At 38.4% G+C, this 288,358-nt stretch overlaps 1 long non-coding RNA gene across 1 annotated transcript; it reads right to left on the bottom strand.

The window, feature by feature from the left end:
• Positions 1-165,619: 165,619 nt before the first annotated feature.
• Positions 165,620-278,448, bottom strand: LOC139670831 (uncharacterized). Its single transcript, XR_011697581.1, has 3 exons — positions 278,375-278,448; positions 245,675-245,711; positions 165,620-165,695 (listed from the first exon to the last, which is right to left on the bottom strand). It is a non-coding gene; the product is annotated as an uncharacterized lncRNA (long non-coding RNA).
• Between the last annotated feature and the right edge of the window lie 9,910 nt (positions 278,449-288,358).

Below are 288,358 nucleotides of genomic sequence, written 5' to 3'. Positions count from 1 at the left end.
ACTGGAAGTTTTTGTTGCCTATAACTATTCAGAGAGGCAAATGTTTTGACTGAGATTGCAGATAATGGATTTTCACTACACTTCTAATGTGGTGGCCATGACAGAGATAACACTAGAGCATCAACAGCTTCTGAAAACAAAATTGACCCTATCTGTCATGACAGTGCAGCCTTCCTGTTATTTGAGAAAATCACATTCTCCTAACCTATCAGATATTCAGTGATATTGATGATCTCTTGAATAACAAAGCATCGCCAGTACAGATTTTTTATCACTATAAAAAAGAAACCAGAACTTCTCTTATATTATAATATATGCATTCTTTCCTGTGTCCTGTTTGTGTAAAAGTGGAACAACTTGTGTGGTTGATCCATATATCAGAAAAGGATCATTTGTCACATTGATTTATTGTTGGAAACTCATCTCTTATAACAAAAATGGAAGGAACCACAAAACTTGATGATAGCTTTTCACTGGCTACCTTAAAGTTTAAATATGTATATAGAAGCAGTTTTGTACAGGGTTTGTGAAATCAGTTATATTATTTCTTAACTTCCATGCTTCAGTGATAAAATTCAGCTCTACTAGAAGAAAGTCCTATAATCATCTGCACATTTGCTATGCATTACTCTCTTCTTCTCTCCCCCTCTTTCCTTTTCTTAAATAAATAGTACTTTGCAACAAATTGATTTTGCTAGATAGTGCATTGATCATGCACCTTGCCTGGGGACAGAATATAGCTTCAAAAACAATAATAACTAAGACAATCATCTAATTTTACTGAAATAAAACTGAAAATGTACACCCAATGAAATAATCTCTGAGACTACTTTAGGTGCATTTGTGCTTGTACTTTATCCTCAGTGACACAGTAATCTACTAAAGTTCTTCTCTCGATTTTTCTCTTTGCAATCTGGAGGAACAGATTCACCAGTGATTGTGCTCATTTATAAAAGCATCCAAAACAAAATTGAACCCCAAGGCTGATAAACTATAAAGATGCTGATCAGATCTGAGCAGAATGGACGGGATGCTTTGGGGCTTGCTCAGCTAAAGACGGCTCTACAAGACTGATGGCTTTATATACGCAATTACAAACACCATGGCTTTGTCGAATGAATGGGAAATCATAAAATATGTTGCTTGCCCTTTATTAAGTAAAGAATGGTATTTTGTAAAATACTTGCAAAGATTTACTAAATTTCTGTAATTTAATTCCTGCTGCTGTATTTTTCTTTTCTTTGTAGAAAACTTAAACAATCATTTGAAAAGAACAATCCGATAGGCTAAACCTTTTAGTCCCAAAGAGCAAGGGGCTAATTGATTTTGCTTACCCATATATATCAAGTGGGTGCACAGTTTCTGCCTCATATAAAATTCATTCATTTATATTAAGCTGTGTCATAATCAATAATGGTTTAAAATTCATTCATTCTCACAAAAATTCTTCTTTAAAGCAGAAAAGAATTGTAAGAGTCCTCTACAAATTAGGTATTTATTGGAAATCATAAGAAGACAAATGCAATAGGACAAAGATTAAAAACTCCTATGGTTCTTCCAAGTGTTATTTCCCAATAGCATAAACAAGCTTTGGCTTTGTGATGACATGAAACAAAGCTGTGATGTAGTTACTCATCTCGGCTCTGCAGTGACTTTTGTAATAAAATCAAGTAAGGCAGAACAACTTTAACATTAGCAATAGTTAACAATAATTTTTAAAGCCTGTAGATTTCCTAAGAATGGTTCCATTTTCCTGCATTTTGCAAGTGTACCAGTCCCTTGACAGTCACTGACATTTAGGGAAGAACCACATGCTACTATGAAGTCATGTTGTTTTAATCTAGAAATATACATTGCAGGAAGGAAGGTGCAGGGCAAAGGGGGAAAAAAAGAAAATAGGAAGAAGTTATTAGAAGTTATCTATGTATATTTTAAAAAGGAAGAGCATCTCTCAGATGCCTAGACATAGCAAAGTAAGAACTGTTTGTTGGTGCAAGGCCTCCCTGTTAGGTCAAGTCAAAATTTGTTTTCAAGTTAGGATGAATATTGTGTTTCCATTGACATTCAGTGTTTTTAATTATTTGTGATTTTAAAATTAAGATGTATATCGTATCATAAGAAAAGTTTCAAAAACTCTCTTAGCTTGCAAAAGGTAATTTGAATAAAATAGGACCAAATAATTTTTTTTTCTTTTTTAATTGACATTCGTGGGATCATACTGATTCCTTATAATCCCTAGTCTCTCCACGCCCATCTTACGCTCAAGGTATCACAGAATCACAGAATGGGTCAGGTTGGAAGGGGCCATCTGGTCCAGCCTCCCTGCTCAAGCAGAGTCATCCTGTGGCCCATTGCACAGGATTGTGTCCAGACAGTACATGAATATATCCAGTAAGAGATAATCCACAACCTCTCTGGCCAATCTGTCCCATGGTCACCTGAACAGTAAAGAAGTTTTTCCTCATCTTCAGGTGGAACTTCCTGTATATCAGATTCAGTCAATTACCTTTTGTTCTATTGGTTGGCACCACTGAGAAGAGCCTGGCTCCATCCTCTTGACACAGAGCATTTAGATATTTATATACATTAATGAGGTCCCCTCTCATTCACCTCTTCTCAAGGGTGAACAGGCCCAGCTTCCTCAGCATTTTGTTGTAGGAGAGATTATCCAGACCCTTGCCCAACTTAGCAGCTCCCTGCTGGACCTGCTCCAGGAGCTCCATGTCTCTCTTGTACTGAGGGGCCCAGAGCTGGATACAGCACTCCAAATGTGGCCTCACCAGAGTGGAATAGAGGGGCAGGACCATATCTCTGCTGTCAATGCTCTTCCTAGTGCATCCCAGGATACCATCGGCCTTCTTGGCCACAAGAGCACACTGCTGGCTCATGGACAGCTTGTTGTCCACCAGGATCCCCAGGTCCTTTTCTGCAGAGCCGCTTTGCAGCAGGTCATCCCCCAACCTGCACTGGTGCGTGGGGTTATTCTGACCCAGATGCAGACCCTGCCTTTACCCTTGTTGAATTTCAGAAAGTTCTCTGCTGATTTCTCCAACCTATCAAGGTCCTTCTGAAGGGCTGCATAGCCCTCTGGGGTACTGGCCACACCTTTCAGTTTTGTATCATCAGCAAACTTGCTGAGGAGGCATTTGCCTCTTCATCCAACTTGATGAAAAAGTTAAACAACTCTAGTCCCAGTATAGAACCCTTGGGGCCACCACTAGTGACAGACCTCCAAGTAGACTCTGTACCACTGATCACAACCCTCTGGGATCTGCTACTCTGGCAGTTTTCAAGCCATCCCATGTCCACTCATCCAACCCACACTTCCTGAGTTTGTTATGAGGATGTTGTGAGAGACAGTGTCAAATGCCTGGCTGAAGTCAAAGTAGAAAGTACCCACTGCTCTCACCTCATCCATCCTGGTAGTTGTTTCATTGTAGATAGAAATCAGGTTGGTTAAATGTGATTTACCTGTAGTGAACCCATGTTGATTACTCCTGATCAACTTGTCTTTCAAGTGGGTAGGGATGGCCTTCAGAAGGAGGTGCTCCATTAGCTTTCCAGGGATTGAAGTGACACTGACTGGCTGGCTGTTACCTGTTTCCTTCTTCTTGCACTTTTTGAAGACTGGGGTGATATTTGATGTCTTCCAGTCCTCAGGCACCTCTCAGTCTCCATGACTTTCCAAAACAGATTGTGAGAGGCCAAGCTCTGATGTCTGCCAGCTCTCTCAGCACTCCTGGGTGCATCCTGGCAGGGCCCATGGACTTGTGGATGTCAAAGTTTTCCTAGGTGTTCTCTGACCCAAACATCCTTAACCAGGGTCTTCTGTGTCCGAGATCCCTGGCGTCTGGACTATGACAATACTATAATCATAAGTGTGATTATGACACTCAGGCAAAAAGGCTGAGATGTAGGGTAAGTTGCATGTGGCAGCCACAGCTGCTTGGACATAGTTGCTCCATAATTTTATGATTCAGGAAGGATCAGATTTAATCCAGCTCTGTGGTTCTCCAAAGGCAGAGCTGGTACAAGGCTCAGACAAGGATTCCTATATGCTTTGTGAGCATATAGTGTTGTGGTTAGTGACAATAAGGACCTCATGTTAGGGGAGAATCTTTATGCTTTAGTTTGCTCATATGCCTGTGTCAGGTTTGGGCAACACAGAAAGAAATCCCTTCAGGTGAATCAGAGCAACGAGGCTGGTCTGAATTATCTTCTGGGGGTTTATCCCTTTCCATCAAGTATGCAGGGAGAGTAGTTTAATAATTGGCGTACTGGAACTAGACTGTATTAATGTTTCCCTCTTTCCCTTCCATGTCCTGAATAAAGTTTTAAATTGTGCTTTGCATTCCTTGGCTGTGACAGTGAAGGGCCTGTTGCTGCTAGTGAAATCAAAGTAAAAAATCTTTCACAGGAGTGATTTTCTGTGTGTGTGTGTGTGTGTGTAGAGCTACAGCCTGGTGAGAGAAAAAAAAAAAGGATCTTTTTTGATGGGTTTAGCTTGTTACTTCTTTGTGAAATGCTATCCTTTTTATTTTTTTTCCATGAAACACTATTTTAATTACACTGTTAATGACAACTTGTGGGGTGAGAGATTTGAAATTTTTGAGGCATAAGCTAAAACAAATATCTAGATGATGTACATGAGGTAAAAATGGAGTTTATAAGCTGTTTTTTTCAATGCCAGACACAATTTTATCCTTCACATTGGCTTATATCTTTGTTACATAATGACAGTACACTGAGGAAAAGAAATAACAGACTAACCAGCAGTATATTTAATGCAGTGAAGCAGATTATCTGGCTCTGATTTTTTTTCCTGATTTTTTAAGTCTGTAGTGCCTTGTTTAAGCGTGTGCAAAGCTAAATCTCTTACTATAGTAATAAATAGTATTTTTCTTTTTTTACTTTCTGCTGTGAAATTCTGTTGATCTAAATTTGAGATATCTTTATTGTTAAAATCTTTAGCTAGAGGAAGCAGGTGGTCACTGCTGATTTTACTCAAATATTTTTTCTGAGCTTGACAGGAGCAATCCCTCCCCCCCCCCTCCATTTTTAAATGAAAAGAACTAGTTTTAAATTGTATGAGCTAAACAGTATCTTCATGATGTGTTTGTAATTTTTTTTTTACTGTTCTAGCTTTAATTCATAATTACAAGCTTATTCCAATCTCTACATTATGGAACCACATTTTAGACCAACAGCTGTTATCTACTTTCACTTGTAGCCTTGGGGTATGCATATTTTAATATTCATTTACTATGTGCCGATAAACTAAATACTTCCTACTGGAAGTCTATGAAATTAATCACAGTATCTTAGTTGCTGTTCTGTCTTCCATGTAGCTCATATTTTTTAAACTTACTATGTTATATAAATTCCTCTCCTTCTCCTCCCCTGAATAAAAGGGGAAGAGAAAGGTTATTGTGGAATACACAAACAGAACAAGTTGATTAAATCAGTGATAATTAGAAAATAGAGGGGAATACAGTGTAGTCATTCAAATGACACAACCTTCTCTCCTGTTCCTGTATCTTGCATAAAACTAGTATAAAACCTTGCTACATTGCCTCCAGCAATCTTTTAATAGCTGGCTTTGTATTTGAAGGTTGTGGTTTTAACTGTTATTTAAATAGTATTAGGTCCTCATATGCATATAATATAGCCTAAAGATAGATATTTTCCAATCTTCCAGGCACAATCACAACTCCAAGTGTCTTTGTGTTAAAAACATTAAATATGTGGCAACTTTGGAGATGAAATTTCCTTTGGAGGAAATAAAAGTCATGCAGCCCATTAAAGTTTAAGGCTGTTTTTGTGCAACAATGGATAAAGGATTGGTGAAAAGCTGTAGAAGGGCATGAAGATAGATTATTTCAAGGATGAATTTGGTGATAGAAATGAATAACGTCAAGGCTGGAGATGCTTAGCAGATTTCTCATATGTTTATGTTTCTGGAGTGATGTCCTCTTCCTACACATCACAGCTCAATGGCAGCACTCAGAGACAGAAGCAAACAATAGGTACCTGCTTCTGCTCAAGTTACAAGCAAAGGAGAATTTTGCTACAGAATTTGGTGGGAGCAGTTATCAAAATCCCTCTGAGACACAGCATTTACACCTTCGTTGTGAATAACTGAGGTCTGGGGTGTGCTATTGCCCACCCTGGTTCCTGAATGTTCCCCAAGAGAGACCATCAGCACAGCTCAGGTTAGATCCAGTAATTATATTTAGGAGCATGAATAGGACTCAGACATCTGAAATCAGAGGATGTGGTCCAGAAAGTCCCTGTTCAGCTGTTGGTCAGGACTGTAGATGTCTAATTTCATATAAGGTATCTCTGCAAAATTTTTCTGGTGTCCCAAATGCACTCATAGTTGTCTTCCACACTTGTTGAGAACTAGGGACTTTTCGATGAGATCAGTGCATATCCCTTAAATTAAGTCAACTTGGGATGCAGAAACTAATTCTTCCTTCAATTAAATCCATGAAAGAGAAATTCTAACAGCCAAATTATGAGCTGGCTGGATGCACTGGTACTTTGCATTAAAAGGTGCTTAAGAGAATTCCTAGAATTCTGTCACTTAGGACCTTGAGCTACTTACTGTCTCTGATCCAATGAATCTGGCTTTCTACCACCCCAGTTCCATAGCCTCAAAAGGAAAGAGAGAGAAAATTCCTTGTTCTAGAACAGGATGCATTTCAAAGTGCTTTCTGCAGTTGTGGGTTTGAGTTCCCTAAAGCTGAGGAATTTAGTTTCCTGTGCTCAGGCAAATCAAACTGAATCAAAAAATGTGCTACATTATGTTGACATTAAATATCTTGAAGAGGAGCAGGTAACTCTATTTGTAATTATGTTAGGATATAAACTTTAATCTAAAATTTTTATCTCTTTTTAATTGACCTTATAAAATATGTAACAGCCTACAAACTGCAGTACACCCTCCCAGGCTCACTGATGCCCTTCACATCTCCTATGAAATGCCTAGTACACTTCTGAAGACTAAAAAATAGTAAAGACAATGCAATATCAATTGCATCTTTGTTTTGCTGGTGAAAAAAATTGTCCTGAGTCATTAAAACATTAAAAAAGGATAGAATTATGTCCTAAACATAAATAGAATACAACGGAAAAAAGTGAACTAAGTCACACTCTGGATCAAACTTTACAAGCTTCAGGAAATTGAACTGATGGCAGGTCATGGAATGTATTTTATGCTCTGGACTATGGCAGGTGTAGATTGATAACCAACAAAACCAGAACAGAAAGCTGTGGTTCAGTTCAACAAAACAAAATACACAAATTGCAGTAACACTATCTTGAAATACGGTGCTGTGTTTTTCTTTCAGTATTGAAATTACCTGTGATGAAATTAAGATGCCTCTAGAGCAAAGTGCAACCCCTTAAGAAAACTCTCTCTGCTAACAAATGTCTGATACGAGCAAGGAGCTTTGCTTTGTGTTATTGCACATCTTACTTGATGAAATTCTGTGAAAGTTAGGGACTGCTGAAGCGAATATTTGCATGATTGTTACATGATTTACATATAAGAAGTCAGGTGAATAATGAAGTGAAATGTGCATCAGGCTCTGATGTCATTGTCATCTGTGTAACATTACATATTCCTCAAAGAGGAGACTTTCATCTGCTTTAAAGAATGTTGATATTGCTGCACAGTTGGTTTTGAAGTTCCTTGATTTTCAGATTTCTAAACATTTCCAAGTTAATATCCAAACTCTTTGAAATGAACTTATTACTGATGCTAAGCCCTTTTCATGGTTACCTTAGAACTTGCCTTATGGACCACATGTAAAAACTATTGAACTGAACTGTTCCTTTACCAGAAAAGAAACAATTGGTGGACTTTTTAGGAGAAACTGTAGTGGAATATAAAAACTACATTCACTAGTTTTGTGCTTTTACATATGTTCCTTCAAAAAGAATTGCCCCTTGGACTATTTGGCCAAGGAAAGCAAGCCTAAAATTAAAAGTTTCAGATCTCTATAGAAGCTTAGAAAACAAAGATGAAAGAGTGCTATGAATGAACTAAAACAGATACCTAAAAATGCCCACTGTTGTCAGAAAAATTCCCATCAGCTGTATTAGATGTACATAATTGTGAAATTTTGTTGGATTTTGTGTTCATTTCCAGACAATATGTTTTAGTGTGCTACAGTAAGTGGACTCTTTTAAGACCAGTGTATGTTTTTAAGATAAAAGTGAAAGATGTGGCACACAGTACAGCTGTTGCATTACAGCTTTGAAGGACAGGTGAAGCTTTTGTGGTTTTTATTTCACTCAGTGGTTCATGAAAGCTGTTTCAACCGTAACAATTTTCCAACGTTTTCCAAGGTTTTTACACTATTTCACTTTTTTCCCCCATTCTACAATGCTCTTTTAATCAAAAATATTAAACATCATTTCCAGTTAAACCAAAAAGGCACATTTTTTTCCCTCCTCAGCTGGCATTCCTGCTTTTCTGGCTCTCTTTCGGTGTCTTGCACTTCAAGTCCATGCCAGAGAGGCCAGATAATTCTGCAAGTCAATGTTAGCTTATTTTAAGACTGATGGTTAAGTGGACTCTTTAATTTATTTAGGCAATTGTTTGTGTCATCAAAACCTTATCCATATCGATTGCCTGACAAATGAAATTTGTCATTTGCTGTTTGTGATTTTTCTCAGGAGTTGGGTCATCAAAGTTATAGTCTGTGTTTTTATTTCTTGGATAGATGGTAGAGAGTTATACAAAAGAAGACTTTTTTAATCTTTGAAAGCTTTTCAAAATACTGTTGTTCATCTCCCCTAGTGTAGTAGTAGTAGTAGTAATAGTAATAATAATAACAGAAACTATTATTAGTATTATTTGGGGAAGCCTTTGCTATTCTTAAACTTTCTGGAAACATTTATGTGATTGAAATATCAGTCAGCTGAATTAGTCTAACTGAGAAAATGACAATAATAAAAGCAACGAAAGACCAGAGAGCTTTATTTATGAGATTGTTTGCTATTTTGAGGTTTGTAATGGGATAATTTTCATCTTCATAATCTGCATCTTTCTGGTTTTCTCCTTGCTTTTCTCCCTGACTTTTTTTGCTCCCTCCTTTTCTTGTTTTGTCAGGAAAACCAAGGAAGGCAAAGATAACAAAGGAGGAGAAATAAATTTTCCTCAATGAAATCTATTACTAATTATATTTTGAGGTCATATTTCAAGATAATGTGGAGGGACAGGAGGAATGATGTTGCCCAGTTTCACAAAGATGGAGCATCCTTATTATATGTTAAGCATATCCAGTTCTCATTCTGATAAAGGACAAAAGAATTAAGCAGCCAAACCTTCTGCATCAAAGGATCCATGGGGAAAACTAGGAAAATTCACACCTCTATGTTCCTTCTGTACAGTGATGGTTTAGGGAGACAATGTCTGGAAGTTCTGAATTCTGCACTTCTTGAGCTTATCAGGTTGAGATCCTCTAGAAGTCTTTATTCTCTGGTGCATGTTCTTTTTTATGAAACTTTGTTTGTTTCAACTGAAAAATATTCCTGCAGGAAAACAGAATGAGTGGCATGTTGTTGGAAAAAAAAAGATTATTTTTTCTATGTGAAGTGATATGGTTCTAAACTTTCTGTCTAGATGTCATTAACAGTAAAGATCCAGAAAAGTATGTGCAGAGAAATAATAGGTACTTATATTTTCAAGGAATTATCATAGGCAGAAATGGAAAATTAGAAGAAATGTATGCAGAATAACATAAGTGAAATTGTCACATCAAGGGAGATTTAAGAGATCACACAGGTGATTTCATGTTATTATAGAAGATTAAAAAGAAAAAAGAGTAGATCAATAACCACTCAAAATTACTTTTGTTGTAGTTGCAGATATGGCTCAACAGATTCCAGCAGCATTCATAGGAAGCACAAGCAAAAACAGAAGAGAGAAAAAATAAAATAATTAAAAAGCCCAGCTCTCCTTCCAGAAGGTCAGAACAGGACTCTGGTTTTCATGCTGTGAGAATTGTCTCCAGGCAAAATCTCTCGAAAGTGCCTTCTGCAGGAATCTCCTGTCTTTCAGGTATAGAGGAAACTTGAGAAGATAAAACTTCTAACAGGGGTGCTGAGGCTGTCTCCCCACTCTCATTGTTGCAATTAAGATGTAGATCAAATGAACCTGACTCCTGACTCCAGGATATTGGTTTCTATTCATAATTTTATATGTTACATCATTAGATATAGACCTATTTTCTGACTAAATACAATTAGAGTTATTAAGCTTAGAACCAGAAAAATTCTTTGTATCCAACATGTTCTTAATTTACACAAGGATATTTCAACAGCTTAAAATGGCAAATCTTTCTGATTCCAAATCTGACATTAGTGAAGCTTGCACAGCAACCTCCTTTATTTGTTGTCAATTTTCAGTTTTAGATATTTGTGCTTTCCTAGGTTAGAGTATTAGTTTTTTTCCACAAAGGCATACATTTCTATTTGTGACATGGCAATAATTTCCATGGCAACAAATCACAATATTAAGAAGGTGAGCAAAATCCAGCTACAGAAGGCTGCCAGTGGTGTGGATGAAAGCTTGGGGAAAAAATCATAGGCAAAGTAAAGAGTGTTTTGTTTAAATGCTCTCTATTTTCCTGTTTGCTCAAGGACAAAAGTGCTTTTAAGAGAGGTGTTTCAGAGTTGTCTGAACTGACTGCAAAGACTTGGACTAGTTCCTGAGAGAGCTCTTGTAAAACTACCTCCTGCATATCTCTGGGATGTTCTGAATACTTTATTCAGACAATATTTTTATAGAATTCTGTAGGAGTTTTTCATGAATACAGATTCCTATATCCTAAGCTGAATGTAGTTACATAAGTTTAACCTATAGCTTTAAGTGTATAACTTGCATAAATATACCAAATGCTTGCTCAAGATTTCCACAATGTTTCATCAAGCATGTCTTATAACCAGGATTGGTGTTCACCACCTTGCTTGTGATGCTTTAAAAAGCTTTTGCAATAACTGGTTTAACTACAATAATGAAGTGTTTCATCTGTGCAATGGGGCCTTATACACATTAGCTTCAAAAGAAACAAATATTATCATGGTATTTTAAAGATTGTTATATCTGCATTAAGTACTGCAGCACTGTTTATTCTCTTCCATATTGATTTTTAATTATGCAGACTCTGTACGTTATTTAAGAGAGGGAAGAGGAAGTTAAATCCTAATCTTATTAGCACTGGTATAAAATGCATCAAGTTCAATGGCATTTCAGCTTGTCCTGGGTCTGATGTGACTAAGAACAGATGTGAGCCCTCTTGGATTAGTTTTTTCCTTCTTATGACATAGTCATTTCGTTCTGGATTAGATTTTTCATTCATATGACATGGATTTGGCACATGTTGAATTGATCAAAGAGCAGACAAGGCCAAGCCTATCTGATTATATAATTGCTTCATCTGTGGTACCATAATTGCACGGGGCCAAACCCTGAAATTTCTAGTCATTTTCTGTCAGTCTTTTTTAAAACAGGCCTCAGCTGTCTTCTAGGTTTGTTAATGCAATGGCATCAAAAACTGCAGATTTGCCTATTAAATAAGGATGGTTTAAATAGAGAGGTGTAAATTAGTTAGTTCCTTTCACCTGGTTGATTTGTACCCAGATATTTAAAACCAGAGGCTGACCATGACTAGAAGAGGTGGTTTTCATGTATTTGGCTTGATATTCAGCTTTTCCAAGGATTTTTGTGTAACTTTAGCTAAGGTGAGTTTTGCTTTGTGCTAATTGTCCACATGAATATCCTTTTCACTTTCCAACTTTACTATGACTTTTTTTGCAAACAAAATCCCTCTCAAACCAAATTGTCTTTCCCTGCTATTAGGAAGTGCTTGATAGAGCAGGCACACAATCTTAGGGGGTTTGACCTAAGTTTAACTGTAATGGGCTAATAATAGTGTATGACAAGTGCTTTCAATGTGTGTATGTCTGTACTGGTGCATTAGGGGGAAAAGTCATACTGTGGCTTCTGTACCTCTTTTCCATAGTATGTTGCCTTGGTATGTGAGGTGTATATGACCTTTAGATGGCATCAAGCAGTTTGTTAATGTCAAAGGTCTCCTTGTGTTAAAAGCTAAGTGTTTGGCTTAGTTGCTAATTTTCTAGGAATTTCTGAAATTGTTCTTGTGGACCAGCTCCTTTCTTGTTGTTGCATAAAATAACTACAGAGTCACCACAGATGCCATTGTGCATATTGCTTGAGAAAATGTCTTTCGTTCTTCATTTGTTCTGAAAAAAAGCAACAGCACTAGAGAGCCCTCGTCCCTGTCTGTAATAATCACATTGTTTCACTGGCTCGTAGCTGGTGACTTTTCTAAATATTTTTGATCAATAGAAAGAAATGTAAAAAATCAGTCGATTGCAGCTTGTAGCTGGAATTGATAGATAGTTTAGGTGGCAGGCTTTGAACTCCCTTGGCAATCAGTAGTTGAAAGAAATTACCTTACTTCCATAGCTGGGATCTTCTGCCAAATTTACCCTGTTCACGTCTAAATCTCTTACATATTTTAAAGGATTAAAGTTAAAGATGAGATTAAAAACTTTCCTCTTGGCTTCAAAAAGAGAACAGAATTCTATATACAAGCATAATTGACAACTTACCATGAGAAAAAAAACGTAAAACACTGAAGATGTTTCCCCATCTCCTTAACCATTTATTTTCCTTTCTTGTTTTTTTTTACCTAGATGTCTCACTGAGATGCCTCTTTACAATATGGTGTTGTTAGACCTTATATAAAGGTTATATTTTATGATTTGACATACACTATTTTTCTTCCTTTGAACTCTTCTTTGAATCCTTAATTCTTAGCAATGTAGTTAATTTTGCATGTTGTGGCAGAATTAATTGTGTTGCCATAACATCACTTTCCCCTAATAAATTTTCCACTGTGGGGATTTCAGCACTTCAAAGATGACACAACATACCTTTTCCTAACCAGATGATAAGGTTTCATATATGCAGTGGAGCCAATGACTATTTTTTTGAGCCAACCTATAATTATGAAGACACAGTGAGAGAACTTTCACCGTGCTCACAAGTGGCAGAACTAAACGCAAGTAGAAATGTCATGTTGGGGTGGAGGTTCAAAGTTAACATCCAGTCTTCGACTCTGCAGCTGCTATAATTACACAACTCTGTAAATTGGAATCATTTATCCTCTGCCAACTGCAGTAATTAATTTTCTCTTCAGTCAGTGGAGGGGGGATTGATCTTTCCTTTATGAAAATCTCTCTCATGCAAAAAACCACATTGCTCTTCTATGTTTCCAGTTCTGGAAATTTGTCTTTCTATACAGCAGCTATTAAAGAGTGGGCTTGCAGCTTCCTTGCTGTGTGTTCTTGTTTATGTAGCAGTGATGAGAATGGAGATCTGAAGTATGGGGTTTCATCATGGTACTTAATAACTACCTGATTGTGGAATTAGGCTGGCTTGTCTGGTAGCAAAAGTGCAGCCCTTTGGCTGATTATAATAGTCAGTGAAAGAGAGATGTTTCTTCTGTCTAAAGGCCTTTTAAAAATATATGAAAATTTTTGTTGATTTTGTATCTTATTCAGTGTGTGTTTCCATTCTCCCACTGCCCTTATTCTCTAAAAAAGTGGCAATTTACAAAGAAATCTTGGTTAAAAAAGTGATGGGGATTTATCCATAGAGGTCAATTTTCATTTGGGCTGTAGCTCTTTATATAAAAAAAGAGCTATTGCCACAAAATTAATGCCTCACAGATATTGTGTAGGAGAGAAGTCTACCCTACTACAGACTTTGTGCACTATTGCTCTGCTAACTGCTTTGGAGTTAAACATAGAGGGGTATGTTGTTTGGAATGACAATGTGCTATGGGATGTTCAGTGTTCCTGATGGCCTGAATGCACCTCCAGTCATTCACAGTGAATATATGATGGAGGTTTCTGTTGCTTGGAATTAAACTGATTCCTCATAGATCACAGAATTAAACTGGCAAGAAGGGAGCCACATTTACTTTCCATAGGGCTGTTGGTTCCAAATGTGTGATGGGGCAGGGGTCAGAACTGCTGTTCAGGAGGGACAGGACCTGCCTTTTCCAGAGCCTGCACTGTTGTCCTTCTAATTCAGGAAGAGGCATTTCAGTGAAGTGGTGTGGGAGACCTTTTTGTTATCATTACCCACACTATGTTTGTCCACAGAGAATACGGATGACTTCAGTCTAATGGCTGTGTGCAGAACCCTTCTCCTAAATAATGTTCTCGAGTTTAGATTAGTCTTAAATATTGTATTCATTTGGCCTTTCACTCACTATCTCGTGCTTTCTGGCCCAGATCTTCCATTGCAATAAAGCTGTTGACATTTTTCAGGTGGCTTGTTGTGTTCAGGTGAGTGCTAAGGTGTAAACTACTATTAACTACTAAGCAGTTACTTAATCTCTGGTAACAGGTGCTAGTGGACTATACCAGCCTCCAGCTGCCACAGTTTTCTCACTTGAGATGGTAGGTAAAAAAGCCAAAGCAAAGTGGTTTGGTTTTTGTTGTTTTGTTGTTTTTTTTAATCCCTTCCTGGTAGGTAAAGTTTTGTTTTATTTAGGCTAGTGATCCCCCAGTCCTTCAGGACCTGATTTGCTGTTGTTTAGTGTGATTCTGAGTGAAGATTCAGTGCACGAAGAATCAAAGGTGAAGCAGAATTCTCCAATGGGATATCAGTATGAGGTTGGATGATTAAAAGATTTGTCTTTTCCTTTTTGATAGTGCCTCATTGAGCCTTTTCTATGATCCTCCCCAAATGATCCAGTGTTTCTGAAATATTATTTTGTGGCACGTAAGAGTAAACAAAACTATAGAAAGTAGAACTCTCATAATGTAAGAGGTAAAAGGAACATTCTTTTGCTTTTTCTCTTTCAGCCTCTATATCAGGTATTTATATGTTAGTAAAACTACTGTAAATACAGTAAAAATGGATGTGATTTGAGTAGAAATAAAATTTTCTTTACTTTTTGATCATAAAGTGGGAGATTTCTCTCTAAAAAGAAACTCAATGTATTCCAGTTTGAGATATTTGATAATCCTTTCTATCAGAGTTTAACACAGTTAAAACACATCAAACATGATCAAGCTACATTTATCAGCAGAAAACAGCTCAAGGAAAATTATTAAAAATCCTTTGAATTTCAAAGGTAGGAATACAGCATGCTCCTTTGGTGTTTAACTTCATATGGTTATTCAGAATAATCTGCTTCCAGGCCTTGATCTTTGCATATTTATACTTGTTTTATTGGTGTTGGAGGTTTTGTTTGTATTTAATAATTATGCAGTTCAGAGTGGGTGTTGAATGCGTTTCTGGAAGTTTCATGAAAAATCAGTATTGGTTTGGACAGGCAAAGCCTGCATATTGTGACAGTAGTCATGCATTTGAAATCAATAAATTACTTGTATTTGGGAAGCCTGGAGCGAAATCCTCAGGTGGGGTAAATCACCATAACTCCTTTGACTTCCATGAGATAAAGTTGATTTTCACCAGCTGGGAATCTAGACTTTGTTTTGGTTTCCCATTTGATTAAACTGAGACAAAAGCAAAGGAAATGTTGTATAGATACATAGTTTTCCTGAAAAAGAAATGAAAAGGAAAAAAAAAATCTGAGTGGGGATCGTAGTAAATGAGCATCTCTGAGTGGAACAAAGGAATAGAAGAGAGGGGCTAATTGTTTAATTAGTAAATGTCTGCTTGGTTAATGACATATTAATGAGTTTTTAAGACAGTCATATCATTTACCATAAAAGACCCATGTGTGTATCCCTGGATGTACTGTATAATTAAGTAATGTGACCCATAGGAGTTCATCACTTAAAAACCTGTCAGCTGTCTCCTGTTTGGTAGCAGATGAGTAAGCTCAGGAGGGGCTCACCAGGAGGACTCAGTTAGGTGTTTAGACCCATAATACCTCACTGTAAAAAAAGAATCTGTTGATCTGTCAGCAGTGTAGTGTCTGTGCTTAAAGACAGCGTGGATTAGGATTTGTCCAGCAGTTTATCATGTCTCTGATAGAGTTGTTCCTGTGAGGTGGTGGGTCCCGTGGTCTGTAGGAACTGAGCAAGTGAGATGCTTCATCAAGGTGTTGGTCCTGGGCTGAAATGGGAATTCTGCCCAGCACTGATGCAGTTCATGTTATTCTCTGGCTACTTTATCTCTGCTACCAAGGGCTTACCCCTGGTTGTAGATGTTGTAGTGAAATGTACTGTCCTCCTAAAGAATTTTTGAGGCTGTGCCAATGATGCACATCCATTTTAAAATGTTTCTTCCTTCTCCTGTACCCCACTAGAGTGGGCAACAATCCCAAAATGTATTCTTCACCCTTATTTGAATACTGCGTTGTCAAATATTGCAAGCTCCTTGCTGCTTTTGTTCCTTTAGCTTTTAAGATGAATGTGTGGATTAGGAAAGGTGTACCTATTGCAAACTACTTGCCTTCACCTTCAAAGAGGGTGTGAATATCAATATCATCCTTTGTCTCAGCATGTACATATATATAATTTCTTACATAAATATTTCATAGCTGGAGTATAGAACTGAAGGTTCTCAAAATTTGATGTGAGCTTCAGGTGCAAGGTGTGGAGGTCTAAAGTTTATGCTTCCTCTCAAAACTGTCTTAAGCTATAAAGAGTGTAGGCAAAGTGCTGCATGATATGCAGAGAACTCCAGTTGCACACCCAACTGATCTGAGTGTGCAGAGCCAATGCTGATCGACTGTGCAGCATGTCCAGGAAATCTGATCCACCTGGGGTTACACTTGTGGGCACTGGTGAGGAAGTCCCTCTTAAATCTTGGCTTTCACAGTTTGGCCTTTGTGGGTGCCTGATACAGTGACAGAGCACTCTCATTATTTCTGTTTCCTTTCCTTTCCTCAGAAGTTTTTTGGGATTACAGAAGCACAGTTTCTAGAATTCCAAGCTTTAATGCAGAGAATCTAAATAGAGGAAGGAGAGAGATGGATATGCCTGGCCCTAAAAAAATTATGGGCATGTCAAGAAAGGTCTTTGGGTTCCATAATAGGAAGTTTAAAAAAAAATCTATGTGGAGAACAACATTAGCAAAGATTGAAACTGTTTTAAATTTCTTCTTGTTAAATTTGTGTGATATTTGTTTTTCCAGGTTATTTTTTGTGTGACAATATATTATTGGAATAGTCCAAGAAAATACTATAATTTTTTTGTCAAAATTGCTAAAAGCTTTTGTCTGTTTGCCATAAAAATAAATACATGTATGTAACAGAAAAGTAATTTGAGGAGTTGTAAAATGAAAACTGTGCCTTTATTGTGATTCTTGGTACCTGAGAACTGGATGTGCTTTGAGATTCTCCTTTCTAGAGCACCCCTTCTAGTCTCTTCAGGTTTGGTAATGAAATAGAAGTAGATTTAAGAGCTAAGCTGTGTGCTTCTTCATACAATATGAAAACAAAACCAAAAATAATGCTGCCTTTGCTGTAGGGATGACTGACAACACAACAGAAAAAGCTGAATGGATCATTTATCTGTTTCACTACTGACTCAGAGTCATGGGTATATTCTAGTGTTGCCTGCTGGGTTGTACTTTTAGAAAGGCATTTTTTTGTCTTAAATCCCCCCACCCCCCACCTCCCCCATATCTTTTGCAAGCAGATAACAGGCTGTTTGAGGGAGAATATCCAGAACACGGGCCCTTCCCCAAAGAGGGACATTAAGTACCACATATAACTCTTGGATTATATCTATGCACAAGCAGAAATGAGAGCACTCAATATAACACCTGTCCCAAATACACAGTGTAGAGGTCACAGGGAGAAATCGTACAGACCTTATACATTTTTAATTATTTTTTTCCAATTTGTTTTTTGGCAATAGTAAGTGAAGTACCATTGCTTCTGATAGATGAAGTTTGAGAACAAATATTACACACCGACTAAGGGCTTAATTCTGATCTCCCCTCTGCGGGTGTGTATCATTAATGATTCATTGCATATTTTGAATAATAAGCTGTCTGCATAGCAGAGGGCAGAGCATAGTCCTGGGAGACTATTGCATGTGTGATGCATTAAGAATGATATTGAGAATGTGTAGCTTATTAAAGTAGCTGTCTTGGGCTAAGTCACTTTTGGGTGTGTGTATGTATATTTTTCTGAAAATTAAGGGGAAATTAAAAAGTGATATTACAGAAAAAGAGACTGTAGAAATACAATTTTAAAGGAAAGCTATTTTTTTAAAGGACATGAAGCATGACTTTCACCTCCTGAGTTAATAACATTCGAGCAAAACTGACAAAATGTATTTCCCTGTTCTACTGAGTTTAGATTCTTTCATCTGTTTAAAGTGTAATCTCCATCTTGTAAAAAGAATGTGAAAATTAGGGTGACTGTGGCAACACTCTGCTTTCCTGAAATAACAACTACAAAGGAAAATAAAAAAATATTTTATTTGCCTATAAAAATCATTTCTTTGTAAGAGAACAAGCAGGACTTCAGAAAGTTGCTGGGTGTATGATCTGTACATGAGCATGTATGCAATCAGTATTCCATATAAACATGTATGTGATTTGCACACACATCAGACTGTCAAAATGTGTTTGTCTTCTCATTGTCAAGTAGGTATAGTTAGGGTGAAGTAAAATTAAAACAAAACCCCCCAAAATCTTGTTTTCCTTTTGCCCTCTCTTTCAGCATAGCTAAGTATAACTGGTTTCTTGTCTTTGGGTTGAGTTAGACTCTGACCCAGAGGAGGATCTGCCTCATCATAAGTACAGTGTAACCTGTTAAAAGAACCTCCTAATGCAATGTTATTCTACATTCCATTGTGCCTTTAATGTATTTCATCATACTGTGATTATGCATATTATGAGGATATCCAATATAATCATGCAATAGAAAACTTCATAATGTAATCCTAGCATGGCTGAGGCCAGTTCATGCTCTCAGTTCAGGAGATTGAAAAAACCTACAGCTCTTAAAGCAGTATGTGTTTCCTATAACCATGCCTTCAAGAAAATATAATTTGTAAGAAATAGCTTCCATTTTTCAACTCTTTCCATAATAACACCTTGCCAGCCTACTTTAGGAATGCAGCAGGTTTGTTGTGTAAAGATTGGAAGGTGAAGGTTTTTCTGCTTTCTCTGTGCTGTTGACTGAAACTAGGAATGAAGGAAAACAAAAGGGAGAATGAAAGAGAAGTGCAAAATACTATGGCTGTTTCCTTTTTATCCAAAAGTCCATGACTCACATTCTCTCACCGTTTTTTCAAGCACTGGCAGCAATATGTTATTTATAAACAGAATTTAAGCATGTGGAAAATTGGGTTTGGTCCAACAATGCACATGTACCTTGAAGACCATGCCTAGCCAGGGGTAGTGGTATTGTAGTTACATTGTGCAATTCTAGTAATTGCTTGAAGAATACATGTGAGGAAATGTTTTGCTTGAAGAAAGTCATGGACCCAGGCTTTGGCATTCTTCCTGACAGGATGAAACCATGAAAGAAGTAGTTTGTCTGTAGAGCAGGAGGGATATTTGGTCTATTGATGCTTTCATTTTCTAGTTTAGTTTCTGTATTGGGAATATTTGGGGGTAAATAGTAGCTACTATTTACAGTATGTGTGGGTTTATTATATTTACTTCTAGTACATCATATCATCTGTTTTGTGCACAATATTCGTGGATAATAATTGAAGAGTAGAAAGAAATAGTGTATATGCTGGAGTAGATAGTGTTGTCTGTGCTGGAAGGAAGGAGGGTTATTTGATCTGTGTTTTAAGAGAGAGTGATACTGTGAAGTTTGCTAACTTTGTAAGCTTTTCCTTTGAGGGAGATATGTGTGCAATCTGCATGCCTGGCTAGCTCTTTGATGATAATTTTGGACTCAGTTTTTAGTCAACTACAAGAATGTGCCAAAAGCATTGGCATCTGTTTTAGAAAATTGGCAGAGTTTCCTTGGCTGCAAATTTCTTTATCCTGTCTCATTACTTTGCTCCTATCAGCATTTACCTGCATGAAGAAAGACCAAAAGAAAAAGGCAAGAAAACCCTTTAAAACTTAAGTAGCTATTACAACAACAGAGCCTAAACCACTCAGGGTGAAGATTCTATAATTTCCACTCTTTACACATACTAGGTGCAATCAAACAACTTGAAGCAATAACACAGGGGGAAATATGTTTTACATAACTTGACTTCTGAATAGTGATTATCCCTTCAAGGCTATTTGTTTTCCCAAGAATCCTGCTGATTATAGGCTCTATGTTAAACCTGTTTCAGATGATAACCCAGCTAAACCCTGACATCCATTACACTAACTGAGTTGGGGACACTATGAATGAGCAGGAATTGTGGGTTTCTTTTGCATGCAGAAATGTTTTCTTTAACAGACCAATGTGGTGATACCAGGCACTCATTCCAGGAGATTCCAAAAGATGAGATGAAACCCCAGTAGCTTAAGATCAGTAGCAAAAACTCTGCTAACTTCAGTGCAGTCAAGGTGTTGCTTCTAGTGTTTGCAAATGATTATTCTAGTCTGCTGTATGTGACTTAACATCCTAAGCATTGAACTGTTTTTATGGGGTACAGGTTCATGGTTGGTTCGGGTTTTGTTTGTTTTTCTTTGGCTTTTTGTGTGTTTGGTTTTTTGTTTGGGGGGTTTTTGTTGTTTTGGTTTTTTTCTTCCCAAGATTTCCTTTGATCGGTTTGAGAATGAGGCAATATTCTGATTTGAATTAGGTGACAAAACAAATGGGAGATTCTGTTCTTAAGCTATGCTTCATCTAAGGAGATCTGAAACCATCTAAGATCTGAAGTCATGAGATCCTAGAAGGCTATTAAGAATCTGGCCTCTGTCTTTTGTAATATGTAGTCCTAAGGGAAATCACATTGACATTTTATTCTCCTTGCCTCTGTCTTGGGCTGGCAGAGACCAGATATTTCTAGAAGACAAAACATCTTAGTTTTTGTTAGCTTTTCTTGTAGGGCTGCAAAGCAACTTAGGTGCATAGTGCAAATCCCAACAACCCTTACTGAGCTTAAATGAAAGGTGGTCCTTGCCTGGCTCTCATTTAGTTGATAGTCCAAATCTTTCATTAACTGGATTTCTGAAGCTTGTCTTGCATTGAATTTATGATGTTTGAAGTAAGATCTCTCCAGCAGCAATGTCTCAGGTATGAGTTTCTTTTCCTAGTTGCTCTTTGTTCCACCCACTCCCTCTTCCTACATGGAAACTGATTCTGTCCTGTCTCCAGCACACCTTGCACTTGTAAAATAGATGAATCCACAGATGGATAATGCTAAATTTGTGGTAGAGAGCAAGTTACATGTGAATCAACACAAAATAAATATCATAACCTTTTACTGTACATATTTCAAGGAACGTAATTTGAAAACTGTTTCTGCATTTGTTTGAATATTTACAAGGGTAACAACTATATGCAAAGAAAATCGTTCCTATTTCATAAGTATATTTTTAATACAAACAAGGGCTTTGTTGATATTAATGTCCTGGGTAAGTAGTTAGATGTCTCTGTAGCTTTCACTTTCAATATTGCTAATCTGTCATTTTATTAAATTAATTGTGCTTCATAATAAGAAAGCTGAAAAAAAATTTCCAAAGAGTCATGTTATGAATTTTCTTCCTCATACTTTAAAACAGTGAATATTTCTTGGAGTCATTTAAGAATCACTACGGGATTCACTCCTCACTGGTAATGCTGTAGAACATTCACCTTATGGTAGTGCCCAAGATCTGTCATTAGAGCAGCTACACAGTAAGGAAGAAAACTTAAGGAGTCAATCATAATTCACACCTTCTGCTGTACAAATGGCCTGCCAGATGATTTAAGAACTTAAAGCTGTATAGCTGAACCTGGTCGGGGTACTAAAGTAAAACCTGGACTTCTACTCATTGGATGTGCTTAATATTATGTGGCAAGTTGTGTATACACCTTTATTGCACCAAAATATCATTGGCTTTCCCAGCAGTTTGGCTTGATAAAGGATGGAATAAATTGGTCTCTTATGGCTCTTTGCCTGATAGTAAAGCTAAAGTGTATTTGTGTCCTTCATGGGTTTATTTATGAATTTGTAAGTTAAGCACTTAAACATTTTCAAACACACATGTGGGAAATACTGATGTCTAAATGTAACTGCTAACCACTTAAGTGACTTTATATCTCATTCTGCTTCTATAAGAAATAGAAGTGAGGGACTAGAATAAGAAAGACATATACATATATCTCAGTTAAAAGGTTCATTGTCCTTATTGAATTTTATTTCTTGCTTGGAATTTCTCTGTTTAGATGATATAATTTGTAAAACTTGATACTGGGTAGTTATTGGGATTGTACTCATCAAAGGGATAAAAGTCTTTGAGGCTGTTTCATGTTGTGCATACAGACACCCACGTGTGAGTGGAGCATTGAGAAGGATGTCCCTTAGATGGGCGTAAGAATCCCTGACAATCCCTGTGTGTTTTTACAAATATCTGGAAGAGAGAGGAGGAAAATTTCTGGTGCCAGAGTTTGTGGGACGTTGCCAGTATGTTAGTCTATTAGTTCTGTTGTGGTTTTGTTTGTTACTTGGTTTTCTGCAAATATAATGTCGTTCCGTAACCATTTTAAGCATTACTGAAGGTTTCTGAATGGGCAGAATGATCTGCAGAAGTGTTCAGAGAGATTTTATATAGTCTTCTTAAAGCCACAAATACATGCACAACTCTGGATTGGTGGGGGTTTTTTGTTGTTGTTGTTGGGGTTTTTTGAGGGGAGTGTCATTTTGGGGTTTTGTTTGGGGTTTTTTTTGTGTTGTGGGTTTGTTTTTTTTTTTTTGAGGGGAGTGCTGGGGAGAAGGAGCATGGGAGGTTTTGTTTCTTTGTTTCTGGGGTTTTGTTTGTTTATTTTTTAGGTAGAGTACACATAAGTAGATTGAGTACCACCTTTCCAGGCAGTGTTAGGACTCAGCAAGCAAGTAGCAAGTGCTTAAGTGGTGAATCTTCATTTTTCATTCCAGCTGCAGTGCATCTTGAGGAAAGAAGTGGAAAGTTTGCACTCTTAGCCCAGATTCCATAAAGTGACATTTGATGCTTAGTGTACATTTCCCTCCCCCTTCTTGTTTTTTTGACTGTGCTGTTTTATCTGTGTGTTTCTTAAGACAGAATTCCTAAGAAGTGTTTTGTGTCAGGAAGGTCAAGGTGTTGAATTTTAAAGGGTATCTATTGCCATTGGATGGTAGCACAGTGGGAGGATCTTTTAATGGGGTGGAATAAGAAACTTACTTCTTAGTGTGTTTAAAGGTAATACTTTAAAATGTGTGCTCCAAGGAATCAGCCTTTGATTTAGCATATTTTCTCTTGCTTTTCTGAACATTCAGGCCTTAGATCTTCCAATGATTAAACTATTTTTAGTGAATTCCTCTGAATGTGATTGCAGTTTCTTTTGCATTTAACCTCAGCTGAAGAGGGATGCAGTGGGGATTTTTCTTCTCTTAGTTTTCTGGTCTGTTTGCTGAATCTTTATCACTTTCTCCTTTGTTTCGAGCTATCAGTAAGTATGAAATCATCTCTGGAAGTCATACTCATGGAAATGGTTTTTGTTCACTTGATTAGCCAAGCTGGGCAGCTCTTGGAGCAGGAACTCCTCAGTCACAGCTGAACTGGCCAGTAGAACCACTAGGAAAGGGAAACTTTGTCACTTGTAAGGAAATAACCCCAAATTTTCTTACAAAAATTTTCTCTGTTGCTTTCTTCTCTGCTAGAGAGTCATTTCCATGTTTTAGCATCATTTTAATTGTTCTGTGATCATATGGACACTAACATTTTCTTATAGAAGTTTGTTTGCTGTTGCCCCTAAAACTCCACAAAGCTCCCAAATAAAAAGTTTAGATGAAGTTGAAGATAGTAAATTTAAAGGAGTATAGTCAATATAAAATGTAACATCTTTAGATGAGGACTGATTTGTATTATGTGAATAACTAAGTTGGTTAATTGAAGCTGATACCTCACCACCCTAAGGAAAGATGAGCAGCTCAGCAGTGGATGTATCTTCTGCTGCTCAACTCTAGACTTTACTGCACAATCACCCTTTTATGCCTAAAGCTCTAGGGGGAGATCTCATTGCTGTCTTTATATGTCAGGAAATAAAAGCCAGTAAGAAAACATGAGTGATGCTGGTATAAGAATAAATGGATATAAACCAGCCATAGATTCATTAGAATGGAAATTAGAAGGAAGTTTTGTTCCATTTGAGAAATGAGGTTCTGGAACATCTCTCTGATGGGAGAAGTGGGAGTGAAGAAAAAAACACCAACACCACATGAGCAAAACCAAAACCCTCTAACTCCTTTAATGATTGAACATGAAAAAATTATGATAGTAGTCATGTAGTGCCCATGCCTGAGCTGCAGTTCTGACTTAGCAGCTGGGATTGGCCTTAGTGGCCTAGAAAATGTCATCCAATGCAGTGCTCTTACAACTCCTTCCAGGGAAATCACTGACTATGTTGGCATTAAGGGATCTCAAGGTTTTCAATGAGAGACAAGCAATGCACAACATCTAGAAGCTGCTTTGCTGAAAATAATTGTGCAGATGGAATGATAAAAATAAATGAAAAAAAATTGTCCTATTTCAAGCCTTACAAATCACAAGGTACTGTTTTCACTTTTCTCCTCAGAACTTAAAACAGCACAGGGGGACGGACAGGGGGAATGCAAATCCTGAAGTTGTGACCTGCATGTATGTGTGACTGTTAATACAATACTAAGATATCAGTCATGATATGGTGATTGTCTTCTTAACATCTATTCATTTAAAAGAATACAAAATGCTGTAATTTGAGTGGCAGCTCTTATCCAAAAAGCATTATTCTCACTCTTAAGCTTTCATTAGACACATCATGTGTCATTAGATTCCACTACATTACATTTAATTTCCCTTCTACAAAGTAATAATGCCATACATTAAAGTTAAACCTTAAAAGAGAAGATACTTTAACCTGCATTAAGTGTGTTTAGCTATCCATAAAGCTTTTCTCTCCCCTTAAGATAAATACCCAGACACTTAAATAGGCACAATAGTTATGTTAAAACAAATAGATTACTGTAATGGACTACTTTTTTTTCCCTTTCTGATTGAATTCCAGGCTTGATAAAATTATACTGTAAAAAACTCTGTTGCTATAGGAAAACACACTCCTGTCATCTGACAATTCCCAGGAACCCCTCTGCTTCTCTTAAGTCTTTTTGGACAGCTGCCAAAATTCACTTTAATTCAAAATAGTTTAAAGACTTATGGGTTTGATGCAAAGTCCATTGAAGTCACTGGAGATCTTGAGTGTCTGCAGTGAGTTGAACAGGTTGTTGGAACAAGCTGAAGGCTGACATGTCATTTACTTTGGAGATACTGTTATTTATGTAGGTTAAGAGTAATTATAGGTAACATAGTGGGACAAACCCTGCAATCCTTAGATAATTCCTATTTAGGCTCCTCTGCTGCTTAAGTCATGGATAAAGATGAAAATACTTTGTTCTTTAATTAGCAACAATAACCAAAGGCATAGCTTTTTAATTTCTCATTAACTGTTGGTATATTAGGCCAGGTAAGAAGCAGATATGGAAGAAATGTGTTTTGGTTTTAAATCTTTGTTCCTAAGAAGCAGTGTTAGAGGATTATGGCATTCATTTTCTTGCCTAATAAGGTTTTATGCCACACCCTTAAGCACGTTTCTGTAGTATCTTTTGGGAACAGTTTATAACAACAGCAACAATAGCCTAATTTTCCTTTTTCCTCCTTGAGGCAGTTGGAGCTCTTGGTTGTCTTTTTTTATATTTGTTTTCTTGCTTACCCACTTTTCTCTTATGCCAGTGAGTTGGCACACTGAAGCTGCTGCCAAGTGTGTTGTTGCCCTCTCTGCACTTTTGACAGCAGGGAAGGGAAGAGGAGGACGTCCAAGGCTCCTGGGCCATGATGGACAGAAAGGTCTGTCCTTTATTTTCACTTCTGAAATGGTGCACTTTTCTTCACTTCCCAAATCATTCTGCTGCTTCATCCTTTTCAGTCCATCACCATGAAAGGAAAAGTCACAAGATAATTATTAAAAATAAGTCCTCTATAAAGAAGTTATTAAAATTTTCCCTTCCCTTTGAAGAAGCTTGTGTTTTTATAATTTGTCTTTTTGAAAAGAAGTTGTTTTGTTTTTTTTTTTAAATTGTACTGAGAAGCTTCTGATCAGATTCTAAGTGAAATCTTAGTGTCTTCTAAATTGTTTTTACCTACTCTACTAATGGCAGTATTCACCTTAATAGTTTTGGATTGAACTATACTGTCAACCTGGTGTAGCTTGTCAGCAAATGCTATCAGGTTTATGTGATTTTTTTTTTAATATTTTAAAGAGTACATATCTGAACCTCTTATCAGCAGCTCTGTACCTTTCCAAAACCCATCAGAGACTTCGCTATTATTGACTATTTCTATTCTTCCATTTAGAGACAGCACCCTTTAATTGTGCAGAAGTACCTGAAATGAGAGGAGATGGTCAATTTAGTGCTGCTTTTATGCCTATGTTATACAAGAGTCTTCAACAGTCTCTCATAGTTTAAAATATAACCATTAAAGTCTTGCATTTTTAGTCCCTGCTCAAGATGGTAATGTCAATACACTACCATTCTTGTCACTAAAATCTATGTCAAACACATAAACTGTCAGGTATAACTACAGGCAGCTTTCCATGGGGATTCCTAATTGTATTTTCTTCTGAAACAGATGTAACAATGTTGGTACCTGTCCACATATAATTAAAAAAAAGAGCTGACTTTTTTGAACTATTGTTCATATTTTTTGGCTGTGGTTAAAATTACATTTTTGGATATTTACAAGCCAATGTTATTTACAGATTAGTCAGATTGAAAAGGGCAATAATTGCTGTTGTGTCCACCAGGTATGTTTCAAATAAGGCCCTTTTCCAAAGGGTACATACTCTTGATGGGTAAAAGTATTTAATGTTTTCTGTGAATTGCTTTTGCTTTGTCTACTTGTGACTTTGTGACAATTTTTTAGGCAAATGTTAACTCTTATGATTGCCACTGTTGCAGTAATGTTAATAGGAGAGAAATACCTTAACAAAGTCTGTGTCAGTAGCAGCTGGAGAAGTGTTGCTTTGCTCATGACATTGTGCAGTGTAGGGCTGGGGATGATTTGCAATTTGATGCCCTCAGTCATCATTTGATGCCATCACTGTAACCATGGAAAGATAATCTGACCAAAAATGGGATCTACTTCAAATGGAGGTAGTCCCCAAGAATTAGCCACAAATTAATATTGGTTTTGTGGGCCTTCCATAGTGTGGTCCACAGAGATTCATTGGCTAAAAGTTTGAGTTTACAAAGGCTTTTTAAAAATTACTTTGGAAGTTAATATGGATTGATCAAACACAACACTGATGTAATGAAGCAACACACTTGTATTATTTGTTAGTTTACTGTAAGATATATCAGCATTAAGCATGAGTTCAGCAATATGTGTTGTTGACTGTATGGAAATATTTTACCAGTTATAGAAATGTTGGTCTCTGAATGTGCCCAGTGCCTTTTGTGCAGGTTACGGGATTTTGACCAACCTTAGACCTCTTCCTGAGAAGATTAAACCAAACCATAAAAGGTGATATTTGTTGTTCTTAGGGTAACTGTGTTAGATGAATCTGGTGTGAAACCGAGATATTTACTTGGTTTTAAATTCATGCTTTGGCTTTTTATGTAGAAGAGCTATCAGGAGCAATTGGAGGCAAAATTTACCAGAGTAAGCTTGCCAATAGCAGCCAGTTGATAGAACATTGAATTGGAGTGGGCAAGGAAGTCATCTTGTTTTCCCTGACTTCTAGCACACTAAAGGAATTCTGTTTGGTGATGTTTGTTCAACATATGTTCCTTAAGATGATACATGGCTTCAGAGACCTCATTACGTTATTTTTTATTAAAAAACAAACAAAAAACCCAAACCACGCACACAATAATTAAAATTGCTTGTTTATTTCTACGGTGTCCAGCAAAGTATTTCTGTTACAGTTTTAAGAAATTTTCCATTGTTGAACAATTACTGGGATGATTCCTCTAATTTTTTGGAAGCAGAACACTGAAGAGGAAGCTACAATTATCTGGCTTAACCTCACCTAGAGAAGTTTCTATGATGGTCGGGAAGACCTGAGACTACGTGCTGCTGGCAGATACTGGGATGAGAGGAGCATTTATCCAAAACAGTCAACTCCATGGAAGGCTTTTTAGAGTAGCAAGACTAGATACTAATCTCCACCAACTAGACTTGTGGAGACAAAAATGGTAAAAAAACAAACAAAAACCCCCAACCCAGCACAAACCACTCTACTCTTGAAATAAACTCTTTCCCTTGGCTAGTACCCTTTTATCTTGAGGAATGACAAAGAATTGTAAACCTCACTGCAAAGTATACAGAGATTACTTTACACATCATTGAAGTATATCCTGTCTCTGGGGCAAAAGTGGCTTAAGAGCAAACAGTGATGCTGTACAGGAATTTCTTTTTGATACAGTTCCAACTCCTAGATGTAATTTCCCACTATCAAGTTCAGTGATGGTGATGAAGCTAATGTTGCTGTTCGTATTTTAAATGTGCCAGAAGGCTCTTTGATAATCCAAAATATTCTGGGCATCTTGACTGTATCTTAAAATTGAAGGAATCTCTCTTCAGTGAGAGTAATTTCTGTAGAGTTCATGGGGGTTAGGTGGATATAGATAAACCGTATTGGCCTATGGCATCTGTGCCAGTACTGTAGGAGATGACTTTGCCAAGATAATTGAAATAAGCAAGTGCTTAATTAGTGACGTTTTCTTTGCAGTAAGACAGTTTTCCTGTGATGGCCAAGTACTGAATCATTTCAGATGTGGGAGGAATAAATCAGTACAAAGTATAATAGCTGAGATTTTGGTGGGTTTATAGGTGTTGAACTGGGGAAGTTTCTGGTGTCCCATGCATTATAGTATAAAGGAGGGGTTAGAGTTCTCCAAGATCCAGTCTACACTTGACGTACAGTGATATGGGTAGTAAAAGACAAAAAGCTGTAAGAGAGAAAATAAAAAAAAACAACCTGTCATGACCTGTAATAAAAGAAAAATTCCACCAGAGTTTTGGAGTATTCCCTTAATACATTCCATGTGTTTTAACTATGGCAAAACTTTTTGAGTCACGAGCTAGCATTCCCAAGTAATTCCCCAAATTGGACTAACTGGCAGGGATATTCTTTTTAAATCAACATAACTGTACTTATAATATTTGACAAACTAACTGTATTTTACTTCAGGCTGCTGTATCTGGTTTCTTGTGGTGTTTCACCAGTTCACTTGATAACTCTGTTGCACAGAATTAGCCAAATCTAATTTACATACTGAAGGCTCTGTGGTCAACTAGAATTAGGTCTTTGCTTTCTAATTCTGTGAACCTGGATTGAAATGTGATGGGAGTTCAATAGAATAATGTATTTGGTGATCTCAATTCCCAGTGTGTTACTAGAAGATATTTGTCTCTATTAGACAAACTACTCAGATTTGATGAAGTCTAGGACAATTTGCATCCTCTGATCCAGGGAAGTCAAGTAGAAGAAGAAAATGTTAGAAGTTCAAAAGGGCTTAGCTCTGATCTGGGTATCTAATGTTCCTGCTGGTACTTGTACAGCAGACACTGCCAGCTTTGTAGACCTTGGTAACACTGTGATTCTAATATTGTCATAAGAAGGACAGTTGCTGAAATTGTTATTATGCACATCCTGGTTTCTTTTTCTGTCGTCTAGATTAATCAGTGTCCATCTCTGTAGCTGCTGTGATTATTTTCTAAGGTGCAGAGCAAGATCCTTTCCAAGACCAATGTAGATTTCTAGTTCTTCATCAAGACAGAGTTATTACACACCAGAGAGCAGAAATCATTTCCTGTCTGGAAGGTCTGTAATTTGGGTTTGTTTGCTGACCTTCTTCAATTTTGTCAAGGACATTAGAGCTTTAGTGCCTTGTACCAGTAACATACCCAGTACCTTTTTACCAATGTCTGTAGAGCTTGTAACAGTATACCCCTACTATCACCCTTCCTCTGAAAGTGTGTGAGATGTGGAACAGAAGAATCATAGAAAAATTTGGAGTGGAGGGAATTTCTGGAGGTCATCTAGTCTTGCCTGCTCAAGGTTGCTCAGCTTGCCCTGTTCAGTTTTGGATAAGGATGCTCAGGCACTTACACAAGGATCTGGAAATCCTCAAGATGTAAAGGTACTCTGCCTTTGTGAGCAACTGTTTCAGTGCTTAGCCATGCTTATTGTGAGGAAATTTTTTCTTATATGCACTTTGAAATTCCCTTGTTGATATTTGTAACTGGTTTTTGTCCTTTCACTGTGCTTTCATTGAAGGAGTTTGCTTTTGTCAGCACACTTCTGGAAGGTCACAACTAATTAGTCTCTGCTCCTTTATCTCCTCAGTCCTCCCATTCCTTTGGGATGCTTAGAAAATCTGAGGTTTGGCTTCAGACTTTTCTACAGTCAAATTTTCTTCTGAAGGGAAAAAAATAGGAAAATCAATTTTTTTTTCTTTTTGTAAATAAGGGATGCCCAATTCCTTATCTTTTGCCTGTCCCTTAGTCAAAATTATTCAAGAGATGAAGTGCACCAGGCAAGTGTTTTTAGGAAATCCTCAAAGACAAATGAAGCTGTGGGTCAAATCACTGCTGCTGGACAGCTCAAGGTAGCAGAGGAAGCTGCACATTGTTGGAGTGAGAATGTAGAGCCAAACTGGCTTTGGTACTAGTGCAAACATCAAACTAAAGTTTGTGAAAGTCTTCCATTTAAGAAAAATTTTCAAAGTCACACAGACTGATTGGATGTTCTTTTATATATTCAGGGTAAATCTTGATTTGTAATGCAATTAAGATGCTTTTGTAGGAAAGTGTAATCATAAAAAAACACTGTAGAAAGTTATGTTTTTATATACTCACTGTATGTTGAAAGAGTCTTTTTATCCATGTCATTGTTAATATACACAGACACAGAATCATATTATGAGATCAGCAGCAGATTATCATGTGCAGAAATTCCATTAAATGCCCTGGAAGAAGTGCTCTCCTGTGCCAAAGTGTCATGGTTTAAGACCAAATGACAGTGTAGAAACTAAGAGGATTTTGATCAAAGATGAATGCGATTTTACAAGTTACAGAAATTCTGTTTTCCTGATTTTTGGGTTTTTTTGGGGGGTGGAGGCTGAAATGGGAAAGAATCTGAGTGTGTCAGTGTAGAGACCTGAGGCAGAGAGAATGTGGCCCAGGGATGAAGGATGGGCAGTTGAGTGTAGAGGTTTCAGCTGTGCTGTGTGTGGCCCTCCTGCAGGGCTGTGGGGACTCCTGTGTTCTCCTCCCTTCCCAGAGGCTTAGCAGGATGGTCCTGGGGCAGGGCTGTAGGGTTTCCTCCCCAGAGATATTCTGATGCCTGGGATACACTAGGTGGTCTTAATTAAGGACTGGGTAGAGAATACCCCACTGAGTAGTCTGCATAAACTGTGTTTTCATTTTCTGAGTTACTGTTCCATTGGTGGTGTTCACAGCCTGCTTGGTCCAGATAACACTGGACACTTCTGTACTTCTTGATGATCAACAGCCTGTTTGCATAGTTTGACTGTCTGTTTCCTTGAGCACCCCAAAATGGCTTGGTTGTTTGGGACAGATGATTGGTCACATTTTGTTTATTTGTTATAGCAAAAAGTAGGATAAAATTCAGACTTATGCCAAGAGCCATGACAGCTGCACCTGACTTGTTTTAGCTGCTACGTTAAGTTTGCCATGTGCATTAACTGGCCCAGTCTGTGTGGGGTCCCAGAACTCTGATATAGTTTTCCTTTTCTATAGATAAGGATATTTGTCCAAGTAATAGTTCTCATATTCGTATTTCTATATGCAAGAGCTGGCAAATGTTTCTGATTTACGTTGGACAAAACTGATTCCTGTTTTGGATGCAATTGAGTGGGCATCACCTGTTCATGAAATGCATGTTTTCTGGACCAGGTTTCATTTTAAGAATACAGCAAGTGGGCAAAGAATAAAAATTCAAACTGAAGTTGTATGAAAGGAAAAATAAGTAGTTAAAAGGAAGCAAAGTGAAAAACAAAAAAGCAAACAACCCACAGAAAATACAACAAAAAATCACAACCAGCAAATGCTCCAAAAACCAACCCCACTCAAGGGCCAAACTGGAAACACTGAAAATCACAGAAGAGTCCCCAAACAGAGTTTGAAGTTCTGCAGTAGTGGCCTCACTTTGGTAAGCTAAATCATCTGTACAAGCTGGCTCCAATAAAACACTCAATGTGATAAAGGGGTGCTATTATATTACAGAGCCCAGAAGCCTTGGCACTTCCACTGTCATGAACAGAATAGGTTAAAAGTATTTTAATGCAACTGGCATAGCTTTCTTTGGTGAAAAGAGAGCTGCAGGCGGAAAAATATCCCTTTATTAGTGTATACAATGGGTCACTAGGACAAATTAGAAGAAAGTAATCTGGTTTGTTCTGATCGTTCAGTACTGTGAAAACAATTTAAGAAAATATGTAGAAACAGCTGAGAAGCACATGATTTTTATAAGAAGTCTTGTAATAAAAAGTTTCTCTTGAAAAACAAATAGCATGTTAAAGGGGGCTTCTCAAGATGCAGTCATGTTTTCTGCTGGAGGGAAAGTTAGCCCAGGATCAGTCTCTGGAAAGAAGACTTGCCACCTTGCAGTTGCTTTATTCTCTTCTTCTTGGTTTCAGTACCAGTGGTATGACAGGAGAGAGACAGTTGCCTGAGAACAGTAAATCCTATTCTGAAACATCCACTGCACTTGGAGTTCTGCATTGCCTCTGTGGCCATCTGATGTTCAGTAAAATAGGATAAAGACAAAACAAAGTCTGTGAGCCAAATGCCAGAATCCTTACTCAGTCTACATCCTCTGCTTGTTGATGAAAAACGCATGAGAATGGCCTGCAAAGGAGAGGGAATCACTGTGAATTTCAACTCCTCACAGTTCCCTCTTGAATTCTCTAGTCAGAATGGGGTTTAAATCCAAGAAACCTCAGACCTTAAATGTGAAATGCATATTTTAGGGGATCTGAAGGCATCAAACAATCAAATATGCATGATATAGCATTGGATGATAGCTCTGTGGCAGCACAGTTCTACTGAATTTGCCTGGTAGTGTTTGTGTAGGGTGTATACACAGAAGGGCTGCTGTTGAAGTCCCAGGATCCTGCTGAATTAATGCTTTCTATGCAAAGGGGAGTCCTGAATTTCTGAAGCTCTGCTGTCAGAGCAGCTTCTTTGTGAAGGTCTAGAGTGTCAGCAGATGTACAAGGACACAACTCCAAAAGCCCACCCAGCTTTGCCTGGCCACCTTGGTTGAGGATTAAGCCTTTAACATCATGAGGTTTCATGGCTTTGGGTCAGATCTTCAGGAGGTGAAGTCATCGTAGCCCAACATATTTCTAGGGAGTTGCTCCAACAGGCATAGGCTGCACATTTAGTTCTTGCATTTTACTCTGATTCACAGAATCAGAGCCACAAACAGAGTCCTAAAGGTGCATCATTTTATCACTTATAGATGCTCACATTCAAACATCACTGGCCTCCACCACAAATCTCCCAACACAATCATGGCAATTAGTATGCGTTACTTTCTCATGTTAATGATGAAAAGAGAGCCACCTCTCCCACCCCTCCTTCCCACAAACCCTTGATCCTGCAATATTTGAGCAAGAAAAAACTAATTCAAATATGAAGCAAAACTTGTCACAACAAATACGGAATAAAAAAAATGATTTGAAACACTCTGTATCATTTACGATGTAATCTCTTGGCAATATAAAACTGGCAATGTGCTGGAGTCGTGCTTTCAATTACATTGCTAAGTAATCACACATTAAAGTCTAATGGCAAATGATTCTTTATTCCCAGGGTGCCCTGTCCAATTGTTTTCTAAATTGGTTTCAGGAATAAGGATGCAAGCATGACTGCAAAAATATTATTTATGGTTTGGAAGTCATCTTTTGTATCCTTTTTTTTCCCTATATGCTTTCTGGCAGATATTTCAGAATGCAGTTTATTTTTGCTAGGTTCATGTTTTAGTTGGACAGTTAAGAAATGTTTAAACATCATGATAAACTTCATTGGATTGATAGATAGAGTTGTCATATTTTCGCTGCCACTAAATGTTTTCTGTCCTGTAGGAAACTGATATTCTCCCAGGAAAGACCTGTGCTGGAATTTGGTATTTTTGCCTTTCTCATGCACTTGCATTGACACTAAGTGCCTGCAGCCACTGCCTTACAGGGAAAAGCATGTGCAGGCTTTGTGTCTTGACAACAGTAGTCATCAAATATGACCAAGTGTAGGACTTATGGTGCTTCATTTTATAATACCAAAAAAAAAAAAGAACTCTCTGAAGAACAGAGAACAACATCTAAGTGCAAGATAACTCCTATAGATTTAAGAAGGTAAGAACTCAACTTGGGGTGGAAATAAATGCTAAATTTTGAAGTTTGCCTTTATATTGCATTATACATGTTAGAAAAGTTTATTTATACAGCTGACACTTTCCTTTTTTGAATATCATTGTGTTTAAACATCTTGTAAGTCTCTAATCTCATGGTAGTTCTTAATGAACAAGTTTTAAACATTCAACTACATTTTTGCATATAGCAGAAAAATAAAACACTTCATAAAACTCATTAATCAAGCCATCACACATTAATGCCATTGGAAGGATGCAATGTCTCTGGTGGTTGCCCGAGTACTACTTGGTAACTTGCCACTCGGGTACAAAGAAAGAAGAAATGCAAAGCAGGCTTGTGTGAAAATTATATGTTGTGAGATCATGGGGAAAAATGAGGATATAGTTGCACAGGTCTACCCCTGACCCAGCTGAAGCAGCCAAGACCATAAGCAGTAACTGTCTCTCCGTCAGAGTGTTCTATGGTTGGAACTTAGGTCTTAAAAAAAAAATCTAGATATTTTTGGATAGCCCAAATCAAAGTCTGTTTCCCTACTGACATTGCTCTTAATTATGGGAAACCTGGTGGTCTGTTGTACCTTCAGAGAAAAAAGGCTTATGCTGCTTTAATATTACTGTGTGTATATATAGAGGAAAAGAAAAATGCATTCAGAACTTGTATTTAATAAAGACACAACTATTGCTGGGTTACAATTTATGGAGCAAACATGCAAGGATAATATGTTTCTGTTGGTTCCTGCTGCTCCCAGGATTTCTGCCTCCTGTTCTCCTGATACTCCTGCGCTGTGTTACATGATGTGCAAATATTGTGAAACTGATTTTTTTAGTTTCATTCTTCCTTTGCTTTAACACCAAGTGTGTCATCTGGTGGAATCAGGCTGCTACAGGATACACAGACCCAGCAGGAGCCCAGTGTGAGCACTGCCAAGCTGCCCCAGAGCCCAGTATGAGCCCTGCAAGGTTTGATGAATTCTAAAAGTTAATTAAGTCAGATGGCTAGTTTTAGTTAAGACCATAAGTGGGTCTGATCCCTGTGAGATTTTGCTATAGTGAAAACGCAAGTACCAGAAATTACATTCCTGTAATGACTTTTACAGGGTCTATACACTGAGACTGGTAACTGAGCTAGTGAAAGACTTGCTTGCTGTGTAGGAGATGTATTATGAAGACAGTACTGGAGCATAGTAAAGATGATGTTTAATGTAGAAATGGGATTAAAATTAGTGGGGTTGTGGTAAATGGATCTGCTTGTTTGATTTGACCACCTCAGTCTCTGCTCTGGACTGCAGCACTCCATGTAATTGTGGATGTCAGGGCAGAGGACCTCCCAGTTTTGTGAAGGAAACCACCACAAGCACTTCTTGGAGAAGGGTTTCTCTTGGTGGTGTTTTTCTTGATATCACCTGAAAATTAGATGAGCTCATTTTTCAGAAGGCACCTGGCACTGCCCCTTACCTCTCAAATCTGCAAATAGTATGGGTCACTTGAGAAAAGTGACATGTTTGTGACCCACAGCTGGCCAACACTGGCCTTATCTCCTTTCATGGAGCTACAGGGGGTGTCTTGACAGTATGTTGTGAACTACACAATGTGGACTTTGAATTAGACTCTTACTGAAGACACTTGACAGACCTGGGTAGAATTGTGACTCTGTGCAAGTAGATTGAAACAGTCCTGCATTATTTATTAGATTGGAGGGGTTTTTTAATGTCACATTTTGCAGGTACAGTGCTTGTTTTTTAGGCAGTGAAGTGCTCATTTTAAGGATAATACTGTAAATACTAATGTAAACAAGTATGTACATAATTTATTAAAATGTTTCTCTCTTCCTGTCTCATAAGTGCTCTAAAGAGACTTTACTAACATGCCTTGCATTGAGCTATACTTAAGAAGGAAGTCCAAAGTATCTTTGTGTTTATTGGGTCACTTTTTGACCTGAAACGAGATCAGCTGAGGACAAACCCTAAGCATGAAGGAATAAGGTTTATAAAAATGGCAATTACTGCAAGTGTTCTTCAAAGAAATACTTTTGTGCAATTTTAACACTATCTGCCTCTTCTAGTGAAAGAAGAGGGACCAGAGAAGAAAATGAGGTTGGAGGTGTTCCAAATATCCTAGAATAATTTACTGATGTTTGGTTTGTGCTACAAATGCTCAGAAATTAATTAGAAAACTGTCCAAATTCCCTGAGAGCTCACTGACATGTTGTCTTTCACCAAAGGTTGTTGTTAACAGTAAGAAATGGTTGTGGTAAGAGTGTGTGCTGAGTTATATCACTTTATTTAAAGGTCCCTAGGCCTTATAATAATCTGGAGGTTTTGTGCTAGGTGATATACAAAGAAAGTGGGGGGCAAGGAATCAGTAAGGGCCTCTAAAATGTGGAAAATCCAAAGAGAAAAAGGTATGTGCAAGATGCCTTTATTCCCATTTTATGCTGTAGTATTGGAGATAGAGTAAGATTTGCACTGACTGAGGAAGGTGCTTTAAGCACCTGCCTGACATAAACATCTAATTAATGTCTTGTGAATATATGTGTTAGTATCTAAATGAACTAAGATTATGGTGGTTCATCTGAAAGCACACTGTGTGTGGCCCAGGCAGCAATGACGCCCAGATTTCCTGAATCCCAATCCTGTGGTTCAGTAGCAGCAGCATCACCCTAAATAAATCTGAATCCACTGCCATGTGCTGAAGCACCTGTACCTCTGTTCCACTCTCTGTCTCAAGTTCTAGAGAGTTCAACAAGTTTTAACTTTACAGTTAATAACAGGGGCAGGGTTTTAAAATGTTTTTATTTTCAGTTATTGCGTGATGGTGTGAGCAAGGTATGATGTAGTTCCAGTCCAAAACCAGTGTGGTTAGGGTCAGCCTGCACAGGTGGCTGTGTTTTTCAGCTCAGTTGAGGTCAATAATTTAACCTCATTGCTGCAAAAATGCTTTGAGTCACAGAACTTTGAGTCAGTTTGAAGTACAGTGATGTTTCAATGGGTGTTTGGGAGGCGTGAGTTCATGAGTTTGGCATTAAAACACCTACCAAATTTTTAGTCAATGTTTGCTCTTCCAGGCTAAGCAGGTCCTAATTCCTCCTTTTTGTATTATTAAAGCATCAAGATTTCACTTTGGATTGCATTTAGAGATGTTAAGATGTTGATTTGGCTTCATTACATATAGGGCTTTTAATTGCTTTTGCACTGCTATGACTTTTAAAATCATTTAAAGAAATATCAATACAACACATTAAGGTGAAATATGTGTTAGATCTAATATTCCTGTTGCAATAGATTTTTTTCCCCCTTTCAAGATGGAATTTTGAGAAGAAAGTCATAGCAACTGAATGAACTTGTGATCTTAACAAAATGTAACTTAAGATGAACTTTTTAGCCTTGATGGAAGCCTTCATGTGAATCTTGTGATTTTTGATTATAAGATTTTTCTTGTGATTACTGTGCTCTCTACTTGAAGTGAGAGTGCTACTGTGTTCAGTAATTTTGGATTTCAGCTCCATAAACATTAACATCTATGACATTGAGAAATGATAAAAGCCTCCAGGGATATTTCAGATATAAGAAAGTGCAGTGAGCCTGTCCATATAACTGATCACACCTTGACTCTAGAAGCTTATTCTGAAATCAATGCCACACAACATCGGGGAAGTCTTCAGATGAAAATATGAAGTATAATCAGTGTTCAAAATCATAAATGCATGATCCTTTCTTCAGCTGAAAAGCCAGTTATGGAATAGTAAAATCTTTCTTTTAATTTAAGAAACATGACCAAAGATAACTAGAAATTGATTCAATTGAATTGTTTCCAAGGAATCAAATAACTTATTTTTGTGGACTTGCAATTTAAGCCTATGGATAGGGGAACTTAGCTGATGAACATGCACTTTCACATGAAACATAAGCTGATATCAAATGAGGGTTTATGTACTCAAAATTGTCATGAATAACTTCTGTTCCTTTCTAAATTCAGTTTAATATATATTTAATTTTTTGTATTCTTATTCTCCAATTTGTAAGTTGAAGCATTAATATATACATAAAAAAAAGCAGAGGAAAATTAAGTAGACAGACTATCTAGTCCTGTTTTAGAGGAAATTCTGAAGCCTGGAGGTTGATTATAGGTATCTTTCCAGTTTTGAGGTTTAGACACTGAGGCTGTGCATTCAGACTTGAGCTGAACTACATTTTCTTGAACTTTACCTTTTACAGCATTAGACAACCATAAATAAAGTAAAATAACATATAATGTTCACGTATATATATACAAACATGCTGATGAAGCCATAACCAAGACTTGGGTTATGGAAATGCAAAGAATTGCAAGGAAGACATGAAATAGTTTATCAGAGGATCTGAAAATGCTTTCCTAGCAGTAGTTAAATGAATTAGTCCTGAAAATGCCCTTATGATAAAACTTTAACTTATAAAACTTTCTCTTTTTTTATGAAAAAGTGTTTGTGACCATTTTAACTTACTCCTCAATTCAGCAGAATCTGTGTCTTATTCCCAAATGCATTGAAGCTAATGGTTAGTTGCAAACATGTGCTAAAGTTATGGTTGCATGGGCATGAATACATAATTCCTTCTTAAGGGTTCTTGCTGAATAAGTTTGATTCTCTGATTCAGTTCTGACTGTGAAAAGCCACGATTAATTTTTTCCCACAATGAGTACCAGTCTCTTAAGTTGATCAGAAACCATTGCCTCTTTAAAAATTTTTATTAATGTGTACTGGTGCCTTCATTTAGGTTCTCATTCTACTGTCTATGTATTGCTGTAAATCTGAAGTAACTTGAGTGAGTTACAACCTGAGATCATTCATAAAACTCTAAAAAACCTTATGCTGACTTCATCCTGTATATTGTCTCTTACTTAATGTCTGTGAGCTGCATTAATTGATTAATTACTGTGTGTTTATACCTAGGGATTATAGTAGTTATGCTTTAGTAACCAGTTTCTCCTCTTGTAATTCTTTTACTCTAGACAATAAAAGAAATTCAAAGTAAAAGCTGATGACTGTATATCTTGTGTGTTAAGGTTGCCATTTGGTGTTCAAATTAAAAATTCTGCTAAGAAGTAACATAATTTCAAACATTATTTGATGGAGACCACTAAAAGCATTGTCCTAAAACCTGAAGGCAGACATGTTCAGAAACAATTCCTTTTGTCTGCAAGCAAGTCTGTTGTTCATTCTTTGAAAATCTGACAAAGATACTTCTGTTTGGTATTCACATTTCTGTTGAGCTTTATGAAAATATTCAACATAATTGCATGCCACACAGGCAGACCTGGAGTCCTAGTCTAAGTCCAGCCTGTCCTAGTCCAGCCTGTCCTGGATCATATGGAGGCAGGAAAGGGGTGCAGGCACCTGATGGAGCAGTGAACACAGCTCTGCATGATGGTGTGACAAGAGGGATACCCTCCCATTGGATGTACCCAGGTGATACGACAGAGGAGGAGCTGTGCTGGTGCTGGTTGGGAATTTTGGGATGCAGGACTCTTTTTGAGGGCAAGCCTCTGCTTTAAGTCATGGATGACCTACTTCCAATGTGGCACCTCCATCTCTCTGGCACACAGGAGTCTGGGCAATTGGTGAAGGGTGACTGGCAGATGATGTCTTGTATACATGGTACCTAGAGAGAGGCAGAATGCTGTTCTACCAACATGTGAAATTCTATCATCATGTTGAGACCAAATGAGTAACAGGAGTACTTGAGGTGTGATGCTCTGTGTGTTTTTTAAACCTGGGAGCACCCTTCAGTCAACTAAATTTTTCTTCAAAAGCATGAGATTCCATTCCTTTGCCAAAAAACATAAATTCCTTAGGACCTCTTGTCAGGGCCCTTAGTGCACTATGGTCTGAATAGCCCTGACCAGCCTCTTCTGGGATTTCATGCCATACCTTCTACCTGGAGCTCTGCTTAAAGTCAGCCCTGGATCTTCAGTGTCTGCTTGAGCTGTGAGTGTGACTGTCCTCAGATCAGCTACACCTATGTCTGTGCGAGGCCAAGGGTCCTGTTGATCTGAATCTGTGGACTGATTTCTTGGTGTGACATTGCATTTAACTGAGTTAATTAGTGTACAATGGTTGTTTAATATGTTAATCAAGATTTAATCATGATAAAATAGACTAATCTTGCCATTATTCTGCCATTATAAAAGTGTAATTGAAATAGATTGGAAAAAAACCCACAGTACATTCATGACAGTGTCTTAAAACTTCTGAGCTCAGAAGCACTGCAGTGCTCTGACACACTTCAGAATTAGTTGTATTTAATCAAAGTGGATTTAATTCAGTTGGTGTTTTACATTAAGAGCCACCCACTTGACAGCAACAAGCTCAGGACATAGTTCTGCAAACATGTTGTCTCTTCCAGGTTGTCCTCAAAGAGGCTAAGGTGGTCATAGTGTCTGTCTCTGACCATGTTTCTGGCCATCCTCAAGTCCAAAATCTTGCAATATTTTAGGCAAAGGAATGAATTGTCTCCAGGCTTCAGAAATGTATGGCAGAGAAGGGAGCTGATCCTTGCAACTCTGCTCACCAAGTGACTGAAAGCTGCACTCACATTGTACTCTTGGGAAACCTGCACAAGAGAAAGGCATAGTGAGTGCATTATGGAGTTCTTTTGGATTTCATTAGAGAATCCAATCACATGTTCATAGGAATCCAGGCCCTGTTAGTTTTATTCAGGTACTTAGAGGAAAAGTTGTCTAAACTTTGCAGCAAAAGCAGCTGCTGGTGAGTCTTGAATCTTGATTGCTACCTTGATTATGCAGGTGAGCATATTAACCACAGCTTGCAATGATCTGTCTTCAGATACTGCTTGGATTACCTTCTAAGGGAAATCTAAGCAATTTGAGGTCCAGTCAGATTATGCTAAGGATATGGACCAAGGGGAAAAAGGTAGAGCACCTTCAGTTTGCAGTTCCACAGGCCATCAAATTTCATTAGGAAGGGAGAGGATGCCTTTGCACTTAGGTGTATAGGAGCCCAATTGTACCAGCTGCCACAGTCTATGAGTAACAGTACCAATTATAAATTTGTGATTAAAATCAATTATTTTCATTTCCCTCCAGCTTTTGGGGCAATCTTCAGAGTTCGTGGTTATGGTCTATCCTCTGTAACCGAGGGGTTATCAATATTTTAACTATCTTTTAAAATAATTAAGTCTGATGCATTCATGACTTCAGGGTTGAATCTCTATGAAATCTATAAAAAAAGTACCTGGACCCGTGATGCTCCAGATAAAATAAAATTTGGAAGCACAGATAACTATTGATTTCAGATCTTTCACTAGTGTAAATAAGTAAATCAGATTGGTTACAACAATTTGTATTTTGTGTGCAATCTAAAATCTTGTTGATCTTCAAGAGATGCCACACCTTCATATATCTGTGGATGTTAATATCTGAGTTCTGTTAATCTGATGCCTAATTATGTCACAGAAATATTGTTCCAGGGTCATGAAACTTTTTTTTTACTATTAACTGTTTCTACAAGCTATGACCCTAATTTTTTTCTCCCCCCCCCCCCCCCCCCCCCCCCCCAAAAGAATAGTATGGATAAAATCATACCCTGCTGAAGTTTGGTTCTGGAGAACAATTTCATGCAGACCTTTCTGATAGAAAAGTATTGTCTCAGAAGGAATATCTGACACAGCTCTGTAAAGTCCTATATAATTGTCAGATTTAGTGAGCAGAATATGCTGCTTATTTCCTAGTGATCACTTTTGATATGAGGTGCTTTGGAATGGGTTTTTTTTCCATTCAGTTTTGTTAGAAATCTGTTAAAGAATCATTCATGGGGATGAAATTAAAATAATTGCTGTGATTTTGCTACAATGCCCTTTTAACAGGAACATCGAAAAAGCACAATCAAAGATTTCTGATGTGGGGTCCAGTTTGCCCTAATAGTGACTAAAACAAGTACCCAAGCTAAAGTAAGTTCTGACACACGTTTTGGCACAAATGACGTGAGCACCTTTGGTTGATAAACTCATTGTTCCCCTTTTTTTTTTGGAGAAAGTTATTTTTGTTATCCAGGTTTCAAAAATGACAATGACCCATATTTTTTTTTCATTAAAATTTTCACTAATCATTTTCACTTTAAATTTAATTGAGAATGGATCTAGAGCAGTTGCTAAATAATCCATTTTCTAAGATATTAGAGCCACACAATAGGGACAAGAGAGCTCTGGTAAATTTGTAATATTTCTAGCCTTTTCTTAAAATATAGAGCATGGATGTGAAAATTTGATTTTTAAATACTCAAGACTGTTTTATAGAAAATGAAAAAATAAAAGAAGGGATTAGAAACAGTTTATGAAAGTCTCACATGGGGGAAAAATATCCTTCTAGTTTGTCATTGCTCTTAAGCCAGCTCAAGAAAGGCCTAACTTTTAATATGGTGCAACGAAAATTTTAATATTAAGAGCATGCACGTGACTGAGAGCAAAGAATTTGCCTACCATTTATTAGAAATTTTTTATATGGTGCTCTTCAGGAACTCTGTTTATTATATTCTGTTTGCACACCAACTCACCTTAAGGTGGTGAGGCTCCAAGAATATTGCTATTATAAATAGGTGTAATTACTTACCTTCTCTAGTCTAGTTGTTTCTTTTACTGGTGGTGGTTAAAAATCACAGGTGTTTGCCTCTGAAATTGAAGAATAGCATGTTAAAAGTGAATAAGAAATATTGGTTACCCCCCCATTTAACCAGTGAAATTTATGGTGATGGTTTTTTGAAGGGAGAATTTAGGTTTGAACATTTATGGTGTTGATGATGACTGAGTTGTGTTTTACCTTTTTCTAATTATTATTTTATTTATAGTGATTTTGAAAGTTCATATGATCACAGTAAGGAGATACTTCATTTGGTTACTTTTTATTCATTTGGTCTGCTCCACCTGGCTTTAGAGTATGTGCCAAGATTTACTGTGAGAGCAATAAATCTTACCCTATTAACTGTGACCCCCTCTAGTCTTCATGTGACCACTCATAGGAGCTGCTGTGGCCAGGGCTGCTACTATGATGTGACTGCACAGGAGTTCCAAAACTTGTGAGGATGCAGAGACCATCCTTGGTTAACTGCATCACCACTCAGCAAGTAGGACAAGTGAAAAATTAGAGACTTTTTTTATATCTTATCGAGGTTTTGGGCTAAGTGGACCACTGTAGTGAGTCTAATAGAATAACAGGAATTTTCAGACTGCAGTGGAGGTGAAATTCCAGGTTAATATCCTGTAAGGCCAGAGGTGCTGAATGCAAGGTACAGTGTAAAGAAACTGGAGTTGATACAGACAGGGCAATCTGTCCTGCACAGGGATAGTTTTGATATCCCTGTGACTGGGCTGATTTCAGTGAGAATTTTAGTGATGGAGGTGTTTCAGTTTAACACAGATTCATTGAAGAACCACCAGCATTGCTTTGTGCCATTGGAACAGCCAGAAAGGTCATAGTTTAAAGCTGGTTGAAGAATACTTTCCTGCAAATTTTGTGCAGTTTTTTTGTTGGGTTTTTGGATTAGTTTTTTTTTTTGTGGTGATACTTGTTTGGTGGGGGTTTTTTGTGCTGCTTTAAGTCTAGATATGGCATATTTTGGCCTGTGAATCATTATCCTATTTGTTCTTATAGTGATTCTATGAAATGCTAAGGTGGTTGGTCACCTGAATTACAGGTTATTGGTGCTGGTTTTATATCTGAAAGCTTAAATGTAATGAGTTGTGTATTCTGTGAGCCTTGAAGATCTACTGGGCCTGTCAGAATAATTTGATGTGTAGTTTTTGGGGGTAGTTTTTGTTTAGGTTTTTTTAGCCTGAAATATAGTATTATTCTATGGTATTCATCCCAAAAAGAATGTAGAATGTTAAAGCTTCCTTTTCCCTACAAAAAAAAAATTAATTCACTATAGAATACAAATCTGTTTTATGATCAGCCAACTAGAGTACTGGGCCTCAACCTTGGTTTTTGTAAACACTTGCATGAAGGAAAATTTCCTGACACAAATGCTCCCAAAAAGCAAGATCAGTTAACCTGTTTAAAACCAAATTCTATCCACAAGCCATGGCTATATTATTCAGTGTTCATTCAAGTGCTTTGTTTGAATTATGGTTGTTCAACTCTGTGTGCAAGTCTTGAATGTGACTGTGGCAATGAGATGGTGAAAGGCTTTCTAATCTATTTTTGGCTTTTTTGCCTCATGGTTTGATTCATGTGTATCATTGTTCTAAGGTCAGGAGCTAAGGTACATTTACCTCTGAACTTCTGGTGTCTGAGAATGCACCACTGACTTTAGAAGAGTGGTAGGATCCAGCAGGTTTTGCAGGAGTATCAGTGGGTCATGGCCTGGGGAGGGCAGTATGGCAGCACAAGGGTTAAAGGAACTGGCAGTTGCCCAAGTGTTCTAATTCCATTAAACAGGGAACTTTGTGACACTGTTCTTAGTGGCACAGAGGATAAATGAAACGGATGGCCACTGTGCAACAGCAGATCAATAATTGTCTTTAAAAAGTAAATATGGTCTCCAACCACGTATGACAATAACTGGAAAACGATTCTTTGGCTGCCATCTATTTGCTAAACCCAGTGTGAACTGTCAGAGCTCATTAGGGCTGGATACAAGGCAGGGTGCTGGGCTATCTCAATTAGATACAGTCAGCAAGTTGGGTTTGTTTGTTCTGTTGTCGTGGTATTTGTTTGGGCTTTTTCGTTTGTGGGTGTTTTTTGGTGTTGTTTTTGTTTTTTTTTTTGCTATAATTCGGATGGTTAACACCATTCAGTGAAGCACTCCCAGCTGGGGGCTGTTGTCTCTTTTCAGGATGCTGCTATGAGACTTGCCACCTTTCAAAACAACAACGATAATTGTTTCTCTTCTTTATTTTTTTTCCATTTTTCTCCATGTGAGGTCCCAAAGCACGATTTTAGTCCTTGCTGACTATCATATGAATGACGAAGTGTGTTCAGCTTGGCGTTCTCCTCCCGATGTCGCATCCAGCGCATCCCGGTGTGGAGCGGAGCGGGATGCCCGCGGTAGGTGGCAGTGTGGGCGTGCGGATGGCGCCAGCCCGACCCCCTGCGCAGGAAACGAGCCAAAAAAAATGGCTTTTTGACTCAGAAGCATTTATTAAGTGAGCCCTTCGCCATGGGATTGTCAGGCCGCCAGGTCTCTTGAAAGATCCAGCAAACCGCAGGTGCTGCTCTGCAAGTGCACGCTCCGAAACCGGGCGGAAACCCTCTCAGAGAGCAGGAAAGGAGGGGGGTAAAAAGAACATATGTGTGCTATTCATTTATTCAGAGCCACGCAATCTGCCAATCAACCTTTACATCACTCGGTGCCTCGGGAAAAGCTGCTCAGAAACGATCTTTGTTACTCGAGAGAACCAGGCTTGTGCTTTTGCGTCACTCAGAGAAAGCATAAAACATTTTGTCCCTTATGAAACTCAGCACGCACAAATCAGTTTGGAGAAGATCTGAAACCTCTGACCCTTGCAGATTCAGACCAATCCAAGGTATACTCTTCCCTTAGTGATTCTGTCTTCCACTCAAAATAAAATTAAAAACACGAGGAGGGAAAGGAAAGAAGATGGAAATGACAACCCAGGCTCTGGAGAAAGGGTGGTTTGTCTCAGCTGTTTATGCTGTCTGGCTGTAAAGATGCTGTGTGTGTGTAATACACCTTGAAAAAAAGTCAGAGCAGGACAAACAGTTTTTAAAATATTTACTTCAACAAAAGAAAGCATGGCTTTAACAGAAATTACCCTGTCAGCAGTAACAACAGGGATGCAAGGTCTTCCTTTCCAACCTCACAGAAGAGACTAAGAACTCTGTCTGGTGGGATGTCAGCATGCACTTAGATTTGTAGCAAGATCCTCACCTTGAGAGAACAGTGTACCAAGTGCCATTTTGGCATAGTAAATCATGGACACCAGACAATTCAGACTTCTCTTTAGTAGGAGGGATAGGCAAAGGTTGTTAAACTATGATATAGAGACCCATATGAAGGAAACAATTTAGAATTCCACTAGAAGAAGGAGGTGTATTGATCCCATAAAATCCAAGAGCTATGCTGCATATTTTTTGATTATCATATATTGACATAGTTAGTTTACTTTAAAAATGTCATTGCTCATAATTAGGGTGGGGTATATTTTCATACAATTACTCAAGTAATTACATTCGCAGCTACTCTTATGCTACTACTTTCATGCTTCAGTGATCTTTATTCTCCAGCTCAATACATATTGAGCTGGGACAACTGCCTTTCAACTTGCTTTGCCTAAAAGCCACACTAGCCCTTATCTCCAGGTTATTTAATATTGGGATAAGAGTGAGGTTGTATTTAATTAGTTGTGAAGCAACATTTTCTCCTTTTGTTTCTGAGATACACGAGACCTTGCACTTTTGCTAACAGGCATCCTTGTGACAATTTGCACTCTTATTTCCTATCAATTGCTGTCTTCATTTTCCATGGGGTGTTTGTGGAGGTATAAAAGCAAAAATGGACCTTCCTTCTAGACCAGCCTGGGATCATATACCAAAACCACTCACAGCACAGGATTGTTTCTGGGGCCTCTTTGATGCTTTTATTAGCCCCCTGCCCAGAGGAAGGAATTTGCCCCTTGATGGAGATTCTCACTCCATGACTGTGTTGTGAATTTTTTTTCTGTCAAGGTGGCCTCTTGGTGAGCCCATGAAGGCAGGGTGAGCCAGAATGTATCCTGCAATACTTTGCCAACAGGCCTATAATAAACTGTCTTGCTCCTTTTTTTTTAAGTTTTATCTCTTATAGGTCCTCCCAGCTTATAGTTTTTGAAATGTCAATTTTTCATTAAGTAGCTATTGCGGGAATCAGAATTTTAAAATGTCTTTGGCTGCATTTAGGGTAACCTCTATAACCTGGGACATTTTGAGAGTCATCCAGAAAGTCTAGGGCATGGTGGAAAAATAATCCTGGGTTTGAATCTTTGTATCACTCCCCATTTAAGTCTAGTGGGGATGGGGAGGAGTGCTAGAGTAAACCCAATTACTTCTAAATGCTGGGTATCCCTAAAATCAATAGTTTTCACTGTCCATGTGTGCTTAGAGAATTGGAGTCAGTTAATAGGTTTTGCATGTATGCTTCTGAAGGTCACTTTTTCTGTCTGGACTATCCTACTTCTGCCCATGACGGGAATAGACTGCATAGAAGGTTCTTAACCAGCAGCCAAAATAGGGGCTCATATGTTTTTGTAAGGTTAGTTATACATCTGGTTTGGGTAAAATTGTTGCAGGAATGGAATTTGACCTATAGTATTGGGATCTCTTTGTGATTTGTTTGGGCTGTGCTTATAATTTGGTTTGTGTTCATCTGTGTAAATTCTAGAAGAAAACATTGCCTGAACCATTGTGCTTTTCTATCTACTGGATGAAGTCTGAAAATAAGAGAGTTAAAAAAAAAAGGTATTTGATCCTGTCCATGAAGGAGACAAAAGCTCTCTGATTCCGGGTATGGAAAATTTTTCTTATTTCTTTTAATGATGGGCTGGTCTCCAAAAACCTGTGAAGTGTTCAGTTTGCATAAACAATCAAAGATCTGGATGTTTATCTGAGGTTTTTCTATGGCCCTTTGGGGTGGAAATGGGTTTGGGAGACTTAAGAGAATAAGCTCTTTGTGCTCTTAGCATTTGGTGTGGTCAGCAGTACCACAAGCATGGTCTTTCTTCCCTTCATTTGGCATTTCAGCATCCTGTTCTGATTCCACATCAAGGGAAATGATACTGGAAGAAAAGAAAGGGTCTTAAAGTGACACTGTGAAGAGAGAAATTGGAAACAGATATTAAATTTCCATCTCTGCTTACCTTAAATCACAAGGTCCCTCTTCGAGATCATGTTTATGAAAGGACTACTTATGCTCAAGTGGATTTTCCCTATCTTGGAATAAGTGGGCAGTCACTCTGACTAGCCAGGGGACAGGCTGGCCAGGTCAGGACTTGAGGGGTAAATGTGTCCATGATGTTAACCTTTAGTGCATTGTGGCTACATTCCAAATTTTACTTAGTTCTCTTTAAAGATGAGGGGGGTCTGGGGGTGTTGAGTCTTTAAAAAAAAAAGCAAACAAAAAACCCCACCACCACCAGCAAAAAGGGTGTCAGTTCCAAGGTGGATGGGATATTTGGCAAAATTATTGTTTTACCTCAGATGATTTTTTGACTTGCTTCTGTTTCCTCATTTTAAAGTAAAGTAAAAAGTCTGTCCAAAAAATCCCTTATAAATCCCCCTGTTTCCTCATGTGTTGGATCATCTAAGCCATGGAACATTGTAGGAGTATCTTTACACTGCCTCACTCTTGGTTTGAGTACTCACAAGTTGTGCTGCTGCTCTAAATGTCTCAGCTCTAGCTCTGAACCAACTCAGGGAGCTTGTCTGGCTGTGAAAAGCTGGGTGTGATGTAAGTTATCTTTCACTCACAGATGGAAAGCACCTTCCAGGTGCACAGGAAGGACTGTTGGTTAAGGCACTACTGAAGGGTTACTTAAACAGGGTGAGCAAGTCAGAAGTCCTTAGATGAAGGAAGTTTTGGAATTCTGTAAACCACCTCTGTGCATACAAGCCTTTCTGAATTTCTTCTCATTAAAGGAGTCTTATCTATGCCTACTTTATATCTATATATATCTATTTTTCCCTTGAAGAACAACTTTAAGGTATCAATAAATGGCCATAATTTAAATATACAGCAGTAAACACCAACCAGTCAAGAGTGCAACCAGCCTATTTGAAATCAGTTTGCATTATCAATGACATCTATTTGACAATTGTTCATTACGCTCTTTAAGCCAAAAGAGGTTATTTACTGTTTCATTTAATGTGATCTGTTTGGTTTAAGGGGAATGACTCAATGGGAGTTTTTCTGTGATTCAAAACAAACCATCTGCTTACACACTGTGTCCTGGGAAACCTGCACACATCAGGTGTTGCAAGAGTGGAAATGATTTTCGGAATCAAGCAGAAGAAAGATGGGGAAATGTCTTCTAGAAAGCCATGGCTGTTGATAATTTTTCATGTCTAACCTGTTGTAAAGGTCTAACTGAGAATTAGACCACTTATGTGGTGTATTGAGGTAGTACATTGTTAGTTAGCCCTGGGATCCTCTCTAATTCATAGGAAAAGACGCATTACTCTAAAAGACACAGTTCAGAGCATTTTGGGCAGGAGCCTGTGCTGTGGTCCTATGAAGGGAATGTTTTATCTCTGCTGCTAACTGTGCTATCTAAAGTTAGGCTGTGTATACTCCTTCCCACATCTTCTTGTTATATATAGTAAACAACAGTCCAAGATTGACTCTCTTCTACATCACAATTTTCAGTTATGGTTAGACTGTACTTATAAAATACAACACAAGGGTCTTTCAGCTCTTAATGTCATGTAAAAAATTCAAATAAATGAATAATTGGCAAGAAGATAAATGACTTAGGGGTGAGGAGGGTAGGAACAGCTTTTACAGTAATGATGCCAACCAGCATCATCACACTGGCTCAATCATAGTCTTCTCAGGCTCAGAAGTATCAAGAGATAAAATCAACATTATCTGTATTGTTTTTGACAGATATGTGTCTAACACTGCAATGAAAACCTCCAACTAGAGATTCCACAATCACTGTAGGCAATCTATTTTAAGGCCTAACTGTCCCCCCTCTTAGAGTTGTCTAAATCTCACTTACTGAAATGTAAGTATGATACTACTTACTCTGCCAAAGTGCAGGAGTAGAATAGATCTCCTTTTTTGCAAAAGCTTTTCTGCCTTAAGAGGATAAAATAATTTTTTGAAAATAAATTCTAGGCACTTGATATGCATGTTCCTGTTGAATTTTTGCCACAAAAACTTCAGTGTGTTTGGTTTAGTCATGTTATTCTAAACGTTATGTTGCCCAAATGTTTTCCTACATCGTCGCCTTTTTCACTCTATGCACAGAACAATCCGCAGTCAGTTTTTGCAGTGACTTTGCTCACAGTTCCATTCTAAACTGCTATAATACTGTATTCCCAAGGCATCAATAAATCTGATGTATTTTGACTATTTATCTTGCAGGCAATAAATATCTGTTTACAAAGTACGTTTCGTGAATTCACTGAAATTACATTTGGGCTGCTGCAATCTCTGGAAAAAAAAAAGAGGCGCTAAAGGTTTGATGTGGGAGAACATTGCATTTAACTTCAGGGGAGAGCTAAACTTGTGATTCTGTCATCAAAGGTGAAACAGCAAAGCCCTATTTCTTGCTAACGTTAAACCATTTATTCTTATTTGCCTGTCATTTTTATTACAGGCATTCAGTCTGATGCTCATGACAAAAAAGTTCAGACATGCTTCAAAATGAATTCGTTGCATACCTTGTGTAGAAAACTATACTTTATGGATGGTAGCTGGAGGTAACTTGTGGTTTACCACTGATTATAAATTATTTAAGGCAAAATGTATGTAATTGATATTCAGAGCTGATAGCACCAATATTTATTGGCACGTACTCTCATCTCTATTTTATTTGTGGTTATAGGCATGTAGATTAATCCAGGCATGTGGCACTTTGTGTCTTGATGGGCCCAACAGCTCTTTGTTTACACTTGATATGTTAAACTTCTATTTATGCAAATGATTTTAAAAACAATAAGTTATAATTAGGAGTATAGTTTACTTTTGGAGATGGCATGATGAAGAATTAGTTGTCTAATAACATAGTATTTCCTCTAAGAAAAAGGATAGTTCCTTAATCCATTAATGTAAATAAGACTCAAGTGAACAATGGGTGTATATAAAAAGCCAAATTTCTGAACCTGTATGAGCTGTATTCCTCCCTCTGTAATTCATCTGCAGTACCAGAGAGCATTGCAATTGACAGGTATTCCTAAACCTAACCTGCTTTGATAGTTTTAAATCAAACCCCTAAGATTCTTCTGGCAGATACCACACTTCTTTTTCACTGTCTGCCAATCCTCAGGCTGAGCAAGTGCAGCAACTTGCCATGACATACCTTGCCAAAGCTGTGAAAAGTCAGTGTTTGCAATGTGGACTTGAGCTCTGGCCCTTTTTCATGCTCTGGGAGGCCACTGCAGAATGTCCCATATTCCTGTTTCCCCTTGTTTTTTCTGTGGTTGTGAGAAGAGATTTGGTTTGTTTTGTGTTTGTTTGTTTGTTTTGGTTTTTTTTTATTGTGGGTTTTTTTTATTTCCCCCTGCCCCTCCACCTGCACAAGTTAGATGTCTAATTTCTCTTAGACTCATGGTAATAAGTGAATAAAACAAAAGCAATTTTACTGCATAGCAATAAAGTGACTGTCCAGTGGTCTTTTGAACACTGTGCTCCCATGGAGCTCTGCCAACCATCAGAACTATGATGTTCAGCCACTAAGATCAAAGTGGGAAGATGTGCTTTAGCCACAGTTCACAATGCCTGTTGTCTCAGAAATAAGAGAAGAGTTGCTATTTTCAGCTTGAAAAGTTTCTACATTTAGAAGTTAAGGGAATGTGATCAAAGATTTTATAGTGTTGAAGTTATAGAAATTTGGGTTTAATATAGAAACAAACTCTTCTGTTTAAACCTGAAATCCCCACTTCAAGCAGAAAGTAAAGCAGAACTCTGAGAAGGTGATGAATAGTTCATGTAGTGTAGGACGTGGTCCAGCTCATGGACTTCTCTTCTGAGGCTTTCTCTGCTTGATGTTTCTGGTCCATGCTGCTGCCTATATGTCTGCAAGGTAAGACTAAATGGGTCTGGAGGGTTTGGCCTGGTACATTTAGGGTTAAACAGGCTGGATTTAGAAGAGAGGTTTCTACTCTGTTGATTAAGACTTGTGGCTCTGTCATAGAACAAATGCTTGTGGTGTTTTGTTCTTTGCCTTGCACACTCCTCTCTTTTAGATTAGGTATTTTCTGGAAATAATGGCTGAAAATTTGGACTGCAGAGTAGTGGAAGATGAATGCCCCAGTGCAGAGGAGGAGAGAGGAGGTGAATGGGGAGGAAACTTTTGCTTCTGTTTCTGTCTCACATACTGGGTTTCTCTCTGAGCAGGTTTCCTGTCAGATACTCAAAAAGAACAGCTGAGGATGAACCCCATCCAAAACACTCTGGAGTAACTGAGAGGTTTATCAATGATTTCAGTGGAAGTTCAATCATGCCTTACAGTTTATTATTCATTTGCAGTACCAGAGTGGTTGGTGTCAACTGAGCATGTCTCTTCTCTCTGGATTCACATGGAAAATGATGGATCCTCCCCAACCAGCTTGTTGCCTGAGTAGGAGAGGCTGACACAGATCAAAGGAGGTGGAATAACACACGAAGCAGAATGGTAGGGTTGAGAAAAGCAAAATGCTCAACATATACTCAAGATACTACTTAATAGATGATATTCTTATATCTCTTCACTGTTCCTCTGTTTCTCCCAGAAAACATGGCATTTTATCTGCAACCTGGTTGATTGTGTCTGGCTAAAGTATTAACAAACAGTGAAAAGTGAAGCGTTCTGTGTAGTGATCCTCTTGCTTACAGTGCAGATTTTAAGTACTTTAGGTTTTGGCACTTCAGTGAGACACGCTTGTAAATCATCTGGCTTTTATAATGTGATTATCAGGGTCACTGGAGGTGAATTTAACAAGCAACTGAGTGTCACTAGTCACTATGGAATGTTTTGAGAACACATGTGCAAAACAGGGATCTGGACAAATAATTTGGAAACAAATTACTTATAACCTCTAAATCCACTTAAGTGTTCAAATGGAATAAACAACTGCTAGGTTTGTTTCTGCAGTTCTGGCATTGACTGTGGAAAATTTAAAATGCAAGTACATCTAAGCCATGGTAAATTAATCTATTCTGTGTTTTCCAAGTTTTGCCATGAAAATGGGGTCCTATTACTTCAGAAGTTCTAATGCAATAGCAATAAAAAGTAATCAATAGCATAAGGATAGCTGCTAATTAAATAATATATAGAACATCTATGAATACCCAGATAATTTTTTGGCCACATCTATTTTCTAAAACTGATTTATAACTGTTAGGAAAAATATCTACCAAGAAAAATAAAAGGAAAGGAGTATGCAGAAGATGGACAGGTGATGAGACCTGTTCTAAGCCCTGTAATAAGTTTGGTTCAAAACATGACTGATGAGATGATGGTATTGCCCAGTCAGGTACTCAGCACTCACAGGCCACACTACATCCTCTTGGACATATTTTTAACCAAGTAAATGGCCCCTTTTAAACAATTGCTTCAAGTATTGAGCACTGAGATTTTGGCACTTCCCCCCATCATCAGACCTTCCTACTTTGTAAGGTTTGGGTGCCTACCCATGACTTGCAGATGTAACCAGGTATCACTTATATCATAGTGTCTTATACCTTGCCCAGATTAACTGATATGTCACTAAGAATGCTGTGATATATCCTGGATAGGCATGTGCTGTGTATCGTGATACTTGTGACAACAAAGCAATCATCCAATATGGTGTCGATATTGCCTTGCCTCATAGTAGGATTTTATTTTATTTTTTGGACCAAGAGAAAGAAGAGTGAAAGTAATACAAAATTTGAGCAGTCTCGTGTTATTTTGGTGAAGGAGAAATAAGATAGTGTCTGAGGGTCTCTAAGCTGCCTGTGTTTGGGGGCCTTTCACCGAGGGCATATTCAGGAAAAACTACCTCATAAAACTCTTAGGCAAATCATAGCTATAAATCATAGGCAGCAAAACAATTTCCCCCAAGCCAATGGCAAATCGTTGCTATATCTTGAGTGTAAATTACTAACAATCAGCAACACACCTAGGAAATGGAGCAAGTCTAGAGTATATTTACGATTTATCAGAGCTGAATATACTTTTGACAGAATTTAAGATCTCCAGAAAAACATAAAGGAATAGGTTTGTTCCTCAGGTTGTACTTACCTGCCTTTCCTGGGGACCTTACTGCTGGTGCAGAAACTGCTCAGTGCTACTTTTTTTATTGTTCATTCCCAAGTCTGAGGTAGTTTGGGGCTTTGGTTTTTTTTTGTTTCATCAAGGGACATAATCTGTTAGACAAGATAATTAAATGTGTATGGGCTAAATTCTGTTCTTATTTACAGAGTCTGCAGTAAATCTGAATTCACTCCAGTGACTGCAAGGAAGTCATTCTAGATTTATGTTGTCATAAATGGGATCAGAATTTGACTTGTATAAATGAATATTAAAGAGGGAAAAGGACTGTTCATGTTCACACTTTTAGCCCCTGGCAAAGGCTCACTTAACTTCCTTAGCCTTCTTCATTGAACATGGAGAGGTTTAGTCACCACCACTCTTTAGGCGGGATTGAACCTGACATTAGAGCTTTGAGAACCAATAATAATTATTAATAGTACTATTAGTATAAATGCTGGGTGCATTACTGCCAAAATAAGTATAAACTCATTCTGACTTTATTTCTGTTTCTGCCTGGTAAAACTACGGGTTGTTTCTGTGCTTCAAAAACCTTTTCTCCTTAAATTATAGTTTCATTTCCTCTTCATATTCTCGTGAGAGACACACTGACAAACAGGTGATGCGGGTATTATTATGTAAGAAGTTTGTATTTTTTTACAAGTTAGCCAAATATGCTGCTCAAGATTTCATAGCACTCATTTGGCATAGTGTCTCCAAAAAAGTTCTGGCTTAACTGTTAAACATGAACTTTCCAGTGGGATTGGCCAATGGTTGGATATGTAACATGGCAGTGTGCTGAATTATTTCATACTTAAGGTTATGTCTTCCTCATCTTTCCTCTAGTATGTTGGAGAGCCAGAAGAATGAGTTTAACGTGCATTTTTGGTAAAGATTTTTCTGAAAAGTAATTTTTTTTCTTTTTTTTTACACTGTGGTAAGTCAGTCTCCATAACCAATCAACTATAACCAGCAAATGATTAATTCTGAGAACTGTGGATTGTGGTTGAAGATTTATTTCCCTGTGCTGTGATTGCAGGGACATAAATCAAAAACTTTTTGTTTCTCCTAGTAAACAAAGCCTAGCTGTTATAAAGAAGGGAAGCCAGATTTATCTCAGGTAGCACTTAGTTCTGGAAAAGATGGGTGTTTTTACAGAAACTCAAATCTAAGTGACTTCATTATTTTTAAACATTTTTTTTCTCCCCTGACAAAGAAGAGATCTTGCAGTAGATAGTCAGCGTCTTATGGAAGTGTCAGTTGTTACATGCAGTGACTCCAAAGATGAATATTCCACCCCTTTCCAATATGTAAATACAAAATAAGAGAGTGAGTATGCAGCACTGGATAACTTTTTCTGTTTCCCTTTTTTATTTTCTTGGAAGAATGGAGTATGTCCTTTTTGTGATAGTGAGTGAAGATATAAATTAGCTGCCTTCCAAATAACATCATATCCTAAACAGTGAATTGGGAGCTGATTTGTTCAGAGGAAGACCTGAGGTGGTACACTGAGATGAATGAGATTCATGTGTCTAATTCTGGCACTTTTTCAGGTAGTGAAGAGTGAGAATTTACTCTTGTAAGTGGTACTTCCTCCCTTGGATTTTCATCCTGTGATGTCTCCACTGTGTAATCATGGTCCTCTTCTAGCACCTGCCCACCTGAGAATTTTCTTCAACTATAGACTTTTACCATTTTACTGTTGTAGACTTGTCCCTGTGTAGCTGTGAGTAGCCTAAAAATGAAACACTTTGTCTGAACTGGTACAAACTCCATTTGATTGGGAATAAAATGGACTTTTTTTCAGTACTTTTTTTTTAAAAATAAGGAACAAGAATGATTTCTATACTGTTTTTTCTCTCTTGAAATAGTTTCATTAGTGTATTAATAACATGGAATTTTCTGAGCATGACACAAGCCAAACCATGAATAAAACCTCTGTGTTGACAGAGTAACTTGTTTCTGTAGGGGGAAAAAAATCCCAGTTAATTGCATGTGGTCACTAAATTTCCCCCTTCTTCCTGGTGTGATCTCCTCAGTTCCCTCACATACCAGAAGTGCAGTTACCTCTTGTACATGTTCAAGATTGCTTAAAAGGTGCCTCTTCTGTTGCCTCTAGGACTTTTATTTGGGATTCCAAAGCTATCTGAGACTTTATAAACTGTTAAGGAAAGTTGCAAAATTAAGTGTATTAACATGTGGCAAAAAATATCCCTACCAAGGTGTCTTTGCTTACAGTCAAGCAGATATTCTTTCCTATTGCACTAAGAGTAAGAAAGTAATCAATTTTTAAATTAAACCAGTAACAGGAAGACTGACACTTTGTTGAAAGCTGTTAAGTGATTTAGAAAAGAAATCCACCTATCCAAAAAACCTTATTAGGGTTCGAATTCCAATGTTTATTCTACTTGTTGATGTATTTCCTTATAAAGGCAGAACAATCAACTCCTGATGTCATGTAAGGCAGTAATGTGGCCAGTAGCCATCTGTAGCTTTAAAGTACTGTGTGAACTTTGGAGCAGGTTTCATCTATTTTTTTTAATAACTTAATCATTTCCTAGGCAAGAAATAGACAAAAATGTGATATATTTAATATGAGTAAATAAGTAGTTGACAGAGGGGAAAAAATCAGCTGTCAAGCACAAAGTATTTCTAAAATTACTTGTCATTCTTATCTTTACTTGAATCTTCCCTCTCTTTGGTGGTACTGTGTGTTTTGGGTAACTGACACTGAAGAGTCATTTTCAGTTTATCGGTGCTCACCAAAAGATGATAATAGGTATGTTTAATTCTGGATTTGGTGTTGAGTTAATCTGGTGCTATACTCAGGTACCTCTGTGATTGCTCTTTCTTCATCTTGCTTTCAATTTGATAGACAGCTTTTTGGTGTTTCACAGGTATTGTCAGAGTAGCAGGTATTTCTTTTAAAGCTCCTTTCATGTAAAGTGCAACTAACACAGTTTTCTTCAGATAAAAACTTGGAGTCCTTAAAGTGTGCTTCTTTGTGATCTTAGAGACCATGAAATCAATGCATCTTTTTGTGTCAGTGATTTTAAGTCTTTGATATTTCTTATACTTGGTGTTGATTGAAAGTCTATTCACATAAATGTGGAACATCAGCAAATCTAAGTAGTGATGTACCAAACATTTAAATGAAAAATTATATTTGGAGATTCTAGAACATGTGTCAAGAAATAAATACTAAAATCTTCAAGCACTCCTCAGAAGTCCAGTTAGTTGCAAAACCCATTATACAGCTGGCTTGGTGCCTTGCTAAGAAAAATATATAAAATTATTTCTTGGACCTTCTTCATAGCTAGCTTTGGTGTGTTAGCATTTAATTCCTTCCCTTGTGGCAGATTCTAGAGAAGACAAAAAAGTTGCCCGTTGTAGCTGCAGCTCAAGAGATACTCTGAGCAAAATAGCATCTTTGGAAGTTGCTTCCACAATAAAAAACTGTTCATTTGTGCAAAGTCAGATACAGGTTAAAAAATTAAATTCCTACACAGTGTCCAGAAATTCCTCAGTATCTAAATCCTGAATATTTGTTCCTGAGATGAAAGGTTGTACTTCGTTCAGGTGCAGGAGTAGAGGCAACAAGTGTTACCCTCAAAGGCCCAGGTTATTTGGGGAAGTTGGGAAGGACACCCACTGATCTCCAACAAATGTTTTACCATCAGAAGTTCTTATGTGTTCCCTTGGATGATCAGAGCAGACAGAAGGAATATTATGCCGAATCAAATGATTCACTGAATGCATCGACTCTAATATATTTACTTCAGGGCTATGTAGTTAGCAGGGCCATGCACATGGACCTTATAAGCATTTTTCTGCTTTCTTTTCTATCAGGTGCTGGTAATCAGGGATGAAAGGTGATGACTCCAGATGACAGATTGAATTATCAACTTTTGGAAATGAATTGAATGCAAGGGCATCTCCCCTACTTGCTCTTGCCCACTCCCTACCCCCTGCATCTCCATTTTGATTAGCTCAGTTGTTTTTCCTTGACTTTTTTTGGGTGGATTGAGGTTTTTTTGTTGGTGGCTTGTAGGTTATTTTCTTGGTGTTTTGTTTGTTGGTTTGGGGTTTTTTTTGTGAGTGTTATTTGGAGTTGCCAGTGGGGTTAATTCCTTGGCTGTTCTGTCAAATACTAGCTTCTAGTACAGATATTTGTGTATATATGAACAACTGTTTTTTAATAACCTGCCAAGAAGCTATAATCTTCCATTGCAATCCCCAGGGATTTAATTAGAATGGTTTTCCACAGCCTGACATGTTTATGGGGCATAGGTAAAGAGAGAGTTCATAAAGCTGTCAATTTTCTGAGAAATTAAAGAAAAATTGGGCTGCTTAGTGCCTTGGCAATTCCATGCTGCTGATAGTAGCATTGCAAACAATGAAATCAAAGGCAATGTAACAAGATACTGATGCATTAGAGATGGGGAGGGTTTAAAATTATATACAAAGGCATTTGTCAATTTGAATTTGAATGCATAAGAGGAGAAATATGGAAAACAAAATAAGAACTCCAGAAGCTGCACATTAAACTGCTCAGGTTTAAACAGCATAAAGCTGAACAATAGTCTCTTCATTGAGAGAGTAGGTGTAAGTTAGAGTAGCTGTAACTTTCTCTCCTAGGGCAAGTGGGAAGGAATGAAAAGTGAGAGGAAGTCATTCTGGACCATGAAAACACTTGCTACAGATTTCTGTCTTTGCTGACTGGAGTTTCAGGATGCTTGGTCATATAATGAAAGGATATTTTCCTAGAGATACAGTTCACAGGATTTCTCATAGCAGGTGGAGTCCAGGTCTCTTTTTGAGACTGTTGCACAGTGGCAATTGAAATCCACCCAGCTGCCAAATCCTGTCCTTTTTCAGCTTAATAACTATTCAGTCGAGCTCTTTGGGTGTATCTGAGTTAGGCTACTCTCTTTAATGTAAAATTGAAGCTCTTTCCCCTTCTTCATGGCTCTCATGTGTGATTGCTTGTTTAAAAGGAATTAGAGTGGCTGTCTCTGCCCCTCCTGCAAATCACCTGACTTCACAATACAGTTAAATTGGTAAGAGCAGTGAGCAATGAGAGCTTGGAACAGGGTTGCAGTAGCAGGGGGAAGTGTTGATAAGGAAGCTTTGTAGTTGAGTTGGCATTTAAATAAATTTAATTGTGTTGATTCATGCCTGTGTTTAGTATCAAGAATACACTTCCATAACACACTTGACTATTATTGAATAGAATATCAGATAGTTATATCATCTTTGTCATTCAATTGGAATAGCTTTGGCCCAGTTCTAGTAATTGCATTTTTAGCAATAAATATGGACAGACTATGGAGTGTTCACGATAAGGCAAATAGGTAACACACACACACACAAAAAAGAAAGTTTGTGATTTACCACCTCACCAAGGAAAACCTCTTTAAAAATGGGGTTTCTCTTGTTTTCCAGAAAAAAAAACTTTGCAGAGGCACAAATCAGTCTTCTGGTATATCAGGGACTCATCTTCAGGTCCAGTAAAGTCATTAAAGGAAACAGTTTTTGTATTTATCAACAAAAATGACTGACACTAAGAGGGATTTCTAGTTGTAACTAAGGTAATCCCTGGAATACAAAGTTATGGAGTTTTTGCCGGTGGATACTTTGAAGAAGGTCGGACAAATTCTTTCTTGTATGTTCTACTTGCAGTAGTGCAAAACAGAGGACTGTTATAGCCCTGACGTTTTGTGTCGCACTTTCTGAGAATTGGAGAAATAAGAGGACATAGTCCCAAACCAATACATTCTCACAGCTTCAGTTAATCAAGGGAAAACCACATTAGGGTGTCTATTGCACAGCAGTGACTGTGCTCAGCTACCACAGATGAGGCACCTGAACACCCAGTTGTTACAGAAGGGGTGTTCAGGAACTGGTAAGGGAAGTGTGTACTACATTTGCTTTATCCAGATCTCGGGCTATGCATTAAGCTGCTCAGGTATAGAGTGCAAAGCTCAACAGTAGTCTTTTGAGGGCATGTGGACTAGACTCCATATTTCTCCTCAAAGTAAACATGAGAGTGTGACACTTCAGACTGATGGAATGCTGACCTACAAACAAGTTCCTTTTTACCTTGTGTTCTCTCTTTTTCCCTGTTGGTCCATATATTCATCCTTTACACACTGGCAATGTCTTTCAGGTCTGATGTTTGTTTATACAGTGCAATGCAAGGCATAATGTAATGAGCCCTCTGCCCTGGAGTCCCAAAACACCATTTCAGTAACAACCACAATTAATATGGTCAACATTTACTGTGGATTCATTTGTTAATTTTCACTATGCCATCTCTTAATCCATGTTATTTCCTTTTGATTGTATCTTACTCTGTCTCCATATTGTTTCCTTGTTTTGCTCTCATTTATTTATCTTCATTAATATTTCTTTTTCCTTTTTCACCCTGTCCAATTCTCCTCTCTGTCCAACTTTTTAATTTATAGTCATTACACTCAAAAAAATATATTGTAGGAGCGATCAGATACAGAGTTTGTGTGATGTGCTTCTTATAACCATAAAACACCTTAGGGAGAATACTTTCTCAGCCCAAAACATCATATTTTTCCTTCTTGCAAGATTATTTAACTTCCTGTCTTTTTCTCATTTCTTTTTACTTTCCTACCACCCTTACTTGGTTGGTGGGTTTTTATTTGTTTGTTTGTGGTTTGGTTTTTTTTTCCAAGCAACTATAAAATAAAAGTTACCAAGACATTGGATATAGTTTTTTGGGCTTTTATATGTATATATTTCTACATGTACATGATAAAAAAGGGAAAATAAAAGTTTATGAGCAGAGAGACTGAGAAAGAAAGGAGTAGAAGTCAAGGAGAGTCTGTGCTATAGGTCAGCAAAGAACACAGAGATTGAGTGCAGATCAAAGAAAGTTAAAAATTATTTGACAGCATTTGATTTAGAACAGCCATGCTGAGAAGTCTCTTGTAATAATTTATCCTACCTTTCACTTGTAGATTGCTGAGCTGTCTTGAAAGAATTCAGAGACTGTGGAATGCAGCCACACTTTTCATTTATGATTTGAGAAGATGGGATGAGATGTAATGTGTCAATGTGTGATCAAGATGTCATCCTCCATCAGGGCAGCTCTCAGTGATATTTTACAAAAGCCTGTGAACTGAATATTCATGGAAAAAAAACCCAAAACAGCAGCTTTTCCTAAGCTTTGTGAGGCTGATTGAAGAAACCTTAAAGTAAAACACCACCATATAGAATTGTGCCTCCTCCTGGGATTGGTTCATTTTGTAGATGCTCTCTTACGTTATGAGTGATTTTGCTGTGGTGGGGAGGCACAATAAAAGTGGAATGAAATAGTCTGTGCATAAGGGTGGTGTGATTCAGGATCTGGGATATTGTGTCTTAGAGACTTGCTTCTCATCTGAAATGCATGATAGGACAGTGACCTTCCATTGAATGCAATCATGTTCTTCCTGAGCTGAGCACTGTGATTGACTGCAGAGGTAAATATAAATCCCAAATTATGTATGGAGGAAGACAGGCTAAAATGATACTCATCAACATTAAACTGTATTGTCTCAACTACAAGATTGTTTTATGAGAATTCTACAAGGATCCTGAAATCTTCTGCTGGGCACTTCTGCCATAGTTATTCAGAGTTGCCTTGACACCTGTAGCATCTACTGCAGTGTGATGTCCCTGCTGGTACCACACATTCTGAATTCACATGTCAGCCCATATCCTTCAAAAACATGACATTGGCTTGAAAATGAGAAGCTCATACAATGTTCTGAAATTTGGGGCTTTTAAATTGACACTAAATGGTAAATACCCATGTGGCAAAACAATACAAAGGTGTGTCATCAAAACTAATAGAATAGAATGCCCAAACATGGCCAAGCTGTTCATACTCTCACCATCCTTGGTGGTGGCCATCTGCTAAATGGCCATAAATATACAGAGTGCACTGGGGGAGTGTATTTTGCTTGTAGTAAATTCCTAATGATAATAAATGCTCTGAAATATTCTGTGACAACTATATTTTGATGCAGACAACAGTAGAATTAGCACTGCTGTTTTCACTGATGGACACAGTCTGATTGGCAGTGGAGCATGATTCAAACATAGAAGTTTTCTGCTGTTTATCCAAGGAAATAATCTCAAATAAGGCCTTTAATGTTTTTCATCACCTTATTTCTATAATGTTGCTTTGTAAGGAAAATGACTTGTAGGAATTAAATTAATGAGCTCATATTTGATGCCAAGAATCTGTTCTAAGGGGTGTAACTTATTTTTTAGCTAGAACTCACAGAAGCTTCATCTGGAAAAAAAAGAATGTGTTTAAAACAAACAAGCAAACAAACAAAATGATTGTGAATATCATGCTTCACCAACTGATTTCTTCTGGGAGAGTTAGAAAGTTTCAGAAAAGCATGACTGACACCAACTTTTATCTTACATTTTATTCAGTGTAGATGGTGTTTAGCACATCTTAAGGGAGAAAAGTAAAAGTATAAAAGCAATTTTTGAGAACAGTTATTTTGTGGCAACTGTTTGCTGGGCACTTTTTGATCCTCCTATATTGTGTAAGGAGAAGAACTATTATAAGATGTGTTTTACTGGAAATTTGCTGCTATTTCATGGGTAGAAGGCCACTGTCTATAAGAGGATTCTTGGATAGTGAACTCATATGTACAAGTGTACATCATCCATCTCTACTTTTATTCAGAGGTATCTGATCCTTAATCTCTGGTTTGCCTTTAAGAATGCATCTGACTTCATTGGCAAATCTCTAACATGTATTCCATTCCATTTACAGACCATAAGCCATTTATTAATACCACACATCACTGCTGAATCTGCCTTGCTTTATGAGAGTGTTTTGTCTATTTGCTGCTCTACCACATCCTGTGTCTTACTTTTGGGGCTTCCTCTGTTGTAAGTGTCCATCTGTGTACAGTGATTTCAATGACCTTCCACTTGAAAGCTTTACTAAATTTTGTGAAGTTTGAGAGATAAATATGTCTGAGCTGCTTTTTTAAGATTTTATAAGATTTAGGTAATTTTTTATAAGATTTAGGTATCTGCTTCACAGGTGACTTTAATTTCTTACTGCAAGGAAATATGAAATTATTGGCTAGCCTAACCAGCTGTGGTGGTTCTCTCTAAGGTCAGCTGGCAAAGAACTTTATCAGGGTAACCAGCAATAACTGCCTAAACTATGTGGCCTTAATCATTTTCTTGGAGGGAGTGGCAATCTTTAATGATGTCAGACCATGAAAATGCCTGTCATAAAAATAAACTAATATTTAATTTTTTAATCTAAGAGCTACAAATTTCAATAAGACTTGTCAAACTCTATTAGTTTAAGCAGAGATGCAACCTTTTCTATAGGCTTGTGTAAACCTGTCTGACCAATCCTTACTTTTGTTGCTTTAAATTGACTGCTTTTGATTAAAATGTTCATATTAAATTCAGCACCCCACTGAATCTTTTCCCTAGCCTTGTGGAAAAGTCTTTTCTGGCTTTTAATATGAGGTGCTCCTACTATTTCTATTTGAAATTAGAATATATGTAAAGCATGTATTTTGAAGATTATTAGAATAAATGCTACAGCACTAGATCAAAGGATCCACCAGTTACAATGTAGATTATGCCATCCTTGCTTTAAATGTGACTTCAGATGTAATATCCAACAGTAATGTTTGTGGCTTTCTGATTTCCAAACTGCAATCTCGAAAGATCTACTTAATATCTACTTGGTAATTATTTGCATAAAGATTTGTAGGACAGAAACAGGGCTTTGCTTTAGCTTGTTAATGCAGAGTTCATTTCAGTTCACTGACTTTCTGTAGACCTGGTATGAGAAGAGGTTCCTTTGACCACCTTTTGTTGTACAGAGGAGAATGTAGGTGTAACTTCATATTATACAGAGAACATTTGAGCAGCACTTCAGGGAAGTGGTTTGAGTTGTTTATTGACATGTATAAGTCAGATTGGTGGCTAAATATTTTGGTATGTGTTCAGGGCATGCAGTAAAGACGAGAGTCCCATGTTTTCCTGTATTTAGTGCAATTTTCCAAATACAACATTTTGATGTGGGATCCCTGGTTTATGTATTTTTTAACACGTTTCATGTTTTTTTCACAATGAAGTGGGAATTCCAGTTTCCCAGATAACCAGAAATCTTTAAATCATGGAATGGTTGTGGTTGGCAGAAACCTTAAAGATCATCTGTTTACAATCTCCCTGCTATGACCTTCCACTGGACCAGTCTGCTCAGAGCCATGTACAGCCTAGCCCTGAAGGGCCCTGGAATCTTTTTAGGATATGTCTCTCTTTATACCTGGATTTAGATACCTGAGTCTAAAGTCACAACTAAGTTATCCTCTTGATTGATGCATACAATTAACTCCTTCTGATCTATATTAGAATCATAGAATCACTTGGGTTGGAAAAGACCTCTGAGATCATCATTACTCAACCCTCTGGAGCTGCTGCAACTACAAGTGGATCTCCATGTATTTGTCATCTGGATTACCTGATCTGAGATCTGCTGTGCTTTTTAGAGAGTGGAAGGATTTGTATTTACTGGTGGTATTATTCATTATTGTTGATTGTCATTGTCAAGCCTTGTGGAATCTCAGGTTCTAGCCCTGTGTGTACTCCTAAAGTTGTCTTTTGGTAGTTTTAGATCAAAGTATTTGCAGCCTTGAATGCAAAATACTGGCATTTTCCTTATAATTTTTTCCCCCCACGGTTGCCTGTACAATAAACTGCTCGCACATTCAGTGCTTAAGGAAAAGTTGGTGGCTGAGCAAGCTCAGGAATGAGAGAATTACTGTTCTAAAAACCCTGTCATGTTTCCTGGCTTCTGTGTAGCAGGATGTGCAGGCAGTGCTCAGTGTAAGCCCTGCCTTCCATTAAGGTTTAGAAATGGAGAGAATTATATGATTTTTAAATGTCCTGTTCTCTTCCATGCAGCAGGGAATTATGTCCTTCCATCTGCTGTACATACATGTAGCTCTCAGTGGCTCAAAAGAACAAGGAACACTTTCATGCTCAACACTTGAGTGTGGCTAGAATGGTGGTGGCACGTCAACAACTACAACAGCTCCTGTGACTCTCAGATGAGGAAAGGATTTTAAGATCTAAAGCTGAAGGTTAGGTGTATTTGTGAAGGGGAATGCAATAAAAGAATACATTTTTTTTCAGTGCATCAGAGGAAGGGGCTCTAAACACCCTCTCCTGAGGAATTCAGCTGCATATCAGTGAAGGTAAAGTGGATATAAGAAAAATGCCATGTGTATGGAGAGCATTAGGAAAGGTCATATATTTCAAGAAAGAATATTGTTTACAAGGAGTGTTAATAGGTTTCAAGGGAAATGTTAATTTTTTTTCCTGGCTGAAATAGCTACTGTAAGTTTTTAATGGTTAATCATTCATTCTTGAATTTTTATATTAAGCATTTCATATTACTTTATTGACTTAACTTTTATGCTCTTCTTCATTTTGACAGTAAAGAATGACCAGGCAATACTCTTTGAAAATTGGAGACCATTTGCAGCTGCTCTCTGCTGAGGAAAGTGAATAATAGGGTGCCCTCAAGGAATTTCAAAGGTATCACTCAACAGAAACTTTTGTGTCTGAAGAAAACTAGATCATTTTATCATGGTAGGCATACTGATATGTTTGCTTTAATAAAATGCCATATTTCTGCCTTTAATCTCTTGTCAACCAGCTATTAAAACCCCAAAGTGTATGCGTGCAGCACATGTAAACACTTGTGGTTTCAAGTTTTTCAAGCAACATACAAACAAAGTATGTAACTTTTGTTTGGTGAACAATCTGAAATAAACTTAGTGAGTAATGGCAATAAGGTTCTTTTTCTCAGCCCTCCTTCAAGCCAACAAATCAATTTGATTTAATTCAATAATCCGTGCAATTTTTTAAAAGCATTATCTAAATCCGGCAGAGTTTTCTGAAGTGGTCAGATGATGAAATAATGACAACAGTTTTCCATGTAACTAGTGATGAGCACCTGAAATAATAGCTGTGTTAGAAGATGATTACTTATGAGAATTGACATTATGTGCCTCAAGCCCCCCGGAATTTTGCACCTGCACTGAACAGTTCCCCTTGTCTTTCAGCATGGCAATTCTGTGCTGTTAACTCACTCATCATTTCTTGCCTGTTAAAGCAAGGCTTGAATCAGTGCCCACAGTAATTGAAACTTCTTTTGAAAGTAAAAAACGGTATTTCTGACCCAGCTTTTGTAGTTCTTGCATTGTGTTCATTCAGAAATTCCTTAATTTTGAGTGGATAAGGATACCTTAATAAGTTTGAGAATTGTTTCAAATAATAATAGATGGCTAAAAGATAATATTTTCTGAACAATAATCAATAAATATTTCCTTAGTAACAGTCATACTGTTTATTAAATAAATAATAATTGTATTAACAGATATCAGCATTCTTTCTGTCAGTCCCCATGTGCTCAGCTATGTTAAAAGATAGTATAGATGAAAGAAGACTTTTTGCTCATAAAACACTGACCTGAAACTGCAATGATAAAGGTGCAAAACTATGCATTTAAAATTACCAGCAGTCATAGCTGACATCAGTGAACCCCAAATACATGGAAGTATTGATGGTCAGGAGGAAAGAATAAAGCTGTGGCTGCACACACTTGTGTCTGCAGGACAACCCCAAACACCTGTATGGGAACCAGCTGGGAGTGAAGATTGCATTTCCCTGGAGCCCCATGAAAAGGGAGTCACAGTCACTCTAAGCCAAGAGCTGCACTGTCAATTGCCTGTTTGTACCCATTCTTTTCCCCACTGCATTCAATCTTTTAGTGTTTCTTTCAGTTGAATAGTGTTAAATTTTTTTCTGCTTTTGGAGAATTTTTTCAGTACCGCTTATAATTTCTGTGCCCTTTCTCCATCTGCTGTGTTTTATTTGAGATGGAGCTTGTCATAATGAAGAAGTAAAGAAACATAACACATTTGAAAAGTTACTATTTCCATAAATGGAAACTGTTTTTAGTTTTCATATGGGCAGGTGTTCAACAGCAACATACAGCTGTCCAAATTGTTTTCCTTGGATTGTTGACGTGTTCTAGGTTTTCTTTTATATTTTACCAGAGAATCTACTTATACATATGTGGAACCAAGTAATTTTTTTTTCCTTTCAGAGAAAGTTAATGGTCCTTTTTTCTGTTGAATTTCTAATACATTGTGCCCTAGGTTTTTTGAGTCCTTTTAAACCTCCTATTAATCTTCTTTAGCTTTGGCTAGCTCACATAATTTAGGTTTTTCCCCCCTCATTGTTACTTTACTTTCCCCTATCATGTATTTTCTTTGTTTAGCTTCTTGGACCCATATTCTACTTCTTCCTAAACTGAAAACTGGTGACTAGTTTCTAAATCGCAAGAGGATGTTCCTGTAATCTATTATTTTGTTTACATCTTGAGTTTTGCCAGATTTTTTTCTTTAGGTGTGATGCTCCTCCAAATGTCTTTGTTTTCATAAAAAAAAAAAAAAAATGACCCTGATGAGCAAAACTAATGCATTGAAAACTCATAGGTTTACATCACAGAATTTATGTTCAACTGCCTATTTTATAGATCTTCCTTGGATTTTTGTGTCAACCTGTTAAGAGAGTTATTCTCATATCCAGGATTGCCACTAGCACTTTTTCATTCACATTTCATATAAAAAAGTATTGATAAAATGATTAGTATAAGTTAACCATTGGTCAATAAGGACTAATAAATTATTGAACAGGTCGATATTGTTCTATATACCACGTATAATTATAGCTTGTTACAATGTAAGTACATTCAAATGATTTCCTACTTATTTTCTATTGTTACTATGCCATCTAAAATTATTTTTTAATCTTTTGTAAGTTATTAGTATCCTTTGACCATGATTTTTACTGATAACTTGGACTAGTCACTTAAGAGCCTTTGCTTTGATTTAGAGCTGGTTGTGTGGACACCTTGGGTCCTTCTAACCCTTCAGTCTCTCAGCATTTGGTTCAATGTTGGCTGCTTCTGACTTCAGATTTAAATTATTTTTTTACCACTGTGTTTTTTTTTTTTTGTTTTTCTGTTGTGACATAATGGACAACTTTTCCATGTTGATAAATTGGGGATCACCCACTCTCCTGTGGCATGTCTGCAAGGGATATGACTCTGGTAGTCTAATAGATATTTTTAGTAACTGATTCGTGTGGTCTCCAACATCAAATGGTTCAGGGGAACTTTCCCCAGACAGTGGCTGTAAGGTCTGCAGTGTTCTTCAGCTGCCATGGGAAATTATAGGATATTTTTTCTTCCCACTAACATGTTGCTGGAAAAAAAGCTTTTTATAGTTGTAGGAGGCTCTTGCATTCTCAAAACAGATAAATACTTCTAATCAAATATTGGAACAGAGTAGGTTGCTGCCCTCCTGTGTTATTTTATGCTTAGTATTTAAGGCTAAATCTCAACCAGTAGACCTGGTAGTGTTTCTGGGTCCTGAGACAAGATTTGTCTTTCAGACAAGGTTCTAACCTCTTCTCTTTCCAAAGTCTGGCACACAACTTTGCTGCATCCCTGGTCAGCCTGCTGAGTTCCATGACAAAGAACTAAGGGATGCACGCTAAAAGGACTTCCTGTTGAGTGGTTCTGCTGGATCTTCTGGCATGTTTGGGAGGACTGCAATATTCCCACTGCAAGGGATACTTTTGTTCATGCTCACTCACCTTAAACATGATTTTAGTATGCAGTTCTTAAGTTTCTTTCACTGATATGCAATGTGTGTGCATAGGAAGGGTTACTGCTTGACATCAAGAAATGAAAAAGAAAAGCTGTGGTATACAATTATGAATTAATCAGGAAATTATTATTCTATTATAACACAACTGTAGTGTGCTACAACCACTAAGTTTCTCTATTGAGTTTACTGCTGACAATTTACTTTATGTAGTGTAGATTTAATACTTACAGAATATGATTGTAGGAAGAAACTACATTTGTTTTCTGCATTTTGTAATGAGGCTTTTTCATCAGTTCCATGTGAGTATGACAGGAGGTCTGACAGACAACTGATGAACCATAGCAATCCTTCTGAAAGAGTGGAGGATGCTGCCCTTAAAAACTCACTTTGATACATGTGAATGTCACTTTTCAACATTCTCAAAGCATGCAACAAATCTGTCTTGAGTTACATATTCTTTGCTGCATAGAGTCAGATAACAAGCAGGCAGGTAATAATTAGAATGGAACTACAAGAAGAACTTGTTTCATGGTTATTCTTAGGGTTAGGCATTCTTTCTCAAAAGTAAACTGTTTAAAGCCTTCTTGTGTGCATGTTTAGAGTAGGGCAGCTCAGCCCAAATCAGACAAAATAGAAAACTGAAGTGTAGCTTTGGAAGGAACTCAGGCCATGGTACATTTTGCAAAGTATTTGGAGCAGCTCCACTCACCTCAGGCCTTTCACCTGTGATGTTTTACACTGGGTGCAGCTCTGTGCAGAGGTGCTGACATGGTCAGTGGTGCTTGTCCTTTCTCTGCCTGCTGGCTGCCATTCCTGAAGTAGCACTGTTAGCAGTTTGGATCTTGATCTTCACCACAGTCCTTCACAGTATGCAGGGATACTCAATATGGTCTTCCTTACACATGATTGTCTTTGCACTAAGACAGATATTGTGCACCTTTTCTTCCTGGGACATGCAAAAAGCAAGTCTCCTATTTATGCACCATAGAACTCTTGTAAAAAAGGAGTACCCACTGTACCAGAGCTGTGTAGGAGTCTTTGTTTGTGTTCTTTTATATGGTAATCTTTGGTAGTGGGAATGTTGGTATTTTCTCAAGAGGTGCTCTCCCACTGAAAAGAGAGCATTTTGGAGCCTTTACTTGCTTTGTTGTTACTTTAACAGGGCACACAAAATATTTATGCAAGAGAAATGCACTAAGTGTTTTGTGCTAATCTGAATGACACACTGGCAGAGCAGGATCAACTCCTCACTCTGTCATCATCTTATTGTGAGTGTCTGCTTCCTCTGAACTCTGTAAACACATCAAAACAGAAGTTATGTCTAAAAATGTCTATCTGCAGAACAAATGGCAGTGATTTTAGCTTCGTCCTCTGGAAACTATTTTCAAAGTGGCTCTGTGGGATCTCCCTAGACCTACATTTCAATGCCAAGAGTCAAAGATAAAAATGAATGTTGTGGTCTCATTTTAGTCCTGTTCCTATTGAGGCTTTGCTAAGACATGCTTGTTGTTGGAAAGCAAGGGCTTCTGTGGTCAGAATAGAACTGGAGTGTTTCTGGGAGGCATATAGGGAATTAAAAATAGGAACTTACTATTTTCCTCTGGCTCAAACTGAAAACTTAAAAGATGCAAACTGCTTGTGAGGCATCATGATCATGCTTTTTCCTGGAGAATAGAAGATGTCCTCTTTTAATTTGGTTAGATAGACTACATTCCTCATTCTTAATGAAATAGCAGTGGAATGCAGAAGTCTGGGAAGGGACTAAAATCTTCAGTTGATAGATGGTACACAGATTTGGAATTGAGGTTTGTGTATGTCAGATGTCTATGACTCTGGTCCTCATGGGGTAACAGCAAAGCTGGGCTGTTTAGTAGCACAAACACAGATCATGGCAAATCAACTGTATAAACATTGATTCACCTCAATAGAAAGGTTTCCATTTTTCCCTAGATATAGGATGAAATAGTTCAGAGGCCTCCTTCTGCCAGTATCTTTGTGGTATTCTTGTAGGACAGAGATTTAACACACAGGGTGAACTAGAGCTGAGAAACAGAGCTGTGTGTCATCAGTACAATGAAACTCCTCTCTATGGGCACATACGATCATCCAAAGGAGCTCTTCTCGTTGTCTTCCTGTTCTGCTGTGAAGTGTTTTTACAGAACCTGGTGGAAGCTACCACTGAAGTAGAGTCATTTTCTTTGATATTGGTGCTTGCATGTCAAGTAAACAAGTGTAAAATCTTGTGTAGGTGGAAGTATTTTACACAGAATATGGCTTTGGAAATGTCTAAAGGAAAAATCAAAGCATGAGAGGCTTCCATCTGATGTGAAGTATTGCTGAAGGTTCTGATATGGTCAGTGCTTTCATAGATTGAAGAAATCAATTGCAACACCAAAAGCTCATGCTCAGAGTGAAAAATTGTGTGATATATGCAGATGGCTCTGAATAGGATCTACCTTCAACTCTTGTTTCACTTGGCCTTTTTGTTTGCAAAGACTGGCAGGATGAGACGACAGCTTTTTCTAATGGTCTTGTTAATACTTTTCACTAACAAGGAAAGGGGAAGGGAATAATTCTCTGCAATAATATTGACTATTTATATGATCTTGGGTAAGTCACTGGACTATTGTGTGCTCAGTTTCCTTAAGAGAACAATACTATTTCTGTGGCTTGCACAGGTGTTGTGACTGTTGATGTGAATAAAGGATATTTTGTTTTTCATGGGTTGAACCAGTACAGAATGATTTTAATTCTATAAAAAAAAAAGTCAGAAAGAATGTTTCCAACAAGTCAAGGTCCTTTGACCAGCATCCTGTCATGCTTTATGAATTTGAGGGATTTTTTGTTTGTGTATTTAAAAAATATTTTATTTTTAAATTTTAAGTGAGTTTTTAAGTTAAAGCTGCCCTTCTGGGGATGAACAATTTTCATTAGAAAATATTGAAGAAAAATGTTTTTTACATTTCAGACAGTGAAACCCATAGTATTTCTGAAATAACTGTCAGGGAAAAAAAAAAAGGCAACCAGCTACTCTTTGACATGTTCAATTACCTCCTGCTCCACCCCTATATTTTTTTTCAGCCTAACCTCTGTGTATGTGTTTATTATAACAGTAAAATTCTTTGAAAGATGTAGTGTCTAACTTACAGACCCAGAAAGCTGAGGTGACTTTAAAGTACCACTGCAGCCTTTGGACTCCAGTGTGAGTTATAGATATTTATGTTTTGTGTGTCTCCTCTCCTGGGGCTTCTCAGGGAGTCAGAAGAATGACCAAATTTCTTCCATGTTAAATTCCAGTACTAAAACGTTTTTCTAGAGTCCTGGTCATGTTGTTATCCTAATGTGTATTTGGGGCACCTCAGAAGGCAAGTGCTGAGCCCTTTTTTTCTGTACTGTTTGACTGTGGCCTGGCAGAGACTGCCAGTTCTGCCCCTTAGTGCAGGTCACTGCCTGCACAGACCCTTCCTTAACAGCGCCCGTGCCATCAGCTTTTCTAAAAACCTGTGTGTGCCTTGATTTGGAGTTATAGTTAGACTGCAGTCAGCTACTTGTACAAAGATTCCCATATTCTTGATCAAAGCATAAATTTTGATAAAAACTGGTAGTTTGCCTGATGAGAATTACTTAGTGCTTGCTTGATCTTCTGAATACCTCAAAGACAGCTTCTCCAAATTTTAAATGCAAATTTTTACAGAGAAAGCCAAACCCAAAGCCTCATTCAGAAATTCGTTGTTTCTCTACCTTCTTTCTTCCTGTAAAGGGATTTGAAGAAATATGTTAATTAGCTACCTGCTGAAACTTGTTAAAACAGGACAGAAAGCAAACTTCCCTTTTGGTGAGGAATCCTGTGATTGCCTGTTTAATACCAAAGTAGAGTTTATAAATATAAAAAGAAAAAACCCTCAAAAACAAAATCCAGACTGCTTAAAACATAATTATTAATGTAACAAAGCAAGGCAAGAACAGCATCCAAAGAATTCATGTTTGAAGTAACACATAATCCTGTAATTGCTACTTCTTGCTAAAATTCTGAGTATGTCAGAGAGAGCCTTTATTTTAAAATGGCACATACACATCAAAGATGCTTTTCTTGTCTTTCATACAGCTTTCTTTCAAGTAAAGAAACACCCACACAGAAAAGGAAAAAAAAACCAAACTGCTCTGTTGTACTCTAAAGTCAGCTAATTTCTGCTTAAAGTAAATGCTGGTTTTTGGCAGCCCACAGATGGAAATGTGTTTAACACTGCAAAGGTGAATTGCTGCTACAGTAAGGACTGGAAGTGGATGTCAGCACTAGGGAATTATTGTCTGCTTTTTTGTGGCTGGCTCTTTGCTGAAGGATTTTGGACCAGCCATTGCCAAAGCTTAGAGCAAGGTTTGTTTCCTTCAGCCACTGATCTTCATAAAAGCATCATGCAGAGAAAATTGGCCTTAGTGTGGATGAGAGCAGGTTTCAGTACTAAAGCTGCAATCCTGACTCCCACATGCACAGAGGCTGCAGCAGAGCTGTCTGATCAGCTTTCATGACTGTTGGAACTCCACTTTTTTGAGCTAATCAGAGGGGTAGGAGATGTCAAGAAAAACGTGCTGTGAGGATTTTTCTCCCATTCTGATTAGTCAAGACTTGAACATCACCTGTACCACAACTAATGTCTTAGAAATTAAGCACCCATGTCTTAATAGAAATCTGGGTAGCCTATATACATGATTTTATATTCTATATAATTCCAATGCAGAGGATATGCAACAGTATTTTCATCTCTACAAAATTTTAGAAAACATTTCTAAGTGTTCTGTTTATCTGAATTTCCCTGAACTTTTACTGAAGTGATTGGCAGGAGCTGGTGGAAATTTGATGTACCCTGATTCATAACTGTGCTTGCTTTTAACATATCTATGATGGGCCAACCCAGGTGCCCACCAAAGCTGCTCTATTATTCCCCTCAGCCTTGCAGGGGAGATAAAATATAAACAAAGGCTTCTAGATCAAGATGAGCACAGGGACAGATCACTCTTCCGTTATGGTCATGGGCAAAACAGACTGGACCTGGGCAAAATTAGTTTTGTTTACTGCAAATCAAGGGGAAAATTAGTTTAATTTATTGCCAATCAAATCAGAGTAGGATAATGAGAATTAGAAACTAAATCTTACAAACACCTTTCCTCACCTCTCCCTACTTCCCAGGCTCAACTTCACTCCCAGACTCTTTGCTTTCTCTAAGCCAGAAGTGCAGGGGAACTGGAAATGGACACTGGGGGCAGCTCATCAAATGTTTTTCCTACCACTCCTTCCTCAGGGGCAGGACTCTTCACACCCTTCCCCTGCTCCAGTGTGGGGTCATCCCATGGGAGAGAGTCCTCTGTGAATTTCTTCAAGGTGAGTTCTCCCCACAGACTGTAGTTCTTCATGAATTGCCCCAGCGTGGGTCCCTTCCACAGGGTGCAGTCCTTCAGGAACAGGGTGCTCCAGTGTAGTTCCCTTTGAGGTCATAAGTCCTGACAGCAAACCTGCTCCACTGGGCCACAGGTCCTGCCAGGAGCCTGCTCCAGTGCAGGCTTCTCACAGTCTCCTTTATGCACATCCAGCTGGTCCTCCATGGGCTGTATGTGGACTCTATGGGATGCAGGGGCATCTCTGCCCTGGTGCCTGAAGCACCTTATTATTCCCTCTACTTCTTCACTGACCTTTGACCTCAGAGCTGTTTCTCTCATGTTTTCTCACTCCATTTGTCTGCAATTGCTCTTATGTGGCAACTTTTTTTCCTTGTTAAACACATTATCCCAGAGGGGCTACCATGGCCTCTGATGTGCTCAGCCTTAGGCCAGCAGCAGGTTTGTCTTGGAGCTGGTTGGCATTGGCTCCATTGGTCATGGGGGAAGCTTCTGGCAGCTTCCCTGCTACCAAACTGGCCACACAAACTCAATAGTGCCATTGTTGTCTCTTCTAAAGAGCCTTTTCTGAATTCCTAAGAAAGGTCTGTCACAACTGTGGCAGTGACCTTCTTTCTTGCAGTTGATCTTGAACATAAATCTCTTGTATACTGATATTTGTTTTTTCTACTGCCCACCTTTTGTCTTGCAGCTTCAAGGTTGTCATGGCACAGATTGCCTTTTTTGTAACATGTGTCACCACATGACCAGGTTGATGTCCCTTCCTGCTACTACAGTTTAGGTGGCAGTAAGTGACATGTTTTAATCCCAAAGATCAAAAGACATTTGGTTTTGGTTGTTGGTTTGGTTTTGGTTTGGGGGTTTTTGTTGTTTTTTTTTTCTGTTGTGCTGGGCAATAGATACCAGCATTTCATGGCCTCGAAGGGTTTATTCTGTTGTTTTCCAAGAGGTGCTAAAAAATATGAAGCTGATGTAGAGCACTGGGATACGTGTGTGGAAGTGTTTGGTCAGTTGTCTCCCTGACTGCCTAAAACATTTTTCCAGACTATATTTTTCATTACTCATTTCCAGAAAAGAGGGAGCAATGAGTTTGCCATGGGCAAATTTAGAGGGGTCCATTCTGGTTCTCCTGCAGCACCACCAAGTGATTGGAAGCAGGAGCTGCTCAGAGGTGATGGAGACTTTGGAGCTGAACCTCTGCTGGTAAATCACAGGCCACACTAAGCTGCAAAACCCTCAATGACAGTAAGGAACTAAATAAACTCAGTTGATTGTGTATAACTGATCTGGATATAAGGACACTGTGTTAGGGCACTTAAAAGCAAGTGGTGTAACTGGCATGACTCATCCTGTTAAAATCAAGAGCAGTTTTATCATGGGTTTATAATGGCAGTGGAGCTTAGCCAGAGCTGGGGGCTATACAACAGGATCCTACTATGCAGAGTATCAGAACATCACTATTTCCTAGTGATGGTTTTCTTGTGGTGATAAACCTTGTTGCCAACAAGTGAGGCTCCTTCTGGCCTGGACTTTCTTTGCCCCACATTTTTGCAACTCCTTTTTCCCAAGCTGTTCATGCTTTCTGTCAGGATGCACTGCTGGGGTGGCAGCAAAAACGTTTTTCAAGAAAGTTGTAGGCTTGCAAAAAAATTTAGTGTGACCTCGTGCTTTAAACACGCAGTCCTGTTGTCATAGATATCAGCATGAGGAAAACACAGGGATTTAGAAATGGAACAGAGAGGAATATTTATTTTGCTGTAAAAAGTGACCTTGGAAATGTGCATATCAATTAACCAGCATCTGCCAAGAAGTTATTCTACAAACAGCAAACTAAAGAGCTTGCAGAAAAGTACTTTTGTCCTCTGAAAGAAATGGCTGGTTGCCCACATGAATACTCTATCACCACCAAAAATGTGAATTTTTTAAAATCTCTTATCAGATATACCAAGATGAAATTAGTCTGCAGGAAAAAAATGCAGTTGAGAGACTAGGGAAATTGGAAACAAGAAACTCCACAGTTGCAAATGCTAATTTAATTCATTTCATGTGAGTCTGCTGAGAAAGAACAGAACTCTTGAGCCTCTTAAATGTTTTCATAACCCTTCAAATATCCAGCTCTGAGCGAGAGAGGGCTGTGGACATACACTGCATGTCAAGTGCAAGAGAAACAGGGTCTGAAGGATCAAAGCTCTTTCTGGAGAAACTAACCCAGAGCTTTGGGCAATAATAGCACTGCCCCTTGACAGAATAAGCCTATATGTGCTGAATAATTAGAAGTACTTATCATCAGTGCTTTGGTTATGCATGCCTTAATGTTACAGCTTGGTTCAACTTTCTGGTAGCAATAAATTTCAGGTGTTTGTTACACAAAAGGAAAATAAATAGGGGAACAGGGCAGATAGTCTAGAGAGTGATGGATGCCCATGGGAAATGGAAAAGTGGGAGACAGACATTAAAGTGAATCATGATATTTCAGTTGTGTGGGTTATGTGATTTTTGGGATATCCATTTTATGTAAAACAAATGATTCCTGAAAGCTAAACTGCTATCTACAAAAATCAAAAGGAATCTGCTTTACATACATAGCTTACTTTTAGCTTCTTTTTTTCCCCTTCAGACATTATAGATTGTCCTTAATCTGTTTCTTGGGAAAAGGAGGAGGAAATCTTCAGCATTTATTAAATTACTTGATGGGATAACATTGTCTCAGTTCTGAGGGATAACAACTTTGCTTGCTGAACACAGGTGGCCACAGTACATAATTTGATGGATTCAGCCCTGTCAATCACCGCAGTAATTAGGCAAAACACAATTTTAATTTTATTTTCACAAAAAGAATTTTGCCTTAAAATTTGCCTTAAAATTTCTTTTTATATGAGGGACCCACAAAAGCTGAAAGATATGTTGGATTCTGTTGATTTTTCTTGTATTTCTCTTTTAGCCTCTGTATCCTGAAAAATACAGCTCATGTTGCCAGCTTCAGCCCATTCAGATTTTTAACCCTGAAGTCTCCTTTACCAAGCACAATTACTCATAAACTGACTTTTGCTTGAAGTTGATAACTTATTCTGTAACCTACTCCTAATATTTGCCTAATCAGGTTAAAGATTTGGCAAAAAAAAGGAAAAGTGCCACATTGCTATGGCTTTTTTTTAACACTTCCAGGGATAGTGATTCCACCACTTCCCTGGGCAATCTGTCTAAAGTCTGACAACCCTTTCAGTGATGAAATTTTTCCTAATACCTAACATAAATCCCCCAGATTTACCTTGGGTTCACTTCCTCTTATTCTGTTCCTTGTAACTTGGGAAAAGAGACTGCCCCCCACCTGGCTACAACCTCCTTTGAGGGAGTTTTACAGAGTGATAAGGCCTCCCTCCATGAGCCTCTTTTTCTCCAGGCTAAACACCCCCCAGCTCCCTCAGCTGCTCCTCCCCAGCTTTGTTCCCTTCTCTAGCCATGCTCCAGCACCTCCAAGTGTTTCTTGTAGAGAAGGGCCCAAAACTCAAGAGGGGGTTTGAGGTGCAAAGCACAGGGGAACAGTCACTTCCCAGGTCCTGCTGGGCACACTCTTTCTGATAGTGGAGGCCAGTTTGATTGTCTCTTCATTAGTAGAGGCATAGGTAGTTCCCTGACCTACAGAATCCAGACTGCATTTGCAATGTCTGGTTTCTCTTTTCCTGCAGCCTGAGGGAGTATTTTTGGTGTAAAAAACTTTGTTGGAGCTGGCAGCAATGTGGTGGTGTTATAACCAGTGATCAGCAACAAAAACCTTTATTTGACTCATTCCCCAAAAGGTAAAACCACAGTGAAAGGCTGAAAACTGTTAATACTTTATGATGCCAACATCTGTATCATTTTCCAAAGAACTGGCTGCAAATGGAACAAAAGTTACTTTGCTGTAAAAGGAGTGGAACAAAATGAAGATTTCTTTGAAGATTTCTGAGCCATGGATGTTGGAGCCATTCTATGGGAATGGCTTACACACATTGCAGGTGCTGTTCTGCTGCAGAGATTGATGCTACCTGGCTTCATCTGCCAGGTCCAGCAGCTTCCTGGCCTGCAAGTTGCACTGGTTGAATTGTGCAGTTTGTTTTCTCCTTGCTTAATTTTTTCAAGTGGAGCTTTGGGTTTGCAAGGAAACAAAAAAAAACCCCTAACATTTCCTTTTCTGCTCTTTTTCTTGATGATGCACAGCTTTCTGTCAGGTGTCCTAGCTGGGTGATAAGAAAGGCAGTAGGAATGCTATCCATTTAACTGTATAATAGCCAGGCATGAGAAAGCACATAGGAAGACCTTTAATTGCCTTTTATTTATATGTTTCATAGTTAAATATGGATATCACCACCTCAGAAACAAAGAAAGACGAAGCAAAATATTTCTGGCCTTGAATCTTAGTCATTAGCATAAAACAAGAGAGTTTGGCTGTGAAAAATAAGGTGAACTTCATGGAGACTTTTGATGGATGAGAATGGCCTTGGATGAGAATGGCCTTTGTAAGGAGTGGGAGGGCTCTTTGTGAGCTTGTCACTCTTTCTTAACTCACAGGTCTTGTTATGATTAGGGAGTTAATTCAAATTAGTAATGACTTTCTAAGATATGGAGTAAATTTGACTTGAGTTCCTAAATTTGTTGGACAGCTGGTAGCACAAGCTACTTTTCTAACCTTGGCATTTTTAAGCACATTTTGTTCATGCAACTAATTTATTAAAGATGCATAATAGAACTGGAAAAATGGTTGATTCTGTAAATAGAATTGAGTTTGTGCCTGCACAACTGCTGCTTTTTTTTCCCCCCAAAATCCATGTTCTTACAGACTTCTCTTCCTCACTGCTCATTTTAGAGTTGGATGGAATTGCTTGAATGTGTAATACTGGAGAGTGTGTTTGCCAGAAAGGTTGAGATCTAAACTCCTGGCTATTTTGTCTAGTTATCTTCCAAGACAGGGTGAATACTGCTATGTCTTGTGATTTAGAAAATAACTCATATGAGGCATGAGTATCTCCGGTTTAGCTCAACCAACTGGTGCAGGTACTATTAAAAATTCGATTATGCCAACATAGACTACCTGGTCTGAGCAATGTGCATTCACCAATTTCCTGGGATATTTTTCCACTGTTACTGCCACACCATGATCCTTCCACATTTAGGTAAATTTCTATTGTGGTGATGCAGTCAAAACAGTAACTAAGATCTGTGCTTGAATGTATCTTTATCTCTGGTCTTTCCATTTCTATGTGTTTTAGCAAGTGAGGTTAAAATAAAAGTCTTTCTGGAATAGATGGCAAATAATTGGCTTTCAGCTTCTTTCCTCTTTCCCCACTCAACCCACCTGGGCCTATGTTTATTGAACTCCATACATTGTCAAGACAGTATTTGTAAATGGAATTTAACTGTAGGTGAGCAGTACAAATGTAATAATATTACACAACTCTTGTTTAATTTTGAAAGCTCCATCCTCTGCAACAGCACTTTATAATGGACGGTTCAAGCTGAATTATCCATTATTGCTCCCAAAGTTTACAATTAAACTATCGATCAAAGCTGGCAGAAAATTCTCAAGCAGCCTGGGTGTGTACCAGGCTTGTTTTAGATGCAGGCTGAGGGAGAGAAAGCCAGAAGCAGCCTTCAGCTAATCCTCTTAGTGCTAACTGCCCTGGATGCAGCAGTGATTATGTATCATGCTTATACAGTTTTAATAGTGCAGGTCCTATGCAATTTGCGACCTCTATTTCTGCCTAGAAAGATTGGAGCTTAACAGGTTTGGATCCACAGGGAACCAGCTTCGGCTTTTAGGCTTCTTCAGACACTGCAGAATGCATCTTTTCTGGGGAATTCCACAATAAAATGACTGTTATTTATCATTACAAACCTCTTTATCATTTAGTCAATAAAAGGCCTCTCTCTCTCTCACTTTTTTTTTTTTTCCATGGTGTGCTCAGAGTCAGAAATCTGTATTAGTCTCCCCTGGCCTGAAGGCAAGAGATGTCAAATGCTAAATCATGATCTGCCCTGGCTTTCTGGCTAAATTGTGTATGAAGGCCTGAGGCAAAAAGGTGCACATGCTCATTATTTGAAACAGAATGATTTTTTTCCCCCCTTTCTTTCCTTTTTTTTTTTTTAAATACATATTGAGACATATATGGTAACACACATACAGTAAGCTTCTGAAAAGTATCAAACCTGAAACAAATCTGCCAGAGCTAACTATGTCAAATACATATGCTGTTGCAGATTGGGAAATAGGAGAGGGATCATCAAGAAAAATCAGATGATCTTCCCCTTTTGAACTTTTTGTTAGGAATGGGGAAAAAAAGTGTTAGGAGTTGACAGCAAGGTGACAAATGTGGTAAATAATGCATCTGGTGAATTCACCCCTGTTTGGTTGGGTTTGGGTTTGTTTGGCTTTTTTTTTTTTTTTTTTTAGGGGAGAGGACACATTTAAAATTAGTTTTAGTTTGAAATTGGTCAGAAAACCCTCATGGAAACATTTTAAAGCCTGTGATTGTTTTGCAAATTGTTTCGTGTGTGTTTTCATCTACTTGTATGTTTGCGGTTGATGATAGATCACCTTCCTTACAGGGCATTGTTACCATTCCAGGTTGGCAAAGAGACTTTTGTGAAGAGGTTTTAAGGCAGTCATACCTTGGGCAAATTTTTGTGAGAGCATATTTGCATATATATGTCAAAGTCTTTCAGTTCTGTAAGTATTCTTGTGAGGGAGGCATCATGTATACCAAAATATAGGTGGAAAACTTATTTAAACGGTTGTCCTTGCCTTTGAAGAAAATTTAATTTTTTTGTTCCTTTATTTTGACACCAGGGAAATGTTCAAGTATGTAGTTTTACAGGATTTGTTCAGCAGAAGGTGACAAGGAGCTTCTATAAAACTCTATTAAACTTCATTGTTTCCGTACTGTAGACTAGAGTTCCAAAAGCTACAATGAAACCTGGGAGTTCCTCTGGAGAATCTAAACAATGTATGTATTATTTTTAGTGCTCAATATTTTCTGTGTTTAACAACAAAATATTCTACATATTTATGCTGAGCCCCCGCTCTTGGTTTGAGCATGAAAGGAACCACAACATGAAGAAGAAAAAGGGTTTGTGTAACAGGGGTATTGTGTTCAGCCAGCCAGATTTTTGGCATTGTGATTTTGATGTATATTCCACAAAACTGGGTTTATACACTTGCTTCATTTCTGGTTGAAAATGATGGGAATGAGCTGAGGCTGCTTGAATTCAGATATTCTCTTCCTGAAGGTTTCAGGGAAATCATATGATTGGATCAAAGTTTTTAGAGGAGCCCACTCCAATGGGATGACAAGTTATTGGCTGATACCTTCACATAAAAAACAAACTCTGTGAGCACAACATGGTCTGAGCAGTTCCATTTTCAGTTTTCAGTGGAGGGCTTTAGTATTAGTTGTATCTTAAATACAAATTGGTTTGGCTTAAAATGTCACTGATTTATTAGAGCTGTTCTAATATGCAGCTGTTTAGTTATGACTCAAATGGTCTGCATTGTCAGTGTGATTTTTTTTTTCCAAACTTAAAATAATGTATTTTGAGAACCCTCATATCCAGGTCTTGGGAGTCAGATAAAAAATGAGGATACTCTGTACACATCACTGGGTCTGTATTTCTTCCACAGAAAATTTTGTCCTGTTGAAATTACTTGAGCTCTTCCCCTGCTCTCATATATATGAGAGTGGAATTAAGAAAAGGGCTATAGTTTTCAAAAACTAACATGGTCTCTGCTAGTTTGTAAACTGAATTAAAACCATCTTTATAAACTTAACATGTAAAAATGATGCTTACATTGATCAGAGCATAAGTGAGTGAAACAAAGTGATGTTTTGGCGTTTGTCAGATTAAAAAAAACCAAAACAAAACAGAAACAAAAACCAACAAACAAACCAACAAAACCCCCAGAAACAACAGACCAATATAAAACAGAAATGCCACATGTGAACTTCTCAGCATTGTCTCTTTTCCCTTCACAATATGATAGAACTTACTAGAAAATAAAAGCCCTTATTAAGCTCAAAACTTAAGTGTTAAGGGGACTCATGAGTTTTAACAGAATCTGCTTACTTCTGTTTAACAGAAGATGGTTCTACCTTCTTTCTTTCATTCTGCACATAATTGTCTATGTTTTGTAAAGTTTGACTTCTTAGAAGCACAAAGGCAGCAGAGATATCACATGCCCTTTTTCTATATACACCTGGAGTTGTTCAGTAGAGTTCTCCTTGAACATTATGGAAATGCAGAATTTTAGAGTAATATTTGTTTCCCCAGCTTTTTTGTAGAATTCTCATTACTGCTCACTTTGCTTGATTTTTTTTTCCCCTTTTTTCTTTATTTTTTCTTTTGTGTTGTTTTCCTTTAAAACTGAATCCACTGGGACTGTATATTGTGTATTAAATTGATTTAGTGCAATAGGTCCTGATTCTCCTTTCACTGTGTCTATAACTCTAACTCCACCAAAATCATTGCAGTTTCACTGACATAAAGTGGAGAATCAGAGCCATAAATTCTTTATTCATTACACAGGAGCAGAAAACACTTGGGATTGACAGACTTTTAATTGTTGTCTTCCTTCCACTTAATCAAGGCCTAACTTTCTTTAAAAGCATTATAACATTTACAAACAGAGAAAAAAGAATCAGTAGTGTTCTTAAGAGACCTTATACTGACACTTTGCCATACTGTGAAATTCTATGCCTAGTTGAAATCCTAAAATTAAGATTTGTATGTAAAAGCTAAACAACACATAAGTGTAAGTTTAAAGAAGTGTAATGCTCATATAGGCTGAGTTCCCTACATGATTTTGAAATCATATATTTCATTAGGAAATGCAATTATAGCTGTTTTCTCTTTTGTTATTTGTTTCTTCAACTTGGCAATGTACAGGAAGTTAATCTCATTGTCTGTGTCTTCCAGACTGAAGCTGCCTTCAAGAAAAGGAGCGCTTCAATGAATTAGACTGTTTACATACTTTTAATGATGTGTTTGTTTTAATTTCGTTGTAAGTTTATGCTTCTGTAGGATCCATCTGAGTCTTACCCCCCAGCTATATGTGTAATTCAGGCTTCCTGTTGTAAGGTCATTCCTAATACAGAAAATTGTCAAGGAGGGGGTTTTAAACTTTCTGTGAGCTTAGTATATATCTTCTTACTTCAGAAGTCAGCTTCTGTGTGCTTCCCATGTGGGATCTTTGGATAAAATTTTTCATATCATTATACAACTCAGAGCAATAGTCTGAGTCAAGCAAAATATGCTTTTTCTTTTTTTTCATGGGAGAGCAGCCAGGCAGAAAGGGACCTTGGAGTACTAATTGACAGGAAGGTCAACATGAGCCAACAGTGTGCCCAGGTGGCCAAGAAGGCCAATGGGATCCTGTCCTGTATCAAAAATAGCGTGGCCAGCAGGACCAGGGCAGTGACCCTTCCCCTGGACTCTGCGTTGGTGAGGCCACACCTTGAGTGTTGTGTTCAGTTCTGGGCCTCTCAGTTCAGAAAGGATATTGAGGTGCTGGAGCAGGTCCAGAGAAGACCAACAAGGCTGGTGAAGGGACTGGAGCACAAGCCCTATGAGGAGAGGCTGAGGGAGCTGGGGTTGTTAAGCCTGGAGAAGAGGTGGCTCAGAGGTGACCTCATCACTGTCTAAAACTACCTGAAGGGAAGTTCTGGCCAGGTGAGGGTTGGTCTCTTCTCCCAGACACTCAGCAATAGGACAAGGGGGCACGGGCTTAAGCTCTGCCAGGGGAAATTTAAGTTGGATATCAGAAAAAAATTCTTTACAAAGAGAGTAATCGGGCATTGGAATGGGCTGCCCAGAGAGGTGGTGGATTCACCATCCCCCAGAGATTTTTAAACACAGATTGGCCGTGGCACTGAGTGCCATGATCTGGTAAAGGGACTGGAGTTGGACCAAGGGTTGGACTCGATGATCTTGGAGGTCTTTTCCAACCCAATCGATTCTATGATTCTTCATTCATCTGAATAGTATATTTACTCTAACTTCGTAATTTATAGTTCCTATAGCATGTGCACATTAAAGAACAATATATTAAACTAATAAAGAAACTGCACCCTATCTTTTTGCTCAGCATAACTCCATTAGATGCAAATAGAAACAGTATTTGTTTGGGAACATTTTGAGATTTTATTTTTTCATTGTAGTCTCTTCAGGATTTGAAACCACTGTCAGTCCCACAATTGGGCTACTCAGGACTGGAGTCAGTCAGGTAGTAAATTTCCATCACTGTTGTCCTGTAAGATGTTGGCTGCACTCACAGGGCTAATCACACCCTGGACCATCTGTGTTCCTGTCATGTGGAAACCTGCTGGAGTCTAGATGTAAACTCAATTTTAGAGCAGTGAGGAGGGGAAATGGGACAGGCCATGAAGACTGTGATGCTGAGAGTTATTTCTCCACCTGGTCTTCACTTGGCATCATAGACTTGCCCTGGGTATTTGCGCACTGTATGACAAGCACAGCTGACAGCTTGAGGACTGTGTGCATCACCTGGTATATCAGTGGTCAGTCTGTGGTTACCTGCTCAGTCATAACCATAATTATGGTCATTTGGTCCCTGGAATTTTGTTTACCTTCACTTATGCTATCTACTGTAAAACTGGTGACAAAAGTTTAGCTTGTTGTAAGGGCAGCAGCTGGCTTGGAGGATGGGCACCTGCCTCAGTTTCCTTGTGAAGGACTGTGGTAACTTCTTGGTCTCAGCCTGAGAAGAACAGAGAGTAGACAGGTGGGAAGAAGGGAGGTGGGAAAGCTGATTTGGGTAGGAACAGGAGGAAGTAGGGAGGCATTTTTAAAAAGCTGATCCACTAGTGCTGTTGAAACCATCTATAGTTTTTGGTTTTTTTTGTTGTTTTTTTGTTGTTGTTGTTGTTGGGTTTTTTGTTGTTTTTTTGTTGGGGGGTTGTGTTTTGTTGGGGGGGGGGGGGAGGGGTTTGGCGGTGTTTGGTTTTTTCCTCCAGTGAAGGAGCAGTTTGTCCTCTTAACTCCTCACCTTCTGTCTTTTCCTTCTATAATCCTAATTCAGGTGTTATTTGAGGCTGGGGTTTTCTCTTTCCTTACTTGCAGACCACACAACAGATGTGGCTGTTCTCCCTGTTGTAGCCTTCCAAGTACTGCAGGATTACAAAAAGTAAGCAGCAGAAAGAATGGGCAGTTACTGACACTGAGTTTTATAGGGTCACTGACAGACTTCCTTCCTGCCATTTGGTACTGGAATCAGATTTTAAAATCAAATATTATTTTCTGTAAGGAAGCATTTATTTTCAGAATCCTTGGCACATAGTGGCCTGATTACTGCAGTCACAATTCTGGCAAAACTCCCAACAGGCAGCAAAGTTACTTTTCACTTGATTTAGGTCTGCAGGATTGTGCATTTTAGTAGAAACAGGTCACACGTGTGTGGACTGATTCCCAGAAGTTCCAAACAGACCCATAGTGTGGTGCCAACAAAGGGAGTGAAAAGAACAAGACAGCTTGAAATGTAGTCATTAATGAAATTAGTCATGTTGCTTTCATAATTACATTTGTAACTGCATCATCATGGTGTGATGTGTTGATTAGTATCCTGAGCAGTTCATATAATTAAACAGAGCAGAGGGAATTAGCAGACTTAGAGCTACACTGGGTAGTGATTCTGGCACGTTTCTGTTCACAGCTATTTGATGGATTGGGAGGTGACCACAGTGTGAGAACTGATGAAGAAGCAGTGCCTTCATTCCTTTGTGTGCTGGTGTGATCCTGTGCCTGCAAAGGGAATTTACCATGGCAGGGTAAGTGTAGTGGGTGTCTGGGCCTGGCAGGTACTGCTGAGCATCACTGGATGCCTCATCAGGGTGCCTGATCTTCTTGGGGAGAGAGCACCCAAACATCTGCTCCTTTTTGCTGTAGATGTCTGCAAAGTTTGCAATTCCTGCCACGTATTTGTATTCAGCAGACTGCAGCTGGAATGCACTGTAACACTGGGTCTGTGTAAGAATTAAATGTGAGCTCCACATCACTCAAAAGGGAAAACTTGGGCATTGTCTCTGGTCCAAGACTTTAGCTGTCTGATCATAAGAAAATGCATTACCTTCTCTTTTGCCACATGCCAAATTACAGTTGTGTTGGGAAATGTTGGCAGGACTACTTAGCATATGTAAAGGACTTTGAATGTACAGCTTAAATACTTGTAGTCATTATGGAGGGTTGACAAATGTTGTCTTTGGGCAATGTACATTTTTGGCGAAAGCCAATGACAAAGACAGCAGTGGCATAAGTCTCTACTAGTCCAGCCAAAATCCAATCTCTGCTAGGGAAAAGGAGTGACATCTCTTGAGGGTGAAGATTCGAAGAGGAGATCTTGTTTTGGAGATTGTCTTGTTCATATATGTGGGATTATCTCATGGTAGGACCGAGCTTAACACCATTGAATCAGTTACCTACCCATTAACTGCTGGTACCAGATGATTCAGAGACATAAGAATTCTGATTCAATGGCTTGTAGTTCAGTGAACACAACAACAAAGGCATTTGTATACTTTTATATTACTTTCCATCTTGCCATATTTACAACCTCCTTTCAGAAGTTTCATAGGTGCATACCCACATATAAAAATGTTCTTAGTGAAGGTGGAGGGATTTCAAGGAATTGCAGCAAACTAATCAGGTGTCTAATCTGCATTTTATGTGAACGCTTAAAAATGGTTCATAAATGTAATAACCATCTTATAATAATTCTTATAGGTATTCATAAAAAGATGTTTTAAGGCACTTTGTATATTCATGTTACTTGTTTCTTGGCTGTAGTCTGAACCACATTAAACTAGCAAGTGTTGACACCTCCTTGATTTAGGTGCTACTTTTTACACTCACGGGTATTTGAACTCGTACAGCTGTTTCAGTTTTCTGATGTTCATGGTAAATTTGCATTCCTTTTCTAGAATATTCCGTCACATTCTCACTCTTGAAATGTCTGCTATGTAATATTTATAACACAAGCACAGACAATTGTGCTGCTCTGCCAGCTTTATCGCACTGACTTGACCCTCTCATTGTTAGATGTCAATGTAAAAGTACACTTATTATTACACTTTATTGCAAGAACAAAGGTAATAAATTAATATTTTTGACTGAGCTGTCTCTACATTTATAGGAAGATGTAATCTAGTCTGTATACTTCCCTTCAAAAGTGCATCTGTATTAATCTGTGGTAATGGCATAGTATAAAATTTATTCTATGATTTTGAGAAATTATGATTTAATTAAATTGATATACTGAGTGCTTGAAGGTAGCTTGTATGAAATTTATATGTAGTACATTGTAAGATTCAGTTGTTATCATTAAAAGAATATTATTGCATAAGATAAATGTGATCCACTTATTTCTTTGATTTCTTCTAGTATCATTATTCTTTCCAAAAATGAAATCTGTTATTTTGAGGGAATCTTTCCTACTGTTTAGCAGATTAATGATCATTCATGACATTATCAGTTCTGCATGCAGTAGATAACTTTTGTATAGATTCCTGTACTAATATTGTACATCACTGGTGAGTGACAGTATAACTCATCTACTTAATTTTTTGCAGCCTGATTCACAGATATCTTACCTGACAGCATTCTAATTTCTAAGTGCTCATTTTTCATCTAAAGTATTTTTCCCCATACTGATCTTTGCAAAAGAATATCAACAACAAAATCTCTCCCACTTACAGGACATCATCTTCTGATCTTTTAGCCTTTTTTCCACCTTGACTACTTTTGATATAGGTAGTTTTTCACATTTATCTGAGTTATTTTCACAAGGGATAGTAAACACCATATCAAAACCACTATGCTAATTTGGGCTTAGTCACAAACCCAAGTGAAGATTCTTTTTGTTTGGATGTTCTTTTGGATGGGTTAGGGGCTTTGGTATTTTTAGTTGATTTTTTTAGTTGTTTATTTTGTGGATTTTTTTCTTTTTTTTTTTTAGAGGGAGTGGGAATTTGAATCAGAAGTTTCCTAAAAGGCCTTAAAATAAAGTTATGATGTAAAGAATTGCTAGGTGAGTTCCCTAAATGGAGTCAAGTGTACATAAAGCACATAGTGTTCTGTATGTGCCACAAACTGTTAGCAAATTTAAGTATTGATGAACTTTTATGGGAGACTTCCAGAGTAACCACAAGTCTTGCAGAGAATGCTCCCGCTTGCTGAAGACCCATCACTGTTCCGGCAATGGGTAAAATTCTAGGCTTGTAGTGGCCTTTCTCATTGAAGTAAATGGCAAGTTTGTCACAGAAATCCTCCCTGGCCAATTCTCAGTCTTTCATCAGTCCTGCTTTTGCTGACTTTGAAGACAGCAAGCCCCATGTAGGACCATCCTCCAACAGGATGGTCTGTGCCTTTCTCCTCAGTCATACTGGCAACAAAACTGTTGTAAAGTGTTCAGATGGAAATTCCAAGTAATTAGCTATTAGAAATGATTAGGAAAATTTTGGAGGCTGAATCAATTAAACTGGTGTTTGGTACCTATTTTGTTAGCTTGGAATCAAAAAAGAAAAAAAACCCTGCAATTTTTTGGTGGTAATGTGTCAATAACCATGAATATATTTCTTCCCTCTGGTGCTGTCTCAAGTGATCCAGATTTCCTCTGACCATAGTTTTTTGGCTTCTAACATCCACCCATCGTGAATTCGTTTATATGTTGAATCTCTGCCTGTTTTTAAAGTCCTTTCACTTCCTGTGTTAACTTGTCTATTTGTTCCTATGCCTTCTGGAGTAATTTCCTTCCTCTTGTCCTAAACTAATTGCTTTTTTACTATGCAGTTGCCTTACATCTTAATTCTGCTTTGTTAGTCTTTCATCTTCACTTAACTTTCTTCTTTTTTTTGCTTCACTAAGCCATTGTTTTGCATCTGTAACAGTTTGCATGTTTTTCAAAGTTCAGTCTAGTAAATTCTTAGATATCTTTCTCTTCTTTGATTTAAGTCATAAGATCAGTCAGCTTCTAGTGTTTAGGCCTTGTTTTCCTGCATGGATGTTGCTCAGAACTGTTCTGAATTTTTTCTTATGTCTTTCTTGCAAATCAGATCTCCTTTTCCTGATTCTAGGTTACTTGAGATAAACGCTGTGCTTTATAGTAGCAAATAAGAATAGAAAAGGGAAAAAAATAGTATTAATATTCTTTTCCTATTATCAGAGTTAAATGGACCCTAATCTTAAAGTTTGTGCTGTTCAGCCTGCAATTTCATGCATTCTCTTAGCATGTACACACACTCCATACTTTTCATGCCTTAAGATCTTCCTAGGTCTTAAACATGGGATTTCTGTAATTTTCCCAGTGTCCCATGTAGCTCAGAGCCATATTGCAAAGATTTCCACATGGCAACTGCAGCAGAATTTAAATTTGCATCCTATAACTGTAGTGGTATTTTGTGGCTTTACCTTGTTTTAGGTGTGAATCCTAAATGCTGTGTGGCTCCCTCACTGTGTGATGCAAAAAAACTGTGATTTGCCATTATAGTTCCAGTCTTAAATCCATTCGGCTTCTGAGTCTTTGTGAACAGCTTCATGGAAGCAAAGACTGGGATTATGAGTCATAAAAATGCCATTTTATTTTCTGTATATATTGTGGTCAAGGAAGAACCAAAGTAATGTTTATAAAAGAACACCCTGGGAAAAGTTGTATTGATTTTATCTGGCCTACCCATGCTTTTTCATTTTTAATCTTAGTACTTTCTCTGCTAGACATGAATTTTTCCTCTTTTAGTGTTTTCAGTAGCTTAAATTTACTCCCCTTTGGTCACATCAGAGACGTTTGCCACAACTGCTCTCTCAGGTTCCTGGAGCTCCATGAAGATACTCACTGTCATACTTATGAAGAGGAAGAATAGAAAAATCAATTTTACTTTGATGGGAATTGAAAAAAAATACATTTTTTCTCCTGCATTCTACTTTCAGGATGTTTTATTCAGTCTGATTTTCTAGAGGTGGTGTTGAGTACTGAGTTTTATGATTCTCTTTGGAATTTACTTCGTGCTTGTGGTATTATTAATTTATTTCCATTGAGAGTTGTTTTGTTGTTTTTTTAAAAATTTTCTAAGAACTAAAAGGAATGATGGGTGTGTGCCATGGCAGTAATTGTTTTCTGAGGCATGCATTTATTTATTTAAGTTGTTTAATTAGAAATTTAATTTTAAACTTCTACATGATTATGCTGCACATTCAATCAAGATGTTTCTGGATTTTCATGGCTTCAGGTTTTGAGATTGTTTAAGACTAAAGTGTGAAATGGAGTTAATCCATTCCCAACATGCAAGAGCAACCTCTTCTTTTCCTTTACTGGTGTGTTGACACAACATATATATTCAGGAAAAGGAAAATAAAAGACATTGCATATGTGGATAAAGCACATGACATTAGTCCATCAGTTTCTTCAGTGAGGAGCTGTGTCTCTGTTAGAAGTGGGGCTTCAAGAAGACTTCTGTAGTTGAGTTAAGAGATTCTTCTTTTCCTTTCCCCCCCTATAACCTACTCCTTTACCTCTGTGCAATGTGTGAGTGAAAGGAAGAGGAAAGGAGAATAAAGATGTTTCCTACATGGCACCTGCTGGGAAAGGAAATGGAACAGAAGTCATTTGTATGTCTCAGGGAAAGGAATTTTACTGTATATGTATTGTGTGTGTATATATTTATTTAACTATATAAATAAAGCTAGGTGTTAATAATAATCAATGAGCACATACAAGACTGTATTTTTCAAATTGGAACGGTCATGATTGAAATGATCCATTTGCTTTTTCTATGAACATAAAAAGCCTGGAAAGCAGAAAAGATTTTGTATTTTTAGTGAACTTTCTGTATTTAACATTATTTTGTTTTCTGTGCCAAATTTTTCTAAATTCTTTTTTTTCCCTATTTTTTAGGGGTGCATGTGAGACTAAGGAAAGCATAAGCATCTCCTAAGTGATTGATTTGATTCTGAAACACATCATTTTGCACTAACATGTGGATGGGTGTTTTTCAATTTCCTTTCTCATGTAAGGGGAGTGCTCCTCTAAGGCACTGGGATGCTCCTTGTCCCTTTCAAGTTCCAGCTTGTGGATCCTGCAAAAACACATGTATGTAGCAATGTGTGTGAGAGAAAGGGCCAGGGTGTTATGGCTTTAGCTGAACATCCTGTATAAAATCACTGTTACCTCAACATTCAGATGTGTTCTGATCCACCAGCAGCTTGGGAACATTTTGGTGTGAGGTTGAAGCTCAGGTCTCTAGTTAGTAGGCTCCTTTGCTTGATATATCTTTGTAACTTAAATATAGGCTCTTAGGCTTGTTTTGGATATTACAAGATACCTGCCCATTAGTGTTGTGTGGCATTACCATGGAACATAAAACAAATGCTGGAGTTAACTAGCACAGCTCCTCAGTCTGTTGTTGCTGTTGTTTTGATGTTTGCACAGAACACCAGGTCTCTGGATAATGAGGATGATGGAGAGATGATAGTTTGATTATCCCAGTGCTGTGCTTTTGCTGGGAACTGATGAATCCTTCACACTTTTTACTATCTCAGGCCAGTGTTGCTGGGGAGGATAAGAAAAAAATCGTAAAGATGACATGTTTGCTGTCCTGTTCCCTGATGGGGCTCCAATGTATTACCTGGATCTAATTATCTCATCTCCAGTTGACAGAGAGGCTTCCATGGCACGCTTTCCATCACAGGGAGCCTCCGCCAAGCTTCCAGTGGGCTGTCTAATAGCTTGATATATTTTTGGACCTCCTGCTCATTGGATGAACAAGCTGAAGTAAATCATGTGTTGACCTCAAAGCATTTATAAACTGTAGAACATTATATTCTCATCAGAGCCATAGGGGCAGTAAACTATAGTTTCTCTGCTGTGAAACATGGTTTTGGTTATGCACTGTGTTACTAGGGTTGTACTTAAACAACAATATATCATTTGTGGCACATGTCGCCTTCTTTATTGAAAGGCAAAACAAAGAGTTGAGGACAAAAATCATTACTACTTTAGCAATTTTTCACAAAATGCTTTTGTTTTGTACTTGACACACAGATGGGACACTGTACTGCAGTGCAAGTGATGTATAGCAGCATGACAAATTTCATTTCCTTTATAAAACAAGAATCAGAATAGTGAATGAATTTGGGGAAATGGTGTTAACTTTTTTTGTTGTTGTTGTTAGCATTAAAAATGAAATAAATAGGGGAATAAAGAAAAAAAAATAATAAAAAAGGAGATCGATTCCAAGGGAAAAACTCCCCTCAGAAACTATTTGAGCCCTTTAATTGTCTTGGCAGATATTGATTAAAACACTTAAATGAAAATATTGAAAACAATAAACTCACTTGTGCTAGAACTTTTGAATCACTGTGATAGTGATAATCCATGGCTGAGGAAGAAATTAGCACAAGGTGTTACCTGTTACACCAAAGCTAGACTGAGCAAACAATAGAATTTCAATTCTGAGGAAAGCAAACTGTGTTCTTAGAACTACTTTCAATCATAGACTGTTTGATGCTTCAATCATGTTAAAGAAATATAAATGCTACTTTTCAGTCCTCCTGGTTCAATTTAAGTCTATATGGCTGTGGTGTATTACTGTGTGACGCATCACACAGTGAATGATGTCTGGTTCTGGGGGAACTGTTTTGTATTTGGTTTCGTTCATGTGGCATAACTTTGCTTTTTCCTTTTATAAAGGATTTCAAGGAAACGTGACCAAAATCTTTGCTAAGTTTCCAACCCCCAAATTTTGCTTAATGTTTCCTTGTTAATAATCCTTAGTAAGAAAACAAGAATGAATGGTTGTATCATGAGAGCATCCCAACTGTGCACAAATACAAGGATCTAATATTATGAAGTGCTATATGCTTGTGAAACAGAGCATAAACAAATGAGAAAATTTCCATTGTTTTCCCAAAACTTCATGTGAAAGTGTTTCATCTCAGTCTTGTTTCCGGTGCAGCTGAAAATCAGTCCCATGGTCCCACAATACAACACAATTATTTTTGTTTAAGCAGGTGCTGAGCTTTGCCATTTTCACAATAGAAAAAGCTAAGGAACTTTTTAGCTATTTGGTTTTGCATCTGCAGAAATCCTCAATCTGGACTGCTCTATCTACATTGTAAACAATTAAAAATTTGAGGGTTTTCACACTGTGGGGATGGTGTGTTAGAAAGATAAGGTCTGTCTGCAAAGGATGAGTCTGAACATTAGCTGGGCTTTGAAGTTCTCTTTCTTCTGCTCTCAAAATGTTGAAATATTCCAAATTTCTGTGAAGCAGGTGAGGAAAAGATAACAACAGAAGATAATAGGAGAATAATTTTGTAAGTGATGGACTTGTGAAATCTGTGGTTAGGTCCTGTGTGGACTCTCTGGTAGCTATCAGTGCAGTTGCTAATAATGCCATCTTTACCTTAGTCAAGACACTTATAGGTCTCTGCCCCTATCCATTCATTGGAATTTATTACATGAGGTTCTCAAATACGTCCAAGCCTCTATTCTTTCTGGTGGATTTTGTTGGAATTAGATTGAGGTATACAAAGTCTTAGAGACTCAGACACAAAGGAGGAATTATATATGTGTGATTTCCCCAGTCTGAAAGAATCTACTGTGTTTGTACAACTAGAACTAGAGGATGCAAAGACGTGTTTTTAATAACTAAGAAGCAATTTGTGAAGAAATATTAAGTGCATAAACCTTAGTTTTCATCAGTCTTGATTTATCTTTTATCCAGTGTTGCTGTGTTATAAACTGTGGGCACAAAGCTGGAAAAAAATGGTGGTTCCTGCCTGCTTCCCCTGCAAATTCCCATAGCAAATCCAGTATGATGCCATTTACTTTGGCTACAAGCTTAGCTATGAACTGTAATGATTTGCATTATTTTGATTGTTTTGTGGTTTAAGGGTATTTCCTTCTTTTACTTCCTCCTGTCTGTCTCTACTTATGTCTTATAGAGCTTCATTTTACCCTCATCTGGTCGAAGTTGACACAGCTTTGCCTGCATTAACAGTGCTGCAGATATTTACATAAACTAAGGATATGCATATAGGAAGAGTCTAGGAATTGACAGTCTACTTGCATCTCTATGTATCCAGGCTGGAGGACTTGTCTTGAAGTCAATAATTAGCCCTAATAATACCTTTTTTTTTTTTCCCTCCAAATAGTCTCCTTGTGAGTATTTTGAATAAAGCTGCTGAATTTATTTTTATCAAGGTCTGTTGAGGTATTTTCCCCTGGTCTCCTTGTTAGTTAGCATGTGGTCTGCTAGTTCTCCCAGGGCAGCAAGGTAAATGCCACCCCTGCAGCCTGACCTTGTACTATGTTTGATCCCTCAAAGTATAGAGCGACATGAGATATATGAAAAAGGAATGCAGGGGTCATCACACATCTGGAACTTAGGTGTAGTCTGGGCAGACTGTATTCACAATCCAGGCCTTGCCTGTATCTCATATTTTAATGTATATCCTTGTCTAGGATATACATTTAGAAATCATTCCTTATATTCTAGGCAATAATATGTTGAATATAGGAGATTTTGTTTAGCTGCACACTGCTTAATCTTTCCTTTGTCAAAACCAGCTTTCTGGATGTGTCTGTGTCTCTCTGTAGCACTTTCCTCTCTAGCAAGATGGAGAATATTTAACAAAAAGAAATCACAATCAGATGAAACCTTGTCCCTCTGCTGTTGCAGGCAGAAAACTATGAAAATGTTATGCCACTCAGACACCCTAAAAATCTAGAGAGACTCCTGAAATAATGCTGCTTCTGTTTTCTGCTCACTTTCTGTGGGTAAAGCCTTTTGTTCCCCTTATGCAAACATCCAAACTAAAGGAGATCTGTCTTTTCATGTCCTGGGCTGCAGGATTTATTACGTCTTGTTAATGTGCTATGTGGTTTTGGGTTTTTTGGTGGTGCTCATCTGTTCCTGCCAGGGAACTTCAGGAATCAGAAAACCCAGACAAAGAAAAATTAGATTTCCTTTAATTTTAGAGCTGGCAGCAGTTGGACTGGCTGTAATCACATGCATTAGCTGCTAAAATGCCTATCAGGGATTTCACTTAGAAAGAGAATTCTGGCAATAGTGTGGAGAAGGTAAGATCCCAAGGAGCCCAAAGGATAGGGAAGAAGCTGGTACTAATTATATTTTGGACCTGGAGAAAGAGAAGGTGTCAGGCAAACAAAAGTTTCATAGAAGCTATATCTGCTTCCTGTGGGAAGATGGAACAAGTTGAGACCAAGCACTTTGATAACCATGAACTGCCAGCTGTGGCCAAAACCAAGGGAATTACAACTTGCTATGGCTTGTTGTATGTTGATGCATGGATAATAACTTAAAGTGAACCAGTCTTTATTTGTTCTCCTTTTGATACACAGCTGCAAGTCTAAGGCAGGTTTGACTGCATTGGACAGGCTAATACCCAACAATGCTCTAGGAATGGCCACAGAGCAGTGAACCACAAGCTGTGCCAACTTCAAAATGAGCATTATGCCAAGAGAGAGGTATATCTTTCTTTTCATTGACAAGAAAGTGTGTCAGGAAATTTCATTCTCTGGGCATGTGTGCTGTGCCTTATCCCTCTTCCCCACTAATCAGTCACAACACATGTTTATTTGTGTGATAGAAGAGCAATCCAAATGCAGGTAACTCAGAGATGTGCTTAACAATTCTCCTGAAAGTCTCTCAGTGTTGCTTTACCCACCTGTGCTGATTCTTGCATAGTACTTGAAGTCACACCACAGAAAGATTTTAGACAGATGGTAAGATTTTACATGTGCTGCCCACCTTCCACTTGGCCAGATGTTGAGTGAGTTGTCTGTTGCAGTGAATCCTTAGCATGGCACTGTCACTGTTTTCACAGAAGCTGAGGCATCAGTAACACAGACATTTCTGACTTTACATGCTGTCCCTTTCCAATGTCTGTCTGTCTTCCCTGCTGTAATAGGGCTGTAGTCCTACTGGGGAATAACCTTGAAGAAGATCAGAGGCATCTGGAGTTGTGCTGGTAAGGTTTGAAGGCCAGAATGCTGTGGGAATAGGATTAGGAAAGAGGATCTTGAGGGACAGTAAAAAGATATCTGATTTGAGTCTTCAAAGTCGTCTCCTTTCAGAACAAGGGATGCCCACATCAGGGACTAGGATGGCCTTCCTAAAGACTACATACACTGTTGTATGTGTGCTGAATAGTTGGGTTTACCTTAAATAGAAAGATTCACAATGGGAAATGACAAATGTTCTCACACAAGAATTCAAGGGACACCTATTTGATTTATTCTAAGCACCTTTCATCCCTCCACTCTGTAACATGTCTGGTAGTTAAATCTTTGTGTCTATCTGCCATCTGGTCTATTTAGTTTTCCAGCCCTTTTAGGCATTTTGTATAATTATTGGCTACTTCAGTCTTCTTCTGCATTGCTTTCTCTACCCCAATACCTGTTTCACATGATTTTCCTGTTGCTCCTTGTGGTTTTCCTCTGAAAATCATTTTGTGGTTGAGGAAGTGAGAGTGGTGAAAGAAAATTGAAAATGTAGGTTTTGTGTTTGCTGGTTCTTTGTTGTTTTTTTTTTGTTTTGTTTTTTTGTTTTGTTTTGGTTTTTCTTTCTTTAGTGAAATAACAGTTACTTTCCATTAATAAGGTCTACCAGGCCATGAGTTCTTAAACCAACTGCTTAGTATGATGGACTGGTACTAATTTGTAGCCAATAGTTATTTATTGTGTGCTCATTGGGAAATTATTTTGCATACCATTTCACCAAAAAGCTTCCATCACCCCAGGCCAGCTCTCTGCTGCATCTTAATCTGGTGTGCAATGATGAAAATCCGGTGTGAGTTGCTATCACTGTGTAGTGTAAAGATAGAAATTACTTGAAAGTCAGGTGAATTGTGATTTGGATTTTACAGTTTTCTGGACTTTAAAGGATTCTGAATGTCGCTTTATTCTAGGTGCAGTATTGCAAATGCTCGTGACTGGAGGTGCAAATAATATGTAAAGTTGAGGTTGCATTTCCTGGTTTTCCAACGAAAGCAATAGGTACACTTACAAATTCAGTAATTTAATCTCTGGATTACTTCAACTCTGCTCATTGCTTTTGAATGCAGATGTTGTTAAAGATTTGGTGCTAAGAACAGAACCCTTTGTCCCTACCTGCTGTACACAGTATCAATGATATGACATAGAGGGAAAAGCATATCAGGTTTCACTACAGAAAGGTTGGGATGGTGCCACTCCTTTTCATGTGGAAAAGTCAGATCATGGTCATCTTAAATTCAGTAACAGTTTTACTGAGTTAACCCGTTCCATCACTGGGCCTGAAGTGACCAGTTCCTCTAATTCCTTTGAAATTTATAACAATGAACAGTCTGCCCAACACTGAGCAGCTTATTTCAAAAACTAAAGCATAATGAAATTTTCTACCTGCACCTCAGGTAAAATTAATTTGTATTTTAAGCCAAAGTAAACAGACATGTTTCCTAATGTCATAAAAATAGGAATGCATTAACTTTTTTCTAACTACTATGAAGTTTTATCTTATTTGTAAAGGTTTTGTTTTGTTTTGTTTTTTTTTCCCTGCTCCTTGGCTTTCATTTGCAATGTCACTTTAGGCTACCAGCATTTGGGGTAATTTGTTTTCTGTAGATACAAAAGGTATAATTTTATCTACATGCACACTATATGTACAATTGTATCTACAAATGCCTGCTGAGGTGTGATGGCTCTGCTTGGAAATGGGATTTATTTACATTAATCTAAAAATAGCCAGCCTCTGCCCTATGGAGCTGGACTTGAATCCAGATGGTAAGGAAGGTGGTAAGATTGAGATAAAAAGGGAGCAGTAGCAGGGAGAGTGTCAGCACGTGCCAGGGAGTGAAGCAGTTGCTGTAGTGCAGCCAAAGGATGCATGGGAGTGAATGGCCATGTGTGCCTGCACCTTATATTTCAGCCCTCAGGGTAGACAGCAGGAGTGCTCTGGCCAACCTTAACTGCCTAGTCACAGTCCATCAAGCTAGCTGTAAAAACTTCTGTTTCAATTAAATATAAGCTCATTGTATTTTCACACAACAGTTAATAAAATAAAACTCATTAGGAATACAGCATTTAGACTAGAGAGAGTGATATTTTTTTTAAATGTCACACTGAAAAGCGCATTTCCTTTAATCAGCATCTGCTCTGTGTTAGACTGCCCATAAAATCGGGTGCACTGTTGACAATAGGGGAAGATGAAAACAAACAAACAGGAAAACTACAAAACTCACAGTATTAACATCAAAGTGCATTAATCCTTCCCTTTTCCTGGCATTTGAAAAGTGATTTTTTTTTACCCCAAACAATTGAACTTTCCACCAGTTTTGAACATGGACAACAAGAGTGGAGGGGTAATAGAAAGAAAGTAAGGGATGTCATTTGAAAACTGAAACAAGGGCAAAAAAAGGAGACCATAATAGACCAGTCTGAATACATTTTATTGTTTTTTTAAAAGCAAATCAGCTCTCCATCATTTTGGAACACCATACAGAAAAGCTTACCAGAATGGAAGCAGTGACATATCCATGTAGTTTCTGCTTGTATAAATATTAGTGTTTTGTAGGAACTTAAAGGTAAGCGTTTAATGTGAAGAAATGTATGAGAAAATTGTGAGAGTACACCATGAAAAACAGGAAATAATAGGCACTGTGTGGGGTTTTTTCTTATCTAAATATGTAACCATAGTTTATTATTTGGTCGATATTAAATGTTGAGATGAAACTTGTGTAGATGACTGAGTGCAACAATGGGCTAAATGCAAATGACCATGAATCTATTGTATTTAGGCAGTAAACTGCTAAATACCTGAGGTGAATGAAGGGAGGTGACTTCCTTAATCGTTAAACTAGTCCTTGAATATGAAGGGTAATCATATCATCTCTAATCCCATTCATAAACATATCATGGTCCAAAGTTAAAATCATTGTGATTTTGTTCCTCTCTGTTCCTGTTAGGAAATATTTCCCTGCTCTGATGGTTAGAAATCCTCTTGTAATTTCCAGCGCAATTGTGGCTGGTTTATACCTATTTGTTTTGTGTCAGGGCTGTCCTTCAATGTGAATGGTTTTCTTCCTCCCTGCTGCTTACCCTCTGATACATTTATAGACAGCAATCACGGCACCTTTTAGCCTTTGTTCTGCTCTGTTAAACATGCAGTGCACTGTTGGTCTCCTCTAATAAAAGAGGTGTTCCTTTCCTTCAATTGTTTCTGTTCAGTACCTACTCTTTAATCGATCTTAAACATGTTTGACCACAATGGGGCTTTGTGGTCCGTGTGTCCCCCTGCACAAACACTTAAACGGCGGCTGTTGATTGTTTTTCTACTTCAGGAAATCCTGAACCTGATGCAGCCTGGGATAATACTTCCAGGGCTGATAAGTGGTCACCCAGTTGCTGCAACTGTTTCTTTCTGCTCTTCCATCTCCTCCACCTGATGATTTCATAGATTATGGGAAGAATCATCATCCTTATTTCCTAAAGGAGAGCAAACCCGTATTTCTTGATATAAGTTCAGCAACTAAGCAGCAGGCCAAGGCTTGTGTCCAGGTTCCTATCTTTGGATGGGATACTTGTCCTCTGCAGATGCCCATTGCATTGCTTCATTGGCTGAGGTACCAAACCTTCAGATTTCTGTCAAGGTGGGACAAATGCTGTGAAGGTGGCCATTTGAGTATCACATTCATACTGGCCATCGGTAGTCTTTTGTTGTGACCACCTCTTCAGTGACAACCATTACCTCTGGATGGTGTTAGTAGCAGATTCATTAACATTTTCCTAATTACTGTTTACCACGGTTATTCCAGCTGCTGAGTGTTCTGCATGAAACACAGCTTCTAAAGAAGGAGTACAATATCAACACTAAGCTAAAGTCTATGGAGATGAAAAAAGAAACAACCTTCTATTGGTAAAAGAAGCCTGTTTTGATTTTGCAGGCAGCAGTGCAAAATAGTAAACTTTACCAAAAAAGAGCTTTCTTTTGTTAGTTTTTTATTTTGATGATGTGTCTGTTAGAGTTTTAACAAAAAATTCCCACAAAGGTCTCATATATACCACAGGTGAAAAGCCTTTTTGAGAATGAGGATTAAGAACTAAAACATTTTTTTTCCATTTTAAACCCAGATGGACTACAGCAGAAGCCACAGGACTTGGCAAACAAATCTATATATATTTAGTACATATGTTTAAAATGTTTATGCCAGTTTTCTCTAAAGTAAATGTCTATAGATGTTATGATGTTGAAATTGTATAATATGAAGTCAGAGGCAAGAACAAAGCCTTTCAAGCAGATTGTAGGAGAAAAAAACCCTTTAATTTTCCATAATTTTATTTTGTTTTTTTAAAACTGTTAAAATGCTGTTATTAAGTGAAAAGTCATTGCTAGCAAGTACATATTTACAGGGGATACAAATCAGATGGCAGAGGATGTTTCTGAGTTTCACATGACCAGTTGTGGCAGTGTGCACCAGAGATTGTGTCTGTATTAGCTCCCACTACATCTGCTGTCCAGGTGGCAACACTCCTTGGACTCAACATTTTATTATTTACTCTAAGGAATGTAGAAAAGTTCTTGAGAGCTCTTAAGAGCAGTCTCAGAAGTGTTTGCAAGTGCCATCTGAATACTCACCTGCAGAGTTCACACATCCTTGTGTGCATGAGGAGTGAGTTCTCACAGGTCTGCACGTACCACCTGTCTTGGTGTGCCTGGTGGTATGTGAGGACTTGTTCCCCCATCACACCTCAGGCCCTACCTGCATGTTCTCTGTACAAACAGCAAATCTGGCCTGAAAAGGGGTGTTGCTTTGAGTGGTGTTTGGGCCAGATGCCCTCCAGAAGTCATTTACAGACTGAATTATACAATTCTATATATTAGTTTATTGCTGGATTTTTTGACCTTCCTCTGAAGCACCTTGATGTTGTTTACTAAGGCAGAATATTGGACTAAATAGGTTTGAAATATCATCTCTCCTGGCAAGTCTTGTATTTCCATGTGCAAACAGGATTTATTAGAAACTCAATACGTATCGAATGTAAGTCTTCAGGGATCTCTTGTTTACTTTGGGCAGGTAAATATTGAATTGTCGTGAAAGGTATTTGACTCCATTTTGGAACATAAAGCAGAGAAGGTTAATAGAACAAAGAGGAGAAATCAACACCAGTGGTAAATGGCAACACACGTTACTGTATATCCCCTTCTGACTTTGCAAGCAGTGCATGTTTTGCGTAGTTATACAAAGCAAACTTCACAGTATCACAAACCTCAAGGAGGTGAATAGAGTTGGGAGGGTGCTTTTGTAATCTTGTCAGACTGGTTTGAGACTTCCTTTCCCCTGCCAGTTATTTCTGTTATTTTTCATTATTTTTGGGGAAAAGTCTGCTGTTTTGCCCTCCCTTTTTTTTTCCTTCAGTTACACACAAGATGAAATCCTGATGGTTGCAGCTTTTCATGGCCAATGTAAAATGTTGGGAAGTTGATGCACTCTTCAGGGTTTCCAACAAACTGCTCCAATATAAGGAGCAAGGAAGAATGGGACTGTAAAAGATGTCAAGGAAGCAGCTGCCCCACAACACAGTCAAAGCCACTGGAACCAAAGTTTCACCCTGGTGCTGCAGTGAGTTGTCTTTTTCACCCTCTGGAAACACATTAATGACATGCTCATGGGAACATCAGTGATTTTATATGTGACTGATTGGCTGAAGCAGCATCTGTAAGATATTTATTTTCAAAATGGGATGGTTTCTTGATTATTGTTTTTCTTAAAACTTTATCCATGAGTTTTGGGACTTTTTTGAGGAGGGGAAAAAAGGTTGAAATTTTGCTCCTCCTCACACAAGTTTTAATAAGTATTCCAGTGTCCTATGTGATATAAATACTATCACTGCTGGTGATGTCATTAATGGTCTAGAACAGCCTCTCCCAACCTTTTTTCAATTAGTACTTTTATTTTGTTTCAATGTATGGGATGCTGCAATGCTGAAGATTCCAAGGGTTTTTTTGTATCTAAAGTAGGTAGAGAAAATGGAAAGTTTTCAATACAGTGTGAAATGTTATTTCTACAAGTCTGTAAATCAGTGGAAATTGGTATAGGAAGCATTCCAACTCACACTTTTCTTTCAGACTTTGAGATTTGCAAGCACGTTCATACAATTTTTACCATCCTGTGAAATGAGTAAGATTATTTAAGGCTGAAACTAATGGTACTATTGCTGACAAGATAAATAATGCTCTGTATGAAACTGTACATATGAATTGACCTGTGATCTTTGTTTTTTATCAATGCCTTTTTTTTTTAATTGAACACTACTCTCTTAAAAATGTTCACAGGGAGGAAATACTTGTTTTTACTGATTAAAATGTGTGTGCTGTCTTTTTAGCCTCCCCACCAGTGCCATTCTTTGCGCTCTCGTAACAACACAAAGAAACACTGTTATTTACCCTGGGAAAACAGGTGACTGAACTTATAAAAATCACTACAGGACAAGATGTATTGAGGCCTGGCACAGAATGACAAATTCTGGCGGGGTTTGCCAAGAAGAGACATATTGATTTTTAAATGATTAATAAGGAGAATATAATTGTATTTCATTAAGATGGATGGGATTTCATTTAGTCTGTCTTCTCCTTTTCCACTTCAGATGCGAAAGGAAATCAAGTCATCATCAATGGCACCTTGTGTTAGCCTGCCATGGAAACGAGGTCATTGATTGAGTAAAAGAAGTTTCTGAGAGGCTAGCCTAGTCTTTAATAGAGTTACTGGGATAGATAACGTGGTGAAGACAACAGCACTCAGTTTCTCATTATTTTGACAACAATCAAGACTAGGAAGATGTTGATAACATCTTTGTTCTGGATTTTGAAGCTTCTCGCGTTGCATATTATGTCAAATAAATGGACTTGGGCATGCAAATACACAGATTTTCATATTTGTTCTTATAAATTTGAAGTCATTCCATTGGCTAAGTCTGGGCGATCGATAGGCTGAAAAAGGGAGGAGATAAAAAATCTTATAATCTGTATGTCTTTTTTGTAATTCTTATCAAGAAAATCAGTGTATTCTTAATCAAAAGTAAGTAACTTTTCTGTGGATTTCTATGTATTTTAGGAGTGTGGTTAAATCAAATCTGTACTTCCACTGCCATCTGAAACTGAGGGGTCTGTGAAACAATAAGCAGTAGCTTAACAACTTAGAAGATGGACTTTCCTCTCTTGTTTTCCAGCAAATGTGCCCAGGTTGCTAACTCAAATTACTTTTGACTGGCTATTGCTTTTACTTTTCCAGTTTTTATTCTAGTTGTAGGGATTATTCAACTTCTCACATGGCAGTGGCTAATCTGCTTCTGAGCATGGCATGCTAAGTAAAGGGATTTTCATTGCAGTGCCAGGTTCTGTGTCCCACTGTATCAGTAGTTCTTGTGTCATCAATCACATTGTTGCTGCAGTTGGGCAGTTTTCAGTCAGAGCCTCCAGATAAAACAGCGAAAAGGTTTTAGCAATGGGTGAACCTAAATGAGAGATATTGGTTATTAATTAATGAAAAGTGAAAGAATATAGCAGTCAAGGAATTAATAGCAAATGTAAAGAAGAGCATTTCAAGAGAAAAATCACATTCATACAAGGAATGCATGTTCATAGTAAGTTACAAATATATTGCAGTGCAACATGAAATCCTCATATTATCCTGAATTCAGTTAAAGACAAGGAAGACATCGATCTACCTCTACTCCATCACTCTAGTCCAGCAAGAGGAAGCTGAGATTTTCAGTTCAATCAACATAGGGATGGATGGAGATGGAGAGGTACAGATATGGATGATCAAGTAAAAACTGATAAAATAGAAAAAAACTAGTCAGGTTGAACAGGTGGAGAAGAGATTTTCAGGTTATCATAGGCGAGTTAATGATATTACCTCAGAGTGACTATTCATGCATTCAGGTACTATAAATTATAGTTTAAAACCACAGTTGAAAGCATGCAGCATGTTATCAAGCCCATTTTTCAGAGAAGAAAACTGAGACAATGAGGTGGAGTAGATTATGTTCTGAGGCAGGCTATGAAGGATTCCTGAGTTTGTTCCTTGAGCTAGATGTTCTATTACTGTAAGACTTTGAGCAAACCACTTAAGAATCATGCTAGAATGAAGATGTTGGTGTCTAGTTACACGCTTCCTGTGAGAATTAAATGAAGCTTTCTTTACAGTTTCCTGTTGGAGTCAGTTGCCCCTGCAATATGGAGGCACAAAAATATACATATAATATACATAGCTGATAATAGAGTACAATTGGAACTTCTGTTTTGCATATGCTGGACTTCTTGCCTCCATGGAGACTGAGGAGAACAATCCACAGGATATGCAAATGAGGGGGAAAGCTGGGAGTCAGAGATGTAAAATGCAGACCACAAGAGTTTTCTATATCTATGCTATGATTCTGATGGGGGTATTTGCTAACTGATGTTCTGCTGGAAAAGAGGAAATATATTAATTTTTAAAGTTACTACTAAATATCCTAATTCACTATGACATGACTTAATCCTGATGGACTTCTAGTGAAACATTAGAAAAGTTATAAATTATGGGAACTAGAGAAAGGAATGATAGTGTAGTTTTGATCCTGGAGCTGGGCTGTGGTGACTACAGCAGAAAAGAAACTTTCTAACAAAAATGTCCTCCAAAAGAAAAATGTAGGTTAAGAAAACCTTCATATCTGGGGGATTGTTTGCATGTGTCACATTTTAAGCAGAAATTCTACTAATAAAGAAACATGTTCACTTTAAGATAATGCAAAAACTGTCTACTAAGTGCAGTCTAGGATGTGATGAGCTTTGTGTCTGTTTACTAAATCAAGCAGGAAAAGTCTGGAATCTGTGACTCCTGTCTTCCAAGTTAGTAGATATGATTCAGGGAAGATAATTTCTCACTTGTATGAATTTTTAGTAGATTTGAAAAGCTTAAAAATGTTTCATTCAAAGAAAGTATAGAATAATTTTGAAGACTCAAAACCTTCAGTGGTATAGGAAAAACATGTAAGACATGGCTTTGCTAATGGTATAATCTCTGGTTTTGCCTTAGATTTTTGTGATGTTCAGCATATCATCTGTGACTGTATTAATTCTTTTTCTTAGAAAGATCTGGTGTTATTTTCCTACCACATCTTATCTGTATGGATCCTATTCTTATAAAAATTGCTGATTATATGTTGAATTCAGAACAATATTAAATTGTCCTGCTCTGCTCTGCACTGGGGTGGCCACACCTTGAATATTTTCGTCAGTTTTGGGCACTACAATATAAGAAAGATATTAAGCCATTAGAGAGTATCCAAAGGAGGGCAATGAAGATGGTGAAGGGCCTGGAGAGGAAGTGTGTGAGGACACTGAGGGCACTTGGTGTGTTCAGCTGGAGGAGACTGAGGGGAGACCTCACTGCAGGTACAACTCCCTTGTGAGGGGCAGAGGAGGGGCAGGAACTGATCTCTGCTCTGTGCGGACCAGGGACAGGACCCACGGAATGGCCTGAGGTTGTCAGGAGAGGTTTAAGTTGGATATTAGGTAGAGGCTCTTCATCCAGAGGGTGGTTGGGCACCGGAACAGACTCCCCAGCACAGAGACTGGCAGAGTTCAAGAAACATTTAGATGATTTTCCAGGCACAGGGTGTGACTCTTAGGGCTGGTCCTGTGCAGGGCTGAGTTTGACTAAATGATCCTTTTGGGTCCCTTACAACACAGTATATTCTGTGATTCTGTAATTGTCACCTAATTTTTTGTTGTTGTTTGGTTGTCTTTTATCGTAGCTTTTCTTCCTTTTCCTTGCTTTCCTTATGAAATTATGAATATGCATTCTGGTCTTCTCTGTTTTGTTTTGAGATGCCTTGGCAATGTCTGAGATGATTTCTCATGGCTTCAAACATCAAAACCGAAGGGATGAAGAAATTAGATATTTAACAAAGTCTTCATTTGTTCTGTAAAGTTAATTAGTCACTCTTGACCGTCGGATTAGATTAAAATTAAATATGGGTCAATTAACACTTGTTACTTTTGTTAGCTTTGTTTCTGACCAGTCATGCTGAAATTAACACTGGAAGTCACAAATTATTTAAGTGGAAATTAATATGCAGAATTAGCGTTATCATTTTTACTAAAATCACAATTTATTTATTTTTTTCTTTAGAGTTTAAGTCTGTTAATCCTTTTTGCTTTGGTCAGGCAACATGTCTAATTAGAAGCCAGAAATTCATTAAGTATCACATAAGACTTGTACCTTTTTGTCTCATAGTATGTATTAATAGATTGTTTCCCTAGACTTTCTTAGCCTTAATGGTTAATGCGCTCTCCTGAGCAATCTTTATTGTTTGCAGAAATCATATAAATTAACATTTATGATTGTACCACAACAGTTTTTGAGCTTTGGAACTAAATCTTGCACTTGGTCCTTAACCCTGAGTCAACCTTGTGTACCTTAACCAAAAAAGATCATATCCTTGGTTTTTACTTCTAACCACCATATAACACCCCTACCTTCTTTCTGGATGACCACCAAATGCCTTATATTTATCATCTCCTTCACTGTATGTTGGCTTTACACCAAGAAAACTTCTCAAGTCTGGAGTTTTCCTTCCTTGTATTTCTGCCAAGCTAAAAGTCAGGATAGGATCTCATTCCACTTTATTAGGAAAACACAGTGCAACATCTAACATTGGCCAATTTGATTATCGCTGTCTCTGTTTTTACCTTCAGAGCTTGTGAGATGTTACCATTATTGCCCTGGTTATCATGAATTCCCCTAATTAAAGCATGCTTTCAACTTGTTAATGTAATTTGAAGTCAAACAAATAGAATACAAACTGACCAAAATCACTGTTTCAGGTTCAAAATTATTTTCAATGTTTATATTTTTTCCTAGAATTTTGCTCATTTCCCCACCATTTTTTCCATTCCTGCCTTTCAGTCCATAATTTATTTTTATTGGTTACAGTAAGACTGCAGGCTTTTCTACAGCTGAGCACAGCTGCTAATGTTTTGCTATTGATTCCACATGTTAGCTCAAAAGTGTATAATAATCTATTTTAATCGTTGCCTTTGGCTTTTCCTCTTCCCACTCTGAGAAGTGCCCTCTGCCTCTGGCCTGGCATGGCCATAACCAGAAACTGATCCTAATTACATCAAACCGCTGTCTGCCAAAATGCCCAAATAGCCGTAACATGTTTGAATAACAACTATTGGGAGACATAACTCCATCCAGCTCCCTGGAAAATGCTTCGAATTATCGACTGTAGATGTGCTGACAGAAAGAAAATCTTGTGGGCATGGTAGGAGGCTAAGCTACCTCTGGCCCGACAGGGAATACCTCAGCAGTACAAATGTAATGCTATTTAAGTCCCCCTCCCCTGCTTCAAATCCCTGCAGCTCTGAGGAAGCTCCAAATTATAAGAGGGCTCCTGAGGGAATGGCACATAATCAGCCCTGCTGAAAACATGTTGAATAGTGCTAAATAAATCCCAGGTCTAATTATGTTACTGGAACTGCGTGGGGACTGCACATCTGGAAGTCCCCCCAAAAAGTCCTGTGGTAGTCACAGTGAAGCACAGTCAGCTGCTCTGGTGTCTGTGGTAGCTCAGTAACCATCTCCAGGAAGGAGCTGTGAGAGTCCCCTCACAGTGCAGGAGTAGCCCACATTAAATCACTGCTTATTTAATCTGTCAAACTCCTCTCCTTTAGTCTAGGGGGTATTTGCCTGGGCTAGTGTGAGAACCAGAGCTGTGGCATTGGGTGGGAATGGCTCATCCACTGCTTTTGGGGTGCAGAGCCTTCAGCTTTTTGCTCCCCAAAACAAAACCAACCCTTGCCCAAGGACTTGGTATGTAAAAATGATAGAAGCAACTTGAGGTTTTCTCTGCAAAGGAAGAGGGTGGTTCTTTGTTGATGTAAACTAGAGCCTTGTCACTGGCCTCTCTGCAGCTGTGTTTCAACTGCAGTGTCTCATGACACTGGAGAGCACTGGGACCATCTGCCCAAAATGCTCAGCACCCTGCACGATATTTTCTATACAAAATGACTGCTTATTTTTTACCTCAACAGCTGTTATTTCTTATCCTGATATGAGTGGATCTTTCTGAGAAGCCTTTGCATGATTTTTAGATGCAAACACACAGTACCTGTAACAGACCTCACTACTGGGAGCTGACTCAGGGTATGTGGCTGGTCTGAAAATAAAGCTTCCTGATGAGGATCCTGAATTTTCTTATTGACTCTGTGTTTTCCATTAATGATTCTGAAGAAAAATATCAACGGGCATAAATCACCAAGAGCTAGGAAAAGCTATTTAAAACTCTTTGTGTTGATCTCTATTTTTCTTTTGTTCTGCTTCCTTTATTTGATTAGTTGGCTGTCAGAAAAGAAGATGACATGCTAATTACTTTTATAATTGTTGTACCAGTATAGTGCTGATAGTCAATATTACTGTGGTCTGCAGTCAGATTTCTGTATTGTTACATGTTTTTATGCATCAGTGATTCTTGGTGATATATTAAGTGAGTATTACCAGGTTTTCCAACTTCCTAAGGAGGCTTAGAAGTACCCTGAGAATGCGAGTGATAATTATACAGACCACAGAGACAAATTCTTTCCTCTTTTCTCCACTAGAAAACAGTAGAAACCAGAAAATTTTGGATGGCAAATAGTAGCTCTGTTTAGTGTTTAGAAGAATTTGTACAGAACATTTTGTATTGCTAAAACTTATGGGAAAAAAATTAATATTTTCTGTTCTGTGTGATACATATAGCTGTTCTTTGATAAAATGCTCCTTTAATGTTTGTGCATAAGAAATCAGGTCTTTCCTTTGAAGTCAGAAGGAAAAATGTAAGAAATTAAATTTCTTGTTCTCTGATTACTGCCAAATTTAGACAATGTATCTTAGAACTTTATTAAGGAGAGGATGTTATTTTCTCAGGTTTTCTCTTTCCATGTATGCATTTTTTTTTGTCTCATTGAATCTAAATATGTTCCTATTTCTTTTCTCTAATCTATAATCCTACCTCCAGTATTAAAACTAACTTAATTTTTGTTTCAGAACATCAGACCTTAGTAAGAATATATAGATAAATGTCTATGGAAAAAATAACCTGAATGTCTTCTTTCTCTTGATACCACTTTAAGTATACTGGTGTGTTTTTGATAACAAAGAGAGGGAAATTCTGCTTGTCAAATGAGAGTCAGAAAACACCCAAATATGGTTAGTGCCATTCTTCATTAGTTATTTCTAATCATGTTTCATAGCATTAGTACAAACCACAGATGTCAGAGATCACCAAAACCTGCTTGATTTGTATTTTGTGTTCTCCAAAAAAATCATATAGCACAAAAAAACCCTTTTCTTTCACCTGTGGAATGCTGGTGCCATCACATGTTCTTCTTGCAGCAGTTTCTGGGCAACAAGTATTAAAAACAAGCTGGACTTTTTGAGTTTCACCTCTCCTGAGCTTTGCTCCAGTCTGGTGTCACCTGCCATGCCTTTGCCACCAATGTTTTCTGCAGTGCTGTTTGAACTGTGTGCCTGACTGAGCAACAAGACTGCTGAGCCCTCAGAAGTGAAATTTCCAGGCAGAATTCTCTGAGGTCTTCACAGTTTCTCCTGTGGCTGGTTTTACTGATTAAAGCTATGGTGATAACTGTGGTGCAGGAGTGCACTGAGGCTCCCAAGAAGTTCAGAGTTGTGCTGTGATAGTCACGGCTCAAGGAGCCGGTGGGAAGGAATCTTTCACAACGCTGCTGACCATCAGGAGTCACAGTACAAGCAGGTATTGCAAAGCTCTTAATCCTTTCAAAGAAGGGGTGGGTAGTACTTGGGGGCTGTAACTACTTGTCTCTTTCCTTCTCCTTGCTGATGACATTTGTTACAGCCAAACAGAGCCAAGGGAAAACCACAAAAATGCGTTTGCAGGTCATCTCCTCAGAAACCCAGATGGAGACACTGAAAGTGTCCTCCTCCTTTAGCTCGGTGGGGCATGAGCTCTTTATCATTCCAGGCTTCTACAAAACTGGTGTGTTGGGCATCATGTTCCATTTGTCTCCTGGCATCTAAAAAGAGTAAGGGGATGCTGACAAGGTTATAGAGACACTTCTACCCAGGGAACACAGTTATAAGCCAGGGTGCTTCAGCCCAGGATAGAGAGGAGAGAGATGTGGGTTAATACAGATCTACTTAACTTGTGGGAGAGTTAGGAGGTATGAGATGAAACCAGAGTGACTGTTCCAGGGAAAGAAAAAAAAAAATCAGTGTTTCTTCACGAAAGACACAGCAATGCACTGAAATTGCTTGCTGCAGGGTTCTGTGAATTCTAATGTTAGCATGGGTTCAAGAACTGGATGACTTTGTAGATGAGAAATGTGGTGATTATGGCAGACAGAAACCTGCTGAACTGGAGATGGGTAAAAGCTGGGAGAGAATTTTGGTAAAGTACCTTTAAATATAGTTTTTCCTATTATATGCTTCTCTCAGCATCCACTTTTGGCCATTGTGAGCTAGAGGGTGCTGGGCTAAACAGACCTGTGGCCTGAGCCAGTCCAGCTGCTCTTAGGCTCCTGTGCTTTCATACAAATATGACAAATCACAGAAGGCCCACAGGATATCTGTGGAGTTGCTTGGAGGAGGAACCAACAGTGTTTCTTTTCAAAACTGATCTGCTCACCAGTGTGGCTTGTGCCATGAAGTAGTTGCTTTCCCAGGCTGACAACACCTCATCATTCCCAATGCCCTTAGCAGGGCCCAGGCTATCAGGAAAGGCCTCATGCTGCTATCCACTTTGTTAAACAGAAGTTGGGTTTATATTTAGTGGTGCATGGAGTGTAAAGATGAAACAAATCACTCTTATGGACTCAGCAAGATGAATAGGTCCTGTTAAAAACTAGCAAGGAAGGCTGAATGCAAGATTAATATGCAGTCCCAAGTTATGCTTCCCACAACCTTTATTGATTATTTGGAAAGTAAAAAAACCCCCATGATTCCTTATATGATTCAGACTGAATTTTTTGTGCAATCACTTTTAAAAGAAGAAAATAATTTGCCCGGGGAAAGAGCTTTTTGGCTAGTTACTGTTTGAGGGGCAAGAGGTTTAAAAGCCTCCTATCATCAGCTTTATGTTTTCCAACAAATTCTAAAAATAAACACAGAATTCACAAATAGAAGATCTGTGCTGCTTAGAGGCTTCTCCATGCTTGAGGGTTAGCCTGAATAATGTGAAAGGACCTGTGATCTATTGGTTTCTCTCACTTTTTACTTGGACTTGTAACTATGAACAAGTTACTCTTACTGTGCTTTTGGTAAAGGCAAGAGAGTAAACGTCTCTCTTCTGAGAATTTGATAGGGAATTGGCATCAAGAAGTGTTTCAAAGTTCAGGGACTGAGTGAGGAACAGACTGCAAGCCTGTGGTGTGTTGTCTGATGCTTTGATGTTTGAAGATCATCCCTATGATGGGTTAGACCTTATCAATCCCTCTGTTTCCCTCTTCTGTGCTTAGAGGAAAAGTAACTGTCTAATCTCACATTATTTGCTCAGCTGCTTTGTAGATGACCTTGTTGAAGAGATGTGTTTTCTGGGTTAGAGGGGCTTCTTTCTATCAAAAATCTTCTAAGAGGGTATAAATTGTCCAGTTTATACAGAGCAGAGAACCACAATGTCTTCTCCCAGTTGACAAGAAATGAAGTTATCAATCATTTACTAGTCTTAATTATGTTTTTTCTTATTATTTTACTGTTGTGAGTGCTTTCAAAATCATTAATATCTGGCTACAAAGGGAAATTTCTGACCAAAATATGAATCTATAGCATGTCATCTAAAAGATGTGAAAAATTATATCCTATAAGGTCCAGTGCTTTATATTGATCCTACAGAAGAGACAAATCTCATGGGTCAAAGTTGAAGTGATATGCACAAGCAAAATCAATAATCATTTTTAAAACAGACATTTTTTTCTTCTCTTCTACTAATTCATTAAAAAAAATAAAAGAGCTACATAGACTTGCATATTACTGGTGCTTTACAGATTACTACTGTTGTTTTGGGGTTTTTTTAATTGATTGTGCTTTGGAAAATATTTTGTGCCCAAATCCAGTTGGCAAAAACATATTTTCAAAGCTGTAAACAAGCATTCCTATCAGAATATATCTGGTGGCATGACTGGTACAAGGATTTTTTTGATATCTTGAACATGTAAAAAACTATAGCCTTTCTTCTTTCTTCAGTAACAGTCAGAATTGCCTGTGACAGTATAGAAGGACCTCTGACATGCTGTGATGAATCTCACTGGGTGGTTTCTCACTTCAGCTGTTTCTCTCTCCCTGTGCCTTTCCCCATGCCCTCTGAAGGCAAACTCAGGAGGTAACAAGTACCTGTGCTCTAGTTGACTCATTATCAGTCTGGTGTGATAGCTCAGTCCCATCTTCATCACCACATTAGATAAAATTAGCTGAACAAACTGGGTAAATATACTCTTTTTTTGCTGGGGCTCCTGGGACAATAAGCACTAGGGATGAAGGAGTCTACCTAGCAAGGTAGACTGGAGGTAGCTGGAGGTGGTAGCACCTTAAGTAGCAACCTCCAGAACTTTTCTGAGATGATGTCTATGAAAAATGATTTTTGGTGCTACAAACCCACTCATATTTTCTGGGTATTTGTGCTGACTTGTATTTAGCAAACCAGTCTTTTTAGATGGGAAAAGATCTAGATTTTTCTTTGTTTTATGCAAATAAAGGCAGATCCTCTGAGCTGGAAATTTTTGAAAGCTTTCTGTCACTGATTAAATGGTAGCAGATTTAGAGTAAAGCTTATTGCTTGGGAAACCTTGCAGTCACTGAGGCTCTTGATCAGATGTCTGGCCACAGGGTATGGGATAGGAGGAATTCTGTCCTATCTGCCCTTAAACAGAGTCAAAATCTAGGAGAAATCTCCTTGGCTGAAAATATTTCAGAGCTTCATTGACTCCTGGAGGCTGGTTTGGATTTGATCTAGCATTATTTCAGGTTCCAGCAGAAAAATTTCACACAGCTTTACCCTGTTGGCCCCTCTTTGCCAGCACACAGAAATTTAGTTAAGAGCTACTTAGCTTTTTTGCTTTTTCTCTGAGGAAAATCAGGTTATTGTGGATTTCTGCCATGTACAAACAAACCTCCTTTACAAATTAGAGGTCCCTGAGTAGTGATTTCCATGACACCCACTCATCAGTGTCCACCTTCTTGAATACCTATGTGCTGGCATGATCACATTAGTGTCTTTGTTGATGACTAAAATGTAGGCTATCATTCTATAACATATGTCAGAAATAAATTTCTGTTGGCAGCCACCCTGGAGACAGATTATTCATTTCAGTAAAATAAAATAAAATTATAAACCAGATTTGATTTTATTTTATTTTGATAAAGAGCTCAGTATAATGCTTCTTATCTGTGTTCCCTCTTTCAGTATTTTGGTTTTTCCTACATCTTGTGTGGTGACTTCTTGCTTGAATAGAATGAAAATGGATATAAACTAACACAAGATGACTTTTTCCATTGGGAAATTTTGACTTGATGTTAAATATTGTTATTATTTGAAGTCCTCAAAATGTGTTCTGTTAAGAATAGACTAGTGCAGGAAATGTCACCCATAAGGAGTGTTTTTGTCTCCTGCTGAGAGCTTATTGCAAAGAGCATGTCTTTGTATAGGATAACTTGCCAACCAGAGACCACGTGTGTAGGGTCTGGGAAAAAGGGTAGGGAATCCCCTACACCTAATTATAGTCTTTAATATATTGCACAGCATTTATCAACCATTAAACATACAATTATTTAATTTCAAAGCTCTTCTAATTGAGCATTAGTCACACACTCTCCCTTGCCCTCTATTTGCTATGTCAAAAATCACAACCCTAAAAGCCTTTTACTTGAAAGCTTCTATAATTAAGCTGTCGCTTGATCCAGGAACATCAAAATCCTTTTTCAGAGCCAGCAGACATGGCTTTGAGTGAAGGGTTACACCAGTGTAGCCAGTGACAGAGTCCATTTAAAAGTGTATAGAATTGTAGAAACCTTCAGTTGGAAATGACCTTTAAGATTGAGTCCAACCATCAACCCAGCATTGTCAAGTCCACCACTAAACCATGTCCTTGAGTGTCACATCTACCCATTTTTTTAACTCTTCCAGTTATGGTGATTTCACCACTTCCCTGGGCAGCCTGTTCCAATGCCTAGCAACCCTTTCAGTAAAGAAATATTACCTAATATCTATAGTATATTTCCTAATATCTATAATATCTTGAGATCATTTCCTCTTCTATCGCTTGTAACTTGGGAGACAAGACCGATCCCAACCTGGATACAATCCCCTTTCAGGGAGCTGTAAAGAGTGACAAGGTCCATCCTCAGCCTCCTTTTCTTCAGGCTAAACATCCCCAGCTCCCTTAGTTGCTGCTCATCAGACTTGTACTCCAGACTCTTCCCCAGCTCTATTGCCCCTCTCTGGACATGCTCCAGCATCTCAGTGTCTTTCTTGTAGTGAAGGGCCCAAAAGTAAACACAGGACCTGAGGTGTGGCCTCACCAGTGCCAAGTACAGGGAGATGATCACTGCCCTGGTCTTGCTGGCCACACTACTGCTGATACAGGCCAGGATGCCACTGGCCTTCTTGGCTACCTGGGCACACTGCCAGCTCTTGCTCAGCCAGCTATTGACCACCACTCCCAGACCTTTTTCTCCTGGGCAGTTTTTCAGCCTATATTCTCCAAGCCTGTAGCATTTAAGAAAGTGCAGTGGGAAGTGGATGGAAGGACTGTAAGAGAGCAGATTGAAGTGGAGAAAGAAAAACAATAGGTACAAATTTCTACCAGTTTCCTCAGGCATCCATAGCAGCTGCTTAATGATACATGTATCATTATATCTTGGAGTAGTTGGAGGGCAGAAGCAGACTTGATTACACTACAGACAATTGTTTCACAATAATTCTGGACCATTTTTCATTAGCTGTCTCCCCTCACAGCAAAACAAGGGATAATTTTTTTCTTAAAAAATCTTATACCTCTAGAAGGTTGTCCAACAGTTAAAGATTTTTAATAATTCATCATGCGAAACATCTCGAGCTAAATACTAAATTTCCCAGCAATAACAACAAAAGATGAATGAAAGGAGCCGAGTCTAACTTGCTCTGATAGAAACAAAAGGCTAAATAAAAAGAATGATGGTATCACTTTTCCATGATTTATCAGTGCATTTTTTTTACACCCTCAGCTTTGACACGTTTTGTCACTCAGTCTGTTGAGCCAAACCAGTTCATTCCAGGGAAGCTGATTAAGTAACTGATTAAAACGAAGCAGCAGATTTGTCAGTCTATAATCATTTACTATCACACAAGCCATAGGTGGCAGCCCTTATTAGTGAGTGCAGCTGCTGACATTACCTTTCAAGAAAGGTAAGGACTTTTGCTTTGGATCATGTGTCATTGCTCATCAGGTCACAAGTGATACAATGGTAGTGATGGGTGCAACAAGTTTTATGGCCATTACTTTGTTTTCTTGCTTTTGAGCCACCTTTAAAAAGAGGTATCTCATTCATAGTAACACTTAATTGCAAGATTGTGACTTCATTAGATGGACTTAATGTACCCAGCTATGAGAAAGGAGTAATTGGCAGGAAGGGAAGCTTTGGTACCTCTGCTTCCCAAGACACACATTGTGATTGCTCTACCTTGGCTTTCCAGCATGGGTAAAGGAGGCAATGGTGGTGTCCTGCACAATTTGACACTTGTTCCTATAACTTGATTTTGGTCCCTGAGGATGCAGCTAGATACCTAGGACTTACCAAAGCATATTAGAGAAGTGAAATGAATGGAACTGAGAGCAAGACACTTCAACCAACATCTGTAGTTTTCAATAAGTGATGAGAGATGTATCTGCCTGCCTGGTGTGGTGTGTGCTTGGCCACAACATGCTCTTCCTCCAAGATGCTTTGAATATGGCTGTGATTAGCTAGTCCACTAGCTGTCTGCCTTTTTAAGATGCCTGAACTTGGGAAGTCAAAACAAGAGGCTGTTCAGGATCTCAGTGTGCGACATCCTTATAGGCAATAACATGTCCCAGGTGCTCTCTTTCCAAGACCTGGTCTTGTGAGCAGAATGATGTGAAGCAGATGTTGCAAATTGCAAAGGTGATAAATTCTGATTCTTCAACTGCAAGTAGAAATCATTTTTTTTCCTTTCTTAAAAGGATCACAGATTTTTAAAGTACAGGAAAAAAATGGTAGCCTTGAAATATTGAGTCCTTAAAATATTGAAATGAGATTATATACACTGAATGCATTCACATTCCCTACTTCATCTTGCTTATCAATAGAATTAAAATCACTTCCACATATAAGGCTTCTGAAATTTTGATGTGCTTCTTCAAATTACTGGTTTAGAAATCAAATGAGTTTTGAAGTGCTGTATCACGCAAGCACAGGTCACTGCATTGGAATCCAGGTGTTTCTCTAATCTTACTGAATTCACCATTGTCTCATATGAAGATAGTTTTCAGAGAAAAAGAAGATAGCAGCTAACTACAGAACATAGCAAACTGTAAAACATCTTGCCATGTTCACTTCTCCACTGCCCTAGCAATTGGTGCTGTTGCTTCCCTTGCCATTTGAGTTATAGCTTTAGTAAAGCATTGCCAGATTTGAGTCAGCAGGCCTCTGCTGGCACTGCACAATGACAATTCTTATCTGTTTTCTATAGCCTGACATTTTCAGTAAGGCCTGGAAGGTTTGGTTAATAGGGTTTGTCAAAAGGGAGCTACAATATAAAATGTTGAAATATGGAATGAGAGCAGAGCAGAGAACCTGTGTCACGTTAAATGTTACCAAAGCAATTTCTAGGAGACTAATTATTCACAATAGGTAACTAAATTGTAAATCTCTGTTACAAGTGGGAGATTGAATGTGAGTTTCCTTGGAAAGCAGTTCTGAAGTCTGCTCCTTTAATAGCTAATATACAAGGAAAATGGTAAATGTGCTAGAGGCTTTGGAAGATGAGAGGTCAAAGGATGAATGGACAATAACTCCTGGATTCATTCCCTCTGCAAGTCCTAAAAGATGTATTTGCATTATAAAATGCCTGATAGACTTTTTTTAATAGTCTGATATTGAAAGCATTCTGATATAATGATTTTTTATGACTATTGATAACTATGAAAAGGATGAAGGAGCAAACATCAGAAGGAGGGTCCTCTATATGTGCTTGAGGGTGCTCAGATGGATTTTTGAAAAGTGATTGTAAGGTACTTACTAAAATTCCATGTTCCACCTTTTGAGTGCAAAGGCCCTTCCAGGATGGCAATTGCACTTGCTAATGTCCCTATGAAATGTTGTGTCCTATTACCTGAAATAGCATAAAATGGGAAATCTGTGTCCTGAGGCAGTATTTGTTCCTGTCCTTTCTATTATGAGGCATTTTGTTAGAGGAGAGGAGAGATAGTGGACAATGCCTATGAAAAGAGACTTTCTGAAATATCCTTGTGTGGTAGTTCATACATTTCTTGTTTCTGTTCTCTGGATTGCTGCTCAGCCTTATGGATCCCTCTGGATGATTTTATTTATTACTAAGTAGTTTTTAATGAGTAGACTATGCATTGTGGCAGAAACTATATGTCTGACTGTAGTTTTCCTGTTATTACCTCTGCTTTCCTTTGTTACTGTTCCTGCTGGCACTTGCCATGTAAGCATGTGGACACTTACCAACACAAGACAATGTGTTATGCAACTGAAATATATTTCTTAAGAAACAGAGATGTAACTGCACTACAGGTTGGCTGAATTCTGCTCTCTGGATTGAAGGGTATCATCCAGCTCATTAGTAAAGCTACTCTTGATATCTGTCATATATAAGCATGAATTACTGGTAAGCATGTCTTTAACTCTTTCTGTGCCCATAATTTGTATTTATTTTCATTTAAAATACTGGCAATGAAATTGTACCAGACAGCATGGTACCAAAGAGCATAGCAAGGTAAGTACAGAAGAAAAACCAGCATTTCCTGAATTTAACATGATTTGCCATATGCAGCAGCTCTTGCATTTTGTAGTCCACCAGAGTTGCGGGTTAAGGCAGCACTTCATAGTTAGTCTACAGTAGGTGGTTGCTACAGTAATAAATTATGAATGGATACATGTAATAAAGAAAAGATAAACCTAAAATCTGGGAAGTAGACAGTGAAAAAGAGGATTAAGGGTCTGACCTCATAATATTTGCCAGTGCTTTCATCTGAGCAAGGTGTAGAAATTCTCTTCCATCGTGGTGTAACTGGTGTTTCTGACGTTTCCAGTAACTCTGGGACTTCATAGAATCATAGAATATCCTGAGTTGGAAGGGACCCACAGGGATCATCGAAGTCCAACTCTTGGCCCTGCACAGAATCATCCCCAAGAGTCACACCATGTGTTTGAGAGTGTTGTCTGAACATTTGAACTCCATCAGGCTTGATGCTCTGAGAACTTCCTTGGGGAGCCTGTTCCAGTGCCCAATCACCATGTGGATGAAGAACCTTTTCAAACTATCTAAACTAAACCTTCCTTGGCACAGCTTCATACAATTCCCTCAGGTCCTGCCCCTCTGCTTCCCCACTTCTGTCAGTCCAGAGTCTATTGCAGAGCTTTCAGTTGTAAGAACTCTTTGCAGTACAGGAGACAGATAAGAGGCAAGGACCTCATTGTTGACCCCTTGGGGCATCTGTGTGATGCTCTTAGTCAATCAATCATTTGTACCTTGATTTGTGTTAGTTCTCAGATCCATGTTGCTACATTTGAGAGTCAAATTCAATTTCACAATTAAAGTATTCATATATATTATTATACAGTCAGGAACTGGTACTTGATAGAGAGTATGAAAGTTCTTATCTAACCTTTTTGCTAATATTTTATGTGTGTTGAGGCCAGACAAATGTGGTGTTTTGACTGCTCTAATATATGCTGGGTTTTAGCCCATAGGGATGAATGAAGTAAGAATTCTGGGCATACTGATATCTGTGATATCTGAAAATCATTTAAAAAAATAATTATAAATATGAACATTTTCTAGACTATATGGGTATAGAAGTTTTGAATTTTTTCTTTGTTTTATTGTTTTAGAGCTTTGACTTTATAATTGAGTTTAAGCAGCTCTCTTACACAGGTGATTTTTAAGTGAAAAACTTTGAAAGCTTTAGACTTAGCTCAGTTTCTGAACTTTGATATAAAACTGGATTCTTTTTACTCACCTGAATTGAATCAATAAGAACTGCTGCAGTTTGATTATCATGTAACTCTTATCAAGAGTTCAAGAAACCAGTGCATCTTCTGTTTAAAGAACTGCATCTTTTTGGAAGTTTTTGCAGAAGCAAAGGTGCCTGGTGGTACCACATTTGAAAAAAAGAAAATTCATCTGTGGCAATCTTTGCATTGACTAATGTTTACATGAACCCCATCTGTGCTATCCTTATTTTAGATGAGAAGCCCTCAGTCAAACAGCAATTCCCAGCAGTAAGAAGGTATTAAATGGGCTGTGGATGAAAAAAACCCTAAACATTTCCAGTGCTTTTTCTTCCTTTCCTTCTAGGCACTCATTCAAGGCCCTGTTAGTAATTTGTTCAGCAATCCACACATATGCGAGGATAGAAAAATGAAGTCTTCTCAGAGCTCTTTGCATGAACAATTACTTACTTCTCTGTAAAAATTGTCACAGAACTGTGAAATAAATTTTCTGAGAATGGTGTCTTCTAGTCATGGAGTTGTGGTAGAGCCAACTCACTCCAGAAATGTGATGGAACATGCACTGAGGAGGGGGAGCCACTGACTTCCTTCTGGTGTTAAACACTGAAAGTAACATGAGATGTTCCTAAATAGAGGCTTCCTGCTCTTCCTCCAGAAGAGGCTGTAAATTATGCTGATATCTTTTCAGACCATCACATAATAACCTGTTCTGGATATATCCTTATATTATAGAGAGATACTAAAATATAGGATTATGAGTTGTTCTGGTAGTGATTATTATCCATGTTAAATGATTTCTTGATACTTCTGAAAAGAAAACTGATATACAATTAAGAAAATATCATTGATATTTCTTGTGCAAATCACCTTGTAATATCATCAGCTATGGCAAATAAGTCTATTTTACTAGAGAATTAGATATTTCAATTGATGGCTAAAGTTCATTCATTTTAACATTTATTTTAAAAGTATACAAAAAGGCTGAAATAGAAGGAATAATAATCTGGGTTGCATGGGGTTTTTTTCATTTATGTTCATATTCTATTTTTTAATATATTTATTTGCAGAAACAGTCACATACTTTTTAAATAAATGTTGCTTGCCACTAGGAGAAAAGGGCAGAAGGTTATGATGAGGCATTTACATTTTTTTCCAAGAAATGACTCAGCAGTTTGCATTTGCAAGGAAAAAATCATTGTTTGTTGTTTGTTTTGGGGTTTTTTGTGGTTTTGGTTTTTTTTTTAAACCCATCACTTTCAAAGTTGATTTGTTTCAAGGAAAGGAGCTGAAATTAGTTACTGACATGCAATAATTCATTTCTTATTTTACCAACAGTAATTAAATTGCCTGGAACTGTTGTCATTTAACAGCCTATTAATTGACTAATGTGCATTACTTGCACTCAGGCTATAGGTAAAATCCAAGGATTAGGAGAGGAAGAAAGAAGGGGAAGAAAACCTCACTGATTTTTGTGACCATCATAGATGAATGATTAATTTATTTCATCATGGAATGCCATTTTTGCAAACACTAATAGATTGGATTTTAAATATGTGATTTTATCAACACGAGCCCTAAAGAAGGAAATAGTAGTCAACTATTAATTGTTTGGAGAGGACCAAAGTATCTAATTGATTCTGCTTTCTTTTAACTAAAGAGAAATTTTATAGCTCTTTTGTCCTTAAAAATCAATAATTTCTAATTGGATCGGTATGCACATTATAAAACTCCTTCCTCTAATCCTAGTATTGTCCAAACATTCTAGTATCTTCCTCCTTTTATTCCATCAGCATAGAAAGAAACTTTGTCATGTGCATCAGAGAGTCTCAGCCTAATAGCAGCTACACACGAAAGTGGATATAGGCAAGTTCAGCAGCTTTGATTTTGTCCAGTCAAATATGATGCATTCCAGTGCTGCTTTAGTGGCCTATGTGGGGAAAAAAAAAATCAATGAGGTTAACATCTAGGTCCCAGCTGAGAATAGCCCATTTCATAAAAATAAACTGAGTAGTTCTCAGTCATCCCAGTAAACTCTAATTTATAGTATTGCAGACTCCTAGCAGAGTCTATGACTATAAGAATAGACAGGGAAACATAGGTCAGGTTTTTAAAGGGAGAGATGTGAGATGGGATTTTCTAAATCACGTAATCATCAAGAGACTAATACCAATAATGTCTTTCTAGGAAACTAGAAATCACCAGTTAGATGTGAGGAGGGAAGTGAATTGGATATGTAAGCTGCCTGAATGGGAAAGCAGCAGGGAAATTCAGTCCAATGAAGTAGTAGTTAATACAGTGATGAAATAAAAAAAATATGGGCTTCCTATAGGGCTTCCAGGAGGATGAAGGGGAATGGAGTAGCTCCAGGACACAAGGCCAAAGAGACAATTCATATTACTCAGGTTATACACCATGGATGGGAGTTGTTTAACCAAATGCAGGAGTCAACAGTGCCCATATCTCCATCTGCTTGGCTTTCTTTGCAAGTCTGTAACGAAAATCATGGGCTTTTTAGTACTGTGTTTGCTCTTTAAGACACAGCAGATGAACTGTGCTCTGCTGAATAGAAAGGGAGTTTGTACCAATAGATGGGATGTAGACACCTCCACCGTGGGTCTGTGAAGTCAGAGATTATGAATCCCATCACTGAAAACAGTTGCCTGTTTTATCTGGGGACTTGACCAAGTACTTGGTTCTTAAATGCCACTAAATCTGCGCCAGGCCCAAAATATGGTGGTGGGTTTGGGGTCACCATTATTGCTATTCAAAAGCAGGCCACAGGTAAAGTGAAGCCTTTGGACTTCTGTGGTCATGGTGTGCAGTGAAAGAACAAACACTGTGTGTGCAGTCAAGACTCCCCAGCATCCATTAGGCTGTCTTTCAAAGTGCAACTTCATGTAAGCCCATAACATGCTTGTTTTTATTTCAATAAAACAGTAATTTTGACAATAACTAAGTATGTCTGGTAGAATAGATGGGAAGGCTATGAAACAATTAATAACATTTGGACACCTCCTGCACTGTTTCAATGCACCACAAGTTAGTACAGTATTGATTCAGTATCAAAGTTCTGAGAAACAAGCCTCTTACCAATATCTAGGATCCGATGTTGTAATTGAACTAGAAAATGTTAGATTTCCAGCATTACTGCTGAGAATTCTTCCCAATAAATGTGTGTTTTCCACTGGGGCTGAAATCACTGCAAGTGCTGGTTTTAATTTTTTTCCTTTTTTTTTTTTCTACTTTTCTTATCATACAGGTTCCCTTTCTTCCCTCTGAATATAACATAAACACAATGGGGCTGACTCTTATCATTTTACTACCTTGACTTGTGGGAGGATCATTTCAGATGGTAGGGTTAGATAATTAAATCTTTTGTGGGAGGATTAAACTTCATAGACAGGGAAATGAGTGGACTTGGAAAATACTGTGTAGGAAAAAAAGACAGAAGAAATTATGAGTTTTAGAAGCCTTTGTCAGTGTGTAAGGAAGAGGAATGGAATTGAAAAGTGAGCCATGATTATGGTACACCTTACTGCTTAAAGGAGAAATGAAAGTGTGAAGGAAGGAAGTGACAAGAAGTATGGCTGTGTATTTGAGTGGGAGCTGGCATACCCATAACAGATGGCAAAGCAGTTTGTATTGTACACACCTCCTCATTTCAGGATGACCCTGCGATTTCCATATTCCTTTTATCCGGCATCTTAAATCAACAGCTATTGACCTGCAGAGTTTGTCAGCAATACAGAATACACCTTTTTATATTTCCAAAGTTCATTTTGATTTTTCTTCTTAGGTCAAGGATTCTATAAGTTTTCTTTCAGAAAACAATATCATAAAGGGAAGTCAATAGGTTGTTTTGTTTAGTTTTGGTTGGTTTTTGTTTTGTTTTTTTTTAGTGTCTTTGTTAGCTGATAGTTGTTAATTTATGCATGGCACCTGCACATGAAGAATTACATAATTCTTTCTCATAACAACAGAACCTGGAAAGTGGCCTCAGCCACAACATCCTGCAAGGTAAAAGCACAATGGCATTAGGCAGCTATGCCAAAGGGGTAACAGGAGTCAACTAAAGAGTTTAGAGTGTCACTGCCATTATATAAGCACCTTTTGTCAAGTTACATCAGTAGATTTATGCAAAGATTGTCAAAACTGCATTTTTTTCAACTGCTTCTAGTCTGTGGACTGCTAATGCTGGGCATGGTGTAGAGATCTGTGCCTCCCTCATGGCTTTTCAGAGTGCCTGGATTTTTCTTATCTGAAGCTATACTGCTTTTGGTGAGAGAATGTTCTGTGTGAGAAGCTATTCAGAGTGCAAAAATTCTTGTTTCTGGTAGGAAACCAACAGTTCTTGCTTGTCTCTGACTGGTTCATCACATACATAGCTAATGTCAAACACTTGAATAGTCACAGCTATAAATAACTTGCTAATTACATGCATTTTGTTCTTCGATTGTTTTTCCATAGCTAATTACATGTAACAAATATAACATGTCAAGTGTAGATAGCCTAGAAGTTATATAACCTCTTTCTTTTCCTAGATGGCTTCTAACCAAGAAAATACATTCACAAAATATGCCTGCAAACCACAAGTGGCAAAATCTGAACCTGAAAATACACATGATCTACCTTAGAACAGACATTTAACGTGGGCAAAGTGACACTGACTTTTCATAGCTCTGTTGCACACATCAAAATGTTAAAATCTGAAGAAATTTTGAGCCCCCCATGATTTATTAACACCATCATCCTGGGCAATAACAGACAAATTTTTCCATGTGCTTTTGGGGCTGGGACAAGGTTCCTGTCACTGCAGGAGTGGTCTGAGGTGCTGCTGTTCCCCTTCACACCGAGGGGGGTGTATATTATTTGGTGAACAAGTTTCCAGTTGCCAATGGCTGAAACTCACATGGTCATAAACCAACAAGAGGGAAAAAGAGAACACATAACATGGGATTCAGAAATAATTCATGATGATTTAGTTTAATTTGAGTTACTATAACCCTAAAGCTCCATTAAAACCTAAAATGAATGCTATTTCCTCCTGAGAGCAGAGAACAATCTGCTAAGTTTTGCCAAGATGAGAGCTATTATAGTGTACAACATGAATGCATATAAATGACAAGGTTTATATTTGCTGTTTTTCCTAATGTTAACTTTGCCTGGCATGTCAAATTAAAAGCAAGAGGGAAAGAAAAGGAAAAACCTTCATCAGATTGAGAAACATGTAAGGAAGTGTAATTTCTAACTACAAAACACAAGACCTTCACACTTCAAACAATCCAAACAGGTTTTCTTTTAATGATTATGTTTCACTTTTTTCCCCTTTATACTAGAGATGCATAAAGAACCACAGTAGTATTTGGAAATATTTCAGTAAGCTGGGTATCTCCTTTTTTCACAACTCCAGTTAAACACTGGGGATGTTTCAGGCTTCCTACTGCTAACGTGTGGTGCAAGGAATGCAGGAAAATTAAAGTAGGTTAAAAATTCCTGCTTGAAACCAATGTAAAAAATCAAAGAATATTTTATATCTCAGGCCATGGCACTGAAACTGGCCTGAACACCCTTGTAATAGCCCTTGCAGCATTTTGCAGGTAAACAAATAGGAAGTTGCTTTCTATTAAGACAGACAGATGCTACAGAGAGTCTGGGTCTCCCCAGAGCAGCTGCTCTGTCTAAGATCCAAATAGGTCATTTAAACCCTGATCACAGAATGAGAGCTATTGGGTCAAAATGTGCCTATCCAGGGACTAAGTCATGACCTGATAAAAGTGAAAAATTGAGATTCTTATATATATACTTAAAGCATGAATATTTCAGAGGGAATTTTTTTCCTGCCTCACTCTTTATACTTGATACAAAGAGCTTCCACTTTTGTTCATTTCTATTCAGCTGATTTTTACTCCCTTTTTTTTCATTCAGATAGTTTAATTTACCTACTCTTTATACACAGAGCTACTGTGTTTATGGATAGTGCAATGTTTTTCTATATGTCCAATGAGCTTTTTTAAAGTATTATACTCTGCAGGCATGCAGGGGATGATGTTTAAACATAGCTTTCTCTTGCCTAGGCTTCCAGTCAATTGAATTTTGAATCTCCTATGAGGTAAAAAAGTTGATTATGGACCACTTTGGATAAGGTTTGGAACATAACTGTATAGCTATCTATTGATGTGCATTACCAGAAGCATCACAAAGCAACTGGATCCAGGATGTCTTTTTAAGGAGATTATTTGGTGGGGAATGGCTAAACATTTCTAGCTTCCTGTTGAATATTTGGAGGAGGGAAGGATGTTGCTGCATAAGTCTCTGTTATTGGAATGTTATCTTTTCCCTCTCACAGAAACTGAAAAACTCATCAACATGTAGCTGGAAAGGCAACAACTGCCCAGTAACGAAGGAACAGTAAGGGAAGGATGGGCAGAGACGGACTGGAGGGTCACCTTTGTGTCTTGGCACTGAGCTGGAGCAGCTGATGGTGGTAAGGAGGGTGAGGAGAATGCCATTTCCACTGCCCTGCATTACCTCACCCCACAGGCCGCCTCTGCCAGCGAGACCAACACCATTGCTTTTGTCAACAGTGGCCAGTTCACAGTTAACGGCATCTCAGATGACAACAGGAGTGAAAATTTACTTTGTCCACACAATGAGCTTTTTAAGATGTTGCAAAGTTGTTCAGTGTCAGGGTTAAGAAGTGGCCAGATCACAGTTTTAATTTTGCTTGGTTTCCTTCTCCTTCACTGACACTTTAACCATTTTCCTACTGAAGAAAATAGGAATTTGTAGAACTTGCAGCTTTGGCCCTTCCCTTTTCATACTTAAAAGAACCAACTTTTAATGTTCTCAGTGAGTCTAGAACATTTCCCAAGTCTGTTAATTTTGTAACAGTATTATTTCCAATTGTGAAGCCATCAGCCTCAATTCTGACTACATTTGGCTCTCTTTCTCTCTCTTTTCTTTTTTCTTTTTCCCCTGTACCTATAAGTTCACTCTTTTATTGCTGAAAAATCCTAGTATTTTTATTCCTCTTCTAAATCTGACTGCTTCCAAATCCCTGGTTTCCAAGTCAATATGTTTGGTAATGATTTCATACAAAGAAAAAGGAAACTAAACCATTTTATGTTTTCTTCTGTTGTGATAAATGCATGTCTGAACTTTCAGCTGGTCTTGGCTTCAAAAAATAAAGTAACCAACTTTTTGGCGTGACAATATGGTCTGAAGAACAAACTGTATCATGAGAAGAACTGTGATACCCCATTTTCTTTGTTTATTTGTCTGTGTTTAGGTGAGTTATCCTCCATAAAAACCAAAAGTAAGAGATGCAGCCATAAAACTGAAACAGAAGATTGCTTTAAATATGAAATTAGTATAAGGTCCAGGCATTTGAACAGAAATCAATGTCATAACAGGCACTGTATAAAATCCCATAAAGAAAAGCCATGCCCCTAAAGAGAGTGGACAAGACTAAAAAGCAACTGAAGTCATCCATCAGAAATTCAGGTTTTAAAGAAATCAACATTTTCTGTGGAAGACACCAGGTATTATCACGATTTTCTGTCAAAGGATGTTTTGTTGATGTACAGCGTGTGGTAAACCCTCAGTCAGAGCTACTGGTAACCCTGTGATGTTTTTTTTATCTCCCACTATTTCTTGAAGTGCCTGTATTCTCCATAAGGGAGGTGATTACAAAGCCTTTCTCAGCCTCACCTTTCCTTTTATCTTACTTTGTGGTCTAAAAATTGGGGGTTTGCTTTCTTAAGAATTCTTGTATATTTATACCCATGCAAATGACAACAGGACAGAAAACACAAGTGGCCATGAAATTAAAAAAAAAAACCCAACAAACAAACAGAAAAACAAACAAAACCAACAACAACAAAAAACAACTCAAGCAAAACTCCTCAACTTCACCGCCACCACCCTTACAGAAACCGGGAGTGTGTAAAACTTCATACCTGGACACACTGGTTTTGGGGGCAGAGCTCCCAACATTCCCTTTAAAGTCTGAGCTAATTTTTTATTCAGGGTGTGCTGCCTTAGCCCCATTAACACCAGCTGAGTTGGCCCATGTACAGCAGGGTCGTGTATCCCTGCACTGTGATGCAGCCACAAAAAAAGTGACATTAATGTAGATGTACTTAAGTAATAGTATAATTCTGAGTAGTGTCCTCAGAGGATGAATTGTACTGAGAACCAACATATTGGTGTTAAATTGTGCACTAAATTGAAGGCTTAAAAATGAGGAAGCTAGTAAAAAAGATGTTAAGGTGAAAAGTGAGGAAATTAAAGTGTTGCAGCTCAGCATGGGGGCTACTTAAACATCCCATAAAATGAGTAATAAATGACTACCCCTAGGAGGAAGGGAAAAAAAAAAAGAGAGAAACTGAAAGAGCAGGATTGCAAATTAATAGGTATGAGTAAAGGCAAAATTCTGGAAAAACTGAATGTGTCTCTGTACCGGAAGGGAAGATCTCAGCTTATGAAGAGGATTATAATTAATGGCAGGTAAATATGAGACAGAAATATGGGGATACTAAAAGGCATTTTGCAAAGCAAACAGCCAAAAGCACAAAAGCACATAACAAAGAATTGTTTAACTCTACAAAGAGCAGGAAGCCTCCTAGAGTAGACAGAGCAGAGTCAGCTAAAGGACAAAGCACTAGGAGAGGGGGCAGAAGAGGAGACAGCTGTGTGGTGGCTCTCCTGGCTGCTTTTCCTGGCCATGCTCTTTCCTGGCCTGATGTCCCCTGCTCTAAATATTTCTCTTTCTTGCCACAGGCCTTCTCATGTGATTTTCGTGTGTCTTTTTTTCCTATTTTTCTTTGGTCTGTAGACTTTCCTCTATTGCTGGACACCGTCTATGGCTTGTGTTTCCAACTGTCCCCTGGAGAAAGGGATATTTCCCCAGGATTATTTAAGTCTGGAGCATTTTGAAAATGGAATGCCTGTAAAATCCCAGACCCAAAAGATCCTTAGGGAATTTAATCTCTATAAATGTTTTGTCAACATTTTCTTTTACCTCTTTTGTGGCTTATATCGCAATGATTGAAATGTGGGACCATATGGTATAACATAAGATATTAAAATGATAAAGAATACACAAAGCATCCTTGCAACAGCTTTGTGCATCTGCTTCAGCATCTTGGCTAAATTCCAATATGGGTTATTAGATTCCTAAATTCCCTACTCTTTAATTGTCTCTGTGATGATGTTGAATTGCTTCTATTCCAGTGTCCTGTGCATCTGTGCCTCAGTTTCCCAGCTGTACTGTCCTCTGATTAAAGAGCTGATTCAAGATGAACCCTTGAGCCCAACTGATAAATCTTTCTGTATCAAAACACTCCTTGGGAACAAACTAGTGTTTTCAGCCACGCTTCTGGGTTGATTGCATTCTTCTGGTGTCTTTGGAGGGTTAAAGTGAGTATTTTTCTCACCTTTTTGAAGTGTCCTGAACCTTAAACAGTGGTAGACCTGTGATTCCAATACCAAGGCACTTGAAGAGTAAGACACTTTGACACAGTCTGACATCTTAATGTCGTGTTGCTAACACCTTATTCCTCACCAAGCACCCTTTTATATGGTGAATGTCCACCAAATTTTAGTATCACCAAATGAACTGTGAAATTTAAAATTGTTTCACCTCCAAATTTCGCAAATTGGAGGAGGAATAATTTTACAATAATGTAAGTTATGTTGTGCAGCCTAATATTTTTCTGGTTTGTTCACTGAATATTTTGGGAGTGCTTTGTATTTAATAAGTAGAATGCTGTCTTTAAGTACTTTCCTTTGCCTCAAGCTCTTAAGATGTTATTCAGGCACGGAAAGTAATGGAAAATCACTAGTTAACAAAGAAAACTGATTTTTAGATGAGGTAACCACTTTATTTTGAAGGGGTTTATTCTATATAACACTATACCTAACAATAGAGACAGATTTGGGGATGAGTGAAGGGAAGTAGTTGGTTAGTGAAAATGATGATAGATTTCCTTGTGTAGCCATGAAAATGACATACAGAACCTTTTCCTTTGTACAGGAGGAAAAATAAGCTGTGGTTTTGAAATGTGGCTTAAGGGAATGGCTGGTAAAAAAAAAAAGCTGAAAAAAGTTAAGGGCATGTGCCAACAGTAACTGCCTGTGTTTGTTTTGCTTTTAGTTAAAAAGTCACTTTAAATTGGAAAAGTAAAAATTTACACAATTGGGGATTTTGATGGTGTATGAAGCTAAGCCTTTAGAATCTCCATAGGTTTTGAGAAAAGAGGATATTTCTTTTAATTATAAAACGTGTTTTAATGGTTTAATAAGTCTAATAATGCCTATATGTGTATATATATGTGTATGTGATATCCAGGGAAGGTTGGGGTAGGAGCAAAAGAACTTCCAATAACTCAGTAGTCATATAAAAACAAACATTAATCAGAGTAAGTTAAAATTTCACAACAGGAAATGTAGAGAGCCAAACCATATTCCCTGTGCACCACTTGAGTAACCACACTGTGCTCTGGGGAGTCCTGAGGGCAAAGGATCTTCCCACCCAGATGTTCCACAGCTGCAATAGGGTAGGCAGAATAGGCTGCTTCACTGAGGAAAGCATGGTCATGTGGGGAAAGTGTTTGGCTGAGATCTGCAAAACCAAGGAAGGGAAACCCTGAGGTCCATTAAGTGGCATTCGAACAAAGGTGACCTGGAAATTTCTTTCCAGGCTTATTATTTTTATTATTATTTTATTATAATAATTTTTTGCTCTGTCATGGGGCATAGAAATCAGAGCTGTAACTTGACTGAGATTTGTTAGAAGACAATGTGCCTAGTCTGTATTTCAGCCCACTCCTTGCCCAGAGTTGGTAAAATTATCCCAAACATCATCTTTTTTTTTTTTTTTGCCTACACAGACACAGCTTGCTATAAAGCTGGAGGTCAGACATCCCATTTTTGTTTGCTTCTGACCTGCCCCTGAATCAGGAGTCTTTGAAAACAGGTCACAGTTCCATCAGAGAGTCAGGTCAGAGAAAATATTTAGTTGTGCATGTGACGTGTACTTTTAATGGAACTGTTTACCTAATGCACATTATATTGTGCTGTTGGATAGTTATGTCTTTCCTTTTCCTTCTCTTATCTCCTGAGTTACTGATGTTGACCAGGCAACACCGAACACCCATGATGGAAATGTATCTTCTTAGTTTATACAAGCCACATTATTGTAACAAAGCTTAAAATAACTGCTGTTATAAGAAAGTAAAGAAAAAAGCATTTATGGGAAGGAATTTATTTCCTTGACTCCTATTTCTCAAGCATTGATGATTGTAACTGTTAAACAACCACTGCATTATTTCTTCTGTGTATTACATTTATGGGCTTCAAGTTCCTCAGAGAGCTGATCAGTTCTGAGCTCTAGCAAATCTTGATGGAGGAGAGAAAAAAAAGATAGTGAGATTATGGGTCACAGAGGAAACAGGTGGCAGAAGAGTATCCTAGAGAGGAAAACTCAGGCTATCAGTTATGCTTCTAGCTTGGGCATGGGCCTTGTGTTTCATTTCCTGTGCTGCTTTTTGGCATGTCTGTCTTGTTCACATAGATGCAAATTTGTTGTCTCCTACATTGTGTGGACCGTTTGCTTAGCCTGATGAGAGCAGCTCAGCCAGGATATTTGGGTCTTCTCCAACAAAAATTGTAAAATCACACTTCTGTGTTCACAGCCTGAAGACATCCCATGCCCAGGGATACCAGACTCCAGAAAAAAAGCAGTATGACTTGTCCCAGGCAGCCTGCAAGTTTATCATGAGTCAGTGGTTCCTTCTCAAACTGAACTTGAAAGAGATCAGTTCAGAGACTTTTTAAACTGGAATGTATAAGGTGAAGCTTCAGAAGCCTTCAGATATCTAAATTAGGGTTGGACTCTACTCTAAAAGATGTAAAGTATCCTGCATCTGTATCATCCAGTGTCTGTCATTCATCCTTGGTCCTGTTGTGCCACAGGTCTTCAGTGTCTCTGCAACTCACACTACTTCTACTCAAATAAAAACCACTGGCTGCAAAGCAAATTGAACCCTTCAAAGCTTTGTGCATGCTTCTTGTTGCCTGCTCACATTGTTCACTGGCTCTTTCACATCGTAGCAGCCAGTGAACTTTTCCAACTTAAGTCTTTCCTCCCCCTTTTCTGTCCCATCTCCCTATTACTCTTTTCATGGTATACTGAGTCTAAGAGCAGCCAGACCTATATGAGGATGAAAAATGTGGACCCAGTCTTGCAGAATGAGATCCAGGATGTTGCACACCACGTGAGAAACAGCAATGGTTTTTGACACTTTCTGGCGTACTGTGTGATCCATGTGGAACACATCACAGCTTGAATGTTGGTGAGATTAAGCTGCTGCCTGCCTTCCTGGTGTTTCCACTCTATGGGCACTGTAGCTCTGAATACAAGGATACTTGTGAGATCCCAGTCATATGGTCAAATGTTCAAAAATAAACACATTTTTGTCAATGCTGCTAATGCTTTTCTGCAAATCTCAAAACCATTTTTCAGCCTTAGCCTGGAAAAAAAAAATTCTGGTAATTTATGTTACCCAGATGTTTTAAAATTCAACAGCTTTCACTACTCATAAATTTAATAGCATTAAACACCTGCTGGCTCAGAGAAGTAGTTCTTGCCAAAAAGAAAAGCAGGAGCAGTGAGATATGTACTAATGCACTCTCTTTCCTTACCATCAGAGCTAAGGCTCTGAGCTGGAGCCCAGTACTGCATTGCTCCATGCAGAGAAAGTTTTCTTCCTCTGTGCTTTAGAGTAGAGGACTCATAACAATTCTAGCCTGCCAAACAATTAAAAAATAGGGAAAAAGAAGAAAAGAAAAAGTCTGGAAAATTAAGAAAGTCTTAGTCCCTTGTGAAACTCAAAAAATCTGATTACTGAAAACTATGGAGAAATCTATAATGAAACATTAAAGCCTGAGGACTCTTGGCAGTGGGGAAGGAGCACAGGTCTGTGACAGTCAATGTCACATCACTCTCAGAGCTGGACATAGGATGTCAGAGGAATGTGACAGGTCTGACTGCAATAAACAGGTATCATTGTGATGCTGAGCTACCAAAAGATATGTTTCAAAATCTGTGGAGAAATTCATGAAGGGAAGGCTGAAGGGAAAAGTGAAATGCTTAAACAATTCAATAAGATGGGAAGTCATTAAAGAATACAGTTTTGGAAGGAATATCAATGCACTAAAAGAAGGAAAAACAAAGAGCAGAGAGTTTTAACAGGCTTGGCTGAATGTAGCACATAAAAGTTTTCAGTAACATCCTTGCAAACAAAATCTTCAGCATGGTGTTGCTGGGTTTACAAGTCCTTTATTTCCTTATTAATGAGCATTTGAATGGATTTTTATTTATAGAATAGTTGCTGAAAAGGAAGAACAAAAACAATGTTTCAGAGAGAAGTAAGCATTACCAGATCGCTGTGGGTGAGTTGCTGATAAAGAAATGGAGGAGAAGGACTCTGCTTAGAGGCTTAGAGGTGACCTCATCAGTGTCTATAACTACCTGAGGGGAAATTATAGCCAGGTGGGGGTTGGTCTCTTCTCCCAGGCACTCAGCAATAGGACAAGGGGGCACGGGCTCAAGCTTTGCCAGGGGAAATTTAACTTGGAGATCAGAAAAAAATTCTTTCCAGAGAGAGTAATCAGGCATTGGAATGGCCTGCCCAGAGAGGGGGTGGATTCCCCATCCCTGGAGGTTTTTAAAGTGAGATTGGACATGCCATGATCTGGTAAATGAACTGGAGATGGACCAAGGGTTGGACTTGATGATCTCGGAGGTCTTTTCCGACCCAATCCATTCTATGATTCTATGCTGTCCCAGATGGACTTTGGAGACTGGCAGCAGGGAAGTGGAGCACATTTTTGAAACATTTTTTGTATGTGTTCCTGTGGTATTTTGAAGTGATCAGACCATGCTTGCAAGATGACATTAGTAAATAAATTGAAGAGAAATATATAAATTTGGAGCTCTGACAGAACAAGCAATCATCTGTTTGACTTCCATGAGACTGTAACAGTTGAAAAACTCTTTGGCTCAGACACTGTGAGCAGCTTGGAGTGTGGATTATGAGCAGGACTTTCTCCCAGCAGAGTAGTGTATAGAGCCAGGTGACTGCTTTCTCATACCCCAGCCCTTGCAGAAGGACTGAACTGGGGCACCACTGCTTTTAGAAGCTTTCAGGACAAAACCGCACACCTCAAAGCAAATAATTTCTGTCAATTAATTTTTCCAATGTAATCCTGAGCTTGTATGTGGTATCTTAGTTTGATTTGTGAGAAGGAATAGTCTTGAGGCTTTTGTTTCATGAAATATCTCCAGGTAGAAGCTATAATAATAATAATAATAATGTTTCACAAATAAGAGGCAGTTTATGTTCTGCTCTTGGAACAAACCAATAATCTACCTCAGACTCCAAAGGGAAATGTATTGTTAATGGAAAAATTGTCTTCATCCTCTCTTTCTATTTAAGGCAGTCTTTGCTGCCAGTTTATCATGAACACATAAAGGTCTGATGCAGTACGGATTAGACTGTATAAAACTGAGAGAGCAGCAAGAACTCCAGATGTTCATTAGTGGATTGGCTGTTGTAAAAGGCCACTGAGGAACTTCATCTGTTCTGTTCTCTCAAAGATTTCCAGTCATTAAATAATTTTCAAGGGATTCATATCAGCAGATTCTGTTGTGTTTTATCAAGTCTTTCCCTTTGAACGCTATGGGCTGAATTCACTGCTGGCACTGGGTAAACAATTTCACTGCCATTGCCCCCACTCATGATAATGCTGAATTTAACCCTCTGTGAATACATGTTGAGAAGGCCACTCAGGTGCAATGACAGATGGGACCTTAAAACTTTATTGCCCTTTGTCGAGAAACAGAAGTAACAGTCAATTTTGCGTTGCTCTAACATTTAAAAAATAAATTGGATTTTAGGATTGTATTTGATTCTCAATTTTTAATAAAGTGTAACAGGCACCAGCCCTAAAGTCACACTTACAGGCTTAGCTTTTCCATTTATAGGAAAAAAGGCATCTTTTTTTCTTCAAACAATATGCATTTATGCTTTTAATTGCAGTGAGCTGTGTCCTGCCACCTATTGTTGTGCCCTGTGCTGTAGAGAAATACTTTATCTACCAAGAGAGAAATACAGTCCAGAATGTCGGAATAGCTTTAGTCATAGCTAAAGAAGAGGCTGGACACTTCTTTACTTGGTTTTGATTTTGCTTTGTTCATTTGTGCATGCGTATGAACACGACTGGTTAGGATGTTTATAATGTTTTTTATCAACTTAAAAAAGGAATGGTCTTCTAGGTCACCCAAAGACACCTTGTCCCCTCTCTCCAAGTCTGTTTCACTCTTTCTTCTCCTCACCCACCATCTGCTCTTTGCTTTAAAGTACTTACCTTGCCTTATTTTTGCATAATTTCTTACATTTTAGTCGTACAAAGCCAAGGACTCTTTTCTGTAAGAAATACACATTTCTTACAGAGAACAGAACTGAGCTTTGTAGTTTTGATCATCAAAGCAGTTAACTTTTAGGGGTGTGAATAATAACTTTTTCCCTTAGTAGCAAACACACAAAGGTGGCCCAGCTACTGTCAAAGTTTGATCACTTTGGTTGTCTTTTCCTTTTCATTTTCAAAATTACCATTTTCTGTTTAAAGTCAGTGAAGCAATTAGTTGCAAAACCATGGAGACAAAACACTTTATCTTGTTACCTAAATATACAGTTCTCAAATACAGACTCTTCCAGAAATAGGAAGAATTTGGATATTATTCGCATTTCTTAAAAGAAATAGTTTCTGAAAGCAGCCTTAAATATACATATATGTGCATTGAAGGATCCCTAGAATAAAAATACAGCATCTTTATGACTTTTTAAATTGAAATGATACAACGTTAAATATTATTAGAGCTGTTTTAAAGTACTCTTTTCTAGAACAAATAATCAGTCAGGTAGTGAAAAGACAGAACTCTATTTTCAACTTTCAAATCTTCATGAAGTTCCTGCCTCTTATTGGCTTAAAGTTGAATAAAATAACACAAAACCACCAAGCCTCACCTTTCTAATCAAAAGACATATAGTTTTTTGCAAGATCAGTTTTTAGGAAGTATCCGTCAGGCTTTCTAATTTTTGATTCAGAACGGTTTTTAACACAGTTTAAAACATGATCTTCTCTTACAAAACCCCCAACTGTTACTTTTTTGTTCATTGTGCTAAAATATGCAGTACAGGGGGCACAACCTTTCCTCAGTCTTTGTTGTCACAGGTGATGACACTGCCGTTTGAGGCCAAATTCAGTCCTTGATTACAATGAGAGATGGGAGAACATGCCTTTAGGGAGAAAAGTGTTTTAGATCCCTCAAAACTTTTTGATTAGGCTTCTCATTCATTGTGTGCATGTATTAAAACCCCAGACTTTTCAACCAAGATAGGAAGACAGACAAAATATATTCAACTTGATTTCACTCAAAACAATTGGACTGAAGCATATTTATTTTAAAAGAAGACCTCAGCCATACAAGTGCTGTTCCTGTCGAGTTTCTGGCTCACTCAGGGCAGATCAATTCCACACTGAAATTACAGTCCTGACAAGAAAATATATACTGTTGAATGTACAGACATGAGGCTTGATCAATAACTGCATTATTGTTAATAATTTCCTAATTAGTTATGTGCCTTTATGCTGATAAATGGAAAGCAGCTTCGTGGAACTGGTCCCTGGTTTCAAGACTTGTGGCACCATAAAATAATTTAATGCTAAGTAGAATTCTCTAATTAGTTGTCACTTAATTACTTCCGCTTCCCTTATCTTGAAATCTGGAAGACATTGATTATTTGCACTTAATGCTTAGCCCACTTAGTGCTAAGTCCAGTGTTAAACTTTTGGACAGTGCCAGGTCCAAGTGGAGTCCAAAGTCTCAGGTTAGTTGTTTTCTAAATACAGTTCCTGGTAAAATAGGGGCTCATACAATGGCAGAATAATAGTAAAAGGAGGGAGAACTGCAGCTAACCAGGGAAAGGTTCTTAATGAAAGATTGTTTCTAACTCCTACCACTTCCCAGAGCTGTGTCATCAGTACTGTCTCTACAGGACCCACCAACTGAGGGCAGGGGCCAAAAATGTTCCCCTCAAAGGTCTGAGCTGGGATAGCTCTCATAAAGCACTGCCAGCCAGTAAAATGAACCTTTAGTAAATTAGCCTTGTGATTAATGTGCTCATCCAAGTGCAAAGGCTCCTTAATCCACTATTTCCAGTGGAAGTGTGTGAGCACATGTCCCACATCAATGCCTTAAATCCAGGGCCATGAGGAAAAACCAGCTTGACCGTTCAGGCGAAAGTGTCATTGGGCTGCAAAGAGAAACTGGGCAACAATCAGGGCTCTGTCTCATAGATAACTTGTTATGAGACTGTGCTTATTTATCTTGCATGCTTTGTTTATCAGACTGTAGGTGGGTGTCCTGTTCTTGATCTCTATTCTCAGTGCTAGTCATGTGCATTAAATTAAACTATAACAAAATAAAAAGCAGAAATAATTTTGAGAGTGACACACCTTGTTTTATTAGGGGAAAATCTAGCAGGTCTCTTCAGAGCTTGAGGACACTGATAATCCTGACTGCAGAAGAAACCGTGGGCACACTGCACTTTCAAAAACAGAAAATCATGTCCCATATTGCATAAGCCACAGTAAAGGTAAAATGATGGCACATTTGCTAAACTACTTGGACTAAGCAGCTGATGGTGTTTAGCCCTTCCTGATAGATTGGCAGGTTCTCCAATAAAAGGATTTGGAATTAACAAGAGAAAGTCAGACTTTTTCCAGTGTTTTCAGGCCTGATATCCTTCAATAAAGGTCCTTACCTTTCGAGCTAAAGCCAGTGCTTAAATGGCAGAAACCTGGAGAGATCATACACACTTTTGTCCAGTGCATAGGATTTGTGAAGCTAAGAAAGGATTATTTTTTCTTTTTTTTTTGATCATCTTATTTGTCTGGTTGATTTATCCTCCTGTCCTCCTTACACTGTCTACACTTTAATCTGTTTCTGGTTTATGGCAACTATAAAAAGTCTTTTACACTAAGAGATTTACTTTATTTGAATGCAAATTAAAACTATTATCTTTCAGTTACAGGCCAAAGATTGCAAAATAATGCTTGTTTATAACTCGAAAAACTGTTTTCTCCCCTGTAATGCCATGTAAATTGTTCAGTTAAAGTAGAAATGTACAGTTAATTTTTGCCAATCATTTATATACTTTATATGTTAATTTGCTGAAGTAGATAACAAGATATAGAGAGAGTTAGATTAGAATGATATGAAAGTAAAATATGCTTTGCTGCTGCTAACTCTGTATAAACACAGTCTTATGCTCAACCTCCTTGTGGTGGTTCCACTCAAATCAAAGAAGTCATGGCAGTTTATGTCTGGTTCATATTTTTAAAGTTAGTGCTCATGAAAAGATGAAATGGAATTCACAGAAAGCCTGCAAAGAGAGGGAGAAGAGGAAGAACATATTACCTTTACACAAGTATGGTAACACAGATGATATTTTGAGGCTATACAAAGAAGCAAAATGTGTTTCACAGACATTGACCCTGTTCTTTCTAAGAGAAACTTTTGGTACCACAATCCTTTTGTGGGGTAGAGAATCAAAAGAACCAGCAGCTGGGTGTGTAGTGTGCTTGTGTTTGGAACTGAGAAGCATGTACTAAATTTGCCTTCATTGCTCAGGACAATGATGACTGTGCTTGTGGCTTGCCATCCCAAATGTTCATCATGCACATATTTATGACCTGGCCCCAACTTTATGGATCGTAGAATCATAGAATAGTTTGGGTTGGAAGATCATGTAGTTTCAACCCCTTGCCTATGGGCAGGGACACATTGCACTAGACAAGGTTGCTCAAAGGTCCTATCCAAGCTGGCCTTGAACACTTCCAGAAATGGGGCATCCACAACTTCTCTGGACATGCACATAAATGATAGAGTTGGGAGTATAAAAATGCAGCTTCTGCTTGGCATGTCCTATCTTACTCCTGAGAGTGCTCATTCCTGTCTTACTCATTGCTCCTTAGTTACATACCAGGTTTATTTTTGCTTGTTCTTCTTGTGCTTTTTCTAAAAAATACACATTTCTCTAAAGTAATTTTTTCTTCTAATTCATGCAGCAGATTGATTGGTAGACTTCGAGGAGCTTCCTTTCAAGAGCAGAATCATATGCCTGCTGGAGACAAAATGAGTTCTGTGTTTCAGTCTGGCTGTGTGAACTTTTCTCTGTGAGTACAGTGCTTCCGTGTCTTGTCTTTTCCTTACAATGTACATCTGCAATTACACCCCAGAGACAGAGAAGTATTTCCCTTCTCCCACAGCTTCTCTAAACAGGGTTACTTTCTACCTCTGGCAGCCAGAGCTGAGGCAGAAGTGAAGCAAGGACTGGCCATCTATGAATTCCCAGAGCACATTAGGAATAAACCAAGAATTTATATGTGCATCTCTGGATATGACCATCACAAGAGATAACTGGAGAAGAAGCACTTAATATCTTAATTTGGACTGGAAAAGATTTAGTCCAGCCATACCTTGCTTACATGTAACGAAACAGAATAGAGGTCTCTAAGATTTCATGTTGCCTAAACATCAAAGTTTTAAGGGGTGTCTTTGTTCATTCACACATTGAGAAATTAAATGGAGACTCAAGGCCATACCAGTAACTCTGGCTTGATTTAATCCTTAGGGGCTGATCAGACCAATCAGTCATGGAAGAAAACTGGTTCTTAAGGTCAGACACCTCCAAATCACTGCCCTTTTCTATTTTACCAGTACTGTTATTAGCTGGCAAGGAACATTTCTGAAGCTGTAAGAGCAGCTCTCTTTAAGCAGTGAAAGCTACTTTTGATTGCCAGCATTCCAGCAGTGGGTTTGGTGTTGTCTGCTTGCCAAGTGAGTGCTTAGGCCAGATGAGGAAGCAACAATTGTCACACTGATTACTGATAACGTAGCCAATATCCGCTGCCTTATGTCTAGGAGATTTTGCCTCAGATGGAATTTTTCTTTTCTATTAAAGAATTGAACTGTGATGTTTTATGATCCTGAATTCTTCCAGATATTGGAGAAAAAAACACTGCAGGTTTCTTTTCAAAAATTCTGGGTGGGTTGTCACAATATTAGGTCAGATTCTCAACACTGAACATGACAGTTTTTGCAATGTAAAAACTCAGTTTGTGGTTTTGTCTGCATTTGGTAAATTCATTTGTGGCACATTAAGGTCATTGCTGAAGAACACAAATCAAAAACTTCAGAAAGAATAATGAAACTACGGTCTCTGTTTTCCTTTTCTCCTAGTCCCATCCTGCTTTCCTTAAGTCAATCAAAAATTATATTTAAAGTGAAGGTATGTGGGGCTTTCCTTTGCAGAAAAAAACCCCAAAAAAACCAAACAATGCAAGTATAATGCATCTGTAGTTTCTCAATGCTTCTTGCAGGATGGGGAAATCTCATAAATTGTTTTTTTCTTTTTGGAAGCTTTTTACTAAAAAATAAGTTTTCATAACCAAAATTTACAGGAAAAGAAAGTTTAATGCCACTGGCAGCTTTAGGAAATTCTAGCAAGAAATTCAGACTTTCACTTCAAAATAATTTTTTGTAGATTTAAAATGTGTCTTAACTAAATTATTTGAAGTTGAAAATATCCGAACTTATATTCAGTAGAAATGCTGATTCAGGATTCAGAAAAAAATGTTATAATTTGGAAGGAATCTCCTGCATGTATTATAACTTATTCTCTGGGGAAAAAAAAAACCAAACCAAAAAAACACACCAACCTAGCATGTGCCCTGTGAAATTTCTCCTTAAAAACTGGTTTGCAGATTGTTTCTGCTGGAGCTTTTCTTGACCACTGCTTTATATAAACTGTCTTGAGTCCTAAATAACATAAATAGACAGGATGGGAACTAGGGAATAGATACAATCTTAAAATATTGTTTCTGCTAGTGCTGTGAGAAGTGGCTTGGTTCATTTTGACTGATATACTTTTATGCTCTGCTTTGAAATACTTTAATTTGAAGCTTGAACTGTGAAATAACAGGACCAGAGGAATTTCCCTTTTGGTTTTACTGCTTCCCAATCTAAGTCATTTGGGTAAAGATCTTAAAATCCGGCGCCAGTGTGTGGCTTTACTAATAGTATCTATGTGATCATGTCATTCCTGAGAAAGGCATGTTTCAAATAAAAAGGAAATGTCAACCTTGAGTAATTTTTATTAAATCTCTTTTCTTTTTCTCTTCAAGTTCAGCTTAAGCTGACCACTTCCTTTGTCTGGTTTATTTTTATTAGAAATGAGCAGATTCATTAAGTGTGCAACTTGGTGGTCAGGCAGTGACTGGATATGTCCAATAATGGGTAATAGCTGTATTTTTCATTGGGAGACCAATGTTTGCTTTGGAGATTGCCTGGGGAACAGATGTAATCTGAGACAGCACCGTGTTTACCTCTTGTTTCACTGATATGCTGAGCATGTTTGAAACCAGTGAGAAAGTAAAACAAACATTTCAGAAGAAAGTACCTGCAAGCACTCACTGTCTCTGCAGACTGCCTTGTCCCTGGGCTCCAGCCAGAAACTCCAGGGAGAGGGCTGCACACACATGCACAAGAACATGCATGCACACACATGCACATACACATGTATGTCTTCCATGGTACAGCCATGGCCTGAGCCTTCCTTTCTGACTCATCCAAAGGTTCACTTTTTTTGCTAAGCTCTGGCACAGATTGCCCAGAGAGGCTTCATGCTTGGAGGTGCTCAGAAGAGATTTGGACGTGATCCTGGGGTACCAACTCTACACAGGCCTGCTTGAGCAGGTGGCTTGGACTAGATGACCCCTAGAGGTTGCTTCCAACCTCAACAAGTCTGTGATTCTGTGATTTTGTGTGTATTTAAGCCATTTGATGAACTGCTTGTGAACTGATGCAAGTCAGCTCCTTCTGAAGGCTCAGCAAGTCAAGGCTACTGATCAATGTTTGCTCCTCAGAAAGCTTTACTGATTTACATAGTTCCATGCAAAAGGTTTAACTTTATTTCTTTTCACTCCCGTTTGTGCTTTATTTCTTGTCTTTCCAGCCGTTTCCACTTTTTACATGGACATTATAGGAAGTCAAGTTCATTTGAAGTAGTGGTCACAGAGATGTCTCAGAAAACACTCTGAGGAGCATTCCAATATTATTCATAATGGTTAAGTAATGATATTTTTGTCTTCTCATGGTATTTGCAGTGTTATTTTCCCTGTCAAAATGACTACATTTCAGATTGCAGTTTTCATGCATGCAATAAGAAGTGCTAATCCTTGATAAAGAAGGAGGAAGTGTGTGGGGAACTGAAAACAGTTCATATTGCCCATTTTCAAAAGCTGTCTTATTACTCTTTAATTGTTTCTTTTTCCAAACAGCCTTTCTGTGGCAGCAGAATAAAACATTCATCTAAGCTTTGCACAGTTGCCAAAATATATACTCCAGTTCAGTCTCCCTTGGTAGAAATTGCTATGGATGTACACTCTGGGAGACATTTCCCACTTCTCTGGGATAATAAATGACTCCCAATGAATATTCAGTTGTCAGTGTATTTCTTTCATGTGGTTCTAGCAGGCTTTGGTCTTATTTAATATGTCATGGAGAGGTAAGTAGTGACTTGTCATAAGGGCCGTTCAAAATCTACAGGGTTAGTTTGTGTAATGGTTTGTGAAATTAAGCCTCAATGTGCTTTCAATAATTGGTAACAAGCCACATTTTCCAAGAAGTAAACCCTTCACAACACTATCCATTTCTACTTCTGCAAGGTGGAGTGAGAGGAAAGAAGAAAGGCCAAGTCTAAGGACAGAGTGAGTCATCCCCTTCTACAGAGAGGTAAAGATAATTCCATGTAAGACCAGCCTGTCACTGATTCCCCTGTGACACTCTACAGGGTGTTTGCAGAATGTCCCTAGAAACAGAGATCCCCAGCTGGGCAGGAGACAGCTGAGAGCAAACAGAAGCTTTTGCTGAGTAAACATCACAATCACTGTCACAGTATTTAGCAGATTTTGAGGCTGTTCTGCAATAATTCTGGTGTGTGCTGAGTCCTGGTGGAGAGCAAGCTGCAAACTTGAGCCTTTAAATGAGTATTCCCAGCAAGTAGAATCTAGATTTGCTGTAGGAATTTGGCTCTGCTGGATGCTGGAGTGACGGCCTTGTGGCAAACTCCCTGCCACTAAGGAGCTGGATACACCTATATTGCTTTCCATTGGTAAGCTTCCTCCCTCCTTTCTTGCCATTTACATCTAATTACAGCTAAAATAGCTGAAATTGGGTGAAAAAGGTGTGAGTCAGCTGTGAGTCAAGCTGCTTCTTAGGACCTTTATTGAGGCTGATACTTTCAAGTTGGCTATTATATACCGATTGTTGTCCTTCCCTTTTTCGCTCTTCTGGAACCTCACATGTCCCAGGCTCACAGTGTTGATATGAAGAGGTGACTGCCAGTGAGAGAAAAAAATAACAGTCCTTTGGGTACAATGCAAGTTCTCCTGTGATGAGCTCATCATAAAGATGATTTTCTGGAGATGCTGCAAGTTTTTTTACATCAGTACCAAGCTCAAGATAGTGTGCACTGAGCATGGAGCTAAGAATTGTAGAAGTACATAATGTATGGAATTCCAGGGTGTAGTTTCTTCACCAGCCTTAAAAGCAAATCAACAGACTAGATATTATTATGGCAAGTGATGTGGAAGCATGAAGGGCTTTGGGAGTGTCTTTGCTAGACCAGCAGTGAACAAGGAATTCTTAGGCAATATGAAGTATTACAGATATGCTTGTCTTTTCAGCCTCTTCTATTGTTAGAATTATTTGAGAACAATTTTACAGGAAATATGTGGTGGATTATTTCATGTGCCACAGTAGGTGCTCTTTCACATATTCAGTCTGTGTGGTTGCAGACTGTTGAGTAACTCCTCTTCCCAGTTCCTTAAAGTGAAAAAGGAATGTTAAAGGCAATTTTCAGATAAAGGTTTTATTCTGAAGTCATCTGAAAATTTGAATCCCTCTGTCATCTCTGTTGCAATTGGGATTTCATATGGAGCACAGTATGACCTATTGAGCTTGCTGGTATCTAGATGCTGTTTAATAATTTTGTAGCTTCACTTTCCTAATGAGACTTTCTAGACAAGTGATGTTGAATTCCTTCAAGTTGTTAAACATAAAATCATTGTCCCATTTAGGTTTGGAAGGAACAATTTCAGGGAAAAACACAATCCAGGTGATTATTCTAAGAATCATGATATTTGAATAAATGCAGGGTACAGCACACTATTAAATGGCAGATGTGATTTTTTACAGCTAAATTTTTGTCAGTTTCAAATTAAAATCAAGGTCAGATTTCTGGACTGATTTACATCCCATGTGATTTCATTAAACGCAGAATGAATCCATGGCATGTAACTTGGCACTGAAGTTAGTTTTCAGTATGTGGTTTTATGGTTCAGGTGCAAAATACTGCTCTGGCTTGCATGTATCTAAAGGTTATTATGCCTTGGACTGTACTTCATTTCTTTGTTTCAAAATTTAGGAGATCAGCTGAACTGCTAATTTTCTCAATTCCCCTCTGCTCCTTCCTCTTAATTCTTCCTTTATTGAAAACAGGTTCATTAAAAATAATACTGATTGTTAGCTCAGAATGAGGGCTAAGGTCAGTTGGCAATTTTAGAAAATTAAATCAAGCAAATGAATCATATTTGCAAATTGGCTACTTAAGTGTATGTGGATATTTGACCAGCCTTCTCTTTCTAATGTGCTGCTCAGTAATAGAAACGAGTAGCTACAATTCGTGCAATGACAACAGGAAGATAAGAGAAAGAAAATTCTTCTATTTTTATTGCTCTTTGTCCGTGTAAAACACAGTGACAAAAATACTCTAAGTAAAACTGATAAATTATCTTTCTCTGCAGGTATCCTATAATTAGGAAATGTTACTTAGGAAATTTCTTGGGTGCCTAACAGAACATATTTGGCATTAAATTCTTACACATAAGAATGTTTTGTTAAAAAACATCATTGCTGTACTTCATACACACATAGAATTAAGTATTACTGGATCTGCAATGTATGTCATTGTAGCAGGTTATTTTATGTGATTATATTATTCATTGTTAAGATTGTTCTTGCCTCTGATGTCTGAAGTCAAGAGAACCTTCAAAGGCTCTTGCTGTGCTAACAATGACTTTGTTTCCTCTTGTATTTCTCTAAAGGTTACTGACATATCCCTAAAAAAGGTACACACCTTGTACATCTCTTATGGTATGTGAATGCTTAGCAGTCAGTTTTGAGATGTAATAAAGCAGTTGCCTGTTTTCATTTAGTTTTTAAATATCAGGTGACCTCAACCAGCTTTCTGGCCTAACAATGTGCCAAATATAACTTTAAAGTTAACTACACACTTTTTCAAATAGATATTTATAGGGCTGTATGCACAATTGGCACCTACTGGGTTTTAAAATACTGTCAGAGGGAAAAAGCTGAAGAGGTAAACACAGCAGGGCAGATTGTGAACTGATTGTTGAGCTGGACTCCTCAAAACCAGTACAGTAACATGGAAGAAATACTTGCAAAAAATCGTTAACCACTTGCCCAAGTAATTATTTCAAACCTGCTTTCCAGGACTTGGTCCTTCTATGGTTGTAGTCTTCGGAAATGTCTTTTTTTTTGTTTTCACTGGGAGATTTGGGTGATGCAGTAAAGCTTTTGTATAAACAGCTTTCTTTGACCTCTTAGAAGGTTTGGAAGCACTGGACTCACTTGTAAGTTGCTATGCAGAAGGAAAGAAAGCCTGAAGGCCTAAGAAGGTCCTTGAATAGATGGCCTCATTGAGACCACCTCAACTTCCCTAACTGTGCTGCTAATAGCAGAAAATCCCCTTTCTCATGAGATTTCCAGTGCTTGGGCTTCTAGTTAAATTGAAAGTGCTGAATGCTTGCTTTCTCTGTGTCTGTCATTCTGATTTCCATCTGCATCTAAGGAAGAGATAGATGGGGCACTTAAAAGGAAGCAATATGAGACCTGCTTTTCAGTGCCTTCATGACTGATATTTGGTTTATGCTGGCTCTGCTAAAGTACAATTTGTGTTTCAAGCTTTTTCCACAGCTGGGCTGTTCGTGACACCACCTTTCCTCTCTCTGTTTGTGTCTCCTTAAGCCTTCACACCTTTAAGCCTTCTGCTAAATTGGGATGAAAACACCTGAGAATAACGATAAACATTAGCTTCATTTCCTTAAGAAGCCAGAATGAACTTGTAAAACTTTTTAATAACCATAAGTAGTATGCATATATATATATATATATATATGTTATTTTAGCTGAATTACTTCATGTATTTGCTGTCACAAGAGAATTAATTAAGTGAGGCTGACCCTGCTTTGAGCAGGAGGTTGGATTGAGTCTCTGACCTGAACTGACCTATGATCCTATGGCCTAACAGTTTATTTCTGTCCCTAGTTCCTACTGCTCTAGTATTGCCCCTACACAGAGGGATGTGAACTGGGAAAGAACAGAGTATTTGACAGCATGAGCTGAAATGCCTCTCTGAGCTGTGAAAATGCCTCCTTATCTCATGTGTTTGGAAGTTATTCTCACTGTAATATTAATACTTCCTTGTCACTTAATTGTATCTTTCTTTCTGCTGGAACCACATGCTGGGGATGACACCTGTGCCCTTCCTGCCCTCAGCTCATTGTTTAGAGGACTTGTGTTAGGAAAATTGCATTTCTGGTTATGTTAATGACAACAAACCTGGACTTTGAGATATGATGGGGAATATAGTGAGGGAACAGCTAAGCAGAAAAAGTATGAAATTCAGTCACTCACAATATATTTTTTCCCTTTTTTCCTTTGGCTGAGTTCATGCTGAAGTCCATGTGTTTGTTTTACCCCTTTTGGGACACAGTTCAGCACATTATTTATACAAAGTTACTTCAGTGGCTGATTGTTATTAATTACCACTGAGTTCTTTGCAAGTCAAGCTAGACTCCAAATGAAATCTACTTTCCAAAGTAATTAGGAGTTAATGTTGCAATGTGTGTTGCCTCTTGCACTGTATTCTCATAACAACATTTTTTAAAAAACTGTTCATTTGCTTGAAAAACCTCAAACCTTTCTCTAAAATGTGGAAAACTTTTAAAAATTTATTAGAAAAGACATGCCTTCCTCAACTCTGTCAGTGCTTTGCTGGATGAAAAGAATAACAGCAAAGACTCAAAATGGCATTCCTGTTACTCTGCTACTCTTTTGGTTTAAGAGTCATTGAAAGTAGAAGGTAAGTTTGAAGAGAATTTAGACTGTACTTTGACCATAGAGTCACCATCTATACACCCATAGCATAGATTCCTTTCAGACTATCTTAAAGAGATGTTCTTTGGTTTACAAAAGATCTGAAAATTTGATTTCAGCTTCTGTGTAACGGCTTAATTTCCTTTTTTTTTTTAGTGTCTTTCAATCTTGTTTCTTTGCAGAAGGAAAACAGATGAATTGTCAAGACTTATGTTTTTTTGGGTATCTAAATAACAAGAAAGGGAGTAACTGCCTAATAACAGATTTTCATGACTTAAAGGTTTCTGAAACCTTATGTTTTCCCTGAAGTTTCTTTTTTATGTTTATTTTAAATTAAGAACCCAAAGAATTGTAGCTGTGGTTATGGGTTCCGTGCTAGATAAAGTGATTTTATCAGGAGAACAAGAATCATAATGCAAAGTGTGTTTTCATCAAGATACCAGGTTTTCCAAAATTATTATATTCTATTGTTATATTTCTTCATACGCTTGGACACAAGGCCATCAGATGTTTTCTTTGCACATTTACAGCCTAATTGAAAATTTCTCTTAGAAGCTACAGGAATTCCTGCCCTACTCTTTTTAATATTTTTATAAATGCTGACAGGAAAGATAACTGGCAATGAAATGTCTGTATTCGTAACTTACACTTTTCAATGGTATTGGGATTTTGCATGTCTGGCTACGGCTTTGCAATTGAGTGCTGGGTCAAAGGTTTAAGAAAAAATGCAGTGACCTTCTGGCCTTTCCTTACCTATTTCCTGTAAAGGAGTGACCTTTCAGCCTGCTGTGAGTCTCCTCAGAAATTTCATTGTGATGCTATGCCTGAAATTCAACTATCACAGTCTTTAGATGAGCAAATTTTGAGGTAGAGAGTTTGCTTAGACTTTTTCAGAAGACAGCTGTGATTCCGTGAGGATGTCACAAAATTAAGATTTTACTTCTCTGAATGGGTTCTGTTCATCAGTCATCACAGTTCTTGATTTCCCAAGGTGTAAAGCAACTTACACACTTCGTTTAAAAAGTAAAATGCCTTGTTTAAGGGCAGAAAGCATAACCTTTCTCTGAAATACAAACTACCCCATGGTAATGTACTTTATTAACCATGTACTCATGGTGACTGTGAAGACTTACACACACTTTACAATCACTGGCTCTACAGGACACAGCAGTTGAGAAAGCTGCTGTCAAACATTCAGGGAGAAGAACCTAATTTTTTTCCGTGATTTCTTTCTCCCTGAGATCCTTTTGCAGCCACCTGAAGCTCTCCACACGTGCTGTTCCAGGCTGGCTTTCTGTACATGGCTAATACTGTGGTGGCTCTTGAGGTGAGGCCAATTGGTGATACAAGCAATGCAAGGGGGGCCCTGACAGCCATTTAACACGTAATCTATTCCTTACACTACAGGGCTCTGAGCTGTGCACACCAGGAGAGCTTATTCCTGGGGTCCCTGTTGTGTTATTTACCTCTGCTCTGAGCAGTTAAGTCCACCATAGCCATTTAGTAAATTATCAGTTTTCTTATTGGCCCTAAATTGCGCCTAATTAAAAATCTGACCTCCACAAAATAGTCCTCTTCCTAAAGACAGAACATAAACAGGAAAAATCAGCTAATTGCTGCAAAAACTGCTTTTGTGGAGCTGTAATTGGACCTCGGTGAAATGAATGAACCCACTGGGGATTCCCTAATGAATGTTTAACTGCAAACAGTAGTCGGGCACTTAAGCAGCAAGGCTGATGGTCCCTAATGAAATCAAATGAAATCAAATAAAATCAAATAAAAGAATCTGGCACTTTGCTAACCGGATTTCTTGGCATTGGGACATAAAGATAATATAATTGTGGGTAAATAAAATGTAAAGAAAAGTTATTTGCAAAGCAATGAAAACTTAGCCAGTCTTGCTTGCATTTTCTTTATTTTTTTCAACTGTAAGACAAAAAAGCCAGCATGGAAAACTCTATGTAATGTGTTGAATCTTTCTAAAGAGCTTTCATTTATTTTTTCTCTTTTCCTAAAGACACTAAAACCTTTTTTTTTTCCTGTTAACCACATTCTCTGACATTATTTTGCAATGTTTTCCAGAGGCTAGCTGTGGAACTGCACGATGCTGCCAATTGATTAAAATCCTTTTCATTTTTCCAAACCTTAACAAGGAGACAAATTCTGATGACCTCAGTAACGTGAGCTGTGCTTTGCCTCCAAATACCTATTCAACACAATGTGTAAAAATCTGGCCTTGGCATGCAAATTGATGTTGAAAAGCAAGTAATTAAACCTGATCAGTATAGAATCTTAAGATTGTATTAATGCAGAAAGTGAGCTTAAAGAATCGGGGACATGGCACCATCAGATAACTTTGTGTATTATTTTTATTATTGTTGTTATTATTATTATTACATTTTAACCTCAGTTGCGTAATGATGGGATCCTGTAAATCCTTTAGAGTATGGATTGCATAAGTTAACAACTTGCAAGAGATCTTGAGTTTGTTTGGTTTTTTTAAATTCCAATTAAAAATTCTTCATGATATTCCACTATTGAGCTGTGATGACACAAAAACCTGGTGAGCTGCCTTTTCTTTTTTATCTCAAAACTTTAAAATCTTTGCTGAAACTTAGTAAGGTATATGTTATTTTGCAAGTATTGCAATTTTTCCAAGTGGGAATTGGAGAAAATTCAGTTTAATCATGCACTGCCAGATTTATTTAAATAGGAAAAAAGTGCTACTCATCATTGTGTCTAACATTCAAATACATGTAGTTTGTTTACATATTATAAATAAAAATTCTGTTGCAATATGTTTTCAGAAATATGAGTTAGAATATCTGCTGGCTGTTTCTTGATGTGTGTGATAAATGGACATTCAATCTTCTTATTAACAACATGTAGCATTACAATTATTTACTGCTGCCAGTGCAAATATTTTTCATGAGTAATTAACAAAAATATAGTGAAGTTTGCAGTAAAATTTGCCTTCTAAACAACACAGAGCATAGTAAATGTCCATTATGAAGTAGTATGTGTAACTTGATGGACTTATTAAAGAACTCTGGAATCTAAAAGCATTTTATACATGGCAGAGGGGCTGGTTTGAATACCAGCTTTGCATACTGAATGAAGAGCCATGGTATAGACAGGAACCAGTGTTTGTGGTCATGATGCTAACATTTTATTTATTTATATATATATCTAATATAAATTTAGCTATTGCTAAGAACTGAACAGTTATTCTGAACTGTTAATATGTTTCTAGAAGTAATCACTGAAACAGAAGAGGGAGAGTAAAGGAGATTTCAGCTGGAGAGGGATCTTGAACTCTTTGGTGGAACAAAAACTAGTGCTGTGGCTGGACAAAATAGTTCAAAATATAAAAAGAATTAACAGGTTATTAATGTTCTTGTTAAGAGTCCTCTATTTGGGCATGGCATATTACAATGCAGAAATGGGTACAGACAAGAACAAGTAAGGTTTGGTGGTGAAGTCATCAGGAATTGTTTTGAATACTGTCATGGATAACATCATTTATTACCAATCATCTTCTGGTTGTTACCCATTCTGCTTAGCACAGGTAGCAAATTGCACAGCCCCATGTGAGCTCCATTCCACTTGCAATGGTGAACCTGGAGACAAAATAATCTTAATAATCTCCGTGTAAAGTAATTGCCAACCAACAGAAAGTAGTGAAGAAGATGTTTTAAAATAAATCAAAGATCACTGGCTGTTATCCATACAAGGTTTATTGAAATACAAAAATGAGTGGTTAATGCAGCCTAAAGTAGGAGTATTCTCAAGAAATTGAGACAGGAAACCTTAGGGATTTATATTTCGTGATGGGCTAAATCACAGCTATGAAATAAAACCCTCTTTCTTCAAGGAGAGTCTCTCTTTTGAAGACTGTAAAAGCTGAGAAGTGCTATGTTGAAGCCTGCACTCAAGAAAATTCATAGTTCTTGTACATGAAATACACCCACAGCGTTGGCTAATTTGCAATTTAGAGTGTCTGGAAGGCAGGGTGGGGAAAGGAGTGTGTTTGTATCTACAATTGAGAGCCTTGTTCAGTACACTGGTGCTGAGCTCAAAGGACACTGGACTTGGACTTCATCCATTGGCACAACTGTTTAGTCCTTTTTGGGCATATGCAGAATGACTGTGTTTGAAAAGAGTGTAGAAGAGCAGAAGGACATTGAACATTGATAATCACCTCTCAAAATGCAGCTCTGTGCAACCACTGCAAGAACAAATGGCATATCTGGTTTTCAGTTGCCAGAAAATGCTTAGAAAATGCAGTTTGAGAGTATTTGCAGTATTACACTTCCCCTAATGCCACATTTCCCTCTTGCACATTTGTGTCTTAGAAGACTTTAAAATGTATTGTGGTAATTTGTGAAAGATTTTGTGGAGCACTTGATAAATTTACAATTTTCTTCCAATACCTGTATTCATGAGTACATACATACTAGAAAAATACTTAACTCATTGCTTTTAGTTATGCTTTGAGACCTCATGAACAGATGGAAGCTTTTTAATTGAAAAATAAAAAAAAACAATGGGTTCTTTTCATTTTTCTCTTTTTTTTCGAGCACAATTTTTTAGGAGCAAAATACTATTATTAAAGAAAGGTTGGAGGAAATTAACTGACAAAACATTTCATTTCCTTTGAGGATAGACAGCAAGGTTAAATAGGTGGCAAAAAATTAGGGGTGTAATGCGATGAGAGGCTATTTCAGGTCACTTACTGTAGTGCTCAATTGATAGGGTAGAATAATGACAGTTTAAATACACACAATCAAATGTTCTCACTCTATCAATGCCCAGATCAGGATGGAAGTCCACCAGGTGATTTTGCAGATTTACCAGGACATCCCCAGCAGGGCTGAGTTTAGCTCACATCTGAAAGTTATCCAGATCAATTAGATAGATAGATAGATAGATAGATAGATAGATAGACAGACAGACAGACAGACAGACATATACACACATATTAAACTCCAAGAACACTTCTTTAAGGATAGAACTCTAAATGGTTACTGAAGGTGTATTAGCCACATTAAGCAATTTGTTTAGTGAGTGTCATGAAGATACAAAAGTTCATATGTGTAATACAAAATTAATTGTTTGGTTCAGGGTTTAAGGTGAAAAATTTGAGCTTATCTCCTTAGTGTACTGCACTGCTTCCAGATACCTCTCTACACCTTGCCAATAGCCCAACTTTCTAGACCAGTTCTTTCAATGAATAGCAAGATGTTCTTCATACAGAAATGAAAGCTTTCGGGATTTTTTACAGGAAATTAAAATAACTTTATGTCCCCCTAATTGTGATTTTACTCATCCTGTGTCAAAGATGAATCTGCCCATCTTTACCACACACGGCAGAACCAGTGGGGGCATCCCAGTCAGGGCTGCACAGAGCTTCCGCCTTCCCTGCCATGGCCAAGGCCCTTGGCTCTCACCAGGCAATGGAAACCCTGCAGGACTCAGTCTCCTCAAGAATATTAAATAGCTTATAACCAAAGCAGAAGGCATTTTCTCTCTGCAGAGTTTAATTTGATTGAGATTGTCAGCTGCTATTTTGTAGCTATTTGTTAATTGAGACAGGGTGAAATTTACTAATTTTCTACAAACAAAGGCAATGAGAAAAAGTGATATATATTCTGTGCAAACTAATGAATCAGATATGAAGGTTCATGTAACTAAAAATCACTTTTTCGGTGAATATAAATGGAAATACTACTTACCTAGGGGAAAAAAACCCTTCAGTTCATAATCCTTTCTTTCCTTCTCCTCTCTCCCTTCTCCAGCTTTTCAAAATATGACATTTTTTCAAGCCTTGAAAGTTTAGAATCATAGAATATCCTGAGTTGGGAGGGACCCAGAAGGATCATCAACTTGATGACTGGTAAGCATTTTTTCTATGTATTTTTTGAAAAAGAAAATTATTTGCCTTAGTCACTTGCAAATAGGCAAAGAACTGGGTAGGAAATTCAAGAATGCTGGTGAAGCATGTCATACACAGAAGTTTTCCTGCCAGAATTCATAACTCTTCATTTGCCTTTGATTGCCAGAAATTTAAACTCACTTTCTATTTCATGTAAATGCTTTTCATGCCTCATCATAACCTCTTTGTGCGTTCCATTTTTTCACTCTGTCTGTTAGGAAAAAGGTTTCTGTTTTTTGGGGTTTTTTTGAAGATCAACTGGTATAGATTAATGCTACCTTTCCAAAACTCTGCCCCTGTGTCTGCCCCCAGGAAAGTCCATGACAAAGCTGCTGCATATGCCAGTGGAAGCAGCATCAGTCTTCATATGGAAGGTGTTTTACATAAGAAAAATGGGGAATAGAATTGTTTTCCTATTATAGAAAATAAGAGAAATGCACTGTTGACAGTAGTCATTGGTGCTTGTAGATACCCATGTCTGAGCTGTTCACAAGGAAAGCTGGGCATTAGGCTCCTGTGCATGCTTGATGTGAAAGGTCTCTGAGAAAACACAGAGCAATGGGAGTCTCAAACTTACAGATTTCCAGGGGGCTGAAAGGAGAAATACATGTGGGGGGTAATGCCCAGACCAACATGTTTGATATGGGCTCTGGAGCAAGTAATAAATTGGCCCCTGCTGTTCAGACACCTTGCATTATTTGTCACCACCTTCTGCCACCTTTGGGGCTGGTGGCACTCAGCCTTGGAGGCTGACGCATGGCTCTGCTCCGTGCACATTTGCTGTTGTCAGACCTGATCATGAGCAGAAGGGAAAAGTCATTTTCACCAACGATATGTTACGTGTTTCATTGACTGAAATGATGCATTTCTGAGGCAGGTCTTTATTACAATTCCAGCTGTGAATCACTGCTCTAGATTTCCCCTAGCACGACTGAGATCAGAGTCCCTTCCACTCAATGTGTCACTATCAGAATGCTGAAAATCAATCAATGATTACAATTTGTGATTATTTGCGTATCTAGAGGAGTAGCATGTATTGATTCCCAAGCTCTACATTGCCCTTTATGCTGACAGCCATATAATGAAGAAAAACAATAAGAGAAAAATCAAAACAGGAGATCAAATAATTCCTATATAGTCTACATTGTTCCAACTAAATTAAAACAGTAGTTAGCATGTTCAACTCCAACCTTAAGAATTTTATATTAATTTTGTATAATACTAGGAAATAAAAAAGTAAAATAATTATGCACTAATGCATCATCTGGAATGTAAAAAAAAAAAAACAAAAAAAACAAAAACAAAAAGTGAGTTTCCTGGTATGATACCACAGTAAGTGCAATGTGAGTCACTTATACAAGGAAGGGGGAAAACTACCTCCAGTCTGGGGAGACTACAAAAGGGAACTGAACAGCATATGCACACAAGCAACAAAGGAAGAAAATACATTTTTTTCTACTTCTTCATTTTAGGCTTCTGGGATTAATAAGCGAAAGGAACTTGAGTGCTAAATTTTTTTATGTTAAAAGGCTCATTTGCAAAAAGACAAAGTAAATGGAAGAAAAATAATTTATGCAGTGAACTGCTAATCCAGCTGTTTTGCTTTTGGGCTTAATTGGATTTACCTAGAATTGATATTTGGTGTCAGCATGTGTTATATCATCAGCACAAGCAATAGTTACCAAACATAAAGAATCCTATCCAAGGCAAAATATTAATTTATTTTGCTCATACTTATTGTAATCACTTTTTATTCACGTATGTTGCTACTTAGTATTTCTTCTTGATGGCAGTTCAAATATATGATCCAGTCTTAGTTATTCTATCTTAATATCTGAAGCCATTCAGCAATGTAGAAGACTCTCAGCTGAACAAAATGGGCTAGGAAATGGTTATTCATCTCTTGTTCTGCCTTCCAGGCAGCAGCACTGGCTATAAAAAGGTGTGCATTGTACCTAATGGCAGGTGGGTGACATCTGAATTCTTGAGTAAGACATATACTATGGCATACAGTACCTTCAGCAGCAAGAGCTTTACTGGTTCATTCTGGAAATGGGGAGTTACTCTCAGTGGCTGAGCAAGATTTGCCAGCCAAAAAACAATCCTGTGCATATAAATACAAACCTGAATCCGCCCAGCAAAGCAGCACAGGGGAAAGAGGATGTGGGAAGGATGTATTTCATTAAAGGCATGCAATGCAGATGCATCAGAATGACCAAATGATGTTTCAACTGCCTTAGCTGATAAATAAGGTATTTTTCTCCTTGGTGAGATAATAGTGATCCATGATTTGTCATATACAGACATTCAACAGATATTTAGATGTCCTCTCCCAGCCTGCGAAGTTGTGGTGATCTGTTCCCTTTGCCTCATTTGTGGTGGTTGTTTTTCTCAGTGACAGTTTGTTCTGGCTTTCTGCTCTGGTGTCAATAATTCAAAAAGTGATGAACAGTGAGACATGAATAGTGCATGTTCTTGTTCAGGAATGGATATCCCTGTTTGTTGGTGAGTTCAATGGGACCCATTCCCCCTTCCTTGGCCCCCTGCTCCCAATATTATTTAGACATATTATCAGAGGTGAGGCTCCATTTGAGGGTGGTGGGTGATGATGTGGCTTCTGCACCTGCATGTCAATATATGGTGGGCACTACCAGTACAAGGGACTGAATTTAGCTTGGTTAAGAATAAGGAAGGAGGTGGTTATGGCTGAGTGTTCACAAGCAGAGTCTGAGCCCCATTTGATCAGCTGTGCTTGTGAATGCAGCCATAAACCTGAACTGATGCTACACTTCAGCAAAGGAGACCCCTGCCTCACTCCCCATCTTCCTCTAGTGCCTGCAACCTGTGCTATCCACCTGTTTGCTGTCATTTCTGCACATGGAGAGCAATTGGGGTCTGTCTCACTTGTGGCCTTCAGTCCAATGGCCACAAAGCACCAAGGTTTGTGGCCCTTCCCCAAAGCCCATGCCCTCTGTCCTTGTGCCATGGCCATAGCCTGGCACGCAAGCGTTGCCTCAGCACTGAGGTGCAGGGAGAAAGCAGCTCCTTTATTGACCTACAACAAACTGTGCTTCTTCCAAGCTTGCTGATGAAACAGCAACTGCAACACGGGCAGCGTTATCTGAGCTTGAACTGAATGCAAACAAGATCATTCCAAAAGGAGTAAGAGGTTATTGTTACACCGTTAGGTTGTAAGCTGGCAAATAGGGGAACCTAGAAGGCCCATCTTTTAGAATTTCTTTCACCAAAAGCCAGACAAAGTAGAGATGGCACTCCTTGGTAAGCACTATAGGTGGACTTGGCTGCCTCACCAGCTGTGCAATGAAGGAAGCATTTAGATGATTGCTGCGGCTGTTGCTAATAGATCTTTGGCCACTGTCCCCACGTCTAAAGCACAGGGGGAATGTTTGGGAGCTGGAAGTCAAACAGGGGAGGATGAATTTCTTAAAACATCTTCTGCCTCTGGGCATTCTCTAGAAGTGTCTCATCTTTGACCTCTGCAGAGTTTTCTCTAGGAGGTAAATTTTAACTTCATTTAGAGTCTTATTTTCCTTATAACGCAAATCATTGTTAATGCAGCTCCACTGATTCCAACATCTTTCTGTAGAAAGACCTGCAGAAGGGAGAGGGGTTTAGTAACTTCATCCACTGATGTTTGTGCTCCAGGGATGATTATTGCATCACATATTGCTAGACAAGTGCCACCCTCTGAAGTCAATAAGGTGTATAAAGATGAGAGACTCTTGCAAAAGTGATTGGAGGGAGTCAAAGTGGAAGAGGCAATGGTTTTCCTGCAGATAACTTAAGTTGTTGTAAGGATAATGAAGATTTGCTGGCACTGAACAAATTGCATAGACTAGGGAAATGTGAAAGTATTTTCTAGGTGCATTGCTGCTGTTTATTGGAAAGTATAAGGCTGATCTTATTTTTCATTCCACTGACAATCCTTCTCTTTCCTATGGCTGATCCCCATGGATGATTGCTGAACTGGTCCTATCTCTCAGAGGAGGCATGAATGAGGGTTATTCCTACCGTACCTTTCTGCCATGGAAGTACCTCTGCTGGTGACATTTTACAGCAGGGAACTGGTCACATGGAAAGGCTGTGGCAAGGGAGGGACAACTTAGGGATGTTAGAAGGAATTTTTTCACAGGAAGGGTGGTTAGACATTGGAGTAGACTGTCCAGGTGGAGTCACTGTCCCTGAAGGTGTTCAAGGCATGACTGGAAGATGAACTTGGTCTAGGTGACAGTGGTGTTTAGTCATAGCTTGGGCCTGATGATCTCTGGGGTCTTTTCCAAGATTCTGTGAATTCTGAAAAAAGAAGCCTGTGCAGCAGTGTCTAATAAAAGCATCTTTCAGAATTCTTACATACTATTTTTTTCCTGTCTATTTCTCAGCCTCTGGATACAAGATATCTTTAGGCATCAAGATTTTCATTAACCCTAGAATTACAGCTGTTTATGCTTATGTCTACCTTAACAATTAAATATGTCACTTAATCACAATTTAAGTAAGCAAAATGAGCCCCGTTTTTCATTTGCATCTAGTCCTTTAGTGAGCATGTCAGAGAGGTTTCTGGATCTTTGAAGAACAGAATGAGGACCATTTCTTTCTGAAGATCTGAGCAGCTTCAAAACTGGGATTTTTGAAATGGTTATTTTTTGTTATAGGTGACAAACACTTCTAATACTTCAATGTCCTCAAAGTTACCATCTTTCTGTCTGCTTGTATCATCATCCACAGGTACAGCTCCTGCTTTATCTTTAGCAGAAGTGCTAAGGAAGAAGTGATGATTGTCTTTATATTATTTTTAAAGCTTCAAACACTTAATTTTTAGGTATAATAGAGGTAAAATGAGGTAATTATAATTAGTTGGTTATTTATTTGGCCATTTTGAGAATACAGATAGTAGTATGCTTGAGGATACATACATGGGGAGTAACAGGAAAGATTTGTGCTTGTGTGTCCTGAATTTTAGAAAACCGGTGCAACTGAAAACAGAGAAACACATGCTGATATTAATACATTACTACAACAAATCACAAAAAAACCCTTTCAGGAGAAAACTACAAATGCTACTTATACATCCAAGAAACTTAATGCTATAGCCAAAGCTGTGATCTATATTCTTGTTTATCGACAAAACAATCCTACTTCAAATACTGAACTAATTACTTTGTAGGTAACCTGTCTGTGATTTTCCTTGACATCTCCGCAGAAAGCAGTATCTTCTGGAACTCCATAGATGGCAGCATTTCACAAAGAACTTGAACTACTTATTTTTAATTTTTTTTCCCTCGGTCCTTTTCTTCCTTTCTTTTTCCTTTTCTTTCTCTTTCTTCAATTTTTTCTTTCCTTTTCTCTCTCTTCTCTTTTTTTAATTTTTTCTATTTTTAAATTGTATTTAATATTTTTTCTGCTCTCCTTCCTTCCTTCCTTCCTTCCTTCCTTCCTTCCTTCCTTCCTTCCTTCCTTCCTTCCTTCCTTCCTTCCTTCCTTCCTTCCTTCCTTCCTTCCTTCCTTCCTTCCTTCCTTCCTTCCTTCCTTCCTTCCTTCCTTCCTTCCTTCCTTCCTTCCTTCCTTCCTTCCTTCCTTCCTTCCTTCCTTCCTTCCTTCCTTCCTTCCTTCCTTCCTTCCTTCCTTCCTTCCTTCCTTCCTTCCTTCCTTCCTTCCTTCCCTCCTTCCCTCCTTCCCTCCTTCCCTCCTTCCCTCCTTCCCTCCTTCCCTCCTTCCCTCCTTCCCTCCTTCCCTCCTTCCCTCCTTCCCTCCTTCCCTCCTTCCCTCCTTCCCTCCTTCCCTCCTTCCCTCCTTCCCTCCCTCGATTCATTGATATTATTAAGAATTTCTGTTGTTCTACAGGAACTAAATATATACTATCAGTATTTTGAAACCCTCTGAAGTACATCAGTCATTATAAAACTTCTATAAGTAAGGAAAGGCACCAAATGGATATTTATAGCATGTAAAATATTACCTGGATTGGTATGGACTGGATTCTGAGAGCAGACTGGTTGCATTACCCACTTTCAAATTGTTTTGTCAGATCCTAGTGTGACGGGACTAAGACTTCAAGAGAACAAGTGTGTTCATATGTTGGTATTTTGGGAGTTTTTTTGAAGATCTAGCAAGTGACAGGGTAGAAAGTATTTCAGAATAAAGTAGAAATATATCAAAAGAACAAAGTCTCCACTAAATAAATCAGAGTTAATTATTCTAAGTTCTGTAATATTTCTACTTCATTAGTATATCATAAAAGACCTGCATTGCTTCAAGACAAAAAAATCCTAAAATTTGCGTTACATATGAGAAAGCATTTTCATTCTACAAAGATTTGTTCTGAGGGAGTTCTAAGTTTTGCCCCAAATTAACTTTTAGACTGCTGTAAAACTTCTTATTCTCATTGATTTTTTGCATTTCTGTGAACCTGAAAAGAGAGCAATGAACATATTTTTGTGCTTTGCATGTACAAAAAAGATTATATATAAGAACTAATAATATTGTTGAGTCATGACTGACTATTGAAATTACAAAGTGAACCATTTTATCACATAATTAGTTCTCCAAGAGGACAACATTTTTTTATCAAATGGGAAAAACAGCTGAGAAATAAAATGTAGAAATTTATAAAACAGAATATATGCAATGGTATAAAATATGTACTTCTTCAGTGACATAAGCATTTGACAAATGCAACTATTCAGTTGTTTTTTACAGAGGATTCCAGCTTATATGAACAAATGTTTCAGTATCTGGCTATTTGCCCAGAGTCCAGTTGGGTCTGGAGTCTGGATGGTTGTATTTATACTGATCCCTGTGGATTCTACTGAATTCTTCAAACCACAGGAATTCAGTCTGAGCATGTCAGACGAACATGGCCATCTTTCTGTTTGGTCTTGGTTTCTCTGTAATATTTTACATACTCTGTTGGCAAAAAATAGGAGAAATCTGAGTGGAGTATTAAATGGGTGTGAAGTGGTCCCTTCTGAAGTAGCTGGATATTTCTGAGTTTGTTTAATCTGAAAAGGCAGCATTTAAGTGGAAAGACTTTTTTTGGTCACCAAGAACTCAGGCATGTTCCACACAATTCTACCCTAAGAATTTGTTATCACTCTATTTTTGTCAGTTGATGTAACCATCTCTCTGCCATCTTAGGATCACAGAATCAATTGGGTTGGAAAAGACCTCCCAGATCATCAAGTCCAAACCTTGGTCCAACTCCAGTCCCTTTACCAGATCATGGCACTCAGTGCCACGACCAATCTCAATTTAAAAACCTCCAGGGATGGGGAATCCACCCCCTCTCTGGGTAGGCCATTCCAATGCCTGATTACTCTCTCTGGAAAGAATCTTTTTCTGATCTCCAACTTAAATTTCCCCTGGCAGATCTTAAGCCCATGTCCCCTTGTCCTATTGCTGAGTGCCTGGGAGTAGAGACCAAACCCCACCTGGCTATAACTTCCCTTCAGGTAAGTAAATCTTCATAAATAGTAAATTATTGTAACTATATTGCAGAATTCTCCAAATATCCCTAGAATCTATGTGGTTAGGACACTCATTGGGAAGGTGGCAGACCACAGTAAAAGTTCCTATTGCCAATTTTAGACATTTAAACTGTGTTTTTCATATGCTTAGTGATTAATCTCCAATTTATTAGACTTCTTGATGTGTGTGTGTGCATGTGTCATGTTTAATAGCCTATTGTGGACACACAAACTCTTCATAATACAAGCACTAGATTTGACTAAATAATTCCTTACCAGCTATATGTGGAACACGTGGGTTCAAAACTTGGTTCTGCCACAAATTTCTCATGTAGCCTCGGGCAAGACAATTTATCTGCCTAAAAATTAGGCACCTAATCTCAGCTAGTCATCTAGGCTCCCACTGTAGTCAATGGTGAGAGATAGGCACCTCCAGGAGGCAGCTCTAAGCCCTGTTTCAGACCCCTATCTTTGAAGAAGATGAATCACTCCCTGCAGGTGCCTGCATCTGCACCCATTGATACTGAGGGAGCCTGGGTGTCTCGTTTAAACTAGTTGCTTAAGTATTTAAGGAGCTAAATAAAGGGGAAAAGCATTTCAGGATGGGTCTTTCTGTGCCTCATTTACCTGTGTGCCCTGAGAATTCAGCCCGTTTGCGAGGGATGATAAAACAGGCACACATGGGCCAGATGGTTGTGGGTGGTTTGCAAAACTTGGTTTATCAACATCACAAGCTTTACATTCTCAACATGTAGGAACCAACAGGATAATTTGGTGTTCAGATATTAAAGTATATCCTGCGTTTGCATAGGGGAGGCACTCTCACTTTCTGGTGGCCCCATGGATAAAAACGTAGAAGAAAATGAAACATAGACATGTCCTTGTTGGCTGGAATGTGTTTATAGAAATCCATGACCTACACAAATTCCATATCTTTGAACTAGATGCTAAATGACCCTAAATGTTAACACTGACATTTGTGTTCAACTTGTTTCTGCAAACAAACCAGTCCTGAATCATTTAAACAAATAAACAAAAAAAGTCTGTGTTGATCTATAAATATTTCACTTCATCCTGCAATTTTATATTTATTTCCAGTTATCTCAGGAGGGTTTACTCCTATTCTCTCTGTTAGTCAGAACTTTTAGTCTCGTATTATTAGTCAATGAGTGCAATGCCCAGCAGCAGTTATAATCTGTTTATAAACTCAATGTTTTCTGTTTAACTCCTTAACCCTCACTAAGGAGAAAAACTTATCTATTTGGCAATGAGGTGAATATGTGAAAAGGGACCTGATACTTAGAATTTGATGTGATCTCACAAGCCAGTACCTTCCTCGACCCACTGTGCCCTGAATTGCAGTTTGGAGTACCCAGCACTGTGAAACAAGTGTGTGGAGCAACTATGAGAGACCAACTGCTGATGGCTTCAAGGGAGTCACACTCAGTGGGAAGAGACATGTTTGTAAATGCAAGAGGGACAATAAAATACGTAGCCTTGTGCTACACTCTGGTACTGTAATCTGAGGCTACTCTAATGGTCAGAAAGGCAATGTTACCCACAGGTTCAAACATGGCAGCAGAAAGAGGCACAGACACTTATTCTCTTTGTCCATATGCCTGAGATAGGTTCTTTGGATAAAGTGCTTTGAATGGGGCATCCAGGATCAAAATGGGACAATAGAAGGAATGGTTTTCTCTTTTCATATTTTCTTGGGACTGATGTCTCTCTACGCTGCTGCAAATAAATCTCTCTTACGAAATATAGAGATTGGTAAAGTGGGTACTTTTGTCTGCACTTGAAAATGCATGCAGTACAGACATAGAAAAATGTTTAAATATCTCAAATTGGGATTAAACAAGCTGCAGTGTGATTTTAGAATAAAGTATATGGAAGCATAGAGAACTTTTCTGTATTCAATCATTTCATTAATCTCTGAAACAGACAGTTTAAAAGGTCGTGAAGCAGAAGAACAGGCTTAGATGCTGAAATATATATCTATTTTCAAAAAGAAAGATGTAGCTGAATCTCTCAAACTTTGAAATCAGGCCTAGGGTGTCTAATAAAGACACGTGGCTTCTCAAATTTTAGACAGGGAACTTTGATCACCTACTTGACAATGAAGATTGTTCTGTGGAGGTAAAGAACAATTTGCTGATTTAAGCATATTCATTTTTCTCATTCTATTAAGTGAAAGCTGAAGTATGAATTTCTAGGTATCCTTTTGTCTATCTCTGCATTTCTTTTTCACCTGCAGTAAAACAATGTTTAAAAAAAGAGAGAAAATAATAAGAAAAGGTGGTATAGAGACTGAACTGAAGAAAAACAATTTCTTCATTTCCTTAGAAAACAAGGCTGCTGTTTGAGATGACATTTTTGGTTTTGACAAAATTGTCAAAAGAGGTTTAACTTCTATGTTTCCAGATCATAAGATTTCCGTAAAAACAAGAGTGCCAAGCAAAGGAATTCCTCTGTCTATTATTAAAGACAGATCGAATTTAGCAAACTCGGTGTTATTTTGAGATAAGAAAATTGCACAGAAATAAACAACTTGACATTTTACTTCCTCTTTACACTCTGCCAGAGATGGAAACCACATGAGTGTAGGCATAGTGGCTTGGAAATATGAAACATGACAAATCGTTGTTTGGCTTTGTTTTCAAACTCTAAACCGAGGAAAATGCACGTTTCCCAGTGAATTACAGTAAGGTTTCCCTGGGTAGCTTATGATTCTTCAGAACCTATTTTAGTGTTTTAGAAAACTATTAAACCAAACTAGTAATTGTTTATTAGTCCTCAGTGTACAGTTCAAGCCAAATAATTGCAAACATACCCATTTTTATATCATCTTAAAACTACTGATACTGAAGGGATCCTCTTTCCTTTTAGGGGAAAAGGCATATTTTCTTGTTGAATGGGACAGTGAGTGATATAAAGTGTGTCACCACTGCAGATGGTGGAAAGTTTGCCTTTGTGGGACACAGTTCCACCCATGTGGCAGTCACATCCACTTCTGTGCAGTGCCAGGGCACTGTGGTACTTGTTGGAAGCAGAACATCAGGGCTACATACACTGAGTGTCCCAGTCCTAAAGCATGTCTGGTTTTCCCTTTTGAAGTCAGTTTTTGAAGGATGAAAAGAAGGAAATTATGAAGCAAAGAATAAAAAAACCCCTGTTCCTACTGTTGAGGTGTACATGTTTTTTTATGAGTTTATGATAAAACTTAAACCTTTAGTCTCCATCAGCTGATTTTTGCAGTTATTTCATGCTATTCCATTGGCATTATCTTCTACCAGTGCAAAACATTTCTGGAAACTAATCAGGAAATTAGATATTATTTCATTTTATGACATTTATCTGGAAAAATATGTGTAAATTAAATTTCAAGAAAGTTCTTAAGCTTTTTTTAAATTTGTTATTGCTCGATAAGTTGCTCATGTCTTGAAGAAATTATGAAGGATTTTCTATGCTTTTGTTACCAAGTACTCTGCTTATTTCCAAGAGAAGCTAAAAGTCTTCAAAGAACTAGGAGAGAGTGTGAATGAGGCAGACTTCAGAGCTAAAAATGCAGTAGATAACTTAGTCTTGTGTTGAACTGCTACTGTAGGTAAAACTCAGGGACTTGTACTAACAGATCATCTCTGAGCATGAGCTTTGGAATCACTTCAGAGGTGGCAAAACCCAAATGGTTTACTTAATTTATTGCACCAAGCCCCTGTGAACTTCATGTAGTGTTCCCCATTTCTGATATTAGTCTTTTGTATTTTTTCAGCATATGAAAAACTGAGATAAGACAAGTTAATTCTCAGCCAGAGGAGGATTAATTAATATTCAGATTGCATTTTCAAATATTAAATATAATATCATGGAAAACTATGGATAAACCTAATCTAAGATTCTGAAAAGCATCTCCAGGATATGGATATCTGCATTACCAGTCCTCTTTAAAAACAGGCATGTTGATACTGTAATGAAACACTCATACAAGCTGTATTAACATGACATATAGGAAGAAAACCCACCTAAACCCACCGTATTTTGTATAAGATAGAATTTACCTTCATGAATACCTACAGACAATAATTCTAAAGCTGTAAAAATTAATGTGTCACCTGAAGTGGGAAGGACTAATGGTTTGTAGACACTGTTACCAGTCATGATACTATTGGTGAAAAGAATGTGGGTTGTGGAGTGGCAGAGATATGGATGGAAAAAAGCTTTCAGGTAAACCACAGGATCCTTTAGAGAAATAAGAAAGTGCAAATATCTTGTCTTTTAATATTTTAAAATATATTTATTATTTTTAAAATGTATATTCTCTGTGTTGCAATGAATCTTCACCATCTGTAGCAGCGAAACATTGTTTTACAAAGAGAAGAGGAGAACATACCTCATATTAAAAACCTGCCTGGAAAAGACAAGCAATACACTTTTCTGATGGACACTCTATTGCCTTGAAAATTTTAAGTTTCATTTAGGAAACTTTGAGGGGAATTTTTCTTATGACAGAAATATATTTCATTTGAACAGTTTCATCATAATTGTAATATTTAACCTGACAATGCAAGTATTAAGCTACAATCTTGTTAGAAATTGTAACTTAAGTCTGCAATCTGTGCTGTACTCTTGTCCTTAGAGATTGCCCTACTCTTCCTCTAGTTCAGTGATGATTCTTTTGGTCTTAATTCAGTCACATGTCATGAGTGACACAACTCCCTGAATACCTAGAACATATAGCCTGGCCAGGAAACCAGGTCTATAGGAGAAAATTACTATGCTTAATTTAATTCTGACTGCCATGAGCTAGTTATAATAATAGAGCTGCCCACTAGTGAAGCAATTCTTACTGTTTTATTGAAGCACATGAAACATTTAAGTAAAAAAAAATGCCAGAATGATTGCTTTAAGTTAAAGAGAAATATTGAAGTGAATGGTATTGCCATTTCCAAATATTTTTCTTGATTTATATTCTGTTGTTTGTGTTTCTTAATTTCTGACAGGTTGCCACTTCCACCTGAAATAAGAAGAAAAATGCAGGGATGACAATTTCTTCATGCTGGAAATTCTGTATTTTACACATTTCTCCTAAGGTAACATATTTAGTCCTCTACAGATTGTTTTACTTAAGGCCAACAGTCCTTACTGATCCCTGTGATGGTTGACTGAGTGATAAATACTCCATACACAATCCAGCCAAGGCTCCAGATCAGTAATAATGTCCAACTTTGACACCTATAAGTGTCATAGAAGATGGGTATGGCTGGGGAGGGTGGTCTTTTCATCCCTGATTGACTGCACACTGTTATTTTGTGTTAGGCTGCCACTTGAGAAGAGCCTGGACAGCAACTCTCAGGTATCCTAACTGAACACTTTCCTCTCAGAAGGAAGATCCAGACCAATGGTCTTCATTTATTCTTTCATCTGCTACAGGGCATACTGATGCTTTCCTTTTCATTGCTCCAAAGATACATCTGGTGTCTTGGTGTTCAATATCATTTCCCTGCAGACCACAGTGTGAAACACTTCGACAATCTATTTTTTGTAATCGAGACATCCAGTGTAGGTGTTGTGGTGCAGCGTGTGAAGCAAATGTTGACTGTGTTAGCAAGCCCAGACATCTGGGCATGTGTGAGCTCTCTGCTGTAATATGCACAGCAGACACAGGAGCCAACTCTACATTCTGATTAAAAAAATGAATTTTAACATCTACTGTAATGGGAGCAGGGTCTTTCTTCTGGGTTCTTTGTGCAGGGTAGAAAAAATCTTTTAGTGGTAATGGACCAAGACACAATGAATTAACTGTAGTAAGAAATCACTGCTGGGCCTAGTTGGTATCTCCTGCATCTTAATCATGTGCTCGAGAGAGAAAAAAAGAGACAAGCTCACATGCTAATCATTTATTGTGTCTGACTGTATTTTCTTTCTTTCAGAGTTCCATTTTCTTTCTTTTGCTCTAAATTTTTGATGTATGGTGTACTGCCATGTTTTCCTCATTTTCTGTCATCATTTACTAAATCAGGAGACAAATTCCACTGTTTTAACCACTGTGTGAAGCTGAATAATTTTGGGTTTTCTTAAACATACATAGTGCACTTATCATACTATTCTGGAAGCCTGGCTTTTCCCATGCATTCCAATGGTGATCTCCATTTCCTCTGCTCTAATCAACACCATCAGGACAGCAAAAAAAAAATCTGCTTCCTATTTGTTTTAAAATTCTCCTCCATTTTTATGTATTTAAGACACTTTGAAAAAGTTTTTAAATGCCAAGCCACCAAAAAGACCCTTGGTTCTGTGGAGGATGCTTTTCACAGAAATAGTTCCATTGCCTTCAGTTTTGCTCTGAGACAGGCATAAGTGCGATGGAGGGGGAAAATTGTTCCACAAGAAAGAGTGAGATTGGATCCAAGGTTACTCATCAGGTGCAGCATGTCAGGATTGAAGCATCCCTGTGTGTTTCAGTCAGGTTTTAGAGTATCTTTTTAGTTTCTCCTGAAACACAACCTTCTCAGCATTTATTTCTTGACATTGAATTTCTGGACCTGGCATCCTGAATCTCAGTCCTTTTAAGTTTGGGGAGGGGGTCTCATGAAGTTTCTGGCCCCAAATATGTGCTTAAGGGATGACTGGCAACTCTTAAGGACCGTGGCATTTTACAGGCTCAGTACCATAAATTAGGGTGATATTCCACTAGAAAAACATGCATAAATAGAGATTACTTATATGATAGTGTGAACTCATCCTTCCTTATTTTTTTTTGTCATTAAAACCTCTTGATCTTACTCAATTGCTTAGTGTACTTTAGTAGAATTGGAAAAGAATAGAGTGTCATATTGCAGAACCGTAGCAAGTTATTATGGTCACGGTCTCTCCTCTGACTATTTGCAAATTAGCATTTTGCTAACAGGGGAAGCATATGCTAGATTAAAACAAGGAGGGTTTTTTCCCTTTCCTTCTTTCCTTTTTTTATTTTTTTTAAGAAAGGCAGAAAAGGCAAAAATTACACTCTTCAGTTTTGTTGTGAAATATCTCTACTTTTCAGGGAAATATGTTTTCTGGATGGATTGCCACCTGCCGAGTACACTATACATCTTTGTTAAATTATTTTCTGTCTCTGCAGAAATAGCAGTTTAGTTTTGTAGTATTTTTTAAACAAAATGACTGAGCATTTAGCACAATTACGCTCAGCACTATAATCTTTTTTTTTCTTCTTTTGTTGAGCCATCCTTTAACAGGGAATAAAAAATGAGACACACTGTAAGCTATTTTGCATAAATGAATAATTATGATTGCCACATATTGCCAATTGTAATTAGAGATAATAATGCTAGGGTTTTGGAGCTTTTACTCATGCATTGCTTTTCCAAGCAAAACGGAACTTTTGTAACGTTCATCCAGTCAAGAGAACAGATTGGGTTTTCTCCTCTCACCAAGGACACACACACACGCAGACACACACACATATGCTTTCCTTTTTTCCCACTGCATTATTTTTTAAAATGATACCTTTAATTAGCTGAAGGTAAATAAGTAAATAAACGACACACTATAAATAGTAGGCTCTTAGCAAAATTAGAGGCACATTACAGATAACACACTTTTGGGACTTGCAGATCACTTAGCAAGTCGTCTGAGCATTAGATGGAAACTGGCAGCTGCTCACACTTAGCAACCAAAAATGCTGTAGGTAGTGTGTGCATGTGCAGATCATTTAAGGGATCAGTTTACCTTATTTACATTCCAGAACCTTTGGGATTTGAGGAGGGATTGGGTTTTTTTGTTTGTTTGTTTTGCTTTGTGGGGAGTGGGGGCTGATCCCTGCAAACTGCTGAGTTAAGGAGCACTGGTGGACATACCTGCTCCCGGGGCAAGTCATTCACTACTGTGGTGGTAAAACCTGCACTTTGTGCAGTTCTTGGACACTGTGCATCCACATTGACATGAGAACTTGGCATGGTGCTACACTAAAAAACAATGCTGTTTAACCAGGTGTGGAGTGCTGGCTTATTACTTTTGCCAGCAGCTTTGTTTTGCTTGGACTGCAGAGCCTTGTATGAATTCAAAGCCATTGCAATATTGCTGAAGAAGCTTTCTGAGATGTGTAACTAACCATAATGCTGCATCTCCAGGGCACTGAATGAATGCTGCAAACAAACTGTACTTTGCAACTGTCTCATTTTCCTAGGAAAAATGGACCAACTTCTGGAATTGTTGTTCAGCTCCCAGTCTCAGTGGGAGTTCTGTCTGAGCACAGACAGACGAGAGCCTAAACAATGAGCATTAAATCTGGCCCCTTCATCTCAGGATCTCACAATTCTTTTGGAAATGTTAACAAATTAAGGTTCACAACCCCCACCCTATAAAATAACACTGTTCCTTTTTTTCGCAGATGAGCAAAGAGGATCATGAATCAAGGACAACAACAAGAGTTACAGATCAGAAATCTGACTCTGGAGTAAGCTGCTTCATCATCATTGTTTATTATTTTCCATAGCCCTGTTAGTCCCCCAGTCTTTCATCATGCCTCTCAAGAGTTCATAACTAGAGTTGAGGGCGTTTGGACATGATTTTCCACATGGATTATTTGATGCATTTTCCTCATTCTGCATATCCTGACTTGACTTTGTCACTTAAACCCTAATTGGAAGGGTGCTGCAGTCATTACAGGTTACAAATCCTGCTGTTTTGCCTACCACGGAATGATTTAAATGCAAACATAATCTCTGTTCCTTGCCCTGCAGAAGGTTTCATGTGGCAGCACATCTCACAATTAGGCCACACCTAGCTGAAATCTCCCAAAGGAGTGCTCTGGAAACTATTATCCTCTTTAGGGATTGGTAATAACTTGGCATAGATAAAAATAGTGGGGAAAGGAGACCCAGTACTCTCTTAAAGTGTACACTGAATTTTTTTAATGGGATTTGAAAATGATCAGGTTGTTGTTGCTGCTATTTCTCCTGGACATCCAGGGATGTATCAAAATGCTCCCCAAGTTGTTTGTCCTTATCACATAGCCTAATTTTATTCTTTTAGTGCAGAATCTATGTGATATCTTCATAAACTAGAATTTTAGTAGAGTTTTAATAGAATTTTAATAGAGTTTTACAGGCTCATGTGTTACCACCTCTTCACTATTCAAAATCTCAGCAATGTTATGGTAACAAAAAAACCCCAGCTTTTGAAAAGGGTAGTATTAGAAAAATGTTTTCTGTATTTAACTTGCTTTAATATAGTGTGTTTGCTACCTACATGAATTCCTCGTTGCTCTTCCCATTTCCCTTCTATCCATTGTTCTCCATTCTCACTCCCTCATCTTCTTCCCTGGGTACACATTTCTTGAAACCTCATTCCCTTCTTTTCTCTTAGCTGAATATTCTGTATCATTCCTTTCTTTTACTAAGCAGATTCACAACACGGTCATTTTCTTCCAGTTGATTCTTTCTCTACAAGGAACTTCTCCAGGCTGTAAGTTTGCTGATTTTCTCACAGTAACCACTCAAAATCATGTGCTCATTCTTTATTTGGAAAGCTGTTAAATGTTGTCTGGGCTTTCATCATGTGGTGGTTCAGTACTTTTTCTGTCTTTTTTGTTTTGTTGGGGTTTTTTTCTAGACAAATACCCTCCAATGCTATTACAGCCTTTCAGATAATGCTGCAAATATCAATTTTATATCCCTTTAATTAAAGCATGGCACCTCTTCCATTTGTATTGCTTGGACAGGTATATTCACTTCCAATGTTTCTTAGCTTACGTTTCACTGCTTTTAAGTTAATTTTCAAACTATTTTATTCTGCCCTTCATTTGTAGGAGAAATTCGACAGAAACATTCAGGGCTACTCCATTGCCTACATTTCAAAGCCTTCTTTAAAATTCTCTTTGCCTTCCTACATTTCTCCAAATTTCACAATTTTAGACCTATTGTTCACTGCTTATCCCTCTCATCAGTATTTTCTCTATGTTTTCTTTTACTTTCTAGATATGCTATCCATTTGTTAACCATTAAAAACTTCCTTTCTATTGCAGTCGTGATCTCTTGCAGCTCTAATCATATTAATATTTGTGTGATGCTGATTGCCATGGAGATCTCAGTCTAGGACTGGCTCTCTTAAGCATTGTGACAGCACAAGTGAAAAGTTAATATCACTTCAGTTTGTTGTCCTGTGCTACACTTCTCATCATCTGAAATCAAACACCTGCAAATTTAACTATCCTGCAACCTCATTATAGAGTTTGTTCAACTGGTCTTTACTCCTCACGTGTAGCATGACCAAACCTTGCAAGGTTGTCCAAATAAACTCCAGTCTTAATTAGTCAAGATCACACTTTATTTTTCTTATATCATTACATGCAAAGATCCCTGTCTAATAATTTCTAATGAGCCTGAGGATTATAAGGTTCAAGGAACAGGGCACTGCAGTGGTCTCTGGTTCTCTTCATTAATTTTGGACTACTCGGTGCAAGTTCACGCATATCCAAGCTGACCATTCTATCTCAGTTATATTAATTCCCTTCAGTACAAAATCAAGGCCAAAGACATGGAAGTATAGGTAGAAAAGAAGAGAAGGGGTCTAATAGGAGGGTTGCAAGTGCCTATTATTTTAGGAAATTTTTCAAAAGAGAAACGTGACGAGGAATTACAGGTTACAATGATGCTGAGAGAAGGTGCAATTTGCTTTTTCAGTTTGTTGGATGAATGGAGAAAAGAGAGTAAAATAATTTGGATGGACCTAAAGAAAAAAAAATGTTTAGCTTTCCTCACCCAAACATAAAAGATTTCAGTTAAATGGCATCTTGAATGACAGAATCACAGGCTAGTTGGAGTTGGAAGGGATCTCTGAAGGTCATCTGGTCCAGTCCCTCTGCTTAAACAAGGCCCTTTATAACAAGCTGCCCAGGACTATTTGTAGATGGCTTTTGAATGTCTCCAAGAATGGATACTCTTTCATCTCTCTGGGCAGCCTGTGTCAGTGCTCAGTCATCCTCACAGCAATAAAGAAGTGTTTCCTGATATTCAGAGGGAACTTCCTGTGTTCCAGTTTACGCTGTTGCCTCTGATCTTGTCACTGGGCACTACTGGGAAGAGCCTGGCTCCTTTTTCTTTATCAAACCTCCCTTCAGATATTTATATACATTAAAATATCCCACTGAGATTTCTGTCTTCTAGACAGAACAGTCCTAGCTGTCTCAATCTTTCCTCAGATGATGATGATGCTCTAGTCCCTTCATCATCTGAGTGGCCCTTTGCTGGACTCTCTCTGGTGGCCCCAAATCTCTGTTATCTTGCAATTGTTCAAAGCACTTAGCCCTTTCCCTTAAAAATGTATATTCAGATTAAACTATCTCACTATTTAATCACAAATGTGTAAATAGCTTTTATCAACCCAAATAATTTTCCAAATGACAAAATATTACCATTTTTCTTTAGTTAAAATACATCAATGGACTTTTTTTTAAAATAGACTACAGATTTCTGTGCAATATTGGTACAATTCCTAGATAATTTCAATAAATAAATACAATCACTCCTGGTTTCCAAAGGTGCAACTCTATTGAGATTTTAAAATTGATTATAATACCATGTAAATATATTGTGTTCCTCATTTCCAGGAACTGAATTTTAGCATTCATACTTATTTGCTTTTCTTGATGTCATTCACAAATATGAGGCTCTTAGTGTTTATAATATTAGCAATTATTATTAATTATTTTCATTGTTAGGGGAATTTTTCTAAGTGAGGTAAACACAAGTAAACACCCTAGTGAGAGAAAAAAAAAACCTACAACTTTTTCCTGCTAATGTTGGTGTATCCTTTATTTAAAAGATATACTCCATCCTCACTTTCTGGCTGTCTTGATAAACATATGAGCAAGAAATAGTGTTTGACTGGAAGCTTATGTTTGCCTTGTCTTTTAAATTAAATCTAAAAATCTCTTCAAAAATATGAATTCAGTATTTCCCTTTTTCTTATTTTCTGGTTAGCTGTATTTTTTTTTTTTTGCCTGCAATGACAAAGCCATGAAAAAAGACAGCAATCCCCTTGCTTCATGTGATATAATTCCACACTCTGAGTGCGAATACTGGCAGATCAGCAGAATGAGCCATCTGCAAGCTATAAGCTGTGTCTTTGCATGAGTAGATTTAGGATTAAAAAAAAAATTGTCTGACCTGGAAGCCAAACATTACTTGGCATCTTTACTTAGAGATCCCTGCAAGGCCAGCCAGTGCTTGTGCTGAATTTGTGTCCTTTCTAAAATATATGTCCCTCCCTCTTGCCATCATTTTTTTGCAGTACATATGCATAAGCACACACACACAGGGCTGCACCACAGGCCACCTCATAGATTCTGTACTACAGTTTAATGAATATCAGATTTCCTAGTTAGTCTCTGTTGGATTGCTGTGCTGGTGAATAATGAATATCATACTGCAGGGTTAATCCCAAGTGGCTAGTTTCTTGGGTTTAACAGGCTGGGTGTTAGTCCTGAAATGCTTGTAAATGTCTACAGTTCATGCATTGTACTGTGTAGGAACATGCACTTCTAAATCCTCACCTTTTTCCTGCCAGCAACTCCCACTGAAGTCAAAGGACATAGTCAAGGATGTAGCACAAGATGGATTTGTTCCTATAGTCTTCCCTCCCCTCTCTGCATCCCGATTATCTCCCAAACTGCTGAAGTCCCACCTCAAACAGCAGAGTTATTATGCACGCTGCTTGTTTTTGCCTTTTCATGAGTTGCTGTCTCCCTTCTAAGCTTGATCTGCTGTCTGTAACACCTTGGTCCTCTGAGTTATACCTTGCACCTTTCACTAATGAAGTCGTTGGCAAAATTCCCATTGACTTGATTCAGAGAATGATCCAGCTGAAATAATGCTGACTCCTGAGAGCTCCTGAGCCCTTGTGGCATAAATGTGACCTGCAGAGCCACAGAAATCGTAAAGATTTGTCCTTAGATTATAGAACATTTGGGACAGCTGGGGGGTGTCTTTTCAAATGGTTCGTGGAGTCCCATTTTCAGATGACACAAAAACTCAAACTTGAGGTACAAGCAAGAAGCGTAGATTAGCCATTTGCTTTTGTTGCCCTTGTGCAGATGCATGTAGGAAGGAACTAGAGCAATACCTTTAAATCCTTTTTTCCCCCTGTAGTTTGTCTTTTTGGCTTCCTTGTCTATTCGTCCCATTGGGAGAACTAGAATCTGATCAAACCTCTCCAACTGTTCTAGCTAAAAGCTACTACCTACATAGGGTACATTTTCTGTGCTCCTGTGCCTGCTTTAAAAAAGACCTGCTTTGAATTGCATTAAAATTTGCCCTCCCATTTACTTCAATGACTGCAAAACCAGACTAAAACAAAAGCAAATGAAAAAAAGTCTTCTCCAACATTGAAAGATATTGAGGTTTATTTAACATGAAACACTTTATTGCACAATCCTTCTCCTGCAATTGCAACGAGCACTACTGCTTCCTAACTGCTCTTTTAATGTATAGACTGTGACAAGTTAAAGATGGTCTTGGGTCTTGGGCCTGTAGGTGACAATATCCTTGCAGAACAAAAAGAAAAAGCAAGTCACTGGCCATGATAATAAGGTGTGATATAGGCATAATAGGTAATGAGATAGAAATATTTGGTATCTAATTGTATGAACATAGACTGTGGAAAATAGACCTACAAAAGGAGATTTCATCATCCCAAAGTAGGGTGTAGTGGTGCATCTGTTATGGGGAAAGGGTAGTGCTTTGAAGGCTTGTTCTGGTGAGCTTGGCACCTGCTTGTGTGAGTCTGGGAAACACAGGCAGTGTTTGGGAGGGCAAAGTTGACCTTCTTTATGCTTTCCCCCTCCATACATCTTACTGACTTAGAGCATTTCCCTTCAAACTGTGTGCACTATTGGCCATCTATGGAATGGTGCCTCTGTTCTGCCCACACAGATATTTATGCAACATTCAACTTCGTGCTTCATGACATTTAAATGACAGAGTGCTGAGTTGTGGCTCGCTGTAATAATGTGGTCTCTGCTCTACCTGCCCTCTAAAGGCTGAGGCCGTTTTGAGCAAACTGACCAATTATTCAATTTAGGGAGTGTTAGCAGAAATGCTACAACAGAAGCAGCCAACAAGTTTCTAAAGCATATGCTGGTACCAAAACAACTCCAGGTATCTAATGATAAGCAACCAATCAGCCTCATATGAGCACTTTGCTTCCACTCTGTGTCGTACCTTCACTCACTTTTTCCCTTCCACGAGAAGTTAAGGATGCAGAACAGCATTTAATGCCAACAATAACCACATCCTGCCTTTCAGCAGAGGGAACAGCAGGTAAGTTTTCAAAAACAGAACCTGGAAATTGGATATCCAAATAGGTACTTAACTATATGTCTACTGTGCTAATTTCCTAAGGAGCTTAATGTTAGTCCTGGAGTTTGAGGTCAGGCAGGACAGCAGGAGAGGCAGCCACGTTAAGGGTCAAGGGCCCCAGGAGGTGGAAACTTCTGCCCATTCCCTGATTCATTTAGGTCAGACAGTGCTTACCAAGAGCTGAGAAAGCTCATTAGGATGGGGAACTAGAGGAGAGATGTTGGCTTTAGAGCAAAGGGAACTGCAGCATGGGAAAATGGCCCCTGAAGCTCCTGTTTTGTGAGAGATGGTTTCTTTTTCTTTTCTTCTTCCTTTTTTTTCCCCCTGAATTAATAAAGTGTGCCTGAGGGAAGAGCCTGAAAAAGATTTTGGCAGGATGTTAGTCCTTCCTGGGTTAGGGAAACAAGCCAATAGCCTTACAGGCAGCTGACTCTTTAATCATATATTTAGTATCTGGGAGAAAAGTATTCTGAGGTAGTTAAGTGACCTCTAGAACCGAAACCTATTTTAAATGTTACTCAGAGATTTAGGAACCCGGGTACACCATATGAAGCCCATCATAGCCTTTCTAAGGGCTCAAAATTTTAAAGGTGCTTCAATCCCCAAACTTTTTGTTTTTTAATTTATGATCCTGTGGCATTTTGTAACTGAGAATTTGGATTCTGTATGACATTCTCCAGTTTGAAAATATTAACTTGGACTTTCTGTTCCCAAAACTCCAAGTGGGCTCAGTTGGTTTCACAGGTATTCAGACCTTTTAACAACCTTTCAAAGCACAGAACTATGGATATAGATAGTAGAACAGAGACTTCTGTTGCCCAGCTTAGGTCAAAGTATGAATGAAAACAAAATATGTTATTTCTCTGTTCAATGAGTTCTTGCAGCCCCAATCCAGACTGGATCTGCAGAATGATATTGCCTTCTGCACCTTATTACTGAGGAAGTCTATCTCAGATTGACAGTGACTACTCACTCGTCCACACATTTCTAAAAACACCTTAAAGGGCTTTAGGAACACGGGCCATGTGAGCACCAGAAAAAGAAGAAATATTGGGAACCAAATTGTGAATGTGAATATGTGTAACCATGTGCTGCAGTTATAGAAAATGTTAAAGGAAAGCCTTTATTAAATCTGAAGTTCAGTAGCTTAAGTTCTGACCTTAAGAAGAAATACAATCACTCATACATTGCTTTTGGTTCCTAATTTAAAAACTTTTCCAATTATCAGAAAGTGCTGGAAATTAAATCACTTTTTTTTTTAATTAATAAAAATATTGGGAGAAGTGGAAAATTATGTGAAATCTCTAGTAAGAGACCTTGTTGGAGAGGTTCTTTCAGCAAAAGTAATAAAATAATCTTCTAGAGGAATTCTCTGATGAGACAAAAGAAAACTAAAATGACAGAGCATGTAGTGCCACCATAGAAATTTGGAGCATATTTTTTAAAAAGGGAATTCTTCTGAACTTATTTTATGCCTTCACTGTCAGGGATCCATTTAATCACAGGAGCAGGAAACCTAATACACTGGTAGCCGTCTGTTTTTCAGATTTATTTATTTTGAGTTTGCATTTGAAATTGTTTGAAACATGACACAGAACATCACTTGGCAAAAACCATGCCTTGGGTGAGTAGCGCCCCTAAGAAAATCAGACAAGTTCTGACCACAGCTCCAAAGAAGAGGAGGAGGAGGAAGCAGACAGTCAGCTACTGATTCAGACAGAGCACAAAATTCCAGCACAATTAAGCAGGAACAGGAGTGGTGGCAGAGAAGAAAGTTTGCACTGGGTGTGCTGGCATGGGGCAATACCAGGTTATCATATTGTAGCTAAGCCAGGAGAAGCTGCTGCCAGCAAAACCAAACCTAGTTTGCTGCTTTGGCTGAAAACTTAAATATCAACACCCTTTAATTATGCACAAAAAGATAAACAAAGCTAGCAGCTTTAAACTACTGTTATTAATTGCACCAAATGTTAGTGAAAGGTTGAATTATTCATAGTTATAGTTCTCAGGGGTTTCTTGATTAAGGGAAACAAGGAGAATTTGATTTGAATATCTCGTCTCACATAGCTTTCTCAGTTTGCCTAATCCAAGAAACAGGGATATATTTTACATGTCAGATCTGCACAAAATGCATGTATCTGCTAGTTCCTTAGCAACCTTCTGGGATATGCCTGCATCTACTCCCATAAACTCTGCCTATCAGAAACCATTTCCAGTGGGTTTCCAGGGATCAGTGGATTTTGTCGCAATAATAATACCATTCATGTGCAGTTAGAGTAAATAATTTTATTTACTTACAGGATCATTGCTGTGTTTTGGGTTTTATTGAAATGTTTCCCTGGGAAAATATTATATAAACACACTTCATTAAGAGCCCTCTATATGAATGAAGAAGGCCGTAAGCTGTACTAGCTGTATATAATTTTGTAATAACTGAAAACAAATAACGCCCATTTAGAAGTGCAGTTGTTCTTGTCATAACCCTGGCCCTCTTTCCTTTCTGCTTTTTATGTAGCAGCCAAAATTAGCATAAACTTCTGAAAAAGAAGATTTTAAAAGAACAATATATCTATACAGTTGGTGCAATTTCCTCTTTGAAAAGAGAAATCACATTTCAGTTATCCTTACACCGCATGTGCTTTAGATTTATCATTGTGGTGTAATATATGAGTGATCTAAACCTTATCAAATAACTTTGTACTTTGGTAGCTTGCATATGGTAACAGAATATGGGACTCAGTTGTATAATTTTTACTCCTGTGAGTAGTGGAAACTAGCTAGAGCAAGGAGTAAGGGTCCCTTGCCTGAGACTGTTTTCCCAATTCAAATGGGGCTCAAAATGTTCGCTGCAATCAGGAGTGTGTGGGTCTCTTCCAGTAGCTTATGTAGTACATGTGGAAGTCTGCGCTGAATCTGACTGAAGAGCTTCTGTTTAGCTGCTCTTGCTTCTGTCAATGGTGTTTTGACACTGAATACATCATGGGATTATTTATTTGGTGTATCCAGTATTCTTTCACAAATAGGAGCTTCAAGACTGGACCTCCTTACTTCTGGTGAAGCTGATGGAGCTTAGCCTAAGTCCCTGGGGAATTTTTTACAGGGGCAGCAGTGAAAGGACAAAGTGGAATGACTTTGAACTAAGAAAAAAAAAAAGGTGGGTTTGAATAAGGTATTAGGAAGAAATGGTGGTGAGGCACTGGAACAGGTGGCCCAAAGAAGCTGTGGATGCCCTGTCCCTGGAAGATTTCAAGGCAAAGTTGGGTGGTGCCCTGGGCAACCTGACCTAGAGGAAGATGTCCTTGCCCAAGCTCCCTTCCAACCCAAACCATTCTATGATTCTATTCTATTCATGGCAACTGAAAATATAATCTATTAGTGGTAATAAACAGCTGGAAGAATCCTGTCTTTTGAAGTCACTAAAGGCTTTACTGTTTCCTTTGCAAAGCCAAATTCACAACAAAGCTTTTGGTTTTGTTTTTTTTAATATAAGGATGAGAAAAACTCATATTTATGTTCAACTTTGTTTTACAAGCAAGTGACGAGTCATAGTACTTTTAATCAAATTTAAGTATGCCAAGACCTAGAAGGACCTACCAAAAATCAGATAGGTCAGATATACAAATACCTGTTCAAATGAATATAGAGACAGTCTCTAGAGATAGAAATGATATATATATATATGAGTATATATATTAAATTTATAGAATGCATATATAGAGACATAGATTTCCATAGCCATTGAAATAGTTGTACAAAACTTTGACATGAAAATAAATGACCAATATTTTATGTAATGAATACACTAGCTGTCCATCCACACATTTGTGTAATAAGGGTGAAATTTCCTTATCAAAATTAATAGCATGTTTAATAGCATGAGAATAGGATCTTTAAGTAGCTTTTAAATATGATAAAAATTGGAGTTTACCTTTCATGTATTAGTTTCTATACAAAATGCAGGAAGGTTTAGTCCAGGGTTACCTACTTTCCCAACCCAATAGATGGTATTTCTGTGGCTAGGATCACAAGACATTCTTGAGAGATGAGAAATCTCCTAATGTGGGTTTTAAGAAAAACATGACAAATTTCCAGCAGAGTTCCCATTTCCTCATATGATGATGCTGGGCTGGGCATGAAGCTTAGCTCCCCAGGCAAACTATTCATTGTAGCTCTTGATAGCTCACTTCAACCAGATCTGTGATCCTGTTGATCCTATTCTCCACCTGAGTGGTTGCCTGGTCACCTGGTTCAGAGGATGAACCTTCTAAAAATAAAGTCATAAATGACTGATACAGGTAGCTTGGGCCAAAGGACAAATAAGAGGCATGTAAGAGTTTTCATGAGATGTATGTCGTTTGATTGTGCTCATGATGGGGCTCTCTGTCCCCTTTGTTATTTTCCTTTACACTGTCACTGGGGGCTTCTCAGCCAGGTAGGAGTGTTTGTGTCAACCAGCCCTATGTTGACATCTTTGGCATGTCTGTGCTGTGCAATGATGTGGTGCAGAAGTGCTGGGATTAACCTTGCCCTCAGCTGTTACATCCACACTGTGTTGCAGCTTCACGCAGAGATACTGGCTTGAGTCCCATCAACAGTATATTGCAATTGTTCCATGACCCAGCTCTAAGAATTCTTCCCTAGATTTACTGTGATAATTTGGTCATTGTTACTCACATGTTTGTCATTTTAGATCATTTCAGCATATAACCCCATTTTAGTTGAGACGTAATTATACAAACTCAGGCCAGCAAGTAGTGACTGAGGCAATAATTATCAAATCCTGAGCTCCACACCAGTACTAAGAAAAGCATAAAAGTTAGTGTGGCTGGTAAACTTAATACTATTAAGTTGGTTTTTTGAAACCCTCAGAAGTGGGTTTCAGCTAAGTGGAGACAACCCATGTGCTCTCTGGAAAGTCTTGTGCTGCTCTGTCAGGGGAATTGATAAAGGATTGATTGACCAGCTTTGTCCTGAATAAGGATGATCATTTGCTTCTTAAACTTCCACTCAGTGTTTTGGCAAGCAGAAATCCTGTACTAGTGCCAAATCTGTAATTACTTTACAAACAGCGATGACATGTATGCCTGTTCTGCATGATTCTATTTTGTTGCTTCTTCTGTTGGCTATGAACTCAGACAATAGGAACCTCATCCCTGCATCTGTCTCTCAGCAAGGTGGGCTTTAACATAGGCTTTGAACAGGTTTCAAGGAGGAAGGGGGGAAATACATCAAAGCAAGAAAAAGGAAAAATACATGAAAATACTGACTTGGAAGACATTGGGGGGGAAAAAAAGAACAGCAAGTGCATTCTCAATGGTAACAAAGGTCTTATTGCTGTAGTGCACTTTGCATGTGCATTGGGACCATTGCAAGGTGGAGACCATCTTTGCTGCAAAAAGCTGCCACAGTGTCTCAGTACATCTTAAAATATATGGATTGTGCCACATGATGTAGCACTGATCAGTTTATAAGGGTCTGGCTTCTGCCTCTGTTCTGTTCTATTCTATTCTATTCTATTCTATTCTATTCTATTCTATTCTATCCTTTACCATTGGAACATTTAATAAATAGCTAAACCAAATAAAACTTAACAAGAGAATATTCTTTCTTCTTGTCTCATATGGTGAGAATAGGGTAGGCAATACGTAATTTTATTTTAAGAAGGTTTCATTTGTTTCTTCTGTGTCCTCAGTTTATAAATGTGCATGGAATTAATTCATCATCTTCAGACAGAGGATCCTCAAATGAGGACTTTACCTTTTTTGTACAGTTGATTACAATGTTACTACAATCAACAGAACTCCATCATAGTCCAGCTCACAGCTTTATTCTAATTTCTTGACAGGTTTGCTTCACTGCTTCTGTGTGTGTATAAATGGACACATATGCATATATGCACAATGTATCAAGTCAGCCAAAATATTCATTGTCGTGGAGTAAAGAGGGGTCAGTGACCTGTAAGTGCCTCGTGCAAGTTATTTAAAAGTCACTCAGTGTTTATCTTGAATATTTTCTCACCTGCTTTATTCAGTAGAATACACATTTTTAAATGAGCAAGCAGGGAGTATATGTCCTTTTTTTCCTAAACTTTTTTTCCCTTCTGTGTAGCAGCAGCTGCCTGCCACGTTATTGTTTTTTGTTGCTAGCAGGCTTTTTGGGTGTGTGCCAATGATTTCGTGTGGGGAGCAGGACGATTTGCATCTGAATGGTGAATGGCAAGGCTGGGCGTGGGTACACTGAGCCACACCAGGTGAGGCAGAACAGCCGCTTCCAGTTCACCTGGAGTAATTAATTCAATAAAAAGTTAATTACAACGAAAGGGGAAAACAACTTCCATATAACAGATGGCAAATTTTTAGTGTAATGGAAACTAAAAGGATTTTCTGTTTAAATACCACTATGGTGTGCCCTAAATGGTATACAAAATCCCCTTGGTATATACTTAAGTAATTGCATATGTTGTTTCTGTATCCTGTCTGTGCTGTGCTTTTTGATACATATTTCTTTCAGATTCAGAAATATGTGAGTTCTTATTCATAAAACTTTTCATCAACACATAGCATTCCTGGCAGAGTAGGTTTGTGGCTGGGTTCCTGAAGGACTTTCAAGTCTTTTGTGTCCATCAGTCTCTTCCCTTCTAGAAACTTTTGAACCTGAGAGTCAGGATATCAGCCAAATTGCAGAGAGAAGCAGTTGCCTTATGAAAACTGAGGCTGGGAAGCAAAGAAAAACCCTGTCAACTCCTCTATCCAGAAAAAGCCATGGCATGAAGTTTAGCCCTTTCCCAAAGCAGTTGACTGACCCAGCAGCTGAGAAACAGAGACTGGAGGCCAGTACAGAGCTGGGCAGTTTACACAGAGGACAGTCCATTTGCATCTTTTGCTTAGCTGGCAAAGCTGAGAAGAAAAGAATGAAAAATATGCTGAAAATGGCACAAAACTATTTCTTAATAGAGTTAGGCACACACGTTCATGGTAGGAGTTGTAAAAATTGAGGGGCAGAGCTGTGCTTTTAGTGGAAATAGCCTTGAGAAACTGTTTCATTAATTTCAATGCTTGTAGAATAAACTCATGACGAAGAGAAACTTTGTGTACAGAATAGAATTTAATAGTACTAGAATAATGTTCAAAAGATTGAACTCAAGGTACCTTGCTATTGTACAAGCTAGCAACATGTTTATAACAATTAGCTGCTCAAACTTTCAGCAATGAGAATTGCATACCAACACATATAAATCTTGGAGGGATCCTGATTTAAAAAAAAAATAATACTGAGTCTCCATGTGAGAAAGTTGAGGTGTTGACCTCAGTTCCTTCTCAGGTAGCCTTTCGGTATCGACTGCTACCACTCATCCATGATTTAAAGATAAGTATATTGTGTAGGCTTATTTTTTTTAACACTTACCTAGTCATTCCTATTTTGCATTTCTCCCTTTTCACTGACTCCATTAGAAGGCTAGATTCTTTTCAAAAAGCCTGATGGCATCATACTAAACAAAAACGTGTTTTTGAACAGGCAGAAGAAGAAAACCATTTCTTCTCTCAGTGACAAGTCTGACCCTACATCAGCTTCCTTGAGCCAACGCACAGAGCCTTTATCAAAATTTAAGGTTTCCATCTGGAAGAACTCTATTCAAAGTTCAAAGTAGTGCCAAAATTTTCCTACTCCTGTACCTCCAGTAGTAGACGTAGAAAATCCTGATCCTATTGTTAGTAGGAAAACTTCGTATCCTCTATTGCATAAGGAAAAAAAGGAAGGGAGAGGATGATTTGTTCTACACGACAGCAACTTCCCACACACACTTCCACCCCCCCTGCAGGTAATCAAAAGTTACCGGTGCAGTTAATCACACTCATACTGAAGACAGACGTCCACCACAGACCTGGGTGGCAGTGTTGATGGCACAGCCCAGGTGTATTTAGCACCCTTCTGGGGATCCTTCTTGCCCCAGCCTTGCTGTGACTCCAGGCACCTCTGACACCACCGAGACTTTGTAATAGTTATCAGCTGAGATGCCCTTTTGCCTAAGAAATAGTAAATGTAGAGACATACTACAGCAAAAGCACATGTTGTGGTGTTGCAAACTACATGCTAAATGATTTTGACATGAATGTTTTACGGCTACACACAAAGAGAAAACTGGTGGCATTCTGTGTCTGCTTTCTCCGACGCAGATCTACTCTCTACAGAAGATGACCAACAAGGAAACCTTAACACAGCAGGGCTTGATGAGAGCTCAGTAGCAGTCATTCTGTTTGCTACCATCCTGCACTAAATTTAGTGTATGTTGTTTGGTTTTTCAACTGGAACAAATAAATCTGTCAGTATTTTAAGCTGAGTTTGTTTTACATGCCGCAGTTAACATTCCTTAAGTCTCTGTGTTTGATATTGTATTTGGAAGCTCACTTCATAATTATAGGTGGGGCTGTTCGGCTCCTTATTATTCAGGCTGCTCTGGACCTCAACCAAGGTTTTGTAATGAAGGAGACAGTTGTCTGAGGGACCCTTGCTTAATTGTTTGCCTGCTAGATCTGAAAGATGTAGATGCACAGGGCAGGGGTTTGCATGTGAAAGACTTTACTTTCATAGTAAAGGCATTTCAGCATTGCCCAGATCAGTAGGACTCCCCTTCTGCCCTTACCATCATATTCTCATGCAAGTTGTTTTCAGTGATGGCTTCTGATTGGTATCTTACTTCTTTTGTCTACCTAAGATCAGAGGTTAGAACAAGGTCAGAAGAAAGATGTCATGCTTAGAGATGTAAATGGTAGCACTCTGCACTTAAAAAGATCTATGAAAACCAGTGCCACCACAGATCAGGTACCCAGAATGAGGTTTCACATAAGATCTCAATCTTTCTGTGTTTCACTTTCTCATTTGCAAAGCCGAGATAATCAATTGTTGTGTCAGGAGAATACTGTGGGGAGGAAAAAAAAAAAAAAGAAAAACAAAAGCATTTATGCCCATAAAACACTGGTGAAGGTACAGAGAAGATTATGAAAAAAAATGTTATAAGATCTAGATAGGATGTCAACTGTAGCGCTGGGGACCTCACACTGAGTAATAAGGAGAGAAAGTTATTGCAAAGTCACTCATTAAGTGTGCACCATCCAGTCTGCTCTGCATAAGGTGAAATTCACTTGATAATAATAGACTTTAATTACTCACATGCTGTTGTAACACATACAGTGTGGCTGAATTAGATCTGCAGATAAAATCTGAATTTCCAAATGTTTGAATGCTTGGTTTTGCAACCCAAGAAATACTATTCTGGCAAAGGGATCTAGAGGGAGATAGGCTTGTTTTTGGAAAAATGTAGATTCTTATAATCATATGTTTGGCTTCAAGTTCTCTCTTTGTTCCTCCTGCAATAGCTATAAGTGGATTAAAGAAGAAAAAAAAAAGACTCAGTCATCTACAACACTGTATAAGGGAATGAAATTATATTCAAATCCTACATTTTTAATATGATAAGAAAACATTTCAGGAGACACTCCCAAGATCCTTTGAATAGTATCATTAAACATTTGATGCGAGACATTATATTTATTCTATTATGAAAATAATTTGGATTACAGAACTACCATGAGGCACTGACCAAAAGCTGGTCTCTACTCAACAGATCACCATGCAGGTATTTGATAGAGGACAAGCCTAGCTCCAAAGGACCTTCAAACTAAATGATACGTGTTCTGAGTCAGTAAAAAGGCAGTTGCTCAAATAGCTGAGACAAATCTGTGTTGTGTGGAAAATGAGATGACTAACTCAGGGCATATATCTATACAGTGCAGTGATGTGTTGGGCTAACTGGAACTCCAGAACAGCCACATTTAGCAAATATCTTCAGCTTCCTAGTTCCAGCTCAGCTGTGTAGGCAAAACTGAGCAGAAAGCAACAAGGATGGGAAAGGCAAAGCAGCAGAGCCAGGATGGAAAAGCCTAGTGAACCAAGCTTGCTGCTTCTATATCAGACTCTGGGATGTGAGACAGGTTGGGAAGAAAATGGCAGTTACTACTGGGATACTGTTGGTGTCCTAGACATTCCAGGCATTCTGACAGCCTTCACCGGTGGTGGTGGCAGCAGCAGTCTGAGTTTCCAGAGACTGGGAAAACAGACTGTGTAGGCTGCTAACTGTGCAAACTATAGCAGCCTTCTGCTGTAGACATGCTTTGCTGTTGCAGCAGGGCTGGGAGGAAGCAGTCCAAGCAAAGAGCTAGCTGTGAGCTAGCTGCTCATGCTTGTGCTGGGTTCTTCAGCACTTGCTCTCTAAGTGACTCGGCAGAGCACTGCGTTGTGCCCCCGCTGAAACACCAGCTGCACCTCGGCACCTCTAGCCCAAATCCTTTCACCTGAGTGGCTCAAAGATCTGCTCAGTAAAACCTGCCGTGTGGCCCTCTTCACTCAAAAGGGGCAGTTCCTGGTTGAGTATTCCCTGCAGTGTGGATTTTGTAAGCTGAAGTTGCTTTCCATGGCCCTAACTGAGGTAGATGCTCCTTTGTTTCTGTCTTGTTTTTACTAAGCTGCTTTACTCAACAATCTTATCAGTGTTCATGAAACTTTAACTGTAATGCATTTGTTTCTGCTTAAATGCTTTTTTTTTTTTTGCAAAATGCTATTTTGTTTCTGCTGCTTGAAATTATATTTAACAGTATCCAAGCTAAATTTATGCATGCACATTTAAAGAAGGAGCCTTAGATATAATGCATTTTTAACCATGTGAAATATATTAGTAATGGTACTTACAGAGAGAAAAGAAAAATTATTTTGGCTTGCATTAGTTCCATCTTTGCAGTATGCAGATAAGTACCATACCTTCGACAGTGTAACTACATTAGGTTTGCCTCAAAGCTAACAGTCAGGCAACCTAGTGCACACCAGCCATAGCAGGTGTCTTGTGCAAGACATGTGGCTGGAGAAGGAGCTCCACACATTTTTGTGTCTCCAACAGCTCGTAATGGTCCATGTGAAAGTAGCAGAGATGGAGCACAATAAGCATCACCCTGACTGTAAAACTTGAGGAGTGGGGTATTGTTATTATCAGCAGAAGTCAAAATGCAAGAGGAGGATATTATTATGGGGACTTGACCTTGCTCTGTTCCCCCGCTGAAGAAAGGAGAGTCCTCTCAGTTGGTTTCTGGGCCCCCCGCTTAATGTGTTTTCTGTGTTAGAATGGAAGCAGTTGAAGTCATAAATGCATCTAAAGGTGGCTAAAAAATGTCAAGGAAACAAAAACTTCTTACAATGTCATAACAGGAAAGAGATAGGATGTGGTAACATCTCAAACAGAAGACTATTAATGAATGTAAACCAACCACCAATCAGATGTGTGGCCAGCAGAAGTCTACTTAGCTAAAAATAAGCAAGCTGTTGTTTTTAGTTCTTCCAGTGGGATTCAAACAGTTTGGTAGCAGAGATAGAAAAATGAAGCTTTGTGCTGGCAAAACAGATGATGCTTTGCATGGCACTTGTGTGCTGGTGGTCAGGATGCCCAGCTGCCAGGCTGGTTGTCTGCCTGGGGAGGATCCAGCCAAGCAGGGACCTTCCCAACTGCTGTATCCTTGTATCTCACTAGCACGTGAAGTCCTTCCTGTATGCAGCTGGGTCTTGATATACAGGAGAGACTGGGGAAGGCTGGAGTGACAGCAGAGGGCTTTGGGGGTTGTGGGTGAAGTTGGGGACTGTTGTCTGCCTCAGTGGTGGCCTCAAGCACATTGCTTTAGGCTTGACCAATCTAAGATCTCTGCTTATACAGCCTCTAACCTCCGTGGGTGCTTTACTTCATCCTATCTCCAGCTGCTGACACATCACACTCAGTCATTGATAGAAATGCCTCAGCCTTCCTGACAAGCCCATACCTAACCCCACCAGGAAGTCAGGAATTAGCATTTTGGTAGTGAAGTCCCACCAGGGGTCAGTCCTGTAGCTCTCTGTGAAACGGGTACAGGAAGTGGTCCTGTGAGCAGGGTCAGCAACTAAGAACAGTCCTTCCCCAGGCAGTTCCCTGGGATGTTGCCCTTTGCTCTCCTGTGCCTTACCAGGACTGCAGACTTGGGCTCCCAGGAGAAGTGCGTTGCAGCTTGTGACCCCTCAGGCAGTGGGAGGAAACAAAACAAGGTCTTCTGCATCCTGGCTGAGTGCTTTGAAGACTGCATGGATGCAGTAACCTTCCATAAAGACAACAGTTTGTCACTAAAAGGAAAGCTTGAACCTGCATTCCCTGAGTGAGGTGTGAGCTGTGTGTGTACTCAACAGGAGGAGCCACATGCTGTGGGATGGAAGCCAGAGGAGAGGGAACACTGCTTTGGAGAGCTAGAGGAAGAGGAGAGATTTATTTCCCACCTCTGTCCCCAGCACTTCTTGCTGGGCAGTCTCTTGAGTGCAGATGCCTCCTCATCCATGGGCTTTTGTTTTCAGTGGCATTCTGGGGCACTCAAAATAAAAGAAAAGGTGGAAGGACAGTTGCACTGTAATTGCAAGTATCCCACTTGGCTCTGAATTGCACATGGGCACACACCTGTCAGATATCTGAACCTGCCTAAGGAAATTCTCCTGAATGGTGACAAGCACGATGTAGAGAGCCCAGTGGCTCATGAGGAATGGACTTGTCTCTAGGTTCAGGCTTCCACACATAAACAGCTGATAGACCACACCTTTGGGCACTTTGGTTCTTTTTCTTTGAATCTAGTGGGATTTTTTAACCTATTTTAGTTCAGTTTATACAACACGGATAGTTGTGTGTGTGCCTGTCCTGGGGGTGGGTCTTAGCAAAGTTCAAGCAGGGTTGTGAGACACTAGTCCTGTGGAAACAGGAGGCAGAACTGCAGGCAGAACCACATGTTTCTGGCCTTTTCTCTGAGAAAATACTACTTCCACTTAACATTGGACAATATAGTTCACCAAGCAGATACTTTCCCCCTGAGAAAATGTAAAGCTATAAAAATAGCTGTCAAAAATATAAGGTCCAGGTTGAGGGGAAACACTTGCCCGTGTCAGACAGGAGCAACTTTGCAGGCCTGTGTAGAGTGAGCTGGGATCCAGACCTTACTCTGAAATATTTCTTGTATGGGAGAGCATTTTTAAAATCCACTGAGTCCAATTCTTCACTGTTTTAAAGAGAAGAAGCTGGATTCCAGCACATTTTATCAATAAAAGATCAAATGGAGTCAGCAGTGTGATTTTTTTTTTTATTGCTTTACATCATCTCTGGAGAAAGTATTTACCTCAAGAACTATTTTGCCAAATGATGAGTAGTACTTGTACTTATTTTCATTGTGTCCAAGCCATAACTTTGCCTCATTTGCATCTACTGACTAAATGGTTTAATTAATTTTGCTTTGTGCTTACTGACTAGTTTTAATTAGCAGTTAAATCAGTTCAGTTAACAAAAAAAAAGAAAGGTGTTTACATGAATGCAAATCATGATGGGTTCTCAGAGCTTGATTCAAAAACAGTTCCACACCACTGATGATGAATTTCTTCAGGCTTTATACAAGAAATGCACACTTCTCATCCCCCAACAACAGAGTAGGGCTTTATGATTCATTAACTGGCCCAGACTTTCTTTTTCTTTTTCCTTCCTTGCTGATGTGGAGAATGAGGAATGGAAGCAGATCAACTCGGGTTTCAATGCTTAGTTCTTAGGACATGCACTCAATACTCATGCAAGGAAGGACAAGAGTGTCTTTGGGTTAGTGTGTGCAACTGTGTCTCCCTCCAGTGTCCAATTCCAGCCACTATGGCAGCTTGAAATATTTTTAGCCAGTTATTTTTCTGTTGTCTGGGTGTTTGCTTAAATCTGGCCAGGGCAGAAGTCGTGATAAATGACTTTTATGAGAATCAACTTCTGCTTTCTGCTGTCAGCCAAACTGGTAATACAAGCACAATGCTATGAGCATGATATAAGGTCTCATTTCTGTTATCAGGGACCTTGTGTATGTTTAAAGGAATTTATCTTGGAAAAGCCCTCCTTCTGGTGATAGTGGAATAGACACCAATGGGTACTTTATTGACTTATTTTAAATGAGACGTGTAGAACAAATCAGGATCAGTGTTACCTTAATGCGCACAAAATTCACACACAATTTGAAAGAAAATCTCCTGATAATTGGTATAAAAGTTGTCATCTGGCTGTGCTTAAACATCTATGTTTGTGTGGTCTGCGGTGTGTCATTATGTTGAGCTCTTCCCCATAGGCTGTAACAAAGTCTGTGCTGCATCCACTCTTAAAGGGAAGGTACAATAGATGAGGATAAATTCATCCTGAGACTACAGTTACCTTACTCAGCTTTCCCAATAACCTTACCCAAAAAAGGAAGATCAGAGACAAGAAGATAATTGGTGAGATCACCAAGAAATGACTTCATAAGCCCAAGCCTTTCATTTGGAGGAAGTTGGCAACCTGCCCCCTTAGAAGAAGGTGTTATTTCACTAGTAACTGTAGATCAAAGTCACCAGGGGTAATTATTTGAGGAGTTAAGTAGGTAATCAGTTTGGGAAACAAAAAAGAAAACCCAAAAAGACCAAATCCTCAGTCCTTGGAGCCTGAAGAAAAATTAGCTGGAATGCATGCTGTCTGTAGTTTTGTTCTAAAATTAAATTTAATTTCATAAATGTAATTTCATAAGCTATTCATCAGATATCCTATTGAGGGACCCTGTGCCAAGCTCATGTGACACAACTCTTTCTAAGCCTCGAAAGGGGAATAACCCTTTCATGTTTTCCCTGTGCTTTACCTGGAAAAGGAGCCCAGTCCCACTCTCATTCATGGGCACTCTGCCTGCAAATTACAAACCAACAAGATTAAACTACTTCTGTTAGTGATTTCAGTCTCCAGTGTCACCCATCTGACATGGTTTAGTGGTGCTTACACTCACCATGAAGAGAAGATGAGGTCATATAATGGAAACCTGTTTCTCTGCAATTTGGAGAAAACATGTCTTGCTCATCCCATAAACTTGACAAGGTAGTTGTGTTTGGGATGCAGGTGAGTGCTTCACCAGCCAGTAGGCTCCCCCTCTGATATGTTCTCCCCATGCTAACTTCATCCTTTAATCCTATCCTGTTATGTGTGTCCCTAAGCCAGGCATTTACACTGGGCAACAGGTGTCATAAGGCAGGAATGCCTACCCAGTGCAGCGCCTGCTGCTCTCACAGACCCTTTCACACAGGCCTTGAAACATCAGGAGTGTCAAGTAATTAAAAAAAAAAATCATCTCTCAGCCAAAAATTAAAGCCCAGTAGTTAGTGGACCTGATTCTGGTCTTGGTTGTTTTCCACAGTTTGAGAAAAGAAATCTCACCCACTGACTCTAAGTAATTTGACTGATTTTCTATTTGTTTATTTATTTGTTGATTCAGGAGTCATGTGGCTATATGAGGAAAGTGTTGTTCCTTTATCTCCCTAGAATATAAATAGATGCTTTTTAGAGCTGCTGCTTTTTGAATTTGTGATTTCACACGGAGGTTTGTGAAGAGCCTTGTACTACATAGTTGCATGTCCAACCAGACACATATCACCTGGTACTTGGATTTTTTTGGTGTTACAAAGCAAACTTGTTGTCTAGAATATATCACATGAGGGCACTGCGTAGCATCATTTACAACCATGCAGGAAGTTGAAAAGAAAGGCTCAATCAACTTCCAAAGCTAACAGAGCTTTAATAGGCCAGCCTTTCATTAAGTGAATTCCTAAATGTTGAGCACATTCTTTCAGATGTAGGCAACTAATGGTTCAGGATGCATGTGATGCACTTGTCATTACACAGACATTGATAAAAATCCTTGAAGCTACTTTTTTCCCAGAAAGTTCACATGAGTAGACGGGAGGGGAAAAAAAATTTCAGTGGTTTCTTTCATGTCAGAAGAAGGAGGGTCATGTGTTTTAGTTTAACTGATGCATTCCAATAAAATGATTTTCAAAGGGACAGGACAAATAATGACCATATTGCATATGGTGGCTGGTGCACATGAGATGGAGCCGTTTTTCTCATACACAATATATTTATTATTTTGCAAGCTTCTTGTAATTAATTTAAAGTGTCTTATTTAATTTTACACAATAAACTAATATAATAGCCTGGTGAAGCCTTTATGGCTACAAAATTTTGATGAATTATTTTAGTCTCCATTTTCACTAGAAATCAAAAATGCATGTCATTCTTACACACAGTTCCTATCAAATTAAAAAAAAAAAAAGATACCAGAACAAGTCCTTCAATCTAGGCCACATTATTTTTTTGTAAATCTAGACACCAAGTTATCAAATAGAAGAGAGTGGTGTCTCACTTATTTTATGAATGGCATTTAAACTTGCAAATAATTCCCTATAATGCATATAGTTTTGTTCCTGACAGAAAAATATGCTGCCACATTAAACCAATGTACTTTAGAATTGACATTTGCATGGGCTGAAAAAGTTGTCTTCCTTTACAGAGTCTCTTGAAATGAGGTACGTTTTGCCTTCTAGTCGCTAGAGATTTTCATTAGTGTCCCGACGCTTTGTCTCTCAAGTTAGTGCATTTATCACCTTCCTTGTCTTTTGAAAGGTGCTATGACATCTCTGCCTCTCATCAGTGTAGCAAAATGTCAAACAAAGCATTCAGCTGGCCTTTGTATAGCAGGGAGTTGGGAAGGAGGAGGAGGGAAGAAGGATGCAAAAATAACCACCCCAAACCAACAGCAACAAAAAAAAACCAGTTCAACATTCTGCAGCTTAATTATCAGCCAGAGCAGAGAAGCTTAATAGTCCAGCAATGGGTGGAAGGATCTTCCTTCTCAGCATCACAGGAAACAGTAAGCAATTAGCCAGGGTCAGGATGCCCAAGATCAGATTTGCTTAAGGCTAAAGAGGGACAGAGCAGGGCTACGGCAGTGTCACAATCTGCAGCCCGGTTGTCTCCCTGCGGCAGGATGCCTTTTGCTTCAATTTCTAATTAAACAACCAGGCAACCAAGCATATCCACTCCTGGCTTACTCGTGTGTAGCTTGTTTTGCATTTAAGGACCTGGAGTGCTTGGGAGGATATTTACTGAAGCAGAGGATTAAACTACAAATATAATTATTAAAAGTGGTAGATACAACAAATGGTTGTCAATACAATGAGAAATCCTGAGTTATCTCCTAAAAAAAATCCCCAATCAACCAAAAAAACCCAAACCCAAAACAAAAGAAAACAAACCCCAAACAGAAAAAAAAAAACAACCAAAAACACCACCACCACCCCCAAATAAAATAAATTTAAAAAATCTTGCTCTTTAGTTTCACTGCCTTAGAATTATTGCAAGTTCCTCAGAGGTATGTTAATGCAGCCCAGACTTTCCTCTCTGCTGCAATATAAGCCTGAGGGTCTCTGACTGTGGTCAGTAAGAGGAACCTGGGCAGTGAGGGTGTCAGCACAGTGATGCTGCTTCTGTCAAGGCCTTCCATGCCTGAAAACCTGCCCTTCCCGAGCTGGCTGTTGTATTTCTGTCTTTGTGTTTAAGATGGCCCAATGGACCTTTCCTTCATGTGTATGTCTAAGGATGTTTTGAATTCATTTATACATTTGACATCCCAAGCATCCCATTGATAAAGCTTTGGCTCTTGTGAACAAGAATTTTCTCTTACTTGCTCAAAACCTTATGCCTCTTGCTACCAGTTGTGGACCTTAGATTATGGAAAATAACATGCACTCACATATTATACATATGTGTATGCATATACATATTATACGTATCACTTAACTTAAAGAAAAATTATCTATATTATTTTCTTCATGATATCCACGATTTTATGAACTTTATTCCAGCAGTTCAGGTGTCTCTTTCACATATCCCAGATTATTTAGTCTATCCAAATAAGGAAGCAATTTCATACTTCTGATCATCTGTGGTGCTCTTATCCCTACTGTTCCAGCTCTCCTATGTACTTTCTGGGATGTTGGTTATCTAGAGGCAGATGCAGTGTTGGACAGAGCACAGTTATACAGAGTGGCATATGGTTTTCCCATATGCATTATTTTGGACTTATCAACAAAGCATTCCATCTTCCATTTTTTTTCCCTAGTCACTCAATACCATGATATCGTTCAACAGCTGTTCACAGTCAGTTTGATGACCACAGATCATTTTGTATCAACCCCAATCTGAGTCACCTCATTGTTGACCCTGTCTTCCAAATCATTCATGACTAGGTTGAACAACAGATGTTCCTGAATAGGTTCAGTGGGATCCTGATGTGTCCCACTCCTACTTGTACCATAAAATGTGTTCATGCTATTGAAATTCAATACATTTTCTCTATCAATAAAGAAAAATTAAATAATTCGCTATAGAATACGTGAACAGTTCATCATTGTTATAGTGGTCTAATTTGCAAGTTGCTGGCCTTTGAATTATTCTGCTGTTGAACTAGTGGGCAATATTCCTGGTGGCCAGTTTCTCCCATGCCAAGACTCAGTGTGCTATTTTATTCTCACAGAAAAATTCAGAATCAGAAGACTCTGGACTTCAGATTAAAGCAAGACAAATTCCACCTACATGTGGCACCATACATAATTTAATGAATATTAGTTGATTCATGGCAGAGGGTGATGGAAGTATTAGAAAGAACTCATTGAAAGACTTTCCCCATTTGATATTAAAGGAAATAACAGCATTCTGGAGTATCTTATGACTCCAGAAGAAAAATATTGCATCATCTGGATATTTCCTGGAGACAAGTTTTGGACATAGATAAAGTGTAAAGTGTACTGCCCTTCCGTTAGATCTATGGACCTTCAATACATGGACATGGAAACCTGAATTTCCTGAGCACAAGACGAGGAGACAAAATCTCTTTAGGCTGGAGCCACTACTGTGTGCCAGCCTTTGGGCTGCTTTGTGCTTCTGTTCCCTTCTTATAAATTGTTCTGGTCTTTAGTATGTATTTGGTAATCTGGTAGTATTTTCCTCTGTACAAGAGCAGTGATCATCCTCTTAATGGGCAGCATCATAATTTAAGCATATTTATATTTGTACTAAAAGACCATAGTCTCAAAGTATAATCTAAAAGATGGTTATGAGATAGATTATCCCTGACAGGATTTAGGAAAATGTCACATATCAGACATACAGGCCAACAGTATGTAACGGGACTGCTGTCTCTGGCAGCCCAATTCTAGCAGATTTCTAATTACGTGTATTTCAGGATGATAAGAGGCTTGCACAAATTATTTATAGCTTTTGAGGGCTCCTCTAGACCAGAATGAAAGGTACAGTTACTTGCATTCTTTATTTGAGAAAGTTTTTGTACCACCAATCCTAAAATTTGCTATGTTGGCCCTTTTAATCTTCAGGGACCACCAGACAGATGTAACAGCATTGTTTCCAATGTGAGGTTTTCACAGATTTAACTAATTAGGTGACACTGTGTATTTGCCCTCCCTGCACCCCCACTCCTGCCATTAACACACTATTTTGTGACCACACTTAACGGACTAGCACATTTTTACTCCTCAAATTTATTCTTCTTGATTTCATATGGTGTTGGCAGAAATTACGCTTCTTAGGCAATCAAAACTTCAATGTATCACTAGGAAAAAACATGTGAGAAAAGCTTCCCTACTTAAAACTGGTGCTTTATGCTCAAGTTTCTTCTGATTTTTATTTTTTTCTATTTTTTATTTTGATGTAGATTACAGACAAGCTTGAGGTTGCAGAATTGTTTTTAAGCTTTTAGATCTCAGCCTGTGAGCAATCTCTTTGCCCAAACTTGCTAGCAAACTGAATGACTTAACTCAGCTCTCAAAGAAAAAGATACAGGCCCAGAGCCCAGACAGGTTATTTATTGGAAAACCTTTAGCCTGGATTCCTTCCATTTTGTGGCTTTCTGTTGTTTGTAGATAGGCTTGATCTTGTCCTTGCTGGCATGCATTGCTTGAGTTAGTGAAACCGTACCTGCAGTTTGCTCAGAACGTGGGATCCACCAACTAAAGCTACTTGTTGACCATGGTCATTATCACATTTCTGACAGTAACTGCAAGCAGATGCTTCAGAAACAGGGAATCCAAACAACATAATGCATCTGGCCAAATGGGAAGCAGCACCCAAGAGGAAGGAAGATTATTTACTAGCATTTGTTTTGATCAATGTGTGCCATGAAACAAACAGTGCAATTGTCTTGTGCTTAAGAATAGTGACATCTACGGGTTTTCAGAGAAGTGTGATAACTTTTTGTGGAAGGAAAATTGTCAGATAATCAGAAAGAGAAACAATTCAGAAATGGAGCACAATATTTGGTGAGTTCTTTAAAATTCACTTCAGTGACTGATAAGGATTCAGTGGGGAAAAAAAAAAAAGAAGTATTTTGAATTAAAAAAAGGTCCAAAGTTGTATTTTAATCAGAAAAAATCAGAGAAATTTTTCATTTTGTTGCTGTAGTTTGTGATCAGGGGTTAAGTTTCATCATATGTTGCCACGTGCTGTTTCACGAACACGTCTCTAAGTACTAGACAAGCATGTGATTACTTCTATTGACCTGCATGTCATAGTGCATGAATGGCTGCTCTGTTTGCAATGAGTCTTCAGATCAGGCTTGGATTCATTACCTAATTGACTGTCTGCTTGTGCCCTTCTCTTTGGGCTTGCTGTATTTGTGCTCTCTTTCCCCCACCAGTCCATACCCCTTCCTCAGATCTTTGTTTAGAAGGGAATGAATGCGAAGCTGCTCTTTGTCTCGTTAACCAAAATGTCTGAGTTTCTTGGCTGGCTTCTTGTTATATGGCAGTTTTGATTAGACCATAGGCATTTGGAGACTATAAATACACTAGGTTCTCTAATGGGGCAAACGGGCAACATTTCTGGCTGCAGTTTAATTGGCCCCAAAGAACTGGGACTGGCATTTTGCTTTATTGAACTGACTTTGAAAATGCGTGACCCTTCTTCTCGCCACAGAATAGTTTTCACACGCTCAAAAGTACAGGCTTCAGCATCTTCATCACTCATTTTTCTCAGTCTCAGTAGGGCAGAACCACTTGGTTTAATTATATATAGGATATAATTAAACCTTCATGTTCAGACCACTTTTGTTGAATCTGCTTCCTTGGTGTTTTTCTTAAGGTGTTGCAACCTGTCTGCCAGCTACAGTTTGTCCACTTTGTCCTTTACACAGGCCTGTAAAGAGCAGACATGTGGTAACAAATTTCAGCCACATTATAGACCTTGGTTTGATTGGAGGGAGTGACCTGGGGCAGAGAGGTTCTTCAGCTTTTTGTTGTGCATAAAGTCATGATTTCATTGGCCAAACTTATCTTTAGGGACAGAAAAATAATGGAGAATGCAAAAGCATTTTTAGACACTTTTTACTGAACTGGTAAAATTAAATGCCCTTTCACTCATGGTTTTAGGCATAAATAAAAGTTTCTATAGAAGGGCTATGCATCTAACTTGGTCAAAATTTCCTAAATATTGAAATTACTTATGCTGTTCTAAGTACAAATTATATATCAACTATATAAACCTGATATTGCTCATATTCTTAGGCTTTATAGCCACAAAAATATTACTACCCTTATGTAATGGAACACCAGGATATATCTTTCGATAAATCAAAGGCAGTAGCCCTGTACCAGTGAAGTAATGAAGCTGCTCCATCAGTAAAGAGGAGGCTTCAGCAGATCTTTAGGGAGATTTGCGCTGTGTAAGAATCCCCATCTACACAACATGTGTAGACACCTGCTATGTCAACATACCTTCAAATCCCCCCAGCTGAGAGAACAGGGGAGATGGTGAAGAAAGGCACTAAACCATAATAGTTCTTTGTAATTCAAGCTGTTTGCAGGCAGATTTGAGAAACTCATAAGGAATAATACAGTCCAATTTTGGCATTTTTTCTTAAACAAATGATATATCTGACATTGTTGTCAGTACCTGCCAGCTTTGTGTGGAGGGGATGCCATGTCAACACAAAGAACACAGTACACCATTACAATAAGGCTCAGCAGGCAGAAACACATTTTGGTGAGTCCAATTTACTCATGCAGACAAGATGCCTCCCTTCTCCAAAAAATATCGAACCAATATCCCAGAAAACAAAACCAAAATATTTAAAAATAAAAGGAAAAACCAGGAAGCTATACTGGACAGAAAGTTGGGTCTTTATTCCACTTCACCTTAAGAACTTAAGGGAATTCCTTCAGGATACCAAAATTTAAGGGGACCTGTTTTCTCCTCTCACTCTTTTCATGTTGGCATGGCTGAGAAACTGTACATTCACCCTTTTTGAGGAATGTTTATATCTTCTTTGTCACTAGTGTATGTAAACATAGTACAAGGAAAACAGAGAGCAAAGCTTAGTCCTGCTATGCTCCTGGATCCTGTGAAGTCAGTGACAAAACTTTCATGAACACTGAATGTCTCAGGAATTTGCAGAGTTTTTACCCAAGAAGAATTGTCATTGAAACTCGAGATTTGCCAGAGGACAGACTTAGCATGATTCAGAGGTTGTTCTTGGACTAGGAAGGTTGTTACCCCAAGTGTGTAGTTTTATGTAGCTCTCCTGTGACTATGTTGCACATATGGATGAAATATGACTCTTAGAATACACGTCTGTGCATTTCTCACTTACCTATGAACCCTGTGGGTCAGGCATTAAGTGCTATACAAACTATAGCCATAAATAGAGTGGGAAGTGTCCCTAAGAGAAATGCTCTTTCTTCTCCCTTATTCCCAGCTGAGTAATTCCAAGAATGGTGGTTTGGTTTTTTTTGGTGGAGGTTTATTATTTTGTTTTGGGTTGTTTGGGTTTTTTTGCTTTTTTATTTTTTCACCCTGAATAGCTGGTAGTTTTCTTGATTGGCATGACAGGGAACAATCATTTCATTCCTTTAACTTTCTTCTGGGCTGTTTCACTCGGTGTGCTTACACTGATTTCAATGTAGCCAGACTCCATTTAGAAAGGGGCTTCTACATGAATCAACTCCAATGTAACATGATGTTGGTAGGACAGAGAGTTCAGATCGTAAGCACACATCTGTTTTCCTGTGATACCCACCACCCCCACGCCTCAGCTTGCTCTGTTCATAAAAGCAGGGTTTATGAATTTGTCTGTTAAAAATACAGTCTGCTTTTCCAGTGCACCAGTTCTGCTTCCTGATTCATACAGAAAATATGCTGTGACAGTGCAATATGTACTCAAGGTTGTTCTTACTGGTAGTAAAAAGCAGATTATCTCTGAAAACATATGGAATTCTCCACATATGCACATCTCCTGTCAAGTTGGAGGAGGCAAGTGAAAACAAATGCAAGAAAACTTCAGGAGAAGAGTAGCTACAAGTTGTTTCTAAACCCTGCACAGCAAGAAAGAATGCAGTTAGGCTAAAGCAGAGAAGGAAAGACAAGACAAAAAGTATCTTAGCACACGTATGTTGTCTCTTAGGTGGTATCTTAAATTACAGTTCCATCATACGCTGAAAGATTCAAGACTGTGTGACATGGAGGAACCTATTTTACACCCAATAACAAAATGATGAATGAGAAAAATGGGAAAAGATTCAAAGTGTTAAACTTAGTTCAGGGAATACATATACAAAGTGAAATTCCAGCCTGGCAAACAAAATAAAGTAGGCAACCAGCCATTGATCTTTATTTTTTTTTTCCTTACCATGTACATATTCCTGGTTTCACCAGATGCCAAGGTGGGGAAAGACACCCCATGGCTCTTTCTAGAATTTTTCTGAGATGAATGTCATTTGGGGTCCTTCTTGGTTTATAAATAGAATATGAGTTGATAAACCTTCTCAGGGCACTGGAGAAAGGCTGTCAGTTACACTGAAAATGTAGTTTTGAGAATCATAAGAGAGAAGATAAAAATGGTAGTTCTAAGAGTTTGGGGGACCCTGCACAAACACAACACCCCCCCCCCCCCCCCCCAGTTTTTTAGTGATTGATCTCTTTCCCTTCAGTAAAGAGATTAAAGATCCCTTTTTAGCAGTACTCTGGAGAAGATGCATGATTATCCTGCAGCTGGATTGCCATCAAATGAATATAAAAAACCCACATGTGCTGTCCACTACAGATATTGCATGATGTGAGAGTCTGTGAGTCTCTCCTGATGCTTTTAACAATTTTAGAAACTGCAGATGAGTGTGAAGCCAGCAGTGTTTGCATTTTCTTTGTTATCCTTACTGCTTTAAGTGGGAACTGGCAAGCTGGGATGAACCCAGAGTTATTTGCAAGGCTGAGCCAGAGTTTATCTAATGGTTGCAGGACAGGCCATTTCCATCTCTGCAAAAGATGGGAGCTCAGGTACTAGTACCTGTATCTGATATTCCTACAATTTTTTCAGGTGACTCTCGCAGGAGTGCTTCATGCCTGAGACAAAATCTATAGAGGCCAATTGCTGTGTTCTTGTCAATGGGCTCTGAGTCGGGATGGGCCATTTTGCATCTGAACACCCTCTGCAAGAGTACACGAGTTGCCAGAAAAGACACGGTGAGTGCCAGGGCTGTAACTTTCATGTCTGTGGAGGTTTCATAATGGAACTTGAGGGGACCCTTGCTAAACTCTCAAGACAGTGGCCCTAAGGCAAGCTACTCTGCAGAGCCTTTACTTGAAACAAGGCTAGTGCTATTTTGCTATCCACTGGGACATGGGGACACATCCATTAAAGTGTGTGTGGTGCTCTGCTTCTGAGACATGGGGAACAACAGAGAAGTTAATAAATAAACACAATTAAAAAACAAATCAGGTCTCTCATGAAGGCATTGTCTGCTCTCTTTGCTCAAATTCTTTACATTCCAAAATCCTGTCGGAAAATTTGAGGCAAATGCACAATAAATGCTGTGAGCTGCTTTTTGGGCCATGCTGTTTCCATTTCTATGGCTATTTGAAAAGTGCATGAATGCAAAGCACTTTCAAACACCCTAAAAATCAATACAGAAGAAACAATAGAAGCACATTTATTCTTGTTTTATTCAATGTCAGTGTTGCTGAGTTTGCCTGACCAGATGTTACAGAGTTGCAAATCTGTTCAACCATAGCTGTTAACAAAACCCTCCTTCTTTCACCAAAATTAAAGATACACATTTATTTCAGAAAATGTCTTTGGTTTTCTTTTAATATAAATGAAACAAAGATGCAATTCACCCATTACTATTGCTAATACTCATTGTGATCTCTGAAAGTAACAGTCACAAGGCTTTGTGCATGTGCTGTTTGCACACTATTTGCACAATTATTCACAATTCTGAATGCCCAGTGCCGTTTTAACTCAGTGATACTGCTCCTCGTTTCGTTTTTTGTTTGTTAGCTTTTCTTTTCTCTTTTTCTTTATCTCTCTGTTTTGTTGTTTTTTTTTTTTTTGAAACACATGATCAAGATAAGTTACGATTTTTAAGATAGTAGCTGGAAAAGCTTAAGCCTTTCCTCTCTGTGTGGTAGTTTCCCTTCTCTTTCTTTCCCGGACAGAACTGACAAGCAGGCATTGTCCCTCCAGTGAGCTCTGCAGTATTACTTTGACCCTAAACCATCAATCTGCCTCAATTGGATAATGATCTGTAATCACTTTCTTTCAGGGGAGTCTATAAATTTGCCAAGGCCCCATTCTTCTCTGAAGGCCTCCTTATGTTCACTCCCATTTTTGCAAATGCTCTCTCTTTTACAGCACTAAATAGCCATGCACATGGCCCTTTCTGTTCAGAGGCACCAGGCTGCTCACTGTTGATTTTCCATGGCTCTGCTCTCTAAAAGGAGGCAAAGCTCTGCATGCCAGGACTCTGCAGGGTGCAGGGCAAAGCCACACCACTTCAAGAGCAGCCGCTTTTCTCATTAAGACTGACCCATCATTAGGCTGCTTTGTGCTGGCCCTTGTAATCGATGAGAGGACTGTGTAGTGTGAAAAAGCTAATAAAGATGAGCATGAGGTGGTAGAGAAGGGGCTGGGGGGAGCAAAGACACTAACCCCTGTTAAGAGAGAAGCCCTCCTTCCCCAAAGCTTAGCCACATGAGGGTAGGGCAAAGCTCAGGATAGCTGGTGGGGTGCAGACCCCTCTCAGTCATTTCTTTGATTGTCTTGCACTTAATTCCCTAAGCATCCTTGTTCTGTCCTCTTTATTGGACCTAAGAATTAGGATAAGCATGAAAGAAGGCTCATATTCTCCTCCCTCAGCCTTCTTCCTTCTTCTGATTAAAGATCAAAGACTGAAGAACATCTAACTGGACTTGTGTGCAGCACAAGAGACAGTCAACATGTGTGCACAGAACCCTGGGGTGGTTTTATCCATATCCCCATGAGAATTTCTGAGGAGCTGAAAACATCATTGGAAAGGTCAGGGAAGGTGGATGATACTAAAGTTGCTACGGTGTCTGGGGAAGCACCAAGTGTATACTCGCTCTGTGTCATGTTGGACACACTCTGTAAGCACTGCAGAGATGGAGCAAACAAGAAAATAAGTGATCTCTAACAAATGTGCAGTGTGGAGAGAGCACTGGTCATGGGAGAGGGCAGAGATGATATTCTCTCTGCCTATACCGCAGAGTCATCTCAAGGAGTGCTTTGCATATGGATGTCACACCAGAAACAAGCAGCAGGAATCTGCAGCTATGACAACGTGCCTTAGTGAACTGAAAGGACACTCTTGCTTGGGGGAGGAGGAATGGTGCCTGTAACATTGTGTACACTGGTGAGAAAACATATGTAGAGTGAGGTCGCAAAAGGATAGCGTCAGATGTTGTACAAATGTGGGAGAGCTCAGTAAGGGACAATTTCTCCCTGCTGAACAGGTGGCCTGCAGAGCCCTTCCCTCTCTTCAGAGCAATGCTGTCTGTGCCTTCACACATACTCTGCTTTGTGTGCTTCACGGACAGGAAACACAGCCAACACCTCATCTTCTCTCCACTGTGTGCCTCCCTCCCCACTTCTCCCAAGGGCAAAGAAATAGAGAAAGGGCAAAGTATTTTACTCATCCTCACAACCTAAGAGTGCATTTGTGGCTGGCTTTTGTGTGAAAAATGGTACACAGAGTTGACTGCTTGCACTGTCCCCCGTATCTGTTGCTCAAATGAGTCTTTTATGAACAGCTCAGAAGTTTTTAATAGTAGGTATAGGGTATAGGTTTTATTTTCTTGGATATACTCAAAATGGCATGGACAAGACCTTAAGCTCGTAAATTAATGGTTTTATGTCAATAAAGTTTTGTCCATAGTCTCATCTTTCTTGTGATTACAGAAAGTCTCAGAAAGACTCAAAATAGAAGTGAGTTGTTAAAGTTGATCATGTGCCTAATCAGCACATTGCTGATATTACTGAATTTCATTACCATTTTTTGTTTATGGGCATCATTCTTGTTCACTGAGCTGAAGCCTTTTTCTTTCACTGAACACCTTCACCCTGGCCATCAGGCCCTGTTTGGTCCTTTACTCCTGTTGACTGCTACAAGTATAGTCTCTGTGCCAACACCAGAATTTTAGAATTGCTGTGAACAGACTGAGTCCAAGTGTAGAAATATCATCTGAGTTGAGAAATATATGGGATTTGTGGGTTTTGTTTGCTGAGGCTTTCTTTTTTTTTTTTATTCCATTCTTTGAAAGAAGCAAATTCGAAGAGAATTGCATAACAGAAGTACCCACTTCAAAACAAAAGCTGCTTGGTGCAGTGTCTTCTGCTAACATTCTGCCTCAGCTGTGCCATTCAATGCATTTCACACGGGATTTTGTGTTGCTGTCAAAGAGAAGCTGCACAGATTTACTTGATTTGAAACAGGGATGCCTGGCAAGTTGTTATGGGCAATCTGGATGAATATGTATTGGCATTTGCCTTGTTTTCATTCTCCTCAAGGTTCCAAATGATAACCATCTTGAAGGTAATTTGTTTTCATTGCATTAAAAATTCCGTTGGAAAGTTGCTTTTTATTGTAACTTGTTAAATCCTTAATTGATATCATGTAATAAAAAGAATCAAAACCCCCTCTGGTCCCTCCCAGGAGCTCAAGTTAGCTACAGTGGAGCCAGCTCCGTTGCCATTTCCAAGTTCTTCTGTAGTGATCTAGCAATTCATCAGTGTCAAAGACACATGGGAACTCTCATGTTTGCAAAAGCCTGCAAGGGATCCATGTCCTACATTTCAACAAAAATCACAAAATCACATTTCAAGGTGGTCAAGGTTAGGGAAACATCAGGCACATAATTGCTGGCCCTTTTCTGAAGTGGATGGTAAAATGTGGAGAAACAGGGAGCAGCAAGAGGTGAGCAGCTGCAACAGAAAGGTGACTGCTCCTTTGAAAGACCTAGAAAATTGGAAGTGAAACATATTGTCAGGATGTCAGAAGGATTTGGCTGCTGAAGGAGGAGGAGTGGTATGAGAACCTAAACAGGCAAATATGTTGATATGTGCATGTCACAGGAATCGCAGCAGAGCAGTCACAGAGGGACCAGTGAAGATCATCTGTGGCTCATTGCTTTATCTTCACTGGCCTGTGTCATGGCAGGGGCTTTCCTCCACTCTCTCTCTCCATGTTCCCACCTAATTGTTTGTGTTCTTGTCAGAAGTTACAACAAGGCCACAGGTATGTGAACTTCAGTCTGCCTCGTGCCTTACCATCAATGTGTGAGAGCAGACAGTGAAGAACAGCACCAAAACATATGAAGTTCCTTGCTGCCATATATTATATTTTATGGATAATTGCCTCAGTCTCTCACCAGACAAGATGTGGCAACATGAGACCAAACACACATATTCAGTGTTGTCATTTAGAGTTACTGAGATTTTGGTACACTGCTGTAGGTGGTCTGATGTTTATAAATGTCCAAGTTGTAGCCTGCAACATGGTTCCTACAATTCCTACAATTCTTGCTGCTGATTTTGTAGGAGATAGTCAACATTGTCTCAGGCTGGTCAGGCAGTTTTGGGTCTCTCTCCATACTCACATTGTTAGATTGTTTTGCAACTTACTGATAAGATTGGATTAGTTTTCCAGAGGATGACAGTTAAAGGATGAGAAGTGTTGACTGTTCAGAGAACATTTGGAACAGCACTTGTACACTTGAAGTTATTTTATTTCTTTCCATATCCTTAACACTTAAAACCATGGAAGGAATGCTTTTTGGTAGCACACCTTCAGGATGATCTATGCACTGTTTGTATTGATTCCTTCACAAAAATTTTAGTTGGCAATTGCTGATTGTCTCACTGGAACACTGAATCTTTCCAATTAATCTATTGCTTCCTTCATGTTGCAAAAGTAAAAATACTGAGAATGTGCTGGAGCACTCAAGTGCTAAGATGCATTTTAATCCCTAACAACAGATTAAGATGAATAATTGCTAGTGAATTCTGTCTCTATGGGGGTGTCATGCAGTTAAAATAGCAAACAGTTTCTTGCATTGTGAAAAATGATGTTCAGATCAACTTCATAAAGAAGGGCTTTGTGTGATCTTGGGTATCCAACTGCAATCTTCCTGATTTTCTGAGTTCCCAATATTTTACTGCAAACTGTTTTCTGTTTATACCAGTTCATGTTGCTGTGTTTTGCCTATACTTCAAGTGGGTGTGTGCATAATGTGCTTTTTTTACTCAGGATTTTCACTTGTACTGGTTGTTGAAGACAAATCTCTCCCTGAAGACATGTCAGGTCTTATACATGTGTTTGAGGAAATGTATATTCCTCTTTACACTATATAAATGTTATCTGCTTGTCACTGAGTGATTTTTTTTAATGTTTTTTATCATTTTAATGCAGTTCTAATTCAAATACAAATTCTCAGGTTCCTGCTAACACACCTGTTAATAGAAAAACATCTTAGAAATTCATGAGTGGCACGTTTCCTTGCATCTGGCATCTCTGCTTTACAAAGAGTCAAAGATATCCAAAGTCTAGAGATGTTGTCTTGTACTCATGTCCCTGAATAAATTACTGAAGGTGATTATTTTTTCTCCCAAAGTTGTCTTCTCCTGGTCTGATAATCTCAGTTAATAAAATGCTGTATTCTGAAGTCTACCTAATTCCCACCAGGAGTTGCATGATGCTGTTTTCTTTTTAACTCACTAATTATTATTATTGTAGACATGTTATTTACTCCAAAGTGGTTTGAGGATAATTGATTAGGTTGCACCATGTCATGAGAGAACAGATGGCAGGCCAGTCTGTCAGCTCATCCACAGCATATAAGAATGCTAAGAAAATTAAAATTGAGGGGGAAAAAAAGAAAAAAATGAGAAGCAAAGAAAAAGGAAGGTGAATAGGAGGGGCAGAGGAATGAACTAAGCTATGCTTGCCACACAAAAAACTTCTTGTAGTGGGTGGTCCTTTGGGAAGGTAATCGGAGATCTGCAATATGTCCACTACAATCAACAAAAGGGTTCAAATACTTCTCTGCAGGGAATTGGGTAGGGAAGAACTTGTTTAAATAAAATTGCAGGGTTGTAAGAATGTTAAACTAATTCTCTAATGTTCTGTACATTGTCTGGGGAATTTTGGCTTTGCATCATTTGCTGTACTGAAGTACTGAAAAAATATTCTATTAGAAGTGTTTTGCAATGTGTTAACAAGTATTTTAGCTTTGGAAACCCTGACTATATTTACTGACAACAAAAAATGCCATTAGAAAAGCTGCACTGTCCTGTGTTCTCTCCCTCTAACCTCTCCCAAATTCTACATCTTCCTGATTTAGTAGATTTATTTTAATACAAAGGGAGTTTAGTTACTCTGATTGGTTGGCATCTGCATTTTTGTGTGTTTGTATGTGTTAATTATTGGTGATAAATTACCATGGATAAAACTGTATGTGGTTATTTACATACATTATCTATAGAAGAATGTAAAGTCCTGGACTGACCTCACTTTAGCATTTGTATCTATCTATGTGTGTGAAAAAGGAGGAAACTGTGAGAAAATGACAAGAAAAAAAACATTCACTGTCCATTCCAGAGGGCACAAAAAATATCAATTGCACCTCCAAAGATCCCAAAAGGAGAGGTCCTGAAGAAAGTAAGTAATTTCTATGTAAGGTTTACCTTTCTACACCTGGTTTTCCTTTATATATTAGGTGGTATTTATGCCTTTGCAAAGTGTCATTAAGTGACAGCAAATTGAAAAGGCAAGACCTCAGCCCCACCCTCCCTGTGAGGTGAAAAACAGGGAGCATCTCGCTCCCAGTCAATAGTCTGTGATGAGATTGCTCCCAGCAGGACTCTCCTCTTCCCCAGTTTAGCCCATTTTCTTCCCCTCAGCATCCTGTTTTGTCAGTTAACACAGACTGGGATGTGATTAAACCTTTTCAACCTCAGAGTTTCATCTTGTCTTACAGTGTACCATCTCTCAGCTCAATAACCTTCTCTCCCTCAAATGTATAATTGTGCTTTCATTTAAGTAATTCCAGTAGAAACTACTGGTTATATTTTACTTCCATGAAGTAATCTCTCAACTTGTAACTGTGCACTGGCAAAAGTCCTGCTTCTGGTTTTTCTGGATGTGCTGGGCTTTCCACAGCTCTGGAAACAGCTGTTATCCCAGTGAATGGCTCTTCTGGAGTCTGCACACCTTCCCCAGAGCTGAGCAGCTCCAAAAAATCCATCCTCACAACCTTCACAAACCTTTTCTGTTCAAAGGCAGGAAATGACCAGAGCTCGATTATTGCATAAGTGTTTGAAGTCTTCTCTTTATAAAAATTGTCAATGAGGATTAGTTCTTATTAGATCACGAGTGAAGGATTAATTACACTGACCACAGATGGGCACAGAGCAAAGAATATCAGTAAACTCCCCACACAGCTCCCAGAAAGTACTTTAATTATGGCCTGCATAAATTTCTATTCCAGTTTTTGGACTCCCTAAAGCAGAGACTACCAACTGTCCTAAATTGCTTGGTGGTTTGTTGAGGTGGAAATGTATCCTCTGTGGACTAAACTCATTACTAGGAGGTTTATTAGCAAGAAGGTAGTCTAAGTCCATTAATAAATGAGGAGCGAGGCAAAATCAATTATGATTTTAATATGACTGAACCACTAAGCTGCTTTTTTTGAATCTGTCATATAAAGGGAAATAAAAGAGTATGGGTGATTATAAAGAATGAAGACCATATTTGATAAACACAGGTAAGTAAATACCTGGGAAAACTAAATGCACAAATCAGCAGTTACCTCATCTTAATGAAATTTGTGAACATACTGAATCACTAGGAGGTGGTTTTGAATCTAAACCACTAAGTCCTGGAATAAAAAGAGAATGTAAAGCTCAGATTGTAAAGTGCAGGGGAAGTGAGCAAGTCATTTACCTTGTAATAAATATAATCTGCCTGTCCAGTAAGGTGATGGAGCTATTAGGACAGAAAATCTGAAAAACAGTAGAAAAGAAGTCTATTACAAAGACCTATTCCAAACTGTGCCAGAGCAACTTGTGTACTGCAGCTGTTCTCAGGTGCATGGCAGAAAGGGCAGGTGAAAGGAGGACGACAAAGGTCATAATTCTGAATGTTAAGGAAACCTTAGGATGTGTGCTTCACAAAATTGCCTTTGGAAAACAATGCCAAGTGGTAGGGCTGGAATACTGTCACATGGGCTGAAATGGCTAAAAGTTTCATAAGTGGAAGTGGGGATGAATGACAACAGGTTTTTAACAGGGGAATTTGAAACTGAGTTTTTGCAGGAATTGTCACATGGTCTAGTTTTCTGCAGCATCTTTTTTAACAATCTGGAAGACAGAACAAATAACATGTGGGTACGAGTTGGAAAAGACAGGAGGAGGTAAAGACCCAATAATAACAATATTTCAACTATTTCAAGTATGTTGGGGGTCTGGAGATATTAACAGTGCAAAGAGGAAATGAGTAGTTTAAGGACCACAGATGTACTGGAATGAAAGGGAGTTACAGCATGCAACAGGCCACTTGGAAATGCCCACATGGCACAGCACACTGCTGGGGGAAAACCCAAACCAAAAGGGAACAAAACTCAGGTGGGAACAGCTGAGGTGGGAGTACAGAATGGCTACTGGAGCACTGAGGGCACGTGATGGGCCTACATAGCTGTGCAGGCTCAAGGCTTAGCTACAGATCTAAAAAAAAACCCGAAAACCAAAAAAACCCAACCCCCCCCGAGCCTCATGGGTGAGACAGAGATAGTGAGTGGATAAAAGGCATTTAAACAACACCAAGAAACCCAGCTGTCCTGTTTCAGCCAAGTCCCACTCTATTATTATACACACACAGTGATTTCTTCCTGCTGAGGGTCTTTGTGAGCCTGTTTGTTATTTCCAGTTGCTGCTGAGTGCAGTTTCATTGCTGTATTTTTGTACCTTCTAAATGTCATAGTTGAATATGAGATGTCAGATTTCGTTTTATTATTTTTATTTTTTTATTACTTCAAGTCCCTTGTGGTTTTATACAGTGAAGAACTTTTTTTTTTTTTAATGGACTTTGAGTATTTTCTGTCCACCCTGTTTCAAACTGTTTTTCACTCACACTCTCTAGTAGTTGAAGACTGCAAGTATGTATTAAATGGAAGAATACATTTCCAGTATCAAGCAGATAAGTACAATTTAATTTATTCTATGCTGTTGTTGGATTCCCGGGCTGGTTTGGAGAACAGACTTGAGGATTTGATCCACTATTCACATATACCAAGGAGAAAGCTCCCATTATATTCAGTCAATAGGGGTCAGTCTTGGAAAATTTTGCTTGACTTGAAGAATAGTCATCTAGGAAAATTTTATTGATTTCAGGAAGGTCATTTTGAATAATTCTTTAAGAGGCATTGTGTCTTTGATTTTCATTAGTTCTTGTTAGAAGAACAAGTTCTTTGTTAGAAGGCCTTATTGGAGTTTAGGGTATGATTTTACCTTTTAGATCTTTGAAATTATGGAATTTGGTTTGCTGACATTCTTGATGACTTTATAAGGAAACGTGAATAGCTGTAATTAATAGGATGGCATGCTATATTAATTTTCTCTACCTTAAATATCAGCAGTATATTTTCTTTGTCCTGGTTGAATGATTTAATTAGACTGCCTGAAATGTTTATGTTCTTACCATAGTCTTTGGATAAATATTTAGTTTAAAAGATTACTTCCTGGAATAATTTTGATTAAAGAAAAAAGTAGCATGAAAATTTTCTAAAAGTGTATGTAACATTTATGGCTAAACACGATCTATTTGCAAAGTTCTATTACTGGTTTAACAATAAAAAGAGTCAGATTTTTCTGGCTTGAATTTTGAAATCGCAGTCTTTTGGTATGATGGAACTTGTTACAGCAATCAGCTGATTGCTCTACAAAAACCTCATCTCTGTGGAGAGATAAAAATGTCTGGGAGTTTTATCCTGAATTTTGCCGTCAACCAATTGGATTCTGAAAAAAAAAAGAAAACTAAATTAATTTCTGTGTTAAGGGGCTAGTTTCTCTGAATACCAAATTAAAGCCAGTGGGGATCTTCCCCTGAAAGTGTGGAAATAAACTAACAATAAATCAAAACTCATGAGAAGCAAAACTGGAAAATTTCATTGAGCTTTAAAAAAAAACCATATTGGTGTCAACACTGTTGGAGATGATGATTGAAAAGAGGCATTTTAATTAAGCAGGTCCGAATAGGCCAAACTTCTTGAAAGCCTGTGAGTCTAAAATGTGGCTTACAGCTATGTACATCTTGAGACTTCAGCTGACTCTACTGACCTCAAGTTCACCTGGCGGTCCCAATACCTGCTTTATAACTAGATGCTAAATGCTCATGCCCTGTTTCCTTCCTGCTGTTGGAGAAGCAGAAAGGATTGTATGGTCTGTCCTTTGTGAAGCATTCTCCCATTTTTGTCTCTCATGCAAATATGGAATGAGCTCTGATTTTTGTCTCTGTCTTTTTTAGATAAGCTTTGGTGTAGCATGTACTTTTTTCATGAGTACAGTTTACTTTGATGTAATCTCTCCCCAGCTAATGAAACTTCTGTCTTTTCACTTATTTCTATTTATTTTTATCACCTTCAGAAATGACATGACACAAGCCTGACCACTCCCATGGTCGTGCAGCATCAGCATGATAATAAAATAGAATCATAGAATCACAGAATAGCTTGGGTTGGAAGGGACACATCCAGCCCAATCCCCCTGCAATGAGTACGGACATCTTCAACTAGACCAGGTTTCTCAGAGCCCTGCCCAGGCTAACCTTGAACATTTACAGGGATGGGGCATCCACAATTCTCTGGGCAACCTCTTCCAGTGTTTTACCTCTCCCATTATAAAACTTCTTCCTTATATGTAATCTAAATCCACCCTCATTTAGTTTAAAACCATTACCCCTTGTTCTATCACAATTTGTCAAAGGTTTGTTCTCATGTTTCTTATAGGCCCTCTTTAAGTACTGGAAGGTGCTCTAAGGTCTCCCTGGAGCCTTCTCTTCTCCAGGCTGAACAGTCCCAACTCTCCCAGCTTGTCTTCACAGAAGAAGCACTCCAGCCCTCTTATTATCTTTTTGGCCTTATTCTGGACTGACTCCAATGGGTCTATGAACTCAGGACTCCAGGCAGGGTTTCATGGTGATGCAACATATGAACACATCAAGGTATCAGTTGCCAAATAAATTACCTCAGCTGATGAGGATGGTCATTACTTGGATGGTCCAGCCATGACACAGCAGGAGGCACAGAGCTTAAGCTAAATAGTTGTGGCTGGTAGAAGCAACACATGTGTATGTGAATAGCCTACTACACTGACTAGCCTATTAATGTCAGATAGTCATGGGCTAGAATGAGGCACATGTAGGGGTACTGTCAGAAACTGGGATGAAAGTCAAAGACAGCTGTAGATCACTGCCTGTAAATGAGCACTGATCTTTTTACATGTAGTGAAGGCTCGGGCTTGCACCTTCCAGCCCACAGGTGCTGGCTGAGGTGATTTCCTGCTTTCCAGCCTGAAGCTGCTGTCCTCCTGGTGGAGGCATTTCCAGGCCTCAGCATCAGTTCTCAGCCTAATATTTTCACACCACTGTCAGTTCAAAGTGGTCTGTGTGAGCTGGTACAAACCCTGCTGTTTCCTATGTTCATGGGTTTCCATGTAGTTTGCACAGAGATGTGACACTGCAGCAGGGAAGAAAGTAGGGGGTGGGAATCTTGTTAAAGTAGGGACTGAACAAACTTCTCTGCACCCAAACATGCTCTTGTTTGTTTTTCAAAAGATGTGTAGAACTAAAAGTGACTAACCATATAATTAAACAAACAAAGCTGATTTAAATCAATTAAGGAAAAAACCAGAACCCTGAGGATTAAATCATTCACTTTCTCCCCTGAAAGCCCTCATCAGAATCCAAGTAATACGTGGAATGTCTGGAAAACTGCAAACCCCACTTCAACCTGAAAACTTGGTATTTGCTTTTATTTAATTTTTGTTTTGCATTTTTAGTGTGTTTTTGTTTTGTTCTTTTTGTTGTTTTTTTGTTTGCTTGGTTGTTTCTTATTTTTGTTTTGTTCTGTTGGGGTTTGGGGGGTTTCTTGTTCTGAATTGAAGTACGTTTGAGAGCTTTTCTGTGCTCTCAGTGTATTTCGTGACTGGCAACTGCAGTATCTCTCTTATAGGCAACTAATGATGCCACTTCTTACAGGGTAGTGCAGGAGCTGATGGTAATGAAGGAAATAGAGGCTAGAAAGGACAAGGAAAGGTGTTATGAGGTCAAGCCTGAATGACTGTCCTGTTGTCTGCTATTAGAAGGTGAGCAGGGAGCCCTTCCCACCTTATTCACAAGTCAAGATCAACCTGAAAACCGAGTGTAGGTTCTCTGCATAGAGTGTAAGGAGGATGGACTTGTGATATAACACCAGCCTTGGAATGTGAAGACCATAACTTCTCTTAAGTTGAAACCTCTATGTGCTGGGGAAAAGGGATCTTAATTTTACAGGCTGAAGTTGTGAACAGCAGAAAAATTGATTGATTTTTTTTCTTTATTTTTGAATGACATTTTTCCATTTAGAAATGAGTGTTATATCTTAAACAGCATATATATAAAGCTTGAAAATGTTAAGCTATTTATTACTTTCATATATATGTTTTCATATATGTTTTCTGACCACCATTAGGATTTATTATCTGTTCTGCTTCTGCACTCTTGCCCTGGTTTAAGCTCAGCCAGCAGGCAAGTGCCACTCACTTACTCCCCCACCAGTGGGATCAGAGAAGGGTAAAAATTAGAGAACTTATAGGTTGAGACAAAGACAGTTTAATAGGACAAGCAAAAGCTGTGCACACATGCACCCTCAACTTCCTTGCCAGCAAGGCAGTATTGAAAGCAGAAAAAGCCTTGGCTCTGTGCAAGCACTGCTTGTCAATAAGGAAAATGTCTCTGTATTATCAACCCTGTCTTCAGTATAAATCCAAAACACAGCCCCATACCAGCCACTGTGAGAAAATTAACTCTACCTCAGCTAAAACCACCAAAGCTCTCTACCAATCTTGCCCTGAAAAAGGATACAGTACAGGGCAATTTACTAAAAGGAGAGTAGATGCTGTGACCCCACAAGATGGAATATATTAGAGCTTCCTGATTTACAGATAAAGTTTTCACCTATTTTTTACCATTTTGGTAATTTCTTTTAGACCTTCATTTAAATTGTACTTCTTTCTCTTTTGGTAGATCAGAGATTTGTGCCGTTGTGAAAAATTATGCTGCAAAAAGAACTCAGTCTGATAATTCCTGTCCTTCTTTCCTTTGGTTTTCTGGCACAGATGCTTACAGGAAATGAAACTTAAGCTCTGTATTTCTGGATGAAATTCCAGCTATACTGATGTTAGGAGTTCTCTTGTGTCCATATTCTGGAGTGGAGATTTGTCTCCAGTGGAAACTCTTTGTGTTTCCATTGAGCTCGCCCTGACTGCTGTGTAGCCTTTTCTTATATCAGTTGTAGGTGATACCAAGGCCATCAGATTCTTGGTTAGGACCCTGATGCACAGATCACTGAAATCCTTGGAAAATATCCCAGTGACTTCACAGGTTTTAGCTCAAAACATGTTTCTGAAAAGGTTGGGAAACTCTGGGCTTCATCTCCTCCTCTCATCAATTAGACAGAGCACTGCTGTCACCAATGAATTTGCAGTGGTGTGAATGGATGGTGGATTAGGTCATGCACTTGATTTTTTTTTATTCTTAGCATGTGACACAGGGAAAAAAGCATTATGTTAAACTGATAGAAAAGCCAGTTTTATAGAACATAAGAAAACAGTGTTTTGGGAAGTAGCAACCTGGAAACCACAAAAGAGAGAAAGACAATGTATTTGTCCAATGATGCAACACCTGAAAAACCATAATGTAATAAGACTTCAGTTGCACATCTCATGTGGATTACATTTATTGCCAAATATTTTATTGTAGATGAAATTTTGCTTGCTTTTCAGGCCATGAAATATCATGGACAGTAAAAGAAAAAGTGAAATGATTTTCCTGATGGCATTATCTGGTGGCTTCAGAATTTTACACACCAGATTGTTTCTAGGTTTTCACCAACACATAAGTTCTGAGGGAAATCCTGCCTAGAATGAAATTAATGAATTTTCAAGATTTGGATAGTAGCTTGAACAGATCAAAGTAACCAAAGGATTGAATTTGATTCATAGTGCAGAATATCAGCATATTGTTAGAACACTTAAAGGCTGAAAAGAATAACCTGAAATGAGATTGTATACAAAAGATAACATAGTGATGGAGATGATTGTGAGTGGGACACATTTTCTTGCCCTTCATCCTCTACATGACCTAGTGGAACTCAGACTAGAGGAGTAGAGATAATGCAAAGAACAAACTCCTTCCTACAATTGGTAGGATATAATTTTTATTCAGATTCCAATATACTTTGAAGTTGTCCTAAACTGTTGCACAGTATATGGAAATCAGTGTGCTCATCATGGAAGAACAATTCTTGAGAAGCACAACTGCTTTCAAAAATTACTGGAATCTTTGATATATTTATTCAGACATCAGTTACTAAATTAACCTCTCTGGCAACTGAGATAAGGTCAATGGAGTTGTTTTCTCAGGGATAAATTTCCATAATATTTTTTCCAGGTATTGAGCAAGTATTCATTATTTTTAAAAGAGGACTCAACAAATTCATTAGCAACAATTTGAACATAATACAAAAAAAAGCAGAAAAAAAACCCAACCCAAACTGAAAACCAAACAACTTATCAAATATTTATTGTTTTACTGGCCATAATTACCTCATATATATTGATTTATATAGTACACAATGAGCATATATGGATGCACATATGTACATACTTATGCATATATATATATGTGAGACAACTGTATATTTTTAATGAAACATCAAACCAAATGTTTGATAAAAAAGAAGTGCAGATTCGAAGACACAGTAATAGCAGGAGCTACAGGAAGTCTTCATGGATGAAAAAGAAGCAACATGTCCAGTGTTTTAGCCAATTGTCTTTGCAAAGGCACATACCCGGCTCAGGTGTGTGATGACTGTGTCAGAAACCTGATTAGTGAATTTATTTTGGAAATAGTTGCATGTGAAATGACTTCAATATTCAGCTTTCTGTTTTGCCTCTGCAAATAAGATGGCAGTAATTTCACATCTTGTGCTGTCTAGACACTTTCTGAAATTCAGTCTTACTTTTGGTAGATCTCTTTCTTGAATTTAGGGTCTTAGACAACCCATTGTTTTCTGTATTTATTTTTAATAGAGTGACTGTCTCTTCTCTCGTTTGGCTACATAGGCATCCTCTCTCCCCCACCACCTCCACTACATGGCAAAAAAAAAAAAAGGTTCAAGGAAAGGTATTCTGGATAATTTGCAGAGATAAATTATAAATTACTCTTATTCAGGCTGGCAGGTCATTTCAGACAATATTGTCTTATAATTCAAGCTCTGCAGATCCTACCTAGAATGTCAAAATAGCCTCTACAATTGACAACTTGATGATTCACGATCTCTATGTCTTTCAGAGACACTTTGTAACACAGTGCAGGACTGGGAGTTTAAGTTTAGAAGGAGCATTGTTAATCTCAGGATAATTCCTTATTTATATCTTTTTTCACAGATGTTTTTCTACTGGGTGATTAAAGCATCAAAACCTGCTCTGAGGCTATCTCCATTTCAGGGCTCTAAAGAAACTCACCACCGAATGAAAATCATTTCAGGAACAATTAGAGAAAAAGTCAGCATAAATTCTTCCTGTATCCAGGGCATTAGCATCACCCAAGTGTCTCTTGCTTACAGTATGTTGTGACAAAGTAAAAGCTATTTCAGCTGTTATACTGTGATGGCTGTTATTTATGGAACATAAAAGGATACTGAAATACAAAAGGGTTTGAAAAGACCAGGGTAAGATCAGATAAAAAAAAAATGAGAGAGAAACAGGCATCTTGGGATGGTAACAACCCTGCCATGTACTGACAGGGAGGTTGTATATTTTTAGAATATACTGAAAGGAATGGTGCTTTTACTTAGGTTTTTATGGTTTACCATGAGATGCAATTTTCTGGCCTTATATGCAGTTGTAACAAAAGTCAGAGAGATTTTATGATAGCTGCCAGAGTTCATAAATGATGGCATACACTAAAATATTTATAGAACTGTAAAATCTTGATTTCTCTCTGGTTTAGCAGATGGGGTCCTAAAACTGGTTCCCAGATTGTCACATTTCTTTACCCTTTGATGACAAAGAAGCCTGTTATCACTTTTTTTTTCCTCTCTGGAAAGCAAGTTCACTAGTGTAATCAAGTTCATACTTTTACCCAATTATCCACACCAGGATCTCATGAATTAAGATGTGTCAGCCATATAAGATTTGTAATTATTCAAGGCAAAGGGCCTATTGTTAAACATCAGGATCTGAGGAGCCTTGCCATCTCTCTGGCCAATGACCACTGACTCATGTCAGTATAATTACTGGTGGAAATCTCCTTCCTGATCATTAGGCTGCATCCACACATCACAGAGAAATGTTACTTACACCCCAGGAGTGCTGAACTTCGGTGCCTGCTTGGTACAAAGCAGCAATATAGCACAGCTCTTTGCTTCTCTTCAGGATGTTTTGTGGTCCTCAAAGAAAATTAATCCCTGTAGCACTGCTAAACTCAGCTGTACTTCAGAAGGAAAATTGATGGTTGGGGTAGCAGAAGCAGAATAAATAAACTGTGAAACAGCATTTTTCCTTTGCTGATCAGAATTCATTCCACATTAAAAGACTTTTCATTAAAATTGAAGTTGCTTAAGAGAAACCATAAAGCCATGTCCCTTTTCTATTCTATTTTCATGAGAAAGTTTCTAGATTTTAGCAGATAGTACAGAATGAGCTTGTAGTACCTATAGACATCTACTATATCTGCAACATTCATTATTTCATAGATACATACTTTATTCCAATAATTGTCTAAGTATTGAACAGACAGAAAAACAAACCAGGTCTTTGGGTTCCATTTTTCTGAGTACTGTCCAGAAAAACTGGAAATATCTTTACTGTTGAACTTAGTGCATCAGACAATCTATAAATTAGCAAAACAGGGAATAAGAATGTTGTGAAATTTTTTTTTTTTTTAAATGCAGAGTCATCTCAATTTAATGTCATTTCTCTGTATTTAAAATAAATGCAAAAATCTGAATGCCAGAATAATTATAAATCTAAATGCATTTTGATTTTGGCATATTATTAGTAATATCTACTGGCATTATGTCTATGGAAATGGAAGACCAACAGAACCAAATCCATTCGTAACAGTTGAGAATGTGAACAAGGTATTGGATGATTTGTTTTGAGATTTCCTTAAAATGTTGGGGGTTTTTTTCTTGTTTTTGTTGGTTTATTTTTTTGGTTTGTTTCTTTGTTTTAATACAGAAAAGGCTTTATTTCTTAACTTACAGTTCCTACCTGCCTGACTACCCATCTTTTATTTGTTCTTTGTTTGTTTGTTTTCTTTTTCTACCAGGAGAACAAATAAATGATAAATAAAAAGAGAGAGCAGGGGAAACACAGAAATTAGAGAAGTATCTGTTATTCAGATTCTGTAGGCAGAGCTTTTATGCAAACTGCAGTGATTAGTATTTTACTTTAGACAGATCTTTATTTCTTCAATAAAGTGACTCTCATTTACAAAAAGATGGTATTCCCTCCCTCTCTCCTCTTCTGTTTTTACATTTCTAGCACCTTTTTGTCTGAGTGTATCCTAAGATTTTTTTAAATAGATGGAAAAGCAACAAAAATAGCAATCTCTCTGTCTTTTTTTTTAATGGCATTTATGAGAAGTATCTTAATGAGTATTTATGGGATTTGGTTTATTTGTGTGGATATGAGAATTGCTTTAACCAGCTGGCCTTCATCTAGGCATTGTTTTGCTTTGGTTTTTAAGTGAAAGCTGGGAGATGATGTTATTTGCATTTGAAACAAAGACAGTATATTGTTAAAACTTCTGCATATGTTACCTCACCAGCTCATTTCATGACTTCAAGTCAGACATTAAATAGTAATAAAGCATTGAGGAAAGAGCTGGAAATTTGATGGCAGCATTGGTGATGGAAACCTATCTGACTTTGATATGCTGGTGAGTTTGATTTGGTAGGAAAACCTTAAGGCCTTAAGTCCATTTCTATCCACCTGCATTCTTCTGCAGGTAGAAGTAGAATATTAGATGACGGGCAGCATTATATGCATTGCACAGAATGTGTATAGCTGTGTCTTTCTTATGGAAGGGACCTATGGCCAGATGAGAACCCCAAATCCCTGACCACTGACCGCAAATCTGCTTGTCAGAGCTTTCAAACATCTGCCAAAATTGCACTGATGGTTTTGTTTTCTTATTTTTATTTCATATTAGCAAACAGAGTTTGAAGTCTTTATTACAGCTGGGGTGCTGTTAGTACTGAACACCTTTTTATCCAGCGATGGATAGATGGACATACTCATGGTCATCAGTCGGAGCCCTTCAGGAAAAGCAGAAAATACATTTTCCCTTGGGAAAACGTGGGTTGAAATTGGTGCTAGTCAGTTGGGTTTCTTTAATGTGGTAAGAGTGAAGGCCTATACACCAAACTTCCACTTCTTCAACTGTGCTTAATTAATTCTTGGGCAGAGACTCTGAGGACAAGGACAAGTGTATCTGGCAGATATTTTTTTAAAATAATGTTTAATTTGGACATATAAACCTGCAAACCCCAACTGTATAGAGCTGGCTCTCTGAAACCAGCTTTTTTTCTTTTTATTCCTTTTTTTGTGTGTGTGTTTGGCTCCATCTCTAGTGAACAGCAAGATCACTTCTGTAGAATCCTATTTAATTTCCCTAAATGCATTCTTCCTGCATCCTCACTGATTAAAGCTGAACTAATTTTGAACCCAAACAAGCTGCTTGGTTCCCCTGAAGAGAAAGACAGTGAGTTTATTAGCCTTCAAGTAACTTAAGTAATAATAATATTTTTAGGTCTGAAATGTGTTGGAAAGTCTAGGGTTCAACGTGTTGAAATACTACATGGTGATTTTATCATTCTGGATACCCTGATTACTGTGAAATTCAATGTGTGGTATTGTTCACTTGAAGCATTAAAAAAGAATGCTGCACATTAGAGCTAATCTGGACTTTTCCTTGTGAAAATGGATTCTAGTGTTTGTATGCTTTTTGCCTTGCTTTGTTTGGACTTTAGTGATTTTCTTCACAATAAGGTACTTTTTTGATCATGAAATGCCATATAATAATTGGATAAAATAATAAATATATAATAATACTGTGTAATATAGAAGAATTAAACATAAAAATAAAGTAGCATGTAATATACATTATTCTGGGGATATAATTTTGGAAAATTTGTCCCGAAACATAACAGCTGCTATCACAGCATTGTTTGGGGATTTTTTCTTGTTTATTTTGTGGGGTTTTGTTTGTTTGTTTGTTTAACATGGGTTTGAAAAAATCCTGTGATTTTTGTAAAAGTTTGAATTTTGATCTGGGACATTACCACCTTGTGCCATGCACACACTCAAAAATTATGCAGTGCCTGGGTCTTTCACAGTAAAAGAGCTATATACATGAAAAAAAAATATTGGGACCTATGAAAATCCCCAAAATATCTGTCATACACACATAGGTAAAACCAGAAAAAAATACAGTGTTCAGACTAGTCCTACAGCATGGCTTTGAAAAGTAACATTCTATTTTACTGGTGGTATATATATTTTTTTTCAAACTTCAGTCTAGATGCCCTAGAACAAAACTTTGTATCCTGCAATTTTTTAAACAGTTCTACTTGTGCTCTGGAGTGTATGGACTGTGAATTTAACCCCCACTGTGCAGTGTGACACAAAAGGTTTCCATCTTCAGCAGTACAGCAGGAAGAGATAATGCAACGAAATGTGTGTGTTTGGGTGGTTGTGTGTACATAAAGTACAGGTGCAGGATACAGACAGAAACTTTTGAGGGAATAGTATTATGAAATGTCATTGTAGTTATTGACAGCAATTGTTAGCATTATGTAACTGTCATATAAGAAAAGCAGTATGGTAGTCTCCCACAAAATTCTAAAACATTTGTGAAATTGCTGTACATTGTTCATTGTGGTCAATATAGTATAGAAAATTAAGCAAAGTGTTCTTGCTGGAGGATAATGAAAAAGTGTGAATTGACTAGTGTGCATTGCATCCCATTGGGGTGGCTTTAGGTTGATGCTCTTATTGTGTGCTAGAATAGCTGTATTGTTTTCTTTTCATAACAAATTTGTAGGTGGTAAGATACTAAACATGATAGTGAGACAGTTTTAAATAAAAATCTGGGAGAAGAAACGTACAAACCTCTGCAAAGTGGGTCAGAGGCTTCAGAGTTGCAGTCAAAAAGTGACTTTAGATTTGGTGGGTGGAACCTTGGTCCAATATCATTGACCTCAACTGAGCTAAATTTTCCTATTTGGGCTTTAAGGCAAGGAAAGCAAATAAGCTCTAAATTATACAATTTGGAGAATTCCTTATTCAGGGCAATGCTTTTGAAATTTTGGGCTATTTACATATTTAATTCAATATCCTACAGTGCCTCAGGTCTGTCTGGGAATGCATGCAGAGGCATCCACAGCCCCACACGGGGCGGGGGGGGAAATATTGTCCTTTTATGCTTACTCTGTAACTGATCAAACTGTACACTTATTTTGGGCATGATCAGAGGTGAAGTAATTACATTTCAACCCGCAATGAGGTGAAGCCCTCATGCTCAGTCTAACAGGAAACAAATTTCATAGACAAAAGCATCTCTGATTATTTCAGCCACTTTTGTATAGTTCAGCAAATCTGTTCTTTTGCTGAAAGTACAGACCTTTCTTTGCCAATATTTCCCATCCATCGCTGGGAATAGTGCATGGCTGGTAAATCAACACAATTATTATTCTATTCCAGAGGACATACAGTGATTTACATTTATGTGCCAACATTTTCTTCCTTGTTGCCCCAGCAAGAGCTGGGAAATGATTTATAAGGCTGCAGAAGTGCTGGCACAGATGTTACACAGCCTCAGCATGTTTGCATTGCACAGCATGGCAGACTGTTCTGGAAGTGTTGATGCACAGGTAGGGCAGGAGGCAGAGCATGTGCCAGCGGTGCCCTCCCAGCTCCAGCGTGGGGCAAACCCTGGCCCTGCTGCTGGCAAACACATTTGGCATCCATCTTTCTAACAGGTCACTTTTGCATGCTGCACTTTGGGGAGATGGATTGTTTGATTCTTGTAATTAGTTGCTTCTGTTGAATTCCTAATGGACTTGTGAGTCATAAAAACCTTGCTGTTGTGGAATAGTTGGCAGCTTCATTTCAGTCATTTACTTATTTTTCTTCCTCTCTCCCCTGCCCATCACTCCCATAGAGGAGGTTTGGAGGCTGGATGGATACATATAATAAAAACATACTTTGTTATGGGAACTGTCTTCCTCCTTCTTCAGAAAGCTTGGCATTACTGGGAGGTTTTGCTTTGCTTGTAGGTATTATCAGAGCAAATGGAGACTATGAAATAATTTAAATCCACATTTCAAATGTTAGCATTCAGGAAGAATAACCCATTGAAAAAACAGATTGTGAGCCCTATATTCCCTGTAAAATACTCAACTTAAGTAGTTTAAAAAGAAGTGTGGAAGTCCACCTGGTCTAACTGATGCAGTACTGATGTCTCCTTTATCCATCACTATTCATAAACCTTGAGAGGCTGAGCAGGGCTAGAAGTTGGGGACAGGTATGAATCCTGCTACTTTTCCACACCACTCACCTTGGTGTCATCTGCAAATTTGCTGAGGGTGCACTCCTTCCCTTCATATACATCATTAATGAAGATATGAAATAACATGGGTCCCAGTTTGGACCCCTGAGGGACATCTTATGTCACTGACGTCTATTGAGACTGAGCTGTTGACCACTATCCTCTTGATGTAACTGACCAACCACCTTCTTTACCATCTAACTGTCCACCCATCAAATCCATCTCTCTCCAGTTTAGAGAGAAGGATGTTGCAGGGGACTATGTCAAATTCTTAACAAAAGTCCAGATAAATGACACTTGTAGCCCTTCTCTTGTCCACTGATATAGCCAACCCATCATAAAAGGCCACTAGGTTGGTTAGGCAGGACTTGGCCTTGGTGAAGCTGTGTTGACTGTCTCAAATCACCTTCCTGTCCTCCATGTGTCTTAACATAGCTTATAAAAGGGTCTGTTCTATTGGACTTTGATGATCCTTGTTGTTTCCTTTCAACTCAGTATATTCTGTGATTCTATTCTATGATCACCTAGTTCCAAAACCTCTGCATTAGGGGGAACACCCTCCACCAGACCAGGTTGCTCAAAGCCCCAACCATCCTGGCCTTGAACACTTCCAAGGTTGGAACATCTACAACTTCTCTAGGCAACCTCTTCCAGTGTTTTACCACTGAGATGATGATTATTATTACTAAGATGATAAAAAAAACCCCAAAATTTCTTCATAGGACATAATCTAAGACAAAATGTTCCATTCCTCCCATTTGGAGAATAAATAGATAAATGAAACTGAAGCACAAAAGTGAAGTACTCTAACTTCCTGATTTGAGGAACGTCAGTGTAACGATTAGTCCTCTGTGAGTTTCAAAAAACATGGGCCTAGATTTTTTTGGACATTATTGTTAGAGAAATTGGTGCTTTAATGCATTTGGGTCTGTCTTAGGCTTGGCAGAGTAGCCAAGACTTAAGCACTCAGGGTTTAAGTAATTTGTTAGAGGAGGAGCGATGATGAGGAGGAAAACGGAGGAAGAAAATTATACCTTAGGCATGGAAATTATGCTCTACCTTGACCAGAATCAGACTTGTGCAATGTCAGGTTTTCTGGCTTTAACTCAGGGAAGAACTTTGGCCCATATAAGGGTGAAATTAAATAATGCAACAAGGTTGGGCTCACATTTGGAGCAAATCCTCTCCCTCTTGAATATGCACTATCCCACTGCAGGTGGCAGATTGCACTCACTTATATCAGGACTAATGTTTTCTTTCTGATGGCTGAGTATACTGAGCAAAACAGGCTTTAGTGACTCCCCATAGTAGTAAATAACCTCCCTGTGGGACCTCTAAAATATCCCAACTCCTTCATTCAGCACTGAGAGATCTCCAAACACTTAGTTCATAAACAACCCAAGCATTTTAACACACTTTCCTCCTCCCAGGGGATGTTCTTGGCTTGTTTTCTCTCCCTTTATTATGGCTTTAATCTTATGATGGGAACTGGGACTTGTTTACATTTTTATTTTTAAAGGGGTTTTTTTGTGTGTGTGTGAGTGCACACAGTAAAGATCTAAATTAACAGATGCCTTTTTGTAGGACTGAAATGACATATCTAAGTTTTACTGCTCTCTTCCCTGTATTTGCATTGTTAATTACTTGCATCATATTTTATTAGTGTGTCACCTGATGAAGAATTTCAAATAATTCATTTCACCTGGAATTATATGTAGGTATATGAAAAACTATACTTGGCCATTTGTGGAGACCAGCTGTGTATTAAGAATATCTGATCCCCATCTGAAAGATTAAAAAAAAAAAGTAATCAAGAGAAAACAGCTGATTGTAAAATCTAGTCCTTTTCTTTCTCAAGCCCTAAAGATATTATTATTGGCAAATATCCTTTATTACTCACCCTATATACTACACATTAACTCAGAAGTTTGTTCTAACTGAACATCATTCAGTCAGATGGCTTTTTCTTCAACCATTACAGCTTTAATTTGTAGTAAAGCTAACGCTGTTGAGTTCCACCCCTATGCAAAGACTCATTTGTTTTCATTCCAGCATGACTCACAGAGGTATAACTTCCCTCTGACCACAGTTTTTGTGGTTTGATGGGTTTTTTTTCTAATGTAATTTTACCTTTCAGATGGAATTAAGAGAGGGGAAATATTGATCAGGAATGTAGGTATATTATGAAAAGTTACCTGTAAAGGAAGAGGAAAGAAGAAAAGGGAATATGAAATGTGACCTGCTCCTGCACCACAGCTGAACATACACACACATGAGCACGCACATGTACGCTCTCTGGATATTTCTGGTTTGATTCTTTGTCTGCACTGACAACAGATGGTGTTTTAATAAAGTCCAGTAGGAATATTACTGTGAGTAAACAATCCAACACATGCCAATTTCATAATTGCTGGGTACTGATACAGCCTCTTACCTGATGCATCCAAATTGGGAGGAAACCAACTGTGCACACACCTACTGGCAGCAGCCAAATCCGCAGCTGTGGTATGCTCCAGCACTGAGCTTCACCACGGAAGGTAAATTGCAGCTCCAATCATCTTTCTTGGCACCAGGCTTGGGGAACAGCTGCCATCTGGCTTGTCATCAAAGTATGGTCACCGAGTTTCTGGGAGATGAAATAGCTTGCTTTTTTACCTTGACATGCATGAAGATTGCAATCTTCATCTTTACAGGTATCTCTTAAAATAACATTCTTGGCTTCCTGAGCCAAAGATTTACCAAGTGGGATTTTCTTCTTTAAGTGATTCCCACGCCTATAGGGACTTGAAGTCTAAACCTGTTATATGCTAATTAAAAATTCACACCCACATGACTTGTCAAAGAGATAAATCTTACTCATTTGTTTTCATCATTAACAGGGAAAAAAATTGTAAGTAATACCATGCCTTACATTAGCAAATTTATGTGGAAACGTTTGTTTTAAATAGAAGTGGAGTTGCAGTTAGAAGTTTTATTCCCACCACTGTTGATACAACCCAGTATGGAAATTGAAACCTGGCAGAGAAGAAAAGGGTGGAAGACAAAAGAGGGAATTCAAGTACTCAGGACTGGCATTCCAACTAGAACTAACTGTATAAAGTGCACCCAGCAAGTGACTGCCTATCAAGTGCATTATATTATCACTACTTATAAGTTCAGTCCTTTAAAGACACTTTTAAACTCAATGGCAGATTAAATTACAGAAGAAGCAGGTAAGACTCCTCCTCTAAAGAGACTAATCTGTGGCGTATTTAGGTGCTTTGTTTTTGTGGGTTTTCTTGCAGGTCCCAGTGCTGCACAGCCACACATAGGAATAAAAACTTAATTTGCATTTGCAGTTCTTAGTGTTGACAATTTAGTCTCCAAATTCCATGCAAGAGACTAATCCGTGAGCTCTTTGGGAGCCTGTTCAACGCCCAACCACCCTCTGGGTTGAAAAACATTTTCCAATCTAAACCTCCCCTGACACAACTTTAGGCCATTTCCTCAGGTGTGGTCACTGGTCATTACAAAGAAGAAATCAGTGTCTGTCCTTCCTCTTCCCCTCACAAGGAAGTTGTACCTGCAGTGAAATCTCCCCTTAATCTCCTCTTCTCTACCTGAACACACCAAGTGCCCTCAGTGTCTTCACACAATTCCCCTCCAGGCCCTTCACCATCTCCATTGCCCTCCTTTAGACACTCTCTAATGGCTTAATACCTTTCTTCTATTGCAGTGCCCAAAACTGCCCACTATATTTAAGGTGAGCCCCCCCCCAGTGCAGAGTGGGACAATCCCCTCCCTTGCTCGGCTGGCGATGCTGTGCCTGATGTTCCCCAGGACAGGGATGTCCCTCCTGGCTGCCAGGGCACTGCTGACTCATATTCAACTTGCCATCAATCAGGATGCCCCCAGATCCCTTTCCATGGGGCTGCTCTCCAGCCTCCAATTCCCCCATCTGCATGTATATCCAGGGTTGTCCCATCTCAGATGCAGAATCCATCACCTTCCATTGTTGAACTTCATATGGTTGGTGATTGCCCAGCCCTCTAATTTGTAGAGGTCTCTCTGCAGGGCCTCCCTGCCTTCGAGGGAGTCAGCAGTTCCTCCGAGGTTTGTGTTGTCTTCAAATTTGCTTACTATCTCTTCCAGTCCTGTATCCAAGTCACTTACAAAGATGTTGAATAGCGCGAGGCCCAAGATGGAGTCCTGTGGAACCCCACTAGTGACAGTCACCACTCTGGCATTCCCCCATCCACTATTACCCTCTGTGTTCAACCCATGAGCCAATTCAAGACACTCATGCTTAATACCTTTATGATGATTAGTCCAGCTCTCTGGACTGGGTAAGTTTTGCATATGCTTTCTATTTTATGGTGTTCTTTCCAGAGATAGACTAGAAAACACCTTTTGTCTTTTTAATTCACTGCTGACAATATATTTCTAAAAGAAGAAAAAAGAAAAAGAAAGTGAATAAGTGTGGATAAGTGCTAGAAGAATAACTATTTCATACATTGCTAAATAAATGTACAAGGAAAGGTTTTGGCAAGAGTTCCTGTGCTGTTCAGTATTTCCAGCAGAACCGAACAACCTCTTTATGGGAAAAAGCCTTGGTAGAGCTCCAAGACACGTGTTTATGGTAGCTGCCTGACACAGCAGTCTGCCTGCACAGTGCTGCTGATGGACAGAAAATGTTGTATGGAAATGCTGTGCAACTTTCTGCTGGAAAAATCTGTTCCCAAAAGAAGTTTATGCAGAAGATGATAAATTGTTCCCTCTGGGTTTCTCTAGCTCTGAGATTGGAGATGTTGGAGGGTGCTGACCTCTTGGTCACATCCATGGCTGGGTGACATTTCAACACAGCAGCTGCCTGCTGGAATGGAATCTTGGCAGCCCATGAAATTTCAGGTTTTCTGTGGAAGGAAAACGCTGCAACACTTTCAAAAAATTGTGGGGGCTGTGAGATGTGGGGGCTTCAGCTGGTAAGCAAAATTGGATATGCTTTTCCTCCCTTTCTGTTCTCAAAAGTTGGGATCAGAGGAATTAGGAATTAAGAATCATGTCATGCCACCTCCACAAAATATTCCAGTCAGTGTTATATGCTGCAGTGACCTTTTGTATGAAAGCCATGAGAAGAGGGAGTGGACATGTGAAGACAGTACATTCTATACACTGACGAACAGCGATTCACAAAAATTGTATTTCCTTTTAATTGAGAACAGAGGTTGTGAAATCGCTTTCTGCTGCAGGACCTGGGGCTCTAAACATTGACTTATAGTAGAACAACTTAATTTGGCTCTGAGCCAAAGCAGAAACCATGAAAGAATCTGAAAATGCATGGGAGAAGCAGTCATAAATCTAATGCTTAAGTAAGGATTGATCCAGCATAGTGATGAGAGGTGTTTATCTCATCCATCAGCCAACCTTGAGATCACCTGACCTACAATCCATTCAATCTTGTACAATAGCAGTTGTCCACGCTTTTACAGTATCTGATAGCAGTTTTAGGTTTATGTATAGGATGCAATACTCAAAGTAAACTTTGATACGATTTTCTGAAATAACTGCTTATTGTGTAGGTAATTATGTTTCTATCTCCTACCACCTTCATGGAAGCTTGTAGCAGATTTCTGGAATCAGTAGCTCCTGGAAAAGGGTGAACATTTATAACACCAACAAGTCAGCTTTAGTTTTCCATAAGTCAATCCAATGCTGTCAAATCTGATGACCTTTTGTTTTTTGAATGCCATTTACAAGAATGACTAAATTATTCTCCAAAGTGGAACTGATACCTAAAGTAGATATATAATCCTCTAAAAGACATAGAAGATATACTACCTTACCCTTCAGTGCTGTAACCAATACATGTGCTTCAGAGGGAATAGAGTCTGCCCATTTTCACAGTTCTCTAGAACATATCTCTGAAAAGATTTCACAACCTGATTTTTTTTTCTGGATTCTGTATCCAACAAGTATTATATTTCCTTTGGTAGAGATCCATTTTCATGGAATCATTGAATCGCAATATGATTTAGGTTAGAAAAGAGCTCCAAAATCATCAAGTCAAACCTTTGACCAATCACCACTTTGACAACTAGACCATGGCACCAAGTGCCATGTTCAGTCATTTCTTGAAAACTTCCAGAGATGGTGACTCCACCACCTCCCTGGGCAGTATGTTCCAATGTTTAACCACCCTTTCAGTGGAAAAATTCTTCCTGATGGCCTATCTGGACCTTCCCAGGTGCACCTTGATGCCATTTCTTCATGTCCTGTCTTGTTACCTGGGAGAACTGGCCAATCCCAACCTTGCTACAACCTCCTTTTGGGTAGAGAGCGATAAGGTCCCCACTGAGTCATCTTCTCTCCAAGCTAAACAACCCCAGCTCTCTTATGACAGTGTAGTAATGTGACAAGGGAAAACATATGGGCAAATACAGGACCTTTGTTTCTCTCAATAGAAATGATGGCCAGATTAAGTGTGCCAGTTCCTGTGACTTCAGTGGAGCCATAGAAGGGGAACAGCTGTTTTGAAAAGTGTGTATCCAGGAACATATCCAGTCTTCTTGAAGCCCTGACATGGGTCTATCACATATAGGCCTCCACAGGTTAAACTAAAAAAAGTCTATAATTCGTATCACAATATTGTGTATCCCCACTATTGTTTTCAGAATAATATATTACAGGATTAGGTAAAAGTAGCCAGATGTGCATCCTCTAGAGCTCCTCTTTTCAAGTAATGAAGTTCTCCTATGGATAAAATTTTCTCTGTTGAGAAGACCAAAGTGTCAGGATACACCTATTTGACACATATGGTTACCAAAAGGATTGCATTCATCTCCCCATCTTTAAAAGAGGTTTCCTCTTTCTTATCCAGTACTCTCATACTCACTCATCCCCACGGCAACTTGATGCAGTGCTGTGAAGCAGCTGTGCTTCTGCAGATTGCAAGAAATACTGTACTTTGCAGACAAGTGGTAATAATCAGAACCATATAGCTTATCCAAGGAGACTCTGAAACTTTGTTTTGAGATGAAACAGTTTGGAGGCCCTCAAAATGTAGGGTATGCAGTCCAGGTTGCTACTGAACTATGATCTCAGGAAATGCTGTCTTGTGCAAAAAAACAGATCTGTCCAACCCCACTCCCATGAAATGCTCCTTAAAATTTTCAGAACTAAAGAGCTCAGTAAATCTGAATTTCTATTGCTGACCAACTTGACGCTTGTTGCTCAGGTCCAGAAGAAAAGTCAATACTTTACCTAAAGGAACTTTCTCATGCTATTTGTGGCCCAACTGCACTATTTACAGTGAGGATGTTGTCAGAGCTGCACAGCCAGAGACACTGAGATAAGCTTTGCTTTACTGTGACTGGCCACCATTCAGTCACACCTCCTCCACCCATCCTAAAAGGCGCTGTTATTTCAAATGGTAAATTCAATCTCCAGCCCAAAACTAAGCACGTGCTTAGTTTTAAGCATATCTATATTGCTTAAAGGTAACTGGACTGTTTGGATGGCAAAAGTGAAACATGTGCTTAGAACCAAAAGGCTCCACAAAACCAAGAAACAACTTAGTGACATAAAAAGTCAGTTTTCTTTTAAAAACAACAGAAAAAAATCCAAACATAACTAAACCAAAAAAACTCCCAAAGCGAAAAAAAATCCCCCCCACCAAAACAGCCTCAGACCAAGACTTTTTGGTTTTGTTTTTTTGTTAAGCTAGCTCAATAACCAGCATGAGGGTGAGATTTTTCCAAAGAGCTCAGCTCCCATTTATGCTCCTCAGTACAGGCCAGATTTTTATAAATGCTCACAATCCAATGGTTAGAGCTCTTTGGACATCTGGCCACTTAATTCTATGCCAGAGCTAAAGCCTTCTAGAAATCTGGTCCCAGTTGTGGATGCTTGACTCTTTTGAAAATTTCACCCCATGGAAACTACTTTTATAATGACAATTTTTTCCCCAAAAGGAAAAACTATGAAATGCAATTATTTTACATAGAATGTCCACACTTCAAATATAGTTGCTGTCATTTTTTCTTTTGCCTGCTTAAAGTCTCAGACAAAATAATATTTTCCCCTGCTTCTACAAGCATTTAGGGTCTATACACACACAGAACGATGAAATAAATTTTTATTCTATTATTACATGATATTGCTTCAAGATTGAATCTAATGGAGGAGTCACATATATGAAGAAACAGGGAAAAACTATGCATAATTAATGGTATCATAGCAAGAGCTGAATTTATTCTATTGTTTGCAACAGATCAAGTGTCTTAGAAATAGTCATAGAAAGAAAAACAGTAATTTTATCTGAGAAGGCCTTAAAATTAATCAAGCTATAGAATGTTCTTTTCCCTTGCAAATATAACTGACCCTGTAATTTTCAGGTTTGCCCCTCAAACTCTATGGTTATAATTGCTACCCTGCCATCAACAAAGACTAGTCAAGCTACCCTTGAGAAAAGCATCTTTACTGTTCCCTGCAGTACTGACTGTCACACTGGAGCTGCTGATCTCCCCACATAAACAGAATCTGAGGGCCTAACTCTTAGAAATAAACATAATAACACCATTTAACCACCACTCTCACAAAGTGTAAAGAAGCGTGCTGAAGTGTCTAAACAACATGATATTTACTGAAGCCACAGTAGATGTTTTAGCAGGGAGCTTGCATGAGGTTGGTTAAAAGGTCTTGTTTTCCATCTCAAGAGACATGTAATAAAAATTAAGCAGCATCCTAATCCATCCACTGCTGTCTCTTCCTCTCCCTCATTCCTTACCAGTATCAGCCACAAATACTGGAGGTGGAAGACACCTATTAGATCATGGAATTCATCCCCTTACCAAGGCACAGTCTTCCCTCTGATGACCCTTCTCCTAGACATCTCCCAAAGCTATTGCAGCTGTTGCCGATGGCATTGATTTCATTGCACCCTGTCAGAGACCGTGTCCATAGCAGAAATATTTCTTTGTCCCCTGGAGTCAGGCTGATGATGCCCTGACAGCATCCCTCATACAGGATAGCTCTCTCCCCTTCCAGTGTTGGAACACTAGAGCATGCAATTGCAGTGTCAGCACCCACCAGTCCCAAATCCCAGTGAAGTGGCAGTGGCAGAGAAGCCCATTCCTGGAAATTCATGCCTGCAAGCTGGGATCTTTCCAGCAATCAATGTAGAAATGCAGGTAGGACACAGGTCTTCTGGTGCAAGGTAATTGCCCCATGTGCTGGAATATGGGCACCACACCCATCCATGCACACTGATGGGGAAGGAGAATATAGGCAGAAATCAGCCACTCTCTTAACCTCCTCCCTGCCACCTGTCTCCACTTATGCCACGACTGAGAGGATTTCACCTGTACCTTGTAAATCCTGGATTTTGAACTGTGGGCCACTGCCAGCTGTTGTCCAGCAATGATGACCTTTTCCTGAATTTTAAGACTCAGTTTTATGAGTAAGTACTTACCCAGGATCCAAAGCAGTAGTTTGGCAATTAAAATGCACCTAGGGAGCATATAGGCAATTAAATCAAAGAGAATGATTAAAAAATAAATAACAATTACTCTTACCCAACTATTAAGGGTAAGAGAGTCTCTCCAGGAACCTATGTTTACACCACAAAGCTTATTTATAGCCTCAAAGTAATGTTACCACGTGCATGCAGAGTTGTCCTTATCTTGGTTGGATGGAGCACTGTGGAGCCAAAACCCTCTAGGGCTCTGTAGCTTTACCCTTCCAACATCTCAACCTTGTGATGGGCCTGGGGAGATAGGTGTGCCCCCAGTAGCACTGTCATTACCCCAGTGCAGTCACTGTCATTCACAGACATGGTGTGAAGGCCTGAGGGGAAAGGGGTGTGGTGTAGTCAAAAAGGAAATCTGCCTTTTGGAAAATAGGAGTTGATTAGTAGGTTGGAGTTCTTGCACATGACTTGGAAACCTGAGCCTCGTGCCCAGTTTGAAAGTGTTTGAACTTACTTCCCAGGAGCAATGCCATTCCTGCCAGCTCATCTTCCTATCAGGAGGCATGAGAGAGTCATCTACATTCAGAAGACCTATTTATGTTTCCAAGTACAAGATACTGTGTTTTGGCTTGAAGTAAGAGTTTTAAAAACCTGCTTGACTCAACGCTGTGGGTTGACAGCAATGTATGGTTGTGAGGGAAGGTGTTGTTCATGTGTTGGCTCTGTTAAGACACACTACTTCTTCTGTCTGTTTTTTGTGGACCTTGACTTGGCTTTGTGAATTCTGCTCATGGAAATGGGTACTTTCCAAGCCCCTTTGAAGCTGCAGTCCTTAGGTTTGTTCTCTGCCTCTCTCTCTCTGTGCTCCTCCACCCAGCTCTTTTTCTATTTTCAACCATGACAGCACATTTTATAGTAGCAACAAATAACCCTGACACTTTTTCTTTAAAAGCAAGTTTTTGGGTTACTTTTATCTTTTGGTGTGCTTGGTCCACCTTGCTCTAAAACAGTAGTTCCAATGTAAAATAAAAAGTAATGGAAGATCTAATAATCATAAGACTCAACTGTGAGTGGGAGCATAAAAATTGATAGGTTTGATTGAGTTGTTTGGGTTTTGGTTTTGATTGTTGGTTTTTGGTTTTGTTTTTTTTGGGGGGGAGGGTTGTTGTTATCCTTGTTTTTTTAAATGAGCCTTTGTATAATAGCAGCAAGGCTGACATATTTCTAATAAATTATTAAGACATAAGCCATCTTCCTGACAAATTTCTATGGGTTCTGAGACAAGATGTTTTGTCCATATCTATAGGTAACCCAAAGGGCTTTCCCTGTTCATGCAACATTTCTGAATCCATTTACTGGACATAATGACAATAATAAACAGTGGTGCATTTCTTCCACAAGCAATATGTACAGTAACTGAGGGGGTTAGAAGTGAAAGCCAATCAGCAATTTCTCTGTGATTGAGGTGACCCATGCGAACAAAGTCATTTTGAGAAATTGTCATAAAATTGGCTTTATCTTAAACTAAAATAGCTGCTTAGTGCCATAGCAATTGTTTAAGATCACCACTGTGAAACTAGTCATAATGCAGTGTTGGGATGGTCAACGTTTCAGAGTGGAGCACTTAGTCAAGAGATATAAATAATACTTGCTAGAGGTCTCATCTGGAGCTGATTTGAGAAGAGGTAACTTACTCTCATTACTCATCCAGTTTCACTGGGAGCTGTACTACTGGCAGGTGATGAAGACAGGACAGACTTGCTTTCTTTTTTGGACTTCACCAACTCCTGTGGCTGTCTCATGTGGGAGGACTGCTAATGGGAACAAGGTACAGAGATCTGAGGGCTGGCACTGCCTAAAGAGTAGAGAAAACCATATCCTTAAAAGTCAAATTTTCTGCTAAGTGTGATGGCTTAATGAGTGATTACTAGATTTATTTCCTTGGAAGTCTTCTGAATACAGTTTTAAGATCAGAGTAAACTTTATGGTGCTTTTTCAGGAGCTAGTTTGCATTCTGAGAGGAACTACCACTAGGGCAAGCTAACTCGATGTTTTGTTGCTGAGGATCAGAGGCACAGGGTAGGCTTGGTGTGAAGAAGCTGCCAGCAAAAGCAATGGCTGTTGGCTCTGAACATGGAGGGGCTGCAGAAGGAGACCTTCAGATTTGCACTGTGGTGTCCACCAGGGAATAGTGCATGGGCCTTCCAGAAACAAGCAGAGCAGCACTCCAAGAGGCATCACTCTGGTCCCACCCTCAGATAGATTCTAGACAGAGTTTTATAGGAGGAACAGAAAACTTGTGTGAAATTCAGGACTGGATGCCCTCAAAGTTCCACTGTGAACAAATAGAAAAACAAAATAAACCAAACATGCTACTTGCATGCACATGCAGCAAAGACCAAATTGCATTTTCATTTACAAAATCATTTAGCCTTATTTGCCATGGGAAGTCTGGCTTCCTTCACTGCCTTTCTTCTCAGAGAAACCAGGCTCTGAACAGCACAGTGACACAGTACATGTTCAGCAGGGCATTGGTCCCATCACATTAAGCTCCGTCACATCACATCAGCTGATGTGACTGACAGAACCCGACGTCTCATGTCACAGCAGGGCACTTCACCCAGCACCGCGAGTTACAAAGACATACTTTCTAGTAAAGGAAAATAAAGATGAATAGAAATGATGTTGGATGGGAGAATATTCTTGAGGACTTCCTGGTCAGAGCAATCTAAGGGCGAGCTGTATTCCAGTTTGTTATTTTGGAGTGAGATGGGGAAGTTATGAGACATACATATGTTCTATGGAATTATCAGAAAGGCTAATTTTATTAAAATTTAAAGGAACATGAAGAGGCAATAATTGCCTCAATAAATACTTTGTGTACATGTATGTATTCAAGCTCAGCAGGCATTAAGGTAGCTGTGTGTGTTTGTATGTTGTGTGTGGTTATATCCCTGTACACAAGTAGACAGCTGGATAAAATATTTTTGGACACAAGGAAAATGGCTACAACCCTGCATTGCACTTTACATTTTGGAGTGTCTGAACAATTCAAACTCTTGTATGTGAAAAGGCTGCTAGTACCATACTCAGGTGCACTGGAGGTGAAATAACTGCTCTGTCCCCAGACTGGGCAGCTTTTTTAAGCTACAGGTGTCTCCTACCCTTGCCTGTTAATCTGCAAGGTCCTCAGGACAGCCTTTAATTTCCATTTGACTGAGACACAGACATAGTTTCTTATTCCCATTGTTGCTCCTTTTTTGTTGTTGTTGTTGCTCTGATAGTTAAACAAAGTGCAGAGCTTTCTTTTCTGCCTGTTCTGTGGGCAGTGGAGGAAGAATGGATCAGTATCACCTACTAATATTGCAGTGATAAGTACATTTTACAAGAATGCATACATATATATTTGTACATTTTAGCAACTAATATACTTTAATGCCTTGTGATCATCCCAGGTTTTACAGTGCAGTTGTTCTTAGAGACTTAGTGCTGCAATTATTTTTTCATATACATATTGCATCCTCTTGGAAACCCTACCCTCTCTTTTACACTACACTATCTGTTTTCCCCTATGCCTCATGTTCATGCACCCTTTTCTCACAGTCTCTTCAGGTCCATCCCATCAACCCTCTTCAAACACTCTCAGAATACTTTCCCCCCAGCACTCCAGCATGTCTTCTGCTTCCCCCATTCATTTATTGCTTACTACTGCAGCGGCTGTCTATGGAAATCAGGAGGGGGCCCCTTTCCTGAGTCAAGCTGAATTTCCTCACTGCAAGCAGTGGAAGTGGCAGCTACCATCATTAGGGGGGTCAGCCCACCTTTCCCTGGGAAAGCCCTCTAGAGAGGACAGCCAGCCCTGCTGAGACAGGCTTGGCACTGCCCCAGAGGAAATAAGGGACAGTGACCACTCTTCTGGAAAGGGGGACACAACCTGGACTCTGAAACTAAATACTTCCTTTCAGCCTTTTAAAACAAAAGCTCGGGTGAGAAGTCTGGTAAAGGAAGCTTCAGGAATGTGAAAAGGGTCTTTCCCCAATGTTTGTATGTGTTTAGAGCAGCTCAGCCTGTTTGCCTTGATAACTGGCAGCTAGTTGAAATCACTATGCATCGTGATTTTTGTATCATTAGAAACTGTGCTTTGTGAGTTTCCTTCTTTTATTTTCTATTTTGATGACATTTAGGACTTTGTGTTATCCTTCCATCATTAAATGTTAATTGACAGTGTATTAGCTGACTAAACATTCATATAGAAATAAACCTAAATTTGTCTATATATGGCAGTTTTTAATTAAACACTCATTTATTCCAAGGCTAAATTGTCATGTTTGGTTAGAGCTCTGCCACAGAAACACTGGTCTGCCCGAAGTGTGAGTAAAATATATAGTGTCTGGAAAAAATCAAGATACTCTGTCTATTACCATTCAGGACTGAAACAGAGCTTTTCATCTTACCTGGATAATTTCAGGTTTTGCTTTTCCATGGCTGCTGAAGAAAAGATACGCCTCTAATACTTTACTGATAGGAAAGTAAAAGTGGTTTCTGCAGCCAGGTTCATACCATTGACCTGAAACCTACCAGGCAATATTCCTTACCTTTGGACCTTGAGCCTCTGAGCTATTGAATTGGTAGCATGGGCTCTGCCATCACTTTGGACTTGTTAGCACCACCAGCCGGTAGCACCCCAAGCAATTCCTAGCCATGTTTCAGGGCATTTGAGGGGCACAGATCATTTCTGGGGTGCTGTCTGCATACAGCTCTCCTATTTTAGAAAGTAAGTGAGTTTAAGTATCATTTCAGGTAATACAGGACCCTTTGTGCTAGTTGGTGTCATCACCAGAGCATGGTCTGCCCAAACTGCTTGTGCAGAGGATGCCAGTGCTGGTACCTGAGCTGACTCCAAATTTGTGCTGTTGCTGGCAGCAGTGGGAGCTGCCAGGTGCTCAGGGCTGCTGTCATCAGGCCAGGCATGCACGACTGTATTTAAGAAGCTGAGATTTGTAAAGTAATGATTTATGTGTATCTGGTTCCATAAAGATATGTAGAGAAGGATACAGAAGGCAGTTTTGAAATCAGCAGTCTAAAGCAGATACGGAGCAGTGATTTGTGAAACACTATCGAGTTGCACGCTGAGAAGAGGAAATCACCTCCCTAGCTCAGTTGCCCTGGTGTGTTAATCTGACAACTGTGGTAGTCAGCACTGACTGCAGTGGGTCTCTGTTTGTAGTGCAATGGATAAAACAGCAGCTGTTTTGATTTGTACTATCATGTACAGAGTGATTTGCCAAGATAATCTTTAAGAGGATGCAGAACCCAATTCAATAAGATGTGATGATTGTACCTCCTTTACGGTCCTTTGAAAATCCTTTCAGATACTATTTACTTTAGTACATAAATGCAAGAAAAATCTTTATAGTCAAAGGTAGTCTGCTTTCTTTTTAAAGCTGCCCTATTAACATCACAGGAGAAAACATGATAAACTTGAAATTGTACTATTCCTTCATGATGTGCATGTTTGTTCAGTAATCCATGATGTGCACCTACTATGTTTCAAATGACAGGATTTATTCCTAAAGAGGCATGACTATGTGAAATTGTGTAACAGGTAATAATTTTTTTTCAGATATATCACCCCATTTTCCTGATAGTATGTTGACAATAAGCTCTGTCATGGTTTTGGTTGTTTTTTTCTGTTTTTTTTTTTTGTTGTTTTTTTTTTAATTCAGCATTTTAATGAAAGCCTTTTTCTTTCCAAAATACTTATCCTATGAATCAGGTGAAAGTTCCAGTCAAATTATCTGCATTTAATTTTATATCAGTGTTATTTAATCTGCCATAACTTCTTCAGGCATTATTTTTCCATTTTTTTTTTTAAATTGGCAACAGATTTTAGATATCCCTTTATATATATATGACAGAGTAAAAGACAATTTCAATTTAACATACTTTCAGAGAACTTGTTACATTAGTGACCTTTGTATTGCATAAGGAAATATTTTTTGAAGATTTTATTTAAAAAAATTACTAATTTATACCTAATTGATTAAAAATGGATTTCTAGAAGATAGAGAGGATTTTTAATAGAAAGTAGCTCTTTTATCTTCCTTTAATTATTTCAGTGTCAGAAAATTACATATTAAACAGTAAATATAATTACGAATCTGATTCCTTGAATTTATGAGATTCACCTGAATCTGATATTTTCTATTACATGTCAGGGTGTTTTATAAAAGTCCTGGCATTATCATTAGTTATGAAAACTGAATATTCTTCTTTTCTTACCTACTGGTGGATCATTTTCTATGTCACAAAATTTCAGCAGAAACAACCTTCTTTCAAAATTCCTTTCATCCTCCCATCATTATTACTTTTTATTTTTTAATTCATAACACTAAGTCAACTGATCCTAGAAAAGAGGAGGAAAAACCTATGCACTTCTTGTTTGTTTACTCCTAGTTTTTTGGTGGGTTTTTGGGGTTTTTTGATTTTTTTAAGATATTATGAACATCAGCATCACATTAGCTGAATTAAGAAACCGACTTTTAAGCCAAACTTCATGAGCGTAAATTTAATATTCCTGATGCTCCTAAACCCTAATTAAATGATAAAAAACCATTCAAAGGCTTTAATTTTCTAAGAGAAATCCAACTGGAATAGATCTTTAAGTGACAGAGGAAAGATTAAAAGAGAGCTTTTTAAAAGTTAACTGCTAAAATGAAAGTTATGCAGAGAAATTTTTAAACCTCTTCAGAGCTCTCTTGCTTTTTTCTCTCTGAAAGAAATATGGTTTGTCTATATACCTGAAATAAATATAATTAAACAGCTATTCCTAAATCATTTTGTGCTAGTGGAAGACAGAGAAATACCAGGCAGAAAGCAAATATCTAAACCCATTTGTTGATTTGAATTACAAGGAAAAGGGAGTAGGATTTAATTTTGTTCTGGCTGTTCTAGTGGGACATTCTCTTCCCCATTACAATTAATTTGGCTAATAATCAGGCTAAACTAATTTTTCTCACCCACAATTACAGGTGAAACAGAAAAGGATACTACAGTCTTGCAAAATGAGAGCAGCTTTTGTTTCTTGATTATGTGTTATAAACACACATCACCCGAATAAAAATGAATTACATGGTAAAGGATTTTTGCAGGATGTATTTGGACTGAATGCTTTACTCATGAATGAATTATGCAGGTCATTCCAAATATGTGCTGACAATATGTCTGCATGACAAGAGCACTGATACTGCCAACATCAGGCTTTCAAAAATCTTGAGTTGGGTCACAAAATACTAAAGTGGATTAAAACTCAAAAAGTTTACCCAAGGAAAAAAAAGGCTTAAAGTTTTATTTGATTGTCTTTTGGTTTGTGGACTGTCCTTAAATTTTTCTCTACAGCTGAATGGTCAGGAAATGTACCATATTTAAATGAAAACAGAAATTATCTTTTAATCATATGATTGCAGGATGGTTTTAAGGAACAAAATCCCCAAACACTTCCATCTTTATAAAAATAGTAATAAAAATGTAAGAGATGGAAATGATGCAATATAAATGTTAGGGATTTCCAAGTGAATATGCTGCACCTTGCAGGTTTCAACGATTTTAGTAAGATAATTGAATTCCTTTCTCCACTTAATTAGTGAACTTCTATTTCATTAATTCAGGTAAATTCAGTGGGATCCAAGGCTATTGCTAGAAGTGGTACAAACAAACTTAACCATGTCACAATATTAAAAGATCTAGCTCAGATTTATCACCTTGGTTGTGATGATCAAATAGATTTTTACATTGGTGGCACCTGTGTGTGCATTCCCTCTGCGTGGGTCTATGGGAGAAGTGTTGATGGATTGCAATCACCTGCATGTCAGGGAAGAAAATCATTGCTGATGGTGAGAAATTACTCTGGAAGGTTCAAGTTGAACACATCCAATGACCAAGAAGGTTGGATCATGTGGTGTGACTGCAGTGTGGCTGGTGGTTCACCCTTTTCTGATCAGTCCTGGTTAGAGAAGTGCTTAGCACAACCTCAGACAGGTCAAAAGGATTGCAAAGACAGCACATGCCACATATCTGAGGTCTGACCTGCAGAGTGGACTCATGGCAGGTGGCATCTTGGTCACTACTTTCACAACTATGGCATCCCCATACAAAGGGCAGCCTGAATAACTTACCACACCTCTGTGCCAACACTCTCCTGTTCCATGCAACTACAGGTCGTTCTGCCCACTCTATCCAGTACTGAAGGTGTTTCTCACTGACTACTTGGACACAGGGAACAGAACATCCCCTCATTAAGGAAAGGTATGCATTTTACAGGAGGCAGCTTTACATTAAAAAAAAAAAAAAAAGGAAGAAAAAAAGAAAGAGTAAATCTCATCCCCTGAATGTTGTTAACCAGGATGTGGAACTGATGTCTGCAGAGGTGACATGGCAGGGTAAAGACACTCACAACTTATGAGGGCAGATGTCAGTTCCAAGTGACATGTTTTCCATAACCTACTGCCTCTCTTTGTTTATCCATCAAATACAATCTATATAGCAACTGCTCATGTATTTAGTCTTGGATAGAGCACAGAAATGCAAGTCAGACCTCAAATTTAGTTTGTCATTTACCCTCTCAAAAGGAGATGTGATTTATGTTTATAATAAAGTATTTGAAATGTCATTTAATAGGAAAACAAATGGCAGTTGGATTCCCATGAGCAGAGGAGATTGCAAAACTTTGAATTAAGTGGTTTTTATCTTATCACACTTTAAGTTACGTATTTTTATTCTAATTGTAAAAATTATCTGCCTTGACATATCTTTTCCATTATTTTTGTTAAAGGGTATTCATCAGCGGTGTTAATGATGACACAAAATTTTAATATATGCATTAAACATTTAAGTTTTAATATGTTAACATGACACAGGATGTGAATAATAACAATGTTTTATATATGAAGTGAAAACATATTTTATGTTGGAAATAGTTAGAATGCCTGGCAAGTGACTTATATCCATAACAATTTCATTTAAATATTGCTTTTGCACCCCATCTATCTTAGATGCAATTTTATAGTCCTTTTTAAAAATTCATTTCTGCATGACCTCTTTGAGGCTGCAACTTAGTGCCTCTAGCCTACATATTCAATTGCACTTGTACTTGTTCCCATTCAATTACCTTTCAAAGTGGAGAAAGCAGCAAGTGCCCAGACCTGAACTGCATGTACCATTCTGGGACTTTTCAGGAATTACAACTTCTCTGCAGTTGCACAGTAATAAGGGTAAAAGGCAAGAGAAAATCCATCAAATTGCTCAAATATGACAGTCTACCGGATTTGATTTAGCTCTTCATAATTTGGGACCTCTTGGAACAGCCAGGTAGTTCCTAATAAAAGATTATGTTCCCTTGAATATCAGAAGATTATGATGCATATATACAACAGCTTTCCTTTTATTTCCTCATATCATACTTTCTGATGTGTGGCTTTACAGTGAGTGTCCCAACAGCATTAGGAAAGGGATATCTTTGAAAGGATTCATCTTAAAAAGAAAAGAAATATTTTGGTGTTTCAATGTGCCTAAATGGGAAAGTAATTTACAAATATCTCTGCAGAATTTCCATCCTCTACTGGCCTATTATCATACGATCAAATCGTGCTGACAGAATGAAAACTCTGCTCTCTGACTTTACACACAGCATAAATTCAAGCCAGTTTCCATTCAGGACAGCATATATGTTTAACAGACCCTAAAGTTCATATTTTTAATCTGTTAGGGCTGTGATGTATGTTTAAAAATAATTTAAAGAATCAGAAAGCAGGCATTCTGGAGCTGCATGCAGGCTCCCCTGCACAATGCCCATTCTTATCATCTGGGTGAGAATTTACAACTCATCTCTGAGTGCTTTTCCCACAGACTGTAGCAGACAGTGCTGTCCAGCAGCAGGCTGTCTCCACCCCACCACCTCCAGCAGATGTGAGGTGTCAAGGAAACAGAGCAGGAACAATAACAGGGAAGGACAGCAGATAACTGCATATCCCACCTGGAAAAACTCTTCCTGCAAAAAAGTGAAGATTTCTTTTCTCTGCATGAAATTCCAGTTGAATGTGGTGGTGTGATACAATAAGAAATGGGGAAATACAAAAAAATCATCCTTTCAGAAATGTAGCTTAAAAGCTAGTCCAAATATGCAAATATTGACATGCAGATGATATATATTTTTATCTGTAGAAACATAAGCTATAATTTGCTTCTCTGTTTATTTGTGTCTGGTATGTAATGTCAAGCATTTAAAATATTTATGGTCATGTTGGTTCCAGTCCAGTCCTTTGATCTTTATTTTAAATGAAATTCCTTGTTAATGAAGTACAGTAAATGGATTTTAAAAGATTTTTTTATTCTTCTACATATTATATCTGTATAGGTATTTTTTAAGAGCAGAAACAGATGGGTCAACATTTGTTTTGATGAAAAAGTTGATTCTACTTATTATTTACTTTTTAAAAAAATTTATTCTCATTTTTAAAAATTACATGAATAATTTCACAAGGACCAGAAGAATTGTTCCACCTCTACACACAATTCACCTACAGAGGCTCAGCCACTGATGGAAAATTGCAAAATTGAACTACTACTTTTTTCCTGTGGTGAATAATTTATGCTTGGGAATGGTTTCATCACTGAGCACTCTTCAAGTCATTAAACTGAACTGAAGAAAATGGGGTGAAGTCATCACCAAGAAGGTCAATTTATGGAAATACTGTTATCTCTTTCACAGTATTATTAATACCTACTGACACCTTCATGTTCAGTGGGGTAAAGCCAATCATTAGTCTATAAGTAAGGTCTCAAATACATGCTCACAATGAGAACGTCATTATTATAAAAGTGATCTGAGTGCAGCAGGTATGAGAAGGAAAAGGCACAGAGAAAGAGGGGAGAGTCAGCTCTTGATCTGAAAAAGTCATTGACACAAAGCCTAATTTGTACCAGGTTGCTGAATTTCTGGACAAGGATCTGCAGGGTGCTGGCGTTACCAGCTGCCTATTGGTATTTCCAAGGTAGATCACTTCAATATCTGAAGAACAGCCACTCTGTAATTTTAGGAAGAATGAATTTGGCAGAGTGTTAAAAGGAAAGGCTATTTGACTCCCTGTGATATGTGTGTAATTGTAATGTTTACAATACATTTCCTACTAATTTCTATTTAACGCACATTGTCACATGGAAAAAGTTTTCCTACTGTTTTCAAACCAAAAGGCTTGCATGTAGATTAGACATGTTAATCTTTGCAAACCTGTGACTTAAGGCTACTTTCTTAGCCAGGGTTTTGGCAACAACAATCACAAAGAGTGCAAATTGAAGAATTTTCCTAACTAGAAAGTGCTATTCTACTGCATGAGTTTAAGAGGATACAAAACTTCAGTGACGAGGTTATACACAGACCCTTTAGAAATACCTCTGAAAATTTTACATGCAAAAAAATTAATTTGATAGCCTTACACCTGTGTATCAGAATATTTAAAATAAGCATACAATTGATGGACACGTAGTAGTGCAGCTATTTAATTAGGTATTGCCTGAGCCCATGCTACTGACTTTGACTTGCAATTTTTGCAAATCTGATAACAATCTAAGTGTACTTTTCCATGAAGAAACATAACAAATCTCCATCCTGAACAACATAGAATCTCCTCTTGTAATTGATACAAATCATGCCTTTTATTTCAAAGGGAGATGAACTATTCCTGCATTTTCTAAGAAGGGTAAAAAGAGTTTGTCCAGGTTTTGTTTGTTTGTTTGTTGTTTGTTTGTTTGTTTGTTTAATGGAGCATTCCAAACTGGAATGCAAATCCCAAAGGAGCTGAAATTGCCATGATCATTATAAATTGGTGAATGCATTGAACCTTTTCTATGAATGTGAGTTACTTAAAAAACAACTAAGAATTTAGGGTAATTTAACAGTATTATTTTCTAGGTGATTTAGCAGTAGCATTACAGAACGTTACTAGAATTAAAACTCAGCTAGTCAGTCTCCCTGCTTTGAGAGAAGGTCAAATATTCTCAAACCATCTGATCTTTGTCTAATCTGTTCACAGAAGTCTTCAGTTATGAAGTTAAAGAGGTTCCCTAGGCAGACCCTTCCAGCCTTTAACAGCCTTTGCATCTGGAAAGTTTTTCTTTAAAATCTAATTTAGTCTAACCTTTTTCTCCCTTTTGAAAAATTAAGCCAGTGATTTCTACATTGAGTGAACATGGAGACTTACAAGACCGTGCTCATTATGGCATCTTTTACATATTAGGAGAGAATTACTGAATTGCTCCTCAGTCTTCTCTTTTCAAGACTAAGCAAACCCAATTCTTCCACCTTTCTGTCATGTTTTTAAACTTTTTAGTAGTGTTTCTGTTCTTGCCTACACTCTAGCTAGCCTGCATCTTTTCTTAAAATGCCATGCTCAAAATCAGACTATATTTTAGCTGAAGCCCTCTTACTGCTGCATGGACAGAGCAAAGACATCCACCTGTTGCTTATGAAATGCCATTTAACACACTGGCCTTTTTTACTCAACATAAGGTTCAAACATATTAAGATTACTTAATTCCTCATTACTGCCAGATATTTTTCTGCTAAGTCATTTTATATTTACATCTTGGTTTTCTTTCATTCAAAGCACAGCTTTCCTTTGAATTTCATATTATTGGTTTTGGAGTATTTCAGTAACATTTTTAGGATCTCTCTGAGTAGTAATCTTGTCCTCCCAAGGGCTTGGGATCCCTCCTAGAAAGATGCCATCTGCCAATTTTATATATACTCCTTAATTCGTTGTCCAAGTCAGTAATGTGACTGTTCAATAGATTGGACCCAACACAAATTTGGTGTGTGAGTCTTATAGCGAGCTGCTAAAAATGACAAAGTGTAGAGTTTATTTTGATTGGAAACCTCCACCCACTTCATTTGTTCATAATGACCAATCTTCCTCAACATATGAAGGTTTTCATCCTTTCTCTTTACAAATATCAGCATCTATAAGTAGCTGTGTCAGAAACACCTTTCACAAATTGCACATAGAAACAGTAGTGCCGTTGCTTTTTCTCTTTAGTTTTTCTTCAGTCCCTTCCTGGAGAAAAATGCTAACTACATAAATTCTTTGTCATGTTCTCTTTACCCTGATTTATGACACACCTTTGCAGAGAGACTTGGAAATAACTTTTGGGTTTACCACTGAAATTATAGCTCATGATCCATAATTTCCTACAGCATTTCAATATGAACTGGTAAAACTGTCACTAGTAGAATTTCTGTATATTGTAAAAAATGTTCTTTTCTTACATATAGCATACAGTAATTTAAAAAAAAAAACCGGGAGCATAGATGTATGCATGACACTTGCTTTGCACTTGGGATTTTCATTCAGAGAAATGCATAAGATTGCTGAATCATAAAGTAGATTAATTCGGAGGGCCACTGCTTACTAATTTGCCCCACTAATTTACCCATATTGCCACCAGTAAAATTGTACAGGAATAATGCACTTAATTTGCTTAGGTGTTTTTGTAAATATTACTGACTGGCTGTCTCTCTGGGTGCTCAAATGCCTTTTCATATCTACCCCCTAATAAATAATGAAATGTAGATGTTGCCCTCAGCTTACCAGTTTTGCTTTAGCATTGCCTGCATCCTGACTGTCAACTGGATTTAACATATTTGCATAATTATGTTTCATTCATTCATTCTCTACTGAATTTTTTTAAACAAGAAAGGGAAAGCCAAACCAAACAAGGAAGCAGGGAACAGCCTATCTGCAAGGGGTATTTAAATGCATCCTGCTAGGCATGTTTGAGCAGATCCTATTTATGCATTTATTTTGGGGAAACAAAAAAAAGTAAAACATTTAAGGTAATTAAAATAATTCTGAATTCAATTTTAAATCCTGTTGGCATTATTTAATATTCTATGAGAACTGTCATGCAAAGGAAAAAAAAGAGAGGGAAAATAATCTTTTCCCAGTACAATGAAGTAGTCCTACTGCAACTGAAATAAGTAACAAGACTTCTGGGTTTTTTGGGGAAGAGCAGCAGGTAACTTCAAGCTTTTGCCTGATTTTTAGAAAAATCCACAGCAGTTCAGAGACTGAGAATCCTTTTCAACTGCCAAACTGATGGTGACCAAGGGTGTATATAATAAAAACTTTTCTTTTGCTGACTTGGGGATCAGACAGTAGGATCAAATCTTGATACTTTCTGCAGGAACAGAATTACTTCCATCAGTGCAAACTGGGTGATTCCAATGCACAATCAAGCAAGGGTTTGGTATAACTTTGCAGAGACATACTCTGGCAACACTTGAGAAAAAAAGAGTGTAGCTTTGCACAGATATGGGAGAAAAATTACAGAGGTTTAATCTAGCTGTGAGAGAAAAAACATTCCCTTTTCAGTGGATCCAGAAGAAAAGAATAGAAGGGAGAAGAAAAAATTAAAAGGGAAGGGGGAAAAACTGTGAAAAAAGTAAGATTGTTTTTCTTACATGATCTTCAGGTCTAAAGCTGGCTAATTTATTATTAATTCCCAAGCCATAGAACCAATAGTTATAACAGAAGTGTAGAAAATAGGCTGCATCTCAAGATCCTTTGTTTCAGAACACCTGGTCTGTCCTCCCACCTTTCTCATGGGAACAACTCTATCTGCATGAAGGCATCTTCTCAATGCATTCTTTAAAATCTTGACTGACGTGAAATCCAACAGCTTCTCTTGGCAACGTGTCCTAGTGTTTCATTACTTGTATCGCAAGAAATTGTTCCTGAAGTCTAAACCAAACTCTTGTACTTGAAATAACTTTTCCCTTCATCCTCAGCTGACAAGAAAAGTTGTTTCTCACTCCTTTGTTAAGTAGCCAGACTGCTACCATGTTTCCCCTGCTCAGTTTACTTTAGCAGTTGCTTTTAACCACCACCACCAGGATTCCAGTCTTTCCTAACATCCCATATGCTTTGGGTTTCTTGCAAGTCTCCTTGCTTCCTCCTGGCCTCTCTCCAGCTGATCTGAAAATTTCCTTACCTGTGAGGCTTCAGTAGGTTCCCATATCCTGTGGCATCTAAATGGAAAAGGAAAGATATGGCCTATCACACACCTTCTATTTAAACCTGAAAATTTTGAGTGATTTCTTTAAAAGTGACAATTTCTGTCCTCAGGGGGAGGTGACATGCAGTGTTTCATTGACATAAGGAGTGCTTTTCTTTGACTACTTGTTTGCTGTCATTGTTTAACTAAAAATTTTAATGAGTATTGAAGAAGTTGGTTCAAAATCCAGCTACTCACCACTCTCCATTTTAAAAGGAGCAATACATTAATATTGTTGTATGCTCCAAATAAACCAGTAAGAAATAATGCTGAATATGAAACTGAGATGAAATCCCTTCAGAGAAATTCATATTTGGTGCTTTAGAATTTCTAGGACTGTCACATCTCATTTTGAACTGTTTCCAACACTAAGTATTAAAGCAAATTTATTTCCTGAAACATGAGTGGGGGAAAAATGGTTCTGTGGGATTTCATGGGCATTGTGTCTTTGTTAATCAACATGAAAAACATTACATTTAGAAGTAAGAAATTAGAAATTAATTAATGCATACTTTTTTTTAATTGTCACTCTTGGAAGCTCATTATGTTTATGAAAGTCAAGCAGTTCTTTCTGGCTCACACACATCACTATCCATTACCCAGAGCAAGCTGAGGGGTAGAATAGGTGCAGGATAGGTTCAAATGAGGTTCAACACACACACGGGAGGTAAAGAACCTCCTGCTATAAATTAGCTAATAATGTCCTTGACAACACAGAGAGCTAAATGAATGTTTCATGTCTAACAAACAGCTGTATTTGCACTCCTGCAGATAGTCAGTGAGCACTCAGCCACAATGAAGAGATTGAAAGAGGCTGATAGCTCTTCACCGTAAGACTAAGTCAGAGCACATTAACGTAACACACAGTCATACATGTGCCCCAAAAATGTGGGACACATGTGCCAACCATCCAGCCATGCTGATCTTTGGTCCTCTGTCACCTTGCACAGAGTGGATTACTGCTGACAAGTTGTAAGTCCAGATTGGCTGGATTCAGCGACGGGACCTGATCCTTTATGATGCTGAATTCTGCTCCAAGTGACACAGACTGCTGACTGCAAGTCAGCACTTCATGGAAAATGCTCAGGAAATTGCAGAAATAAGTCCAGGGGCTGCAGCTCCCTGAGAGGAAACAGGGAAAGCAAGAAGTGATTCAGAACGATCCCCAACTCTCTGTTCTGATTTTCTCTAGTTGCTTCTGTCATCAAAAAACACAACCAAAAGGATGCAAAAATTGTAATTAATGGCCAAGCTATGTGTGGGCCTCCTCCTGTGGTTCTAGGCATGAGGCTGTTGTGGCAAGTTTAAGAAGATGGCCTTTTTTGGGGTTGTTTTTTGTTTTCTCTTTGTACAAACTGGACTCGTGCTCTGCAGGCTCCAGAGTTCTATTGTTCATTTTATTAGCCTTTCCCAAGAAATGTAGTTTTAACCATTGAAGAGAAAGAGGCAAATAGTTCAATTTCTTTAAAGAAGCCAACTGCATTATGATTATGAAAAAAAAAATGAGGTCTGAAAATCTTTTGTTGTTTGACTCTTCTGTTTTATTGGCTAGGTCTACAGCTCTTAAGCTCATATTCTGTAGGCAAGCATGCACCCACACCACACAGCTGACTGTGCACAAAACTCTTGGAGATATTGTGCACAGTCGGCAAAATAGTTTATTTTGATCAGCTTGGCTTCTGGAACTCACTTTTTTATGCATGCAGAACAGTTAAGAGTCTCCAGGGCAAGACTGGAGTCTCAGTTGCTTTTTATCTGGATGTGGGAAGAGACACAATGCCAGGCTCTTGGGCTTGAGCCCAGTTGTCCTGAAAGACCAAAGTTTAAGCTCAGGAATTCAAATGTGAAGCAACCAGAATCTTTCACATGTGGATGAAAGGTGTGTGAAGATTTTTTGGACATTCAAGAACAGAATAAGTTGTCCATTTAGACAGCACATATTTTTTTTTTAATATAAAAGTAAAGTAGCTATCCTTTCTCTTCCAGCCTACTGATAAGCTCATCTTTCTGATGGTATTTCATGTTTTCATTGCATTTTGTCATCTGGAGGCAATTTGCCTGGCTTTCCTCATGTCCAGGTAAGGTAAACAAAGGCACTTAAAGTTGTAAAAATCTGGGAATGAATGAGCAGGCAGCATTAGCAATTTTGGCTGGGATTACTTTATTTTTCTTGTGAATCAGCGACATTGGATAATAAGAGTAGAAAAAGAGAAGGGAAAAGAACTTATTTTCCATGATTGGCTGAGTTCACAAAACAAAGGATATATTTTCTAAGTGATACCGATGTGGATGGGATAAAAAAATATACAGTTTAGATCCAGAGAAGTTAATAATGAAAAGTATTGCCATAGGTCATTTGTCCAGCTTGTTTGAATGGAATTATTTTTTGCAAATTATCTAGTCTTGTGCACTAAATCCTAGTCTGGGGACAACCTGACTCTCCATGACTGTGCAAAGAAGTACTACAAGTGCTAAACTGGACTTTCTTAAACTCCTGAGGCTCCTGAGGCCTTTAATGATGACTATTTAGGACACAAAACAGATGCTGACAATTGCCAGAAGAGCAATGATCAATGTTGCCATTTTGCTTGGTAAAACCAACCAGGGTGAATTAGAGATGGGGACTGGCCACTTATACAGGAAAAAATGAAATATTATTACATAAATCTCTAGCAATGCTCGATATGAGCTGCTGTATATGGCCATATACTTCAAAAGCATGTTGCAGGATTAAAAAGCATTTAAAGAAAGAGGATCATTATGAATGAGTCTCAGGTAATTCAAACATCTAATGAGGAAATAAACTTTCTCCTTTAAAATTAAACTAGGGAACATAATGTATATTCATAAAAAGGTTGAGAGGAGTTAAATTGTCTCACTAGTGCAAGGGGAAGCAAGTCCCTGGTTGAACTGCAAGATAAAAAATTGCACCTCAGATTGAAACATGCCTAGGCAATGAGGCCCAGAAGACATGGAATTTAAAGAGGAAATTTTCCTGAACAGTAATAAGAATATGCAAAACTGTTTCAATTTTCTTCTGAAAGAAAGATTAAACCACACAAAGCTGGGTGTGAACATTCATTTCTTCTAATTTACAGACCAAGATAAGAATTAATTCCATGCCAGGGTTACAGTGAGCAGGTGCTACAGTAGTTGAGCCATGGGGCTGGTCTGATGTTGTCTTGCATTTCATCCATTTCCAAAAAAGCACTGGCACTGAGGACAGAGATTTAGCCTTGCATCAGAATTTGGTTGCCAGCACCAAGGAATGGAAGGGAACTGGCTGGCATCAGTGTTGGAGACTGGTGAGGCCACTGAACATTCGGCATCGGCACCAGTTCAGGGAATCACAAACATCAGGACCCTTCAGAGAATCAGCCAGGTTTTGTTTTTGGCAAAAACTAGAGAGTCTAATGGCCCTTGAAGCTGAGGCTCCGATTCTGGAAAGACCTGTACAATGTGGCAGCCTCTGATGGCATGAACATAATGATTTCCAGAGTCCTGGATGCAGCCATTTCCATGTGTTCCTGCATTCACATGCCCACACATAATAGTTTGTTCCTGAATGCTACAGCTCTTAACAAAGCCCAATTTAATATTAAAGCATGATGTTGAAGCTGCCCAACTCCTCTGAAGAGGCAACCATTGAAAGGCTGCAGTTATTTCAATGCTAATGGAGCATAAGGATTGAAGTACAAACCATTGTTTTGGGTATGGTTACGTACAAACACATAGTGAGATGTCATGTCTTAAAACTCAAAGCTTTTGTTTAAGTAGAACAGACAAACTAGGATAGGAGGAAAATTTGATGCAGGGACCACAATTGCATACTGGGGCAGTGGCTGAGCCAAAAATACACCTGTCTCAACATTCAGTCCAATCCCCCTGCTCTGGGCTGCATACCAACTATTCATAGCAAGTCCAATTTTAGCCAGAAAAAGGCTGTGAAGGGATTCGTGTGTATGTGTGTGTTTTAGTAGAATATTACTACAAACAGCATTTACAAAGATAAAACATATAAACATATTTTGTGCTACTGTAGTTGCTTTTTTTCAGGGTCAGAAAAAAAGAACTCCCCATGCTGATTGCTAAAAAGGAGGGCATGTGCCCCCTAATACCTTTAAATCTTATTTCTTGTGAAAGGGAGCTCTTACTATTTTTGTTTCTAATCTAGGCCAAGTTCTGAAATCCTTGTAAAAACCAAGGGCTTAATAATGAAACAAAAAATAACTGGTAGCTTTATTTTTATATCAAAAGGAGATAAGGATTAAAAATACTAACAGGTCTAACTGAGTATATTCCAGTTTGCTTCCCCATGGAAAAAGAGAGTTTGTAAAGATTAGGAACCAGACTGCATTGCTTGGCACATAAAGACCTATGACCTTGACCATGGTCATGGCATTCTGGCACAGCTCCAGCTGTCCTCAGAGGGTGCCTGGCATCAGCAGAACATGCAGAATAGGATTGGTCATTGACACAATTTAACCAGTCACTTCTTATTAGCAATTGTTTTCCATTAGAATCATATAAAAATATTCAGAAATGCTTTCATCACTATGTCTTGAACTTACATGCTATCTATACATCTATTTCACCCTCCCCCCTTCCCCCCCCCCCAGGTTATTTCATCCATTGCTACCATTTCTACACTAAAGAAGGAACTCCAACTACGCTCTAATTTTTGTAGGTATCTTTTTTTTTTAATTTTACTTTTTCTTTTTTTCTTTTTTCTTTTTTTTCCCCCCCAGAAGTAGGCTTTCAGTTCTGCATGAAAACTTGCTAAGATACAGAGTATTTGACCGAAATGAGCTTTTTGCCTTTTGAAAATTATTGGTCATTCTCATGGAGATGTCATGTGGAGTGTCCCTTACATACAGGAATTTTGGTTGCTCATGCTTTCTGGAAAAGCAGAAATTCACTCAGGTATCTCACAGTTCCCTGTTATCCCACAGCCTGTGGGCTCCCAGCATCCATATCAGTAATGACTATCCTCCCATGGTTTTCCTTATATCCTGAAGTTAAAATATTCCCCTTCCTTAAGCTGGTTGCTAATTCTTGTAGAAGCAGATGTGGTTCCCATTTAAATGCAGAGCTCTGTGCAATAATGTATCATAGGTGATATTAATATGTGGCAACTTCAAGATCCTTCAGTCCCACTGTAAATTAATGCAGTCCTGAGACTGCAGGATTGATTCAAGCTGTAGAACATAAAAAATCTGTACCTCCATCTCCAAGATGATAAAGGCTGGTTTTGGGGAGGGAAAAGGTGGAAGATGAAGAGAAGACAGAAAGAAGATGGGAAGAATCCTAGGGTTTATCCACTCAGAATGATCCATGAATGGCAAGCAAGCTTGAAGGATGATAGATGCCAAATATCATTTAAGACCTACCTTTACTTACTCTGACAAAACCTTATTGCATTCAAAATCCTTGCAGGACTCTATAAACTCCAGAAATTAAATAATTCTAGTAGGAAATTGTAAAGAAAGCATATTTACTGACAAAATTGCTTCTAATGTGTGTATATATATGTGTGTGTGTGTATCTATATCTATATATCTATATCTATCTATATCTATATCTATATCTACATATATCATATATATCTATATATATCTATATCATCTCTCTCTCTCTCTTTATATATATATATCTAGTGGTTAGAATCTTTATTTATGGTGATCAATTGCCATTTTTGGCCTTGTGACCATATTGAATTATTTCATCTTGGAAAGCCTCGTCCTTGAACGATACCTTGTGCCAATACACAGATACAGAGATATATAAACACATGTTTTATTGCTAAATTTCAATGTATGATTGAAGGTGGTAATTTAATAAAATATATTAATAACATGTTAACTTTCACTGCATCCCTAATATTTATTCCCCATCACTAAAAGGTGTGAGATGGATGGTAAAATGGATTTTCAAATTTACTATTTCTCCTCAATAGTGTACCTTTGGAACAGAGCTAGGCAGAAGAAAATGAAGACCTTTTATAATGGTCAGGAGTCCCTGGCCCATTTGAGAGAAATCCATGCAGACCACAGACATACTTTCCAGCACATAACATTGCTGAGTCTTTCCATCTTTCCTAAACTTGAACTTGTTTGTGTATTTAGTTTGCCACAGTTTAACTGCTGTTACTTGCATCCTTAATGTTGGTAACTATTTCTGAGTACCTTCAACTCCTCTGTCTTCCAAAAGATGCCACATATATCAGCCAATAATGAAACACTTGCTGGTCTCTTGCCTGTGTATGTCCCTCATCTTCTGTGTTCATGCATCAGTCCTACTCTGTGTCAGCAGAATAGGCCAGAAATGAATATTTTCATTTATATCTCCTGTTTCTTACCGCTGATATTTTATTACTCTCCACAGAGCCACTGCAGAGCCTCCACTGATGCTGCACTTTCATTCCTTGTGGTTGTGATAACATTATGGTAGAGCATGTGCCAAAGAAAATGCAAAACATTTTGCCTCTAGTTGGGTCTGGAAGATCCTCTCCTTAGAGCTGAGCTCCCTGCAGTGAAGTGATGCCAAGCCCCTCTGCCCTACCAGCTGTGTTTGTACCTGAAAACTGTTATGATCATCAATGGAAAATAAAGTGAGAGTCCAATCCAGTCCAGAAGGAAGGCTTTACACCACAGGGTCTCCAAGAGTGATTGAAATTACTGCTTATGTATATGACCAACTCCAGAAAGAAAGCTTTTTTCTGTTTTTTTTTGGCAAGTTCTTTTATATTTACATGCAAAAGAACATCTGGGCCTAAAAGCTTTGACCCAGCACCAGAAGAGACTGTTGATGCAACACACTTTAGATTTTAGATATGCTCCTGCTCAGACTCCTCAGAAAAATGCAGTCATTTTTCTCCTGTTGCCATCAGGACGATTAGTCTGGCATTTTGGAACCTTCTCAAGTGCTCTTGGAAGAGAGGGATGGTTGAAGCAATCCTCCACTGGGTGGCTTGAGGGGAGAGTTTGTGGATACTAGGACACTAGAAGGTGGAGGCGGTAAACCTCTGAAGAATGGGTTTTCAAGCTTTGCTCATCCAAAAGCTGTTTTCACCACCACCATTTCCTCTGAGTCCTAAAATGTTCCTGACAAGGCCATGATTCCAAATAGTTTCGCACACCCTCTTTCATTTATTCTGATGATGGAAAGGAAAAGACAAGTAGTCTTATTTCTGAAATGGACTTTTAATACGGTTAGAAGATGTAGAGCAATCAGAGCAAATGCAGGCCTTCTGTGATGTTGGATTAATTTTGGCAGATTAAGATTTCCAGTAGAAACAGAAAAAAATCTGACCATCTGTATTCACTCTGGTTTCCCTGATCAATGGCTTCTTCTAATTAAGTTTTACATAGAATGTTACACAATGCATATATTTATGATGCAATAAACTACAAGATGGGAGACACAAAGAAGTTAATGAAATCAGTCTCCAATGTTTAATTATTCCTTTCATATCCAGAGACAGTGCATTAGGGTGATAATGTTGAAAGAATCAGAACTATGTACATTTTCATATATGTATGTTTTTATAAAGTTTGGTGATGGTCAACTTTTAAATTGCAAGTTTTTTAGATTTGGAGGAAGGTTAGTTTGAGCCTAGCCTAGTTCTCATATCAGACCAAAGTCAGGTGTGGCTCAGATTCATCCAAACTACTGGAGACTTCAAAACTTGAAGACTTGAGACTTCAAGTTTTGGTCCATCCATTGCATAAACAACCTAACACTTGTTCCTGAAGTGGCATTTGGAAAAGATCCTAATATTCAGTGGAAAACACTTAAGTCTAAACATCCATGAAATTTGGAAAAGCATGATATAACTTTAAACAGACACACTTTCCTGCTATTTATCACCTCATTGTTCACTAGCAGTACTTTCTCAAATGTGCAGTGCATTTTCTATGAACATAATTAAATAAATACTTATGAAGATGATTAGAAAACACACACAATGTTTGACTTGTTTATATACCTACTTAATGAGACTAGCTAGTAGGCTGCTTTAAAAAACAACACACGAACAACTACTTGTTCAAGAGACTGTAATATATATAAGGAAACCCTCTTATATTAGGGGTGACTCATCTCATTTCCAGCTTCCCCACAGAAGGGATGACTTTGTCTCCTGGTAAAGGCAATGGCAAAACCTCCACTAGGATGACTACAATTTACATAAAGTCACAAATGTTGAGTAAGGCTCTTTGATCTCTTGTTGCAAATTTCAGCCAAAGCTGCCAGGCTTGTCTGTGGGATTCTAAAATCTTTTATGTTCATCTTCTCTTCATTTTGCTTTGATTTATGGAAACTTAAATAAACCAGTGAGAACTTCAAGTTTCTAGTTAAAATATGTGTCTCATGACATGTGAATGCTTTCTCCTGAAAATGCATTGATTATTTTTTTTTCAGTATTATCAACAGGTCTGCAGACTTGGCTAAAATTCAGGGAATGTAACAAAAACTTCATCAGGGCACCAACTGTCACGTACACTGAGACAACATTTGGGACAAATGAGCAAAGGATCCTTAACCTGACCTCTATCTCTGCTGCTCATGCTCATATGTTGTAATGCCTCACCTTAGTCTGGGAAAGCCAAAGGAATATTTTTCTTGGAATAGGAAAGAGTTTACCTAAAACCTGAACAGACTTTAGAGGAGCTCCTTGAAGGAAAGTTACTTGTTGCTGGCAGCATTTCTGCCCAACACTGAGCAGCTAAACCAGCCAAGTGGTCTTCATGGGCTCCTTCTGTAGTCAGAGGGCCAGTGGAAGAGAGTGACTCTTCCCCACAGAAGGGCAGAAGGAAAACTTTGGCATTAGCAGATTATTGCATATCACGATCATACTACCATATAGCACAGTATTAGCACACTTGCACTGGTAGCATATTAGAATTATATCAACATATCATTAGCACAGCCTCTTTTTCATCCCTCTGCTGACTACAGAGGGTTCCAGGAGCAACTTGACCCTTATGCCTTGTGAAATGCCCACATTTGGGGTGTAGGAACAACCAAGTGGAGTATGTGCTAAAAACTGCGTCCTGGCACTTGGATGGCCCTTCTCAAAACATGTCTTATTTTACAGCTATAGGTCTGTGTAAAGCATTTTTATTTAAATAGTAGTTTTGAGGCTCAGCTACACTTTGCCAATGGAGTTTAAATGATCACAGTGTACCTGGCATTTCTACAGATTTCAAGGCTAGATAGGTTGGCTCACAGCCCTCCTGAAGGTGTTGAGTGTTGAAAACATCTTCCCAGTGGAAGGAACCAGCTCGAGGCCACAGCAGCCTTGCCATGAACGATAGGCTGGGAGCTGGGCTGCGCTCACTTCTTTTCGGGACAATAGCACTGTTTTCCTTCTTTTCATGCTGCAAAGCAGTTTCAGCCTGGTTGCATTAAATTCTTACGTTAATGTTCCATTCATTAGCTTCCCTTTCTTTATATTTGCTCTTCATTGTTCTGTTTTTACTTTGTTGCCCTCCCCGTATAATTAAAACGTTTAACATCGTTCCTTCCTGCGGTCAGGACACACTCGCTTACGTCTAACCCTGGCTGTGGCCAAATGGAAGCAATTAAAGGGAGGAACCACGTTGTCCGTGTGTGTGTCCCCCTTGCTCTTGCCAGCGCCCAGCCCGTGACGCGACCTTTGCCGCTCCTCTCCCCGCCCCCGCCACGTGGCCAGGCAGAAGGGCTCTATGGCTCTGTGGGGAGGTGTGTCTTTGTGCTGAATTAAGGGCTTTATGTATTTTATTTTATTTTTTTATATATATCTGTGAGCATCACCCACAGATCCGGCTACGCGCGCCCCCGCCGCCCGGTAGGTGGCGCCTCAACACCGCCCGGCCCGGCTTGGGAGACCCAAATCAAATCAAATCAAATCAATCAAATCAAATCAAATCAAATCTAAAAAAAATAATAAAATGGGTGAGCAAAGCCGCTGGGTCGCTTCCCCTGGGTGATCTGTTCCTAAGAGCAGCGTAAGGACAGCAGTGCCACAATGCGGCTTGCCCGTCTGCTTGCCCCGCTCCGTGGGTTTTTTGGCTTATAAAAGAGCTATAAAAAATGTAAATTAGAACCACTTTCCTCTTAGGACAGAGGCTGCCCGGCTGCAGGCACCGGTCACAGCGGCAGTGGGTGCGTAGACATTAGAGGCTTTCACATCCCCTTGTATTCACAGTGGGGCTTTACTGGCACGAACGGGCTTAAAGGAAAGGTGACTATTCCTTTTGGGGGATGGAGAGCTGCGGGTCCCGGAGAAGTTGCGGGGCTGTGAGTCACTACCTGAAGAAGGGAAGAGTTAGGTAACCAGGTCAAGTTAATGTGAGGCTTGTGCCCTCTCCCTGGAGCTCCCGTCAGAGCTTCCTGACTGGCTCGTCCCATGCCCTGCAGTACCAAACTTTCACACTGGTTATCTCTGCCCTGTGCTAGTCAGGGCTGTAGTTTCCACTCTCGAAGCCAGGACCTCATCTCTGCTACTGTTTTATTACCTGGATATAAAAAGATGCTACTGATATTTTGTCTTCCCCAAAGTCAATCCCATTAAATATGGTGATGGGAAAAGTAAGAGAGGGAAATTACAGATTCGAAAAAGCTAATTTTCTGCTTTGGGTGTGTTTGTTTTTCATTAAACACAGAAGTTCATTAAAACACACTGATAAAATCAAGAGATTTATTTTGGAGTTTTTTTGTTAGCCTGTATCAGTTTATAAAGTATCTGCAAGGTAAAGCAGTCAACTGCAAGAGGCATGAGGGATTTACATACTGAATATCCATGTTTGAGAAGCGGGCAGGAAGGCAGTGAAACAGTCAAGGTGTGGGGGTTTTTTCTTTTTTTTTAGTCACATTTGACAATAGTCACAATTGACTTCAAAGAATTCACAGCTCGGTGTCAAAAAATACTGGTTTGGTTCACCTCTCCTTAAAAATTCTCTCCTGCAAGCAATACAAACAGTTGTCCCAAAATGGTATTTCTGTAATCAGAAAACTGTTTCTGTTGTGACACCTGTGCTTTCACTTTTATATATTTTTAGCATAAGTAGCTGGATGTTGGGAGGAGAGGGTGCTGGCATCACGTCTTTGTTACTAGAATATTGACATCTCTTGCTTCATTGATTTTTTATTACAGTCCCAAGGTTAAAAATAATGATTGTCAGTGACAGCTTCTTTGCTGCTTGCTTCAGCTTCAAGTGGTAATTTCAAGCATATTTTATTTTAGTTTATTTCTCCCCACCTATATAAACTCCCTGTCTTTCTGTCTACAACAGAAATAAGTGGTTTGTAAAAAGCCATCTCTGAAAAGTTCAGGGCTGCAACACGCCAGCATAAAAGATAACAGCAAACCAAGCTGCCTTTGTCACTACTACTGCTGCTGCCTTGGCATCTGTCGACAAAGAGCTGCTCCAATCTGAGGATCCCTGCTGGGGTGAGATATGGCCACGTCTCCAGCAATGGACCGGGCGACACCAGTGCCAGAACGCTGCGACCATCTGATGCAAGTCGCTCCTAATGAAAGTCCAGCATGGGGCTAAATGAGTTTCCTCCACTGCTGGGTGAGGGGCTAATGATAAAAGCCCTCCCTGGGCTCACCACTGCTGTCAGTAGCTTTGTCAGGGCATATGGCAGTTGGCAAACTGCAGCTCGTGTGAGGCTTCCTCTCACCGTGTTACCTCTGGATTTGGCCGGCAGGCTCAGCTGAGAGTCCTCTGCCCGCTGCCCAAGGGTTGTGTGGGTGCTTGCCATGGCAAAGGGGCAAGGAGTTGTGAGGCAGCAATATTTTGGCACCTGGTGGCTGTTATTGCTGATGGCTGAGGCACAGCTCATGTGAAATCTGTACTGGTTTGCTGTAGAAAAGGTTAAAGATGTGCTAGTTTGTGGGGTTGGCTGTGCTTCCTGACATGCAGTCATGCTGTGCTGCCACAGTCATGAGACATATTGCATTTCCAGTCACAGTTTAATTAATTAATTAACAATAATTATGACAATAATAATAATAATAAAGTAAATAGGACCATTGTGGCCAGGAAGGCCCCAGGCAGCTCACAAAATATAACTTAAAATAATAAAAGAAAGAAAGTAAATCCTGTCTTTCAGTAGCAGACCTTTCATTGGAGAAATCAGTGAGAAATTTGGTGAAGTGGATTTAAAAATAAAACCCAAAAGGCAAATGCACACTTCCATGCAAACACACATACACGCACACACACACACACACACACATACACAGATCCTGCATGGAACATGTGCTGAGAAAAAAAAACCAAACCAAAACAAACCATTGTAGGGATAGGTGCTTGCTTGCTCACTTTTATTCTTGTAACAGTTTCTTCCACCTCAACATTTTGTAGTTGGCGTCAAATGTGAGACCTGTAATTTATTTTTTTTCCAAACATAGCAGCAGCATGTTCTCTGCACCTGTTAGTTTTACGACTTGCTTCTCACAACAATTCCTTTGCTGTTGAGACATGATCTGAATGACAGGCAATGCTGAATAAGCTTGTAAATAGAAATGGAGGTGGGTTCATTGAATTTTCCAAAATAACCTCCTTCTTCATGCCTTGTGTGACCTGCTCCTTGCAAGGCATATTTTATCCTTCATCTCTTGCTATTCAATTTCTCTGTTCTGTTTTAGTACTCTTTCTATCTCTCACCATTATTTCCACATTCTTGTGTTGTTGTCTCCTCAGCAACTTATCAAAACTTAGATAGCAGCAGAGGCATTCCTAAATGAAATGTTTAGTTAAAGCTCAGTAACTCTACCCTTGAGATGCATTCAAGGCAGGTTAAAACCATATAAGTATTTTCTTAGAGACCTTCAGCTACAGGACAGTCACTACTCCTGTCTAAACACACTATCCCCATGATGGCCTGGGATTAATAATTTCCCAGTTACCGAGTTGGACTGGCTATCTGCCTATAAGGGCACAACGCAGCTCAGAGGAGGGCCATCATCTGAAACATTATAAGAAACAAACCAAAAAAACCCCCACTACAATCCAGCAAAACAAGACATAGCCTTACTACTGGAATCACTGTCCATTTTCTGTGAGTTATAATCTATACTCAGCAGTGTCCTGAGTCAGGATTTTGGCATGCTTTTGGGATTTGACAAGGATGCACTTGTTTAAACTTGTATGGCACACTCAGTTTGTGGGCCTCAAAGCACTTTAAGGCTGTTTATCATTTAGACTCTTAAGACCCCTGGCAGTGTAGAGGTTATGTCAAAGACTGGACAATTTAGGCATTGAGGTTCTGGTCTTTGGAATATTTATTACTGCTAAGATCCCTTCCAAGATCTGTTCCTAGATGCTTGAAGTACTATTGTAAAAGGGGTTTACGTGCCTTAGCAGATTTTCCCTGTTTCATAAGCTTTTCCCTGGCATTACTGTCAATCTCAAAAGCCATTGGGAGTTCTGGATGGGTCAGGGAGGTCACACCAAGATCCATTTAAAAGTACCAGATCGAAGCAAAGTACAGACAGAAGCTTGCTGCATTTTTCTGGCACGTGTTGCTAGTTGTTCCAACTAGCTTTTAAAACTAACCTAAATCTTTGGATTTAGCCAACATATTCATTAACAAGTGCTTCATGTGAGCTTCAGGTGATTCTTCTGTTGGTGGTGTAATCTAAATGAATCAATTTTTAAAAGGAATTTGCTGCTATTTAAAATGTGTTGTTGTGAATCACATCAGGGAAGCTACATCAAGTACTGAAAGCATTATGCTCCATTTGTCTTATTGTGGCAATGTATTTAAGAAATTAACTTTCCAACTTGATTGAAATAAAAAGGAATTTTAAGTGAAAATACTTTTTTTTTCCATTTTGCTGTTGATAGATCCACATATATCCATTACAAACTTAAGATATGCTGTGAGTGGCTCAATACCCTCAATAGCTCTGCGTGAAGGCAACCCTGACGACTACTGAAATGTGTGCGAGCCCAGGTGAGGTACTGAGGATTCCCAGGATGCCTTTTGTGAGCTCGTCTCACTACAGCCTTGTGTTTTCTGTCCTTTATCACAGAGCACTGCCTGAATGCTTCATGCAGATTGCATCCAGTTAAGGAGTTACAGTCTGCCTCCAGCTCCTGCTCAGGAGAGACTCTTTCTAGGCAGCCTTAACTGTCTGGCAAAGCACACTGCTTACACAAGCTGGGTGTTTTAAAGATGCTTGCAGAAGGAGGAGGGAAATTTTTCAAGTAGACTTGGCCTGTTAGAGCAAGTTTATATAAGACTACGGGACAATTAACTTCTTGACAACTGCTTTTTCTTGATGTGCCCTACATAAACAAACTAAGCTACCTGAATGCAGGAAATTAAAGTGATTGTTGGTGAATGTAATAAAAATGCCCTGCAAAGTGTGTGTAGGTTGTACCAGTCATCTAAAATCTCAGGTTTCTTTATGGAAATGGTTGCCCAAAACATTCTTCACTTTTTCCCATTCACGAAAGAGTCAAGGGGAATTTTCAATGCAGGAAAAAGAAACTCAAACCCCTAAAAGAACAAACCAATAAAAAAAAAAAAATAAAAAAAGGTTTGAAAGAAGTTATTTGGTTTGGCTTAGAGCTTGATCTACATAATTCCAAAGTCTCCAGCAGAGGTGTGGAGCCATCATTTGTGGTGTGTTATTGTGGCTCTTGGACACTTTGGTATTGGTCATGTTTTTGTTATCCACAGGCACTTTTTATTGCTGAGAGGAAGACTAGCTTGTCTATAAAAAAATATAACCTTTTAAACAAAAGAGTAGAAAATCAGTTTGTTTGAAATAAAGAGATGATGGAAATAGAAATGGAGCACTTTATATGGAATAATGCTTCCCTGAAAATGTTTTTTATCTGAGTGGAAGGGGGTAGGAGGAAAAAGATAGACTATGGATAAAGTGTGTGAAATTTTATAATTGTCCTGTGACCCAGGATGTTACCAGCCACAGGAATGGGGTTGGAACAAGTTCTTACTCCACTGCTTATGCTGTTTCCTGTGGCCTCAGTAAATCACTTAACCTTTGTCCCTAAGTTTCCTTATTCAACAATTGGGAATTTTAAACTTAATTTTCTGCCTCAGAGAAGTGTTGTAAAATTTAACCAGTTAATGTCTGCAAAAGGCTTTGAAGCCTCACAAAACAACAGTTTGGATTTTCTTAAATGCGGAATATGACAAATTCAGGGTGGAAATATATAAATTACATATCTGTATCTATAGATATATAGATACAGATATGAAACAGTCTTCCCTCCCACTATGAGAAACAAGAGTGAACAAGTTGAATGTGAAATCAGTGTTGCTGTACAGTATAAAGAACCAATGACTGAACAAATCTTCTTTGGAACACACCCTGGTAATTCACAATTCTATCAAACAATCTTCAATCTCCCCATTTTGAATTACTGGCATTTATGATGACTCCACCATGTGTTTTTCCTTCCGATTTTAACTCCTCTTTTGACAACACAAGTTTGTGTCTGCCCAGACAAGTAGGAACATTGTCAGCATGATTTAATTGTTTGGTGGGGTTTTTTCTACGAAAAGTTTTGCTATCCCAGTAATATCTTGTGTAGTTTTCTTCCAGTGTGCTCACAGCCCTCCACTTATCACGTGTTGTTTCTTTTTATTCAATGATTATGCCATTTTCAGTAGTGCTGGATAAATGCTTCAGAAAGCTGCCTACAAATACTCATTCCAGCTCTTAAATAAACTCATTTCAATTATGTTCATGCATATTTCATGTACACTTTATCTGATCATTCTAGTGAATGATTTATTGGCAAGAATGTTTGTCCAAATGAAGGATTTTAAGGTTAAGGTAATTCACAAAAAAAAAAAAAAATCTGTGCTATAAACCATAAGTAAACTCAGTGTCAATGTGTTAGTGTACATAAACTTGAAAAATGAGCAACAGTCCAATAAAATTCATTCTATTTTAGTTCATTTGTAGTGAAGTAATCTTGAGCAAATGGAAAACTAAGAATGATTTTTAAAACATTAGAATATTTCCAACAGGTAGTCGATGAAAGAAAAACAAAGCAACATTCCAGTAACTGACAATTCACACACAGAGCTGCAATATATAGAATAAATCACCTGCAAACTCTCTAGTCTTTTATTGCATTTGCCTTATTTGGGTACTGAATTTGGTACAACAAAATTCATGCTGTTTATCTCAGCAACACAGTAGAACAACCTACTGACAATGCACTGTTATCAATCCTTTGGAAAAAAAAGTAGATTTACCTGCTGGATAGAACATGTTTATAAAAACTAATGTTGCCCATAACATATTCTAATTCAATAACTTGTGTTTTTCTTCGCATTACATTTCAGTATGGTCATACCCAACTGATGCATGGCTTGTTTGTTTAGCTAAATTATTTTTAAAATGGGCGAAGAGATTTGATACTCTACCAACAAGTGCAGGGTGACTTTTAAATTGTCAGCAGGGCTGAAAATCAACAAAACTGTTCTATACTTCCTTCTAAGAAGTGTTCATACGTGCAGAAAGGTTTGGAGAAGTCACAAGTACTCTGAGGACAAGCAGTCTAATATTTACAAAACCCAGATTAGAGTTTTTGATGACATTCATAATTTTCAAATTTCAGAGTAAAATGGATAATCTGCAAGGCAAACAATGAAATTTATCCTGTTAAACAAAGGAAAGAAAAAAAAAGTGATCTTGCTGAATAGGCAGGCCAAACAGCACCACTTTCTGTAATAGTCTGTGTTTCCTTATATTAGTTTACACATAGACTAGTACAAAGCAGTGCATTTGCAAAGGTCTGAGAAACATTACCCTTTATAATCTCTCTTCTCTCATAGGAAATTAATCTGCCATTATAATTCATTTTTCTCACATTCTCTGTCTCCTTTTGCACTTCAGAAAGTTAAGTTATGGCTCTACGGTGTATGACAGTTCTACCATGTGGGAATTTGGCCAAGTCAAGGAGCCCATCTCTGCAAAGTACAAGTAGTTGAACAATCTACTACTTTACAAGTAGTTGAACAATCCTCTTGCCATCAATGGGATTACTTCTTTTGAAAGTCACATCATTGCCTTGCAGTAAGTAGTGCAATGGGCAAGTAAGAAATGTTCAGAGGTGACTCTTGTGTTGAGGGAGGGAAAGAGCATTTAATTATTTAACTGAAAGTTAGACAGCTAGTGCTGCACCATGATTTGTTTCCCAGCCTTAAACACCCTCCAACATTTATGGCTTTAGGTGGTCCCATATTACGAGACAGTGGAGGAAAGGTGACAATTCCGTGTTACTAAAGAACTGCATGATTCCTGTAGTCCTTAAGGGTGCAGTAAATCACTCCATGGAGTTTGAAATCATTTTGGTTGGTGGGGTAAAAGGAGTGATATTCTACAGCTATTGTGAAAAATTGATCAATCCCTCCCATTTCCCCTGTGACCTCCACCTGTCCTTCTATGTCAATATGTTGTGAAGGGCTGAGTATGGGCTCATACACTGCAGGTAGGACAGGAGATAACTGAGAAGGAGACTTCAGTATGAGAAAATGAGGTATCAGAGACCAGTTACCTGAACAGCAAGGGATCTCTGTTAGACAAGCAATATATTTCAGCCCTTTACACGCTTGCAAGTTTGACCAGAACCTGCTTTTATTCCTAAATTTGGGCCTTGGTGGCCATTGCTTTTAGTTCCTAAGTGATTTTATTATTAGTTCTTTTTTGAAAGTTAGGAGCAGTTTTATTAATAAACTGGAAGGCTTATGGGAGAATCATCAGGATTAATTTCTGTGGCAGTGGAAGTTGAAAAAGGAGTGATTGTCACCAGGGATAACCTAGTAGAGGAAATGCCCAAAGTGGAGAGACACAGGATGCCCAAGGATCTAAATCCCAGCAGACAGATAAAACCCCTGTTCTGAACTGACCTCTGAAAGCAGCTGTCTTTTCCCACTGACTTGGGGAATGCTGGAGGTGCTCAGTTATTCTGAGGCTTAAGTTAATCTTTCTGTACACCACCCTTCAGTTTTCTGAAGGAGAACTAGTGCTTTGAGTTGTGGTGACCTATCAAATGCTGTGTTTGTGGAGTCTGAAATGCTTATTTATTTCATTTCCTCCCAGAAAGAATGAAAGAAACAACATTTATTTCTTTCTTTGACCATCATTGCTGATTTAACTTAGTTCCTTCACAATTGCTTGCAGCTGGATCCACTAAAAAAATATAAAACACCCTCTCCTTTTCAGATCCTACACAAGATGAGAGAAGAAAAATTACTTTGACTACAGTGGGCTGCAACTGCATTAATTTCATCCAATGCTATCTTTGTTTCCTTCTTTTCCTGTTTAGTTACGTAATGTGAAAATTGGCCTATGTTGTATTATTATGATGATATTGAGCCTCTCATTCTTCTCTCACATAGTCTTGGCTGCCTAAGATGACCTCAGAAACAATCTGGTTAAAAAGAAAACAGAAAATAGAGCGTTAGCAGAGGGAACTGTTCTCTTAATGGCAAACTTTTGGGATAGAGTATCAGCATAGGTCCTGCTTACCAAGTGCCTTTTGGGGCTATTCTGAGAATGTGGGACAGTCTCAGTTATTTTGATTAACTTCCCATTTATGTAAAGAATGAAAGTATTTAAAAAAAAGAGAGGTAAGTTCTTCTTCCAGTGAATTGCCTTGTATATGAGAAACCAGCATATGGTACAAACAAAGACAGGAAAAAAGTCTTTTTAGTATTTATTTCTAAAAAAAGAATAAATGAGACAAATTGCTATTCAGGCTGTAAACTGGGTTGTATGCCCTTCTATTTATTCATAACACTTTTGAAGTGGTAAAAGCTAAGCTGGTGGCAGAGTCAGCTCAGGGCTCCTCAGTAGAATTGGCAGAAAATTAGTTTTATTGATCCAGAAGTGAGGGGTAGGAACAGTCCCTGTGCCTGTAAGAAAGGAAAAGTTGGACCTGGTTGAGAGAAGCAGGTGGATGAATCAGATAAATTTGGCTACTGCTTCTCAGTGGGCAGCTGCAGCCATCCTGACACCCACAAAGGCACAGGTGAAAATATTTTTGGTATTTACTACAATAGGCCAATGTTGGGGTTGAGACAATATTGACTGTCATATGGGAGGGCTAATTTCAAACCATGGTTCTGCCAAAGACTTCACTAGAGTGGGAAAAGAACACCAAAACCAATCCTACACTTACTTTGCATTCTATGGAGTTTGAAATCTCAATGCACATTATTCTATGCCAAAATTGTAGCCTTGACTATCTTTCCTACTTTAAATACTTAAAAAAAAAAAAACAAAACTAAACCCCCTTTTGTTTATCTACAGTATCATGGCCAAATTTCCACCCATGTCTGGGACCATGTTAACCTAAAGGACACACAACAAAGGCAGCCAAGCTATGGAAGAGCCAACACCCAGTAAAACTCCCAAAGAAAACAAGTTCTTTTTTTAGTGGTCTATGCTGATTGCCCAATTACTATTTGGAAAGATGAGTTTGTATTATGGCAACATGCAGGAGTGTCAGTGAAACTGGATTTTGACACTCTGCAGATTGGACTTTTAATATATGTGTTCTACTCCAGTTTTCCCCAAAATCTAAAAGTACACAGACAGCAGAGACAGAACTTGAGCTAGGTTATGGAATATGGATCCTGCCTGAAAAAATGAAGATAAAAGACATCTGTAGCTTGATGAAGAGATGATTTTGTCCAAGTTCTTCTTCCATTTGGGCAGAGATCTACCTGAAACATTCCTACAGGTTCATGTAATCTGTTTCAAAGTAATATTTCCATTTTTCTGACCTATCTATCTGCATGATACCAAGAACTGAACTAGCTGAGTAAAGAAGTGAAAATGTAAAACAAATTGTGTACATATTTCATAGATGAATGTTCAGATATAGTGTAAAAAGTATTTGCATTACTCCTACTCTCTGCTATTCCCTCACTTCGGACTTCAGACACTTTTCACTACTGTTTATAAAGGCAGTATCAACAGTTTTACATAGGTTTTCTTTTTTTTTTTTTTTTAATGAACTAAATAATGCTACTACACTGTAACATACATAGGGAGTAAGGAACTGAGAACATGAACGATGTAAAGTATCAAGGAAGTTGTTCCTTCTTGTCAGAGTCAGTAGTCTGGACATGATATTGGCAAATAACACTTATGATGAATTGCACAGCTCAATATGCAGCTCATACATGTATATTGGAAAACTGAAGAGAATTAATGTGAGCAATTTTTTAAAATTAAATTGAAAATGAGATATCTTTTTTGCCAACAGAATATTATGTCAAATTGTTTTCTTTATTGCATTTTTCTTCTGAATATAATTACTATTTTCCATTTTCTTTAAGAATGCACAATCCTATTGTTTCTCCATTCTAACTATTTGGGCTTTCCTTTGATCTATAGCAATTTCATTTAATTTAACAGAACAGGAGTGGAGTTCTCAAGCATTTTATCATTTCCCTTGTGATGAAATCTGAAGCAAAGTCCATGACTTCTGTAGAAAAATGCACTGTTATTGACATAAATGTGCATTGTGTCAGGCCTTCACATTTCAGACATTTTTTTATACATCCTGACAATAGTTCTTGAACTGTGTAGACAGTACTGATGGATTATCCATTCTTCAGCATTTCAAAATGGAAACATAAAAGTTGGTCAGAGAAAAATTCTTATTCCCATTGTCACCAGAGGATGCTTATTACAAATATTTCCAAATACATTTCTTTTGAACTATAATCCAAATATACAGACTTAGTAAACTTCTTTAGAAGATAAAAATTAACTCCTTTCTGGCTGAAACTAGCAGTGGTTGTCTAAGGACCAGTGAAACTGATTTTATTACATTGAATATAGGGTAGCCTCAATCCAAAGCATATTTATATTACATATGATGAAATGAGATTATTAGATAGGATCATTCCACTTCCTGGTGCCTCAGAAAGTGGGCTAGGAGGAGTTCACAAGAGTTCCACCTGTTGTCACAGACAAAAGAAAGGTTATCAAAGGCCAAAGATAAGTAGGAGTTACAAACAGCTGTTAAACACATAGTGCTCAGACCTAGAAAGGGGCACAAGAGATCGAGAGGTGGACTAGTGCCAATCATGTGTTTGCTGAGTTGATTTTAAAGCATTTGGAGGAAAAAAGTATTGACTTGAAGATGGCATGTCCACTTACTTAGTTGACACCTTACATGGTTAATTGACATGTTACTGTGAAAAATATTCTAAAAGTGATTTGTACTCCAGAAAGAGATAAGGTGGCAGGTTTGCTCCTGCTTTATCTCTCTAGTATACTAACACTGATGATGATAAAGGGATTCTAGAAAGGGAAATCAAATGGGACATTAGTTTTATTAATAATTTAAGGAAAGTACTGATTGCCACATTCACAGAGGAATTAGAAGCTTGGGGCAGGGGACTCTATATCTGATGGGCTGAACCACACAAAGGTTTGTAGCAGGAATTAAAGCTTCAATAGATGGAAGAGCTCATTTATGTTTGCAGTCTTATTCAAGATAATTTACATGAATGGGATTTTTAGAAAAAGACATTACAAAATCAGGCCTGGGAAATTCATTATGAACCAAGACTCATCATGAACCAAAGGTTCAGCTTGAAAGCAAGTAACAAAAAAAAAAAAAGCTACTTTTTTGAAGGAAATTGTGTGGAGACAGCCATTTACAAAGGAAAAAAGGAGAATCTGTGAGAGAACTTATAGACCTTCAAAGCTCCCTCTTCACAGCAGCTAGCAAGAACCACAGTGGCCCTCACTTCTGTTAACTCCTCTGTATCCCTTGCCCAGTCCATACACATAAACTTTGACTGTCTTCTGTGGGACTGTCATTTTAACTACAGGCTCTGTATTTAAGGGTCTCTTGTCATACTAATTTTTCCAATATTCAGTCAATCGGGTAACAAGATTAGTAAGAGGCAACACAAAGAGATTTGGTTTATCAAGCCACTCACTCTCACATTGACAATGATTGACCATAATGATGTATATATGCACACACCATGGTGATTTAAAGAAGAAAAAGTTCATAAAATCCTAAAAAAAAATCCAGAAAGAAACATATAAATGAGAATATGGAATTCTCTGGAAAAAAACTATGGCCAGAAATCATAGTTTGTTGTAAGAGAAGGAGGAAAAACTGTACTAACTTACCTTTGTCATAATAGGCAAATGCATGTTAGGATAAAGGACAAATAGATATTGGATGATCTAAAATGTTTGGAAGGTTTCTTCCTTCAAGATGGCAACAAAACATAATAGACAAGTGGCAGTATTATTCAGGATACAGAAAGGACAGAATTGTTCAAAAAATGTTTTTATCCTTGCATTTGGAAATAAAGAGAATGATACCCTTCTGTTTGATGATGAGGTTCATTCATTGCTAATGGAATAGCAGAAACAGCTCTTAGAAAATAAGCATCTTTTAAACTTAGAGGGAGAAAGTATCATTTCACTTCTTGGTTTTGAGAGTTGAGTGATGGGATATTCTGTAAATGTAATGACTTTTCAAAAACCTTTGAATTAGTGGTGCACAATAACAAGCATAACCGTGTCCGAAGACTCAAATTAGTTCCATTCAGATAGCAATTAAGATGCATGTCTTTAGCAGTACTGGTGAGGAGGGATAAATTGCCACAACAAAGCACCATTTGGGGGGAATCTTCAAATCAATACCTTATGTCTTTTTTTAAGAGGTATTTTAATTAAAAAAAAGAAAGAAAGAAAGAAAAAGATAGGGCTTGCAAGGGTCTAGGTTGTGTAACAAGTGAGGCTCAGCTTTCCAGTGGCCTGTCTGACTTGGCACTCAATAAATTTGTGACTTAAAGCCCCAAAATTTTCAGTTCTTGCAAACTTCCTATGAATTTTTGTTCTGATTTAGTTCCATTACTATTTCATGCAAAGCAGTTAGCTCTTAAGAAAACCCACTCATGATTGTTAAGAGCCCCTAAAAAACAAGCTGAAAAGGGAAATAAGTGTATCATTAGCCACTGATTACCCCTCACTTTTAAAAGACAGCACCTCTCCCCATCCCATGTGCCACACAGATGCTAAGTACTGTCTTCACACTCAAGTCAGAAAGGTTTCTGACAGGAAAGCTGGATCTGGAAAAGTCAGGATTTGGTGAAATTCTGCCTTCTGAAGGTATTAGTATTATGAATATGTACTCTCTCTTTTTTTCTTTTCCCTGATTTCATGTTGCCATTTTTATCTCTGCTCCCACCTTTTTTATCACTCCTAGTTCCTTTTTTTTTATATATTTGAGGTATCAAGTTCTCCATGCAAGGCATTTTTTTCTTGGCATAACTAGATCCCATTTTAACAAAAGAAAAGTTTCTTAATATTCATAAGATTACCTAGCTCCCTAGTAGTACTGAAGCATGAAAAATTTCAGATGTGTTTGTAGCATGTAGATGATTTGGTGATGTTATCTAGTGTGCTGTTATTATTGTAGCCTACAGACTATGGTTACCTGTCTCTACATGCAGATGGTGATGAACCATTGAACAAAAGCTTTCTAAATGAGGGAGGAGACATGGTACAATTTGAAATTATTAACCATACGATATAACAAAGAGTAAGAGCTCTAAGTTTAAAAACAAAATATAAGGTTACGGTTTGAAAGGAAGATAACAAAGTGTGGAATTGTGTACAATAGATTTATTATTTTTAAGAGCTTGCCTAATTTAACTCCATAATCCCATATGTGAGCATACCATTACAACATATCCTTTCTAAAAAAACCAGTCAGAGGTGGAGGTGGCTGAACTATGGAGCAGATGACATGAAGAAAATTGGTCTTTATTCACATATAAAAGTATAGAATGGGGTCAGATTTTGGGATGAAATTCTGTGTGTTAGAAAGTGGAGTGCTGGCAGCACTGTCACTATTTGCACTATTGCTGGATACAGGACAAATTTAGGAAAAGGCTTTTATTGAAAATATAATTAACTCTGTTCTAATCAGAAGAATTTTTTTTTCCCTTTATTTTTTTAAGTGTAGTTCCAGCATTACTATGTCATAAAAAACCCCTTTATTCCTAGAGATTATCTCTCTTTGTTATGGAGTCACCATCTTCCTGTATTCCTTGGGCTGATGTTAAATGTCACTAAGCAAAGGAGTTCCATATCCAGCTCCTTGATATCCCAGTTAACAGAATAGCTCAGGCTTGGTCTCCTTTGTGTGTCAATAGTCATTTGACGTGTACAACCCTTAATGGAAGGTGAGATACTCCAGTGTTTCAACAGGGTACATTTTCCAGGTGCAGGAAGAGACCACAGCTGAGATGAACCACTGTATCCTTATTTATATGGTTCACTTTGTTTCTGCCTCCTTTAGGGCTTTTTTAGTCACGTTTTGAGCCAACAGTAGGTGAGGAGGCGTGTGCTGCAGGAACCGCTGTGCTGATAGACTTCAAGCAGCTCCAGAGAGTTACTGTTCAGGACCTGAGGGAACCACGATAAACCCTGTGATGGATCTAATTCTTCCTGTTTCACACTTCCTCTGTTTTGTTTAGATTATGCTTTAATGCTGCTGAGGTGTGCCTATGGATATATAATATGCTTTGCATAAGCAGGTGTGGTGCTATTTCCTCTGCCCAGCTTTGCTAATGCAAATTGACGATGTATAAATCCTCGTTCTAGTCCTCTAAGAATCTCACTAGAAAGGAAACTGGAAATATATCTCCATGAGCAGAGGATCCAAGAGGCTGATGCAAGCCCAAAAATGTAGATACTACAGTAGGATTTTTTAAATTTCCAAACATGACCACTCACCTGAGTAGTGCAGTCCTAGGTAAACACAGGAAAATCTAATACAGCTGTTTCTAGGACAGGTAGAAGAGTGATTAGTCCCATGCTGCCCATTTTGGAAGAACAAATGGGTGAGTTTTTGCATTTCATTGTTTGCTGACAAACCTCTGAGTAACACAGTGTCTGACTACATGAGCTGAATAACCACCTAGAAATTTTATTCTAATTCAACATACTTTGGAGGTAAAAATCAGCCCACTACAAAATTAAAATGGTGTAGATTATTTACTTGGGAAAATTATTGTGCTCAGAACTTAAAGATAAATTTATAGCAGTAATTTAACTTTTTTTTAAAGATTATAGCTTATAAGTAAATAATTTTACTTAAAAGTAGTGATTTAATATGGTTAGGAATAGGGGAGATGGCAGTCCAGGAGATGAAATGAGTTACAAAAGTCTTTCTCTTTAGGTGAGCTCAAGGAACGGGTTTATATTCAACAAGAAGCTACCCACAATGTTAGTAGTCAGCAACTTTCCCTCTTCCAAGAATTGCAGTAGATCCACTGATAATAGAATTTATGCTTGAGCACACAGCACTGACTTAAGGTTAGTGCTTATGAATATATTAACGTTCCTTTCAAACTGTAAGGAACACAAGGACTTTAAAAATAATTAAATGTATTTAAAAGTCTCCTTCTGGTTTTATATGTTAGGTTATTTTGTTGTTTGGGGATTTTCCTCTGCTGGATTTATGCTGTTGCACAGCTAATCAGCAGGCTGTGCATGAAATGACTGTTTCATGGAAAAACCCTTGAGTCAGGTGCCACTGAGCCCTCCTTGCAGTTGTGTTCTTCCATTGCATGGGCAAAGTTTAGAAACTAAACTGAGGACTAAACTGGTAAAGTGAAACAAGGAAAGGCTGAACAAAGAAAATCATGAGTTAGCCCTTTTTTTAAATTTTAGTTTAAAAAGAAAGATTGAAGCTGCTCTTTTTCATTCATAATATGTGGTAGTAGAATCATAAAAGTCTGCCTTGCAGGCTATGCCAATGCCAATGGTTTGAGCCTCAAAGTTTACCTCTAAACCTGAAACTATTTCTGAGGTGGAGGCGTAGTAGGAATACCTCTCATCTTCTCAGGGAAATATGCTTATTTTCCTCTTCCAATATCCTTTAGATGGGTAGCTTCTTGATATTATCAAACTGTAAACAAAAAACGAAGTCTTGGAGCAACTTTGGAAACCCATACTGTGTATTTTACTGCTTCTGTGTTTGTGTTCAAGGCTTAGTGGCCTTCTTCCAGTATGTAGGAATTATTTTAGGGCAGGGAGTCTAAGTATTTTTCTGTACATGTCTCACAGGGACAGGAAGACAGAACATGATTTGTTCACCTACACACTCCTGTGATGCAGAAAGAACTGGCAACTCTGTGATTATGGTGTTAAGCCAAGTTAGGAGGCTAAAGCACAAATTTTTCTGCCTTTGCTGTTACATCAGTAGTATGTAGAGAATGATACTGTTTTTCTTGTGCTTTGTTTTTTCTCTTTACATTACAAAGTCTCTGAGGTATGAGTTGATGCTGATTATGGACACATATATCATCACAGTGTTCACTGGAGACCAGTCACAAGCAGCACTTCTAAGAGTTATTTTGGAACAAATAATAAATAGTATTGATGAAGAAATATGGACTGTTAAGAACTGAAGGAAAATACTACCTCTTCTGCTGTGAAGTCAAAGTTAAAAAAGCTTAAATGGTCTTTGCTTTTCTCCCTATGGGTGTTGTGTATTCTCACAGCCTTCACTAACCATTTCAGAGCAGGACAGCTGACCTTCAAAAGTAAATACGATTAAAGCTGAACAAATCAGGTAATTACAATAAAAACATGACTTGACAAGCAGCCTCTGGACAGAATTACAGTTCTATACACAGCCTTCACATTCAATTAGGATGATTCAAAATGGTAAAAATATTTGTTTTACTTTTGTTTGATATTTTTTGGGATACTCCATTTCTAACTATATTAGAGACCTTTAGAAGAAAATATAGTTCAACTTAGATACTGAGTTCTTAAATCCATCACTTGAAAGTGTTAACAATGTTTTGCCAGAGGTACCTGGTCACCCATTTCCACCCAAGTCTTTCATGACACAGAATTTCCCTCCCTGCCATGGCTCCCTTCCCTCCACTACTCTTTGGCTACAACCTGTTGGCAGCTCATAGTTGGCCCAACTGCAGAGCCATGCAGAGAGGAGGAGCATGTGACTGTCTCCTGCCTTTCCCTTCTTTTCTCAGGATGCAAGTGCAGGCTCCCACCTCTGTGGGGGTACACAGAAAGCCAATGTGAATGGTGAGAACCAGAGATGGCAGGACATTAAGTCCAAAGAAAAAGCAGGGCTGCAGACTAATGCTATGAATGTTTCTGTAGTATTATCATCATAGTTTCAGCACCAGCACTTAGAATCAAGACACTTCACTGTCACCTGTCACTACTGTATTGCTCAAACTTTCAGATGTTCCCAAAGCAAGGACGAGTTTCAAGGTCCAGACAAAAACAGAGAAACTGGTGACCCAGGATGACATTACAGCTTTATGCATTAATTAATGATTTCATTGCTGTTAAAGATCAGGCCTATGATATTCCCTGTTATGGTAAAAGGTGGTGGTGTTTAACCCTCCAAGTATCACTTTACTTTGAAATTCTCCCCCCATGCTGATGATGTGCAACATTTCACTCTGTAGAAGAAAACTGACATACACAACTAAATAAGAGAAGGAGAAAATATACTGAAAGCTCTATGGCATACAGTGATGTCCCCCAGGAACAGTTCCTAGGTCCCTGGTAAGGGATGATGCAGAGGAAGAAGTACCTTTCCCTACACAGTGCCCTGCAATCTGACTGCCCAAGGGCTCAGAGCGCAGTGATGCTTGATGGTGTCATGATACTGTTGAAATGCTCAGATGGAAGCAACCTTACTGTGGAGACAGAGAAACAAAATCCAGAATGTGCCATTGGAAACACGCAGATCAGCCCTGAAACACAATGTCATAAAGGGGAACCGACACTCTCTACACTGTAACCTTACAGCACTGAAAAGATTTTGGTTAAATTCCTATAGAAACAACTTCAAAAGCCCTTTAATTCCACTGAAATGAATCTGAGCAACACCCCGTAAAATGCAGAGTGCTCAACCACAATCAAGAAAGCACCATAATGTAGTATAAAAAGATTAGATAGGTGATCTTATCTGGTGAAATCCCTGGTGCTACTTCGATGCCTTAGCATTCAGCAGGATCAGGTACATGGTGGAACACAGTCCCAAACAGATAGGAGACCTGGGAGGGTTTGGATGTGTTTGGCAGAAGAAGCTGTTTGTGCAGATTTGCTTGGGGTCCTGGTCAGAGAGCAGTGTCTGCAGGGCTGTGTTTATTAGCAGCACTACTGTAGCAGCTTGGAGGTTAAGTGCCATTCTGTCCTGGGCTATGATCATGGCACAAAGGTGCCTTAACTGGTGGAGATCCAAGCTGGCACATCCATGTGGCCATACAACTCTACCAACATGGATCCTAAAGTGGTGGCACTGGCATGGCACAGCACCAAGCTAGTTACACATGCAAGAGGCTGGCACTTTTTCAGCAGTGCAAGCACAACACTGTGGTGCTGTAGCTGGGCTGCTTCTCCTCCCAGCAGGAGCTCAGGTGCTGCTGGCCTGAGCATCTCTGCACAGTGTAAAAACATCTAGTCCCAAACTGGAACCCCATCGTGCAAAGTATTTGACAAACACAAAGCAGAAAGATACCTTGCCCCAAGGAGTTTGCTCTCTAAATAAAATGGAACTAGTGTAGAATGCACATTGTTCAGTGTATAAAGCAGTGCTTGTCACTTTTTCTGCCAGCAATGTGCCAGAAGTCAAGCTATTAAATTGCAGTTAGCAGATGGGCTAGGTACTCCCATTGCTTCTGCAGAGTACCACGCAGTGACCACGGCTCTTCATCATACACCTGACTCCATCAAAAATCCATAGTTATATCATAAAGAAGGATATAATATCTCCAGGCTGGATGAATTATATGCCCCTCATTAATATACCCTTTATTTTCAGGGAGCTCCCATCTTTTGAAAGGGTGAAGATTACTTGAGGTTTAATAAATGAACTGCTGCAAAGGAACATGTTGCCCTCCTCCTTCTAAAAAGATGCTATTTATATCAATAATCCCATTGCAAGTGTTACTCCAAACCTCAGAACAGAACAGTGACAAGTTAACCAACCATTTTTGTAATAACATTTACTGCCCTTTATGAAGTTAACAAATCTATTTTTCAAATTTCAGTCATTTAGAATACAAAGGGAAAAGCTATTTTTTCATATGATAAAATGTAGCTGCTGCTGGAATCAAAGAGTCAACCACATTTTTTTCATTAATTTGATTATTCTGAAATGATTGATAAGATTAATTAAAACTGGTTTGATTCAGAGATCTTCAGAGAACCTATCTACACAACTCTTGCAATTTCCACTTGAATAAAAATGGAACAGCCTCTATAGGGAGACAGATATACCCAGCATGCCTCTTTCCACTCTAACTGTATGATAGTTATTATGCCTATTATTCTCCTTGTGAAGCTTCAGTCCATCAGGAATATTTTGAGACTCTTTCTAGTGGTATGTAGAAAGAAAAGAAAAGAAAAACAAACCTGTGAGAGAAAGAAAGGAGGAAAGAAGGAAAGAAAATAATGAAAGGAAAGGAAATAATGAAAGAAAAGGAAAGAAAATGGAAGAAAAAAAGAAAACCCCAAAACTTAACTATAATTTCAACCAATTAAAAAAGCTCAGCTAGTCTGTTGTATCTTTTGGAGAACAGATAATTTCACCTCCCTGAGGAAAAAGCCTTAAAGACTTCCTTTAAAGCTGTGAATAAGCAGTAGTAATTTTCCCCCTCCCTCCTCTTTCCTGTTCTGTGATCTGTAGTTAAGTGTATCTAATAAACCAATAGTATTTGCATGAATAAAATCAAACTTGTATTACCAGATCATTATTCACATAAGATACTGTGCTTAGGGAGGATTCAATCTACTCTCTGGACCCACAGATGTTCTTTTTGAGTATGTCTATAAAAACCTTTTAGACAGCATTTATTTTCCTGTTTCATAATGTGACCTTGTTTTTGACTAGTCTTTAGTCCATCTGTCCTGCTTCTATAAATAAAACAACCTGTGGAAGGGCATGGCTGACACAGCATTCCCACTACTCTCTTTCTTAGAATTTTTTTGTCTAAATGTGCTCCACAAGATGACTTTTTTTGTAACATCTCAGTACAATCACTATTCCAACAAATCTCAGTGACCATCAAGAAAACATAATCAATAAACACATTGTTATGTCCTATCAGTGTTATGATAGGTAAAGCCATAATCCAACTGAATTTTAGATATGTGTCTAATAAAAAAAAAAAAAACCAACAAAAAAAGAACCAAATATTCAGTACACTGCTATTCAGTAAATGGGCTTCAGTGGGTTTTGATATTAAACATGCATGTAGGTGTTTTTTTCTAAATTTGGTTCCATAAAGGACATCAAACTTAACAGGTATCACAGGGGAAAGTAAATCTGTTTTAAGAAGTAAAAAGAACCATGCAGGAATCTTCAGGAGACTGAAGTAAAACTATTGATTAAATAGTACAGGTCTTAGTCTATCTAATGCTGATAATACTAAGCAGGAAACATTGTAAGGCAGTAAAATAAGTTCCTCATCCCAAGTCAATAGGAATTTTTGGCATATTGGACCCAGAATTTTTCCAAGACTTTTCTTAGCAATTCATGTGCTTGGAGTAATGTATACTCATAAAAGATGTACTTTATGCCACCACATTATGGTTTAGTCAGAGTGCACATTAAATCTCTCTTTACAGTCCTGGGCAAGGATTTCCATATTTGCATGAGTCTACCTATAGTAAGCTCTTGTACAATCTAGGCCAACATTTGCATGTGAAAAGTCATCAAAAATCAGGAGGAAAAGTGCCTACCTCAGTAATTTTTAAATAACTCAGGCCATTAATTGGTAACCTTTGTTTCTCCTACTTGCACAGCCATAAATTAGTTTTATGGATTAAATATATTTGAACTTTTAAAATTGCTTTTATAGCTTAAAAAGCAAAACACTGTATTTGAAATGACACTTCCAAACCAGTGGAGGATAGAGGGGGCTGTGTGTCTGAGAACTGATTGGGACTCTAATATCTATTGTTACTGGAAAAAAATCAGTCTAGTTAATAATTGCAGCAACAGCCCCAAAGTTCATGAAAGAAAATATTAGAATTAGCAAAATCAGTTTTCACAACAAGAAATTCAGCATGTTATTTGTTTTTAAAGGAAAGTTTTAGGAAAGCAACAGCTGTATGGCACATACCAGTTAAAAAATATGAAAAACCTCTGGTGGTAAAATTGGAACTTCCTCAAGTGCCACTTATGATTTCATTACCAATTTGATGTCCCTACTTATGAAGCCCCAACATAATCTTTTAAACACTGGAGTAATCACAGGCAGTATTCTACTTTCCTGACAGGTGTGTTGTTAGAGATGCAAAGCACACCTGTGGCACTTGGGACTTAGAACCAGTGTTGTGCTGGTGGAGATGGAATTATATGCTGCATGGCTGAGGTTTTGTAGGGGCATGTTGTGGTTTAAAAGGTTTTGGCTTTTGATTTCCACAAGGGACCAGAAGTGAAGAGGTGGATTCTCAAGCAGTTGTTGCTCAACATTTAAAACACTTGCATATGGTACAGTTCAGTCTTGTGCTTTGTGGCTGTTCTGGCTTTGGAGCACCTCCAAATAGTGTAATCAGTCACACAGCACTGGTATGAAGGAAAATGGTGTCACAGCAGCGAGGGGTCAACTGTAGACATCATCAGGGCTGCTGCTAGTCCTTGCTACAGAACTCCTCTAGAGGAAGCTCTCACTACTGCTAAAGAAAAGCATTCCTGAATTCCCTACCACCTTGCCTGAATCATGCAATTGAAAACCAACCAGCCAATTAACTCAGAGATTCCCTTTGCTTGCCTCGTTCTTTGCAGCTACTTCCAACTTGTCTTTTCAATCATGATAAGGGAAGGTATTAAAAGAATAAACCATTAATATCTTGCATAATTGCATGACTCCAGGAGATGGAGCCTTAACAATACCAGTTCTGGATGCGTCTTTAGTAACTCTTGCCACTCTCACTACACTTGGCTTGAATCAGCAGTAGCTGTGTTCCTGGGCTCTCTTCTACCAGGGAAGGCAAAAAATATGTTTTTTTTACATCTGTGAACAGTTAGAGAGCTTTCCAGAAGAAGCAGCACTATGTGGGCAGAACTGAAGATATTCCTTCAGCCTGACTGCCTTGCAGAGAAGTTTCACAGGCATATTTTTCTGTCCCCAACACGGATCTCCTGCACTGACCTGGAACTCAAGAAATTCCAGAGGACTTCTAAATATCTTCTTCTGCTCCACACTTGAGAGAAATCAGATGGAGAAACTTCTAGTTGGTGTCAACATTAGGGTCCTAATGCTTTGAAGTCTACAGTGGTGGGTCTCACCATTTTGGACTCACTTAACCTAAGCGTGTTTCAGCACTTCCAATGTGGGTACTTTGATCTCAGTCTTTTGGCACATACAAAGTAAATTGAGGGAGTGGGATCAATGCTGCTCGCTCACTGTAACCCACTTGCTTGAGCTCATCATTTTTCACCAGCTTAATAAAGGCTCTGGATTATAGTTCACCTCTCAATAGATGCTGTGAAGCATGTAAGACAGCAGCTTCTCCAAGAACTTTTATGCCATTATCCCAGAGTTCAGGAGAAAAGCTAAATGAAACTAAAGGAAATACTGAAATAAGTATATGCACTCACTTACCTGAGTTTTCTCCCCATTCTTGAGCATTCATCTGAGTCTTTTTAGGTTTCAGGATCTTGCATTTTCCCTTGCCTATAGGCTTTCCCCTAAACACCTGGCATCCCATCTTCCTCCTGTAGCCACTGAGGGAGCTGAGCACTTCTTCTCAATAACTGAGATGACAGAAGAATTTTTTCCTTTGGAATCATCAGATTTCTTTGTCAGGCAATTAGTAACTTAGCTACCAGATCATGAGAGCAGGGGATTTTTCTGGGTGCCAGCCAACTCCTCGCCTCTGACTACCTTCGGGTGAAGACATGATAATAGAAGCTGAAGAACTTTTTATTGGTCTCTCTCTCTTCATCATGTGGAATCCCAGTCCAAGAAAGTTGTAAAAAGCCTAACTGCCGAACCCATTCCTAACAGATAGTTTGATTAAAAAAATTCCGCATTTCTCATATCTATGTGGAAAAATTCACTACCCCAAAGAGGGAAATACCATTTGTACAGTGAGGGATTCTTCCAACTCTCATCTTTTAGAGATCCTATTCATACATCTCTAGCTTGATTATTTTGTGCAGATGAACATTTTTACCTGTTTGGACATGTCTGCATCTTGATGTAAAAGAAGACTGATAGAGCTTTTCATCAGTCCAACTGAATCCATCCATCAATCAAATATTGACATATGACTAGCAAGAGAAATCTATCCTTAGTCTATCTGTCTTTCATTCCTCCCTATCTTCAAAGTTATCCACTCCTACAGACCAATTAATCCAGATCTGACAGTGGTACTTTTGCTTTGATTTCTTTGTGACAGAGTATCCAAAAGTATTTCTTGGCTTGTTCTAGCACCTACTATCCTCTGCTTAGTGGTTCAGCAACAAACACGCACACTATTGCTAATTAATATATTTGAAATTCTATCCTGGCACACAACACTAAAAAAAAATCTCAGAAGTCATTGACTGCAGTAGCTATTAATCATCCCTAAGCCTTTGCATTTGTCCTAATTCAAAGCATTTTTTTCACAACATATTTTCTGCATATCACCCCACTGTTGATCAACGTAGGTTTCAAAATTCTTGTTTATTTTATTTTACGGCATGTCAGTCTGGGAAGTTAGACAAAAAAAAGAAAAAAAGAAAAAAGAGGCTGTTTATTTGTCTCATGCTGAGGAGTTTCAGACTCCAGCAGGGTTCAATGGAGTGTGTGTCACCATCACAGAGCGTGCTTAAGGAGGCACACTGAGTGGGAGCTGGTGATGAGAGAGAAGGAGCAGAAGAAGTCTGCATTTGGCAGCTGAGAAGACATAAAGGAAAACAAACAACAGTTTTTGCAGAGAAGCCTCTTTTATGCTGTACAATGGATGCCTGTTATTATTGGCCCATATTATCCATTCTGCTGCAGAAAGGGAAGTAGCCTCTTTCCACAAAACTCAGCCCTACCACGCACAGAAGGTGTCAGCTCCACAGCAGCTCTGCTGTGTGGCCTCTGAAGACCTCAGGAAAGACACCAAGACTGTCTCTAAACTGAGACACTGCCTCAAATACAGGGAGGTGTAGCATAATATGTTGTTCTCATCCAACTCTGTAGTGTCTCCCTGAGAAAAATGAATAAAACAACCCATTATGCAGATATGGTCATCCCAGAATTCCTGATGTACTAAGGGTGGATCTGGGTCTCTCTCTAAAATTTTGCAACCAGTGTAGAGCAAAATTTGAATTTTTTTTTTTTTTTTTTTGCCTCAGATCTTTCCCACACACATTGACTCTCTGGAAAAGAGCTAAAATATTGCTGTGAGCAATAACTTATCCCTTTCTAAAATACTGCTCTGTAAGAATAAATTTGCCCCTGCAATGAACTGGATTTATTAAAATAGCAGGTATTTTTACAGCATGCAGATATAAGGATGTGTTCCACAAAATCTGGGAGTTCTAACACTCATTATACAATAATACTGTCAAAATAATATAATAATACCTGCCAAAAGAGAGTGCACTTTTAGGGAAAAAGTACCTACCTGTTTCCAGGAAAGTGTAACTGTGAGAGAAACACTGAGGTCGCTCTGCCCATTTTTTTTTAAAGAAGATACTTAGAGAAGGTAGGAAAAAAAGTTATAACTTTACCTAAATAAAAACTAGAAGTTTTCAAAAACACATATGCTCAATAGGTAACCAATTAAATAAATAAATAATGAACTCTGCACCCAAACCACACCAACCAACCAAACAAAAAACTATCACCAAGCTCCCCCGTAAAAAAGAAAAGGTTTAAATTCAGCCCCTAACTTGCCCACTCTGCCATTGCAGTTTCTATGTTTGGGTTGCAGTGACCCACTGTTCAGCAGCTGAACCTGCCTTGATCTTTTGGGAAAGCCCTTGCCATCACCTCTGAGGTGGCCTCTCCCATCTGTCACACAGGTCACACTCCTCTGAGCAAGCTCAGCGCCTCACTCCAGGAAGGAGCCATTTCTCTCATCCACCCAGAGCTCATCTGACCTATTCTTGCAAGAATACATGATAACTTAGCACAGATAAATCAAAAAGATGCTGCCCTTCACAGCAATACAATATTGCCAGCTTTCTAAACAGTGCTTTCACCTCACCTTGGCTATGCAAAATTTTTATGACTTAAATGGCAGGAGATGTTACTTATTTGGCTGATTTCTCCTCCTCCCTTCCTCTGGGAGCACACAAGGACAGAGGACTTATTGGAGGCTGGGACAAAACAGTCTTATCTATAGCACATCACTGCTTAGAGCAAATATTGTTTCTAGCTTCTGATTCTGTTTTTCCCTAAGGTAAGTTTAACTCTCATTTAGTTTAGGCATTTAGTTTGCCTTTGCTCTGTTATTTCCCTGAAGTACCCAAAAGCAAAACATAACGCTGTGTCCCTGTTCCCTTTTGGTATAGAAATATTTCCACATTTTTATCCAAAAAGAAGACAGGGAGTAAAAAAAACTTATGTGGTTTTGGGGTTTGTTTGGGTTTTTTTATAGGATTTGGAATTTCTTTTGCACTGGAAGACTCAAACAGTGTTTGGAGACATTGGCAGGGATATCACAACAAGGGAAAACTGAATTTCCTCAGGCCCAAGATACACTTGCAGTGCCACTCTCTTTCACCTTGCTGTCATTTTTTTCCATATAAAAATGGCCATTTGGTGATTGAACACAGCTTATACTTCTACTTAAACAGCTGATTCATTGACATTTTTGTCTTGAACTATTCCACATTCCTTGCAGGAGAATTAAGAGTTTTATGCCTCTGTATCTTGTCTCATTATGTTACAATTCCAGTAGAGTTAAATAGGATATTAGACTTTCATTTCTGAGAAGAGCATTTGAAAGGGGTAGGGGGGAGATGTGAATGGGAAAAGAAAAGGAGGGGGAAAAGGAAAATATATTTGACCTTGTGTTTCCCAGTGCTAAAGATGCAAAATCTGGGGCAGGATTTAGATTTTAAGGAGATCATTTGGGATAAAGAAGGGAGGGTAAGGGCAAATGAGATCTATATGGTTTTTAGTTTTCTGTTTATCTTCAGAATTGGTGTTACTCAGTGTATAGATGCAATGTATTTACCTTCATACATGACCTTACTAATATTGAGTATTTACTTCTTGCTTAGAATATTTTTTTCCATAGCAGTAGATCATGCAACAAAATTCAAAGTTTGGTAAACAATCTCTTATCTTAGTTACCAAAAAATGAGGGGTTTTTGGTAAAGCAGCAAATAAAATTTAGATTTCCTAATTTCCCAGATCTGTGTGTGTACCTCTAGACCATTACTCACTGGAAAAATCAATGAACTTTATGATATAATATGACAGTGGGAGCGTCTTACAGCTTGTCCTTGACAGATGTTTGTATTGACAGCAAACAGCCCAAAAGACAAAGCTTGCACCATGACAATTCCACAAAATCACTTAAAAAAACCAAAAAGAGTAACAATCCTCAGGGTTCCAAACCTTCCAAATTAAGGAATTAAAATCCCTATAAAATGTCTAACCCCGGAGGCTTTTTACTGTAGAATTATCACTGGTAAATATATAGATTATTTAATTAATCCACTTGATTTCAAGTTGTCTGCTCTTTTATTTTCCTTCTGTGCCTCACTTTGGTGGTTTGAGCCCCCTGGCACCTTCATAAATTGCTGAGAGGTGTCTGGTAGAAAGGATCGGAAGTTCACAGGCACAGGTGGATGTGGTGTAAGGGACTTCATCCCAATGTCTCAGTCCCATCTCCACTCAACACTTGCCCCTTGGATGCAGTCCTGAGTTCAAAGATGCACCCAAAGTGGCACCCCAATGGTACAGCCTTGCCAGCTTTGCTTTTAATGAGATCAGGGTTTCACCAGGCTCTGGAGTCTGTGATTCAAATGCTCTCCTCGCTGTTCAGTTAATGGGATCAGAGTAGCTCCATCTGTAATGTGCGGGTTGTCTCCTGGGTAATCTGCCTCAAGGAGATGAATTGAGAAGCTTACACCTTTAAATATGATGCAGTCAAGGAGAATTATAATTATTGCATGTATTAACACCGTGTACAAGACCCAAATTACATGGCATAGAAAATATGAAATAAAATGGAATATTGCAATAGCCAATAGTCAGGAAAAAAAACCCTCTGTTACTGAGCATTATCTATGCTGTTGGAAAACTTTGCTGTGGAGAAAAGAAACAGAAGATACATTATCCCTGAAACTACTGGAAGTCCTCTAGGGCCGTGAGGCAGATCATCGTATTTAGCTTGTATGTGGGAGTTGGAAAGAACTCCATCAGCTTATACTGTCATTTTTTCTTCCTCAGGATCAGTCTTTTTCCTTACTTTAAGATCAGAGAACAAGTTTTGCCTCTTTCACTGTCTAGCCTGGTTCATTCATCTAAACATACTGTTTGGATAAAATGGTCATTTTTTCAGAGGAATTGTTTCCAAAAGGTGTCCATGTATTCTCTGTGTTGGTAGACTAAGGAAGAGGTTGATTGAATTTGGGAAATCATATCTGAAGTTGACTATAGGATCTGGGTGTCCAGTTTACTTTTCTGGTACTGAGAAGTATGCATATAAATCCCTAAGCTTTTGAAAAACATAGCTTAAGGGCTTGATTTGTCAGTCTTAGCCTAAAGGAATGTAGGTGTCATCAGCTACAAATACAGTTGTTAGCATTTAGCTGTCAAATGACTTGATTTGCATGTATAAAGATTATTTTAGCCTCCAAATATTGGATCTCCTGGTGCTGCCCAAATTGAATGTTGAGTAGAAAACTGCACATATAAGATTAGGCTCTGATACCTTAAAGAACCTTTAGGAAGCTTAGCCTTTGCCTACTTAAAGTTGAAGTAAAAGGCACTGGAAGCTGAAGAGAAATATATTATAAAATATTAATTTAAGATCTATTTATTTGGCACAATAAATGCTGTTGTCTGGTATATTAACTCTATTAGTAGTGAGCTCTGATTTTAGCTGCTCCTTTCACCATTAGGATGTCTACATTGCCACATAAGAGACTGCCTTGAGTCTTTGTCAAAGAGACTCTCTTTCTATTAATGTGGCTTAAAAGTAATTGTAATTTCCACAGTAACAGGAACTCCTACTGTCCATACATTTTCCCAACAAATTCATTCTTCTGTGTGAGTTAAAAAAATAGTAACTGAAACTATATTTCTCCACTTCAGAAATCCACTCCAAAATACAGAAACACCGTGTTGTATTGCAGGCAGGAGTAACACATTTTCACTGCTTTTGTGGAGGGCTTCCTTCACTCTACAGTAAACAATATTTTTTACCCTGATTGTTACCTCATACAATACAAAAGTTCATGTCATAATAATAAGCACCTCAAATTACCTAAACCCTTTCCAGTTATTGTTTAAAATGTTGTACTGTGGATCACAGACAACCACATTAGGGACCAGCTCCAGAAAAGACTTGTGTTTTCAGCGAACCTGAGCATTCTGTGCAGCTTCATTGACATCAGGGGGACAAGAGCAGAATACATCAAGTGTGGATGAAAGTCATAGATGCAATGCATCTGTTTTTGAAAGTTACATACTCCATGTGAGTGAGAAGGGAAAACAGGGTCTCACAACTGCAGCTTTCAGTCAGAGACTTGTACAAAGTTTTGAAAGCCTGTGGGAGGTGACATGCTGAGCTAAAGGACTTGATATGGAAGTAATTAGGCAGTGGACAAGAAGCGAGACAGAGAAAATAGTAGAATAAGAGCTTTTAAAAAAGAGAAATGATTGCTTAAATATCTCCTCCCCTCACCATCCCTGACCTCCCTTAAGTTAAGGCAGGCACAATAAAAGATCAACACACTTTCCTCTAATAATAATTTCCTCAGTAATCAAGGAGCGGAAGTTGTTACATGGAGTATGATCAGTTGGGAGAGATTTGCTCCAGCATTTGGTCCTCATGCCAAGAACACAAAGCTGCCTAGTAGGAAATCCTCCACTCATGAGCAGGGAATAAAGCTGAAGTAGCAATCAGCAGCTGACCAGCTGACCAAGCAGGAATTTCAGCAAGTGGTTGCTGAGCTGTTTTAGACTAGTCTGTGCATCAGATCCCACCAGCTCTGACAGAGGCTCTACGCTTTGGGCAAAACCTTGCAACTCCCTGCAAGGCTGTACAAGGACCACAGTGCAAGAAGGTTTGGAGTTAGAATAGACAACAAAGAGTGAACCAAGAAAAAAAAAAGAAAAGGTGACATTTAGGTGAGACCTGTACACTAGGAAATGGAATGGATAACTTGGTGGGATAGAAAACTGAGGAATTGTGATCTTTGTTGCTCATTCTGCCATCTTCTTTTACCTCCCACCACGAGTAAGGAACATTTGGGTGGATAAGTAGATCCTTTGGATTGGTTTAATGCCAGCAATGAGAACATTTGTGAAGCAAAGCCAAGCATGCTGGCAAACATCCATCAATCATTCTTTCCTTCATTAAAGTCCTCTCACCTTGTGAGAATAAATTGATTACGCTACCATAGGACATGCTTCCTCCAGCACTTCAAAGCCTGCAGAGGTGGAAGCTGGATTTGGGCCATAGTGCCTGGAGCCTTCAAGAGTTAATTAAACATAATAGTAACCTATATATTTACATGTCCCTTTTTGATGACAGCAACAGAATAGAGGTTAACCCCACTTTTCAGGTTCTCCCTCAGGATTTATTTGAACTTTGCTCTCGTTCCACCTCTACATCAGCATGAACTGAGTTCTGCAAGATAGAGAGGAGCGCATGCTGCATCTCCAGCTGCAGACATGGGCTGCAGCGATGGAAAGACTGAAGGATTTGCCTGAGGTTATGCAGAAAAACTATGGCAAGGTGCAGTTGTATTATTTCATCCTCTTCTTTCTCACAAATTCCCTGCCACCCTCCTTCGTCTGAGATGACTCATGAGAACACCAGTACATAAATAAGTATAAATGACATGTAGGCACTGGCAGAAATTCTGCAAAGCACCTTACTGCTGCTGAGGTGGCAAAGAATGAGGAACAGAAATCTTTCAGATTTACCAGTCCTAATGCAAACAGCATTTATTTAAGCTTTGACATAAAGATCAACTAGGAAGCTTTAAAGACATCACTAAAACCTTCAAGCTGCATAACATTGATGAAAAATTGACTCAGGATCAACACGCTGCACTGTGCTTACTAGCCCTGACAAGGTGGATAAAAATAGCAAGGAAACAATGCTGGCGTCAATCAAAGACTGGGTGAGCCAAAGAGTTTTGCAAATACTCCCACGTGGGATGAGTCAGAGATGGAGTGGAGAGCTTGAGAAACACAAGGCAAGCAAAATCTCTTTAAAAGAAGTTTCAGTGTGTGCTCAGAAGACTTAGACAAGCTGAATTTAAAGCAACAGAGAAATATTATTGAAGTGAGGAGGAGGAAAACGGTCCTGAAGGTGTTTAATTTCATTTTATAATTTTTTTCTCTCACTAGTTTTCCAAATAAAATGCTACATGAAGTAAATGAAACCAACAGTATACATTTCCCAGCTGAAGTCTGGCAGCAAGAAACCTGATGCCTATGTTTTCATGTGAAGATGTGATTGGCACCCTGCAGGACAGATCTGGTAGAGAATATTGATGCCTTCCATCAGTAAACAAAGACAAGGACAAGTTCAGCAGCTGATGGACAGAGAATGGCATGCCAGTATTGGTACTTTAGGATAGGAAATAAAACAACATATTGCAGCCAATTGGACTTTGGAGAGAATTTTGAGAGGTTATGAAGTTATTTGCATTTTTCCTAAAACAATTATTATTAATAATAATATTATTATTTTATTATTATTATAATTAATAATAATAAAAAGAATAAAAATAAAAATTAAGTAAAGAAAAAAACAAAACGAAAACCTCACAAAGTGAGTACTGTAACTCTCTAGACACATCAAGCAACCAAAAATGTCCTAAAGGTTTATAGAAGATGGTATTTTTAGATATAGTAGACTAAAGTCTCCTATACATACAATGCCAGGCACTTTAATGTTTGTGCTTACTTTGGAGAATTTTACAATAATCGAGTTTTGTAAAGTCTCTCATTCTGAAATTCAGCTAGGGGTGTTTTTGCAATATTTGAAGACCTAGTCCTTTATAAAAATACTCAGTTTCTTTAGGCCTGGGACCAGGTTTCTTAACAATTTCATGCAAATGACTTTCTTTTATCCCATTAGGAAAGGTGCACAAATATGGTGTAACACACGAGAGCTCTAAATGTCAGCTCATGTCACAATAAACATCTTTCCCAAGGTGAGGAAAGAGGTTTCTTTCACCAAGCTTTTATCCACTCTCTGATTTTCTCCCCGTGTCAGGTCTTTTCACCACAGACACTTATTTTAGAAGCTGGTTTTACAGCATTTGAAGTTTGCACAATGCAAATTTTACACAATTTTGTCCTGAAAAAGATCCTTGCCAATAGCCAATCTCTTTTACATTCCAGAATGATTCTTCCTTACAATGGGTTCCCACTTTATCTATCTCAGTGACCACTTGTGGATTGGGGTCTGAAGCAGGAAAGCAGAATCACTGCAAGAATACAGCAAAGACACTTCCTCCACCCCCCTCTGCTATATATTCTTCATCTTTTACTTATATTTCTTTGAAGTTTCAGTCTTTTGCAACTGTTGAGTTAGGAAGATTAAAGCTATTACTGTTTTATTAAAAGTCCAGTGCTCTTTGCCACTCCTTTCCTCTTTTTTGACTGAAAAAGGAGCCAAAACTAAGATACTATCTGTGGGTAGGAAGCATCTGAACTGAAAATGCCATGGTCTCTAGTGGTTGCAAGGAAACCCAAATATTTTGGGATACACACAGCCTAATAATTAGCTCTTTTAAAGACAGCAAGTACTCACTTGCAGTAGAAGACCCATCCTAAGAGTATACATGTAGTCATACACCATATTCTTAAGACTCTTTTATATGGCAGAACAATGAGAATTTCAAGTCAAGACTGCAAAAGTACTCATGCTTTCCCTTTTAACTTCCGGAATGAGTGTAAAACAATGTTGAACTTTCTTTATGCTGCATTTTAGCCATGTGAAATGATTCTATCCTTCCTCTACAAAAATCGCAAAATACTGGGAAAGCATAACTGCTGTTACATTATAATTTTGGAAGAAGAGTTAAGTATCAAATCATAGTTTAAGGAAAGATACATAGGCCTTATTAAATGATCATGCCAGAACAACGTTATTGCTGCAGGTTTTTGGCTTAACTGAAGCCTTTGGTTGAAGGTGGAGGTTCATTTTTGGCCTAGAGATGACCTCTGCAACAACCTCAGAGCAAAAGAATGGCTTATCTGCAATGCTAATTTAAATACCACAAGACTGTGACATGTCAAGGTAATGTTATGGTGGAGATACTCAGGGAATAAAGTGACATGTTCATCCACAGAACCTTTGCTTTTGGCAATTGTCTGTGTAGCTCTACATGGGGAAAATCCTACTGTTTATCTGACAATGGAAGATAGAGATATTATTTTATTCAGTAAGATTGATACCAT

The sequence above is a fragment of the Pithys albifrons genome, chromosome 4 (assembly GCF_047495875.1).
Source record: "Pithys albifrons albifrons isolate INPA30051 chromosome 4, PitAlb_v1, whole genome shotgun sequence".
NCBI classification, from domain to species: Eukaryota; Metazoa; Chordata; class Aves; order Passeriformes; family Thamnophilidae; genus Pithys; species Pithys albifrons.
Note: the sequence above shows the minus strand (reverse complement) of the source record. Positions and strands in the feature narration are given on the sequence as shown.